The sequence below is a fragment of the Acartia tonsa genome, chromosome 12 (genome assembly GCF_053477335.1).
Source record: "Acartia tonsa isolate MP-2025a chromosome 12, ASM5347733v1, whole genome shotgun sequence".
Classification (NCBI taxonomy): Eukaryota; Metazoa; Arthropoda; class Copepoda; order Calanoida; family Acartiidae; genus Acartia; species Acartia tonsa.
The window spans coordinates 35,372,998-35,631,501 of NC_137271.1; the positions used below are offsets into that span (position 1 = coordinate 35,372,998).

At 32.1% G+C, this 258,504-nt stretch overlaps 8 protein-coding genes and 1 long non-coding RNA gene across 14 annotated transcripts; 5 read left to right on the forward strand and 4 right to left on the reverse strand.

Annotated features, from left to right (window-relative positions):
• Positions 1-16,694: 16,694 nt before the first annotated feature.
• Positions 16,695-21,543, forward strand: LOC145334503 (Wilms tumor protein 1-interacting protein-like). Its single transcript, XM_080179969.1, has 7 exons — positions 16,695-16,728; positions 17,032-17,092; positions 17,457-17,525; positions 17,933-18,003; positions 18,740-18,781; positions 19,084-19,162; positions 21,230-21,543. The coding sequence occupies exons 2-7, from the start codon at positions 17,033-17,035 to the stop codon at positions 21,287-21,289; spliced, it is 381 nt and encodes a 126-aa protein (XP_080036095.1). The 5' UTR covers positions 16,695-16,728; position 17,032; the 3' UTR covers positions 21,290-21,543.
• Positions 21,544-23,514: 1,971 nt separating this feature from the next.
• LOC145333323 (uncharacterized) lies at positions 23,515-62,294 on the forward strand. The gene is made up of 29 exons (XM_080178445.1): positions 23,515-23,591; positions 27,758-27,855; positions 28,233-28,324; positions 28,724-28,756; positions 29,351-29,431; positions 30,099-30,188; positions 30,831-30,929; positions 31,458-31,556; positions 32,206-32,313; positions 32,893-32,999; positions 42,138-42,179; positions 43,929-44,042; positions 44,379-44,466; positions 44,938-45,016; positions 45,706-45,765; positions 46,972-47,031; positions 50,285-50,349; positions 50,781-50,871; positions 51,168-51,216; positions 52,744-52,793; positions 53,247-53,289; positions 53,754-53,816; positions 54,080-54,133; positions 54,648-54,708; positions 55,238-55,291; positions 55,630-55,682; positions 57,398-57,457; positions 59,134-59,172; positions 62,194-62,294. Exons 1-29 carry the CDS (start codon positions 23,515-23,517, stop codon positions 62,252-62,254), a joined length of 2,070 nt encoding a protein of 689 aa, XP_080034571.1. The 3' UTR covers positions 62,255-62,294.
• Positions 62,295-63,252: 958 nt separating this feature from the next.
• On the forward strand, positions 63,253-67,655 carry LOC145333324 (uncharacterized). The gene is made up of 7 exons (XM_080178446.1): positions 63,253-63,336; positions 64,488-64,537; positions 64,955-64,989; positions 65,388-65,483; positions 66,093-66,449; positions 66,866-66,922; positions 67,597-67,655. Exons 5-7 carry the CDS (start codon positions 66,167-66,169, stop codon positions 67,653-67,655), a joined length of 399 nt encoding a protein of 132 aa, XP_080034572.1. The 5' UTR covers positions 63,253-63,336; positions 64,488-64,537; positions 64,955-64,989; positions 65,388-65,483; positions 66,093-66,166.
• Positions 67,656-76,446: 8,791 nt separating this feature from the next.
• LOC145334772 (uncharacterized) lies at positions 76,447-79,587 on the forward strand. Its single transcript, XM_080180372.1, has 6 exons — positions 76,447-76,530; positions 76,937-76,982; positions 77,336-77,459; positions 78,217-78,396; positions 78,776-78,859; positions 79,394-79,587. Exons 1-6 carry the CDS (start codon positions 76,504-76,506, stop codon positions 79,404-79,406), a joined length of 474 nt encoding a protein of 157 aa, XP_080036498.1. The 5' UTR covers positions 76,447-76,503; the 3' UTR covers positions 79,407-79,587.
• Positions 79,588-82,132: 2,545 nt separating this feature from the next.
• Positions 82,133-118,895, reverse strand: LOC145333325 (uncharacterized). The gene is made up of 31 exons (XM_080178447.1): positions 118,861-118,895; positions 117,643-117,711; positions 116,915-116,951; positions 116,156-116,246; positions 115,336-115,405; positions 114,378-114,411; positions 112,227-112,277; positions 110,673-110,737; positions 110,005-110,062; positions 108,624-108,705; positions 107,302-107,305; positions 104,402-104,450; positions 103,562-103,614; positions 102,130-102,231; positions 101,649-101,728; positions 101,048-101,118; positions 100,674-100,768; positions 100,077-100,188; positions 99,080-99,203; positions 98,661-98,759; positions 94,844-95,056; positions 94,270-94,379; positions 93,665-93,775; positions 92,338-92,715; positions 90,654-90,719; positions 86,635-86,777; positions 85,974-86,055; positions 84,847-84,903; positions 83,829-83,908; positions 83,540-83,612; positions 82,133-82,382 (listed from the first exon to the last, which is right to left on the reverse strand). Exons 3-31 carry the CDS (start codon positions 116,931-116,933, stop codon positions 82,330-82,332), a joined length of 2,625 nt encoding a protein of 874 aa, XP_080034573.1. The 5' UTR covers positions 116,934-116,951; positions 117,643-117,711; positions 118,861-118,895; the 3' UTR covers positions 82,133-82,329.
• Positions 118,896-119,393: 498 nt separating this feature from the next.
• LOC145333326 (uncharacterized) lies at positions 119,394-130,988 on the reverse strand. The gene is made up of 6 exons (XR_013884484.1): positions 130,947-130,988; positions 128,932-129,017; positions 126,874-126,921; positions 126,271-126,285; positions 125,824-125,879; positions 119,394-119,447 (listed from the first exon to the last, which is right to left on the reverse strand). It is a non-coding gene; the product is annotated as an uncharacterized LOC145333326 (long non-coding RNA).
• A 321-nt stretch (positions 130,989-131,309) lies between these two features.
• LOC145333881 (uncharacterized) lies at positions 131,310-134,447 on the reverse strand. The gene is made up of 3 exons (XM_080179139.1): positions 133,912-134,447; positions 133,050-133,153; positions 131,310-132,749 (listed from the first exon to the last, which is right to left on the reverse strand). Exons 1-3 carry the CDS (start codon positions 134,041-134,043, stop codon positions 131,636-131,638), a joined length of 1,350 nt encoding a protein of 449 aa, XP_080035265.1. The 5' UTR covers positions 134,044-134,447; the 3' UTR covers positions 131,310-131,635.
• A 23,497-nt stretch (positions 134,448-157,944) lies between these two features.
• Positions 157,945-208,893, forward strand: LOC145333075 (DNA-binding protein D-ETS-4-like). Of its 5 annotated transcripts, none has more exons than XM_080178224.1 (15): positions 157,945-158,178; positions 189,073-189,156; positions 192,008-192,137; positions 192,457-192,586; positions 194,125-194,324; positions 194,537-194,721; positions 195,566-195,655; positions 196,089-196,236; positions 197,061-197,147; positions 198,624-198,717; positions 199,631-199,697; positions 199,898-200,279; positions 203,645-203,724; positions 204,078-204,194; positions 205,003-208,893. In XM_080178224.1, exons 1-15 carry the CDS (start codon positions 158,143-158,145, stop codon positions 205,129-205,131), a joined length of 1,959 nt encoding a protein of 652 aa, XP_080034350.1. In that variant the 5' UTR covers positions 157,945-158,142; the 3' UTR covers positions 205,132-208,893. The 5 variants fall into 5 exon arrangements, with proteins under 5 accessions (XP_080034350.1, XP_080034348.1, XP_080034347.1 ...); XM_080178222.1 differs by lacking the exon at positions 157,945-158,178 and adding an exon at positions 167,203-167,446 and having other exon boundaries at positions 203,654-203,724; XM_080178221.1 differs by lacking the exon at positions 157,945-158,178 and adding an exon at positions 167,205-167,446.
• Positions 208,894-209,860: 967 nt separating this feature from the next.
• LOC145333062 (uncharacterized) lies at positions 209,861-242,735 on the reverse strand. 2 transcript variants are annotated; one of them, XM_080178209.1, is made up of 20 exons: positions 242,648-242,735; positions 240,608-240,655; positions 240,292-240,364; positions 231,420-231,933; positions 230,850-230,962; positions 230,587-230,627; positions 230,317-230,387; positions 229,653-229,776; positions 229,425-229,492; positions 228,745-228,839; positions 228,164-228,276; positions 220,938-220,989; positions 215,288-215,334; positions 215,061-215,088; positions 214,684-214,719; positions 213,088-213,181; positions 211,352-211,446; positions 210,805-210,902; positions 210,340-210,436; positions 209,861-210,002 (listed from the first exon to the last, which is right to left on the reverse strand). In XM_080178209.1, the coding sequence occupies exons 1-20, from the start codon at positions 242,725-242,727 to the stop codon at positions 209,967-209,969; spliced, it is 1,923 nt and encodes a 640-aa protein (XP_080034335.1). In that variant the 5' UTR covers positions 242,728-242,735; the 3' UTR covers positions 209,861-209,966. The 2 variants fall into 2 exon arrangements, with proteins under 2 accessions (XP_080034335.1, XP_080034334.1); XM_080178208.1 differs by having other exon boundaries at positions 231,414-231,933.
• Between the last annotated feature and the right edge of the window lie 15,769 nt (positions 242,736-258,504).

Here is a 258,504-nt window from a genome sequence, read left to right on the forward strand (position 1 = left end):
AAGCCCCCAAAGTTGCATGGTTGAAAGAATTTCTGACAAGAAAACTGAAGTATTTAAATACTCTTTCAATGAAATCAAGAGATTCAAACCGATTGACGAACATTTTGACACCCTCCCGGAGGAAATAAAGGGAATAATTACAAAGCCTTACGATAAACTCACGGACCAAGAGATAGCTACATTAGTTAAAAATGATACGCTTCCGCTCATAATTCTGGTTAACACAAAAGATCCGCAACCAGGAATACGCGCACACTCACCCTTAGAGACACGAAAACAAGCATCGCAAAATAAGAAACCATTAGACTCAGATTCGGACCTAGAAGACTCTAGCTCCGATGAAGACATGACATTGGATAGCGTATTTATTACTGGAGGACCACGCCTTAGGAATATAAATGATAGGAAAGTCAGATTTAGAAAAGGCACAAGTTCACAACCGTAACAATTATTTACTTTTCTGTTTACCCTGTAAACTTGTGAACAATATGATGATATGTTATTCTAATCTGATAACTAAGCTATCATAATTTATGCAAAAATTTTCCCACTCAAGGTTATATATCCAGTGGTGAAATTTACGTTTTCTCTCTCAAACCACTAAAGGGGGGAAACCATCCATATGCAATACATGTCGACAAGAAAGTCGATCCCTTCAAAACATTTATATATACAAAATATAAAAATTAATTGCATATGTATAAGTTTTGACTCTGTACATTCTAAACAAAACTGAGTCAAACGAAAAATACAAACTGTACAAATATACGTATGTTACTACGTAATCTGATATATACGAAAATGAGTTAAAACGCCTAGTATAAACTGTACAAACTGTATAAGCATAACAATGTTATTAGGCAACCTATATATATATACCTTGAATTATGATGAACTTGATTAGTTATTAAAGCTATAACCAATCTACATACAAAAAATATGTCAAAACTTTAATTATAGCTAGGAAACAGGAAACGCCCACTCAGAATTTTAGCAGTAGTGAACAATAATGATAACTTAAATTTTATCCTGAAATTGAGTCAGTTTACTATAACATATCCACAAGTGAGGAAATCACCCACCTTGTGAATTACCAACAGTTATCACAAACACGTAAGTTTTAGCAGAAAATCTTCTAAAGGCTACAGATAAACGTAATGCAAACTAGATTCGGAAAGCCTATGCCTAGATCGCAACGAATACTACACGAAACTTTTGCGAACCTAGTAGAATATTGTTACAACCTACTTACAATGATTAAAGAAATGTTAGCATTTAAAATTAGTTGTGGAATCAGCCAGCCCCGTCGTATTGTACGATATTTGCATTGCCGTCTGCTTAGGAATACTTATAGAGACGCATATAACCGCTTAGTCGTTCGATATAGACAACAGGAATATGGAAGCCGGCAGGCTATAACAGATGAATTACAGGCAGTAGTACGCCAAGTAGAAAATTTAAGAGACACAGTCTTTTTCATCTCTGGGCATTGCACACTCCCCAGTATTCAAGAAGAGTAAGATTAAAGTTAAACTGATTCCTATAATTTGATTTCTAACAAACACGGATAATGACTTACGGACACATCCTAACGATATAAAAGTTTTGCTAAATGGAAATATAAAATCTCTTGTACTTATATATATAGCATGGTAAGACACTCATATTTTTGTATGTACTCATAAAACTCTGTATAATTATTGTTAGACAAACAACCACTTATCTTAAAGATAGCACTAAAACGGTAAGAATAAATTGTATATATTCAAGCTAAAATACCAAAAGAATTTAGCAGGTAACATTGTTACTCATAAAACTTATCATAAAACAAGCGAGTTTACTTAAGTCTAAATGCTTCACAAAGGTAACAATTTAATTATGTATCATACTAAATTGATGTACGAATTGTAATACTTATAGAGTAGCTATGCAGACAGGAATTTTATATAACATATATTAAATCAGTGAATAACAATATGTATTTTGCTTAAAATTCTATTTTTTTTAACAAAACTAGATAATCTTTAGAAAGTATAAATTTTATCAAACATTTTTCTTTGAAAAACAAAATATAAATTTTTATTTAACAGTCTTTGGGAAAATATAACATAATGCAAATTTCTGACAGTTTTTAAATTTTTAGTTAATATAATTTTTTCATGATATATAGCTGTACACTGGCACATAAAACTTTGAGATCATTAAACGATACATAACCCTTAAAGCTAAAAGAATAAATAATTTGTGAAATAAGGCTGCAATTGAAATTATTATATACTATTGAGAAAAAGAAAATTAATACATTTATGGGAAAAGTAATTGAGATTGAATAAAGTTTTAAGTTTTATGGGAAAAGAAAATACAACCTTAAATTTCTCCTTACAAACTAAGAACATATATACATACAAAATATATTAGCATTGTGTAAATTATTAATTGATCTTGCAAAAGTAAATAAGTCAAAACGTCTAAAAGTCTTTACTATATATAGTGATCACTACAATACTGGACTAGTTATCTTAAATAAAATTTTGTAAATTTGTCACATATGTCTAAAAACGATCCTTGTCTTAATACTATGGGTCCAACGACCAAGCTAATCTGCCACTTCATGGCGTACGCTTAGGGAAGTTTGGAACCCGACGCCGAGGGACTCCCTCAGCGTCGGACCCCTCCTCCCTGCTGTTGTCCGAGGACAGCATAGCTGAGTCCACGCTAGCCAACTCCGATGCAGTCTCCGGAGGTAAGTCCGGAGTAGGAGTCTGCATCGTGAGGCGTAGCAACTCGTGGCCTGGTAAGCACGGGGAACTGTATCTCGTCGCTCATGGCATTGAATAGGGCAGGCGGAAGATCTTCTTCAAGGTCATCCACCAGGGGAACGGTGCTGTCCGCGTCGGTAACCTAAAACAAGGAAAGGGATGTTAATAGACAGAAGGTTTAAGAAATATTTATGAGAAATATAATAATGTTTATCCATTTAGATTGCTAGGTAATTTCGATGCCCTAAAGATTAATAAACCAATTATCCAAAATCTTAATAATAACCATTAAGAAGGGATAAAAACTCTAGCTGAAATAATTTATTGTCTATAAGCATAGCTAAACTCTCTAAAGACTCTACTTTAATTTAAGTAATTTTCGCAGATAATAAGAATAATATCAAAAAAGATTTATCAAACTTACTTCTGATAAATCAACCGCAGATTAAGAATCAATGATACTGATGCCGAATATCGAATCAAGCGACGAACTATCATTCTCCGATCTTGCAGCAGAACCCTCAGTACTCGGCGGGTTATATCTGTGCGGCCTCATCGTCGTATAGTGTGCTGCCTACGGTTGTAAATTCGTGGACTGAAATAAAATTAAGTTTTCTATTAGTATTACTCAAACATTATAAAAAGTTTAGAAACTAGTTGGAAAAGTGAATTCCTAAAACATTGTATAGCACGCCAAATGTTTAAGTAAGCACTCAACTACTTAGTGATAGAATTAAAATCTTAGGACTGTCCAAAATGCTTATATGGTCATATGTCTTAGGACAAATTTCTATCAATTGAAGGAACTAGTTACAGGAACCTTAGAAATATGTGAAAAATATAGGTACAGCCTCTTTCTGAAAATTAGTGTAGAAGGAATAGTATGCCTATACTTACATGGAGCGTCTCCGGCTGTTCGAAGATAAGGGGTCTAAAACCCTGGCGGCCTGGAGAGCTATCCATTCGTGCATGCAGATCACTACCGGATGGCCGAACCCGGATGGGCGTAAGTGCGCGCACGTTGAAATTGCCAATAGAAGTCCTCATCTCAGTCAGGGTGGGTGTAGTAACTATCGGCGCCTAAAAAGATAAGGAAAATAAGTTTTATGATAATTTCGGAAAACCCCAATGGGATATGTACGGCAAGAGCAAAACCTCTCAATCTCCTAGAAGGAAATAATGTTAATGAAACCCCACCAGTCACTTGGTGCTCAACTTGATTGCAGTGACCCGCGGATTTTCCTGGTAGCATTACTTAAGACAACCGGCGAGCGATATACATGGAAGAGCTGAAAGTCTAAGTTGAGGAAGTGAAAGATAGGACAGAATAACCTTGCACGAATATGATGCTTTAACTAGACAAACTGCATGGCCATAGAAGAAAAAAAAAAGTATTTACAAAAACAACAAAAAAAAAAGAAGATTACCTGTGTATACGAATCCAGAGGAATATCATCAGTATCAGAAGGCGTTGCCTCATATGCGCCAGAGTCCGTGGTATCACCTGTTGGAGACTCAACAACACCAGTCCGAGCCTTTGGATGGCGACAAGACAGAAGCTCAAACGTCCGGAGGCCAATCACCCGGATGCGACCGCAGATGTCACGAATCCAGCGAACCGGCGACCTGTCCGAAGACTCCTCAAGACGGCGTAAAGTTTCCAAGCCCACTGCACCAATGATAACAATCAAGACAGCACAGATAAACAGGCCTAAACCCAACAACATGTCGACAAAGCCGCTCATGTTCGTCGCGTCCAGACCCGTCCTCTGGTCTCTCCTCAATTCAGCAGACACAGAATCGCCCCCGACAACATTGTCCACAATTTCACCGAGGGGACTCCGCATCACTGAATCGAAGAGAGACAACAAGATCTGAATGATCCTACTCATCATCAACGAGAGATGCTCGTTGCCGAACATCTCCCCTTGATAATTTTCGGGTTCAGAATTATCATATGTACTGCCGTAATCATCACCACTGACGAGGCTTGGGACTTCGGACGCGTCACTGGCCACTGTCTCCGAGTCATCTGGGGAGGAATCGAGAAGCGACGAGTTGGCCAGAGTAGCGGCCGCTACTCTTAGCGACTCCTCGAACCTCTCCCTAATACTTAGGTGCGCATCCGAGGCCTCCGGAATATACATATTCGAGCACTGCAAATTTAAGACAATTGATTCTGAAAGGCAACACATAAAAATTAATTTAACGAAAGAGACTGTACACATAAAAGTTTTTTTTTATGATCTATCGTTTAAAAGTAACTATAGTTGAGCTACTTAAGCGTAATTTTTATGATCTATCGTTTAAAAGAAACTATGGTTGAGCTATTTAAGCGTAAATTTATGTCTTTTTAAATGAATTAAGGCAAATCACAGCCAAAAGTATACGGAACACACGACTATGTTCTTAACGTAAAATCAAAATAATTCTTTAAAAATTTAAGTAAATGTTTGACAATTTTGACTATAAAAAGAATGCTGCATTCAAAGTTAAAGGCGATAACAGTATAGATATATCTGTGTCAATATAAGTATATATTTATGACGGGTAAAGTTAACAATTTTGCAGACGGAAAACATAAACAAAAGAAATACGCTTATCTACCTGTTGACACAGATACGTCCTAGCAATACTGCAATTATTTTATGAATCAGAATTGTTGTAGATTGAAGATATGCACGCATTATTTTTTTTATTTATTTTTGATCAAGGTATAGAATTAAAAGCATTACCGAAGGAAATACGTTTCCCCTTGGATCTTTAAATATTAGACAACAAGAAAAATAATGAGTATATCTACAATCTATAACATAAAAACATTTATATAATACACGAATTACTAAATTTTATCACTTTTATACAAATTTTCTTTAAAATTATCGGTAAAAATTATACATTTGGACGTAAGCTCCGCACGCAAAGACTTTTGTTGTTAAAATGAGCGGAATTATTGGGCCGCCAGCTTTTTATAGCCTCGCTCAAACTTGGCTAAAGCTAGACTCCTACCATTTTGACCGCCCAAAACAAAAACAAAGGGTTAACAACTTATTGTTACGCAAATTTTAATTACGGACGCCGAACAATACATTTTATAGATTTTACGTCTAACAGTTATACCTAACAGCGATGTAAAGTAATATATTAGTTTCGAATTGATTAAAATTTTTATATATTAAAATTAAAATAAGATACAGCTACTACCAAAAATGGTATAGGCCATATACACATATACAAAACTATACGAACCAGGGTTACCAACTATTGTCGGTAAAGCCTTATATTTATACGTATATACGCATAATTTAACCAAAGTAATTGATACGATATGTAAATATTAATTGTACTTATTTTATATATGAAATGTTATTTAAATTCAGGGATACGGTCAGATTTAACAGAATCGATACAACTAATTAATCCATTATAGGCCTATCTGTAACAAAAGGAATCTCTAAGACACCCTAGGGATAAAATAATTAATAAAAGATTATTAAAGTTTCTTTTGTTTAGATTACAATAGCCAGGATACCCCAAGGAACCGGTTGGAGGGCGCATTAACTCTTTTTAGGATCTACCATGGACCAGCCTGGAGAGAACCTAGATGACAATGGAGTACTGGAACCATATCACCACCCTACCTTGGACGGATTGCAGTTGTGTACCTGTCAGCACCTTGAGATGACAGACGAGAACAACAACATTGTCACCACACCGGATCATGATGGCTTCTCAGAAAGCCTGTCCATCACAATTCGGAATTACCTGTTAAACACAGCCCTGAATACCAGAGCAGACAGTAGAGTAGAGACCGACAGTGATAGCAGTTCTACCAGCACTCTATCCCTCTCTGCCGATGACCTCACCCAGCTCTACTATGACCTGCAAAATCACACAATCACCTTGGACGAGAATGGCAACGAGGTAGCACAAGTGGATGCCCTTAGCTACACATCTACCTCCCCACCAACCTCAGTCTACCCTTCGAACGAGTTTACCTCAACCACCAGTTCATCATCAGAAGAAGCTGAACTGCCCACAACAACAGAATCAAAGACATTTATTGATGTGACCACGTTGGACAAAACAAGACCATTCAAAAAGCGAGTGCATTCTGAATGGGAAGTGTATCATCTTGTATACCCAACCATGAAAATACGCAAAGCCTATTTATTAGATGGAAAGCGTATTTAACTTAGTTCATTATATATATAACTTAGTTTATTATATATATGCCTATATGGGACTACTAAACTTTTTCTTTTTCTCTTTTTTCTTTTTTAACAACTTACCCCCACTGGAGATGCGATCCCCAATTTTCAAAATTCTTTGAACGTACGAATAAGACTTTTACAGAAATGCTTCGCATCTAGTCTATCTACCTATGTTTAATATAAAGTTTACACCATATAAGAGTAGAATCTAAATATTTGATTGACGTGCCCCTGCAATTATCAAGCACAATTCAGGCACGAGACACAATTACTTTAGCTAGGCCCAAGGCACCTTTTGTATACTTTTATGCATTTATAGGCCTATCCTTACCAATATAATACCATATATGGGTAATGCTAGCCTAATCGTGGTAAATTGTATGTGATTTATTAATGTTATATGCTTATTAAAACATTATGTTTATTCTTAAAGTAATCATGTAACCATTTAGTTCAAGTATGTATGCCTACAACCATAGTTTGATTTACGTCACAAGTTAACATACAGAAACTTAATTAAACAGACAAACACTTAGATCCTTATTATAAGTTGATGTTATAGCTTGCACTTCTTAAAATATCTCAGTTATTTATTGACTCTCTAACCATCAAGTTCTTCTGGCTTTAAAGGTAATGACTTAGTTGTTTGGCATGCATTGTAGTTTAAATTTAGGACCCTCAGTACTTAGCATGAATTGAGCTTAGGCCTTATGTTAGAATTCTAACACTTAGCACAATTCAATGCTTAGGACTTGGGGCACTTTTCTGTCCTACACTACTTATGATTATTATCACTTATCCTGTAAATATTTTCATACTTAACTTATTCACATGTAATGTAAATACACTTTATAAAACCATCTTCCTTCTTGAGTGCTTAATATACTTATATAATACCGATCGAATATCATAACCAACCATTTATTCTTAGTTTAAAGCAATACAATACCTTGCGTGGGTCTTTTGTTGAGCTACCACTAGCTCAACCAAATTCGTATTATACTTGTGGGAATAGAGGGATAAGCATTCTAAATTGACGAACCGACGATGAGAATGTCTATGTGTATTGCAATAAAAGTAGGATTTTTAGTAGTACTCATAGAAGAGCGATCTCAATACCATAATATTGGACAAGCGCCCCATTCGCACTACCATGGTTTGACCGTAAATATTAAACATTTGATCCGTATTTGAAGGGGGGAGGGGTGGATTATAAATGTCTGTTAATGGAACGTTCAATTAGATGCCAAAAGTGGGCGGAGAGTTTAAAGTTTAAAGATTTTGTCTATGATAAAAAAATGCGTTTTATGTTTCAGTAAACCTGTAAATAAGTTGAATAAAAATTGAAATGAAAATAAAATATGTTTGTTTATCATTTTAGACAGATAGGAATAGTATTTTTTTTTATAAAACAATATAAAAAGCCTTAAAAACTGACCGAAAAAATTATCATTCATGCTTTTTAGAATTGATCAACTCTAAAATGCGCCGTTGTTTTTAGAGTAATCAATAAACACCTTTTATAAAATTAATCCATATTTTTATAGAGAATAAGAATATATAATTATTTTTTTCATACTCCTACTGGTTGTTTCCCAAAACCGGAAAAAGCAGTTTTTTTTAAACGCCCTGTATATTGGAATGCTTAACCATTGCATCGTAAAAGTAAGTTTTGGGTTATGAATATATGTTCTGTGTCATTGTTTAATGTTCTTTTCATTTTAATTTCACCTAAAAATATTTGAAAACTAAGTTTTTGCCTTTCGGGTTATATACTTTTACGTTCTTTTTTTTTAAGGGACATGAAAATAGCCTTTAAAATGTTGTATACCCCGTACTAAGATATACAATTTCTGTAGTTTAATATTTTGTGTAAAAGTTTGTATAATCCAATCAAAATTTAACAAAAGTCCCTTAAGTTCTTAAGCCAATGAATAAGAGAACGTTTTATGAAAAGAAAATTTGGAATCAGTATAAAAGCTCAAGTTAAAAAAAAGAATTGATGTATTGCAATAGTTCTATCCCCAATTCCCTTGCATAATGTGTAGATCATATGGAGAATTTTTCCATATTATTCCTATTAAAACACCTATTCCTACTTAATAGGCAACCAGAGTCGTATTATCAAGCCTTAATAAATGTAGAATATGACAGGGGGAAAATTGTCGTCAATAAACCCTAGTTTATAGATTTATTATTACATGAATCTTACACCAGAATATGATGTACTCTAATTACTAATTACTAAACTAAAAGTACAAGTTGTGAAGAAATTGTTTGAAATTTTGAACGATTTTTAACACGGCCCTGATAAAACTAAAGTTCACAAAAATTCATTTTACATATGATGTTTCACTTCATAGTACAGTGGTTTTTTTTTATGAGAACTTTTTTGAAAGCAATTTTACCCCACTTATAGTTATCAGAATTTAATGATTAATGGCTTATTTTCTTCGTTTTTAAGGCAATTAATAGAACACCAAAAAAATATTTCAATTTTTATCTAAAAAGTACAGTAAAATTTAAAATTCAAAACTTAGGTGTCAACGTGTAAAAATGGTTTTAGCGCATTTTTCTAATGCTCAAATATTCAACCTTTTGCAAGAATGGCTGCTACACTTGAAAGTTGAAATATAGAGCTAAAAATGTATACAGATACTATTAGGGACATGTAATAGAACATGTCAAAGTTTGAAGGTCATATCTCAACCAGGGAGGGAGTACTGGCCCCCTAAAGTCGACTACAGAAAATCCAATTTTTTTTCTTGCAAAGGGTAGAAGATTTAGGCATAAGAAAAATGCGCTAAAACCATTTTTAGATGTTGACACCTAAGTTTTGAATTTTAGATTTTACTGTACTTTTTAGATAAAAACTGAAATATTTTTTTGGTCTTCGATTAATTGCCTTAAAAAACGAACAACACACTGTATATGTAACTTTTACATTAGCGACTCCGCCACTAGATTTTATACAAAGAAATTCAGAAATTTAGAAAATAATATCTTAAGGGAAAGACGGACGTACGGACGGACAGAAAGACGGGCGGACAGACGGAGGGACAGACAGACACCATTCTAACCAACAAAAAAAAACACAATCAAAATTCCAAAGTTTTTCCTTTACGAATAAGATATCGTGGTTATAAAACTGTGGGTGCCACTCTAATTTAAAGTTTAATGTGTCCTCCCGCTTTAACTATATCAATATGAAATCTAATTCAATGTTTTACTAATTATGCTTGAATGATAAAAAATTATCGTCCATTGTCCTATTGATGTATCCATAGCATATTCCCTACCTTTTCTTACCCCAATGGATTTATTATTACCTGGATCTTACACCATGTACTCTAATAAAGTAAAACTAATAGCTGGCTTAAATAACGATACCCAAGGACGTCCAAGGGGAGGGGGTAAAGTGGTGATTACACCCCCTAAAAATTTTTCCATATACCCCCCCCCATTTAAAATTATAATCCCTAACAAAAAATTTAGCGCGCTTTGCGCGCATTTTTAATACTAAATATTTCATAATTATACCCCTGCCAACAGATTTCAGGGGGGGTTATTCCCCCCCCCCCAAGCAAATTTTACCCCAGGGTAAAATTTTTTTTTATTTGGGGGGGGGGGGGGGGAATTTGCCCCCCCCAAAAAAACCAAATTACCCCCCCCCCCAAATAAAAAAGTTTGGACGCCCCTGACGATACCCCTCCCCCCCTCCAATCCCATTAAATCATCCTCTCCCCTCTTAACTGAAAGTACTGACCAATAAATGATGTCCATGTTATCAACCTAAATTGACGACAATATTTCCCCTGTCACAATATCCACGTATATTCTATATTCAATCTTACTACTAACCTTATGACCAAAAACTATGTACAATCAATTCCTCAAATTTATCAAATCTTTATCCCCATATCAACTTTAAACCCCCATAAATTTTTCTCTTCAAATGTTATTTAAATTATATTAAATAAAAAGTAGGTAGTCCTGCAGGTTAAAGCATCGCATGGTTAGAGCCCTCTAAAGGGGTTAGGAATATAGAAAAACCTGAACTTTGAACTAATATCATTTTTTATCATTTAACACCCAATGCTTTTTACTTGTTATTTTGTCTTTATGCAAATATGATAATAAGCGGAGGCGATTGCACACATATTTCTCCCAACTTATGACTAAAATCTTATTTTTTAATTTAAAGTCTTAAATAGTGTCTACAAATATTTTTGATTTTAAGTATACTTTGCAAAACCATTTTCAAAAATATTTTTTTAAATACTTCAACAAACGAATTTCTCGTCTGCTATTCACGATAGAGGGTTTGATATTTTTTTTATATGAACATTTTCCTTATAGATGTATAAATCCCCTTTTGCACGCTCTGATGAAAATTCTTGAGGTTAGTTCACAATCCATTTTTTTAATAAAATGATTTTTCCCTTAGAGTAGCAATGTGGGTTTATTGTAGCAAGTTTCATAAAACTCATTATCTTAAATGTTAAAATAAACTGCATACAATTGTTGAAAATATAAACATGTTTTTGCACTTATTTCTCTTAATAGGTTAGGTTAATATAATTTAGGCTAGTTATTAACTAGTAGTTAAGGTCGAGATGAGAACCATTTATGCAATATAATCCTAGATTGATTAATAGAAACTGCGCCTCTGGCATTTAAAGGCTCTGCAATAAAAGGGGGAGGAGGGGATCATTAAAATGGCATTGCACCATCAAAGAACCTATATATGATGGGAAATTGAACCCGCACTTATTTAGTTTTAAAAACAAAAAGTCAAAAATATTTTTTTGGAGGGGGGATTATTTTTTTCACGGGGCGATTTGTCTTGGTAGGGTGGTGGTATCCTCTTTAATATAGTTATAAACATTCCCAAGACCTACAATAATCTAAAATGTAAAGGCAAATTATGTTAGTTTAGCGGTACAGACAGTCATTCTGTTACTCTTATATAAGGATACTTCATAAAAAAGGACTAGTACTTTGCCTCAAGACTCTAAATGAAGGCGGAAAATGTCAGAAAAATCACTTGTTATACATCAATAAAATTATAATATTACCAGAAAAGTACAAGAAATTCGAACCATACAAAAAAAACCTTTCTACTTTATACAATATTATACATATGGTGCATTATTTGCCAAATGTACCACTTTTCTGCACTACCTCTCCGATTTTGTTAATACTCTATATTTTGGTCCGTTGGGTCATTCAAGGATGCTGGATGGCCAAAAAAAAGTTTCAGAGTCCCTGGATGTCTAGATATCTAGCTATCTATGAAGGTAGGTAACAAAAATGTAAAAAACACCCATTTTTTCACAATTTAAAAAATTAATTTTTTCATCAATCTTACATCCAATCTATACATTTTATACACTAAAATGATCGTTTATTCATTTAAAAAGCGCACATAATGCTATTTTGGCCAAAACTCTAATTTTACAGGGTGTCCAACAAAAAGTGTATTTTGGATATCTAGCGTAATACCCAAAATACCTGTCCGAAAAAAATCATTTTTTTTTGGCTTAAATCCTGTGTTTTATCTGTGTGCATATGTGGTATATAACGGTTTGGACCACCCGGGACTATAAGGTTGTCAAATTTCACTTTGGGACACCCTGTAAATGTGATTTTTGCGTCTGTAGAGCTAAAACTTGGTCCAAATTGGCTATTTTTTTCAAATTACCCTAATATGTGTCTTAGTATGTTTGGCCATAGTGTTTTCTGACCAGATCAATAATTTCATATTTTTTGGACACCCTGTATTTTCAAAAAAAGAGAAAAAAATTTTTTATTTTTTTAAAATTCTTTTTTCTATTTTTAAGTTACTTATAACTGTCATATAGATACAGATTTTGACTAATAACAATAATATTTGCATATTTTACAAATTTTTACACTTTTGGGACACCCTGTGCATGTTTTTGATAAATGATGGTTTTTGCCCATTTTTGGGGTGAAGGAGTCGTTTTAGGGCCATAGACTATTTCTTCATTTTTGTAGAACTTTTCAAGACACATCGTTTGTTATTCATGCAAAAACCGCAAAAACCGAACCGTTTTGCTGTTATTCAACGCCAAGGCGGAATTTTTTTACGTTTTTGCCGTTCCAGAGGTTGTAATGGGAATTTGTGGTAAGAAAACGTTGATTTATCAAGATCCCTTTTAATTACTTTTATTTAGGTAATTTAATTTACTAAATTTCATATTAAGTAAATTTTTTTGTGCAGCTAACCGTTTTTTGTCGAGATGGATTTCAATTGTTAAAACAAGAAAATTAAGTGAATATAACATAAATAATTGCTATAATATAAGTGATAAAAGAAACATAAATCATGTGCATTTGAAATTCCTTTTGACAAAAATTGTTTGGATATACAAAAAAATTTACTTCACATGAAATTTAGTAAATTAAAATGCCTAAATAAAAGTATTTAAAAGGGATCTTAATAAATCAACGTCTTCTTACCACAAATGCCCATTAGAACCTCTGGAACGGCAAAAACGTAAAAAAATTCCGCCTTGGCGTTGAATAACAGCAAAACGGTTCGGTTTTTGCGGTTTTTGCATGAATAACAAATGATGTGTCTTGAAAAGTTCTACAAAAATGAAGAAATAGTCTATGGCCCTAAAACGACTCCTTCACCCCAAAAATGGGCAAAAACCATCATTTATCAAAAACATGCACAGGGTGTCCCAAAAGTGTAAAAAATTGTAAAATAGGCAAATATTATTGTTATTAGTCAAAATCTGTATCTATATGACAGTTTTAAGTAACTTAAAAATAGAAAAAAAAATTTAAAAAAAATAAAAAAATTTTTTCTCTTTTTTTGAAAATACAGGGTGTCCAAAAAATATGAAATTATTGATCTGGTCAGAAAACACTATGGCCAAACATACTAAGACACATATTAGAGTAATTTGAAAAAAATAGCCAATTTGGACCAAGTTTTAGCTCTACAGACGCAAAAATCACATTTACAGGGTGTCCCAAAGTGAAATTTGACAACCTTATAGTCCCGGGTGGTCCAAACCGTTATATACCACATATGCACACAGATAAAATACAGGATTTAAGCCAAAAAAAATGATTTTTTTCGGACAGGTATTTTGGGTATTAAGCTAGATATCCAAAATACACTTTTTGTTGGACACCCTGTAAAATTAGAGTTTTGGCCAAAATAGCATTATGTGCGCTTTTTACATGAATAAACGATCATTTTGGTGTATAAAATGTATAGATTGGATGTAAGATTGATGAAAAAATTAATTTTTTAAATTGTGAAAAAATGGGTGTTTTTTACATTTTTGTTACCTACCTTCATAGATAGCTAGATATCTAGACATCCAGGAACTCTGAAACTTTTTTTTGGCCATCCAGCATCCTTGAATGACCCAACGGACCAAAATATAGAGTATTAACAAAATCGGAGAGGTAGTGCAGAAAAGTGGTACATTTGGCAAATAATGCACCATATATATTGCTATATTACAATAACCACTGAAATAACCCCACATTCTGCATAGCCATTAAGCTGGGATATATAGTGGGAGAGGGATAGGACAATGTCAATTAATCTACAACTTTTTTCCCCCTAAAATCTATCCCTTTTTACATTGGCAAAATATTTTTTGGGAAAGATTAATTTATCAGCTAATGTTCCATTCCTGTATCCGTGAAAGGTCCTACTGTATAACTATATAATACAGACCTTAGTGTGATTTCCATTCCGCCCATGTTTCCTTTATTATTTTACTAGCAGCTGCACCCCTAGAATCTAAGTGCTTTGTATGTAAGAAGAATAGCCTAAAACAATTCTAGGACTAATATGTAAAACTGAACTAGGCTAAAATCTTAGCAGAACCTAAAAATAGAGAATCCAATCGGTTCAGTAGTTATCGAAATTTTAAGCTACAGTAAAAAAACCTTATCTTTAATTTGCACTTTCCCAGGGAAGACGAGAACATTGGACTGTAAATAATTATGGTACCCATAGCTTAGTAATATAACATGCTCTCTTATTTGCTTGCTTAATTACTATTGATACTTCTTGATTTTTCAGTTCAAACTAGAATTATTCAAACATTTCAACCAATAATTATTTTCTACAAAAGCGGAAATTTTGTTTATTTATTGGGTATCAATTTATCTTCCCTATTGTCTTATCCCTTAAGATCCCTGAGCTGGATCTTTAAATCATTTCAATGGTGCGCTAAATCACCCCGCGCAGAATTTCAGCCAATCACAGCGGCGCATTGCGTAAAATGGGCCGCTGTGATTGGCTGAAATTCTGCGCGGGATGATTTAGTGCACCATTAAAATGATTTAAAGATCCAGCTCTGCATTTAATTTATTAAACACATCTTTTCCTACATATGTACTGATGTGTTCTTTTCTGCGAAAATGGCTAAAAGAAGTGATTATATGCGGAGGTGAAGGAACACCAAAGACGTATAGTCATCTTTCAACTCTAACCAGATTTAATTTAGTCTTTAGGGAGCTTACATTCTAGTAGGTCATAGTAGGGTTTTTCTACATGGAGGGAATCAGTGGCGTGCACAGGTTTTTCTTAGAGAGGGTTGGGAAGACTAACCAGATTTAATTTTGTCTTACATTCTAGTAGGTTATGTCAGGCTTTTAACTTGGCGGTAATCAGAGGAGTGCATAGGTGATTTTCAGAGGTATGAAAACTTGAAGATGAACCAGATTTAATTTAGTCTTTTGGGAGCTTACATTCTAGTTTTTTTTACACGACGTGCAAAGGGTTTTGCCAGGGGGGGACTTGACCCTCTAGGGGATAAATATAAAGGAAAACACAGATATCTCTTGATCTTAAATCCAAGGAGGTGTCGACACCCCATTTCAGCACGCCAATTTAGGAAACTAAACAAAACATCTAGATGGGAATAAATATATGAATGGAACTAGTGTTTTTTGGAAATGCTTAAACAAATAGGTGCTTCACACAAAGTAATTTTTATCTATGAATAACCGTTGCTGGGTATCTTAAGGTCAATCTTTTAGGGTCAATTGCTCAATATAACCTTACCTGACATAAAGTAATAACAAACAAACTAAAACTTCTAACCCTTAATTTCAATTGAGGGTATTAATGCTCAACAGGGTATTATGTGTTAAAACGCATTAGATAGATATTTATCCTGTTCCAATTTTTAAAAAAACCTCATAAAACAAACTGACATAGTTCCCCCTTTGATTTAAAACCTATGTTCCAGATAAAATGGCTCAGCAACAACATTTAGAAAATATTCCTGAGAGTCCAGACGAGGAATTTATCTATTTAGCATATTTTCTCATTTGTTATTTAAAATAGAAGTCAGAATTTTGGGTTGAGAATTTGCTAACCAAAGCGAATCTATATTATGGTCCGTCAATCTGTCTGAAGGACTAAACAATATGTATATCAAGTGTGTTTACTCAGCTGTTATCTCTGATATTTATTGTGCAAAGATAAATATAACCAATGACCATCTACTCTACATCACAATGTCCGTTTGTCTGTCTGTTATTCTGTGTTTTTTTATATAAATTATAAATTGAACAATGAGAATCTACTAACTTTTTCTTTTAACTACTTAGCTTTGCTTGTTATATTTATGAGTTTCGCTTCTTATGGATGTTGTCATCCTTGTTTTTAGACTAAAATCAACAAATTAAATCATATAGATAGATTTTTAGAGATGCGCAATTTGTCATATACATATTTTTACTGCAAGGTACGTTATAAAAAAAGAATTTATAGATACTAAATGTTTCTTTCACCTTTTTGACAAGGGGTAAGACAATAGACGATAAATTGATGCCTAATGTATGTTTACCCCCAATTATGCCAACAAAAAAACCTCTTCTGTAGGAGAAAATTATTGGTAAAAAGTTTGGACACTATAAAATTGTAGCAATCAATCAAGATTTAACAAATTCTTAAGCCAAAGATTGAGAGAACGTGTATATAAAACTTTGGGTACCATTCAACTGGCCCAATTTTTTAAAGATAAGGCTTACTAATCATTTTTGTTTAGAATGAAAAGCCAAGGGTTAATTTACCATCCTGAATGTTTTAAGTGTTTCATCTGCAAAGGGGTAATTTATTAAATTCAATTGTATGATTAATCTTCATTGAGTAATTCATTAATCAATAGTACCATGACACCAATAAAAAAGGTGGTTTTAATCCATTATTTTTTGTTTGAAATATTAATTTAAATTATAAAATTTAAGTACTTTTGACCTTATAAAGGCGTTTGATACTTCATTATTTGTTTGAACAGTTGAAGGAGACGTTTTAAGTTGTTAATATTATCATTTATTTTAATACTCGTGGAAAATTGTATGTAAGACGATGTTACATGATAAGAACCGACTCTAATTCAGAGGACATTAATCGGTTTCGAAGCCATACTGGAAAAAACTATATAATGATATGAAAATCTATGAGCTATTTTAGAATTTGGAAGGGTATGAGTATACTGTTGACGAAAATAAAAACCTTTACTGTATGCCTTGTTATTATAAGGTAAAATTCAAAATAACATTTTTAATAATAATTAGGTAATAATGTATTTGCTTGCATATTTAGTATTTACAAAATTTTTTTGCACACTTAAACTGTTTAAAAATTTATATTTTTGATAGTGCATCTATTTTACAAGTTTATTGATGTCTGTGAGTGTTAAGAATACAGTCCCTTGATGATAAACAAGACAACCCTTAATATTGTAATTATTAATTTAAAAATTTGGAAACTACTATTCTTCTAGTTTTTAACCAACAAATCACAATTTAATTGAAATTTTCAGCAGACTAATAAGACAACTTGGTTATAATAGTATTGTATCCAATGGCCATTCCCTCCTTGATATTACTCTTTGTTTTAATCTGATCATTTGTTATGGACAAAATTATTCTTATTAAAATTTCAAGGTGTTTTCCCCCCGCTGCACCAAATGTCACCATAGAATCTTACCAGTAGAAAATACTAATATTACAATCAGGTAACTTATAGTTTTTTTTAAAATAGTTGCTTTTACAATGGATGTAGAATATACGTGGATATTATGTCAATTATCACTAATTTAGCTTGTTAACATGGTAATCATTTATTGGTCAGTTCATTCATCAAGTAGATCAGGGGGGATGGATGGGGTAATGGTTGGAATCGTTATTTTAGCCCGCTTCATGTTTCACTTTATTAGAGAACAGGATAACCTAGTGTAAGATCCAAGAAATGCTTTCCAATGCTCTTACGCCCCCTTTTTTTTGTACATAAAGAATCTACTCTATAACTCTCATGGTCTGTTTGTCCTTCCGCCAATCCGTCCAGTAGACTTTATTTTTTTGGCTGCTTTTTGGATAGACAGCTAAAATTTTTAAAACTTCTCGTATAGACTGGGCTATTTAATTTAAGTATGTATGTGTTTATCAACTATTTAAGAAATTTGGTAGAGAAAACATTGATATATCTAACTATAAAAACAATCTAAAAAGGAGTATACATACACAGGGGCGTCCAAGCTTTTTTATTTGGGGGGGGGGGAAATTTTGAAAATAATAATTTTGGGGGGGGAGGGGTAATCTTTATTTCATAGAGGCATTTTTTTTATTTGGAGGGGGGGGGGTAAAAATTGAAAATCCAAAATATTGGGGGTGCCTAAATTCATTTGGGGGGGGGGTAATCACCCCATTACCCTCCCCCCCCATGGACGTCTATGTACATACACATCTTTTAAGGATTGAGGCTTCTGAAAAAGATTATCATATGAACTGCTTCAGGTAAAAATATTTTGGGGCTGTTTATTATGTTAGTCCCCAAAATTTTATAAAAACGTTCAACAACTTTGGGGACTTTAAAATGAATTTTATTGGTTGGTTCATTACTTTCAGTGTCCAAACGTTTCAACCACTTAAATCTACAAAAAGGGTAATTATTTGTATCATCAATTTGGATGTGCAGCAAGTTATAGGCCATTGTCTTATCACTTGAGATCCCTGACTTCGAGTACTGAAATAATCAATCTTTCTATTAAAAATATTATTAACCAATTGTTGCTGTGGTATTAAGTGTTCTTGTTAAGATGTGATGATTGTGGAACAATATTATCTGACCAGCAGGGGCAGGAGTGCTTTCCTATTGGTGGAAATCTATTATGCCAGGTAAAATAACACTTCTTACTGGTCAGAAAAACTAATAATGCTTTCCTATTGGTGGAAATATTTTATGTCAGGTGAAATAAGAATTCTTATTGGTCAGAAAGAATAATAATGCTTTCCTATTGGTGGAAATATTTTATGCCAGGTAAAATAACAATTCTTATTGGTCAGAAAGAATAATAATGCTTTCTATTGGTGAAAATCTTATATGTCAGGTGAAATAGCACTTTTTATTGGTCAGTAAGGACTAGAATGCTTCTTATTAGTGGAAATCTTTTATGGTCAATATGAACTAGACTGCTTCCCTATTGGTGGAAATCTTTTATGCCAGGTATAATAACACTTCTTATTGGTCAGTAAGATCTAAAGTGCTTCCCTATTGGTGGAAATCTTTTATGCCAGGTAAAATAACACTTCTTATTGGCCAGTAAGGACTAATAATGCTTTCCTATTGGTGGATATATTTCATGCCAGGTAAAATAACAATCCTTACTGGTCAGTATGAACTAGGGTGCTTCCCTATTGGTGGAAATCTTTTATGCAAGGTAGAATAACACTTCTTATTGGTCAGTAGGGACTAGAGTTTTTTCTTATTGATGGAAATCTTTTATGCCAGGTAGAATAATAATTCTTATTGGTCAGTAAGAACTACAGTGCTTCCCTATTGGTGGAAATCTTTTATGCAAGGTAGAATAACACTTCTTATTGGTCAGTAGGGACTAGAGTTTTTTCTTATTGATGGAAATCTTTTATGCCAGGTAGAATAACACTCCTTATTGGTCAGTTATTGACAAAAGTGCTTCCCTATTGGTGGAAATCAAGGTAGAATAACACTTCTTATTGGTCAGTAGGGACTAGAGTTTTTTCTTATTGATGGAAATCATTTATGCCAGGTAGAATAACACTCCTTATTGGTCAGTTATTGACAAAAGTTCTTTTCTATTGGTTGAAATCTTTTATGCCAAGTAAAAAAACACTCCTTATTGGACAGTAAGGAGTAAAGTGTTTCCCTAATGGTGGAAATCTTTTATGACTGGTAGAATAACACTTCTTATTGGTAATTGTATATTAGATTGCTTTCCTATTTTTGGAAATCCTTTATACAAGGTAGTATAATAGTCCTTATTGGTCAATATGAATTAGAGTTCTTTCATATTGGTGGAAATCTTTTATGCCAGGTATAATAACACTTCTTATTGGTCAGTAAGATCTAAAGTGCTTCCCTATTGGTGGAAATCTTTTATGCCAGGTAAAATAACACTTCTTATTGGTCAGTAAGGACTAATAATGCTCTCCTATTGGTGGATATATTTCATGCCAGGTAAAATAATAATCCTTACTGGTCAGTATGAACTAGGGTGCTTCCCTATTGGTGGAAATCTTTTATGCCAGGTAAAAAAAAATCCTTATTGATCAGTATTGACTAGAGTGCTTAATGCCAGGAAAATAACACTTTATATTGGTCATTAAATAAAAGATTGCTTTCTATTAGATACAATAACACTTCTTATTGGTCAGTATTGACTAAAGTGCTTTTCTATTGGTGGAAATCTTTTATGCAAGGTAGAATAACACTTCTTATTGGTCAGTAGGGACTAGAATTTTTTCTTATTGATGGAAATCTTTTATGCCAGGTAGAATAACACTCCTTATTGGTCAGTTATTGACAAAAGTGCTTTTCTATTGGTTGAAATCTTTTATGCCTGGTAGAATAACACTTCTTATTGGTCATTCAATACTAGATTGCTTTCCAATTGTTGGAAATCCTTTATACAAGGTAGTATAATAGTCCTTATTGGCCAGTAAGAATTAGATTCCTCTCCTATTGGTGGAAATCTTTATAGCCAGATATAATAACAAACCTTATTTGGTCAGACAGAATATTAATGCTTTCCTATAAGTAGAAATAGTTTACGCCAGGTTGAATAAAACTCCTTATTTACATTTCCTCTATACTAAACGGAGTGACTGATGGACAGAAAAAGTGAGCTAAAAAGCAACTATCTCTACAAAAAAGTATAATACAATTTCATAAATTAAAGATATAAGATTACTTGTTTATAATTTTAGGATTGTCATGTAAGACGTGTAACCAGAGACAAACATCAGCTCATCAGAATCATGAATTAAACAAGGACATCAATATCAATAGTTAGTTCAGTAATTGTTATAGACTTATATACTCTAATCCTTATATAAAAGTAACAGGATGTCTTGCTGTGTGTCTGCCTGTACCGAACTGATTCTTCTTTACAATGTAGCTTTTCATAGGTCCTAGGCAATTTTGTATTTGTTTACTTTACTTTTTAAATCTAAATTTGAATAAGAGGGGCCACCTTTCCTCTTTCCAACAAAAGTGCCCCTAGAGGCCTGTAAAGCGAAGTCGCTAGTCCTTAAATAAAATAACAGGATGCCTGTCTGTGATCTCGCTAACCACTGAACCGATTCTCCTTTACAGTGAAGCTTGTCTTATGTCTATGTAAAGTTTTTGAACTACTTTAAAGGATGAGAAATTGCCTCTAGAAAAATGTCCCCTTCATCCAATGTGTTTTAATCAACATTACGATTGAGGCGAAAAAAAACTTTCTCATGTTATTTAAGGAAGAATTGTTTGGGGGAAAAATTGTTTTTCCTTCAGGTGCTATATCCGCATCTATGGATTCTGTTTTTATGATCAGTTTCACCGTTCATAATGTTATTACTATTTTCAATTTCCTAAAGAAATCAATTTTTTTTCTCGTATTCATTCGAATCCGGTGGATAGGAACCGGTTCTCATCCATACGAAAAAACTATGTCTAGCATCGTAGTATATCCAGCTTTCTACGAATATAAAATCATAAGATTAAAACTAGTTTTTTAGCCAGTGACTTCGTCACCTCGTCGGGGCTAAAAAAACTAGTTTTAATCTCAAAATTGTACATTCTATATCCGCGGAAAGCCGTTTATAATACGATGCGAGAAATAACTATTCTCGTATTCATTCAAATCTGGTGGAGGGGGACCGGTTCTCATCCATACAAAAAAACTATGTCTAGCATCGTATTATAAACCGCTTTCTACAAATATAAAAATGTACAATAATAAGATTAAAACCAGTTTTTTAGCCCGTGCCTTCAGGTGCTATATCCGCATCTATGGATTTTGTTTTTATGATCAGTTTCACCGTTCATAATATTATTACTATTTTCAATTTCCTAAAGAAATTAATATTATTAATATTTTTTATCAGTTGCTCTTTAATTTTCTTTATTCTAAACCCAGGGATAGGGTGGGGGGGGGGGTCGAAACTCCAAATGATCATTATTTCGGTATGGGGTTAGAGGTGCTTCCCTTCTATATCTATAATATAGGCGAAATCAAGATACTTGTAAAAATAAAGTTCTTCTATATCAAAATTCAAGAAAATTATATTTAATAATAGATTTTTCAAGTATATTACTTTTTTTGTTTCAAAAGTTATTAACTTTCTAGCAAAAAATGTAATGTTGAGTAGATTTATACAATATCTGATAAACTAAATTTAATTTAGAAACAATTTCTTTGTTCTCAGTGCATTACAATCTACTGTTCTTTTTTTATATAAACTTGTTATTGTTGCTCCATTAGTTATGAACATAATCATAATTATTTATACATTTTAATTATGTATTTTAAGTACACATATTAACTTCAATTGAATAATATTGTAATTAGTTTTGATTTGAAATAATAATGTAATATCCGATATATTAATCATCAAATATTATTTTTCAGAAGGAAATGAAGTCTGCGAGAAATAATATTTTTATTGAATAGTAATTTTCTCTCTGAAAATAATATTCATGATGAAAATAAAGACTAAAATTTAGTGATTTTACAAATTAGAAATTGATCTTGGTTATTAGAATTTGTAGTAAACTTGAGAACGAAGGTTAGTATAACTTAAGAGTAGCTACGCTTCTAAAATTTATGCACATAATATACAAAATTATTGTCTTACTTTTTTTTACAAGTCAAAAGTAAAGGATCTTTCACTGTTGCCTTATTTTCTTAATTCATAGCAATTACAGTATGCTATTGCTTGTACAACAAGATGTGAAAACACTATATTTTGTTTAATTCATGATCATTTGAGTAGGAATAATTTGTGACAAAACAGTTTCTTATTTTCTTTTTTTTGTACTTTTTACAATACAAAAAGGCAGTTACTTTATAGATAGGACCTGTCACACTTTTTCTCTCTGTTGATCTCTTTTTATCATATAATTTTTAGGCTTCTCGTATCTGCCAAGCTCAAGAAATTTTTTATATCATATCTCATCAGAACATACAAATTTGCTTTTTATTTATTTTTAACATTGTTTTTTAATCAGGATGGGGTTGATAGACACAGTTCAAGCTATCATCACAAGAATTGTGTTTGGAGCACACGGAGCCTTGGCCGTTTACAGGTATAAATAGCTTCTGTACCAACGCCTCTTAAGGGACTTTTCGTCGTATTTTTACAGTAGATTTTCTAGTCCCTTCGGGGAGCTCTAACCCAGCGTTGCCAATTACCTGACACTGCGGGTCAATCACCTAACCTAACATAACCTAAAATAACCTATCAAAAGCTAGTGTCAAAATACGTCGAAACGCCCCATAAGAGGCGTTGTCACTAAAGGGACTATATCCCCAAGATTTTACAGGTATCTGGAAGCAATAAACAGGGACAAGATTTTAAATTTATGTAGCCCAGCTGTGATTAGTATTGTCTATATATAGTGAAGAGATTCAAGATACAATAACCTAATTCCGACACGTACGCTTCTCATATTCATATGAATCGGATTAATATCCGGTGGATTACAATCGGTTCTCATCCATACGAAAAAACTATGTCTAGTATCGTATTATATACAATTTTCTACGAATATAAAAATGTACATTCATAAGATTAAAACCAATTTTTTAGCCCGTGCCTTCGGCATCTCGGGGCTAAAAAACTGGTTTTAATCGTATAATCGCACATTTTATATCCGCGGAAAGCTGTTTATAATACGATGCGAGAAAAAACTATTCTTTTATTTCTAGGATTGTAACATTAAAAGATGATCAATATTACTGGTATTTGGCCATTTCAATTCTATTACTGGCATTTGAAGGAGTTTTTACACTTGCAATAAAGGTATTAAACTTATATATTAGCTAGTTGTTTGGGAGGCATGGGTTCAAGTCTCGCCAACGCCACATCAATAAAAAAATGGTTCCTAATGCTGCTATGCCATATTTATAGAAAAGGAAGTGTGTATATTGCCTTGACTAAGAAACAGACATAATTTATCATTATTAAATGGCTGGCTAATCAGCGATCTATAGGGATAAGAAAATGGTCGATAAACTGATGTACATCCCAAATGATGATAAATAAAATTACCCCTTCCATGGTTACAGTTAGTAGTTTAAACCTTGGAACACTAAACCTATTGAACCTACAAATCAAAACTCAATGTGTCCAAGTTTTTTTAGCCAACGAATAACAACGTTATTATAAAATGGGACTAGTGTAATAAACAGTCCAATGTCCCCTCCCTCCCTGTTGGTGCTTTTAATGAAAACAATTGTCTAGTTTTCTTATTTTCCATTTTTACTATATATAGTTTAAGTTTTATAGAACAATTCTATTTAATTCTTTTGCTTTCAATTTAGGAATCATCTGAATGGAAGTTCTTTTGTCCAAGTGTTTTTCTCTACCTTACAAGGTAAGAATTATATTCAGTTTGAATTTAATAAAGCATTTGATATTAAACAGTGAAAAAAAATCTTCCAATTTTTCAAAAAAAATCCACGGAAAACTAGATAATTATTTTGACGCCATACATTTCAAAATAAGTATCTGTTTACTTAAGGTAAAATATTAACCACAATTAAAAATTTAATCATATTCTAGAGTATAAAATATTTGGATCAAGTCAAGCTGAGTATGCCAATAGCCTGATTTGGCACATGCTACTTGACTTGGGGGAATATTGGTATACTCTACTTGACTAGGGGGAATATTGGCATATTCTACTTGACTTGGGGGAAAATTGGCACACGCTGCTTTACTTGGCGTAATATTGGCATACTCTGCTTTACTTGTCAAGATATGCTTTTTCTTAAATTTTGAAATAATTTATGTATATATACTAGAGACTTTACCCACGCCCCCCCCCCCCCTTGATGTCTGTAGGGGCATTTGAGGAAAGGAGAGAGCTGAAAAACTCCTTTACATTTAGGTTTTAAAAAGAAAAACTATTGTAACAAAATCATGGTATTTTAAAGGACCAATAAGAAGCTTCAGGGGCGTCCAAGCTTTTTTTTTTGGGGGGGGTAAAAAATTTTAGGGGGGGGGGGTAATTCGTGTTTGGGGGGGGTAAAATGGCGCGCGAAGCGCGCCGAAATTTTTTTTTACCCCCCCCAAAATTTTTACCCCGGGGGTAAAATTTGATTGGGGGGGGTAATTACCCCCCCTAAAGTCTGTTGGGGGGGGTAAATACTCCCCCCAAATCTGTTGGGGGGGGGGTAATTATCCCCCCCAAACTAATTTACCCCGGGGGTAAAATTTTTGGGGGGGGTAATTTAATTATGTAAAAAAAGCACCTACCTAATCTATTAAGTTAATAAGTACTATCCTATAACATAAAGTAGTAAGTAAGGTTTATTTGACTATAGCTTCAGATTTCATTACTTTTAATACTGAGTTCTCCTTTTTAGGAAAGCTTCACATAGATCCCATGATGGTTCCACACTATTATAGGTCAATCCTTTGAGTGGTTTTAGGCTATTTTTCTCCTCCCTTTTTACCCTTTAGAAAACACGAGTTCTTAGATGCTAAGGCGCCACTACTATTCAAATATATAGTAGTATCTCATTCTTTAGAACATAAAAATACAATAATTAACTCAATAACCAATGAACCAATATGATTATACTTTAAAGTGAAGCGTCTTATAGGTCCTGGTAAGTTTTATAACTAGTTTTGAGACACCCTGACATCCTCCCAAAAGAAATCGCCTATAGAAATTCTTTTTCATTATTTAATGAAATATTTAATTTAGTTAGGTATCTATTTTATGGAATCTTCAGTGCTTTACAATTACATCATAGATCCCCCCCCCAAAAAAAAATTTTCAGTAAATTTTTTTTTTAAGAACATTCAATTTGGGGGGGGGTAAATACCCCCCCCCCAAAAAAATTTGTTATAGAACATTTATTTTGGGGGGGGTAATTACCCCCCCCAAAATCGTTTGGGGGGGGTAAATACCCCCCCCCAAAATCGTTGGGGGTGCCTACGGCACCCCCAAGGTAGGGGTAATTTTTTTTTGGGGGGGGTATTGTTCAAAAAATTTTGGGGGTGCCTACGGCACCCCCAAAATCGTTTGGGGGTGCCAAATGGCCCATTACCCCCCCCCCTTGGACGCCTATGAGAAGCTTCATTAAAAGAAGAACCATATCAGTCCATCGATTAGTGAGATCTTTTATTTTGAAATTTTAATGGTAACTTTTCTACTACTTGGAATAAAGAGCTCCTAGATGCTAGGGACGCACTGCTAGTTTTACGTATATAAAGTAGTAAATTTGTAGGTTGAATTATTATAATATAAATCGGAAAATATGTTAAATTAATATTTTTTTATTTTTTTTGTCATGCTGCTTTGTTTGATAAACTATTGGCATACTATGCTTTACTTGATGAAATATTGGCATACTTTGTTTTACTTGGGCGAATATTGGCATACTCTACTTGACTAGGGGGAATATTGGCACGCTTGTTGCCATTGGCACACTCAGCTTGACTTGATCCAAATATTTTTATATTTGATTCATGATTTAAAATTGAATTTTATTTTACAATTTATGAAACAATTAAGACCAGACATTTTTTTCAGAAAATTTAAAATGAATTACATATAATTTGTAGCACAACTACTCTTTGACTCTTGTAAGTCAGTAAGCTCAAACCGTCTGAGCTATATTTCTCTTTAAATGCAGACATATACACATGCAAACGGGCTTTCAGGAGAAATGCCAAAAAAATTCAAATATAATATTTAAATTTACTTTACGTTTTTGTTCTTACATTTTATACGATTTGTTATGATACCACTGTAAAAAGTTTTCTGTTTATTTTTACTATAACATGTCAAATTATTATTGCTGCGCTTCTTAGGAACATTTATTGTCCTAGTTTCTAAATTGTAACTAATGACTCAAACTCAATTTTACTTAGAATCTGTCACAAACAATTTTATGTTCCCAAAGGATTTAAGAAAAATTATTAGAAAAAATGTTCGGAAAATACACAATTTTTCTTATTTCAAATGAAGCTCTTTAATAGTTATATATCGTATCGTATTATAGACAACTGGTTTTAATGTTATATTTTTTCATTTTAATATCTGTGGAAAATTGTCTGTTACTATCCATGATTCTTCAGTATGGCTGAGAACCAGCTAGGTTAAGTAAAGGTTTGAAAAGCATTTTAATAATATCCTCTATGAATAGGGTCTCGCATGATTGGAGTTTTGGGGGCTGGAAGCATCTTTTGACAATCAAAAGGATTAAGTAAAATCACCACAAAATTATTATTTTTTAGTGTTTGTCCAGCAATATGGTTGATAGAGCTGGATAAATTAAACACACGGCTTGAGCAAAAAGAACTTCGAGAAAGCCTTCTTAGTGGCAATATAACAGGTTATAATCATTTTTTCATCGAAGCAAAATTCTTTCATTCAATTTTGGACTGTTTATAACTCCTTCTCCAACGTTCTTATTATTAGCGAAGCTACTCTTTATATTGTCTGTCCTTCTGTAACATTATATGAGAAATGTGAGTATTTAACATATAATTTACTTTATCTTGCTGTTTGTTGTTCGAGCTTCAAATTGCATAAAAACAATTCCTCTTAAACTCAATTTGTTTGTCAACCAATGATTCTTTGTGCGTCAATACTTATGGATGTTATCATACTTGTTTTTTTTTATGTAATTTTCCTTAAACGTTTCTTTATATGGCATTTTTATTTTTTTGTACAATCATGATAAAATCATTTTAAAATTCTATGAATTAGATTTTGAAGAAGAAGTGGAGACAGTTTTACCAACAAACATAACTTTTAATCTTAATGCTTCAATTGATCTTGGAGTCTTAAAAGATGTTGGGGTAAGTATGTACTCATAATATATGGATAATTGATAGTTACGGCATATGTGCGCATTCCCCCATTTGGGTAAAAATTGACTAAATTAAGAAAAGTTGCGTCAGTGTTACCCATATAAGAGCCAAATGAAATTTAGATCCCTTATGTAATCATAAAATATAAATGATAGTTGATTGCGGCATTGGAACACATTCACCTAAAAGCTTAAAAATTGGCAGATATAAGAAAAAATTGCGTTAATGCTACCCCTATAAAAGCCTTATGCCATCATTTCAGACTTAATAAATCTAACAGTGCCTAGAGATGTTTATGTTAGTTTAAAGACATTAAACAATGGATGTTTTTGGTCTATTTTATTTCTTTAGTAAGCATCAAAGTTTAATCTTTTATTATCATTTTAGATTCCGGTTGATTTGGCAAATATTCCAATACAGGTAAAAAAAATTTATAAAATAAATGTGTTTTTTTTTATAAATTTATTTGTTATTGGTAACTGTTCCTTATGGTTTCTCTTATTATTGGGCAGACAGACAGATCAACATACATAAATAAGGTTGATGACAATGCAAATGTCCTTAATAGTAAACAATTTTCTATGATTATGACTGACAAACAGATAAACATGCAAAATTATAGAAGAACCAAGAGATGGACTGGACATACATTCTATTATTTGAAAACTTTTTACTATTTGATGATGATACAATGGTCCTTATCATTGAATAATTTTTTATAAAAAATGAAAGACAGATAAACATACAACAATACATATAGACGAACATACAGACGGACTTACATACTATTACTATAAAAAGACGGCTTAGCAGCCGTGCGTCAACAGCGACTGAGTGTCAAATTAAAACCTGTTTGAATGCTTTGAAAATTTTGTTGAAAAGAGGGATTGCCATAATTGGATTAGGTGTACACACTTCCAGCTGATTTTTAAAATTGTAGAGGGTTTATTTCCCTGAGGATTACAGGCGGCTGACGCGCGGCTGCCAAGACCCTGACAAAAATTTGTTTACTAGGTTGATGACGATACAATGGTTCTTATTATTGAACAATTCCTTATGCTCATACTTATAATTGGTAGATGGATGCTTCCAAAGGTAATTACACCCTCGTTATTACAAAAGATATAATTAATTAAGGTCTAATTTACAAAAGGTATAATATACAAAAGATCTAATCTACAAAAGGTCTAATTTACAAAAGATCTAATCTACAAAAGGTCTAATGCTAAAAAGGTCTAATTTAAAAAGAACCAATTTACAAAAGATCTAATTTACAAAAGGTCTAATGTTACAAAAACTATTCAATTATTCCATCAAATGATTACCTATCTATATCTTCTATCTATTATAATCATTATAAATTGTAAACTTAAAATAAAGTTTGTATACTGATTTGACAAACGTTTCATCTTTTCAAAGTATTTATTTTATTCTTTTGCCATTTTTGATTTTACAAGTGTAAAACATTCTTTTTTTATTAGCGAAGTTATTCTATAATTCGTAATTTTCGCCTGTCTGAAACATTTTGGGGGAATTTTGATTTTCTTGGCTCCTATAAAGGATAAACAGCGAACTTCTTGTCAAAACTTTCATCATTATGGAGCCTAATGAATTATGAAACATTTATGGCGGTCGGACTGCTTTTAAACAAATTTTTAAGCTTTTGAGTAATAGTATCAAAATTAAATTTCTTTATTTTTCTTTCATATCTTTCATAGTTTAATGCTTCGCTACTTATGAATGTTGTCGTCCTTGTTTCCAGGGGGAGATGACCCGAGACGAGTTGGCCCAGATGTTGCTCTGCTATATTGGCACTGCAGCTGATATCATTGAGTTCTTTGATTCTTTTAAGGTAAACCAGCGACTGCGCCTCTATTATCTTGGGGCTCTATAATCGCAGGGATATGGAAACTCTTTACAAATAGTCAATAAAATTAGAGTTTTTACCCATCGAAAAATAAATTTTGTGTTGTATTTTTGAGGGTATGGATAATAATTTAAAAGTTAAAAGAAAATAACCTATTACCTTTATGATTTATGAAAATATGTCAATTAATTTTTAAGATGCATTTAATATCAAAGAAAATATGCAATTTCAAAAATTTAATAACTTTTTCGCTGAATTAAGAACTCTTAAAAATAAAATATTTCTCTTTAATTCTAAAACTGATTTAAGTTAATTTCTTTCAATTAATTTATTTAATCAATTTTTCATTTAAATATGAATTACCAAATGAATAAGGATTAATACGGCATACAAACCTCCCTAAAACAATCTTTGTCAAACTCTTTGTTATATTAGTCTTCAATTCTATGAATTTTTCTAACATTAAAATTAAGGAAGTAGGGTTTTATTTTTTTCTAAGGAACCACGGCTTTTTAAAAAGTTATTTATTTTCAAAATATTATCACCACAACAGTTAATTTTTATGATTAACTTTTAAGGCTGCCCTTTTTTTAACAAAATGATCATTATTTAGTAACTGATGTTTAGGACGATAAGGTAAACACAAATAAAGTGCTGTGCATAGCTGTTCTATCAATATGGTCCTGGTCTCTGCTTCAGTTCACTTTTGTCATCACGTCTTCCAAGGTAACTTCGTCTCAATTTTATGCATCATGTTAAATAGTAAATAAAGAAGCATTTCTGTAAATAAATTTGTCTGTCTGTTTGCCAGTCCACCCTGGTTACTCCATAACGCCATAGAGGAAATGTTACTTCTCAGCTTCTATTCAAGATAGATGGCTGATTTTTGTGAATATTCTATATACATTATACAAATGATCATTTAGTAAGTATTTTTGCTGTCGTTTCGTGTTTATTTTCCAAAAAAATCTTGATTTATTCTTTCTTTCAATCCCATTGTATAAAAAGTAAAAATTGCAATTTAATCACTACATGATTAGGCAAATCAAGATTCCAACCTTTAGGAACCTAAATTATTCCAAACAAACTTTTGTACAGAAATGACAATAACGGTTGACAGCGAATAAATGTAGCTGTTCGAAATATATACTACTACGTACTTTGTACCTGTTTGTTTTGTGGATAGTCTCTTTTCAACACTATTTCCATTTAACATTTACTAACAAATAATTCTAAAATGATTAAACTGTACAGGACAAACCACTGCAGCAAGACCTATCTGCCTGTGAAAAAGCCAAACAAATTTGTTGTAATGTTGATGTTTGGAGTATTCTCATCAATATTATTTTACAAGTAAGTTAAACAGGTCATGTGAAGGAAACGAAGTTGTGGGTTTCGTCGTATTTTCACAATAGCTTAGGTTAGGTTAGGTGATTGATTGCCCTGCAGGGTTAGAGCCCCCCGCAGGTGCTAGAAATAGGAGAAAAGCTACTGTCAAAATATGACGTAACCCGCAACTTCATTTTCTTCAATGACCCAGTAATAGATATATTATCCAAGATAGTTAATCAGACACAATAATCCGTCCAACTTAAACAGAAGTTTATAGCAGACAAGATTTTAAAGAATACCTGTACTTTAGCACGATTAATGTAATTGAATTTTTCTGCACTGTGTTCCTATTAGTTCCATTAATGGATTAATCATCTATAATTTATATTCATAGTCATACCTTTTAAAAATTTTTGTTCAGATTATCCTCTGTCGAATTTCCTTATATAAATATTTCACAAAACAAGGGACAATTTATGACCTTTCATAGTTTTTTTGATTTAATATTTTAGTATGGATTTGAAATCGTTTAATACCAGTTTTGTTGATCCAGGCCTTCGACCGCTTAGTGTTAACAAAACTAGTTTTAATCTTATTATTTTTCATTTAGATATCCGATGATGGCTGTCTATAATACGATGTAATAAAAGATAATTCTGTAATTATTTAGGATGCCCCGTTCTTTGTGTTTCGTCTGTTGTTGATAACCTACTACAAGCTTATTTCCTACATGAATCTTTTCTTCACTTGTAAAAATACCTTGGTTATAACTCTACAGGTAAATTGTTTCGTTTTTGTTTGTTTTATCCAGAAAAATGTACAAGATATGGTTTTGGGGATTTCCTTCAAAGTGCCCCTCGAGACTGAACTTCCCCCTATTCTTAAAAATAAAAATAAAATAACAAAAGGGGAGGGGTTGTTGGCTTTTCTAACTCCTGCAGAGGGCCCTAACACATTAATCAAAATAACCTATCTAACGTCGTTAAAGCTGATAAACAAACAATAAACTATCTTCCTTATTTTTAATAATTGAAAAAAAGGTTTTGGGTTTCCATGCTCAAAATGACAATTTGAGGGGAAAGGTCGTAATTGGTGTAAAAAATAAATAGCGTCATTTTTAGAAAATAATCAGCAACCGTTTCCTAAGTTTTTCCCTTAATAGAAACTCTTTGATATATTGATCTCATAATATATAAAATATAGATTCAATAGCCTAAATCCATTTCGGGACCTATCTGTAACTTCTACAGGTTTCAGCATTTATCGAAATCTTAAGATACAGACAAAAACCCTTACTTTTCTTTATATAATAGGATAATTTCCTCTGTAAAACTTTATTCACTTGTATTTTTTTTAGTTTTATCGGCTGTTTGTTGTGCAGCTGGAAGCAGCTGAGACAGCCGCTAAAGAAGCAGCCCAGGCAGCCGCCAGGATGTCAAAGCGCAAACAGCAAGCGAGCAGAGGGTAATTGTTAGATTTATCCCAGCTTATACCAACAAGGAAATTTATTCGAAAAAAAGCACGAAACCTATACGTGTTTTTCAGCTTTCGTTGGGAGGCAAAACATAGGAAAATTGACCATCTGTCCCCTACCCCAAATATTATTTTAGATCTATTTCGCTAGTTGGTTATACCTCATTCCTGGATTTAACCTAAAATGTCCAGTATGATATCTAAAACTGCTAACTATTTGATTTAGGGTTTGCATGTTATTGGTAGTTGTGGTTAGGTTTTTGGCTATCTTTATTTAATAATAACCTTTTTTATTTTCCCTGCATATTAAATTCATCCATACATTTTAATGTTTTATAAACGAATTTAATTCTTCAGTAAATAAATAAAAATTTTCTATTACAAAAAGAAAATTTGGATGAATTAAAAGAAAATGTTTAGTAAATAAAATTTCTATTCAAATAGTTTCTGATAATAAACAAAACAATATTAAAAAATTACGTAGATTTATTTTGTGCATTATTAAAAATTATTTGTTAGACGTAAATTAATAAATTGAACACCATAATTTAAACCAGGGTTCGGAAGCCGCGCTATCAGCCGCGCGGCTGCGGCTGCGGCTGAATCCTAATTTGCGGCTGCGGCTGCGGCTGCGGCTGCTTAAAGTTATGGAAGTGGCTGAGGCTGAGAGTGGCTGAGGCTTAGTGCGGCTGAGAGTGGCTGCGGCTGAATGCGGCTGAGGCTTAATAAGAATTGGGGTGGCTGAGGCTTACAGTGGCTGAATTGGAATTTTGTGGCTGAGGCTTCGAGCGGCTGAGGCTTACAGTGGCTGAGGGTGGCTGAGGCTTACAGTGGCTGATGGATTTGTGGCTGAGGCTGCGGCTTACTGAAAGCCGCGCGGCTCATAGCGGCTGCGGCTTACAGTGGCTGATTAGAAAATTAAGCCGCGCGGCTGAGTGAGGCTGAGGCTGAGAGTGGCTGATAACATAATTAAGCCTCGCGGCTGATTATGAGGCTGTGGCTTACTGAAAGCCGTGCGGCTGAGGCTGTGGCTGAATTAAATTCAGCTGCGCAGCTGAATGCGGCTGCGGCTGAATACAATATTAAGCCTTGCGGCTGATCTTATGGCTGATTATAAAATAAGCTTTGCAGCTGAGGCTTCGGCTAAATTGGATTTTTTAAATGCATTCTAGGACATTTTTTGGAGAGTTGAGGGTGGTTAGGGGTTGTGAGAATAAGAGTGGAGGGAAGAGGGGGGAGGACAGCAGGATTTTTTCAAATGTTTGATTCAGAATTAGTACCCAAATTTTATACTGGTACCCAAAGTTTTATACTGGTACCCAAAGTTTATTCTGGTACCCAAAGTTTTATTCTAGTACCCAAAGTTTTATACTGGTACCCAAAATTATATACTAGTACTCAAATTTTATTCTGATACCCAAAGTTTTATTCTAGTACCCAAAGTTTTATACTGGTACTCAAAGTTTTATACTGGTACCCAAAGTTTTAGTCTGGTACTCAAAGTTTTATACTGGTACCCAAAGTTTTAGTCTGGTACCCAAAGTTTTATAATGGTACCCAAAGTTTTAGACTAGAATCCAAAGTTTTATACTGGTACCCAAATTTTACTGGTAACCAAAGTTTTATACTGGTACACAAAGTTTTATACTGGTACCCAAAGTTTTATACTGGTACCCAAAATTTTATACTGGTACCCAAAGTTTTATTCTGGTACCCAAAGTTTTATACTGGTACCCAAAGTTTTATACTGGTACCCAAAATTTTATACTGGTACCCAAAGTTTTATACTGGTACCCAAAGTTTTATACTAGCACCCAAAATTATATACTAGTACTCAAATTTTATTCTGGTATCCAAAGTTTTATTATAGTACCCAAAGTTTTATACTAGTACTCAAAGTTTTATACTGGTACCCAAAGTTTTTATACAGGTACCCAAAGTTTTAGACTAGTACTCAAATTTTATTCTGGTACCCAAAGTTTTATACTTGTACCAAAAGTTTTATACTAGAACCCAAAGTTTTATACTGGTACCCAAAGTTTTATACTTTTACCCAAAGTTTTAAACTGGTACCCAAAGTTTTATACTGGTACTAAAAATTTATACTGGTACCCAAAGTTTTTTACTGGTACCCAAAGTTTTATACTAGAACCCAAAGTTTTATACTGGTACCCAAAGTTTTATACTGGTACCCAAAGTTTTAAACTGGTACCAAAAGTTTTATACTGGTACTAAAAATTTATACTGGTACCCAAAGTTTTTTACTGGTACCCAAAGTTTTATACAGGTACCCAAATTTTATACTGGTACCCAAAGTTTTATACTGGTACCCAAAGTTTTATACAGTTACCCAAATTTTATACTGGTACCCAAATTTTATACTGGTACCCAAAGTTTTATACTGGTACCCAAAGTTTTATACTGGTACCCAAAGTTTTATACTGGTACCCAAAATTTTATACTAATATCTAAAATTTTGTTTTAATATTGGTACCCAAAGTTTTATACTGGTACCTTAAGTTTTATACGAGTACCCAAAGTTTTATACTGGTACCCAAATTTTATATTGGTACCCAAAGTTTTATACTGGTACCTAAAGTTTTATACTGGTACCCAAAGTTTTATACTGGTACCCAAAATTTTATACTAATAGCCAAAAATTTATTCTGGTACCCAAAGTTTTATACTGGTACCCAAAGTTTCATACTGGTACCCAAAGTTTTATACTAATAGACAAAAATTTATTCTGATACCCAAAATTTTATACTGGTACCCAAAGTTTTATACAAGTTTTTTAGCAGTAGGAATTTATTTCAACATCTTTAGTTATGATGCAGTACAAAGCCTATCAACTCCCAGACGACGAGCCGATGCGATACATGTTGAGCCACGGTCGAGGGTTTCTATGACATTAACTTAAGGTCCAACAACACTGGATAACTAAGGGGAATTATATCTTTCCTTTGCGCCTGTTCATGTTGCACACCTAGCACCTAGGAACCATTTAATGTCTTCAGTTATAACGCAGTGTCTGCGCGAGATTTGAACCTATTACATCCCTGATGACAAGCAGATGCGCTACTTGTTGAACCTTGGGGAACCAATTCTTTCCTTTTCTGTATTAGTTTAAGTGACATCTATCCAGCAACCAACTTTTTTTTATTGAACTACCTGCCTGAAAGTTTTATGGTAATGAGTTACGCCTGTTTATGAGCCAAGGAAATCCTCCTACTCCAACTTTACATGTTGCACACCTGCCATAGCAGCAGTAGGAACCATTTAATGTCTTCAGTTATAACGCAGTGTCTGGCCAAGATTCGAACCTATTACCTCCCTGATGACAAGCAGATGCGCTTCTTGTTGAACCTTGGATAATTAAGGGGAACCAATTCTTTCCAATTTAAGTGACATCTATCCAGCAACCAACTACCTGCCAGAAAGTCCTATGGTAATGAGTTACGCCTGTTTACGAGCCAAGGAAATCCTCATACTCTAACTTTACATGTTGCATACCTGGCATAGCTGCAGTAGGAACCATTTAACGTCTTCAGTTTTCACGCAGTGTCTGGCCAAGATTCGAACCTATTACCTCCATGATGACAAGCAGATGCGCTACATGTTGAGCCATGGTACGCAAGTTAAATTTGTCTTAAAAATAATCGTCTTTAAAATGCTTATCATATGTACACTTGCAATAATTGTATTTGTCATAAAAACTTACCTCTTATGAAAAATGTTTTTTTTACAAAAGTGCTTTTTATTACAATTATTCATGGGTATAATTTTTATGACTAACTTTTTATGTCACATAATCTTAATGACAATGTAATTATGAAGTTATTACAAAAAATACTAAACAATAGGTACTGGAAAAAGAAGAACTGAATTAAAATAATTTTTTGGGGGGTAGGGTGATTTTTATTGGGTGGGGAGGGCCGGGGCGAGTAAATCCCATTTTAATTTTGGGGTGATGTTTAATTTTTTTTCTAAGGCAATTTTTTTCTGGTAGTGTGATGGTACCCTCCCCCAAAATAGTTGTAAACCTTCCCAGTACCTATAAGAAACTACCCTGAATAGGAGCACCATATCGGTTTAGTAGTTAGTGAGATCCTGTAGTACAAACATATAGACAGACAAACAAACAGACATCATAATACTTAATGATCTAAAAATAAGACAAATTTTCATTTTGAAATATTGAAGCTCTGATAGCTTTTTGGTACGGTAACAGCTTTGAACCATCTATCATCCGGGTTCGAATCCCAGAAGAAAAAAAAATTTGGGGGGATGAAGGGTGACTTTTATTATTTTTTTATGGGAAAATAGGGGGGAGTTTGGTTGAGCACCCACCAGTTTTAATTTTAGTTTTTTAAAAAATTCAAAAACTTGGAAAAGGCAATTTAAAAAGTTTTCATTAGTTCAGTAGTTATCGAATTCTTAATCTACAGACAAAATAACTCCCTATACTTTATACAAGGTTTTAGAAACAATCATATGTAATTCTTGGTGGAATTGAACAGAAAACCTTTCTTACACATTATGGTGCACTAACCCTTAGAACATAGGTGTAAAGCAATTTTATATTAAAAGAAGGTGTATCAACTTTTTTTTTTATAGCTAGCCGGTTCTTTTAGTAAGTAGTAGATGTAAAATTTTTCATAGAATTCAGATATGCAATCGTTTTTTTTGTAGACCTCTTATTTTTTAAGTAATTTAAGTTTTTTAAAAAAATAATTAAGTCGGTTTTAAGGTACTAAAACGCAACAAAATAAAAGAAGAAAATGGCCAGTAAGAACAAAAATAGTAAGATCTTTAATTTGACACCTTACTTTTAAAATTCTGTTGAGTAATTATTGAAAAAATCTATTTTTTTAACCTCGGTTTAATAAAAACTTTAGACCTAAATATTTTCTCAGACATAAAACAGACATAAAAAACATGGGTTCATATATACCTTTAGAATCAGAAAAATATTACGAATCCATTGTAAGCAAAATTGAAAAAAAGTAAAAAAATTAAAAATTAAACAAATGGCCAATTGTATTTTTTGTTCAGGCAACACTATTGTCTTTCTTTTTTACCCCCTCTTTACCCCCTTTTTACCCCCTTCCCATTTTTATACTCAATTCAAGAATTAAGACGTTGCCTTTACAATATAATATGATATTTTCATATAATTCCTTTTATTGTAGTTTATATACTATATTGTAAACTTTTTTTTTCAATTTTGCTTACAATGAATTAGTAATATTTTTCTGATTCTAAAGGTATATATGAACCCATATTTTTTTACCTGTGAAATAATAAAATTAATGTCAAAGTTTTTATTCTCGTGTGTTTAAAAAAATCGATTTTTTCAATAATTACCTGACAGAATTGAAAAAGTAAGGTGTCAAATTAAAGATCTTACTATTTTTGTTCATAATGGCCATTTTCTTTCTTTTTTTTGTTGCATTTTAGTACCTTAAAATCGACTTAATTTTTTTTTTTAAAAACTTAAATTACTTAAAAAATAAGAGGTCTACAAAAAAACCGATTGCATATCTGAATTCTATGAAAAATTTTACATCTACTACTTACTAAAAGAACCGGCTAGCTATAAAAAAAAAGTTGATACACCTTCTTTAGTTAATAATATTACAAATAAAGTAAGTTTACCTAGAACAAATCTCCTCTAATCTTTTTTTACACATTATATCCACCCTCCTTTTAAAATTTTTTTTCAACTTGAGAGGAAAATAACTAAATATAAATGAGAGGAAACAAAAATTATTGTCCATTGTCCCAATGTCCATAGCAGAATAAAAACTTTAATCACATTCAATTCTTGGTGGAATTGAACCAAGAACCTTTCCAACACACGACTGCCACACTAACCCCTAGACCAAAGGTGACAGAAATTTTGAAGAAAAATTTAGGTCTAAATATCACAATTTAATAAATTATTGGGTGCTAAATTTCATAGGTATAACTCTTATGTACATACTTTTAAAACCTGTTTTAATATGTAATGAGTTAATGGTTAAAGGATACTAGTGGCTGCGCCCCTAAAACCTCTAGGAATACTTAAGGGAAGCAAAAATAATTTATTTTGAGGGTCATCTTTTTTTGGAAGGGAAAAGATACATTTCCCCCAAAATATTATAAACTTTACCTGGATCAATAAGAAGCTTCACATTACCACTTTATATAATAGAATATGTGGATATATTAAAAAAAAGAAAATTTGTTAATAAAATTATGGACCTCATTTATTAGCCAGTTCATTTATATATCCCATAAGAGGGGAGAGATGGATTAAAGGGGGTGTATGGGGGTTATTGTTATTTTAGCCAGCTGAGATTATTTCTTTATCAGAGTACATGAAAATATGGACAACATCAAAGTAATAATATATCGATTCATGTATTGCTTATAAATTCAGAAATTGTATAACATAATGATAAAGATAAAGAAACTTTTTTTTATAATAATTGCAGTTTCGAAAATAAAATCAATTTTAGTAAGCATCTTTGTAAAATAAACAAAATCGGATGATATATGATAATCATTTAACTATTTCAATCTATCGAGTACATAAAGATTATGTAGATTTTTTTGCATATTATACAGGACAATTTATTGCATTTTACAGACCTTTTTTTAACCAACTTTAAAAAGTAAAATACATCGCTGTTTAAATTTTTTTTGTTAGAAAACATATTAGGATAATTTGTGTTCAAAATAAACACACACACACACCCTCCCCCCTCCCCAAATCTTAATTTAATTATTTTCATTAATTTAAAAATACTATGAAAAATGAAATATGTATAAATCTTTTTTTTTGCATAACTTTTTCAGTGTCTCTCATCAACCACAAAGTATTAAATACATTTAAAATTGAAGAAATATCTAAGTAGGAGAAGCTTAATTATATAGAACAAGTATTGCGTACCTAAACGGAAAAATAATAGAGAAGCTACTATATAACTTGAGTATCACAAAAATTGATTGCCCCCTGTGAGGTTTGAACTCACGGTCCCTAGTTTACAAGACGAGTGCTCTAACATTGAGCTAAATAGGCCACTTGTACAAGAAAAAAAATTTAAGATAATACAAATTCATAGTGAATATTAAGTAAATTCTGAAAAATTTGTATCTTTTAAAAACAATAAAATTAGGCAAACGTCAGTTGGGCAGTTACCCTATAAATAGTATTCAATAATATTCATAAGTATCAACGTTCAAAAACGTATTGCTCCTGGTGAAATTCGAACTTATAACTCCGGCATAACAGTGTAGAAGAACCGTGCGCTAACTGATTGCGCTACTGGAGCTCTTACATTACAGGTTCAAACTTTTTGTAGTTGTTCGAGATGGTAGTTTCTATGTTGTAATTTTAAAAAAAACTTAAGATAAAATTTTTATAAAAGAATATAAAAAAATTTAAAAGTATAACATTTAAAAAAATTATTTTTGGGCGATGGAAATGTCTGACCCCCACCCCAAAATTAGCTCAAAACCATCCAATGTCAATATATATATAACTAGCGGATACGCCCCTAGAGGCCTCTAGGGGGCACTTGAGGAAGAGAGAGAGTCAAATTTAATAACCCAATTTCTTATTTTAAATTTTTAAAGAAAAGTAAAAAAAAATTTTTTTTTTTGGGGGGGGAATTTTTTTTTTTTAGGGGGGGGCCGGGGCCTCCCCCCTCATTTTTAATTTTAGTTTAAAAAATTTTAAAACAAATTTTCTTTTTTTGAGGGGGGGGGATTTTTAATTTTTTTTGGGGGGTTGGGGGTGTCCCACCCCCAAAAAAATAGTTATAAACCTTCCCAGGACCTATGAGAAGCTACCCTGTTAAGGAGAACCCGATCGGTTCAGCGGTTAGAGAGATCAATCGGTACAGACACACAGACATCCTGTTACTTAAGTAAAAGGATTCCTGAGAAGGACAACATTGTCAGTTCAGTGGTTGCTGAGATCTTAAGCTTCAGACAGACAAAATTAAATGAAAATTAAGCCCCGCGGCTGAATTGACGGCTGAGGCTTGTACTAATTTAGCACCTGCGGCTGCGGCTGGGGCTTACAATATCTCAGCCGCGCGGCTGTGTCAAAGCTGCGGCTGAATATAAAAAATTAAGCTGCGGCTGAGGCTGCGGCTTACAAATATCAAGCCGCGCGGCTGCGGCTGCGGCATAATCATAACTTTGCAGCTGCGGCTGAGGCTTTCTTGAAGCCGCGCGGCTGAGTGCGGCTGCGGCTTCAAATTATTAACAGCCGCGCGGCTGAGTGTGGCTGAGGCTTCCCCAACTATAAGCCGCGCGGCTGATTGCGGCTGAGGCTTAGAGGGGCGTTGGCTGAATGAGGCTTAGTGCGGCTGAGGCTTAATGTGGCTGAATTGGAGTTTTGTGGCTGAGGCTTACAGTGGCTGAGGCTTACAGTGGCTGAATGCGGCTGAGGCTTACAGTGGCTTATGTTTTCTTTAAGCCGCGCGGCTGCGACTAAGGCTGAGGCTTATTGGGTGGCTGAGGAAGCCGCGCGGTTGATTTTGAGGCTTCTCGTAAGCCGCGCGGCTGATGGTGGCTGAGGCTGAGGCTGCGGCTGCGGCTTCCGAACCCTGATTTAAACAGTGATTATTAAAAATCTAAAAGCGAAGTTCAAAAAATCAGAATATAATTCAGAAGCTCTTTATAGTACCTATAAAAAAGGGAATAAATTTAAGAACTTCTGACCGAAGTATCCTGAATGACGATATATAAGAATAGTCTATTATTTTAATATGACGTAATTCGGGATTTTTTTGGCCAAACTGTTAAATTTTATCCCCTTTTATTAATTGGGAAAAAAACATTTCATAAGAATGAAATACAATAATCCGCTTTTTGAGTAGTTAACTTATGTAATATCCAATAATCTAAATATGGAAGTACGTCCATCTCATAATTCTAGAGATGCTACGCTTATAATATCATATCATATTACAAAAATTAGTTCCTATGATTTCTAGATTTTTTTCATAAATCTTGATTCAAACACACCTAAATTGGTAATTAAATCTTTTCTTTTTGTCAGACAAACGGACATACTAATAAGATACACTTAATATAAAAAATCTTCGCTCTAAAATTGTTGTTTTATTTTAGGGGACAAAGAAATAAAGATAGTTGTAAATCCGTTATAGAAAGGTATTTTCTTTCATTCATTTAACGAGGATGACAATTTCCATAAGCAATTATTAGTAGCGAAGCTACTCTATAATTCACTTTGTCCGTCCGTCAGTCAGTCAGTCCGTAACGCTATGGGGGAAATGGGATTTACTCAGCTCCTATAAAAGATAGAATGCTGAAATTTTTTGACAACATTCCCATCATTAAGGAGCACAATTGACTATAAAACATCATTGGCGTTCGGACCGATTTTTAGCAGGTTTTAGGCTATTTTTATATTTTTCACATTTTTCTCCATATCTTCAGTGTTTATGGTCCGATTTTCAAAATTTTTTCAGTTACAGATATCAAAATTAAATTTCCCGTCGTTTAAAAGAACAACCATGAAGGCCAGACTGCCTTTTTAGCAGGTTTCAGGCTATTTTTATTTTTTTCACATTTTTCTCCATATCTTCAGTGTTTATGGTCTGATTTTCAAAAATTTTTCAGTTATAGATATAAAAATTAAATTTCCCGTCTTTTTAAGAAAACAATCATGACGGCCAGACTGCCTTTTTAGCAGGTTTTAGGCTGTTTTTTTTATATATTTAACATTTTTCTCTATATCTCCAGTGTTTATAGTCAGATTTTCAAAATTTTTAAGTTATAGATATCAAAATTAAATTTCCCGTCTTTTAAACAAAATAACCATGACGGCCAGACTGCCTTTTTGGCAGGTTTTAGGCTATTTTTATATATTTAACACTTTTTTCCATATCTTCAGTGTATATGGTCCGATTTTCCAAATTTTTAAGTTAAGGATTTAAAAATTAAATTTTTTGTCGTTTTAATAACACAACCATGACGGCCTGACTGCCTTTTATCAGGTTTTTGGCTGTTTTTATATGTTTTACATATTTCCCCATATCTTTGTTTATTTTGATGCAATTTTCAAACTTTTATGGGATATCAGTATCAAAATAATTTTTCCCATTGTTATGAGCATCTTTAATATAATTTACTTTGACCATCGTCATCATGCAAAATAAAACAAGGTTTCATGTCTATTTTATCCAATAAATCTATTCTTGATTTTAGTAAAAACCTTTTAAATCTACCTGTACGTATTCCCATCGACGATTTTTTGTGCTTCGTTACTTATGGATGTTGTCATCCTTGTAAAATTATAATTTGGAAAAACATAAAATTAGGACCTAAATTTATTTCTATTTCAGGCAACTAACCCCTTGATTGAAAGGCATTTTCTAAAAGCCATAACCATTATTACTCTACAATTTCGTCTTTCCGCCTGTCTATTGATCTGCAAGAAACTGTTAAAATAGATGTCTGTAATTCATTGAACATCAACTATATAATTTACTTGGTCCGTCGATCATGATACAAAATACCAATGTAGATATTTATACAGAAAGGTTTCGTGATTTTTTACTACTTAGTTATATGTTTGTTTTTTGCTCTATAACTTAGATCAATTGATCCATCCACAATCTTTTGTGCTTTGCTACATTTGGATATAGAAGATATTATGACAGGGAAAAATTGTCGTCAATTAAGGTTGCTAACATGGATATTGGTCAGTTCATTTATCTAGTTGGAGGGGAGGATATGGGTTAGTAGGGGTGGAGGGAGAGGGTTATTTTTTAGTTAGCTACAAGTTTCACTTTATTAGGGTACATGATTATTTGGTGTAGGATCAAAGTAATGCTAAATCTATTTTTGCTACTTTTGGATGTTGACATCAATGTTTCATGATTCAAACTTATCCAGATCAAGCCGTGGAAAGTCAGTGAGGTCGTCTGGAGAGAGAAACCTGGATGGAGCGCGCAGCTTAAGTAAATCCTCCAGAAATAAACGGGAAAGTAGCCGCGGTAGCAGACAAAGGTATAAGATAAAATAAATGTCAATCTATATTACAAAGTATAATGATGTAAGCCAGTCCATCCGTCCGATTTCGGTAACCTATTCAATTGAGCTCTACTATTCAGGGAAAATAGCTACAGGTCTTGCTGTGGTTTTAGGCTATTTTCTTGGAGGTAACCACCCCAACCCCACACACAAAAAAAATCACCACGCCCCCTAAACAAATTTGAAACCAAAACAAATATGGCTGATGGTAGAACCATCCCTACTCCACGAGTGAAGCCCCAATGAAAAATAATACATGAAATGATTGATTGGTTGATTTATTGAGACATAAAATTTTAAATAACTATCTAGATCGGAAAGCCGTTCTGACAGATATGAGAGTGCTAGTAGAAAATCAAGGGAAAATACTCGAAGAGAACAAAGTATACGGTCAAATCAGGTATTCTAATTCTAATTCGATGAAATACACCAAGTAGGCCAAGAATGTATCTATAAAGACAAGCTAACCAACGTACAAACCAAAAACTATTCACTTCCTTTTCTTATTTTCGATTTATCTTAAAATATGGGATATTGTATTTATACAAATCTATGATACAAAGTAGAATGAGGTCACTAGGTCCGGCCGTCTGTCCGTATGATTGAAGCTTAAGATCTCAGTAAGCACTGAACCGAACTCTTCAGGGAATATATCTACTGGTCCTGCGGTTGTTTGTACGGAAGTTTACACTTTCAATTTCATAGAAGCATTTATTCATGGTTTTATTTCTACAGAGAGTAACTTAAATAAGAGATTTTATTTTTAAAATATCTCTATAGCTTCATGAGTGATTCTGTATAGGAGGGAGACTTTCAAAGTGTGTTTCAAAGCTTTTCTACACTTTGACTTGACGTGCTTATTTTTTGTTAGAGAGGTTATGATGAAATGCGGGTAAGACCAAGATTAGACAGAAATGCTAGACAACTATCACACAGAGCTATTCAAACAGGTAGGAGTTTCACGAAGCCCAACCTGTCCTACTTTTGATTCCTGTGACGTCATAAAAATGAGGGAGATGAGAAGAGAAGTGAGAAAGAAAACCCCTAAAAAAGGGATGATAATCCTTCATTTTTATGACGTCACAGGAATCAAAAGTAGGACAGATTGGGCTTAGTTATGGGTTTTTACAGATATATGGTACCAAAAATATAATGTCTCCAGTTTTTCGATAGCCAATTTCTGCTTAAAAAACTTTAAAATTCTATGGCACTTGTATTAGATGCTGCGGTTCTAGCATCTAGAGTATGTGTATTCAAAAGGGCAGGAAGTGCGTAGCAAAGAGCCTAAAACCGTTCTAGGAGTTATGTTGATACTTTTAAACAGCCAACTTTAAGGAGTCATTTTAGGGTCTCTGAAAATCACATTCTTGGTATTAATGTATGAATTTATTAAGCCTATATTTTGGCGTTAAATTTATTTTAGAAATCAGAAAATAAAATAAATTTTCTGATGTTTATTTCGAGGCACTCCAGAGAAAATTAGGTAATAATAATAATTAGAAATTGTTGTCATAATAAACAGTATGCATGTGTTGTTAAAAAGAAATGTTTTCATCTGGGCTTAACCCTGTCTGAGCACCATTGTGGTACGTTTGAAAATGCTATTTAAAAATATATGTATTGTTTTTAATTTTTGTAGGAAGTGTGAGAGAGAAAAGAATGTCCAGTATTAGAAATCATGAAGCAATTGCAGAAAGAGGTATTTTTTTTTGTAGCACAGCTGCTGTATTATTAGAGTATGTCTGAGCGCCTGACCGTCACTGTGTCAGATAATATATCTAATATAACAGCTTTTCCCCTTTATGCCTCAAGAGGGAGGGAAGAGGGTGTAAGTTGACCCATCACTTTAAATTTTTATTTAAAATGGGAAATGAAGATTGGAGGCCAGCTATTTTTTCGTAGGAGCGATTTCTTTTGTAAGAATGGAGGTTATAAACTATACATTGCCCCATAATAATGGAAATATTGACAGGTCGTATTGGCTAACTGACAAAAAGACAAACTAAAATAGTATAGTAGCTGCGCTACTAAAATATTTTTTATTTAATTAGTACATCACAAAAAAATCCTCTATATTTATATATCTTAATTAACTCACTTTATCAATTAGTCGAGGAAAGAAAATAAAGGTTAATTAATGCTTCTTTGACTTTTTAATGGCATTTGATCCAATAAAATCTTTATATTTTTATATAAAATTATTAAGTATAATCCAGGTAAATCCTACATTCTACTTTGAATAATAACTGTTAACATTAATTTGTAAAAATAAGCTTTCTTTTTAGTTTTTCTTAAAAACAAGAAATGAAATGTCCATAAAGAAGTATATAAATAACAAGGACAATTATGTTTATATCAACAACAAATTACATATAAAAAGTTAAATTTAAAAAAAAAACGGTGAACTAATGGAACATAGTAATAAAGGTAAATTCTAAAAGACAAATAATCAAGTGAAAGCCTTAAGAACTTCCAATACAGATTCATTATGCTCATTTTTTTACGTCACTTTGATCATTTTTGTCACAATTTTAACACAATTTGGGCTTTGTCTCGCCTTATTTTAAAATAATTTGAAAATAATATGTGTATTTACTATAATGTTATTTGTTATCAAATACTAAGCTTAGTAAGGTTATATTGGGTATATGATACCCCCGTAAGGTTAGTGCATATATTAGTAAAAACTATTTTTTATAAGAATCTGCGCAAATAACAATCCTATGATGTAAAGCAGTAAGTTTTTTTTCTAAAGCTAAAAATCTCGGAAGATACTGGTTCGAATTGGATTTAATTTTCAGTGGTTTTAATACATGTCTTTGGATGGTTTTTGACTATTTTCCTAACTTCCAAAACCATCATCTCAGGGCTAGGGACGTAGCTGTAATATTTTTTTATATTTCAGGAAGCATGCGTCATCAGGGAACTTTATCTGGGAATAGTTTTAGCTTTGAAAATTCAAGTGGTAAGTAAAGTTAATTATATTTCCTCCTATAAAAGTAATAAGATATGTTTCTGTCTGTACCGAAGGATCGCACCATTATGTTAATCCTCTACAATGAACCTTCTCATAAGTCCCGGATCATAGGTGTACTGTATAACTATTTTAAGGGAGAGTACCAACATCCCTCTTAAAGAAAATCTACTTTAGAATAAAATAACATCCCACATTGTTTTGAACTTTAGAAAAAATCTAAAATTGAAAGTTGTGATGGGTGGGGGGGGGGGGGGGGTGGTTGTTGTAGGATCGACTACATAGAGGCCATGAGGTTTGTAATGCAATGGTGTAAAAGGGTGGGGGTAACATGGGGAGGTTTTGAGCTATTTTGCTCCAAGAAAAAGTCCCACGCCACATACAGTTTTATACTCAAAATTTTGATTTTATAAAAATAAAATCTCATCGTGGTGTACTAAATCTCACAAAAAAATATTTTAAAAACTCGTATGAAATTGAGCAACCAGAAAAAGTACATATCCTAAATTTAGTCATATTCAGTCCCATTAACAGAAAATGTGCAAAATTCCCACCTCTAGTACAATATACAGGGTCCCAATAGAAAGTTAAACATTGAAGTTAAAAAATCAATGTATAAGTAATAGTATAGATGTATAATATTCTAGACAACAATCTATTTTACTTCATTACATATATGAAATTTGATGATGAAACATGAAAATATAAAAATAATGTGGAGATTGTCTATTCATTCCTAAAACTAATTTTTAAATATAAAATCATAACATTTATAAAACCTTGGTATGTTAAAACATCTATTGTCTATTTCTAGTAATTGAAAACAAAATTTAATTGCTAGATTTTCAATATTGTAAATTTAAAGCATATTAAATACTTGACTCTTAATAAAAAACCTACGCAAGAATATCTTAAATAATAGGTTCAAATGTAAGCTAAGAACTGATTGATATCCACTGATGCTGTGAGAATTGTTGCAAAAAATATGACGTAACAAAAAAAATTAGCCAATGAGAGGCCGTTATTGACCAATGGCGGCAATGGTAGTGGCCGCCATTGGTCAATAACGGACTCTCATTGGCTAATTTTTTTTGTTACGTCATATTTTTTGCACCAATTCTCACAGCATCTATCCACTGGATGATAACCAGTTCTCAGTCATACTTAAAAATTATTTATAGCATTGTATTACAGACAATTTTTCCATGAATATTAAAATAAAATCATAAAATCAAAACTATTTTGTTTGCCCGGGACTTCGGCCTCTCAGGGCTGACAACTGACAACACTGGTTTAAATCTTATATTTTTCATTTTAATATCTACGAAAAGCTGTCTATAATACGATGCGATAAATGATTATTAAAAGCTTAAATCTTTTGTTGGCACCCTGTACACCACACACTAGTGCACACCCCCACATACTATAAGGTTTTATGAGATAATAAAAAGAAATCAAGTCGGACTCCAGGGTTAATATGTAGGCACTAGAAACTTTCCATATTAGAATATATTCTAATCTGGGACGGAGGGGACTTTGGACTAATATTATAATGGACGGTAACCAACGTTTTATGAACACAATCTCTCATTGGCTGACTTATAAATTGTGTGTTTATATATTCTAATATGTATGCTTTAGTGGCAAGACTGACATACCGATTGACCAAGAAAATTAGTAAAGGGAATAATCAACAAAAAGATTTAGCTTTTTATCTTGTACAATAGAAGAGAAAATTGCATTCCACCTATAGCATTACGGACTGACGGACTATATTATAAATTGTCTAACATTCATTATACAAATCTCAAAGCTTATTCGTAAAAAAAACCTTAGATAAAAAGCACATTTTCATCAAAAGTTTGGATCCAAAGTAAAATATTCACTCAACATTTGTAATAAAATGGGAAAGGGAAGATCATTAGCATTGGCGTAGTCAGAGAGCTCTAAGTGAAATCATAGTTTAATTTTGGGGCTGTACTGTTACATAACTATAAGTACTTATTACCCAAAAGTGAGAACTTTTGTCGTTTATTCGTGTTTTAAAATATCTAAATTGCTACTAACATTTTAGTTTTATCCAAGAAGCTTTGAAATGATCATGTGCATGTTTCAATATATTTTTTTGTAGAGGGGGGGGGGGGGGAGGAGAGGGAGTTTGTATTAAAACATACTAAGGTTTTTGGACATATTTTAGTCTGCAATTATTCTACAAAGATGAATATTAAGTACATATGACAGTTTCAGCTAGTTATTTTATTGTAATAATTTTGTATATAATTGATTCTTAATTAAAGCTGTTATGAAATTAATTTGTTAAAAGTACAAGATACACAAATAAAGCCTGATAATGAAGCGTAGTTTAAAGTGACGTGGATTAAATTTTCATAAAAATTTAAAACAAAAGGTTTTGTTAAAATATTACGTAGTGTCAAATTATAAGTCAATTATCTACTTTCCCTTAGTGGTTTAGCTTTAATAATCAACAATGTAAAAAATAACCAGAGGTGGATTCTTAAAAAATTTTTGCCCTACTAATCGCTTAGTGGGGCAAAATTGTTTTCGTGAAAAATCCTCCAAAATCACATAAAAAATCTACAAAAATTAAATAAAATCTTATTTTAATAACCCTTCTATGTTTTTGTTTAATTGTTGTAGATTTTTAATGTGATTTTGGTGGATTTTTCACGAAAACAATTTTGCCCCACTAAGCGATTAGTGGGGCAATTTTTTTTAAGAATCCACCTCAGGTTGCATACAGCTAAAACAAAAAAAAACACGATTGCAATTAAGTATAAATGACACAAGTGCAGATATAATACCTTTAAAAAAAAACCTAAATGCCACTGTGACTAAAATCTAATTATATAAAGAAGTAAGTTTATTGTCTGAAGTTTCAGAATTTAACAACTACTGAACTAATTTATGTTTAAATTAAAGCCTTGAGGTAGTTTTTGGCTATTTTCCTGCTCAGTTAATACCTCTTCAATTGCAATGTCCCTAGAACCAGAGCTGGATCTTTAAATCCTTTTAATGGTGCGCTAGATCGGGGTGCGTCAAATTTCAGCCAATCACAGCGCGGCATTCCATACAATGCTGTGCTCTCATTGGTGGAAAGTTGGATCGCCCCGATCTGGCGCACCATTAAAAGGATTTAAAGATTAAGCTCAGATCAATTTTTCACATACAGACAGTAAGAAGCTGCACTTTATGAAGTTTGGAAATTAATTAATTAAATTTTGAGGAAACTCTCCATTAGAAGTAGAAGACAAAACACATTCAAGAGACTCAAATTGGCGGTTCAAAAAGGTATTTTCCTTTTACACAACAAAAAGTTTATCTTTATAATAAAGTAACAGGATGTTTGTCTATTTGTTTGTATTAAAGGATCTTGCTAACTGATGAACCAGTATGGTTGTCCTATGTTCTCATAGGTACTTGGAAGGTTTTTAAACCATTTTGGGGAGGGTACCACCACCATCCCAAGAGAAATCGCCCCTAGAAAAAAAATAAACTCCCCCCCAAGCAATATCTAGGGGCACAACTTCTAAACCAGTGAATATTAATCCGTTTTTGTTGAAAATAATACTATATTTTTTATTATGGATGAGGTTCCATGAGATGTAATTTTATTTTTAATTATACTTTTTGAACACTGAGCACCTTAATTTTCAATCAAGACCATTATTTCCAAAAGTTCCCCCCTCCCCTAAAAACAAATATACATCTTTTAATTTTAGGGCCCTAACAGACTGTCCAAGGGTGTAGATGTTGACGAAATAGTAGTTGAACTAGAGGAATCAGGAGAGGAAGATCAAGATACTTTAAGAGGTTGTAAAATTTTAAAATATATTTTAATATATTTTATCATTTTAATTAATTGTTTTCTTCAATTAAAAAGTTCGTGCTTTCTTACAAGGTGCTTATCGAACACTGAAACCTTCCTTTATTTTTAAAATGAGGAGTTTGGTTTTCTTTTATTTCCATACGCCTAACCCCTGACAGAGGCCATAACCCAGATGGGCCTAGCATACACAGTATATAACCTAACCTTACTTGACCTAAAGTAATAAACCAAGAAGATAGCGTTAAGAAAATTGTAAAAAAGTAATATAATTTTTTTTAAGATTTCCGTGGCAATAGCTTTTCTCCAGATATGATTCCAGTTTTAGAAAGGTAAAATCTTAATGCTAGTAGGTACAACATTTAATCTTAGGTCTTTTAATGTTATGTTCATTATAAACTACCTTTTTTGTTGAAAACTAGACTCTACAGTTTCGACTCAGATTCATTTTTACAGTCTTTACAATCTGCGCAGTGTTTTCATTCCCTCTATCATAAGATTTCCCAGATTTTTACTGTAAAGCAGTTTAATGTTATTTTTAATTCAAAGTGTTATTGCTTCACTTATCATAAACATGATTTTCATTACTTCATATCATTTATATTTTTAATTATAAAATATTAAATGTTCTTAAAGTTTTCTTTGTGTGATAAATTTAGTAAGAAAATTTTAATTAATTTTCTTTTGAAAACATTACACATTGATGGTACCTTCCCAGTTTTGGAGTGAATTGAACCCCACGAATGCAAAATGAACCACTTAATCATCCAAAGGGGGGTCATTTATTTGCTAATTATTTGTACAGGGTGTTTTTTTTAATAGTACAAAAATGTTATGCATATCGTTAGACTCTTCATAAACTCTAGTTTTTTGGTGTTTAAGAAATATTCCTGTGCTACGTATAGTTTTGGAGCTACATGGTAAAATGTCCCAACTTACTCAAAACTTTTCAATCTTTCTCACATTTTCCAACGTAGCTTCTATACTACAAATTGCATGAATATGATACATATATTTCCAAAAACTAGAGTTTATGACAATTCTAACGCTATGCGTAACATTTTTCTACTATTAACACAAGCCGAGCAATTTGATTTTTAAAAATGCACGCATTTTTGCACACTCTTTGAATTGGCCATGAGCCAAAAATCTTCCAAAAATAGGTACTTTGAAAAAACCGGTTTTTAAGGCATTATTTGTTGAAAATCGCCAAGTATTTTTTTCTTACACAAAATGCCCCAACACAATGAAGAAATTAAGATATTGATTATTAATTTCTGTCAATGGCAAGTGGGCTATATTAAGCAATACTTTTAACCTATTAAAAAAAACACCCTGTAGTTACACTATTATTACGTTATCTCATTCGTTTGCTCAAAATTTTGGGCACTTATATTAAATTCTAAATGGTTAGTTTCAAACCTTTTCACCAATAATTTTAATCTACAGAATGGGTAATTTTGTTTATCATCAATGTTAATGTATATCAATGTAACATCTATTTTCTTATCACTGCAATCAGCTGGGAACAAAAATTTTATCTTTGATGTACATCCATAATGATGTTACACAAAATTACCTTATGTGTAGATCAAAGTTTGCACATTTTTAGTTTGGAATCTACCAACAAAATTCAATAAAAATGTCAAAAGTTTTTTAGCCATCGAATAAGATAAAGTGGTTATAAAACTTTGGGTATCAATGTAATTAACAGTCCAATGTATCCGCCCTCCCATCCATATGATTTCGAAAAAAATTGTTAACAAGTAGCCCCGCAGTTTAAAAAAATGTTTGGGAGGTGGCATTGATTGTTTTTTTTGTTGTTGCTGCAACTAGGAAACTACCATCTTTAATTTTAGAGAAATAGAAACTAGCTCCGAGAGAAGAAAAGAATTAAGAAGTCTGAAAGGTAGTTTCTATATCATTTTAAATTATCTAAAGCAAAGCAAATCTATAGTCAGGGCGGGTATGTCTCGAAATTATGGTTATAGATACAAAATTGGTTTGCTTTTTTCGATACTGAATAAACCATTTAAAAGCAGTGGAGTTACAGCGATTCACAAGGGAAACTATTTGGGTTGAAAAAAGGGAAAATGCAAATTATGATTTTAGAGGGATGTGGGTGTTTTGTTCACACCTGCCAACCACACGTATCTGTTTCAAACTTTAAACTTTTGTTAAATGATTTTTTTGGACATGAAATTGATCGTATTTCATAGAAACTTTTTTTTATTAATTTCATTAGTAAAAATGATTTTAAGTAGACTTTTGAAATTAATCATTAGATTAATTTTTGTTTTGACAAAATATTAAGATTTTCATTAATTTTTTTTCTTCTTTAAATTCAAAATATTTCACATAGATGGCGCCTCAGTAGAATCTCGTGGTTTAAAAAGACAGCAAAGGTAAAAAATACGTATTACAATTTAACAAGGATAATAAAAACATCATAAAGTTATGGAGAAGTTGCTAACTGACATTAGAGTCAGAATGACTTATCAAGTAATTTATAGAGAAGCTTTTTGTTTGTCTGCGTACTCATCACAAAAAGCTTCTATCTATGATAGCAGCCAAGAAAATTATATTTCTATGAAAAATTTTGGACATAACTGACAGACTGATGGACAAAGTAAGTTAAAGAGACGTTGCTGATTGGTCAGTGGAATCTAAAAAAGATATTTAAAAAATCATATTTACCATTTAGCACAGGCGAAAAAATTTAATTATATAGTTGCTTCCCTAGTAAAATTAATCTTATTAACTAAGTAAAATCTTCCATTATAGAACTTTCCTTTTCAGCGAAGATCTTCAGGCTCTAAGTCAGTGGTTTTGTACAAAATGTTTGCCTAATCACTGCATTTTTGATCAGGCTACAATGTGCAGATTCAAAAACAAGTGGCTCTGGATCTGGGTCCCAGGATACTCCATCCAGGTAAGTAATCCATCAGCCATCAATAATCGCTATGCCCAGGGATCTAAAGGGATAAGACAATGGTTGATAAATTTATATACAAGTATAATGATAATTCACAAAACTACCCCATCTGTAGATTAAAATTAGTGGTTAAAACATTTAACACAGAACTTAAATAAAAAACAATCAAAATAAAGCATTTTATAGTGATATCAAATAAATGCAGAAAAATATTAAGTAAGTGGCAGTAAAGATTGCTATTAATTTAATCATAATTTAAGGGGTACTGGAACGCAAATACTTTCCTCCTCTTTTTCAATCGAATCAGAATCCAGGTAAATCAAAAGAAAGGCTTCAAAAATCGATATAGGTTGGCAGGTCTATGTATTATGTAAGAATATACCAAAGTTTCTATATAGTCAGAAAGGAAGGGGACATTGGGCTGTTTATTATCTATATTTATTGCAAGTAGATAGATGGAATACTTATTTAGAACTGGTACCAAAATGTAAACACTTATTAACCAATTATTTACTCGGATTGTTCCTTTGCTCAGTTCTTAATGGTCCAATTAAGGCATAGATCATCTAGACTTTCTATATTTATCATGAGCAGATTAAAAATGCTAATCAATATAATATTATTATTTGGATATTTCACAAGAATTTCAAGTACTCTGATAAAGTGATGCTCGCAGCTTGCTAAAATAACGACTCTCCCTTAACTCCTCCAGCTCCCCTCCTACTGGATGAAATAAATGAGGTCCATTTTAGCAAGCTAAATTGACAAAAAAATTTCCTCTGTCAATATATCCAGGCATATCCTATATCCATTAAAAAACTGCTTTAGGCCTGGTCGCAGACAAGACACAGGATATTCTACAGAATCTTCAGATTCAAGGCTTCCTCAGGTTAGATACAAACATGGACAATAATGTCCATAAATCGTGCAGCATTGGAGCTTGATAACATAAAATAAAAAATAACATTAAAATATTATTTTTTTCTTCCCTTGGTTGATAAATTTTAGAACTAACAGGAAGGCCTCTAGGGTAGTTGATGTGAGGGATAGTGGGGTTTGATATCTCCTCAATTTTAGTTTAAAAAGAAAAAAATAGTACTTTTTTGGGTTGTCATTTTTCTAGGGGCGATTTCTATTGAGTTGAGGGTGAGGGGAGTGGGGTTGAATGGTTTTACCATGCCTAAAAATCACGAAACCATTTAAACTCTTGTATCTGTATGTTATTCTATTTAGATAGACGTGCGGACATAACCTTCCTAATTAACGGATAACTATTAACAATAATACGTTTTTTTCTAATTAAATGCTTATTTTACTCAAATCATTAAATATTTAGCATATAATCATCTGTTAGAATAAAACAAACAAGCTTTTTGATAAGTTTAAATTGACCGATTTTGAAATTATTTTTTATTTAGAATCAAATAATAGATGGAGCCAGCAGTGTTTATAGTGAGACTACAAATAGTGAGGTAATAAATAAAATCAACTTTATAATAAGTACACTTAACTTACCAGGATATCCAAGGTTTAATTACTAAAATACAGGGTGTTTTTTAATAGAACAAGATTATTGATTAATTATTTACTAATTACGTGTATTATTACTAAGCAGTAGTAAATTATGTACTTAAAACTTACAAAAGTGTGTAACTCTAAAAAAGGAGGAAAATTTTACTTTTAAACTAACTTTATCCGTTTGTATGTCAATCACGCATTGTATGTAATTTTATTGCAAGTTAATTAATATTAAAAAATTAAATGTGACATCCTATATGTTGAAAATAAAAATTGAATATAAAAATTGCAGTTTGTTGAGAGGAGAGATATGAGTGAGGACATGTCAGATTATACACAATTAAGGTACAACCAGGGATTTCAAGGGATAAGACTAGGGATGATAAATTGATGTACATCCCCAATGGTGGTCAACAAATTCTCCTGCTGTAGATTTAAATTGTTGGTGGAAAAGAGTAAACCAACAGAACTATAGTATAGACGTATATACACACAACTACCTCCCTTCTGTTTTCAAAGACCTCTTTCGTCTGCTCCTAAATTATTTTCTGCTACTTGGCTGTGTTAATATATGCGACACCATTGGTTGATTTTCAATGACCTAATAGAAAGGTTGCACAAGGCGGTTGCGATGGGGAGATACAGATTTTTAACCATTTCTTCCTCTAGTGTTTTACTCTAATTTTGAACCAACCCAAAAGGTCCCAAAGTTTTCATGGCAGTCAATAAATAGTGTGTTCGTAAAACTTTGGTTACCAGTATGATATTCATTCCAATGTCTCCTCCCTCTCTGGATATAGTATACATATTATTTCTAGGGAAGGAGATCACATTGGATTGTGAATTTTTGGTGATTTCTAATCTTTAATAGAACGGTCTTTCATTTGGTGGTTTTGGAACTTTTATTGGTGATTAGGTAATACAAACAAACGATGTCTCAGATTTTTTACCAATGATTTAAATTTACAGAAAGTTTATTTTTGTTTATCTTTGCTTAATTTGGGATGTTCATAAATCAGTTTATCGTCCATTGTCTTATCTCTTGAGATCCCTGAATATTTTTATTCTGAAGTAACACAGCCACTCTTTATCCAGGGTTTGGCAGTATGTCCGTTATTGTGGAGATGAAACATATCTGAGGTGGATTCTTAAAAAAAATTTGCCCCACTAATCGCTTAGTGGGGCAAAATTGTTTTCGTGAAAAATCCTCCAAAATCACATAAGAAATCTACAAAAATTATATAAAATAAAATTTTGCCCCACTAAGCGATTGGTGGGGCAAATTTTTTTAAAGAATCCACCTCTGTTCGTCAATTAATAAAGTGATAAATACAATTTCATAGAATCAGTGGCGTGCACAGGGTTTTGTCAGGGGGTGGAGGAGGGGTGTAAACCTTGAAGGGATAAAAACAGAGGAAGACAGGCCATATAAATATCAAAGCTGCACGCATATGCAAATAATATAGTATTTGTCTCTAGAATATTAAACGTACGCTTTTATGAATAAAATTGTTCTTATTTTATTTGAGCTCTTTATAAACCTTTTCAGTAAAAATTGCACTCACTCTATTTGTGAAAATTTGCAAAACTTGGTTCGGAAATATTAATGCAGAAAGGGGGGGGGGGATCGGTAAATATTATTAGATTAAAACATAAAAAATAGATATATTTATCATACTTAGTTAGACTTTAGATGGATTGTTAGGTTTATTTGGTACTGGGTAGTCCCGCAGGGTAAGTGCACCGCAGGTGTAGGACACGTAGGACTCCCGCAGGTTTAGGCATAGGAAAACCTCCCCATTATTTACAATTTTTATCAAGTGTCAATTATCTGTCGTTTACCAGGGATCTAAAGGGATAAGACAATAACCGATAAATTGATGTACATCCCCAATGATAATACTCAAAATTACACCTTCTTTAAATTAAAAATTTATTAAAAGTCGCCACAGTTGTTAAGCCATCGAATAAGAAAATATTATTATAAAACTTTGGAGACTAGTTTAATAAACAGATCAATGTCCCCTACCTCCCCACAATTAAGAGATTGATTTTGTTAGGGATGGGAGTGAGAGCGACTCTGAAACTGTTACATCCTCAAATGATAGAAGTACAATGAGGTAAGGAATAGTTACATATCGCATCGTATTTTAGACAGCTTTTCGCGGATTTTGAAATGAAACATTACTAAAGATTAAAACTAATTTAGTTCGTGATAAATTCACTGAGTGAAAAAGTCTTTGATACTTCCCAGCTATTTATTGAAATATATTTCGGTGGACATTGCACCCTCTTCAGTCTAAATGACATAAATCATATTAATTTAATTTACATATTAAAAGATAGGTAAAAATAAAGAAATTTGTAGAAATATAAAGGCAGAAAATGTTGCTAAAAAAAGAAGAAAATAATATGATCAACCTTGAGTTTAGTTGGATGTTAAAAGTAAACTGGAAGGGATTTTTTTAGCAGGAGAAAATAATCAGCCGGGGGGGTGGGGGTGTTTAAAAAATACATTAATATACATGAATTTTATTATTTAATATTTTTATATGAAAAAAACTCTTTTCTTTTTTATTAAATTATCATTCAAAATTAAAGTTTACTTTTATTGATAAAGTATTTAGAATTAGGTTATGCTGCATTAGTTCGCTTCGAGAGGCTGAAGGCCTGGGCTAATAAAACTGGTATTAAATTTATGATTTGTATTTGAATATTAGTGAAAAAATTGTCTGTAATACGATGCTATACATGATTTTTCAGTATGGCTGAGAACCAGTTCTAATCTATAGGATATTAATCGGTTTCAAAGCCATACTGGAAATAGTCAGGGAGTAAGGGAGGGGACATTGGGCAATTAATTCAATTTAAGAGTTTTTGAAGAAAGGCCATGAAAACCAGAATAATCCCGAAAATATGATTGAAATTGTAAAGTGATTGTTGATTAAATCTAGAAAACCATAAACTAAGAAAAAAGTTCCAAGAAAAAAAAGCAATCATTTGAAAATTAGATTACCAGTATTACAGACTGACATAACCATTCTGTAATTAATTACTAGAAATATCTCCCTGGAACTCTCCAAATGACAGGGAAAGAGAAAAGAGATTTGGGGGCAAGTGATGTGAACACGGAAAAAAGGGGCAGGCAGGCGTGTAGCTGGAGATGGGCAAGTATATGACCCGCACGCCTTCCTGCCCCTTTTTATCCTGTTTTTTATTTCCCCCACCTCACTTCTCCATTTCCCTTTCTCGTCTACTTTTAAAAAGGAGGTGGGGATGAAGGGAGTGAAATATAGTATGGGAGGGGGGCCGTGTATTTATATTTGAACTACTCTCTGTCTGCAAAACTATATATATTCAAAACTAACAAAACGAGTAACGGCATTTCTTGCGCAAGTCCCCAAACTCAGTCAGAAACTGCTAAATTCTTGCACAATCCCTTTAAGCCAGTCCCCAAAGTCTGAGACTCCTAAAGATTGAATATTCGATCCATTGTCCCCTCCCTTATTCCCTGGGAAATAGTATTTTATTTATATTTCGGCTAAGATAGAATATCATAATTATATCTCTACTATATATGTCTATTTAAACCTCTTTGGGTACTAGAAATCAATTTATTGAACAGGTAGATTTCAACAATATGTAATACAAACAGGTTTAGCCACCAAATTCAAATTTTTTTTAGCGATAAAACGTCGATCTTCGTGAGGCTTATAGTTGACTAACGTACGGCTGCCGATCCCCGATTAAAATATTTCTACTTTTAAATTCATTATAGCTATTTTTTTATTTTTAGAAGTTCTCGTTCATCAAGTGGAGTTCTTTATAGTGGAAGGTAAATATATTCTATTATTAATCATTTAGGATTATGACGATTACCCTCATAAGTCATTTAGTCTAGAAACATTTTTTTGCATTTAGTGGGTTATGTTAGATTTAGTAAAGGTTAGAAGCTCGCCGCAAGGATAGTACCCCGTCGGGGAAGTACCTGTGTATTAAAGTATTATAGCTTCCCGTAGGCGATAGAAATAAAATAGTGAGCGGTTCCTGGTGTTAAAAAATAATAGGTTTGCACAAGAATTTATTTTATAATCAAGATTTATAGAACACACGCGATTGTCACAAGGACGTCCAGGGAGGGGGGGGGGGGTTATTGCCGCATTAGAGGTAATACCCCTCGCCCCAAACTTTTGGAATATTATACATCAGCTTTTATCTCCCTCCCTCGAAAATCAATTTACCCCCTTTGATTTTACAAATAATGTCCATATCAAACATTAAAAAAAACATTTCCATTATATTTTATTTTATAAATATAATACATAAATAAATAGTGATTTGCATACATTTTTAAAAACATTTTATAATTGATTGATTCAGTTTTATCTATTTGCACAGCTTTAAAAAATCTTAATTCAAGGCAAAGCCTTCTGTTATCGCCGTTTGTTAGATTCTCGTCTCCAAGAAACGCCAATGACGTTTTTCACCGTTTTGCAAATCCATTATAAGTTCAATCATCAAACTGTCATCGCTCTTGGTATAGCTGAAATGAAGAAAGATTATTAATAGAAAATAAGATTATTAATATTAGTGATTACGAATCTAGAACCGTTTTAAAGAGGAGAGGTTAGTGAGCAGAAAATCTACTAAAACCATCCCATAACTATAAGCGATAAAATAACCTGATCCATCCCATAAGCAATGTACTGCTTTTCTAAAATTAATAACACAATCGATTATGTAGTTATAACGAGAGTAATGGAAAACTCAAAACCTTTTTCTGTATATACTGTAAAGAATATTTTGAGGTAATTATTAAAAAATCAATCAATACCAATCTTACTGTTATAAAACAGTTAAAACGGTTTATAAACAATAAAAAAAATATTATAAAGAAACAAAGAAAAAATTACCTTATCGAAGAATTGTTAATGTATGAATCACAACGAGAGTTTTCAATTTCTTCTTCTTGCCTCAACATTTTCTTCTTAAGATAATTTATCATTTTCTTTAAATTTATCTTCATGTTATTACTTATGTGTCTAATCTTAAATATGCACTGACGATTGTTTAAAGAGTTTGAAATATTGTTAAGTTGTTAAAATAGATATATTTATACTTGGATGTTGCACCATATTTTACTGTACTCTAATAGGTTAGAACTCACAGCTGGCTAAAATAACGATCTCCCATCCACCCCCTTTATCCCAATCCACTCTCATACTGATGAACGAACTGACCAATAAATTAGGTCCTTGTTAGCAACCTAAATTGACGAAACATTTTCCCCTGACAATCTATCCACGTATATTCTATATCCATTGTTTCGCGCGCCTTGCAAAGGCGGTCAAAATGGCTAATTAGATACAGACAAAAATGAAATTATTTAGGTTTTTAAAAGCGAAGCTTTTCTATAATGAGGGTCTGTCCGTCCGTCACAGTTAGCTCTTTTCGTTGATTTAAACAGGTTAGAATTGTCCTATAGATTCCAAACTTTGCATGACGATTCCTGTAGTAGTAAGGTACAATTTAGAAAGCGAAGCAACTCTATAATCGACACCAGAATGTCCGTATGTCCATTTTAAACATGTCGATTTTTAACTTTTTTGACAACAAATTTTTGTATGTTAAAATAATCCGATTCTTCTGATTTTTTAAAAACTGATTTCTATTACAACAAGGTACAATGTTATAAGCGAAGCATCTCTATAAACAAGTCCCAAAAATGTAAATATGTCCTTAAACAGTATCATCTATTTATGCAGTTTTGCAACACAATATTGTTTGTACTGATGCATTAATATTCTGCTAATTCAGTTCTGACAATCTACAAGTGTTAATGTTCGTTTGTTCTTCCATTTCAGAGCTTCGCTTTTATGGATGTTGTCATCCTTGTTGAAACCTTCCTTTAGATCATTTTGATAAATTACCTATTATGTTTATGTGTTACCTTTAGGTTAAGTTAAAATACAAGAAGTACAGGATATAAATATATTACAGCTTTTTGAGGTTAATGTAAATTATGTAAAACGACAAGTTTAGGTTTAACCACCTGGGTTTAACCTTTCTTTTAGATTAGGTCTGTTAACAACTTGACTGGTACCATAACCACAATATTTCAAGCTTTATTATTTTCTTGCTTTTAATCAGAGATGGGTTTTTGAAAGATGAATGCTGCTTTTTTAATTCGCGAAATTTAAACAGAGTATACAACTATTTATTTAATTATTTTGCTTTTGTTGGTATGGCCTTTGTAGAAGAAAAACAAATGATCTTCAATCATTTTTGCTGCATATTAATTATTGTATCTTTTTAGAGCTGTATTAGACATTTTACAATTGGCTAAAATAATAATTTTAAAATTTTAAATTCTTAAGTTTTATACTCTGTTGAAATTCCATCGTCTCCGTTTAATCAATCAATGTCTAAAAAATGTCGAAAAAACGCGGCATTCATCTTTCAAGAACCCATCTCTGGACTATACTCAGAGAGGGAAGAGATATTGAACTGTAAAATAAACATTGGCTTGAAAAAGTTGATCTTTTATTCAACTTTGATTCTACTTTATTTTATACTAGCGGCTACGCCCCTAGAATCCTCTAGGGGCACTGGTAGGAGGGGGAAAAGTCGACCTCATCCCATTTTAAATTTGAGTTTCAAAAGAGTTCTAAAAATATTTTTTTTTTTTTTTGGGGGGGGAGGGGGATGAACACACCCTCTCTAAAAATAGTTTAAAACCTTCCCAGGACCTATAAGAAGCTTCACTGTAAAGGAGAACAAAATCGGTTCAGCGGTTAGCGAGATCCTTCGGGACAGACAAAAAACGCTTACTACTTTATATAATAGGATTATTTAGAAAAAGAAGTGTAATATCTGGTACAGGCTACAGAGGGTACTCAGCTACAGATTTAAAGTAAGATTTTATAAAAATTAAATAAATAATATTTGATCTAAAAACTTTATTTTAGTAGCAAATTTTCTGTACAATAGTATGTAGAGTATTTCTGTATGTTCAAAAGTTTTAAAACAGTATCTACTCAGCCTACGGTCTATATGAATTAGATTCACGCAGTCCTCTTTCAAAATACATGAACATGGTGTTTTCAAAATTTTTACAAATATGTTTAAAAAACTAAATATTGCATATGAATATTTTTTGTGTTTTAATTCAAAATGTTGTGAGCTTATTTTTTAACGAATGAATAAATGGTAAGAATCGTTTAATGATTTGATTTTTAGGATATTCGCTGCCAAAACCGCTGCCATGCAGGAATTTAACAGATAAATCTTTTCAAACTATTTCGTCCAATATAAGTCTTAAATAAAATTGCTTAATTTTTACCAAAACTTAAAATTGAACAAAATTGCATAGAACCATCGAAAGATTTTTTTAAAAATATCCAAAATCTCGGCACCAATGTTTAGCTTTCCATGAATCAAAAAAACTGTTTATTTATATTTAGACTTCAATTATGAAACCTAAAAGGAGGGGACATAGGGCTGTTTATTACACTGGTCCCCAAAGTTTTGCGATAACGTTTTCTTATTTGTTAGCTCAACAACTCTAGGGCTTTGGTCTAATGAATTTTTAATAGTTGTTTCATTAAGTTGGGTGTCCACATGTTTCAACCTAAAATTGTAATCTATAGAATTGTTGATTTTGTGTATCATCATCGGGGATGTAAACAGTTCTATAGTATAGATATATACAGATAACAACCTGGCCCCCTATTTCAAGGACCTTTTTCGACTGCTATTAAATTGTTTTCTGCTACTTGGCTGTGTTAATATTCCTGACACTATTGGTTGATTTTCAAAGACCCAATTGAGAATCGGCATTAATCTATTACCCATAGAGTGTTTTTATCTGTTTAAAAATTGCCAGGCAGAGTTAGCAGAGCACACCTGACAAAGACATGCAGCCATTGCAGTCATATTCTTTCTTTTCATCATTATCACCGTTGTTGTTATTATCATCATTTATGGCGGCATTCAGCAGGTATTGTCTTTAAATTTAGATTTCCATAAGTAACATTTTTACAATCACTGGAAAGTTTAAGCGATCAATGAAGCGAAGGGAGTTTTCGCAATTAACATGAAGAATTTTCAGATTTTCAAAAGGATTTTTCAATGTTTTTTTTGTCTATGTCTTTACAATTATTTTAAAACATTCAAAGAAAAAATCTTTGAACTGAAAAACATTGAAAACAAATCCTCCAATAAAAATACTCAATAATATTAATCTTTTCATCATAAACACTATTATTGTTGTCATCATTATTTATAGTAGTATTCAGCAGATATTGTTATTTGATGTCTTTTTTAGACATAGGTTTTTTTCCTTAAAAGTGCCTATTGAGAAAAAATTCCTTGCCTTATCTTAAAAAGAAACGAAAAGAGGGGGCTGTTTTTTATATCTAGCCCCTGCGAGGCCTATACCTGCAGCACCCTAACCGTGCGGGGCTACCATCTACCCAATATAACATAACCTAACCTAAAGTAAAGCACTAACATAATAAAAATTCAAACAAATTGAAGGTGGAGGGGAAAGGGGGGATTGAATGCTCGAATAGGGACTTAGGGACCACCGAATAGTTATTATTTTATGCCTTTTATAAACGATTTTTTACACTTTAAATTTACCTAAATGTTATGATAATTGATACAAAATTTCTGATTAAGTTTTCTCCAAATTAAAGTGCAAGAGATTGTTTTTCGTTTTATTATTCATGTAATTATGATTCATTATGCGTTATACACCAAAAATGCGCAATTAATCTTACTTTTAATTATTTTGATAATCTGTAAAGGAATATCTATCACGTTTTAAGCAGGCAAAATATCTAAATTCGCTAGTAAACCGCTATTAACCGTCCACTTGTATTTTTAAAAAAAAACTTAGCGTTAGAAAGATATAACCCTGTGGGGCTAGGAACCTTATACAATTTACTCTATGATATTTCTTAAAATTACCTAACCTAACCATGAAACAAGCATATAAAAGAGGGCGTTAGGGGAGATTTAATTTAACTACTAAAATGAGGTAAAATGCGATCAAATCCTATTTTCTTTTCAAATCAAGTTTTTTCAAGATTAATTAATTTCTGTAGAAAAATTTAATATTTCCATAAAAATTAATTTTGTGTTTAGGACGGATTAGTTTTATCAGTTCATGAGATTATTGTAGATACTAGAAACAGGTGGATATTTGTACAAATAAATATAATGGATATATTATTACTTAGATCTTAAACCAGATTTCCATGTTCTCTGATAAAGTGAAACACGCAGCAGGCTAAAATTATGATTCCCCTCTTCAACCCACTTTACCCCATCCCCCTACCTACTACTGACTAATGAATTAGTTCCATGTTAGCAAGCTATATGGGTGACAATTTTTACTTGTCATAATATCTATGTATATTCTACATCCATTATATTTATATTTATTATTTGTAACAAAGCTACTCTGCAGGTTACTGTTGATAGTTAGTCTGTCTGTCTCACTCGAGTGATTTATAACTTTTACCTAATTCTCATAAAACCTTCTTTTTTCTTTACAGATAAAAATCTCTCTTGTATTTGACAAATTAAACAAAAGATTTATATTTTTTTAGCTCAAGATATAAACCATATGAGAAACAAAATAAAGGTAAAAATTTTAATTTTGTTCATCCAACATTCGAAACACAAACACTTTTTACCTCAAAGTAATTAGTCTAGCATAGAAACCCTTTAATCTTTAGTTAAATTGAAAAAAATGTGGGATGGTTAGTTATTGTTTTACAATAGAATATATTAGATTAGGTAATATTGGGTATAAAGCCCTGAAGCTAAAGTCTCTTCAGTAGTATTGCCAACTGTGGGGTTAAGCATTATGATAAAAAAACTGACCCCTTCTTATGTTAAATCCATTTCTCAAATAAAAAATGTCTGGGGTGTCTTCACTTATTAGTTCCTTGAGAAAAGGCACGAAAACAAAACTCATTAGTCATTGTCTGCAAATAGCTTGAAAATAATCCATATACTGTAACGTATTTACTTTTAAAGGTTCAACTAGAAAGAATCCTTCTATCTTTGTTGAGAGAGTGCCAGTTAAACCTGATATTATCAAGACATTTGAAAAAGTTTCAAATGATTTTATAGGTAATATTTATCAATGATATTTTGACATCAATCATTTTTGTATTGTAGTTCATTATTTTTTACATATTGATTCCTTGGACAATTTGGCTCAATTTGATACTTGAAGAAAGTTTAATATCAAGTCTAACACATTAGAACTTAAACTTTTTACTTAGATTTAATAATAATTTTCTGTTATTTTAATACTATTTTTTGTTTGTATGATCTTTTAATCCTTACTCTTACAGTTAGGGAGTTGAATCCATTTTTATAGAAGCAGAAATATAATCTATGATTATGGTTTGGACCCTCTAAAACTGTAATCTACCCTTCCACTTTCCCCTCTCTTGGTGAAGATATCTTCACCAAGAGAGGGGAAAGTGGAATCTTACATTTCAAAAATCGTATCGGCGTTGAAGATATCTTCACCAAGAGAAGGGAAAGTAGAATCTTACATTTCAAAAATCGTATCGGCGTTGAAGATATCTTCACCAAGAGAGGGGAAAGTGGAAAGGTAGATTACAGTTTTAGAAGGTCCAAACCATAATCATAGATTATATTTCTGCTTCTATAAAAATGGATTCAACTCCCTAACTGTCTTATGGATATCATCATATTTGTTTATTTTAGAAAGAACAATACCAATAAATGGGAAAGAAGTGCCAATCGTAGGAAAAATAGACAAAACACAGATTGAAGAAAACATGAGTTCTATAATAAACAAAATTACCATCAACTCTGAAACAGTAAGCAAGACAATTGATGATTTTAGAAACTTGAAAACAAATAAAAATCCTGTAATTAATGAAGATTTTCCCAAGAAACCTTTTAACAAAAATCATAAAGTTGAAATAGATACTGAAACTAATATTACTCAAGAAATAGTTACTCATTCTTCCAACATTAATGAAAGCAGCGAAAGCTCAATTCAAATTGTTACTGAGTTTGATGATAATGCTTTTGAAGATAAGCATAAGGATTTTAAAGGTAAACTAATTATGATAACTTTAAGTTAATGTTTTACATATTTTGTATCATTTTTATTTTTTAACTAGGGTATGAAAGTATTCTGTCTGTTCGTCAGGCCAAGAAATGTATAAGTATATAAAAAAATTTGACCATGCAAATACCACCTCCCAAATAGCCCAAATAGCAAGAACCCTTAAGATAGCAGACAAAATTGTATTGGTTAGTTTTTTCGCTGAAGTTTTAGTGGAGGCAAATTAAAAAATGTCCTATTGGGTTATTGTCATTTTTACTTTAAGTCTGTCCAAATAGTGAAACTTTCTTTCTTTCAGAAACCATATAGCATTTTTGATAATTTTGCAGAGTATCAATTTAATTTTCTCACTTTGATTGAATTGATATTACTGCGCAACTTAAAGACTTAATTATCTATTTAGGTGTATTTTCTTGGGAGGATGTTCCTACTTTTGCTCCCAAGATTGAATTTACTACAGGTATCTTAACATTTTGATCAATTAGAATTTTAGAGGTTTCATTGCTTTCACACAAAGTACCCTGTTGAGCACTTAAAACTCTCACCTTATTATTCTGAAATAGATTTTTATAAAGGGAGGAGGTTGTAGTTTTTCGCTACATTTTTTGTAGAACAGGTTAGGTTAGGCATAGAAGAAACTACCTATATTTTTTAATTTAACAAGAAAATATTTTCATGACGTTGTACCTGCCTATATTGGGAACTGTAGCTCTGCAGGGCTCCATAACTGTTAGACTACCTAATCTTAATTTTTGAAATCAACGTGCTTTTTTTTTTTGAAAATTTCGAACTAGAATTATCGCAACAAGTAGCCATATTGGCAGTATTATTCTTAAAAAAACTGTGTGTATCGAAGGATCTCTCTAATTGCTGAACCGATATGATTCTCTCATACTGTGTAGCTTCTTATAGGGCCAGGGAAGGTAGAAAGGGAACTTCTACCCTCAAAAGACAAATCGCCCATTGAAATAATTGACCCTCCCCTCACACAAAAATTCTCTAAATTTTTCTTTTGCAAACTAAGATTGAAAGTTGAGGGTTGAATCCACCCCAATCCAAACCTTTGTTTAAGTGCCCCTAGAAGCCTCAAACGGTTTAGTCTTTAATATTTTATAATTTAGTTTCTTGATTTAGAAAGTTTCACAGAATCTACCACTGAAACAACAACTTTAAGGAATAATTATCAAATTTAATAATTAGCTAGACTGCATATGGTTACAACATGCTAAGAAAAGATATCCAATTATATAAACTAATAAGCTTTTTTTGTCTGTAGCGAAGGATCTTGCTAACCACTGAAGCGTATGGATCTCCTTTACATTGATGAGTCCTGAGATGATTTAAGGCTATCTTATTTCTATAAATATGGGTATAGTTTTAGGCTATTTTTCTACCAATACAAATCATTTCGATAGAGCCCCTAGATGCTAGGGGCACAGCCGCTAGTAATCTAAAAAATACAAAATATATAAAAAGCTATTAATAATTATTTAATCTGAATTTAAAATTTGATAAAAATTCACAACATTAATCAGTTTGGAAGAAATGGAAAACCAACTTCTAGGTGAGAATTTTAAATCTAAAGAAATATTTTATCATATCTTTTATAATCTATTATATATTTTCAATTGATTTATTCAGATAACCTTTAAAAGTCTGCCTGTATGATTTGAAACGATTGACAATTCTAACATGCCTATGTTTCAAACTAAAGGATAAAGCTACATCAAAAATGTTTAGATTTTTTTATAATAGATTAAGTTAGTTATTTCTTAAGAGGTCCAAAGATATTTTCCCTTAAAGCTTTATTAAAGCACACCCACCCTCCTCCCACAACCTAATTCTTTTAAAAACATAGAAATAAGTTTATTATTTATTAAAACACAAGTAGGTTGTTTACCCTACGTAGATAAGATTAGATTAGGCTTTCCCCACTTGGCAAGGACTCCCCGCAAGGTCTGGGCCGAAAGAAAAACTGTGTCATGTATCAATTTAACCAAAATCATTAGTCGTTAACTTTCGGGCGAACTGTCCTTTGCTTTTTTTTGATGGTGCTATTGCTAAACCCCTTTCCCATCCCATACTTTCTATCCGCGACCCCCCCCCCTGTCAAAAAAAAGTTGATTGGGGGTTGTGTGGTCCATTGATGTTATGCAGGAATATCCCATTTTAAAAATTATGAAAAAGTCAGCATTATTATTTCAAAAAATTTTCCAATTTCAATTCTTTTAATTTTTTTAAAATTTTCAATAGGAGAACTAAAAAATGTTCTCTTTTGAAATACAACATAATAGGGTTTTAATGAAAAGAAATAATAAACAATAGCTTTGGAGGGTTATTATAATTAGAATATCGCAGGAACAAGGGATAGGACAAATGATGATAATTTAATCTTCTCCCTATAGGTTAAAAATATGTAATATTATTGCTTTATATAAGAACTAGCGGCTTCGTCCCTAGCCTCTAGGGGCTTTGCCCCAAGAGGTTTGATTAAACCAATTTTTCGTAATTTAGATTTTAAAAATTAATCTAAAAAAAATTTTCTCTTGGGGGGGGGGTAGTCGTCTCCACTATTTTAATTTTAGTTTTAAAAAGAATTTTTTTTGGGGGGGGTATTTTCAATTTTTTGGGGGGTTGGGGGTGTCCCACTCCCCAAGAAAAAAGTTATAAACCTTTCCGGGATCTATGAGAAGCTACCCTGTAAAGGAGAACCCAATTGGTACAAACAAACAAACAGACAGACATCGTTCTACTTTGTATTATAGATGAGTTGTTTAGATTAATTTACTTTTCGTTATCATCTCCTCCCTGAATAAAGAGAGCAAAAACTAAAAAACTAGTTTTAATAAGATTTCTTGATTTAGATTTTAAAAAATAATTCTAAGATAATTTAACACAATGTCAAACAAGGAATACAGTATGTAGACATTCAATAACATGTATTTTGCGTTGACATTATAACCGACACACTCATAATAAAAGGTAGTTAATATCAAGCCAAAGGTAGTAGATAAAACAAAAAAGATTCTTTTTTTTCAAAACTATCATTACAAAAAGATGTCTTACCCTAGATAAGAGTAGCTGCGCTACTTAGCATGTAGAACAATAATTGGTAATTTTCCCTAAAATGCATTGTCGAGCCAAGAAATACCTTTCTTAGTTTTAATTAAATTGAAAATAAGGGGAGGGGTAGTTTTTGTGTATTTTTTTGTATTTTAGGTTAGGTTAGTTTTTGTTAGGATGAGGGATCTCCGACAGGAATAGTGAAAAAACTAACAACCTACCCTTATTTTCAGCTAATTCAAAAAAAAGCAGGAAGGACAGTGCTCAATATTTTTTTTTGTGAGAAATTACCCATTATTCTATTATTTTAGATGCCTTGGAAAAGCTTGCTACCGAATACAAAAACTCTACTTTCTTACAAGAAGATTATTATACTGATATTTAACTTTTTAAAATCTATTTAAAACATAAAATATAGACCTAGTATTTGTATTTATATATACTATTTGCATGATGGTAAGTTTTGGATGCTGGCATCCTTGTTTAAGACTTTGAGTATTTTTAGACTAAATTATTGTAGTTACTTAGATGTTTTTAGAGTGATTTAGGTTTTCCAATTAAAAACAAAATGGTTTAATCCCGTAGAAGAGCAAGTTTGTGGATTATGTACAAAAATAAAGAAAAGGGGATAAATAGAAAAAGAACAAAATATATTGTAGAGTAGATTTTCGATTTCATTAACCATGAATATTTTGTACAATATTATTCTTTTTTTTGCGTTTTGTATGTGTAAAAAATCAATGAAAAAAATTGTGAAAAGCTTATTTTGCCATCAGACTAATCATAAAAATGTTTATCAAGAATGGTCTACTGGCGAAATTTTTTTCTTATAAGATTAATATATGTAAATTTTGTGCTTTCCCCCAGAGTGCCTTGCCACCACATAACCCTCCCCCCCCCCTCCCTTCTAAAATAAATTGAAAATAGTGAGGGGGGTGATTCTTTATGCCTAATTACTACATAGGCCATAACCCTACGGGGCATCCTAACCCTATACCCAATAAAACCTAACCTTATATAAAACACAAACACAAAAATATACCATCCATATTTAAAATTTGTTTCAAAATAAGGGGGTCTGAGGTTTCTTTGGTGACAGGCACTTTTGAGGGAAACTGCCATAAAATTAAATATGTATAATTGTATAAAGTGTCTTACCAGATTAAACGGCCAAGTTGATATCTAAATGCCTTATCAGATTTTTATTAATAGCGTAGCCAAGGATGTCCAAGCTTTATTTATTTTTTTGGTGGGGTAGGGGTGACATGAGTGGTTTCCTCTCCCCCCTGTTTGTAAGATTCCTGAACGTAGCTACTATATAAAGAGGTATTTTCTATATGTCTGTCTCTACCTTGTCAATTATGGGTGACTGGATATCATTATCATTATTCAATACATCTCCAATGCAATGGTAATAATCAAAATTCTGTAGATTAAGCTTATTAGTTGAAAAGTTTCTACACTAATACGTAGGAACCAACCAATCAAAATTTATTGGAAGTACCTAAAGTTTGGATCCAACAAATAATATAATGTGGTTATAAAACATTGTGTACCAGTGTAATTTTTATTAGAATGTCCTCTCAATCCATAAAATGATACCATTTTTAAAATAAGAATGTAATCTTGAATTACTGCGCTAATTGTGGAATAGTTATTTATCGCATAGTATTATAGACAGCTTTTTGCGGCAAGTAATTTTACAAATTATAGGATTTATTACATTTTTGTTGGCCCCAAGAGGCTGGTATTAATTTTATGATTTTCATCTTACTATTCCTGGAAAATTGTCTTTAATACGATGCTATACAAGTTTTTTTAGTATGGCTGAAAACTGGTTCCAATCCAGCGGATATTAATCGGTTTCGAAGCAATACTGGAAAATAGTTTATTTCCTATTAATTTTGAAAGAAAAATACATTAAACTTTCCATTATATCTATGAATTTATAAAAAAAAGAGGATAAAATATATTACTAATTTGAAAATCTTGAATTTTAAATAATTGCAATGATTATATAGTATTTTAATTTATATGTATTATTTAAATTTGTAAATTTAATTTATTTAAAACTATTCTAAATGAAAATAATTATTAGATTTCGTATATAGAAATATTGTTTTATTTGTAAATTATCATTAATTGTTTCACTTTATTAATTAGTTGATATTTGTAATTATATGGTAAAAGAAGTAATGATTTAAATAATTATGAGTTCAATTTAGGATACACAAAACGTCTGAAGCTTAAGATTTTAAAAAATTACTGAATTTTATTGATTTCTCCTTTTCAAATCGGTCCGGGAAGGTTTTAGACTTTTTTATATTTAGATTTAAGCCTTGGGATTGTTTTTGGCTATTTTTATGCCCTATTTCTTTTGAATACAAAGCCCCTAGATGATATGGGCGCACCCGCTAGTTATATTATTATAAATTTAAACAAAAGCTTTGCTTCTTTAAAAGCATTTTTTCAAAGCTTTTCTATATTTAATCTTGTATATATTGTTTCTAGAAAAGATTGTTTGTCAAATATTTGTATTTGCATAAAAGAACATTTATAATAAAATTTAAACATGTAATATACAATTGTTTAATTTAATCTACAAAATATTTTTGATATTTATGGGATATTGAAGTAAAATAATAGAGGATGCATGAGCTATATGTAACTTTGCCCGCGGGTTGAGGAATTTGTTCCGACTTTCAATTGGCTCTCTTAAAATCAGCCAATAGAGTCGGAAATATAAACACAGCCGGATCGCTACAAAAAAAGTAATTTGCTAGCAGACGAAAAATTATGTTTAATTAATAACACCTTGACTTTAAAGTAACAGTTAATATAAATAAACAGACGGTATATTCTTTTATGAAAATTTTCTTTAAAAGGAGCATCTAGTATATGATTTTCTTGGTCAGTCGGTCTGCTAAAAAATATAAATTTAAACGAATCTTGTTACTTGTAATCTATGGACCTTGTTATTCTTTTTTCAAAAAAGATTTAGTTCACGTATCAAATCTAATTGACTAGGACTCGACACTAGTAATTTAATTATTTTAGAAAAGACAAAATTCTTGCGACATTTAATAAAAACAACGATTACTACATCCATAAGTAGCGAAGCTCAAAAATTATGAATAGATATCATGTAAAATTACTATAAAGCAGTGTCATACAATAAACATTAATCTTGGTAAAATAGGGAAATCATCAAACCTTTAAAATCACGCAACCTTATAATCATGAAAACTTAAAAATGTAGGAATTGATCTAGCACCGCAATTAATAAACAAATCTTAATGAAACTTAATGAAAATATGTAGAACATGAGCATATTCAATCCCTGATAATTTCAGCCGTTAATCCTGAATAAGAACCGAGAAAATCACGAAAACTTGAAAATCTAGGAATCAATCTAGCATCCCAAATAACAGACAGATGGACAAAACAATGTATAGATGATTAGGTGGGCATATGTCATAAGCACATTTTCTAAAAACAAGGATGACAACATAAATACATTGTGTGCTCTTAAATAAAATACAATTTGTCTATCTCACATAAAAAATATTCTATTTTGAATTTCAAAAGTTATTAGAGCATTTCCAACAGACAAACATTTTTAGTATATTAGTGTTTAATGATGCGCATTAGTAAGAAAAATAGCATAAATATTAATCATCAAATGCACATTTCACATGGACTTACCGACTCACGAAAGGACACACAAGTAAGGTATAGAATAGCTTTGCGAGAAAAAGAATCACAAATATGATAGCAAAAAATCCATTAAAATCACTCTTAAAATTTCAATAAAACTAAATATTAAAAAAACACACAAACTAAGCTATCGAAAAGATATAGGGAATAAAAAACTATTAGTAGTGAAATTTTATAAAAAAAATAAGTTTAACAGAATTGAATAAATTTCCTTATTATGTCATTAATAAAAGGAAACATTGAGAAATAAATAAGCTGTAACATGTATACTAGGATATATAAGTTGGAAGGAATTTTAATGTTAGAGGGAGATTTGAAATCTGCATCAAATTTTAAGGATTTTTTTTTTATAAAATTCGTTTTTTGTATATTTCTTTATCTAAAAGCGGAATTACAATTTAAGTTCATAAATTTTGACCAATACGTTAGGTGGATTTGAAACTACCTGCGCTCTAATTGGTTGAATGATGTGCGACACTTAAGCTTCTCCAATCATAGCGCAGATAATTTTCAATCCACCAATCACAGATTTCAAAATTAATTAACTTAAATTGTATTTCCGCTTTTAGATAAAGAATTATACAAAAAACGAATTTTATAAAAAATCCTTAAAATTTGATGCAGATTTCAAAACTCCCTCTAACATTAAAATTCTTTCCAACTTATATATCTTAATGTATACCCAACATATAATTATACACTAATATGTTCTAATAGAGGTATAAAACACTTCTTAGGGAAGGAGTGAGTCAGTGAGGGAAGCGGATACTTTCAGAGATGCTATGTATCTAAAAATTAATAAAAAAGAACAATTCTAAGAACAATTCAAATAAAAGTGATTCATATTCTTGTCCACGTGCTTTTTAGGGAGGTGTCTTTACTTTCCGACAAGTTATTTAGTAGCAATGAGTAATATTAAGTTATATACAGGAATAGATTTATTACTTGGATCTTACACCAGATTATAATGTATTATAATAAAGTGAAACTCTTAGCTGGCTAAAAATAACCATACCCCCTATCGACCCCATTTACATCATCCCCCCTCCTAATAAATGAACGAGCTAAACAATAAATGCTGTTTATGTTCGCAACTCTGCGCTGTTTAGTGATATTTTATACATTACAGGAACATAAAATAAGCTTTATATGAGCACTTACAAAAGATTATAACTTTATTGAAGATACTTCTTAGAACTTTTACGTGGAACAAAATCATTTTAAGGTCAGAAAAATTTTACGTGCATTCAAAAAAGACCAAAAAAATGTTTAAGAATCAGGGAGGGAGGGGACAATAGACTGTAAATTACACTGATACTTAGAGATTCACAATTTCTAATTTGTTTTTGACTTAAAATCTTTTGTTACTCTTATAAAATATTGATTGAGTTGTACAAAAATTCAGGTTGCAAACTGTTCCAAGAATAATTCTAATTTACAGAAAGGCTAAATTGCTTATCGTTTCATCAATTTATTGTCCATTTGATTGTTCCTGAAGATTTAGGTCGACTTTTGACACAACGGAACTCCTGCTGAATAGCCAAAAACCTGCCCAATACCAATATTAGATCTTTTTTCTTTGAATTGAATAGCGTTCGTTTCTGAAGTAATCAAGATTTTTTTTTAACATGCAGACATACATATTATATACATACTTACAAAGAACCTACAATTCTAAAATATACGCCCTTAGAGTTTTCTTGGAACACTTGAGAAAAGACGAACCCCAATCTGTCCTACTTTGAGAAAGACGATTCCAGTGACGTCATATACGTTTAGGGGAGGAGGAAAGAAAATCTCTTCCCTTTTCTCCCATCTCTTTTGAAGATATTTTCTTCCCCCCATCCCTTTTTCTTTCCCGAAACGTATATGACGTCACTGGAATCGTCTTTCTTAAAGTAGGACAGATTGGGGTTGGGAGGGGGGGGGGGGGGTTGCATACTAGGAAGTTTAGGGTATCAACTTCAAAATTGAATATAAATCTCCCTTGGATCTATGAAAGGCATTACTTTAAAGGTGAACCATATCGGTTCCGTGGTTACGGAAATACTTCGGTTCACATACATACACACACTCAAACAGACATACAGAGAAATAAGAATGATGTTATAGATTAATTACTACCTTATATTATTAAGATTATTTATTGCTAATTTTTCGCTTTTTTGCACAAATAACATAATACAATTATTGCAGTTTTGATTGATTTCGGGGATTTTACGGGATTAAGCAATGGTAGATAAATTGATGTATACCCCACAATTATTATCAACAAAATATCCCTTCAGTGAATTCAGCTATTGTGAAAAGATTTTTAAAATAATGGATGAATAGATTTAAAATTAATAAGGAAAATCAATTCTTATAAAATATCCATAAACAAGAAATTTAAGTTTTTATTAGATGCCCTTTTAATGAGAACATGAATGTTTTACACAGTAATACTAATTTAACTTTAGAACATGTATCATCCATTGTCTTATCCATTTAACCCCGAAAATGAGTATTGTTCAAGTGTACCTAATCCCCATCAAAATCACCCCACAACTTTTTATTCAGCATTAATCCTATTTCATTCATTTGTTTCTTATTAAGGGACACTCATTGAATTTACATTTTTTACGCCGCATTATACTGAAGATGTTAAGAAATAAGAATGTTACCTTCTGATGCTAAGTCTGGCACGTGACTTATGAGTAGTATGGTAGTGGGAAGCCTTTGTCAAACAGGGGCAACATATTACTTTGTATACAAAGGACTACCTGACAAAGGTCGTGAAATCAAAAAGTTGTTTACAGGTTGTTGAACAGGCGAGACAATATCTATAGCCGCAATGAACATAAAAAATACGGATCGTAAAAAGAAAATTAAATTTTTCCGAAAATTATTTGTGTCGAGTTATTTGTAGATATGTCAAGACGCTTCTATAGACACCTTAACACCGATTCTAGCTAATAACTAGCCCATTGGAGGTTTAATCCAGGTATAGCCAACAGCAAAAAATCTAAAATAATATTTGGGTGTAAGATAAAAAGGTTGTCAATTCTAACAATTGTTGCCCCCCAAGGATAGCTTAAAATCAAAATTTTCGAATTAATTTTGTTTACATGTTCTAAAATTACAAATAAAAATCTTCGAGTATCCCATTAATCTTCTAATTATTAATCCATATAAATCTATCTATCTATAAAGTTTTGGTTAGTATATAAGTAGTGAGATAAGCCTACATCAAATCAGAAGCCACACAGAGCTCTCCAAGGAATGTTCTTCTGCGCTACTACTTTCATTGTAAGTCCTTGTTTTTACTGTATTACAAGTTATTATTGGCTACTCTGAATTTTTAAGTTTAAAACAATCTTCAATATAAATAGATGTATATAATGTAATTATTAACGTCATTCAGTATAAAAGCTTAATAGTCTGATATTATTGTCGACAATCTGGCCTTGATTAATAATCACTAATATAAAAACATCATGCTATTAAAATTAAGATATTTTTATGTAAATTGAAGTAGCAAAGCTAATCTATAATTTAATTTGCCTCATCGTTAACGTTTGCAGTGATTTTGGGGAAATATAACACTTTTTTTGGCTTCTATGTAAGATAGTTTGCTGATTTTAAAGAGCATTCAGTTTACTTACTTCGCTACATATAAATGTTGTCATCCTTGTTAATTTTATTTTTTACTTAGGTTCTCATTGCATCAGTACATTGCCATGTTGGCTCTGGATACTTAGGTAATTAAACACATTCTTTGTTCTTAATCATAAGCATAAATCCTAGAAAATATTGATGCTAACTTGATATAAGCAAAACATTTGTTTAATTAATTCACCAAAACAATCTCCAATTTACTGCCTAAATGATGCTTAATTATTCTACTTTTAAAACCTAACCTATAACTCACGTTAGTATTTTTTGTCTGAACATGAAGATCTTGGAAAATGCTGGTCTAAATTGGTTGTACTTTTCAGGAATGCTTTATAAATGTCTTAGGGTGGTATATGCTATTACCTGACCTATTTTAGAGGCTAATATTATTACAATTATTATTAATATAATTCTTTGATGCTAAATGTTTAATTGGCAGGCACTGGAATCAAGGTGGACATGGACCGGCCCAGCTACGGGGTGCAGGCCTCCCCGCCCGGAGTGGCTGGCCTACATGCCCGGGACAAGGCCACCTACAGACGTCTCTTGGGGGAGCTACTGAGGTACTTACCAGTTCGTATAGGCACGGCCCCACCACACATATTACACATTATATCACAAACACTTTAGGGGGATATAGGTTTTTGGTAGCAATAATTTCTAAGAAGGCATAGGAAAGGTATTATTGTAGCTGTGTTAAGTGCCCTAGGAAAATGGGAAGAGATGCAGTGGCGTGCGAAGCACTTTGTCTAGGGGGGGGGGGGCATTTTAAAGGTTTTGCAAATTTTTTTTGAGTATTTCTTGATTTTTGGAAACTGGGATAGTTTTGCTTTTTTGAGGGTAGGTGGCAAAAAGGGTCATTTTTGTTTACCAGGGGGGGGGGGGCAAAACGGGTCATTTTTCAACATTTAGGGGGGGGCAGGGGGGCAGTCGCTAGGGGAGGACAGGGGGGGGGGCGATTGCACCAAATGCCCCCTTCGGTTCGCACGACACTGAAGAGATATCACAGCTTTTAGCATAGCTATTCTATTGAAGTTAAAGTAAAGGGAAACAGAAAGGGAAGGGGGATAGAAACCCCTAGAAAGAGATTGGGTTTAGGATATTTCCTGACGTCAATAGAACAGGTAAGCCAATGGCATCTATCCCCATTTTGCTAGGGTACAATAGACAGCTACGGGATAATTAATTCTAGACAGGCCAAAAAATTGAAAATAAAACTTTTTTTATACGAATATATATGCATTAATGAACCTTACTTCAATAACCTTTTTACTAGCAGACCATAAATATTTTATTGTTGACTGTGCTGTGCTGTGTTAGGATGGTTGACCCAGAGATGGAACAGCAGGAAGAGGAAGCCCTTGCTGCTCTCCTCGACCAGCCCGCAGTCGCAGCCCTTAGGGAGTCACCCGATACCGCGGCAGCTGCCGATTCATACATCAATCAGATATTTCAAGAGGCCATTCCCTTCCAGGCTAGACCTGTTTATAGAGGGAAAAGGTAAAAAGTTTTTTTTTACAAATTTGAAAGTTATTACACAGTTTATTTGTTTTTTTTGTCATTACATCAATCGCACAATCAAAACATATTATTTTTCTCTAAATATTATAGTATTTGTAAAATGCTTTATAATTGCTCAAAGACACAATACCTAGAAAATAATAAAAGAGTTTTTTTATGGTGAGAGTAAATTTTACCCTGCCATCATATCCGCGTATTCAGCTATATACATTTTATTATTAAAGGGGAAAAATTGTCGTCAATTTAGCTTGCTGACATGTAACTTGTAAATTGGAGTTATTTTAGCCTGAAGTTTCACTTTATTAGAGAATATGAAAATCTGGAGTAAAAACCAAATAACAATATATCCATTATATAGAGAGGGAGAAGAGGAGCAGGATGGTAAGAAGGTTGGCAATGTCGTCTTACCTTGGGAGATGAAATACTTCAGCCCCATGCTCAGGTAAACTTACAGCCAATAACAAAATATTAATGTATAGGGATCACACTTCTAGCAAAAATGCGCGCGAAATCAACTTTATAAGGCACTTATATGCGCTACGTTCATCCTTGCTATTACATATTATTTGCAGACTTTTTGTTTTGTTGGGTCAATTAATGTGTTAAATGGTTAGCCCCGCAGGGTTATTGAACCTCATAAGTATGCTCCACAGAGTAAGGCTTAAAAAACTACCCCCCTTATTTTCAATTCAATTAAAAATAAGTACAGAGGTGGGGGGTAATTTATTACTCAATATGAACTTGTGGGAAAAGCACACACCTAGCATAATTCTAAAAATGGACGAAACCCAATCTGTCCTACTTTTGATTCCTGTTACGTCATAAAAATGAGGGAGATGAGAGGAGAAGTGGGAAAGAAAACCCATAACAAAGAGATAGATAATCCCTCATTTTTATGACGTCACGGGAATAAAAAATAGGACAGATTGGGCTTCGTCTAAAAATGGAGCTAATTTAAAATGTTAAAATTTTTCAGAGGCAAGAAGTAAGCTGATACAAAAAGGTTCTTCTACAATTCTATTATTTTCAAATAAAATTTATACTTTGTTTATAAGAGGCTCAGTTATTATGTTATTGATTGATTTATTTACCATATACTCTATGAAACTATGTATGCTATTTATTTAATATATATGCTTATCTATCCATAAAATAAATGATTAATCATAACCATTTCTTATTTTTTTAAATACAGATAACTACCCGCCCCCCTTTTCCAAGGACCTTTTTTGTCTGCTAGCAAATTGTTTTCTGCTAGTTGGATAAACCCCACTCCACAAAAAAAATCGGATTCTCCTCGCTGAACCATAAAGGTTATCCTTTTTCATTGTCCTGTTTTCATATAAATCTTATGATGGCTAAAAGGGCCAGAATCATTACAAGGCAGCCGCTGTCAGTTTGAAAACGGTGGCGGATCTTCACAAAATTATATCATGTAATAGGCAAAATTTAAAACTTAACTTTTAAACCAATAATGTGGTCAGAACGGACTTATATTGACCCTATTTAGAGATTGTTCATCTAGACTTCTTATATTTATTTAATCCAGCAATAAATCTATAGATTAGATGTATAACCAGACAACTACCTGGATTTTCTTCTTGTAAACCTTTTTCGTCTACTAGCAAATTGAAATCTGCACTTTTGTGGCGACTTGGCTGTGTTAATATTCATGACACTATTGGTTGAATTTTAAAGACCCAATTGAAAGTCAGGACCTTTACCTCTCTATTGTTTTCTCTTATAGCCCACCAACCATTATGACATGTGTAGAGTATCTATGAAACTAGAAATACAATTTTTGAAAACAATTTATTAATGAACAACATGTATAACAATAAATAGATTATACACATTTTAACTTCTATGTAAATTTTATATAAATATATTTATACATATAATTTTTATTTGAGAAAACGTAGCTACTCCTATTTCTTTAAAATGAGCATTGTGTAATGTTTTTTTTTTATATTTTGGTGATTTTTAATTTTAAGTCAGTATAATATAAATTTAATTATTAGTTTCAAAAAGGAAAAGTAAGAATTTTTTTTGGGATTGGTTAGAGCGGTTCTAGGAGCGACTTATCTAGGGGGGGGGGCGGGGGGGTGGGTGTGGAGTTTAAGATACACTAATTAGAATAATAAGAAACCTTTACAGGACCTATAGGAGGCTATAGGTTCAGTGGTTACTCTTGATAATGTCATACTTCTTTCTAATTAATAAAATAAAACTTTTGTATGTAGAAACATCAAATCACAAATTTTATCATATTCATAATACACTTAAAAGAGTTTTAATTTAGGAATTATTAATCATTCTTTTTTTTGACTTATATTTTTTATAACCTAACAAGGATGACAAACTTTAAAACAAGATTAAAAAATAAATTGTAATTATCTATTTGACTTAAAATTTTACCACCTATCTCAAAAGCAAGATATACATACACATAGGTTTTAAATGTCATCAAGTTAAAGTGAATTTTTCTGCCAAAAAAAAGAAGGCAAAAAGTATAGAACCACGGAAGGAAAACTCTTTTAACAAAAACATGATTTACACATCATACATTCATGGTACTGATACAGCCCGATACAAAACAAGGATGATAACAGACATAAAAGTGAAGCAAAACTAATTAGATGATCAGAAAAGCAAAAATTAACAAAGGCAGTGGCGTGCAGAGGGTTTTGACTCAGCACTCAGAAATATTGACACCCGCCAAAAAAACTAAATAGGGAATTACTGTCAGCAAGCGGGATGTAATTTTATAGTCTTTGGGGTGTGAGCTTTATGGTGTTTTGATATAAATTGCTGAAAAAAAACATTTTTTTGTCTGGGGAATATACACAAGATGTGTGATTTTTTAGGTGGTGCATCCTTTAGTCAGGGGAATGTGGGGGATGTATCCACCTCCCTTTATTTTAATACTAGCGGCTTTGCCCCTTGGCCTCTAGGGGTTTGCCCCAAGAGGTGATAAAAAAAAATTAAGGTGAAATTCGTAAAAGGACTAGAGAAATCTTTAGCAAAAAAAGGACTAAGGAAATCTTCAGCAAAAAAAAGACCAAGGAAATCTTCAGAAATCGTTTTTGGGGGGCTTGGGGTGTCCCACCCCCCAAGGAAATAGCCTAAACCCACCAGAGGACCAGTAGGTATAGGTATATACCCTGAAGAGTAGAATCCGATCGGTTCAGTGGTTACTGAGATCTTAAGCTTCAGACGGATGGACGGACGGACAGACATCAAGCTACTTTGTATTATGGATAAGGTTATAATAATCTCCCTACTCTTCTGCACGCCTCCGATTTAATGCTGCATGAACGTGTATATTATACCCAAAATTACCTACAGAAAGTCTAATATAGACCTACTTGCATTTAAAGACTTAATTAAAGAAATGTTTTGCTTGTAATATTATGTCTAAACGTCCCAGAAATCAATATTTGTCAAGCTTCGTTTTAAATGTGTGTTGTCATCTATGTATAATTTTACATAGATTTATTAATTTCTATAAATAGCATAGAATTAACAATATGGCTTTTGATAAATGTTAAATTAAAAATCTAATTTGGTAATATCATATCTGTTACAATAATAGTTATTTATCGAGTCGTAGTATAGAAAGCTAAATAAAAAATGTTAAGTTTAAAGCCAGTTTTTTTTAGCCCCGAGGAAAATTGGAAAATGTTAATCGGTTTCGAAGCCGCACTGGAAAATGTTTTTATTTCTTTCAAATAGATGGATATCTTTTTATTGCTGCGCTACTTTGGTAAATTTTGTGTGTTAATTTGATTTAAACATACATAAACAGAAATACTCTTCATTTGTTAGATGCGTAGCAACTCTATAATTGTCCACCTTTCTTTCACACTCTCTGCCTCACTCACTCTACAAGATTTCTTGTATTCATTTTATTTACACATCTGTTGATATACTTGATTGTCCCGACTGTGTATAGCTCTGTTCACCTAACACAGTAGAAGAATATTATTCAAGCTTCCTCAATTGAGAATTATCTTAACATAATTTCTCGTATTCATTCGAATCCGTTGGTTAGGAACCGGTTCTCATCAATACGAAAAAACTATGTCTAGCATCGTATTATATCTAGCTTTCTACGAATATAAAAATGTTCAATCATAAGATTAAAACCAGTTTTTTTAGCCCGTGCCTTCGGCACCTCGGGGCTAAAAATCTGGTTTTAATCTTATAATTGTACATTCTATATTCGCAGAAAGCGGTTTATAATACGATGAAAGAAATAACTATTCCAGTATAGCTTTCAAATTGATTAGAGTCCGCTGGATTAAAATCGGTCCTCAGCTATACTGAAAAATAATGTATAACATGTATTACAGACAATTTTTGATTAACATAAAAATAAAAATCACAAAACTGCATATAATCTTGTAATTGAGAATTATTATAACTTTTTTTCCAGTATTAATCTAATATTTTTCTTTTTTTAATATCCGCAGAAATCTGGGATCTTTAAATCATTTTAGTGGTGAGCCAGATCGGTGTGAGCCGAATTTTAGCCAATCACAGCGCGGCATTTCATAAAATGCTGTGCTTTCAATGGTGGAAAGTTGGCTCACCCCAATCTGGCTCACCATTAAACTGTATTAAAGATCCAGCTCTGCAAAAAAATATTAACTTTGTTTAAGTTTGGGTAAGTTGGGTTAGAATTTATTTAGATGTCGCCTCTCCTAACGGGATGGCCATAACATGTATGCTGTTATAAACCATGTGGAATGGATGAACAGCTGTAGTAAAAATGTCGTCTTATAATTAATATATTTTACCTGAAGACTCTGGACTGGTAACACCATGCGTACTAGATGAACAGCTGATGTACAAATGTCGTCTTTAAATTATGATATTTTACTTGAAGACTCTGGACTAGTAACATCATGTGGACTGGATAAACAGCTGTAGTACAAATATCATCTTATATTTATGATATTTTACCTGAAGACTCTGGACTAGTAACACCAAGAGGACTGGATAAACAGCTGAAGTACAAACATTGTCTTTAATTTATGATATTTTACCTGAAGACTCTTGACTAGTAAAACCATTACAGCTGATGCAAAAATGTCCTCTTTTATTTATGCTTTCTTACCTGAAGACTCTGGACTAGTAACATTATGCGGACTGGATGGACAACTGTAGTATGAACTTTGTGGAGATGGATACTAAAATAAAAAGAGTAAAAGGAATGAAATAGTCGATCACATGATCAGATAAATGATTTTTTAATTTGAATTAAGTTCACACATTAATGCTACCAGAACATCCAAACCCTTGCAGAGGGCCTATATCTTGCAGTTAGACTAAACTAATCTATCTTTAACAAGCCCAACTCAACCTAACCTAACACACTGGATGACTATTAATAAAAAATTTCTTACCATGCTATGAGAAGGAGTCAAGTAATTAGGCGTAGTTGGAAAGGAGGGAAGAGGTGTACAGAAAGCACTGTTAGGGGTTCCTAAATGTATGGTTTTTAAAAGCGAAGCTTTTCTATAATTAGGGTCGGTCCGTCCGTCCGTACGTCCGTCCGTCACGGAAAGCTTTTTTCGTTAATTTAGACATGTTAGAATTGTCCTATCAATTTCAAATTTTGCATGGTGGTTCCTTTAGTAGTTAGGTAAGATTTAGAAAGCGTAGCAACTCTATAATCATTACCAAAATGTCCATACGTCCATTTTAAACATGTTGATTTTTTTACTTTTTAAAATAGCTTTTTTCGTTAATTTAGGCATGTTAGATTTGTCCTATTGATTTCAAATTTTGCATGGTAATTCCTGTAATAGTTAGGTACGAGTTAGAAAGCGTAGCAACTCTATAATCATTACCAGAATGTCCGTACGTTCATTTTAAACATGTTGATTTTTTTACATTTTTAACAACAAATTTGTATGTGACCTAATTATCCGATTGGTCTGATTTTTGGTATACTGATTCCTGGGACAACAAAGTACAATATTATAAGCGAAGCAACTCTATAATCAAGTCATAAAAATGTAAGTATGTCCATAATCATTATCCTGTATCAAGCAGTTTTTCAACAACTTTACTTACAATTTTGCTTTGGCTCTTATACATTCGCATTCTGATTATTCAGTTCTGACATTATACAAGTGTTAATGTCCGTTTGTCCTACCATTTCAGAGCTTCGCTTTTATGGATGTTGTCATCCTTGTTAATACATCAAATTCATAGATAAGGTTCTTCATGGCTGTCTGTATATCTCTCTCCCTGTCTCTTTCTCTCTGCTCCTATCTTTCACAGCCTTAAGCTCTCTATTTCTTGCTTTACTTTTTAATTCTTCTAAATTTGATGTCTTTCTCTCTCCCTTAATCTATCTTTCTCTGTTCCAGTCTGTCCATCAATTAATCAATTTTGAAATCTGTCTAAAACTAATACCTGGCACACTTGAGTCCAGAAATGACTGGCTTCTGCTTGGAGTACCTATCGGGGTTCCTGGGATAAACAGATTCTTTACTCATAGTTTTAAAAGAAAATAGAGGTATGAAACATTTGATGAAAAAATAAATGTTATTACATATGGTTAGAGTAGAGAAAAGTTATTTCTCGCATCGTATTATAAACGGCTTACCGCGGATATAGAATGTACAATTATGAGATTAAAACTAGTTTTTTTTAGCCCCGAGGTGCCGAAGGCACCGGCTAAAAAAAACTGGTTTTAATCTTATGATTGTACATTTTTATATTCGTAGAAAGCTGGATATAATACGATGCTAGACATAGTTTTTTCGTATGGATGAGAACCGGTTCCTATCCACCGGATTCGAATGAATACGAGGAAAATTGTAATTGAATCTTTTTAGTGTTCTATTGATATTGATATATCTTAGTATTTTGGTATGATAAAATGCTTTGTTTTATTCAAAAAAAAGTCACGCAGTTTGGGCTCTTTATCTTTCACACATAGAAAATGAGATAGAATAAACCGGAGGGGGGAAGGGGGCGTTTAACGCCCCCCCCCCCCACACGACCGTTAAGGGTTAATGTACAATAATTAGCGAAACCTTTTGATAAAATTAAATATTTGGATCTACTGCAGTTCACGGTAAAATATTGCTGGTAACGAATATTGCCAAAAATCTATGAATTTTAAAGGCTGCTAGCTGTCAAACGGCTGAACGTACAGATCATACCCGCACACCATTTTAAGCGGTATAAGAAGGCCTACAAATAATCTGGAATAGCCAAGATCCAATTATGCACAGGGAAAGCTTCACTAAAGAAAAAACGCCTAAAATAGGCCTTTTTCGCGCATTTATCTGCACTGCGAGATAATTATGCATTATTGATTAATGGCTATTCCAGATTATTTGTAGGCCTTCTTATGCCACTTAAAACAGTGTGCGGGCATGATCTGTACGATAAGCCGTTTGGCAGCTAGCAGCCTTTAAAATTCATAGATTTTTGGCAATATTCGTTACCAGCAATATTTTACCATGAACTGCAGTAGATCCAAATATTTTTGTAAGATTTTTAATAAAAAAAGCCTCGGTAAAAATCTGTACCTAGAGTAAGAAGTCCCTCTCTCTGCATTGGTTTCCAAGCTGAGGTTCTGCTGTTTGGCCTCCAAACCCCTGTACTTGGATCCTAAATTATAATTTTTGCTGTAATATAACCACACTTTAATATTAATATGTTTGCTATGTTGTCACCACAACCCTGTACTTGGGTCCTAAATCATTATTTTTGCTGTAATATAACCATACTAATACTAATATGTTTTGTTATATTGTCTTCACACCACTGTACTTATTATATTTGTGCGTATTATTTTTGTTGTATTATAACCACACTTCAATAATAATACAAATATATTTTACTATATTCTTCCTTTGCGTGGATTCTAAATGTCATGTAGCCACATCAAAATTAGTACTATTATGTTTTTGCCTCTTCTTTTTAGATTTAAAATTATTTATACTCTAATGTAGTCTCCGTTGCATTCATCATCTGCAATTGGATCCTAATTGACCAACTACTTTATTTTACAGTATTGGATTTTTACAAGGAAGTACAATTATTTATATGTTTGGAGGTTTAACAAAGTGAACATCTATAGAAATTCAGCTTAATGATCAAACACTTTAGGTCATGTCAAATAATAATAAAATGTATCAATAGTTAACATGTTATTTAGTTTTATGTTCCTGTCAAATGTTACTTTACCTGAAACCATGTGTTAGCCGCCATATCAGGTCTCCAGGTGTTATCACTGCTGCTCTCGTCGCTGGTATGACCGCCAGCAGCTGCCGAGCCACCAGAGGACTCATCCACGTCTTGGTCCTGGTCCACTACAGAGAACGAGGCTTCTAGAAAATCAAGTAACGGCTGCATTGGGCCCACGCAGGGCTAAGACTACATGCCTTACTTAATTCTTATTAGTTTTCTACTATTTATATATTTCATAGCATATGTATTTCAAAATCCAGGTAAATCGATAAATAATTTACAGTTGCCTAAAAGATACTAAATCTGTATGCCATTTTTGCTCCAAACACAAAGTGACATTGGTAGATAACTAAAGTCTTTTTTGGCCTTAGAAGGATTGTTTACATTTATACCTGGCACCAGAAGAACCTGGTACCTGGGGCTTCCTTCTAACTTTAAATAAAATCCAATAGAGTATAAGGGAAAAGACAATGAACAATAAATTTATAACTCCAATGATGATTAACGGGATGGGAGACCAGTTACGTGCACGCCGTCCATCCTGCACCGTGCATCAATGATCCTAGGAGCTACACCAGAAGAGTCCTACTGTGCTGGAAAGGTCCTAGGGTAGATGCCAGACTGAATTCTGGTCACTTCCCCCAGTTCAGGGGGTTTGGGTGGGGCTAACAATCCTTCCCTAGAAAAAACCTGCTCACGTTCAATCTGCACAAAGTAAAGACCAATTTAACTTTGGGCTCGGGAACGAAGTAGAGGTTGGAAACAACAATATGATGTTTGGCTGGGAAACCGCTAAAGGACCAGTCAGGCGGGTGATTCTGAATTCCCGCAGACCAGCAAAAATTTGCACCTAGAATGTTCGGACAATGTTTCAGTCAGGCCAGACAGAAAACATTTGCCGAGAAATGCTTAAAGCCAAGGTTGATATCCTGGCTATCACCGAATCAAGGTGGACAAATAATGGAGAGTTTAAACATCATTCTGGCTTGAAAATACTTTACTCAGGCCATATGAATGAGGATCTAGGACATAACCAAGGGGTGGCTCTTATGCTGACCAAGCAAGCAGAGCAGGCCATGATCAGTTGGCAACCCCATGGTCCAAGAATCATGGAGGCTTACTTCAAATCCTCAGATAAAAACATCAATCTGAGAATAATAGTAGCATATGCTCCTACAGAACAAGCAGATACAGAGGTCAAAAACGAATTTTATGACCAGCTTGACTCTGTATTTAAGAATGGTCATAAAGAAAAGGACCTGACCATGCTCCTAGGTGATTTCAATGCTCAAGTGGGGAGTAATAATGAGAATTTAGAAGAAGTCATGGGCAGATATGGCCTAGGCTTAAGTAATGGCAAGGAAAATGACAATGGTGATAGACTTGTAAGTTTTTGTACTGAAAACAAACTTGTCATTGGTGGAACCATCTTTAAACACAAGAAGATTCATACTGCCACCTGGAGATCACCAGATCAAAGAACCTTTAATCAGATAGATCACATCTGTATATCTAGACGTTTTAAAGGTTCTCTCCTTGATGTCAGGGTTGAAAGAGGACCTGATGTTAATTCAGACCATTATCTTCTATCTTCTAAAGTTCGGCTTAGATTTAAAAAGCAGGACACAAAGCCTAACCCCAGGAAAAAGTATAATTTAACAACCCTTCAAAACTCTGAAAAGCTACAAGAGTTTAAGCTCACTCTAAAGAACAGATTTGAGTTGTTGACTCTTCAAGAGGATGATGGAGTTGAAGATATTTGGCAAGGTATCAAAAAAGTTTATAATGATACTAGCCAAGAAAAATTAGGTTTTAAAAAGGCTAACCAAAAGCCGTGGATCACTCAAAGATCCATTGATCTCATGGATCAAAGAAGAGAGGTAAGACAAAAGACACTCTCCAGAAACTCTCCAGAAGATAAAGACCTGTATAAAATGCTCAGCAGGGAAATCCAAAGAAGTGTCAGAATTGACAAAAAAGAACACTTGGAAAACCTTGCTATGCAAGCAGAAAATGCTTTTAATCAAAATAGAATGAAAGATGTCTATGAGATTACTAAGAGCATTGCAGGTAAAGTACACAAATCAGGATCACACATCAGGGACAAGGATGGTTCACTCCTTAAAACTGATGAAGATATTCTAAATAGATGGGCAGAGCACTTCACTGAACTGCTGAATCTTCCAGTTCCAGAGGAAGAAACTGAGATTCCACCCTCAGATGCACTTGACATTGACTGTCGAGCACCAAATCTATTGGAAATCAAGGAGGCCATTAAAAGTTTGAAAAATAACAAGGCCGCTGGACCTGATAACATCCCAGCTGAGGTCATAAAAGCAGACCTAGATACATCTGCTGAGGCATTCCTACCTCTGATCACAAAGATATGGAATGATGAGTTATGCCCAGAGGACTGGAAGAATGGACATATCTCAATACTAGCCAAAAAAGGAGACTTGACCCAATGTGGAAACTACAGAGGGATAATGCTCCTTTCAGTACCTGGCCGTATCCTTAGTAAGATTCTTCTTAATAGAATAAAGAAGAAGGTTAATGAAAAGCTAAGACCTAATAAGGCTGGATTTAGACCAAACCGTTCCACTATTGATCAGATAACCTCTCTAAGAATCATCATAGAGCAATCCAAGGAATGGAACTCTGAGCTTTTTGTAAACTTCATTGACTACAAAAAAGCATTTGATTCTTTAGACAGAAGATCTCTCTGGAAAATCTGTCAACACTATGGCATTCCAGAAAAGATAATCAATATCATTAAAGCTATCTATCATAAAGGAGGTGGAAATGTAATGTATAAAGGTAAACTATCAACCTTTTTTGAGATTGTTACAGGCGTCAGACAAGGATGCCTTCTTTCTCCCTTCCTTTTCCTCCTTGCCATTGACTGGATCATGAAGAACTGTGAAAGTAATGATGGCATTCGTTGGGAGCTATTTGGCAATCCCAAATATTTAGGAGATCTGGACTTTGCTGATGATATCGCTTTGTTAACAAGCAATAGAAGTCAAATGCAAAGAAGGACTAACAGGATAGCTGAAACTTCCAAGAAAGTTGGACTAGAAATAAATGTTCCTAAAACCAAAATACTCAGATTAAATGCAAATTCCCAAGAACCAATTACTATTGGAGACCAAATTCTTGAGGATGTAGATTGTTTTGAGTATCTTGGAAGTAAAATTGATGAAGCTGGAGGCACTTTAACAGATGTTAAAGCTAGAATTAACAAATCTAGGACAGCCTTTGCCAGCCTGAACAAAATTTGGAATTCCAACAACATCTCCATAAAGACCAAGTTAAGACTGTTCAAGTCAAATGTTCTCTCTGTTTTGCTGTATGGGGCTGAAACTTGGTTCCTAAACACAGCAGTGGTCTCCAAGCTACAGACATATGTCAATAAATGTCTAAGGAGAATCCACAAGATCTTTTGGCCAAATAAGATCACAAATGCTGAGCTTCTAGAGCGCAGTGATATGTCAGACATTAAACTGACAATAAAACAGAAAAAATGGAGATGGCTGGGGCACACTCTAAGGAAAGGGCATGATGATATAACCAATCAAGCCTTGACTTGGAACCCCCACGTAGGAAAGAGGAAACCAGGTAGACCAAAAACAACCTGGAGGAGGGAACTCTTAAGTGAACTGAAAGAAAAGAAAATTTCATCTTTCAGCAATGCCTCAAAACGTGCCCAAAAAAAGGAAGATTGGAGAACCATTGTGCATGGCCTACGTTCTGCCGAGAACTAAAAGGCAATGATGAATGATGATGAATGATGATTAACAAGGAACCTCTTCTGTAGATTAAAATTATTGGTTAAAAAGTTTGGACAAGCATAGTTTGTTATTACCCAATCAAATTAATAAAGTACCCAAAGTTTTTAAGATATCAAAAAAAATAACATGGTTTTAAAACTTTGGGTATCATTATAATTTAAAAAAAACAATGTCCCCTCACTCCGTCTTTATTTGACAATAGTTACCCCCTGATAAAAATTGTACCTTGAATATGAATATAATTTGGGGGTTGGCGGTGTAACTTCTCTTTTATATCTTCTTTAGGCTTATCTAAATAATGGATTTATTATGACTTGGATCTTACACCAGATTATCAGGTACTCTAATAAAATTAAACTCGTAACTGGCTAAAATAATGATCTCCCCCACCCACCACCTTTACCCCATCTACTCTTATCTTACTGGATGAACAAATATACCATTAAGTGATGTTCATGTTAGCAACATAAATTTACGACAATTTTTCCCTTATCATTATCTCCCCCAAACAGCAAGGACCCTTTGGCTAGCAGACGTGTTTGAATTTCATGATTTTAAGCTTTAGAGTGTCATTTTCATTATTTTGGTTTGTTTTTCACTGAATGGTTAAAGTGGCTTATGGGGTTATTGCCAGTTTCATAAGATTGATAGCTAGAATATTTTAAAATTATTAAAACTATGTAAACAAGAATTTAAGTGGGTTTTAACTTTTTAAGTAGATAGCATTATAGTTTACATACTTATACCTATAGATTTGTTTGCAATTTTGGTTTTATTCTGTCATACAATTGCCCCAATACAAGATAGGGGCAAATATTTGTTAAAAGTTATAAATGTTGCGTTACATAAAAGACAAAAGTTTTATAAACTATAATGTATCTATAAGTATATTCTCAATCAATAATTTAATATTTAACAGTAGCAATAATGCTGATTTTGCATTTTTTTTTATAGACAAAATTTAACATTTTATTATTTCAATTTTTGCTCAACTTTTTTTGTATATTTCTTTTTTTAATTAGTCTAGAGGACGTAAATTGTAAGGGGAATGGAAGAGCATAAAATAGCCTTAAACCATCCCATGACTTTAATCTACGGGACCTATGTGAAATCCTCAAAATTAGAACTCAATCGTATATTTATCGCAATCATAAGCTACAGGCAAATACCAGGGAGTAAGGGAGGTGACAATGGAACGAATATTCAATTTTTAGGAGTCTCAGACTTTGGGGACTGGCTTAAAGGGAATGTGCAAGAATTTAGCAGTTTCTGACTGAGTTTGGGGACTTGCGCATAGAATGCCGCTACTCGTTATGTATGTTTTGAATATTGCAGACAGGGAGAAGGGATAATGGAAGTGGGGGGAAGGGAAATAAACACTCGTTGTGTTAGTTTGGAATGTAGCAGACGGGGAGAAGGGAGAAGGGAGGTGGGGGCAAGGGGCAAGGAAAATAAACAGAATAAAAAGGGGCAGTCATATTCTTGCTACAGCTGGCCGGGTCCAATAATCTTTAAATATAAAAATCACACCAAAAAACCTCAATATATTTCATCAAAAACAAGTTGTGATTCCACTTTACATGACGCTATGGAAATCTATTATTCAATTAACAATCCCTTTATAATTTCCTACAAATTTATTGGATTAAACTGGATTTCATGCCCTTTCTTGGGGGGGAGGGGGGGAGAGGGGAAGGGAAGATTTTTTTTATGTGAGTTCCCCAGAGTTTAGAGTTACCCTCTTGCAAAGTATTTATAAACCTTCCATGGAGCTATGAGAAGCTTCACAGTAAATGAGAACCAAATCGGTCTAGCAGTTATCGAGATCCTTCAATACAAACACACAGATAAACATCTTGTCATATTTATATATGGAATTTCATAGAGCACTTAAACAAACTATACTTACCATTATCTAAAGCATTGCACTTAAAAGCAAATAATTCCTCAGACAAAGGTTTGATTCCCAGGTCTCTTGATTGTTTTCTGGAAGAAGGAATTATGTCTTGATTTGACCAATCTTTAGACTGTTTTCTTGAAGTAGGAATCAGTTCTTGATTTGACCAATCCTTTGATTGCTTTCTTGAAGTAGGAATCAATTCTTGATTTGACCAATCCTTTGATTGCTTTCTTGAAGTAGGAATCAATTCTTGATTTGACCAATCCTTTGATTGCTTTCTTGAAGGTGGAATCATTTCTTGATTTGACCAATCTTTAGACTGTTTTCTTGAAGGGGAAATCTTTTCTTGTTGAGACCAATCTTTTGATTGCTTTCTTGAAGTAGTACCTATGGAGTCGACACTTAAGTTGTCTAAATTTCAAAGTGCTTAAATTAAATGAGATAATTCTAATAATGAGAATTTTTTGATTATTCCCTCAAAGTGCCTTGTTGAGCATATAAATCTCTCTCTTTAAAAAAATTGAATACAAGAGGGGGTAGGGTTAAAGTTTTGTTTAGGTCAGGTTAGGTAAGGTTACTACCCTGGGTAAGACCGCAGGGTTGTTGCACTTTAGGTGTAGGCCTAGCATTCGAAAAAAATGAACATCATGTCAGAGACTTTTAGAATAAATTCAAAGAATCGGCTAAATAGAACCATTATCACCAAAATTTTCTTTGAAAAAATCTTCCAAAATTACCAAAAAAAATCTCCAAATTGGACAATATTTTCCGTTTATTCTATAATTTTAAATCCTTTTTAAAAGTAGTGTAAATTTAAAAATTTCTCAATATTATCAAATCTTAACATTTTCTAAGCACCTTTCACTATTCTGATCAACTAAAAACGTCCTAATAACAAAAATATCAAGGATTTATTCCTTGATTTTGCGGTATTTTGGGAGGAAAAACTGAAAAAACAGGAAAAATCTGAACGTTTTTATTTATTAAAATGTTTCTAGGGATATTTAACTTGTTATATACCTATAGTTTAAACAATTTACTTACTGTTAAGGATTTATTTTATGACATAAAATTGCCAATTCATGTTATATTGACGTAGTAATCAGGTAAAAAAGATTTATTTTTTATTTGTATTATTGATATAGTAAAAATCTGAGGAAAAATTCAGTTTTAAAGGAAACGAGAGCCAGTTTTGCCCTATCTTTGAGATTATATGAATGAGATGATGTTAAGGTTTGATAATCTAATGAGAATTTTTTTTGTATCCAATATTTAAGATATCAAATTTCAAAAAATATTAAATTTAAAAAAAAATGTAGACAATTTAATGACGCACCCTGTATTTCTTGATTGGACCAATCCTTGGATTGTTTTCTTGAAGAAGAAATTAGATCTTGATGGGTCCATACATAACCATGGTTGTCTCGAGCTTCTTCCATTATATCTTCTGTAAAAAATTATTGGTTGATAGCCGGGCTATTTGTCTAATGGGATAAGTACCCAAAATATTTAAGGCAAATAATGAGAGAACGTGTTATACAACTTTGGGTACTAATTCAATTTGCAAGTCTTGGAGCTCGTAACAGAAACTTTTGAACCAATAACTTTAATCCAAAGAAGGGGTTAATTTTGTGTATCGTCATAAAGATCAATTTATCGTCCATTGTTTTATCCTTTCATAGGTCGATTCTTAAAAAAAATATGTTCGCTGCTTCACCAAAATTGTTTTTGTAAAAAATCCTCCAAAATAGCATAAAAGATATACAAAATTAAATTAAATCATAGAAGGGTTATTAACATAAAGTTTTATCTAATTTTTGAGGATTTTTCACAAAAACAATTTTGTGAGGCAGCGATGCAGCGACCCTAAATTCACCTCAGATTCCTTATATATACAGAGACTACTCATAAAGTGTACACAAGAACATCTATATGCGTTACCTTTTTCAATATCATCTAGTTGAGTTGGGTTGAAATGTTTAGAGTGTTCGTGGACAGTTTTCAAATCTACTTGACCCGTGGACACCTCTCCATTCATTGACATAGCTCTCCTTAACAAAAAAATCAATTCAAAACCAAAGGCAAAATATATTACATGTAAGATAGGACTTTAAAAAGTAGGTATTAAAAAATAAATATCTATAGGTAATAAAAAAATGAATTTCTATTCTACGAAAATCAACTCACCGTAGATAATTTATTATAATAAAATAAAAAAAATATCTGTAATCTGTACACTTTATCACCAATTATACTGTCAGATTGTTCCTACGCCGTGTCTAATTCAGCGCTTAAGGATGTAGACCTTTATTAATTATGATTCATGAAAAAAATAGTGATTTGAAATAGAACATGAAAAAAGACTAATTTAATAATTTATTCTTTATGAAATTTATGAAATATTCTCTGGAGGTTGTAGAATTATGAGTCTTACGTTTTTGAGATTTTAAGGAACATTTTAAATAACATCCAACTTGTATAATATATGATCTTAGAAAAATCTTAGGAATCATACCTTTGTCCATTATTTGATTGGTAGGGATTAACTGGTTGTTGACAAATAATAAATCTAGAATCCACAGACATACTACCCCCACCCACAATACTATACCCAGCACCCACATTATTACACCCCGTGGTCACGCCCACATTGCTGCTACACCCACTCCCATTGTTGGCAGGTGCAAAGTTGCTGGGAAAGAAATAAACGGGAGCACTTGATTTATGCCTTCATAGAAAAATAAACAATATTATCTTTTTTATCTTAAAAGCAACAAATTAATTTGATTATTTTTTTAATAATTACTCACTCACTTTGTTTTGGATTTTATTCAACTTGTCTGTTTGGATTTGTATTGTAACTGGACAAAGTGTATAACAAATCAGCCATGTGACGTCATAAAAATGAGGGATTATAAAGGGGTTTTCTTTCCCACTTCTCCACTCATCTCCCTCATTTTTATGACGTCACATAACTGATTTTTGAGACACTCTGTCAAGTTACTTTGTGTTTATTATGTTTAGTAAAATTGTTTTGTTTTTTTGATTAATTTTTCAGGAGCATTTTGTGCGCTAATTCTGAAAGTCTATACAATTGGCAAAAATAAGTAAATTTGCAAAGGTTCTAGAACCAGAAGTCCAGAGTAGCATGAGGAATAAATTTAGATCCATTGTTCCATCCCAAAATTCCTGATTAACAAAAGATTAATCATAGTAGCGCAGCTTCTCTGTTATTAGCTTTAAATAATGATTGTTTATTCCTAGGGATATTATTAGGTATGGCAACATAAGTAACAGGTTGGCTGGGTAAACTTCTGCGCTCTTTCCTAAGGTTGCACATTTTTACATGTTGGTGTTGACTGAAAGTATCATAACATTTTTAGATTCAAGAAAACTTTTTTTTTGACATTTGGCAAAGCAAATAAATCGTGGACAAATGAATGAAGTGAGTTACAGAACAGATGTATAGTTGTCTTTAAAAAAGTAATAGAGAGAGTATATGGTAGACAAACATAAAAATTCTTAAACCCTTTATAAAAAATAAATATTTTTTTCTTTTTTAGTATAAATGACAGACTGACAGACCAAGATAATTGTATATTTAGTCAGAAAATAAGCAGTGTATCTCAAAAAGCAGCCGAGATAATAGATTTGCTTCGCTACTATAGAAAGTTTAAAAAATGAACAATAAAAGTTAACTTAAATGACTTTACAAAATGCTTTACTTTCTAAGTGGCTTATTTGATAAATGATTATGATCTTAAAATGTTTCCTGATGTTTGAATAGCCAGACTCGCTAATATCTGAACCTAAGGGCAAAGAACATAAACATAATTATAAAATATAAAAAAAAACCTTGAAAGCATTATTTTTTTTCTTTGTAAAAAGTTTATTTAGCCCTTAGTAGACATTCAAAGTTTGATCTTTCATTATAATTTTTCCCCAATAGGATTAATATATTAAAAGTTATTGGTTAAAAAGTTTGGACACTGCTAGTTAGTACTACCCAGTCAAAACTTAATATATGTACCAAACGTTTTTAATCCAACAAATGTGATAACTTGTTTATAAAACTTTAATAACCAGTAAAAACTGACAGTCCATTGGCTCTCCCTCCATGTTAATTATTCCTCTCCTACTTTGATTTAAGGTGGGAGGGACGCAAAAACAGCCTAAAACCATCCCAAGACTTAAATTTTGAACTCAAAATAGTCTAAGACCATCCCAAAACTTAATTTTAATCTTAGAATAGCCTTAAACTATCCACGAACCTATGTAAAGCTTCCTTAAGCTAAGAACTCAATCGGTTAGCAAAATCTTACCGGACAAACAAACAAAAACTAACTCCTCTATGTATATGATTGAATAAAAATTAATGAATTTATATTCTTTGCCTGGAGGGCTGAATGGTCCATTGATAGCCTGGTTTTGAAAGCTAATGTAGGTACTGGAAGTTGAATCTTGGCTTCTTGTAAACTCATAATCGGGGTAGAATGCCTTGACAGGAAGAAAATTTTCAGTTTTTTATTAGCGAAGCTTCTTCATAAGTTATTGTAAATTTCTGTTTGTCTGTTAGGTTTCTCTTTATTTTGTTCCCACTCATGTGTATATTCTGAGTAATCTTCTATCATTTTATTACTAAAAATTTATTTCTTCTTTTCTCTCTTACTTTCTTTCTTTCTTTTCTTCTAAATCAACAGTCCTAGAAGTTCCTTGAAATGCAATAATATAACGCCCCTAACAACTTATAGATTTATAGATTAGCTTTTCTACTAAAAATTTTGGTGAGTCCTGCCTTGAAAAGACGTTCCGTACAAATCATCTTGGGACTGGGTTCTGCTTCTAACATCAATACTTTTATTATCAATTTGCAGCGGAGCTACCTCATAACTAGAGTTTTCTGTACGTCTTTTCGTCCATCCGTATGTCCGTCCCTCCTGTTAATAGGTAAAACCATAAAAAAAATTCCTAGGTTAGCTTTGGAGTTAGCTTGGGTTTAAAGGCATATGCAGGATTTTAAGGAGAATGACAATTGACAAAAAAAAACCCGATGCACCTCCCCGATGATGATAAACAGAGTTATCCCTTGTACATATCATCTCCCTCCCTGAAAATAAGTAAGAGTAAGACTAAAATAACCCTAACTCTTAGGATAGCCTAAAATTTTATGGATTTTGCCTAATAAATGCTCGACCTGTAAAGCTGAATTATTTTTTTTAAATGTTTTGAAAAAATAAGGTCTAAGTATGTTTTTCAATTATATCTTATCGTTTAAACTCATAATATTTTTGAACTATTTAACTTCATTTTGGTTTTAATTTTATTTTCAAAACAACTGTTATAACTGTTATATAAAATTAATAACAGCGAAGCTACTATGTATTGTAAGTGTCTGTCTGTCTGTACGAAACAAAGTAGCAAAATTTCAGTAAATTTTTCAGAGTTGCTATTCAAATATCATAAGGGCAAAACATTTTGCATGACAATATACTATCCTATGATATAAAGTAGTAAGGTTTTTTTTGTCTGTAGATTAAGATAACGTTAATTGATGATCAGATTGGGTTCTTATTTTTAGTGTAGCTTTACATAGTTCTTGGGATGGTTTTAGGCTATTTTTTGTTTCATCCCTTCCCCTTCAAATACGAAGCCCATGGATGCTAGGGCCGTAGCCGCGAGTTTTAAAATAAAAAGTATTAATTTCCTGAGCTAAAACTGGTTCTACTATTATAAACAGGATTGTCTGAGTGTAGTAGGCTTGTCTGACTGAGGCTGTGACTGAGAACACAAAAAATATGCATATCTATTGCATGAGTTTTATACCGCAGAAAAATGATGTCAAAATAACTGCTGTCGGTATAACTTGCAAGTAATTGAAATTGAAAGGGCGAGGAGCCTAACCCTAGGCCTACAGGGGGCATATTTGCCTTGCTTTAACCTGACCTAGAGTAAAAAATCAAACCCACGTAAAACTACCCTTGCATTTATTTACAATGTAGTTCAAAATAAGGAGGGGGGATTCTGTGCTCGACTAGTAACTTTGAGGGAAACTGTCAATTTTTTGTATATCACAAGGGTGCGAAAAATATGTCCTGCTACGTCCTTTTTCCAAATTTTATCAAAATAAAATCAATACAGGCCCTAGGCATCTTTCAGTCCTTAGATACTTGAAATATATTAATTGTGTTAACCTATTGTATTCGTTGTTTACTAAAAAAAGTAATAATTTTTTACTTTCTTAAAGCAATAAAATTATCATTTATAAATATCGATATTCAATGTATATGTTGTTTTGTCTAAATAGATATTTGAATTTGAATATTATTTTGTGCCTGGTATGAACAGTATTTCCCGAGCCAACACTTGACTGGCTATTATGACGGGTGTGTGACACGGCACTACCAGAATTCGCACTGGATTGGCTACTATTCCTGGCAGAGTTGCAAATATTCTTACACACAAGATAATTAGAGTATAAGATATAAATATTTTTTTCTTTACCTTTTTAAATAACTTGGCTATCTGATTTTATCAGAACAAAAAAGAGCTATACATTTAATGGTCATTTGAAATGCTAGCAAACATTTACAATCATTCAAAAATAGGTATTCTATAATTTTATACAATCCCCTCCCCCTAAAACAAAAACAAAACTTGAATTTATCAATCTTTTTATTCTGCATTTGCTATCCACGGTAAACTGTCCATAATAATATACGATGAACAACTATTCTATTGTAAGAAAATTTGCCTAGTTTTTGAGTTATTAACCGAATTAACACTGGTATGACTGCTATGTAGAGAGGTGTTACCAGATCTCCGATATTTCTTTCCTCTTTTCTGCTGTGGATACGAATTTACTGGAGTAGAGCTTCCTAAAAATTTTGGAGTTTCATTAGAATTATTGATTATATCTTGGGAGAATAGTTTACCCTCCTTATAATAGTTATAAACCTTCCCAGGACCTATGAGAAGCTACCCTGTAAACGAGACCCACATAGTTTCAGTGGTTAGCGAAATCCTTTGGTACACACAGACTTCCTGAGATCCTTTTACTTTATTTAGGATTAGTGGAGGTTTGAACTAAACAAAACATTTGATATTGAACTTGTATTTTCTATTATAGAAAAAAACATCCCTATAAGTAAATCTCAATAATAAAGACAAAGGGACAAATAATCAGATTATGATTGCAGAGTTTATAGGCTTTAAAAAATGTACCCCATTGTTATAGGAATCATCATGATAATAGAGTTGGTATGATTTCAAAACTGTACCTTGTTGTTCTAGGAATCATTCAATTTAGAAATTAAGCTTGTATAATGCCCGAAGTAACATTTCAGAGGTATAGAATAAGTCCGAAATTTTTAATTAAAAAAAGAAATATTAAATACTAGCGGCTACGCCCCTAGAGGCCTTTAGTGGCATTTTAATGTTTTTGTTTTATTTTAAATTTCTAATTTAAGAAATAATTTGTCTATGTTATCAGCTGTTAAATTCATGTCTCTTCTCAGCGCGACTATGCGGCAGAAATATTACAATTTTTTTCGATTTTATTGTGATTTCTCTTGGGAGGGTGGTGGTTCTCTCCCCAAAAATAGCTGTAAATCTTTCCGGGACCTATGCGAAGCTACCCTGTTAAGGAGAACCCGATCGGTTCAGCGGTTAGCGAGATCCTTCGGTACAAACACACAGACACACAAACACACAGACATCCTGTTACTTTAGTATAAGGATGATTACTGTACCTGAACCAAAAAAGTATTGTTTGCTCTGAACAGGAGTAGAATCTGCAGAACCCAAACTGTTGAATCTCTGGAAGCCTACGGGGGAACATTCGCCTGACCCAGCAGACCCAGCCTGAAATAAAAACGAATTTGACAAACAACATTAGAAAAATTAAGAAATCTTCTTAGTTTTAACAAGACTATAAATGTCATTATAAAAACGTATCACTCCATCAAAACAGCAAAAAATTTTTTGCAAGTTTGCAAAAAGTCATGATAATGAAATGTTACACATTATAAAATTTTCTATCTGTTGTATGAAAACTTTTTCTGTCTTTGTCTGTTTTGCTGTACAAATCCTCCTACTTTAAGATGTGTAGGTCTGTTAACAGGTGATGAGTCACCCGACCCCAAGTGACCCCCTCCTACCTTAAGATGTGTAGGTCTGTTTACAGGTGATGATTCACCCGACACCACGTGACCCCCTCCTACCTTAAGATGTGTAGGTCTGTTAACAGGTGATGTGTCACCCGAAACCATGTGACCCCCTCCTACCTTAAGATGTGTAGGTCTGTTGACAGGTGATGAGTCACCCGACGCCTTGTGACCCCCTCCTACCTTAAGATGTGTAGGTCTGTTAACAGGTGATGAGTCACCCGACGCCACGTGACCCCCGGATCTCTTCTGGCTAGATCTCACTTGGAACGAATCAACTAATTTTCATTAAATTATCTATCATCAATATATAAATGCAATGGATCTTGATGACCACTTAACAGATATGGTTCTCCTTTAAAGTTAAATTTAAAAAAAAATTCTAACAGTTTAAGTGGTGGGTCGAATTCCTTTTTCACCCCCTATCCCTTTTCTTGAAGTGACCCTGAATTAAAAGATATAATAATAAATGTACAGTAAATGTATAAATCGCTTTAATTTCTTAACATACAAACATAATACATATTACTTTACTTATTATAGATAATTTCCTGAACTATGATGTGGATGTCTGACCAGCAGGACTGGTGTTGTATCCCCTGAACTTCCTACCTGGCGGTAGGGTGACCTTGGTCCATAGGGTATATTGATTACAATTTTTAGTAAAATTGAAAAATTTATAATAAAGAATGCTATAGAGAGTCAGGCATTCTATTATATAAAGAAGTAAGCTTTTTGTCTGTAGCAAAGGATCTCGCTAACCACTGAACCCTTATGGTTCTCCTTTACAGTAAAGCTTCTTAAAAGTTTTTAACTATTTTCAAGGGAGGGTATTCCCACCTTCCAATAAAAAATACCCCCCCCCCCCATTATTTTTTCTTTTTAAAACTTAAATCAAATGGGGAGCGGGTCGATTTCCCCCTTCTACCCTAAGTGCCACTAGAGCCATCTAGGGGGCGAAGCCGCTAGTATTATCACAAAGCAAAGCTTTTAGGTAAGCAGACAAAAATGAATAGTTTATCTTTTCCACCAATAATTGTAATTTAATAACAGTAATTTTTTTTTATAAAACATGGAATAATTCCTTCATAAAGATCTTAGTTTGTGTATGATTAAACTTGCTAAATAAAAGTAACTAAATTTATAATTTACCCTAACCTAACTGGTGTAGTATCTCCAGAGCTACCCACTTGGCGGTATGGGGATCTGACCGGCGTCGTATCCCCTGAACTACCGACCTACGGAAAGAATTAATTGTACATTTTCTTTTAACAAGTAAAATTTGAAGTATAGGGCGGATTCTTATTCCCCCTAGAGGCCTCTAGTTGGGGCGAAGCAGATAGTATCACAAATTTTTTATGATAAAGTAAAAAATGTTTGTCTGTACAGAAGGATCTAGCTAACCGCTGAACCGATATGGTTCTCTTTTACAGTGTAGCTTCTCATGGGTCCTTGAAAGGTATAGAGCTATTTGGGGAGAGGGTACCACCATCCTCCCAAGAGAAATCGCAAAAAAACGCCGCCCAGCGGTTATTTTTGCTTAAACAGTTGATCTTAACATATATATATTGAAAAGAAAACATTTTACGTGTCCCTAGAGGCCTCTAGGAGAATAGAGTTCTGTTTTTTTTCTATTTACCTGGCGGTAATTTGACCTTACAGGCGTGGAATCACCAGAACCGCCTCCAGCCTGTTGATACGGAGACCGTACTGGCGAAGAATCTACAGAACTTTGGGCGCTCTGAAATATTTCATGTCTTTTAAAACAAAAATAATACAATTCTAGCGAAGCATAAAAAATATGAACAAAATAGTCATAGATTTTAAGAAAACTTAAAGATTAATCTTAGTAAATGTGCCCAAAGCTTAAACCATCGAATTAGAGAGTGTTATTATTAAACTTTGGTTTCCATACTAATTTACAGTCCAATTTCACCTCCCTCCCTGAGACAGACATAGCAAGTTACAGAATAGCCTGGGCCAAAATAAAAGTTTTAGAAGCTTATCTCATAAAGCATCTGAGAAATATTTTGGACATAGTTCATAGCTTAGCTAAATATCTTTTGAAAATCAGTAATCTAGCTTTAATAGCAGCCTAAAAAATGAACTTGAAAGTTAATATAAAAAGAGAGGATGTTTTCAAGTTTTAACAAAAAAATATTAAGTTTGAATACTTATTCAAATCATATAAAATATGTCTCTATGAAAACTAGATAGAAATGAATTTAAAGAAAATATTTGTTTAAATATTACAAATATTTTTGAAATACAGTTGAATATTACTGTATTCATGAAAAGATTTAAACGTAATTTAATTTAGATTTTATTTGCACAAAATCTGTTTTTATATTAGTAGAATTTTTCAATATTAAATTTATTTTAAGCATATTATTGTAGTTTGAACATTTATATCCATAAGTACCGAAGGTTTACTAATGTATGATTCTACACATTTTGAAGATTTTTGATACAAAATTAGAAGATTTTTTTGCCAAAAATTGCAATTAAACATAGTCAAGTGATAAAACATATTTTTAGTATAAGTAAGCAATTCAAAAACATAAACTGAAGAGGGAGAGCTGGGATATCCCCCCCCTCCAGTACTAGTATCGAAGCTACTCAATAATTTATGTCCGTCCATTGTTCAGTCAGTCTTCCTAACCGCTTGGTGGTAACACTATGAAGGAAATGTGATTTTCTCAGTTGTTATTTAAGATAGTTTTATTTTGAGGATTTCCAATACCATTCAATACAATTGTGTAATTTACTGGTCCGAAGGTTTATCAGTCATGCTGCCAAATAAAAATATAGAAAATATAAAAATAAAATAGAAATCTTTTGTATTTTTTTAGAAAAGAATTTATTTGTTCTTCGCTAATAATGGATGTTGTCATTCTTGTGAGACAGCGTAAAATGACCAATAAGAGGCCAGTATAAATTTTACCATTGGTCAATTACAATGTATACTGGCCTATCATTGGTAATTTTATTGTATGGCGTCATTTTAGGAGGCACTTTACGCTGTCTCCATTCTTGGTTTTGAAAAGGAATCTATTATTGAAATTATTTACCTGGCTGTAATCTTTTCTTTTAAAGAACACGTTAGTGGTTGCAGTTTCGGCTTCTAAAAATTTAATAATATTTAAAAGACAAAACAATTAAATGAGAATTTTTTAATTTTAGTCAAATCCTATAAATTTTGTAGGTTAGCCTAGGATTTAGGATTTCTTTTATCCTAACATTAGATATAGGTAACATTTAAGATTTAAGAAATAACATTCCTAGGTTAGCCTAATACATTGTATTGGATTTGGCCTGCTATCAGTTATAACTAATAAAAAATTCCCTATATTATAGATACAAGTTAACCATCAAAATAGTATGCACAATACTCCCAAGTTCAACTGATATTAACTTTACTCCAAATAAAGACCAAATAAAAACTAGTAGGAAATATAATTTCATTTAAATTTTTTGGTGAGTTGTCAAACACAAAATGCATGTCTTCTAGCGGAAATGAAATTGCAACGGGAAAATTATGGTGAATTCACACACACCTATAATGAGACAACGAACACCCCCCTCCTTCCCTTCATTTTAAGGGCTACTATCCCAAAAGGGCTTCTATGACCCTAACTTAACTTTAACTGATGACTTAACCAAAAATAATCGCAGAAAAAGAATGATGTGAAATAAAGGAAACCACCGATTTTTTCTTTTTTCCCATTCCTGGACTTAAAAAGACTTACTGTAAAGGAGAACCATATCGGTTCAGCGGTTAGCAAGATCATTCGCAAGATGTATTACACAGACAGTCAGACATTTTGTTACTTTTATATATAGATTTTAAAAATATAATTTTCTGACTGAAGAAAAAGTTAAGGGGGCAAAATAGTTTTTGTAGCACCAACCTGAATCTGGTTGAAAAGCGCCATTGTGGTGATGTAAATTGTCTTGGATCTAAAAATAGAATAATTTTATATCAATAATACAATTAGTATACAAATAACATACATTGTTAAATATTGGTTTGTAAAAAGTATGCAAAAAAACTATATGACGCAAATGTGTTATACATGTAAAAATGACAATTATTTCCATAAGTAGACCAGAAATACCAAACTTAAAATTACAAAAAAAAGAATATGTAAAATAAAATTTCTAAATGAAAAGATTGTTTTCCATTTTATGGAAGCTTTACGTACATTTCGGGAAGGTTTTAGGCCATTGAATTATTAGATTTAAGTCTTTGGAGTAGTTTAGGTTATCTTATGCTTTCCTTGCACTTCCTAATAAAAAAAGCTCCTAGTTGCTAGCGACGCAGCCGCTAGTTAAATATAGAACTAAAATGACATTAAATAAAAATGAAAATTTGAAAGCATGGGAAAAAAGTAAAAGGGAAGAAACATAGTAAAGGAAAAACTAGTTTAACAGACAGATAGAAGGGAGGACTGACAAGCCTTTGGACGGACAGACACATAAACTTATAGAGAAGCTTCGCTTATAAAAATATTTACCTGGCTACTTTCAAGTGATGAATAATCTACACAATCATACAAAAAATATTATTTCACATCAATAGAACAATATTTATATATTCGAATGCAGATGCTTTACTAAAATCATATAAATTTGAAGAAATTTTTCCTGAATCGGGGATTGATAACTCGTGTTTAGCTGACTTTTTAGTCTCTAACCTTTATATTAAAACTAAATCAGCTTTTTTTTGTAATATATGAGTAATAGAGTAGAGCTAGGCAAGTAAAACAAATCTTCATTGGGTTGGGACATTTAAAGATGCCTTAAACTTTAAAAAAATGTAATAATACGTGATTTTATAAAGAAAATCTGAACATGTTTTGTTTACAAAGAAATGTTTTTATTTGCTAAGACTGGTGTAAATTTGTCTTATTTAACTATTACTAGCAGAGAGAAAAGGATAATTAAATAAATCCACAAACAATATATGGATACATTTTAATAATTTATACCTCACATATATCACTTTTGGTAAACCATTCTACACAGTGATTTTCAATTACTATTTTATCGGAAGTAGTGAATCTATTCTACATAGAATTCAAAATGACCATCCGTCTGTCTGTCCATCCGACCATTCGTCTGTAAGAAACATAATATGAGGTAAACGTTAATAACTCAACTGATTTTCAAAAGGCACCGCTGAAATTATTGATGAAGATTTTCTGTAATATGAACATTGTCCAACCAGAATATAATTTACTTGGTCCGTCTTTCTGTTCGTCATGGTTTAAAAGATTTATGTGTAATTGTAATCACATATAGAAGTATCGTGTTATTCTATATATTTAATCTTTCTTTTAAAATGTTCTCCCTTTCCTTCTAAGATCACTAAACATCTGCTCTATATATCACTTTCCATTTGTAAATCCATCATTTTTTTATGCTTGGCTACTTTAGTTACTATTTTTCATAAATTAAATACAGTTATAGCTACTCTGAAAGTTTTTTTCTTTTTCTTTTTATTCATCGCAAAGAGTATTATTAAAAGGTTGAAATAAATAACCTATGCAGCTATATCTTTTTCCTTGAATATCTACATAGAATGTATTACAACCCGGTCTTGGTTAGTTAATTATCTTGAAACTAATACCACACATAGATTTACAAAGAAGTTAAATTCCAGGGAAGGTGGAAGAACATACATACACATTTTGTTTTTCCAAGGTTTTATAGGGGATCAAGACACACACACACATCTAGTGGCCAAACTAGGTAGAAGCACTTAAGTTCCAAGAACCTATGATAAGCTACATTGTAAAGAAGAACCCTATCGGTTTATCGGTAAGTGAGCCTCTTCATTACAAACAGAGAGACATCCTGACACTTTAATATAGGGATGTATTGAGACTTAAGACAGCAAAAACGGTTCTAAACAAGGATGACCAAATATAGTGCAGGATACTCAATGCCTAACCAAATGCCTACTGTGCTACAAGTAACCTTAAAAAATTACATCAATTTTGAAAAAGGGGGTTTAATTACAAAGGAAAGGTATTAAATCATACCAATATGTAAATTGTGGTTGTTCCAATCATTTTTCTCCAATATAGAAAGCTAAAAAGAAGTTTGTTTGGTAATCCTATGACGCAATATATACAATATTATAGTTATTCTTTAACAAGGAAAATTATGTCCATAAGTGACACAGAAATATAAAAATTTTAACATTTTAACAAATTCATCTTTGAAATATTTATTAGCATTAAATAATTGGTAGCTATTAATTATAACATCCATGTAATCTAAACTACATTTAGACAACCCATGTTTTATATTTTTAAATCCGTCATTAGAAAAAGCCATAATTGATGGACATATATACAAGCCCTTGTTTTAGAGTAGCTGCACTCCAAAAAAGAAGAGGATCAAAATAAGATGCTTAAAATGACAAGAGAAATTCCAAATTTTCTTATAGTTAAAACCATGTTTCGGAAGCCGCATATCAACCTTTAACAAATTTTCAAATCAGCTGGAAGTCTAAACCTGACCAAATTATGGTCATCCCTCATTTTAAAAAAATCAAATCACACAGACGGGTTCAAAATTGAGATTTAGTCGCAGCTGACACCTGGCTGCCGAGCCTTAGATAAAACTTATTTACTCAAAACAAGAATAATCTCCTCCAAAATGGCTGCTAAAGCTAAGTGTGTGTTCAATATAATCTCGTCATCTTGTTTTTTATTGGTAAAATATATTTTTGGTACGCCCAAACCCCCCTATACAATTTTTTTAAAGAAAACTTTAAATTTAGGGTATTTTTGTTTTATACCCTCCTGTACATAAAAAACATTATTTTAATAAGTAGTTTTTTCAATAGTTATAAATATTTTACCTATACTTTACATATCCCTTTATCTTTTACAGAAGGTAAAATATAAAATTTCGTGTGAATATATAACATGTATTTATTTTGTCAATATTGCTTATAAAGGTTAAATATTTTACTTTTTTTAGTTTTATATATTTTTATGCTGTCTAATTATGATAGGAAACTAAAAATATTACATAAGATTTTAACATTAACTGATAGGAAAATGGACAATAAATTGATTTGTAGCTCCAATGATGATAATCCTTTCTGTAGATTAATAGTATAGATTGAAATTTTTGGCATTACTAGTTTGGAACAAACCAATTTTAATTGAACAATAGTGCCATGAGTTTTTGATCCAACCAATAAGATAACGTAGTTATAAAACTTTGATACCAGTATAGTTTACACACCAATGTCTCCTTTGTAAAACTGTAAACATGAAGTGTGTCTGTCTATCTTTGTATTAGTATCAAAAGATTTTCAACAACCAGGACAAATTATCTTAGAAACGAAGTAAGTGTATAAACCAAATATTACAGTTTGTTGCTCTTTTTCCGAAGAAAAATATTGTTATTGCTGCGCTAATTAAGAACATATCATCCTTGTTTTCACAACTATTTCGCATAAATGAATGATAATAATGGATACAAAATATACGTGGATATTATGACAAGGAAAAAATGGTCGTCATTTAGCTGTTGCTAACATAGACATTGGTCAGTTCGTTCATTCAGTTGGAGGGGAGGGGATGTAGTAAAGGGAATAGGTGGGATGATATTTATTTTAGGAAGCTTCAAGTTTCACTATATTGGAGTACTAGCGGCTTCGCCCCTAGCCTCTAGGGGCTTTGCCCCAAGAGATGACAACAACAAAAAATTCAAAAAAAAAAAATAAGAAGAATTAAAGAAATCTTCTACAAAAGAAATTTTCTACAAAAGAAATCTTCTACAAAAGAATTCTTCTACAAAAGAATATTTCTACAAAAGAATTCTTCTACAAAAAAAAAAAAAAAAAAAAAAAAAAAAATGGGGGGATTTTTTTTTGTTTTTGGGGGGGTTGGGGGTGTCCCATCCCCCAAGAAAATAGCTTAAAACCACCACAGGACCAATAGGTATATACCCTGAAGAGTAGAATCCAATCGGTTCAGCGGTTACCGAGATCTTAAGGGACAGACAGACAGACAGACGGACAGACGGACAGACATCAAGCTACTTTGTATTATAGATATGATAATTTGGTGTAAGATCCAAGTATTAATATATCCATTATGATAATACTTTGTGTATAATATTTTTCCTGGATTTGAAGTGACATGAAGAGGTCTATTCTTAGATCCTTGAAGCCGGGCTGTTAAAGTTCCTGAAAAAGATAATGATTCGGAAATGGTCCAATATTTTGTACTTTTTGTACTTAGAAAGTTGATCACTTCAACATTGAATATTGAAGTAAAAGAAATGATGGGACATGAGTTATATGTTACTCTGTCCACAGGACGGGATATACATATGTTCCGATTTTATATTTGGTCTTTTAAATCAGCCAATAGCGTCGTAAATATAAACACAGCCGAGTTCCTACAAATGAACAGAAAGCAATTTGCTAGTAGACGAAAAGGGTCTCCACCACTTGGACCAGTTAGTTGTCTGGAGTATACTTCTATGCTTATATATTTATTCATTGAACGTTCTTAAAGCAGACTTTAAAGTTATTGAAAATAGCTTCCTTTTTTTTCTTATTTTTTTTTCTCGCAGCTACAAGAGCCTGAGCCGGTAACAACACATTCTAAGAATTGATGATATTTTTTTCGTACACTCTTTCTTTTAAAGGTTTTGATAAGCGAGAGTAAAAAATACATAATTTGACATTTTTCACATACAACCTTAAAATTAATGGATATAGAATACACGTGGATATTATGACAGGGGAAAAATTTTAGTCAATTTATGTTGCAAACATTGAACTCATTTATTGGCCAGTTCGTTAATCTTAGGGATGGGGTAAAGGGGGTAGATAAGGAGATATCTTTATTTAAGCCCAATGAGAGTTTCACTTTATCAGAATACATAAAAATCTGGTGTAACATCCAAGCAATAATATATCCATTCGACAGTTAACTTATCTAAGTATATATAATTATATTATAACTCATAATTGATTACATTTTTTACCAATTATACATTTATATAATAATAACCTTTTATGTTTTATTTAAATTTTCATAAAAACATCATTTACAAATAATGTTTTTCGTAAATTTATTGTATGTTTTTAACAACGAAGGACGCAATTTTATAAGATTTTTTTCATTGATATAGATTTTATAAGATTCTTTGTTATTTGAATAAATTATTCAATCCCCTATTTAACAACTTTAGGATTACAATATCCATAGAAGTTAATTAATTCAGTGGCGTGCGGTAGAGGGGAGCAAATACCTTTCTTTTGACACACCTATTTCAATTAAAAATTTGGAAGGTTACCATCCACTTTTTTTTCCACCCCCAAATGATTTCAATATCCTTTAGTGAATCGCTGTGTACGCCACTGAATTAATAATATTAAGTTGTTATATAAAGGGAAAAAACTAAATACATGCCCCCATCCACAAACAAGCGTATTTTGAATAGCGCAGCTACTCTATAACTATTCATATTTTACCTTCAGAACATTTGGAAGATCTAGGTTGTGATGAACTATCTTTAGACATACTCTCCCCCTAAATATCAGAGTTTTTATTATCCGTGTGAAATTCTCCCTTTGTTAGCTTTCAATTATTTTGGGTAACAAATTAAGATAAACAAAATTACCCCCTGTAAATTAAAATCATTAGTGGAAAAGTTCGGACACTGCTGGTTTGTGCAACACAATGAATATTTTTAAAAAGTCCCCAAAGTTTTTTTAGCAAACAAATCAGAGAGCGTGTATGTAAAATTTTGGGAAAAAATATGACGTACAGCACTGTTTTAAATTGTTGCAAGTTTATTGATTATTGCATAGGGAAAAAACAATCGCATTATTCGTGATTTGTGGATGGCTATATTCTGTAAATTGTTTTAATCGGAAAGGGAGGGAACATTGAACTGTTAATTGTGCTAATACCCGAAGCTTATAAGCATGATCTCACATTCGTTGTCTTATAAACTTTGAGAACTTTTATCAAATCTTGATTGGGCATTAAAAATGTATAATACCCTTACATTTCGATCATTAACTTTAATATACAGGAGGTGTAATTTGTTTATAGTAATTTGAGGTTTATATTAATTAATTTTCGATTATCTTAACCCTTAAGAACCCTGGTTTTAACTCTGCTAAAAAAGTGTTACCTGAATTAAACAGCTAGTTGAACCATCTAAACCATCTTGGCGGATTAATTTGGAATTTCTTCGACCTAAAATAATTATATTAAGAACAAATTCTTATTATTAAGTTTAATTTGATTATTTTTAATAAAAAATCTGTAAACAATAAACAAATCAATAGTTGAAAAACAATAAAAATATAAGAGTATTTTTTGGCATGCTAAACTTGTAGTCGGCAGCCGCATATTTCAATAAACTGATATATTAGGTCTAATATTGGTTCTCAGGACTAACAAAACTGGTTTTAATCTGATAATTTTTTATTTTAATATCCACATAAAGCTGTCTATAATACAATGCGATAATTGACATTAGAATCATAAATCTTTATAACTTTTTTAAAAACAATTATCTTACATAATATAATTATCCTATCCAATTGAATTGAATTATATTAAACTTATTAAGTATCATTTTGTACAAAAAAAGTAGAACATTAAAACGCTGTATGATAAACTAAAATATTCCCTAGTAGACATTTTTATTTAAGGCTAGATTTGAAAACGGTTAATAAGCCTTCATGCAAATATTAGCGGCTGCCGATCCATTTATCATAAATTTTATTGAATAAGAATTAAAAATTGTACTGACAATAGATTTTACAATTTTATAGATGAATCAAATTTTATTGAAAATTTGGTAGAATTCCTTTAAATCGACTAGTTGGTAATGATTATACCCTCCCCCCCCCCCCCCCTTAAAAAATTTCTGAAAAGCCCTTTCCCTGCGGGGCACCCTAACCCTACCTAAAGAACAGTATAAAAATTGGAAGCATTTTATTAACAAAAGGCAAGAAAGTGGCCATAACTGACATAATATCGACGTTTTTCTGTAATAATATTACTAATGTGTACCTAATAATGTTTGATTTAAGGAGGGTGGGGAGGTGTGCATTAGCCCAACTTACAAATAGATATACTATACCAAAAATTTATCTTTTTGGTTCATATTTTAAATGAATTCATTGGATAATATTAAATTCAAAATTGGATAAAAGTTTTAAAATGCATGATTTGTATTAATATCTTAATGAAATTTCAGGATGCAAATAAAATAAAGGAAGTTTGGAACTATTCATCATAGGGAAATAAGGGATGGGTTAAAGGTCGAAAAATCAATGTACCCAAATAATTATAAAAAAATAAAAATAGGAATAGTTTTTTCTCTTATTCATTCGAATCCGGTGGATAGGAACCGGTTCTCATTCATACGAAAAAACTATGTCTAGCATCGTATTATATCCAGCTTTCTACGAATATAAAAATGTACAATCATAAGATTAAAACCAGTTTTTTTAGACCCGAGGTGCCGAAAGCACGAGCTAAAAAGTAAAATAAAAAGATTAAACCAGTTTTGTTAGCCCCGTTGGTGTTAATTTATTTCAATTTTAATGGAAAATTGTCTGTAATAGGATTCTATACATGGTTTTTCAGCATGAATGAGGACCGGTTCTACTTCAGCGGATTAAAATCTGTTTTGCAGGGATATTGGAAAATATTTTCCTTTTCTAATGATTACCTGAATTGTTTAGTAGATATTGTTTCAATCTCTGCTCCTCACTTTCATCATCTGAGAAAAATATGTTACAAGATTGGTACCCAAAGTTTTGTGTTCTTCATTGGTTGTCCAAAAACTTTGAGTACTTTGATCACATGTTGATTAATTTGTAAATCGCTTCAGAGTCGAAATTTTTCATAAAATAATTTAAATCTTAACAAGAAGTTATTTGGTTAATCATAATTGGGGATGTATTTCAATTTATCGTCCTAATTGGACGAAGCCCAATCTGTCCCACATTTGAGCAAGACGATTCCTATATGACGTCATATTATGGAAAAAGAAAAAGGGAAGGGGGGGGGGGAAGAAAATCTCTTCAAAAGAGATGGGAGAAAAGGGAATCGTCTTGCTCAAAAGTTGGACAGATTGGGCTTCGTCCCTCATTGTCTTATCCTTTAAGATTCCTGACTCAAAACTTCTTTTGGATAAAAAACCTATATGTGTGTGATTCGTATTCTATAGTATACAGGATTAGATAAGCATTGTAGAGCAATGGAATCAACAAATTTCCAGCATGGCTTCGACACCGATTAATATCCGCTGGATTAGAACCGGTTCCAAGCCATACTGAAAGATTCATGTGCAGCATCCTATTACAGACAATTTTACGAATATTAAAATAAAAATCATAGATTAACAATCAGTTTTGTTAGCCAATGGTTTTGATATCTGCGGAAAGCTGTCTATAATACGATGCGATCAATGACTATTTCTATATTGAAACTGAGGGGAGGGGTGTGGATTGTTCAACAGACCATAGTACACACCAATTCAATCAATCCCACACATTTTACATATTTAATTTGTTGCTTTACAAGTTATGTACAAAATTGTTCTTGTTTTTTTGTTCCCGTTTTCCATTCTGTAGGACAATAATGTTTTAATAACAAAAGAGCAAAAGAAAGAAAAAACGTCAATAGACTTATTATTCCAAAATTGATTACTAAAATTTCAATAAAAAAACGTCATTTATTATTTAGACCAGTTTTTATCGTCAGCAAAAAAAGAGTTCGATGTGGTTTAGTTCACGGTATAAAAATACTAAATATTCAAGTCTGCTAGCGGCCAAACGTCTGAACTTATCTATAATACAAAGTAGAATGATGTCCGTCCGTCCGTCCGTCCGTCCGTCTGCCTGTCCGTCTGTCCCTTAAGATCTTGGTAACCACTGAACCGATCAGATTTTACTCTTCAGAGAATATACATACTGGTCCTGTGTTGTTTTAGGCTATTTTCTTGGGGTTGGGATAACCCCAAAAACAAAAAATCCCCCCCCCCATTTTTTTCACGAATTTTGCGAATTTAATCGCGAAAACTTGCGATTCATTCGCATTTTTTTCTGCTGGGTAGATAATAGAAGATGTAATTATACATCTTGGGGCAAAGCCCGTATAAGCTAGGGGCGAATCCACTAGTATATTATATTTCAGGGATCTAAAGAGATAAGACAATGGCTGATAATTGTATATACATCCCTAATAATGATACACAAAATTATCCCTTCTGTAGATTACAATTAGTGGTTTAAACAATTGGACACTCAACTTAATGAACCAATCAATAAAAATTCAAGTTCCAAAAATAGTTAAAAAGGATTTTTTTACATGCTATAAAATCAGAAGAAGAACGAATAATATTCAACTCTCGTATAATGTCAGAACTTTAATTTGTAAGTCTGAACAAAATTGTATATAAATTTATTACAAAATTACGTAAATACAGGATGCAGTAAAAGGACATTATTAGGACTTGATTATAAAGATGCCTAGCTAATAATATTGTACCTTGTTGTCCTAGGAATCATCATTTCAAAATCAGATAAATAGGATTATCTAATCATACAAAAAGTTAAAATCTGCATGTTTAAGATGGACGTACGGACTTTATGGTAACGATCATAATAGTGCTACACTTTCTAAATCCTACCTAGCCAGTAAAAGAATCATTGTGTAAACAAAGTTTGAAATCGATTTAAAGGAATCGTTATGTAAACAAAGTTTGAAATCGATAGGATATTTCTAACTTGTCTAGATTAACGACGAGAGCTATCCGTTACGGACAAACGGACCATCCCTAACTATAGAAAAGCTTCGCTTTTAAAAATGTTCTTACCTCTATCATAATCTGAACAGTGCATGACATTTTCCTGAACATTACAAATATCAAAATTTTATTTTGTCAAAAACATTTGACCTTAATTAGTTTATTACACATGTATTTAAAGCAGCAAACGTCCGTCAGAATCAATTTGAAGGAAACATGATTTTCTTTACTTTTATTTAAGATAAAAGGCTGAATTTTCTTGTGAATTTTTTCTAGGTTCTAGGTAAATTATTTAATTAAACGGTTAAATTTTTTTGGCAATAATTCTACTGACCATCGAGTATTAAAAGCGAAGCTTTTCTATAATTAGAGTCTGTCCGTCCGTACGTCCGTCCGTCCGTAACGGATAGCTTTTTTCGCTAATTTTAGGCATGTTAGAATTGTCCTATTGATTTCAAACTTTGCATGGTGATTCCTGTAGTAGTAAGGTACGATTTAGTAGGCGTAGCAACTCTATAATCATTACCACAATGTCCGTACGTCCATTTTAAACATGTTGATTTTTTACTTTTTTAACAACAAATCTTTATGTGATCTAATAATCCGATTGATCTGATTTTTGGTATACTGATTCCTGGGACAACAAAGTACAATATTATAAGCGAAGCAACTCTATAATCAAGTCCCAAAAATGTAAATATGTCCATAAACATTTTTATGTATTAAGCAGTTTTTCAACAATTTTACTTACAATTTTGCTTCGACATTTATACATTTATATTCTGATTATTCAGTTCTGACACTATACAGGTGTTAGTGTCCGTTTGTCCTACCGTTTCAGTGCTTCGCTTTTATGGATGTTGTCATCCTTGTTTACTCTACAACTCACTCGGGACCTCAGTCTGTCTGAAATCAATTTTACATAGCAAAATATGTTTAATCATTCCTTATTCAAGATTGTTTCGCCGTTGACGAGATCTACAAACACATATCTGCATTATGAGAATTTACAGCATATAGTCCTTACCTGATCAATAGTTTGTAAAGGGGTTTCCACCTCTAGAACTTCTTGAACTGCAGATAAGCGTCGCATTGCTCTAAAAATATTTATTTTTTTCGTATTTGACTTTTGTGAAGCATTTTATAAGAAAAACAAAAATCTCAAATCTAAACTAGTTTTAATTTAGAAAAGTTTGATTATGTATTTGTCTTTGAGTATCACTAGCTGTATGTTTGTCTGTATATGGTTTTTAGTTGCTACTCTATAATCTACTTTATCTGTCCGTCAGACAGTTATTAACGCTATGGGGAAAATATGATTTTCTCGACTGCTATGTAAGTTAAACTGCGATTTTTTTTTGGAGATATCCTATACCAATGAGCAACCAGTATTTATTTTACATCAATAATGCTACAAAATTATGAAGTTAAAAGTTAAATCATACATAATAAATGTTTCGTCATTTTTAAATATATAAACTCATTCCTGTTTGATGACCACTAAACATCTGAGGTGGATTCTTAAAAAAAGTTTACCCCACTAATCGCTTAGTGGGGCAAAATTGTTTTTGTGATAAATCCACCCAAATCACATTAAAAATCTACAAAAAATAAACATAAATCATAGAAGGGTCATGAACATAAGATTTTAATTGATTTTTGTAGATTTTTTTTGTGATTTTGGTGGATTTATCACAAAAACAATTTTGCCTCACTAAGCGATTAGTGGGGCAAACTTTTTTAAAGAATCTACCTCTGTTCTTTATTTCACTTCGTCCGTCCGCCAATGTTTTTTTAGGGTCTTCGCTACTTATGGATGTTGTCATCCTTGTTAAACTATAACCCACCTGTAAGTATCTAAATCTAAAGAATCACAAACTGCAGAGCCGGAAGGTTTATCAATTTTTTCCAGGTCTAGCAAAGAATCTCTCTCCTCATCTACAAAGTAAATATAGAAGCTGCGCTGGATTTTTAATTTTTTTACTTGTTTCTTGTTAGAAAATTGAGATTATCCAGAGACATACTCTATAAATCAGCCAATAGGATAATAGTTAAGGAACTACCCGGACATTTATTGGTTGAAATTGTGTACATTGGTAGGAAAGGTTATATTTTTTTCATTTTTTACACAAAATGAGTCAGCTATTAATAGTCGCATTTCTTAATAAATAAAAATAAATTTTAAGGAGTTTGACGATTGTTTTGGTCAGATGGTCCATACAGATATATTATGTCTATTGTACAAAACTACATTAACTGACAAACATCTCTAATTGACTTAATTGATAAAGTAAAAAATAAACAGACCATTAAGAATTATCTTTTGGCAGAAAAAAATTAGGTTTAGCCATATATTTAAATGTAAAAAATATATGTATCTATAAGATATTTTTTGTATGAAACTAACAATCTCGGAAATGGCTGGTCCAGATGAGTTTTTAGGGAAGCTTTATATAGGTCCCATTATAGTTTTATGAAGTATTTTCTTCAAATACAAAGGCTCTTGTAGCTATTTAGGTAATAAAAGCAAACTATATCTATAATAAAAATTCTTAAATTTATTATTTGTATAAACTGGTAGAAAATTAAACTTTGTTCGTATTCACCCTGTATTTCTTCATCCATTATCTCGTCTAGGTCAGCCTTAACATAACAAAAACAATTAGGTTTATACTTCAGGGACTTAAGGGATAAGATAATGGAAATGCTTTTATCTACATTCCCAATAATTTTGTATCCCTTCTGCATAGATCACATTTATTGATCGAAAAGTTTTTACAATGCTTGTTTGAAACCAACAATAAGTACCAACAGTTTTTTAGCCAACTAATAAGCGAGCAGAGGTGGATTCTTTAAAAAAAATTTCCCCACTAATCGCTTAGTGGGGCAAAATTGTTTTCGTGAAAAATCCTCCAAAATCACATAAAAAATCTACAAGAATTAAATAAAATCGTATGTTCATAACTCTTCTATGATTTTGTTTAATTTTTGTAGATTTTTAATGTGATTTTGGTGAATTTTTTACGAAAACAATTTTGCCCATCTAAGCGATTAGTGGGGAAATTTTTTTTAAAGAATCCACTTCAGGTTATTTTAAACTTTGGGAAATAATACAATTTGCAGTTTTATATCCGCTACCTTCAAGGATAAGGACCAATTAGATTATATATTAGATGCTAATTGGTACAGGAAATCGACATTTCAGCCTTCAATCTTGAATAGAAGAATCAAATAGTAGCTTGATACTAATAAAGCAAAGAGAAGAAAAGCAATTTTTCAAGTCTTTTATCCAAAAGAGGGAAGCTTCTCTATGAATGAGAATAAACTAACTTACTTGAGATTGTGTGTCAGAATCTTTTATTTCTTCTGGTGGACTTTTAGGACTGAGAAACAAGGTGGACTCCTAAATATTTTTAAGCATATTAAATTAATTTTTTTTAAGTGCTCGGCAGCCGCAGCCAGAGGTAATTTTGCAAAGTGTCTTTGCAGCCATGTGACGTCATAAAAATGAGAGGAGAAGTTGGAAAGAGAACCCTTAAAAACGAGATGGATAATCACCCATTTTATGACTTCACATGGCTGATTTTTCAGACACTTTGTAAAGTAACCAGCCAAAGTCAAAATTGCAAAATTTTTTTAAATTCGTCTTTTGCAGATCATCATAATAGCAACCAAATTAATAAATAATTCATAGATAAAGCTGCTTTTCGGCCGTAAAAAAATGCAGTCTAAGCTCCTAACTAACCATTATATCCAGCTTTTACCAATAACGAAATTAATTCGTGAAAAAATCACGAAACCTATACGTGTTTTTCAGCTGTCGTTGGGGGGCAACACATCGTAAAATTGACGACCTCTCCATTTGCCCCCCAAATATTATTTTTAATTTATTTCACTTGTTGGTTATACATTATACCTGCATTATATCGTAATCGTAACCAGTTTGCTTTGTCCAAATTAATGAATGTTTTTCTTATTTAAATAATATAAAATTTATGTTATCTCAATCTGTTTATGAAATATTATGAATAGAAATAATATTTACGACAAATACTATTTCTCTATTCTGAATCAGGGATATTAAGGGATAAGATGATAGTTTGAAAAATTAATGTTCATTTTAGCAAAATTACTTTAAAAAGTTTGAAAGGTTTGGACACTTTTATAAAACAACATTTAAGATTTAATAAGAGTACCCAATTTTTTTGATGCCGCCAAATGAAAGAACAAATTTATAAAACTTTGGGTACAGGTATAATTTTCAGTAAAATGTCTCCTCCCTCCTTGATTATAAGCACGCATAATTGTAAAAATCATGTGTAACAACTCACTTATTGCATGAAGAAGGGCTTACCAGTAAAAGTTTTCAAAATAAAATTGTAAATAATTCACCATTCACGACACTTACGCTAGAAATTTTTCAGGTTTTTTTTGTTTCATTAAAATGTAGATACAATTATGATAGTTGTAGTTAAAGTTCAGACTTGTCCAGGGACGTCCAGACTTATCCAAATGATAGAGTAGCTACGCTACTACAAAAGTAAATACTGACCTCATCACTTTTTGCCTCTTTGTGAAAGCTCTCTGCAATTTATAATCAATAATACAAATTTGTTGTATGATTAAAATTGAAGCATTGCAAAGCCATGTGACGTCGTAAAAGTAAGGGGTTATCTATATTTTTTTAGGGGTTTTATCTCCCACTTCTCCTCTCATCCCTCATTTTTATGACGTCACATGGCTAATTTTTTGAGACACTTAGTAAAGCTTCTTAAAATTCTCCCATCCCTCGAAAAAAGAATATTGGGTCTCGGCGAGAAAAAAAAAGAGTCGAACTTTAAATGCAATAATAAGGGTTTTCACCCTTCCCCCACTCTATGAAAAAAATGTTAAAAATTTTAAACTTGTCTTTGGTTCTAATTTATTTAATTCATGTTTACGTTTTTGACCCAACGAATAAAATAACATGAATATATTTAAAACTTTGGGAACCAGTGTAATTTACGTTCCAATGTCGGTGTCCTCTCCTTCCCTGATAAATGACACACAATGAAACGGATTTGACTAAAATTTACGTCTTGTTAATTAATTGTTATTGATTATATTTCCTGTATTTTTTCTAACAATTTCTTCATAATCCTGAAAATAAATATAATTATTATTGACGTTTTTTAACAAGGAGAATTGTGTCCATTCGTAGCGCAACAATAATTTTGTGTTATATATATATTATCCCTGTCAATCTGGTTTTTGGGGTTTTTGTAGTTTTGGTGGGATTAAGTTAGTATGTTGTTAGTCAGTTTGGATTTATTTTAGCTAGGTATCCCTCCCTCCCTCCCTGGTTTATTTAAATAAATAAGGAGCTAGTCCAGTAGGCCATTAGCTGATCATATGATTTAATGTGTTATCTATTGATTTTTAATTTTATTGTATTTTAGTTGTATGAATAAAAATGTGTTTTATGTTCACCTAGACTAAATATATGGATTATCTATCAGATTATCTATCTAATTTTGTGTTTGTTTTGAAAGCGTAGCTTCTCTATAATTGGTTTGTCAGGGAGAATTAAGTATAACATTAGTTATTTATTCGTAGGATAAATAATAAGCAATTATTAAAAATAAAACTATAGAAAAGAATGGTTTAGTAATGGTAATCATAGTCAATATTTCATAAAATATAATGATATTATTAGATAGCAATTTAAAGCCAATAATTTTTCATTTTAAAAATCATCAATAAACAGAAAATTTACATTCATTTATGGAAAACAGACTATCAGACAAACTAGAGCTATGTAGAAGCTGCGCTAACAAAAAGTTAGATAATAATTTTCAGTGGCGTGCGAACCGAAGGGGGCATTTGGGGCAATCGCCCCCCCCCCCCCCCTAGCGACCAAAACGCCCCCCTCTGCCCCCCCCTAGCGACCGCCCCCCCTGCCCCCCCCCTAAATGTTAAAAAATGTCCCATTTTGCCCCCCCCTGGTCAACAAAAATGCCCCTTTTTGCCCCCTACCCTACAAAAAGCAAAACTATCCCAGTTTCAAAAAAAAAGATCAAGAAATACTCCAAAAAAATTTTTTGGCGCTTCGCGCCAACCAGACAGTTAGGTTATAACCTTTTTTCACTGAACATAACAAACCAGGTTATAGGAAGTATTTTATTTTGTATAATATAAACTATAAGAAATTTTTATATAAAATATTGGGGACAAGTGTAATAAATAGCCCAAAAACCCCTCCCTCCCTGCATATTTGAAGAAAAAAAATTGCGCTTCGCGCCCTTCCAAATGGTTTCTGCTATGAAATATTGGGGACTAGTGTAATAAATAGCCCAAAAACCCCTCCCTCCCTGCATATTTGAAGAAAAAAATTTGCGCTTCGCGCCCTTCCAAATGGTTTCTGCTATGAAGTATTGGGGACTAGTGTAATAAATAGCCCAAAAACCCCTCCCTCCTTGCATATTTGAAGAAAAAAATTTGCGCTTCGCGCCCTTCCAAATGGTTTCTGCTATGAAATATTGGGGACTAGTGTAATAAATAGCCATAAAACCCCTCCCTGCATATTTAAAGAAAAATATTTGCGCTTCGCGCCTTTCCAAATGGTTTCTGCTATGAAATATTGGGGACTAGTGTAATAAATAGCCCAAAAACCCCTCCCTCCCTGCATATTTGAAGAAAAAAATTTGCGCTTCACGCCCTTCCAAATGATTTCTGCTATGAAATATTGGGGACTAGTGTATTAAATAGCCCAAAAACCCCTCCCTCCCTGCATATTTGAAGAAAAAATTTGCGCTTCGCGCCCTTCTAAATGGTTTCTGCTTTTTATCACAATGAAAGGACAAGTAATTTTTTTTATTTTTACATAGTTCATTATATCTTTGGTTTTTATGGTACGATAAATTTTTTTGTGGATTATTTTGTTTCGAGCATCCAGTATGTAATTTACTTTGACTGTCATCACACAACATACAGGAAAAAGGATTTGTGACTTTTTCTACCTAAAATATATATTTATTTCAAGAGATGCTCTTTAAATCTACTTGTCTGTATTCTTATTAATGATTTTTGTGCTTTGCTACTTAAAGATGTTGTCATCCTTGTTGTCATACAATAAAGAAATATTTAAAATCATTTTTTCATAGGTATTAGGTTAATTTTTGGTAAATTATTTCCAAAATGAGTGTTTTTATCCCCCCCCCCCCAATTTTTTTTAATGGGGTTATTCATCCTTCCTGCTGAGATTTTATAACATCCCCTTCCACCCATTAAAAATGTTTTGTGGTGGAGGGGGGGGGGGAAGGTTAATTTATCTTCTGTACTATTTTTTTGAAGATGCTTTCTAGCTCCCTTCCCTTCGGTCATTGCAGGGTGGTGAGAAGGGATGGGGGGGGGGGGGAAGATGGGGGGGGGGAAGAGGTGGGGGATATAAATGGGAAATAGGGATGGGGGAAGGGATGGGGAAGAAGGGATAAGGACTAGGAGGCCCATAATCAAGTAATCCCACCCCTTAAAACGCCCTTAATTAAAATTAGTATATATAATCAAAATGCCCCCCCCTAAAGCAAAGTGCCCCCCCGGGGCACTTTAATTTGGGGGGGGGGGGCAAAATTTTACAAAATCTTCAAAATGCCCCCCCCTAGACAAAGTGCTTCGCACGCCACTGATAATTTTATACGTAAGCTAGTTTAATTGGGTGAACTGTTAATACTACATATATGTTTGCTCTAAGAAAATTTATTTGTACTTAATTAGGATTATTGAGTTTTAATTCTTGACGCATTTATTTTGTATTTACTGTCAACGAAAATTAGAACAAAGCGCGTTTGAAAAACAAATGTTTGCTTTCTCTCAATGTACTTATCAAGCAATGACACCCTCCCACCTTTTTTTTATTCCGATCCCTTGCGGGGCTACTATTACTAAATATAACCTAACCTAACAAGACCAAAAAGAATGGATAAACAAACTAAACTCCGACCTCTTATTTTAATTTTAATTTAGAAAAGCGGGCACGGGGTTAATTTTCTTCTAGGTCATTTGAGGGAATACGCCAACAAGTGATAATAAAAATTCCTTGTGTTGCGCCTCTATCTGGGCCAATACATTCTTCTAATTTTGCAGTTTACAGTAAATAGCCTAACAAAACATTAGTATGTATTTCCAACTTGTCTAAAAGGAAGCTTAACTCGAACTTGATACCAGTGTGACTAATTATTAATGATCTTTGGTTTTAACATGGATATCAAGGAATAATAATATGGAAGATAAATTGACGAAATTGTAGGTAAAATTGTTGAATAAAACTTTGGACACTACTTGTTAAGGACTAACCAATCAAAATTCAATAAAAGTACTTTTTAAAATTTTTAAAAATTATTATTTTAAATAGTTTGGTTTAGCGTCAAATACTTTGTTAAAGTCAAACTAACAGAAATATAGATATTCGTAACACTAATTTAAAGTATTTGATCGAGTGTATGAAACACAATAGATGTCTAGACGGATTTGTGAACGGCCACTGCTTGTAATTTTCAGGTAAGCTTTGTCTTTTTAGTAAACTTTTTTTAGCCTATTTGAATATGATCCCAAAAAAATATTTTTACATCCCACAGTTATATAAAAGTCAAACTAGCAATAGAGTTTAAAAGATTACAAAATCTTCCTTATAACGTAAATTCTAATGAATGAAAAAATGTTCGGATCTACTGCAGTTCACGGTAAAATATTGCTGGTAACGAATATGGCTAAAAATCTATGAATTTTAAAGGCTGCTAGCTGCCAAACGGCTGAACGTACAGATCCTACCCGCACACCATTTTAAGCGGTATAAAAAGGTCTACAAATAATCTGGAATAGCCAAGATCCAATGTTGCACAGGGAAAGCTTCACTGAAGAAAAAACGCGTAAAATAGGCCTTTTTCGCGCATTTCTCTGCACTGCGAGATAATTATGCATTATTGATTTATGGCTATTTCAGATTATTTGTAGGCCTTATTGTGCCGCTTAAAACAGTGTGCGGGTATGAACTGGACGTTCAGCCGTTTGGCAGTTAGCAGCCTTTAAAATTCAAAGATTTTTTAGCAATATTCGTTACCAGCAATGTTTTACCGTGAACTGCAGTAGATCCAAATGTTCTAGACACGACATAAATATGCAAAACTTTACGGAACAAGGATGACAACATTAATAAAAACGAAACTTTGAAATCAAACGGTAGAAAAAAACCCGAATATGAATACTTGTACACTTACAGTGTCAAACCTTAATAAGCAGAAAATCAATTTAAAGGAAAAAACAAAATTGTTACATACTATTTGCAAAACTGCATCAATACATGTTTCTGTTAAAGGACATACTTGCAATTATAAAGATGCTTCGCTTAAAATATTATACTTGTTAGTCATATGGTTGTCAAAAAAGTTAAAATCAGGATGATGAACGTACGGACTTTCTGGAAACTACAGAGTTGCTACGCTGTCTAAATCGTATCTAACTAATACAGAAATCAGTTGAAAATTTACATGCCTCATTGCCTAGATTAACGAAGAGAGCAAACGATGTGTACGTACGGACGTACTAACACACCCTATTTATCGGAAAGCTTTGCTCATATAAATACTACTGCGTTTATTTGCTTCTGTGGAAGTTTGTAAGTCCTTGTGAAGGTAAGCTGTCAAATAACCGAGAATATATTTCCCAGGAATAAAGAAACATCAACTTAAATACTTAATTTTCCCCATTAACAATGGACTAAGCTAATTGTATCCAATTTTAGAGAGATAGGAGACAATGGGCTGTTTATTACACTAGTCCAAAAAGTTTTATAACCTTATCTTATTCATTGGCTTAACAACTTTTGCGACTTTTAATGAATTTTGATTAGTTGGTTTATTATGTTTAATTTCCAAACGTTTCAATCCCAAATGGTAATCTAAAGAAGGGGTAATTTTGTGTATCATCATTCAAATTATCAAGCATTCTCTTATCCCTTTAGATCACAGCCCCTGTAAAGATTAACTTTAGTAAAAATAGTATCCCATAGTACTTATCCTATTATTGCTAGGTCGATTTATGCAAACATCCCACAGACAACCAACCCTTCGATTGAATATCATTTCCTAGAGGTACTATCTTAGAAAGATATTATGTTGCGCCTGTTTACAAGTCAATTCATTACCCTTAATTAATTGTTAAGTTTCTGATGCCTTTACTTAAAACGCAGGGGTAGTTTTAATCACAATCAATTCTACCAAAAATCACGAAACCGAAAGTATGTGGGGTATATTTTTTTTATGTAACTGAAGAGGGGTGGGAGAGAAGGTGGGGAAAAGGGGAAAGGGGTTGTTGGGAAATTTTCCTTTATAATTGTTCGTCAGAATACCATTCCCTTTTCCCTGCTCTAACGCTGTGAAAGCCTTAAACCAATCACCTTTTAGACATTGGGTGAACTTATTTACACTTTAAGAAACAGTCTACGCTTTTTTAATGTCAGTTACTCATCATTTATCCCTGATAGAGTAGGAAAAATCCATTTGTAAAATTGGCCGCAACTTTTTTTTTTACAAAGTTTCTTCGTGTGCTAATATCAAAGGTTAAGTGGATACACACACACACACACACACACACACACACACACACACACACACACACACACACACACATATATATACACATACACATACACAAAATACATGTACAACTTTTTAATTCTTTCTTGTAAATGGACACACGGGTATGTATATTGGAAATACTTATTTTATTATTATTTTTACTAGCGGCTACACCAATAAAAGTCTCTAGGGGCACTTCATGAAATGGAAAAATTTAAAGGGGTTTAAACGTACATCCACAATTTTACTCTTGGAAAGAAAAAGGTAAATCAATTGTTTGGGGTGGGAGTATTATTCCAGAGGCGATTCTCCTGGGAGGGTGGGGTGGGGGTACTCTCCCCCCCAAAAGTTAAAAACCTATCTTGAACCTAGAAGATATCTTAAGCTAAGACATACACACAAACAAACATCTTGTTACTTTTTTATAAAGTTTTTTTTGTTCCTTTTCAAACAATCATTTGGCTACACTTTAGCTGGCAAGATATATTATAGATTTGAATTTTCATGAGGTTTGCTTTTATGTTTGTTGTTTTCTTGAAATTTTAACTTTTTTCAAACTTCTTAAAATTCATGGCTTCATGCGAAAAAAACTTTGTTTTGTTTTTTATTCCAAAAATGTTGAAAAGTAGTTCTTCAAAAACAGACACTTTTGCTCAATAAGTTAGGTTCTTGCCACTTCTTTATATCTATGTTTATTTCTTTATGTTACTTGTGGAATACCCCTAGCATCTAGGGAAGAGAGGACAGGACAGTAAAATAGCCTAATATAATACCAAGAAATAAATATTGAAATAAAAAAGTTTTACAACTTAATATTATTGCTGCGCTACCTTTGGATATAATTTTCATCGTTTCCACTTTGTATTCTATGTTTGTTAACTGTATCTAAAATGATGAAAACATACCTCAAAATAAATTCTTGGAATTTTGTGACGGAATGATCCTCTGAAGCCAGGTGGACCTGATGGATGGGGTTGCCAAAGTTCAAAAATATTTTCCACAATATTTATTAACTGTTTCAGTTTACACTGGTTTCTACTTAACTAGAAGGAAGGGATAGCACCCCATAATTAATATTTGTTGGTAAAAAAAACTTTTTAAAGACGGCATCATTTCATTGTTAGAGTGGGTATTTTTCTGTTTTGAGAAAAAAATGAGTTAAAATATTACCTAGAAATACTAAACAAATCGTTAAAGACGTTAGTGAGATCTTAAGGAACGAAAGAACGGAAGGACTGACGGACCAAAAGACATAGTTTTACTTTAATTATACAATTAAAATAAATGTGATTCTAAGATTTATAGAGCAGCTATGTTTTCCAAATATTAAGAATTTGGCAACCGTATGAAACCTGGGCCTTCAACATCTAAAAAAAACAATCATTCAATTAACAATTACACCAATTTTATATAGATTAAAAAAAAAACTGTCTGAATAAAGTATTTAAGTAGCACAACAATAACAATGGGCTCTTTAATTCATCAATTAAAAGCACATAAAGTCAATAAAAGGCAAATGTAGTCAATAATCATGAAAAAGCCACATTTCATCTAATTCTAGATAATTTATATTTTATTCATATTCATCTGTCATTGAATAATTTAGCTTCAGGATTTTTTGGAAGTACGGACACACTTTTGTTATTATGAAGCTACGCTATTCAAATTTTGATAAAATACATTAAACCTATAGACGATTGCACCAACAGACCAGCTATTGCAGACAATCAACCCTCTAATTACACGACCTTTGTCAGGAAGTCCTAATTACGCATTGTAATGAGTTTTTGATTAGAGCATTAATTTTAATGTTGCACAACTAACATAGTAGCAGTAGTAAGTAACAACTTATAACGTCTTTATCTATGACCTGGATTTAGGCCGAGATTCGAGCCCATTGCTTCCAAATGACGAGAGGATGCGCTACAGTCGTCGCGGGTAAAATAATAGAATACCTAAGCTTCTAGAAAAAGAGGCACCGCGCATTAAATTTACATCCACACCTAAAACAAAAACAAGGATGACAACATTTATGAGTAAAGAAGCAGATAAATGTAAAGGGGTTTATCAAATGAATGATAGCAGATGGACATTAGTCGAGGCAAATCCCTTAAGTCGACATCCATTATTAGGGATATCTAACAATTTATTGTATATTGTCTTAATTTTTAATTATTTAATTATATGTGTAAAAGAATGAACACCATCCTTTTAATGTCAGTTGCAGTATACTTCCCTCCAAGACAAATAACATACAGGGATCGATAAAGGCATCTACATATTTTTGGGGGAGAACACAAGAATTTGCCTGATATTTACGCCGGAAAAAAGTTCACCATTAAACTGTACTAAATCTACTCATGGATCTTTAGGGATGATGGACGGTAAATTGTTGTGCAAACCCAATTTTTATCAACTAAATTACCCCTAACTTTGATCAAAATAAATTATTGCTAGAAAGGTTTAGACAATGCCAGAATTCATCAACCACTGAATATCTAATTAAAGTTCCCTAAGTTTTAAGCCAATTAATAAGAGAACATGATAATAAGATTTGACTTTATTATTTCATGCTATTAATTTTGTGTTATTTTTAATGAAATTGATATGAATATTCTAATTAGGATACCTAATACTCCTGTAACATTTTAAATCTTTGGAAATATTTTTATTATTTTCTATGAAAGAGTTCTACAACAAATAAACAAGCTAGATCCTTTCAACTAATGCATTTGATAATAATAGGAGAATAAAGCAAGGACAATAATGTTCAAATGCAGCATTAATTTATATATTATCTAAGTACTCTAGAATTCAACTATTAACAAGTACGATTTAATATGAATTTTGAAAAGCAAGGACTGTCTTTTTTTTATGTTTCTATAATTCTTTTCAGGGCTCGGCAGCAGCGTGTCAGCCACCTGTAAGCTTCAGGGAATTAACTTTTTACAATTTTAAACAGCTGAAAGTCTAAACCTGACCCAAATATGACAATACCTTTTTAAAAGCGAAGCTTTTCTATAATTAGGGTCGGTCCGTCCGTCCGTACGTCCGTCCGTCCGAGATAGATAGCTTTTATTCGTTAATTTAGGCATGTCTGAATTGTCCTATCGATTTCAAACTTTGCATGATGATTCCTGTAGTAGTTGGGTACGATTTAGAAAGCGTAGCAACTCTATAATCATTACCAGAATGTCCGTACGTCCATTTTAAACATGTTGATTTTTCTACTTTTTTAACAACAAATTTTTATGTGATCTAGTTATCCGTTTGATCTGATTTTTTGTATATTGATTCCTAGGACAACAAAGAACAATATTATAAGCGAAGCAACTCTATAATCAAGTCCCAAAAATGTAAGTATGTCCAGAAACATTATCCTGTTTTTAAGCAGTTTTTCAACAAATTTTGATTCGACATTTATACATTTATCATGTTCCGATTTTTCAGTTCAGATACTATACAAGTGTTAATGTCCGTTTGTCCTACCGTTTCAGTGCTTCGCTTTTATGGATGTTGTCATCCTTGTTTTAAGTATACAAACGGGTTTGAATTAGAGGCTTCGGCGCGGCTGCTATGCAGAGATTCTTTTTGAGTGGACTATGAAAGGTAAAACAGTGATTCTTTTATTTATTGTTACTTTTCATCTGATTGGTTTATTTATAAATGAGAATAAAATTAGCAAGAGATAGATAGATAGATAGAAAGAAAGAAAGAGAGAGGGAGAGAGAGAGAGAGAGAGAGATAGAGAGAGAGAGAGAAAATAAAGAAAAGAGAGAGAGAGATAGAAATAAAGACATAGCAAATATTGGAGTAAAACTGTATATCCCCATCCCAAGGACCTTTTGCCGACTCTCAAATGAGTCTTTAAAACTTAACCAAGAGTGTCGATGATTTTAACACAGCAAAAAAACAATTTGCTAGCAGACGAAAAAGAACAAATAATTGAGAAGAAAAAATGTAGGCGAGTGATTTTTTAATGCAGATAAAATTGAAATCCTATTGATACATACCCACATCCTCAGGCAGCCTGTTCACTAGCTTGTTTCTGGCAACAGGACTTTCAGGTAAAAATTCACAGTGAAGGCAGTCAAAACGCCTGAAAAAGAAATGATGAATAGACTTTTAATATACTTATGGGATAAGACAATGGACGATAACTTGACGTACATCCTTGATTATGAAAAGCAAAATTAGGATCTCAAGGGAGGGAAAGTACATTACACTGGTACATAAAGTTTTATAGCCCTAGCTATTTTATTAGTTGGCTGAAAAACTTGGGTAATTCTATGGAAGTTCGATTAGTTGGCAGTGTCAAAAAAAATTCATCATTGTTAAAAGTAAAATAAAATAAAGATATTAAACTAAATATTTTTAAGCGGATAATCTTTTTTCTTTCTACAAAACTAGATACAGAAAAAAGATTTAAGTCTAGAAAAAAACTATTTTAATGAAATGTGTTTTTATATTAAATTAAATTTCAAATAACTATATTCATATTGTGTACATAATGTACGTGTTATTGTAAATGAAAAACTGGTTATAATCTTATAATTTTTCATTTTAATATCAGCAGAAAGCTTTTTTAATACAATATGATAAAAAATTATATTCAAATAACAATTATAAAATCAGCATACATACGAACATACATTATTGTAGAGTAACTGGGATACTATAAATCCTGAATCAAGAGTATAAATTCAGCAGACATACATACATACATACATTATTATTATAGAGTAGCTGTGATACTATATATAAATCCTGAATCAACTGTATAAAATCAGCAGACATACATACATACATTATTATTATAGAGTAGCTGTGATACTATATATAAATCCTGAATCAAGAGTATAAATTTAGCAGACATACATACATACATACATTATTATTATAGAGTAGCTGTGATACTATAAATCCTGAATCAAGAGTATAAATTTAGCAGACATACATACTTACATACATTATTATTATAGAGTAGCTGTGATACTATATATAAATCCTGAATCAAGAGTATAAATTCAGCAGACATACATACATACATACATTATCATTATAGAGTAGCTGTGATACTATATATAAATCCTGAATCAAGAGTATAAATTCAGCAGACATACATACATACATACATTATTATTATTATAGAGTAGCTGTGATACTATATATAAATCCTGAATCAAGAGTATAAATTCAGCAGACATACATACATACATACATTATTATTATAGAGTAGCTGTGATACTATATATAAATCCTGAATCAAGAGTATAAATTCAGCAGACATACATACATACATACATTATTATTATAGAGTAGCTGTGATACTATATATAAATCCTGAATCAACTGTATAAAATCAGCAGACATACATACATACATACATTATTATTATAGAGTAGCTGTGATACTATATATAAATCCTGAATCAACTGTATAAAATCAGCATACTGGGAACAAAAGAAATTTGATTAAGAATTACTAAGAAAATGAAAAAGAAACCTCTGTGTACATAAAAAAGATAAAATGTTTTTTATATGTATTTATAGTCTGTATTTAATAATAATATTAATAAGTACAACAATATGATCTTCTAAAAACAGCTCTATTTTAACGTGTACTTATTTGAACGTTTGGTTTAAAGCCATTTTTCTCTTGGGAGGGTGGTTTTACCATCCCTAAAAATAGTTATAAACCTTCCCGGGACCTATACTAAGCTACCCTGTTAAGGTGAACCCGATTGGTTCAGCGGTTACCAATATCCTTCTGTACAAACAAACAAACAAACAAACATCCTGTTACTTTATTATAAGGATTTTGATAGCAAAACTACTCTAAATATAATTCACTTCGTTTATCCGTCCACCCGTAAAGCTAGGTATGAAGTAAATGTGCTTTTCTTGGCTATTTAAGATAGATTGCTGTTTTTGTGTGAAGATCCGAGGCCAGATAGCAAATCATTTATGTTCATCCATCTGCCTGTTGATAAAGGCTATAAAATATATATGTAAAAAATACAACTTACCCTTTTGCTTTTATTAATTTGGACCAACATGATCCCATTTCAAAATCTGAAAATAATTTAAAATTGTATTAAGAGACATTAATGTTTTTTTTATAATGGTTGCCATCTCATTTATCAATAGACATCAAATTATTTTTCTGATTTTCAGTTTGAGAACAAGTATTATTAAACTGAGGCAAAATATTTTCTTTTACATTTTTGTTAGAAAACATTAAAAGTACACTCATTATTTTTAAAAATTTGTTAAAAATATGAGCATGTAAAAATTTCTTATCTGATTATCAATCTTTAACAATTTAAAAGCACCTTTGGCTATACAGATCAACTATATTTTAAGATTTATTTCGAGAAAGACTAAACTACATAACTTTTGTGTCACTTTTGAGAAAGACTATTCCATATGACGTAATATGACGGAAAAGAAAAAGAATAGGGGGGAAGAAAATCGAAAAAGAGATGGGAGAAAAGGAAATCGTCTTCCTCAAAAGTGACACAAAAGTAGTTTAGTCTTTCTCTTTATTTAATTTGTTCACTATACCGTATTCCTAATATAGCTTGCCTAAAAGGGAAAGGAAAAACAAAAAGGATGGAACTAACCGTTTTATATGAATATAAATTGTAGTTATTAAAATCAATAAAGAATTATTAGATATTACAAATTAGTAAATGTAAAATTTACACTGTTTAAACTATTGTAAAGCAATAGCTTTTTTCTTCAGATTGTTTAACTTCTTTGTAGATTTTCTTACACAAGTATTTTTTCTTTTATCAAACATCCATAGTTCTGTAATATTTCTACCAAAAGCTTTGATCACCTTCAGTTCAGATGTTTTATCTTTATAATACCTCAAATAAAGACACTTTAGTCTTGACATATCAACAATTGGTAGGGAAGCATTTCTAAAGTCAGTCCCTCCTAATAATAGTTTAGTAATTGTATCCTTGTTACTGATTATAAAGGATAGAGCAACATTCTCTTTGTAGTCACCTAGTAATTCTAGATGATGTAGATTTGGTATAATTACATCTCCAACATCAAAATGTCTAAATACTTCACGATGAACATAATGAGCTGGTTCATGCTCAAATTTGATTAACTCTAATATTAATGTATTAATGGTATTCTTGTTACACTTGATCAATGCTAAAGCAAATTCACCAGACATACAGCGTAATTTAAGATATTGTAGCTTTGGAAATGTGAGATTATCTAAATTTCCCATATCACGTATAAAACAAAAACGTATTGACAAATGAGTAATGCTTCCATTGTCAACTGCATCTATAAAGGAGTGCACAATGTTTATGTCAACATAATCAAGTGATAGAGATTTCAATTCAGATAGAGGAGTCAATTGAAGGACAGTATTGTTGGGTAATTTTAGATCCTTTATGCCAAGATGTTCCAGCTTGTCACCATACCTGGCCAATATTGCCTCAATGATATTTCTATTTATACTCTTATCAACGCTACGGAAAGAAATGGCTAGCCTTTGAATCTTAGTAAGTTCCAGATCAGGCTCCAACAATATTTCTGAATAGTTATTTCTATTACTCAGTGGGATACCCAATGAGATTATATTCTCCTTATATCGGTTTAACATTTCTTTCATTTTTATACAAGAAATTTCATAAGTAAATAACTGTAGGTTCAACTTAACTTCAAGTCCATTTGATCTATTCATGGTCTCTGTAAGAACTTCCAATATTTCATAATAATTATTGTCATTAATATCCTTGATTGTATAGGTTCCAAACAAAGATTTCAGTTCCTTGGATGCAGTGGTAACCACATTGAAACACCTAGAAAAAAATATGGATGAATTCTTTTAACAAAAAAAAGTTTTATTTCTGCTTTCATTTTTTAAAGTAAACATAGCTTCTTCTTATTTTATGTTATATTAGATTTAATCTTCTTTACCTTCTACCTTGTAACTTGAAAATATATAATAGGTTCTAATATATTTTAATTTAAAGTATTTAAGAAAGAGATTTCAACCTTTAGAATTTCTTTATTATTTATAATTTAATTTCAATTGGTAAAGCTTTAAAGGGAAGCTTGACAAACTTAATTTATTCAACAATATCTTGATAGGAACTTACCATTTAGAAACACACCTCATAGACTTCTTATCCTTAGTGTCACAATAACTCAAAATTTTCCAAATTATCTCTGGAGGAAATACAATCAAATTTCCAGCACCAGCCTAGAAAAATAAATAAATGAATAAAAAACAGAAATATCAATCATTTTTACGCATCTATATTTAAATAAAAAAGGTATCAAAGAAAAATATTTAACATTAGGTTACCCAGGTTTATAATGCTATAAATGGTCGTAATTGATTAAAAAAGATATGACTTGGACTTGGCAATATCATTAAAAAAAAGAAAAAAGTATATAAGTTTTATTAGATATAGAACAGGGGGTTGATCAGAATGGTTAATTACATGAGTATCATAGTAGAGTTTCTGTTTAATCCTAACCAAACTAAGAAGAAAAGGTTTTCTTCAACAAACCAAAATAAACTTTTTATGAATTTTGTTAATTTTTAACTTTATTGTCTGCTAGTATTTGTGTTACTTATAAATATGCATAGTAAGATTTGTCTGCTATGATAATAACTTTTTAATATATCTTGTAATAGACAAACAAACAAAATGAGCAAATGTTTAGTTGTCATAACAAAGAAAAGAAAGAGAGAGAATATGAAGAAAACTCAATGAAAACCATAAAACCTTTAAAATAAGGAATATTTCTTTTAGAAATTGACTGACAGCTAGATGGACAAAATTGTGTGTAGACTAGGTATATATATATTATAAGAACCTTCACTGAAAACTTCAGTTATTTATTTTAAATAGAGCCAAGAATATCTTATTTTCCCTTAAGCATTAAAGCAGTACAAACAATGGAAATAGTTCACTCCAGCTCAAAGTGAAAATATTATTATGATATTAATACCTTGTCTGCTGGTTTAGGTGTAATAGTTTTTGGATTTAAACATCCATCTCCTTCCTTGAAGGATATTTCTCTTTTTTGGAGGGTCTTGTCCCTCTTATTCTTTCTGTTTATGATTTTTTTCCATAACCACATCTTCTATCTTCTTGATTTTTCTTTCTTTTATTTCTGAGCACAGTTTAATTCAAATTATGTTCAATTAAGAAAATTAAAAATTACGAAAAGTAAAGATTGCAAATAATTTAAAAAAAAGTAAAATGACAGTTCTAAACCTATTGAGAAAAAAAAACACAAATTGTGCAGATCAACTATCTTAGATTTTTAAGAAGAGTTATATGTTTTTATAAAATATAAATCGAAGCAGTAAATTTATTTTAGCCAAAATAGTTAACTCTCTTAACATGAATTGAATAGTCTCCTTTCCTTTTCAGTATTCTTTCATTTAAAAAAACTGTGTCTATTGATGAGATTCTGGACATATTCTGAAACTCCCTGCAGTTCACTCTGGATTTCAGGTACATCAGACATATTATGTAACTGAAATAATAAATATTTGGCTTTGCAACAAAAAAAATAATTATATCATATAGATGGATTAAACTGTTAATTACTTCAATTTATTAGACAATTCTTTATGCAATATTATCCTTATACTAAAGTAACAGGATGTTTGTCTGTGTGTGTATCTGTGTGTCTGTGTGTCTGTACCGAAGGATCTCGCTAACCACTGAACCGATTGGGTTCTCCTTAACAGGGTAGATTGTCATATGTCCCAGGAAGGTTTTTAACTATTTTGGGGGAGGGTACCACCACCCTCCCAAGAGAAATCACAATAAAATCGAAAAATATTGAAATATTTCTGCCGCATAGTGTCGCTAGCGTAGTCTCGCTAGCTTAGTCGCGCTGCGTAGACTCATGAATTTAACAATTGATAACATAGACAAGTCATTTCTCAAATTAGATATTTAAAATAAAATAAAAAAAACATTTTAAGGCCACTAGAGGCCTATAGGGGCGTAGCCGCTAGTAATTTATAATTCAATTGGTGGCCAAGGTAATTTTTGAATTGATTTCACATTCCTTACATAGCAGTTGAAACCATTGTAACCTTGTTGTTAAAGTGTCAAGACTAAAGCAAAAATCCTCTTGACCACTAGATGATAAATTTAAATTTTTATCCAATGTTACTGGTTTCCTAACCATTCAATATGTTAACTATGGTTCTCTAGATTTGGTATCTAATGTGAAACAAACAAGACTATTGATTTTAAAACAGGATTTTGGCTAATATTTTACCAGTAAAATCTAAGGGCTCTACTGCAAGTAAACATTGTTGTTATGGCATTATAAATGACTCGTAAAAAAGGCAATATGCAAAGCTACTAGTTTACTAATACACTTTATTAAATATGAAATTTTAGTAACCGAAAAGTTTAAAACGACCAGTTTCCTTTTTAAGAGGATTTCCATGTATATAATTCTTCAAAAGTTAGAAATATGTATATCATATAACTGCAGCAGAGATATTACTTTCAACAAGGATGGCAACATACATAATTGTAAACCTACACAAATTAAATAATAAGGGGAAAAACATTATGGTGTAACAAAGCATTAATAGCATTATGTTTAATCGTCCTAGGAATCAATATTTTAAAAATATGTAAATACGATTTTATATCAAATGTATAGGAAATGTGTCAAACCTCCTAATGTGACATATCTTATGTAAAACCTTCTAAAAGTTTTAATTTTTAAATCTTCCAAAATTAAACAAAAAATCTTCCAAACATTAGGACGTTTGTCGGTGTACCAACTTATAATCAAAACATAATTATGCTTAAAATGGTCATACTATCTTTCTGGTAATGATTCAAAGATGCTTTGCTTACTAAATTAAACATAACAGTTTTGGGAATCACCATACCAACTTTGCAATCGATAGAACAATTTAAACATTTTTAGATTAATTTAAAAAGGACAGATAGACTGGCCATAAATTTAGAGAGCTTTGCTTTGAATTAAAGACCGATGAAGGAAAACGGTACTTACTTTTCCATGTCATAATAAATTAAATTGTCTTTGCTTTTATCTGTTTGAATTTGAGTAAGTTTGACTTCATCAAGGTATTTGATGTTAACAAAAAAAATGTTTGACCTAACCAACCTAAACCAATCAGTGCATGCCAATTGCTGTAAAAAAATCCTTCTGATTCGGCCTTGTTTTTATGAGTGTTTTGATCCTTGTTGAAAGCAAGGCTTTTCTATAATTATGGTTGGTCTGTCCGTGCGTAACGGATAGCACTTTTATTGAATTTGGGCATGTTAAAATTGTCCCATTGATTATTGATTTCTTAGAAACTCTACAATAACTTTACCGGAAAGTCCGTACGTCCATTTGATAAATCCTGTTTCTTTTAACTTTTGATAACTATTTTTTTTTTGATAATTATCCTATTATCCTATTTTGTAATACTGTTTCTTAAAACAAAGCAATTTATTTTGAGCGCAGAATCTCTATAATCAAGTCCTAAAAATGAAAGTATGTCCTTTTAATATATAATATATTTGCGCAATTTTGCAACAAATTTATTACAATTTGGTTTAGATTTAATTGTTCTGCTTATTAAGTACTGACACTCTACAAGAGTTGTTGTTCGTTTGTCCTTCCTTCTAATTTTGGAGCTTCGCCTTTATGAATGTTGTCATCCTTGTTAATTAAGGATTTACTGTACATTGTACATATATAATAGACTTGATAGGTAATCTCTATTGAAATCCGATAATCTGGATCGTGTATGTAATACAACTGTTTTTCATTTTTAGACTTTGTCTGTCCGTCAGTCAGTCTGTAATGGAACGTGGTAAATTTGTCTAAGCTGCTATTTTAAATATTTAGATAGCTGAAATTTGTGTTTAAAGACTCTTTATGCTACAATAGACATATATACTTATGTCTTCAAAAAGGTCTCGGGATATTCTATGGTTTATCGCATTTGTTTGTTTGACCATCCGTGACTTTTTTGCGCTTCTTCAACGTTAAAAAAATTCTAATATGGCGCGAATTTTCAATTAATGCACTTTCTTTGCAATATACCTGACCTTTTGTATAATCTCTAAACAGTATAGTGGTCTAATAGTTCCTGTGCTAATAATGGTATTGATCATAGGCATTAGTTGGTTTTAACACCCCCCTAAAAATTGAAGTTAGGAAGGCTTTACATAAAATTCTGACATGAATCTTAAATTGCAGTTGAGTAAAAAAGCGATAAAAAGAATTCCAAACTGACGGACCCTATTACCTAAGTAATCATATTGTAGCTACTTATTATAAAATCGTCCTCTAAATGTAATGTTATGATAATGGATTGATTAATTTGGTTGACAGATAAACATGGTTTTACACTAAATATAATGTATGTAAAATACCCCGTCCCGTTTTAGACCAATTTTGTTAAAATTTTTGCCCTCAGCTATACTATGGTTGATTTATGCAAAATATGACCCATGCAAAATATTTTTTCTGTAATGCAAAAATTGCGATGTTACAAGCCCTGCAAAGTTTTTAAATTTTTGCATTGCAGAAAAACTATTTTGCATGGGTCATTTTTTTTTTTGCAAAAATCAACCATATTATGGCTGGGAGCCAAAATTTTAACAAATTTTTTCTTAAACGGGACGGGGTAATGTACAATATACGTGGATATAATCACAGGGGTAAAATTGTTTTAAATTTGGAGTTGCTACAAAAAACCATCTCTACAAAAGACCAACACCTACAAAAGACCAACGTCTACAAAAGACCAACGTCTACAAAAGACCAAAGTCTAAAAAAAAGTCTTTTGTAGAGTTGGTCTTTTGTAGCAACGCCTAGTTGGTCTTTTGTAGGTGTTGGTCATTTGTAGAGTTCGTCTTTTGTAGCAACACCTTAAATTTAGGTTGCTAACATTGAACTTATTTATTGATCCGTTGGCCAATCTAGTAGAAAGGGAGGGGATAAAGAAAGGGGTTGGATGGTTACTATCGCTATTTTGATTGATTGCTTAAAACTAGCAGTATTTAATCTGTTTTAATCGATAATATTATTCCACAGAATAGGTAAATTTTTCTATTATAATTGGGGGTGTATTTCAATTCATCGTCTATTGTCTTATTTCCTAAGAGCCCTGAATAATGTGCCACTGATAATATTCTCTTTTTATTTTACATACATATTGAATTTCCTTATCTCTAGCTATACTATACATTACTGAATGAATGAATAATAATGTAACAACAAGGATGACAACATCCATAAGTAGCGAAGCACAAAAATCGTGGATGGAAATGCGTAAAAGTAGATTTAAAGTGTATTTATCCCAAAAAAGTTTGAAAATTGGACCAAAAAACCAAATATATGGGGAAATATGTAAAACATATAAAAATAGCCAAAAACCTGATAAAAGGCAGTCTGACCGCCATGGTTGTTTTCTTTAAACGACGGGAAATTTAATTTTGATATCTATAACTGAAAAAATTTTGAAAATCGGACCATAAACACTGAAGATATAGAGAATGATGTGATAAATACAAAAATAGCCTAAAACCTGCAAAAAGGCAGTCTGGCCGTCATGGATGTTTTCTTTAAACGACGGGAAATTTAATTTTGATATCTATAACTGAAAAAATTTTGAAAATCGGACCATAAACACTGAAGATATGGAGAACGATGTGATAAATACAAAAATAGCCTAAAACCTGCTAAAAAGGGGTCCGACCGCCCTTGATGTTTTATAGTTAATTGTGCTCCTTAATAATGGGAATGTTGTCAAAAAATTTCAGCTGTCTATCTTTTATAGGAGCCGAGAAAATCACGTTTCCCCTATTCTGTCTTACACGGACGGACGGACAGACGGACGGACGGACGGACGGACGGACATTTCGAATTATAGAGTAGCTTCGCTACTATTAATAAGAACAAATGTATTCTTAAGTAGCAAAGCAATGACACCAGAATAAAAAAAATATAAATGATTTAAAGTGTATTATACTGGTGAAAAAATTAAAGAATCTGTATATTTTAGGTTTATGCAAGGGGGAAGGGAGCTCGATGCGAACACGAAATTTTTTACATCAATCTGAATCGATTGGGGGTAGCTTTAGGGGGATTTTAAAAAAATAATGTAAAGACAGTAAAGGGGTAGGGAAGAGGAGTTACAACATATTTAAAAAGCCAAACAGGCTTACTGACACATGAAATATGTACTTAAATTCAGCAGTTGCGTGCACAGGGATTCACAGGTGGAGGTGTTTACAAATTATGGGATTAAAGAACCGGGAGAAGGACAATTTCATTTTAAAGTTTTAAGGGGGGGGGGGGTTGTTGTCCCCCCTCTCCCCATCGCACTCTACTACTTATTTAAGTTAAGAATTCATTCTGTCAGTCATAAAGAAAAATATTGGAAAAGCTGCCCTACTGAAAAAAATCTATTTAACAAACCAAGCTCTATGCTTTGCTGAAAGTCAAAGAGTGACTGTCTATCTATCCGTCTGAATAGAGCAAAAGATCTTGCCAACCGCAGGACCGATATGGTTCTTACTAAGAGTGAAGCTTCTTATTGGTCCAGAGATGGTTTATAACTATTTTTTGGGGAGTTTAACACACCCTCCAAAAAGATATCACTCCTAAAAAAATACCCTTCTCTCAATTTTATATTTTTTTTTTAACTTTAATTTACTGTAGAGTTCTCTATCACCTAGAGTGCTCTAAGAAGCCTCTAGGGGTGTAGCCACTATTTAGTAATATACTAATTTTAGTTCATAAATTAAAACATTTAATGGAAATTTTATTTTTTGTTGTAAAACATGATAATTAAATATTTATGAAGGAAAATACAATTTTTACAAAAAGGATTTTTTTCTCACAAAAACTTGACATTTTCTTTTACAATATATTGATTTTATTAAGCTTATAAACATATGATTTCTATAATAACAAGACTTCATGGTCTAAGCATGCAAAGATGCAAAATCCTATTGATATAAATTATCCATCTGATAAAGTAACAGGATGTCTGTCTGTTTTTCTGTGTGTTTTGTGTTTGTATGTTTGTTCCGAAGGATCACGCTTACGGCTGAACCGATTAGGTTCTCCTTAACAGGGTAGCTTCTCATTGGTCCCGGGAAGGTTTAAAATTATTTTGTTGGAGATTACCACCACCCTGCCAAGAGAAATCGCCCCTAGAAAAAAAATTACCCTCCCCCTTTTAATTTTTTTTTCAAATCTAGAATAAAAAATGAGTTTTCTTATTTCCCTCCTCCTCAAGTACTCCTTGATGCCTCTAGGGGCGTAGCCGCTAGTATTCTATTGAAGTAGTAAAGAAATTTTTATCCGTTAATTGCTTACTAATAAAAAAATCGATTGAGAGTTATCCCATGAGTTTAGGCAAGATTCATGTATGGAGCTGGATAGTTTTAGGCTAGTTATAGTTATTTCAAAATTTAAGTACTGGAATGTTTTAAGGCTATTTTTCTGTCCCCTGTTACCAACTTCTAATGCAGATTTTTTTTGGAATATTAGCGTCAGTGCCTCTAGCTACTTTGGACTGTTTTTGAAAGAGGAGGGGTGGGGTAGAATTAGCATAAATCCATCTTTAGTCTTAATCTTAAAATAAAGAAAAACTTTAAATAATGGAATCTAGAGGGTTTGTCCCTTGCCTCGGGGGTCTTCAGGGATAATACAATAAACGATAAATTGGTGTAACTTCAACAAAAAATCAGTAATATCTCTTAAATAGCAGCTTAGAAAAGCATCTTTCCCCCCATAGCGTTAGGGACTGACAAACAAAGTTAATTATAAAGTAGTTTTATACTAAAAATCAAGCTGCACAGTATTCCTTTAATTAGAACTTTTTTTCCAAATAAAAAAAAATAGCTAGAACCAAATCAAGAGAAAAAATAAAAAAGGAAATTAATAAAAAGAGGTTACTAGAATTAAGAAACAGAGAAACTTACAAGAATCAAGGATAGGTCATTGGATGATAAGATAAAATTTTCGAAAAAAAATGGGATAGCAATGTATGTACTAGTTGTATATTTTTGGAAAAATTTAGATTTTAACATATCCGTTAAATCTTTTAAACCGATTGAGTTCTTCCTTAGGAAAAGCTTCACAAAAGGATAGATTTAGAGTATTTCATTCTTAACTTTTTTTATTTTGATTGTTTTAAGCTATTTTTGGAACCCCTTTCCCCCTTTGAACACAGGGCCCTAGATTCTTGGGGCTCAGCCAGTAGGAATAACATATTTAAGGTTTCTATTGTATAGCTAAAATAATAGTTTCGAAAAATTTAAAATCAAAATACCAATCTGTAATGCCAAGAAAACACTCTTGTTACGCTAACCTTTTTTTTGCTTCGTGAAACCTTATATTTTTTGCTAAAAATTTAATCAAGGTTTTTTTAATCATATTTATATTTCTACTTTGAAGGTATAAACGTTTATAGCTCATTATATTACAAATTATTTAAGCTTAATACCCTTTTTTAAAAAAGTACATTTATAGTTTTTTTTTACAATATTAACTATTTATTTCACAAATGTTTAGAATTAACTTGTCAATATTAAAATGTCTTACGTACTGAAACTTTGGTTTGTCGGCCCCTATCACTCCTCTATATTTCTCTTTCTCTCTCCCTCATTACAAACTATTAAAAACCAACGGATATTTGTTCTATTAAACAGCAAATTCTCATTAAATATATACAAAAACTTATTACAAGGCTTTAAATGAATACATTATAATATGATTTTCAGCTGTCGTTGGGGGGTCAACACTTGGTAGAATTTACGACCTTTTCATATGATATGACCCCCCAAATATTATCTTAGATTTATTATGCTTGTGGTCTATACCTTATTTCTGATTTAATCATACTTTCAGCTACTTTGAAAGAAAATAAAAAAAAACATATTTATACAGGGAAATTAATATTGTCTTTTTAAAATCTGTTTTATGTTTGTTAATTTTACTGGTTTGTTAGTACATATATTTCTCTTCATTTATCTATCTATCTATAATTCTAATATACTCTCTTAGTAATATCCTCTATATGCCTTTAGCCCCCCCCCCCCATTCTTATTTTGAAAATCGTGAACAAGTCCATTTAACGTAGCGAATAGCTAGTTAATTTAGATATGTTAGAATTTAACGTTACAAATAGTTCATATCGTTAATTTTATGTTAGGTTTGTCCTACCTATTCCAAACTTTGCATAATGATTTCTGTAACAGGTATGATTTAGAAAGCATAGCAACTCTATGATTAATAAGTAAGTCCGTCTGTATTTTTATGGAAAAAAATAGAGGATTTGAGTGGGTGTTTTATGGTTCAGTATTCGACAGAGGGATCCTTCTACTCTCTTATTTCTCTTTCTCTCAGAGTTTAATTTGTCACTACCGGCTTTTTCACCTTTCTAACCTTCTCTCTCTCTCTCTCTCTCTCTCTCTCTCTCTCACTCACTCACTCACCTTCTCTCTCTCTCTCTCTCTCTAATGAGAGAGAGAAACCTCTGTGAGTGTATAACCAACCACCTGTTGTTATTACTTTTAAAAGCGGAGTTTTTCCATATTTTCGGTACGTCAGTCTGTCCGTAACGAATCGCTCTGTTCATAGATTTCTGCAATTGTTCTTCTAAAATCGTAGAATTTTGTGACATTCTAGAATATTTTTTAAAGTTTGCAATCTTTTATTAGCGAGGCTACTTTAAAACTCAAAATTTAAGTCCTTTCGTCCGTCAGTCTACAAAAAATATCTCGGCTGCTGTTCGGTATAAACAGCTGATTTTTTTTGTGTAGAACCCCTCCAATAAGCATCAAGAATATAATTGACTTGTTTAAATGATGATTTCTTGGCGATAGTAAATAAACTATCCTACTTATTATGACCTAGACAAGTAGAATGTATTCTTATAATCTTGCATAACCAGCAATTTTAAAATGAATAATATAAATATAGAATTGTTGAGTATCGTTTTCATGGCTGATGTCATCCTTGTTGAAACAAAATTTTCTCTCTCTCTGCTCATGGCAGCCATTTTGGTTCCAAGATAATAATATAATGAAAATATTTTTCTTTTGATTATAGATAGATGGATATTTATGTCAATAAGTAGGGCAACAATAATGAGCTAAACTTCTTGAAGGGCAGAATTCTGTTTAAGGACATACTGACATTTTTAATACTTGATCATGGAGATGTAATCTTGTACCTTTGTAATAGGAATCAGTACTCCAAAAATCAGATCAATCGGATGATTATATTAAAAAAAAAAATTGTTGTTAAAAAGTTAAAAATCAACATGTTAAAACAAACGTACAGACATTCTAAATCGTACCTAACTGATGCAGGAATAATCATGCAAAGTTTGAAATCGATAGGACAATTATAACTTGCCTAAATTAACGAAAAAAGCTATCCGTTACGTACGGACGGACGGACATACGGACCGACCCTAATTATAGAAAAGCTACGCTTTTAAAAATATTTATACTACTTTACGTTAATATCAAAGTAATCACAAAAATGCATGACAAATTGAGATACTCTATATTTAAAGACTGCATTTTCAGTCGAAATTTGTCAAATTATGATCACGGAACCTTCCCTGAGAAGCTCTTGGGTTGTAAGGAGGGAGACAGGGGCGAAGCGCGATTCCCCCTCCCAAAAAAGTTTTATCCCGGGGGTAAACTTTGATTGGGGGGGGGGGGGTAATTACCCCCCTGAAATCTGTTGGCAGGGGTAAATTTGTAAGTAAATTTGTTGAAAAATTGCTTGATGCAGGATAATGTATAAGGACATACTTACATTTTAAGGACTTGATAATAGAGTTGCTTCGCTTATAATATTGTACTTTGTTGTCCTAGGAATCAATATATCAAAAATCAGATCAATCGGATAATTCGATCATATAAAAATTTATTGTTAAAAAGTAAAAAATCAACATGTTTAAAACTGACGTACGGATATTTTGGTAATGATTATACAGTTGCTACGCTTTCTAAATTGTACCTAGTTACTACAGGAATCACCATGCAAAATTTGAAATCTATAGGACAATTCTAACGTGCCTAAATTAACGAAAAAAGCTATCCGTCACGGACAGACCGACCCTAAAAAATAGGTTCCATTAGTTCCATAGTGAAATACTAGAAATAGTAAATTATTTAAATCACTTCATCTTGATTTGACAAATTTTTATATATTGTAACAAAAAATACTTCAAAACTATGCTTTTAGTTTTAACTCAGTTTTTGGTTTGGGATTGTTGCAAACTGCTGAAAATAGTTTGTTGTAGGCTAAATAATTACTACATCTTTAGCAAATTTCCTATGATGAGCTTTGCTTTAGTGCACATCATAAAAAAACACAGACTTGAAAGTTTGAAATTATATTTAATTAAGTTAGGGGCTCTATAATTTCTATTATTATTGTTATAATGATCCAGAAAATAATTCCAAAATATTTTAAAGAAATTCTTTGTATATGACGACATTTGAAATAAAGTTTTCAAAATTATCATTACAATTTTTTTCATATCAAAATTAGAACAGCAATAACAAATAAATCAGTTAGCTAGTAAGCTCATAAAAGTTCCAAAAACCTATCTCGTTCCCAGGCAGTGCCGTGTTAAGTTTTTTTTTTCCATGGGGGTGCGCGAAGTGCACCCGAAAATATTGACACCCCCTGAAACCAAAATTAGGGGGGTTGTAATGAATATAAGATAAACGTCAAAGCTTTCTGAATGAGTAAATACTTGGTGTTGCTTTAGGTGTTGTATCAGGGAGGGGGGGGGGGGGGGTGGTGGGGTGTAGACAATTTATAACGGGGGTGAAGTGGGGTTAGAGGATTATCTACACCTCATTCTACGTGACTCTGTTCTTTTCATATATCTTAAAAGTTTAAAGAGGCAATTTTAGATTTCTAGATTTAAAAAAAAAGTTTTCATTATCTCTTTAGAAGGGTAAAAACATTCCCCCCCCCCCCCCCACTCTTTTGGACGTTCTTGCTTTAGAGGTTATGGGGCGAAGTTGATCTGTTTTCTATCTTAATGAGGGTGACAACATCCATAAAAGCGAAGCTCTGAAACGGTAGGACAAACGGACACTAACACTTGTATAGTGTCAGAACTAAATAATCAGAATATAAATGAATTAGCGACAATACAGAGTAATGTTTATGGACATACTTACATTTTTAGGACTTGATTATAGAGTTGCTTCGATTATAATATTGTACTTTTGTTTCGGAACGCTATCCTAGCCGTTCTCGAAATCTTAATCTCAAGCCCTCCGAATGACCAATATGTGAAGTTTACAAATGTGTATTTATTACCATGAAAACAGTGAATCTAAAACAAAAATATAAAAATTAATTACATAATATTAATGGTTTATTATTTTTGTAGATCGAGGTTGCGTGATTTCAATTTAATTAAAAATATAAAATTTCTAAAAAACTTTAAATTGGCACGAAACATATTAAATAGCATCAGAAATTAATAATTTTAGATTCAAATGATCAATAAAATTAAGGAAAATATTCGTATGTCAAAAGTTAGCAGTTAAATGGTCTATTTGTTGAAAAATTAATGTTTTAACTTTCTTCGTAAAAATATACCATACTACACTTATTATTAAGAATTGAAAATAAATTCTTACCACATTATGATGTCAAACTAAGCAGAAGGCTTATTTGAGATATTCCACACATCAGAGCGCATGTATATTCAAGCAATACATTATTTTCAATCACGTAGCTCTTCACGTGGGACTAATCAAATGAAAAGTGCGCGTTTCTTTTGTCTGTTTACAAGCCACGCGCCGCGCGGAGATAGTTAGGAATGCCGCGTAACACACTCATTCTCTAGGAAATTTGGTGTAAGGAAACAGGGATTAATGGGTTCGAACTTGCCAGGGAATACAAGAAAAACATACCGAAACACACCCGTCTATTCACTGGGAATCGAACACAATACCTCATCTTTGCAATATGCGTGCAGACAGTGTCCACGAAATCACAATCTCACAACACATAAACCACAAGAGTTTAAAATGTTATGGCCATAAGGCCTAAAATTAATTATGGTAACTCGCGAATACCACAATAACTCAAACCGAGTCCACTACCACATAAGGATAGGAATAAGGAATGGGAAAAGCATTCAACATTCATGAATTGCACATTTACCACTCACACATCTCATTATATCATGGCCTCATAATCTCAATAAAATTAGAATTACAGACCATGTAATTGCGAATACATGAATTAATAATCAATAGTACCTAAACTTCAATTAGGCACCTACATAATAAAATAGGTAAATGATTTTTATACTAAAAATCGCATCGATAATTAAATAATCAACTCAAACTTTTTTCATCAAAAGAAAGAAAGATTAAATAATGACATTTTTTCTACTAAATCTTTTTGCTAGAAAAGAAAAGTAGAATTTCATAAAAAACTTCTCAATAATTAGCATTGTTTCCAGCGGAAAAATACTCGGGCTTACATCTAAACATTTTTAAGATAAGATAGGTAAGATCCTTAAATCTAACATGTTTTAATAAAATAGATACTTAAATCTAAATAAATATGACCATAAAAATCATCAAACATCGGAAAATAAAAATTTCATAATTTTAAATCTTCGTGAATCAAAATTGCGTAAAATAAAATTGCAATTGAAATATGCAAATTAAATTACCAAAATAAAACAAAAGCTCAATATAAGAAAAGAACTTTAAAATGCTGAATCTGCAATTTTTCTTTAGGTACATCAGTTCAAAGGTAAATAGTAATAATTTTAACATGCATGTTATATTAAATTATTTATGTGATTATAATAAATCGTAGAGAAATATTTAAATGATGTAAAACTCTCATTTTGTTAATTTCTTATCATATCAAATTTCAATCCAACAAGGATAAAAATGTTTATATCTGTGCAGGTACCTAGGAAATTTTCCGCGAAAAAAATCCCTGGTCCCGAAAAGACTTAAATCATTGAAAAAACTTGCGTAAACGTATAAAAAACTTAAGTTTGCATTTCAAATGAAAAAATCTTGCATCGATCTGAAAGTTTAAACGAAATTGTATCACAATTTGCGTTACTTATAAATCTTAAGAAATGGTTAATTTCTTTTTACAAAAATAAATACATTGAAGCAGTATTTTAATATATACGATAAAAATGAAGGTAGAGTTAATTTAAAATATGCATAGTTTATCTTAAATTAATTCTGTGGCATTCAGATAAAATAATAATCAATATTTTAATAATACCATACATCGCGTTCGTTATTATAAATGCTTAAACATGAAGGAAAAATATATGTACCTAGGAAAATAATTGCTAAAAGTATTTTCTCAAGGTTTAAAATTGTCCGAAATCGCTAGGTACGTATATTGCTATGAATCTCTGCTCTCGGAATGAAGAAAAAAATCTTAACGCGTGGATTAATAGGAATCCCAGCTCCCGGAGTGAACAAAAAAAAAAACTTTTGTACATGAATTGTTAAGAATCTCTGCCTCCGGAATGAAAGAAAATCTTTGATTTGCTTACAAATTTAAACAAATATCTTGATTTTTTGCGATAATCTTTTAAAATAATAATGAGGAATATCTTAAACATTATCATAATAATATTACATATTGTTCTTTACTTTAATGCATTATTTCATATGAGAATCTGAGAAATAACATTTTTTAAGTAAACGTGAATCATAAAAAAAACTAGAAAAATAATTTGTAAAAAAAATCTATTTTTCTCAATTTAAAATCTGCAAAATCATTTGGTATTTAATATACACGAACTTTTGCTTTTCAAAATCATACTTAAAGAAACAAAATCTTTTTAAAATCTGCTTTAAAAGTCTAAACAGTTTTGTAGAATTTTTGTGCTTAGGTATGAACAATAAAATTAGTTGAATAATGAATACTTATTCTTTACAGAACCCATTTTGGTTCCCTTCACAAGCCTAATATATAACTTGTAATTTTTTCTTTAAAATCATTTTCACATAATAGTTTATGTCGTAGATTAGATATGTGTGGTTTGAAAAATTTCAATGACTTTCTGGCGGCAACACCCGCCATATTTCCACCCGCCATTGGCAGGCCTCTTACCCTGCGTCGGGCGGCCAGCTTGGCAGCAACCAAGTCGATTCTTGATTCATAACACCACCAGGGCACGTAATAAAAGTGTGGCTGTCATAAAACTTAGAATCATCTACTGGCTTTTGTCCGGCCGGAACCGAAACTCCCGTCGGCTCTTGTCCGGCCGAGACCGAATTTCTTATCGGCTCTTGCCCAGCTGGAACCGAAACTCCCGTCGGCTCTTGTCCAGCTGGAACCAAAACTCTGATCGGCTCTTGTCCAGCCGGAACCGAAACTCCCGTCGGCTCTTGTCCGGCTGGAACCGAATCATTCAGCGGCTCAACACCCGCCGTAACAAAGTTATCAACGACTACAGTATCGTTACTAATATCATCAGGAATAACTGCAGCACAACTAACATCATTATCAATGTTAGCCACGGCAACACCCGCCGTAGCCATGTTGTCAACGGCTGCGGCACTAGCAGAACCAAAAGGTTCATCAGCCGCGTTACAAGCAGAACCAACAGGTTCAATAATAGCATCACAAGCAGCACCAACAGTCGGCTGCGGCTGAACATCTGAGCAGACAACATACCTACTCTTTGCTAAACCATTAGCACTAATAGCAAAATATCCAGATCCAAACAGGCTGGAGTAAAGCATGGTTTCTCCTACTGAACGTTCAGAGTAGGGAAACATCGATGGGTGCAGGTGCCCTACTAGCAAATCAACCTGCCCATCAACCAAAGTAAAATCTTCAGGTTTCATATCAAACAAAACAGCTGCCTCCACAGGATTTATGGAGCAGATCGCCTCTCTTGGACCAATGAGAGGCACTACCACAGGTTCTAATATGTGATAATTCTTGTGTCGATCAATTAAACATAGCTTGACCGTCGGGAGACGTTTAACTTCACCGTCAGCTAGAGAAATTCTTGCTGAACGTCCAGTAAAAGGTAACTGAAGTTTATTAACAAGTGACTGGGTTACCATTGTGGTAGTTAAACCAGTGTCCCACATAGCGTTCACTGGGACCTTCTGGCAATTAATGTCAACGACGTCTAATTGTTGTAACATTAACATTAGGTTCGCCTCAGGGGAAGTATGTACTTCATAGACGGCGGCAGCCATATCAACACTCTCATGCAAAAGGTTGTTATGGGCCTGACCACAATTGTCCACTTTGCAGCCGCCTATTACATCTGCCTTCGGGCAATCCACAGATTTATGCCCTTTTTGCAAACAAATCCAACAGCATCCAGCACTCTCCACAATACTCTTCCTGTCTGACACTGACAGGTCATGAAATTTTGGGCACTTGTAAAGTAAGTGCATGTCATCACAGCCATTAACAAAACATGACTGCTTCATCTTAGATTTACCAGGTTTGCCTACGGCGGTAGCGGCTGTCGCAGGGTTACCTTTCTTCTTAGAGGGGGTGTCCATATCAGTCGAACACCTCATTAAAATGGCGCCACGCTGTTCTTCAATAATCTTTAACAGCTTTGGGACGTTTGGGACATCCATCGAGCCCAATGATAAATTGAGCTTATCTTGAAAATCACGTGGCAACTTCTTGGATAACATCTCAAGAAGTATCACGGTCAACCACTGGCTGGTGGTGACCTCATCATCTTCATCATCTTTAGTCAGCTGCTCCAGCTGGCTAACTGCTCCGCCAAACTCTGCTAACACAGTCACAATCTGGTTGGAGTCCGACGGTTTAGACTTCTTCTCCCATTGGTTGAAAAGGCAGAGCATCTGACGTGTTTTGGACTTAAAACGTGCGTCAAGGTAGGCCCACTGAGATTCATGCGATTGAATCTGAATTAACTGGAGTCTCAGCTCTTTATTTTTACAGACCTTTTCACTGCTTAACAATAACTGTAAATACGACGGGTCTTGTCCTACAGTAAGCTTTTTAAAAGTGTCTTTAAAACTTACATAGGAAGCTTCCAGGCCGTCGAAAGATGGAAGAAGACGTTCGTCGACACGATTCATATATCCTGGCGTGAACATAGAACCGGCGACGAACTGTGGTGTGCCAAACGGTGACACAAATGGCGATGCTGTCGAGGCACCCGCCGTCGTCGTGGGTGGCTTCACAGGTTCAAGCTTAACCTCAGCCAGACGTTTCATCAAAGCAGACAAAGTGTTTATAATTGCATCAGGCAAGGGAAAGTATGGCCCTTTAATAACTTTCACAATCTTCAAACATCGATCATAAAGTTCAGCCTGATGGTTAGGCAAATTATCACCAACAACATCAACAACACTTTGAATGTCACTAAGCTCTTCTATAGCATCAAGAGCATCTTTCAAAGAACTATAGTCTTTTTGTACAGTAACTATATCAGAATAAATGTCACTAAACTCATCAAGCTCTTGGATTCTCAAACCAAGCTTGCTAAAACCGACCATGATGCTGTCAAATGTCTCGAACTTGTCATGGACAAGGATTGATTCCTTAGTGAGATGTCTAACATTAAGTTCTGAAGTATCACTGACCAACTTCATCACTCTATTTAGCTCACTGGTTAGGGCATCAACGGCTGGACGCAGCCGCTTACTCAATTGTTCACCTTTATTCTTTTTAGGACCCATAATTGTCACTAAAGTTAACTGTACTGATTATGACTATAATAATAATGTGTGGTAAGGTATCACAACCAACACATTCACAAAACTTCACAGAATGTTCTTAGCTGCATCTGTTCTGTCTTGTTTTCATTGTTTCGGAACGCTATCCTAGCCGTTCTCGAAATCTTAATCTCAAGCCCTCCGAATGACCAATATGTGAAGTTTACAAATGTGTATTTATTACCATGAAAACAGTGAATCTAAAACAAAAATATAAAAATTAATTACATAATATTAATGGTTTATTATTTTTGTAGATCGAGGTTGCGTGATTTCAATTTAATTAAAAATATAAAATTTCTAAAAAACTTTAAATTGGCACGAAACATATTAAATAGCATCAGAAATTAATAATTTTAGATTCAAATGATCAATAAAATTAAGGAAAATATTCGTATGTCAAAAGTTAGCAGTTAAATGGTCTATTTGTTGAAAAATTAATGTTTTAACTTTCTTCGTAAAAATATACCATACTACACTTATTATTAAGAATTGAAAATAAATTCTTACCACATTATGATGTCAAACTAAGCAGAAGGCTTATTTGAGATATTCCACACATCAGAGCGCATGTATATTCAAGCAATACATTATTTTCAATCACGTAGCTCTTCACGTGGGACTAATCAAATGAAAAGTGCGCGTTTCTTTTGTCTGTTTACAAGCCACGCGCCGCGCGGAGATAGTTAGGAATGCCGCGTAACACACTCATTCTCTAGGAAATTTGGTGTAAGGAAACAGGGATTAATGGGTTCGAACTTGCCAGGGAATACAAGAAAAACATACCGAAACAACTTTGTTGTCCCAGGAATCAGTATACAAACAAGGATGAAAACATCCATAAAAGCGAAGCACTGAAACAGTAGGACAAACGGACATTAACACTATTAGAACTGAATAACCAGAATATAAATGTATAAGAGTCGAAGCGAAGTTGTAAGTAAATTTGTTGAAAAACTGCTTTATACAGGATTATGTTTATGGACATACTTAATTTTTAGGACTTGATTATAGAGGTGCTTCGCTAATTACATTATACTTTGTTGTCCCAGGAATCAATTTACCAAAAATCAGATCAATCGGATGATTTTATCACATACAAATTTGTTGTTAAAAAAGTAAGAAAATCAACATGTTTAAAATGGACGTACGGACATTATGGTAATGATTATAGAGTTGCTACGCTTTCTTAATCGTACCTAATTACTAAAGGAATCACCATGCAAAATTTGAAATCGATAGGACAATTCTAACATGCCTAAATTAAAGAAAAAAACTATCCGTTACAGACGTACGGACGGACGGACCGACCCTAATTATAGAAAAAAGCTTTGCTTTTAAAAATCAGATCAATCGGATTATTAGATCACATAAAAATTTGTTGTTCAAAAAGTAAAAAAATCAACATGTTTAAAATGGACGTACGGGCATTCTGGTAATGATTATAGAGTTGCTACGCTTTCTAAATCGTACCTAACTACTACAGGAATCACCATGCAAAATTTGAAATCAATAAGACAATTCTAACATGCCTAAATTAGCGAAAAAAACTATCCGTTTCGGACGGACGTACGGATGGAACAACCCTAATTATAGAAAAGCTTCGCTTTTAAAAATAATAATTTCAGAGCAGCTTTAATACAAAATAAATATTATATTTTTGTTAAAAAGATAAATTGGTTAATAATAATATTAAAGGGAGTGTGAACGTAAAAATTTCTCATCTGATTATCAAATCTTAACATTTTCTAAGCACATTTCACTACACTTATCAACCAAAAACATCCTATTAACAAAAATATCCAAGAATAATGCCTTGATTTTATGGTATTTTGGGAGGGAAAAAGGAAAAAACAGGGAAAATCTGAACGTTTTTGTTTCTTATAATGTTTGTAGGGATATTTAACTTGTCATATATATTTGTAACAATTTACTTACTGTTAAGGATTTATTTTATGATATAAAATTGCCAATTAGTTTTTTTATAACGTAGTAATTAGGTAATAAAGACCTATTTTAAATTTGCATTATTGACAAAAAAATACCTCGCTGTCTACAAAGGGTTGAATCTCATAGGTTATTTAAAATAATAATATCCTTTTTTATTGTGTTGGACAATAAATAACCCACTTTGGAGAATTAGCTTACACTTTTATCAGACTGTTAATAAAGAAATATTGCGTCTTTATTATTTACAAATTTGTAATTAAAGGTGGGCGAGAGATGGGCCATCTAAAGTTAATTGGATACTAATACAAAAACCTGTTTCTAGTTTTGTTATTGTATTTGGTTTTCAATAAAAAATATTACTTATTTTATCAATTTCTAAGTAACTATACATTGGTTTAAAGCAAGGATTATGTTAAAAGTCAGCTTAACCGTTAGGAAAAATCAACAACTATGTGAAAAAGTTTAATTTTAGCTATAATGGGAGAAAAAAGCAATTTAATGCACATTTTATATAATACGGAAAATTTCTTCCTTTCCCTATACCTTATAAAAATCGTCGGAAAAAGCCGTTTTTTAAGTAAACAAAAGCGCGTTTTGCTCTATCTGTGAGATATTATGAATGAGATAATGTTAAGATTTGATATTAAGATGAGAAAAATTTACGTTCACAGTCCCTTTAACTTAATAAGATCCGGTAGGAAGGAAATGAAATGATCCAATTAAGCATGAATATAATATTTATCAATTAGTCTAAATTATTAATATAATTTACACCATTTGACGTTAATTTGTCTGTACTAGTAATTTGTCTGTACTAGTAGTCCGGATGCGTGTATGGGTGTAGACACCCCCTGGCAATATTAAGGGTTGTGGATACACCAACGTATAGGTGCTGCACAACAGATCTATAGTATAGATCTATAATCTATATACAAACAACAACCTCCCTTAATTTTTCAAAGACCTCTTCGGCTGCTTCTAAATTATTTTCTGCTACTTGGCTTTGTAATATAAGCAATACCATTGGTTGATTTTCAATGACCCAATAGAAAGGTTGCACAAGACGGTTGCGATAGGGAGATACAGTTATTTAACCCTTTCTCCCTCTAGTGTTTTACTCTAATTGCTGCACCATCATAACCTCTCTATACCCCCCTAAAAAATATCTACACCACCCAAGTTTGTTTTAGACGAGGAGTTTGTCAAGTAAACAAAGTCCAACTCCTTAAAGTTTGAAAAAATTTGCGCATTTCACTCGTCAATTCACCATTAAGAGGCCGCTTGTTCTACTTTTGAGTATGTTGATTATGTAAGGGAGTGGAGACATAGGAGGGTGAATCCTTACTGCTGACTATAAAATAACACTCCTCTTGATATGTGTAATGTGTATTACACCCTCCTAAAGCTCAATCTCACCTACACCATCTTCATTTTGGTTTAAGGGAGGTGTAAATATTTTCGGATTCTTTTCGCGCATTGCAGCAGTAAAAACTAAATAGTACTAAAAATTTATAACAAAAATCGTAAAAAAATATAAACTGTAAATAAGAATAATTAATAAAATCACGGACCTTTGTAAACTCAATTAATTTCAAGTTGTAAGGACGGACGAACTGACATACCCTAGTTATAGAATAGCTCCGCTAATAGGATCCAGAAAAAAATAACATTTAAATAAAAATTTCAATAACTTGGCTTGACGTAGATAAGCAAGGTAAAACATGAACATATATTTTTAAAAGTGTCAGGTTTCAAACAAAGCATACAACTTCAATTATTTTTAAACGTCACTGTTTTCAATACTTTATGTGTGCTTATTACAGTAAAAATAAATTTTGTAAAACAAAATCCGCAGATTCATAAAAACAAAATCTTTTTAAAAAATCTGTTGTTAGTTTTAATGTTTTATTCACCAAACCTTCTTAAACAATTGACATTTGTATTTCTAACGTCCAAATTACTATATATAATACAAAGTAGAACGATGTATGTTTGTTTGTTTGTCTGTTTGTTTGTCTGTCTGTCTGTTTGTTTGTAACGAAGGATCTCGCTAACGGCTGAACCGATCGAAATCTCCTTAACAGGGTAACTTCTCATAGGTCCCCGGAAGGTTTGTAACTATTTTCTTGGGGGTTGGAATACCTCTAACCCCCCAAAAAGTGAAAAATACACCCCCAAAGAATGAAAAATACACCCCCCAATTTTTTTTTTATTTTCTTTAAAATCTAAAACACATAAAATTAGTTTGATAAAACCTCTTGGGGCAAAGCCCCTAGAGGCTAGGGGCGAAACCGCTAGTTATAATATATAAAGTAGTAAGGTTTTTTGTTTTTCTGTTAAGGTCTGACTAACCATTGAACTAATTTAGGGAAGCTTCATTAAGGTCCTGGAATATATTTAGGCTATCTTTAATTGAATATTGTGATGGTTTTTAGCTATTTCTTATGATGTCCCCTAACTCCCCTAGATGACATGGATACATTTTATGGTGAAGCTATTATGATAATAGTCCTTTGTTAATTTATTAATAGCACCAAAATTTAACAGGGAATGGTCTGGATTTAGATATTTAGCAGACGCGTTCCACTTTACGCCACTTGTGTAGTGTATCTAATTAATTATACATGATTCTATTTATGCATGGTAATGTTTCAAATTTCTCATGAAAGTGGACAATAGAAAAGGAATTTTTTCTTATTCCAATTTCTCCTTGGAGAAAGGGATTTGTAAGTTAGGGTTTTTAAATGTTTTTTCAGGTCCTTATAGTTTTTATTGTAGCTTTATCCACAACGTAAAGCTTACCTAACAAACTTAGCCATTTTAACCTAACTTTACTTATATTGATTGATTGATTGATATATCATTACTTGGATATTGCACCAGATTTTCATGTACTCTGATAAAGTGATGCTCAGAGCTGGATAAAAACGATTCCCTCAATTTACCTGCTTCACCCAATCCCCTCACTTCCAAGTTCCTACTGATGAAAAATTGACGACAAAATTTTCCCTGTCATGATATCTATGTATTGTATATAATATACGTATAACAAGGATGACAACATCCATAAAAGCGAAGCTCTGAAACAATAAGACAAAAGGACATTAACACTTGTATAGTGTCAGAACTGAATAATCAGAATATAAATGAATTAGAGACAAAGCAAAATTGTGAATAATTTTGTTGAAAACTTCTTGATACAGGATAATGTTTATGGACATATTTACATTTTCGGACTTGATAATAGAGTTGCTTTGCTTATAATATTGTACTTTGTTGTCCCAGGAATCATATACCAAAAATCAGAACAATCGGATAATTAGATCACATAAAAATTTGTTGTTAAAAAAGTAAAAAATCAACATATTTAAAAACGGACATTATGGTAAAGATTTTAGAATTGCTACCGTTGCTTCTAAATCGTACCATACTACTACTGGAATCACCATGCAAAGTTTGAAATCAATAGGACAATTCTAACATGCCTAAATTAATAAAAAAGCTATCTGTCTCGGGCGGACGGGCGAACCGCCCATAATTATAGAAAGCTTTAAAACTAAGGACTTTGGATGTTTTGATGTTTTGATGACATGCTATGTGTTACACATTTTCTTAGATTAGGCTTTTTCAACTATTATAAGCTTTTCATGGAAGCTTTAAAGTTGAAATAGTTTCCAAATAGACATTTTGTCAACCCCACAAAAAGATTTCCTTTACATTATTTCATCAAAACAGATATCTTTTAAATAAACTTTTTCCTTTACCCCTGCATTGCTTGGTTTTTGTTATGGTCTTACTTTTTTCAGCTGTTTACACAGATTTTTTCTTGTATATATAACACTAAACAGTTACTTTTTAGTTTAGACTGTAAAGTCACTGTGAAATGCGGGAAAATGTTTATGGAAAACCACTTTTTACTCTTGCATAGGTAGGAATTCAAGGTAGTACAAATTTTAAGTGCAGGAATTTTTTTAAGGATTTATTGAGAAAATTTTTGATATGTTTTTATCTTATTGTATACAGTACTAAAGATTTTTAGTCTAAAGCTTAAGATTTCAATAACTACTAAACTGGTTGAGTTCTCCTCAAGGGAGGCTTCACATAGGTCAAGCGATTGTTTTAGGCTATTTATAGTTTATATTTAATCTTTGGAATGGTTTTAGTCCATCTAGTTATTAACTTCCCCCTACCTTTTCATGCTTCTAAAGACAGAATTGTACACAATAATTTAACTATACTCAATTCTAGCCAGTTTAAATCAAAACATTGTTATATACATCTAACATTTGAAAGTTCTTCCTAAAATTTATATAACTGACGAGAATAACGAATATAGATTGTTCTTGTGGAAATTAATAGTTTACTAGAGCTGAGCTGGATCTTTAAATCATTTTAATGGTGATTTAGATCGGGGTTCGCCGAATTTCAGCCAATCACAGCGCGACATTTTTAAAATGCCGCGCTGTGATTGGCTGAAATTTGGCGCACCCCGATCTGGTTCACCACTAAAATGATTTAAAGATCCAGCTCTGATGTTAGTTTATCTCTTTTAAGTTTTTAATCTATCTACCAATAAAATCAAATAAATAGCTATTTCTGGCCATAATTGATATATTATTACTTGGAAGTTGCGCTAGATATATATGTGTGCTCTGATAAAGTGATGTTAGCAGTTGGCTAAAACAACAATACCCCCCCCCCCAACCCCCATTACCCCATCCCCTCCCTTCCCACTGGATTAACAAACTGACCAATAAGTGACGTCCATATCAGCAAGCTATATTGACAACAAATTTCCCCCATGTCAAAATATCCACGTTTATCATTCATCCATTCGTGCTATACATGCATCAGCTTTTGTTTTAATAATCAATAAATCCGCTAAAAATTTTCAAAATGGTAAGATGCCGAAAAAAGATTTGGTTTTCATCAACATAAAACCATTAAAAATATTTATTATATACTTATATTTCTATTATGTGCTTTTAGTATCAAAAGTTAAAATTTAAACTTTTTGTTTATACATTTAATAAATTATAAGTTTTTTTTTTGGCTAAAACCAATTTACTGTAATAATCCAGAGCTTCGTAAGAGCGCAGGCGAAGTCAAACACACACACACACACACACACGCATAAGCCTTCCTACGTCGTTCGTAAGTCTTTAGAAGAAAAATCAAGTTTCACAAGTGAGCCCACCTCCCCTTGATACACCCCCCTCCCCATCATCATCCCAACCTTTGTTATGACCAATTTCTCCTCCCCCCCCCCCCCTCCTTCCTTCCTGCTGTAAAGTTGTTAGTTAAAGAATTTTGTTTGGCCTACTCAAGCAGCCCTCCACAACAATCATATATAAAGCCTTTTGTACACTTTTTCTTAAATGTTACACTTACACAATAAAAGGCGTTGAAAGTGAACTATTGGTGATTTGAACGCTAGTGAAGCTAAAAATAGTGTTTTTTTTTAATAGATAAAAGTGATTTATTTTAAGCTGCTAAATGCTTGATAATGATGTTAACTCAAGATCGAATGTTGAGTGAAACGGTGAGTTTTTTTTCACTCTTCCTCCCCCAGCCCCAATGATATTTAACTTACCCCCACCCCCCTTTATCTTAATCGTAGGCCTACTTAAAATATTATTACGTGTGTGGGAAAGAAATTTTTTCATTGAAATCCAGTTTTAAAGAAAGTTCTTTTAGGCCTTTTTTAGCATATATAAATGAACTAATCTAATCTTTTAGAATACTGGGTTTTAATAAGGTTTTGATTTTATATGTATAAAAAATGTAAGTCAAAAAATAAATAATCAAGGCCGAATGGAATAAATGTGTCATGGAGTTTTATTATTCACTTGAACTCTGTATATAAAGTCACAAGGGCAGATTTAGTTTATAATTAGCGCAACAATAACAAGTTTTTTCTACGAATAAAAAGAACAGTAAAATGTAGTACAATAAAAATATGTTTTATATTTATTTAAATAGAAGAAAAGTGTAGTCACTAAATCAATAAAAATAATATTTCATTCAATATAATTTTACTTGAATCTTACACCAGATTTTCATGTTCTCTAAGAAAGTAAAACACGCAGTGGGCTAATGTAACGATCCAATGTTAGAAACCTATAAATTGACGATAATTTTTCCCTTGTCATAATACCCACGAATAGATGTGTTTCTAATGAAACTGATGTGTTTAGATAAAATGAAGTTTACATACCTAACCTTTTTTTTAAAGTAAGCTGAAAATCTGTAAAAACAAGGATGACAACATCCATAAAAGCAAAGCACTGAAACGGTAGGACAAACGGACACTAACACTTGTATAGTGTCAGAACTGAATAATCAGAATATAATGTATAAATGTCGAAGCAAAATTGTAAGTAAAATTGTTGAAAAACTGCTTGATACAGAATAATGTTCATGGACATACTTACATTTTTAGGACTTGATTATAGAGTTGCTTCGCTTATAATATTGTACTTTGTTGTCCCAGGAATCAGTATACCAAAAATCAGATCAATCGGATAATTAGATCACATAAAAATTTGTTGTTCAAAAAGTAAAAAAATTAACATGTTTAAAATGGACGTACGGACATTCTGGTAATGATTATAGAGTTGCTACTCTTTCTAAATCGTACCTAACTACTACAGGAATCACCATGCAAAGTTTGAAATAAATAGAACAATTCTAACATGCCTAAAATAGCGAAAAAAGCTATCCGTTACGGACGGACAGACGGACCTACCCTAATTATAGAAAAGCTTCGCTTAAAAAAAATACAAATATCAGGGAAAGGAAGTAAAAGACTAGTGGCGTAGCCCCTAGAACATGAAAAAAACACAATGCTATAAAAAAGTTGAATTAAGTACCATTCTGTAACAAGTAACTTAGGTAGGGAGGGGACAATGCCGGTTAAATTAATCTACAGCCATAAAATGTTACTATTTAACAAAGGAAGTATTTTATAAGTATACTTTTAATGTGAGGTTTATTTATCATCCATAAACCTATCCCTGAATTCATACAAGTAAGTACATTCATGAATTATGTATGTGTATGTGTGTGTTAGTGTGTCATACCAAAAGCCTTGAAACATATTTCACCTTTTTTTATATTCAACTAATTAAAGTAAAATTATATTATTACCATGGATCTAAAGGGATAAGACAATGGCCGATATATTGGTTTATATCCCTAAATTAACCCTTCCACCTATTGATTACAATTACTTGTTGATACGTTTGGACACTCAACTGAATAAACCATCCAATCAAAAACTAATAAAAGTCCCCAAAGTTTTTTAGACAATGAATAAGAAAACTCTGTCATAAAACTTTGGGGACTAGTGTAATAAACAGCCCATTATCACCTACCACCCTGATTGTTACCTACCACTTTGTTACAGATATTTTGGAAAATTAAACGCTTTATAGAAGTACTAGCGGCTTCGCCCCTAGCCTCTAGGGGCTTTGCCCCAAGAGGTTTGATCAAACCAATTTTTCGTATTTTAAATTTAAAATAAAAAATAAAACAAAAATTTTTTTGGGGGGGGGGATTTTTTTTTTTGGGGGGGGGGTCGACCCCACTATTTTAATTTTAGTATAAAATTTTTTATTTTTTTTTTTTTTGGGGGGGGGGGTATTTTTCATTTTTGGGGGGGTTAGGGGTGTCCCACCCCCCAAGAAAATAGTTAAAAACCTTTCCGGGAACTATGAGAAGCTACCCTGTAAAGGAGAACCCGATCGGTTCAGCGGTTAGCGAGATCCTTCGCTACAAACAAACAGACAAACACACAAATACACAAACACACAAACAGACAGACATCGTTCTACTTTGTATTATAGATTATTATAGGGTAGGTTTCATTATATTTTGAGTAGGAAAACACTCCCATTTGATAAATATAAAGGATTCTATATAAAAGTAACATGATGTTTGTATGTCTTTGTTTTTTAAACGAAGTGGCTTGCTAACCGCTGGACCGATACGGTTCTCCTTTAAATGATAGCTTCTTATAGGCTCAGGTCCCAAATAAATTTTTACTTTTTCTTTTTAAATCTAAAATCTAAACCTCATGTGCACCTAAAAGTGTCTGGGGTCGTAGCTGCTAGTAAATACTTAAATGATCAATTTAACACTAAATTATCCTGTGCAATTTGGTCCAAAGTACGGATTTCAAATTTTGTAAAGTTTTTTTTCTCCTGTCAAACCAAAAGATAACAGATCTAAGAAACTTTGATAATTTTTCTCAACATCAGTTTTTATCAGGGATCTTTAGGGATAAGACAAAGAACGATAAATTGATGTATGCCCTTAATGATGATCAGCACAAATTTTTATAGATTTAAATCATTGGTTGAAAATTTTGGACAATATTAAAGGGACTGTGAACGTAAATTTTTCTCATCCTAATATCAAATCTTAACATTATCTCATTCATAATATCTCACAGATAGAGCAAAACGCGCTTTTGTTTGCTTAAAAAACGGCTTTTTCCGACGATTTTTATAAGGTACAGGGAAAGGAAAGAATTTTCCGTATTATATAAAATGTGCGTTAAATTGCTTTTTTCTCCCATTATAGCTAAAATTAAACTTTTTCACATAGTTCATGATTTTTCCTAACGGTTAAGCTGACTTTTAACATAATCCTTGCATTAAACCAATGTATAGTTACTTAGAAATTGATAAAATAAGCAATATTTTTTATTGAAAACCAAATACAATAACAAACCTAGAAACAGGTTTTTTTATTAGTATCCCATTAACTTTAGATGGCCCATCTCTCGCCCACCTTTAATTACAAATTTGTAAATAATAAAGACGCAATATTTCTTTATAAACAGTCTGATAAAAGTGTAAATTAATTCTCCAAAGTGGGTTATTTATTGTCCAACACAATAAAAAAGGATATTATTATTTTAAATAACCTATGAGATTCAACCCTTTGTAGACAGTGAGGTATTTTTTTGTGAATAATACGAATTTAAAATAGGTCTTTATTACCTAATTACTATGTTATAAAAAAACTAATTGGCAATTTTATATCATAAAATAAATCCTTAACAGTAAGTAAATTGTTTCAACTATATATGACAAGTTAAATATCCCTACAAACATTATAAGAAACAAAAACGTTCAGATTTTCCCTGTTTTTTCCTTTTTCCCTCCCAAAATACCATAAAATCAAGGCATTATTCCTGGATATTTTTGTTAATAGGACGTTTTTGGTTGATCAGTGTAGTGAAATGTGCTTAGAAAATGTTAAGATTTGATGATCAGATGAGAAATTTTTACGTTCACACTCCCTTTAAATTAGAATCAAACCATTAAAGGGGTAGTTTCACGAAATGCATTTGAACTTAATTTAGTGAACCGCATATTTTGTCCTGGTTAATTGGTTAAACTGCATTTTAATGGCATATAATTGAAAGAATTTCAATTTTCTACCACGTAGTTTTTAAAATATCAAGACTTGAAAATCGTCTTTTTAAATTGCATATATCATAAAAAGACGATTTTCAAGTCTTGATATTTTTAAAACTTCGTGGTAGAAAATTTAAATTCTTTCAAATGTATGCTATATAAATATAGTTTAACCCATTAACTAGCAAAAAATATGCGGTTCACTTAATTAAGTTCAAATGCATTTCGTGAAACTAACCCTTTAATACAAGTAACCCAAGTTTTAGAGTACCTATACAACTTACTTGGTCCGTCAGTCTGTCGGATATGCTACAAAAGTAATTTCTATTAATATGTACAGGTTTTATGCTTTTCTTATATTTATCCTATCATTATCTTTTTTCTGTCTCTCTCCGTTCTCCGTTTATGACATCTGAAAATCTGGTCCGTTTGTATATCTATGTTTTTTTTGTGCTTCACTACGAGTACGTATGGATGTTGTTATCCTTGGTTTTAATTTACTTTTTTCTCTTTCATAAAATTACTAAACTGCTTTGTTCTAAAGACAAGAAAGAAATAAAGATAGAAAAAAAACATTTCTGTAACTTTCATTTTTTCCTTTCAATTTTGCATAAATAATTTTTTGGTTGCTGAAATAAATACAAGAATGACTACATCCATGGATAATAAGTAATGTTTGTTAATTTAAGTGATATTCATATTGGTGAAATTAACCATTAATGATCGGGTTGAAGGGGGGGGGGGGGGGGTTCGGGCGTTGAACCACCTCTTATTTTCTGTGTGCGAAAGATAGTGGGCTATAACTAAGTGATTTTTTTTAATATGGGTATGAAATTTGAATTTTTGAATATCTCCATCCTGAAGGGCACGCACAGGATTCCAGCAAACCTGGCAGAGTCATCCAGGTAAAGAGCAAGAATATTTTTTTACTTAAACAAAGCATTTTTCCTAGCAAAACATTAAAATATCCTATTATAGTACATCCTATGAAATTTCCGGTTCCAGGTATGATCCTGCAGGTCCTAGACGTTACTTTAGCCGGCCAAAAGTTTCACTATAGTTTAGCCAGAGTAGATGGTAATTTGGTGTTAGATCCAAGTAATAATAATTGCATTGAAATAATAGGGTAGATTCGCTACGAAAAAGTAGGGTATTAGCTGTAAAGAGAAGTGGTGAAGAGGTGATCGCCTATAATATAATACAATATAATGTCATGGCCTATTAAGCCTTCCTTTTTTCAGAAGGGGGGGAAAAAGGACAGGGGTAGAATGGTTTCAAGTTTTACTGAAATTCAGCAGTATATTTCTACACTCTAAATATCTCTTAGTTATGAATAGTTGAATTTCTTAGGATAAAGTTAGCTTTCTAAAAACTATATATAGTCAAAAAATATTCATCGAGCTATGTCTTGAATATATCTCGTTTATAACAAAACGAAAATAATGGTTTTTGTCTGCTAAATATCCCTTTTTTAAGTTTGACGAAAAGTGGAATCAGAAGAAATATCTAGATATATTAAATCTATTCTGCTAGAGAACTTTCACCGCATATTTCGCCACCATAGTCATAGCGAGTGTTCCTACAATGTCATTAAAAACCAAATTTTTATTCTCTTTTGGATGTAAATAAATATTGTCTGGTTGATTTCAAAAGTTTCAGATAATTAATGTAATGCTATCAGATATAAGACTAGCAGCTACGGCTCTATAGGCGTCTAGGTGCACTTGTGGAGAGGGGAACTGAATTAGATAACCAATTTTAGATTTTCAAAGAATGGGGTGGGGGAAGGTCCTTTGGTACAAAAAGATAGACAGACATCCTGTTACTTTATTATAAGGATAATTTAAATTACACATCATTTTGAATTATTACAAAATATATAGATATGCCCATTTGTTAATTGCAGTGGCGTTCACAGCAATTCACCAGGGGGATGAGAAACGTTTAGGGTTTGTAGGGAATTGAAGGCAGGTCTTCGGAATTTCATACATTAGGGTGATGTTGAAACCCCCAAACACTCTCTTACCGCACACCACTGAAATAAGTGTACTTTTCTTCAAATGCATTAAACCTAGTAAATAAAAAGGTACTCTATTCTGCATGTTTAGTAAAGTTTTAGTTTTTCTTTCTGTTCGTAGTTTAAACATTATCGTATGAACATCTCACTGTTGGTCTAAGTAAGTAGATCGTACCACCAACCTAGATTTTAGAAGCGAAGTTACTACATAAATAACGATGTCCGTACGTCCATACACAATTTCATATTGGGATGGTAAAGGCATGTTCTATGCTATTTTAAAGTGTAGATTAATTCTAAGAAAATCAAAGCTAAAAAGTTTGTACTGTTTTAGAGATCTTTATTCATATAAAAAGTCAAACGTTTTTCCATTTCCTTTATAAACTAACAAATCATCAAATCACTTAAATTCAGCCTTTCAGGAAAGCTCTTTATAATCTCATCATTGCTGCGTTATTATTAATTTTGAATGGAATTTAATTTCTCAACCTTGATGCGGTGAATCCTTTTTCTTTATGAAGTGAATAAAAAGAAAGAGATTTAGAGTCATGTCTTTTACAATGGACAAAAATGCCAATGTTTACTTTTTCGTAGCGTAGCTACTGTATAATTAGGTAAGTCCTGACGTCTGTCTGATTATCCGTGTCCAAACGTTGTGTGTGCTGATCCTGAATATCCAGGGATCTAAAGGGATAAGACAATTGAAATAATACATACTCCACACTCCCCCATTATGATAAACAAATAAAATTAATCTAGATGGAAATGTTTCGACACTTCTAGTTTATAAAACTCAACTAGCGGCTTCGCCCCTAGCCTTTAGGGGCTTTGCCCCAAGAGGTTTTATCAAACTAAATTTTCGTGCTTTAGATTAAAAAAAAAAAATTGGGGGGGGGGGGGGTATTTTTCATATTTTTGGGGGGGTTAGGGGTGTCCCACCCCCCAAGAAAATAGTTATAAACCTTCCTGGGACCTATGAGAAGCTACCCTGTAAAGGAGAATCCGATCGGTTTAGCGGTTAGCGAGATCCTTTGCTACAAACAAACAGACAGACAAACAAACAGACAGACAGACAAACAAACATCGTTCTACTTTGTATTATGATAAATATTCAAAAAAGTCTTTAAAGCTTTTTAAGCCAAAAAAAAGGGAGAGAATGTGGTCTTAGAACTCTTATACCATTGTAATTTGCAAATTTATGTCCACACTTTCCATATGAATAAAACATACTTATATATTAACTATAGATCTGTTATTCTTATTTTGTTTAAAATACTTTTATAACTTCTACTCGACTCATGTTTTAAATTATCCTTGTTTTTTTAACTTTGTTTTTTTTTGCTTAGCCATTTTTTCTTAAGTTAGTGTTTTCCAGTATGGCTTCAAACAAATTAATATCCGCTGGATTAAAAACGATTCTCCGCCATTCTGAAAAATTATGTATAGCATCGTATTACAGACAATTTTCTATCTATAATACAAAGTAGAACGATGTCTGTCTGTTTATTTGTAGCGAAGGATCTCGCTAACCGCTGAACCGATCGGGTTCTCCTTTACAGGGTAGCTTCTCATAGGTCCCGGGAAGGTTTATAACTATTTTCTTGGGGGGTGAGACACTCCAACCACCCCCCAAAAAAATGAAAAATACCCCCCAAAATTTTTTTTTACAAATTTTTCTTTAAAATCTAAAATACGAAAAATTGGTTTGATTAAACCTCTTGGGGAAAAAGCCCCTAAAGGCTAGGGCGAAGCCGCTAGTAAATTTAAAATTATATAATAGAAAATAATACAACTAGTACCTGTTTTGTTTTACCAAGATTCGGCACCTCTGTTCTAACAAAACTGGTTTTAAATCTTCATTTTTCATTTTACTAGCCGCGAAAAGCTGTCTATAATAAGATACGACAAATAACTATTCTTCTATACTATTGTCCTATGCATAAAGTTGTACGGTTTTGTCTGTCCGTTAATATCTCGCTAAATGCTATATATATATTGATTTCTCCATTTCAGGGTAGATATAAATAATAGGATCTGGGCAGATTTTCGGCTATTTTTTTCTTTAAATTGTGAAAGTCCCTACTCCTACCTAGACGATAGAGGCGCTCTCAGAAGATTAAAACAAGAACAATTATATTAAGAAGTGTCACAGCGAAAACATTTTTTATGAAAGAAAATCATACACTCAATATTTGGATGATATGAAAGATTTTTTCTGTCTGTTGCTTAAAATTTCGATAACTACTGAACCGATTGAGGTCTCCATTTTATGGAAGCTTCTTATAGTTCTCTGGAAGGTTTTAGGCTATTTTATTTTTATATCTAAGGTTTAGGCTTTTTTCATACTTTCCTTTACTCCTTCGAATACAGATCTTAGGAGCGAAGCAACTAGTTATTAATAAGTAAACTAATATCGTCAAATTCATTAAAATATAAATTTTGTTTTTGTAAAAAAAGAGATGTATAGTATGTATGTATAAATTGATTCTTAATATAGAGTATTTAAGCTTTAAAAAAAGAAGAAAGTTTTGGTATAATTTATATGTACTGTTTTGGTACAAGTAAAATTCACGGCTTGGCAACTATGTCTCAAACTTCTAAAGTACCTGTCTCTCTAAAAGTCAGGTTTCCAAGGTCATATTACGAACCAACAACACGCACCGACAGACAGACCAACACACAACCATTACACACACGCGCGCGCCACATATACTTGCCCTTATAACAAGTTTATTATCGTCATCATTATATTGGGTGTCAAACTAAGGGTCAATGGTCGAAATCAACTTTTTTTTTGCTTTTACAAATGTTAATTAAGCAATGAAATGAAATAAAATGAAATTTGGAAAAGCAAAAAATCTGGATGAGATGCTAAAAAAGGTTTTCTGAATAATTTTGCACCATTTCCGTGTTTTGAGATATAGACAAAATATCCTTGCCTTTGTGCGCGTGTGAGGGGGGTGGGGGAAACGTAATACCGTTGTTCGGGGTCTTACAGGCATATATACACACACACACACACATACACACACACACACATATAATTATCACTTAACGTTGTTGAACTCCTAAGACTTAGTTCTGGTTTTGTATTAGTGGCATTAAGATGCGTCAATATTAAAACGTTGGTTTAATACATGTGCAATAAAAATATGTGTTAAAAAGTGCTATTTTCTGAAGAATAAAAGTTAATAAAATCAGCGGTTTAGTGAATAAATCAAAAAATGGAAATAAAATCCGCCAATTTAGAGTGTAGTAATATGTTAAGACAGAATATACAGAATGATGAAATAGATGCAAATTGTATACCTGTTACCGTGCTAGAGCTATCACCCCCGAGAAGCATTAGATATAAACCCAAAAAGGTTCGAATATTTTTTATCACATAAGGAATGATCGAAAGATATAAATAAATCGCTAAGAATGATATTCTTTTGGATAGGTTATTGGAAGTATTTTAGTGTGTTTTTTTTAAATCAAAAACAAAATAGCCTAAAACCATCTCAGGTCTTATAGGAAGCTTCCCTTGAAAGGAAAACTCAATCAGTTCAGAAGTTATTGAAATCATAAGCTTTAAACAAGAAAACCTTACTACTTTATATGATAGTGTATCTGTATATCATATAAGCATAATCGTGTGTAATGGGGAATCTACCACCCCATTAAACCTCTAAAACCAGTGCACGCCATTGTCTGTAAATTTACAAAAAAAGTTACAACCATTTTAACCTTATATTTTTTATTTACTTTGACTTACCCTAATGAATAAGTTGCTAACATGAAACTCATTTATTGGTCAGTTCGTTCATCGATCGAGTAGGAGGGGAGGGGATGGGTGTATCGTTATTTTTGTTATTAAATAACATGTTATCTGGTGTAACATCCAAGTAATTATATATCCCTTTTAAGTTGCTATTCAATGTCTATTTTGTTTTTAAAAGCGAAGCTTTTCTAAATATAATTAGGGTCGGTCCGTCCGTACGTCCGTCCGTCCGTCCGTAACGGATTACTTTTTTCGTTAATTAAGGCATGTTAGAATTGTCCTATCGATTTCAAACTTTGCATGGTAATTCCTGCAGTAGTTAGGTACGATTAGAAAGCGTAGCAACTCTATAATCATTACCAAAATGTCCGTACGTTCATTTTAAACATGCTGATTTTTACTTTTTTAACAACAAATTTTATATGGTCTAATTATTCGATTGATCTGATTTTTTGTATACTGATTCTTGGGACAACAAAGTACAATATTATAAGCGAATCAACTCTATATTTAAGTCCTAAAAATGTAAGTATGTTCATAAACATTATTCTGTATCAAGCAGTTTTCAACAAATTTACTTACAATTTTGCATCGACTTTTATACATTTATATTCTGATTATTCAGTTCTGACACTATACAAGTGTTAATGTCCGTTTGTCCTACCGTTTCAGTGCTTCGCTTTTATGGATGTTGTCATCCTTGTTACTTCAAATATTTGCACATGCAGATAAAAATCTTCTAACTTAAAAAGATGTAGATCTCAACTGAGTAACATAGTAACTAAAAACTAAACCGGAAAAGTTGTTTTTGTAATTACCCTCATAAATATACCTATTCACTAGCGGCTACGCCCCTAGAAGCCTCTAGTGGCACTTGAAATGTTTGGTTTTTTGTTGCGTTCAAGTTTCTACGATATGTTGCGTAAATAAATATACTTAAATAAAAATTTCGATTTATTATTATTTCTCTTGGGAGGGTGGTGGTACCCTACCCCAAAATAGTTATAAACCTTCCCGGGACCTCTGATAAGCTACCCTGTTAAGGAGAACCCGATCGGTTCAGCGGTTAGCGAGATCCTTCGGTACAAACAAACACATAGACATCCTGTTACTTTAGTATAAGGCTAAGGCTTTCTAAAAAAAATATATGGTTTTTGAGTTATATTTTTTTGTATTTTTATTATTGTCCTAGCAAGAAAATGTGATATATGAATTATTTAGCGACAGTTTTTCCTTAAAGCTTGATATGGCAGCTGCCAATCCCTTGGTGAGCTGAAAGCTGTTTACAATACCACGCGAGAAATAACTATTACAATATTCATATTTTAAAGTAGAAAAAAAGTCTGCATTTATTCATAACTTTTCTCCCACTTATTTTTATTTTGTTGTACTTTTGAATTTGAAAAAAATACATAATTGTGTTTACTAAAATTAAAATGGTTTAATTTAATTTCTTTTTCGTGGTTAGTTGTTTGTAATTGATTTTTTTGTAGTTGAAAAAATTGTTGCGTTTTTTGAGGGTTAAATGACTAAATACTGCGTTACGCTTTTTAATTAAAATTAATTGGCTTTGCAGCCGTTTATCTTCGGTCGTTTGGCTGCGACAATTGTTATCAGTTGCGGCTCAATAAATCTGCTGTTACCGTAACCTAATAAGTATATTAACAGTACCTTTTTTCTTTAGAAGATTTAAAAAAAACTTTTTCAAAAAATTATTTTCAATTTTTTCCATGGAAGGATTATTAAAAACACTTTTTATGTTGTACAAGAAAAATAAAATACCTCATCGTATTATAGACAGCTTTCTACGAATAGTAACACAAAAAAAATAATTATTTTTGTTGGACACGAGGGGTTGAAGGCCCGGGACATCAAAACTGGTTTAAATTTTATGATTTTTATTCTATTATTCGAGGGAAATTGCGTCAAACATAAAATTTATATGAAAAAATCACATGAATATGATTTTTTCAAATTACTATGATTATTATGCGATGATAACAAAATAAAGCAAAGCAAAATATAACATAATTTAATTCTATGACACTATGATGTATGATATAAATATTTCTTAAATGATATAAGAATTAATTTAAGAGTAGCTCCTCTCTCTAGAAACTCTAAAACAATAGAACATTTTAAATAACCACAAAAGAGGATCTTTCTTTCAATGAAAATTTAAATATTGATTAAAATTTTTTTAAAGTGTAGCTACTCATATAATAATCAAAGATATGAAGGGATAAGACAATGGAAGAAAAATTGGTATCTATCAGGGCTCAGCAGCCGCGCGTCAGCTGTATGTAAGCCTCAGGGAAATCAATCTTTTACAAATTTAAAACTCAGCTGCTAGTATAAACCTTACTCAAATATGGCAAGTCCTCTTTTTAAAGCATCCAACGAGATTTATGGATAAAAATGTAAAAAATACAAAAATAGCCTAATACCTGCTTAAAGGCAGTCTGACCGTCATAGTTGTTTTCTTGAAATGACAGAAAATTTTATTTTGATATCTAAAACTTAAAAAGAGAAAAATGTGAAAAATACAAAATAGCCTAAAACCTGCTAAAAAGCGGTCCGACCGCCATTGATGTTTTATAGCTAATTGGGCTCCTTTATAATGGGAATGTTGTCAAAAAAATTCAGCCTTTTATCTTTTATAGGAGAAAATCACGTTTCCCCCAAACTAAGACAGACGGACATACGGACAGACGGACATTTCAAATTATAGAGTAGCTTCGCTACTAATAACTAATCAATATTTAAGAAAAGTAGCAAAAGTTATTGAGTCAATGAATGAGGAAACACATTTCGTAATATTATTATTTAGGTACAATTTTAATTTACAGTCCAATTTCCCCAACCTCTTTGGATTTTTTGGATGTTGTCATTCTTGTTTTCTTAAAATTATTTTTTAAAATCTTAGTATTTAAAATTTAAAGACATTATGGCTTTAAATGTCCTAATCTAAGTCATCCCGTTAGGTATAATCAGAAATTGACAACATGATTATCATGAATAATAATTTAGCATAATTTCTCAGTCTGTCTGGCCATCCTATCATTTCTTATTACGTTGCCAGTGTATCATCACTACCCCATAATATCATATCCGCATTGGGTTTTATAGTTGGAAAATGGGCAATCCTAGAGGCATATAGGGGCGTAGACGCTAGTAGGAAGTAATAAGTCTAATGGTAAGAAAGAAGAAATAAAAGGAAAGGGGAATTCTGAGCTGTTGTAATAATATGCTGTTCTGATGCTTTAATACTGTATTATTCTCTAGCGGCTTCGCCCCTAGCCTCTAGGGGCTTTGCCCCAAGAGGTGATACATTTTTTTTGTCGAAATCTGTAAAAGGAGCAAGGAAATCTTCTACAAAAAAAAGGGGGGGGATTTTTTCTTTTTTTTGGGGGGGGATGGGGGTGTCCCACCCCCCAAGAAAATAGCCTAAAACAACCACAGGGCCAGTAGGTATATTCCATGAAGAGTAGAATCCGATCGGTTCAGTGGTTACCGAGATCTTAAGGGACGGACGGACGGACAGACAGACAGACTTCGTTCTACTTTGTATTTTAGATTGTGGGGAAGTTAATGAACACCTATAATAATACCCTTTGATTTATTATGATAATATCATTTTTACCCGGATTTACTTTCATAGAAAGCTTGTCTATCTGTTCTAAAATCAGAAGTTGATGGATAGGAAACTTGACTGGAGAAAATCGCCCAGGAATCTTAAGGGATAAGACATAGGACGACAAATTGATAAACATTCCCAATAATGGTAAATCAAATTACTCTTTCTTTAGAATAAAATTAGTTTTTAAAATGTTTGAACGCTACTAGGTATTGAGAAGAAAATTACATAAGAGTACCCAAAGTTTTTGAGTTTCAAAACTTTTGGCACCAGTGTAATTCAAAGTCAATTGCCCCAATTTAAAATACTGTAAATCTATAAACTGAACTATTTAGACAACCAATCCTTTGATGATATAATTGTTGTCTGGAAGTCTTAACTGTTTCTGAAACTGTATGGCAGCTGTTAATTGGCCAAGGAATTCCATTCTTAAACTATAATGTGATGCTTCTGACACATTTGAAGTGGTGTCTTTAGTTTGTTGCGGTTTTAGCCTATTTCTCGATCCTTTCCCCCTGAAAAAGAACTGATTATGTAAAACTGTTAAGTTGCTTGGGGAGGAAATACCATCATCCAGGGCTAACACCAAGTGTGCATTCAATGCCGCTATTGTTTCATTTTAAAAGTAAAACGGTTTTTGGCTGAAGCGTAAGATCTCAATAACTACTGAAATGAGTTCTCTATTTTTGTTTAGCTTCACATAGGTCCCGTGATGGTTTTAGGCTGTTCAATTTTCAGATTTTAGTCTTAGAATGGTTTTAAGTAATTTTTCTAGCACCTTTTAATACAACGCCCCTAGATGCTACGGGCGCAGTTACTAATATTAAACAAAAGAAAACATCATTAAAATGGCATATGATAACTACTGCATAAATTCTCATTACTATTTTCTTTACTGTGATTTTAATACTCCTCATAACTTATTTTGGGGCCATGTGAAGGAAACAAAGTTGCGGGTTTCGTCGTTTTTTTCACAGTAGCGTTTGTGAGGTCATTTTAGGTTAGGTGATTGCCCCGCAGGGGCTAGAAAAGGAGAAAAAGCTACTGTGAAAATATGACGAAATTGTTTGTTATTGTGTTTTTTATCGAATATGAAACATCATGCGGATATGAAATCACACCAGGCTAACACTTATATTATAGCTATCAGACCAATTATTTATTGAGCTAGTTGTTGCTGCATTATTCCTGTTTACTGCTAAAGGTTTTGAGAAAATAACCTAACTTCAGAAATAGCCTAAAACATTTCTTAATTGAACCATTTAAAGCTTTCTAGAGTTTCTTACGATTGCAGGGTCTTGTTGATGCAAATCATAACAAAATTTTATGGAAGGGAAGGGGACATTGGACTGTAAATTACACTGGTACCCAAAGTTTTATATCACCTTTTTTTTCGTTGGCACAAAACTTTCATTACTTTTATAAAATTTTTATCGATTGGGTCCAAACTACGTGAGTAAATTAAGTTCATAGAAGTTAATAGAATGAAATACGGAACATTTTGGAGATATACAGAGACAGACAAATAGACAGACATTGTGAGGGATCTTAAGCTTTATAGAAAACGCTTTGTGCCTTAAAAAACGATTTTATTAATATCTGATAAAACTCTAATCGGAAGCTAATAATTACTCTGTAATAAAATCTAGTATTTTGTCATACTACAATGAACACAGAAATATGAGTGACGTCATTTTATATACGATTATTAATTATCAGTAGCGCAGCTTCTCTATAATTTTGGTATGGCATTACTTTTACCTCTAGATTATGCCAGTTTATCTTACAGTAAATTTAATATTTATAAAAATCCTATTGTTAGAATATTGTCATATCTTTGTAGTAATTTGTTATTATTTTTTTTATCAAAACTCTTATCATTTTGTAATCTTGCTTCGCTACTTTTATGTCTGTTTTTTCATACGCAAAAAAGATGCAACTTGTTTTACATTCTTTTTATGAAATCATCAAATGAAAAAAAATCTAGGATAAAAAGGAAAAAATCCACGGAATTTAATAAAATACATCAAACCAATAATAACATTAAAAACGATAATAATAAAGTAACTTAAAAAGTCTTCAATTTCATGAATTAAAAAACATGTTATACAATGTATGTCTAGTAAAATCTTGTAAACAGCTGTACCCACTACCCCACTATTTTTGGGAACTTTAAAGTTTATTATTGTATTACTGAACCTAGAAAGGTCTTTTGCAGGTAGGGGGGTGGGTCTATTTTAGCCACCCAACACCTAGAGGCTAAAGCGAAGCCAATTCAAAATATTTCAAAAAATAATGCACAATTTTCAGGTTTAATATCTCTGTAATTTTGCACTTTAAATTTGCATGTATAAATAGTATTACATTAATCTAAACATATTATAAAGTCACGAAACTACCATTAAACAAGGATGACAAAAACCATAAAAATCAGACAAATATATGAAAAAATATGTAGTTTCAAAAATTACTTAATTACAGGATGTTCAATATTGACAAACTTACATTTTAAGAATTAATTACAGATATATCTCGCTTAAAACATTATGCCTATAATCGTCCTAAGAGATTGAAAAGAATGTATATCAGTAAGTAATTTTGAAGAACAAAATATATGTTTAAAATGGCTATATGGACTTTCTGGTAATGATCATAAAGTTGTTACACTTGCTAAACTGTCACAGGATTCATTGTTCCAAGTTTGCGATAATTAGGACAATTCTAACATGCTAAAATTAACAATAAGAGTTATATTCACAGATACATCACTAATTAATATTTTTTAGTTTCTGAATTTTTTAAAAATCTATAAAATAATTAACAAAAGGTTCATACCTACATATTAATTATATAGTAGCCACATAACAAAAAAGCACACACAAACATTTGAAAATGCGCACACAAGCACGTTTAATTGCTTGCGCGCTAAAGATGATTTTCTGCACCATATTTTCTTGCAGTGTGTGTTCACTTCCACATTGTTTCATATTCGCAAAAGGCACATTAGCAATGAATAAGAGGGGATTTTCAGAGAGAGGGAGTGGTCAATGGGCTGTTTTATTACACAAGTCCCCAAAGTTTTATAATATCGTTAACTTAACAACATTTGGGACTTTTATTACATTTCGTTTGGTTGGTTTATTAAGTTGAGTTTACAAACATTTCAACCACTAATTGTAATCTACAAAAGGGGATGTTCATCAAATCATCAGCCATTGTCATCCTTTTTTATCCCTGGGTGATCTTTATTGTCTAATGGAGATTGATTAGTTTAAGCTGTTCAAATAATATGAAGCTATTATGATTTAATAACATAAACATGTGCGGAAGGGAAGGCACAACATTTTCTGCAATAAACTTGCTAGCATAATGTTTATACATAACAGTAACTTTACACAGTTATGTATATTTTTCACATGATTTGTTGCTTAGGATCCAGGGAGGGAGGTGACTAGTCCCCAAAATTTTATAATAATATTGTTATTCGTTGGCGCAACAACTTTAGGAAATTTTGATTGGTTGGTTCATTAAATACAGAAGGGTTTACTTTGTGTATCGTCATTAGGAATATACATTATACATCTATTTAAAAAAAGAAGAATCAATTATATTTTGCTTTAAAGGAACACTGTTTGGAAAAATGGGCGTGGTGGATGGGTGCCTGGCCCATTATAGTGCTATGGCCCTAAAATAACTGGTTGCTGGAGCTATATTACAAACTTTTAGCTCTATGAATATAATAATCAATATATTACAGTAGATTATATGCTTCAATTAGCATTATTCAATGCTGTAACACCAATTTTTAATCTTCTTCGGGATTCTATTGAAGATAAAAGGGCAAATTCAATCTTTTAATGTTTGTTTCTATGGATTTTTATAGCTAAAGTCGTGTTAGGAAAAGTTAATTAAAAAAACATAATATTAAAAAAAATATAAGATTTAGTTTTTAAAAGAAGATAATAGAATATTAATTGCATTTTTTAATTTAGCACTAATACTTCATTTTAATCCAAATTGATAGAAAAATACAAGCCAACTCCCTTCCTACTCATACTACTTAAATTTGATATCAGAGTTTATTTAGAATGTCTAATTCCCGTTTTTTCATTAGGAAATGGATATGAAAATATTTCTTATCGAGTTAGAAGTATGATCATTATTAGGACAAAATGTTTTGAATATCATACTAATTACAGAGATATGACAATGGACAAATAACCAACTTCTCCTAAATTCTCATATATACTAATTTTCTTTTTGTGCCAAAAAAGATAAAATAAGGGTGTAGGTTTTCTTTTTCGCCCTATAATTATTTAAAATATGTTAACTCATGTAGTTATAAGATTCTAGCTATTGTCACCAGGGACGTTCATGCTTTTATTTTTGAGTGGTGTAAAATTAGAGGTTGTAAAGGTTTGAGGGAGGTAATCGTATATATTTTATAAAAATATTTAGGAGAATTAAATGAGGGATTTCAAAGTTTAGGGTGGTAAACACCCCTTACCCCCCCCCCCCCCCCCTTGGACGTCTGAGATTGTCATCTTCTATGTTTTTTTTTATTTAAAAATTATAAATAAGTGAATTTTATTCCAAATTCTAGATTTTTTTTTCTGATGTATTTTTATCAAAACCTGTATTACTATTCAATATAAATTCAAATAGTCAATCTTAAAAATGCTTTTAAATATCTTGATACACTTTAGTAGCGCAGCTACTCTATAAACTGTTGTATATTCTTAAGTTTATTTATACTGATGTCCATGCGCGGAAGAATCATAGAAATACTATAATTGAACACAGTAATAGTGTCTGACTGATTATGACGTAACAAAAAAAATTAGGCAATGAGAGGCCACTATAAATTTTACCATTGGTCAATAACGGCCTCTCATTGGCTAATTTTTTTTGTTACGTCATAATCAGTCAGACACTATTATTGTGTTCCTATAATTTTATTATAACAAAAGTGCTATATAACGTTAAGTGCTTGAGAATAATTGATTTCAAATTTTGTTTTAAGCTTGTTATAGCTTCGTTACTTATGGATATATTGTTCCTTTTTTTATCTATTATGCAACTAGTATTAAAAGTACTATTTATTTAAAATTCTACCTATCCAGTTTATACTTTTATCTATTATCATATTTTTGTATTCTTTAGTTATGTATCTAAAAATAAATTATATAATTGGTAGACTGGTAATTTAGAGAAAAAGTATTGATTAAAGTAAATTATGAAAAGATGAGCGTTCCCTTTATTAATATCCATGAAATTGCGGGGAAAATGTATAAATTCTCGCATGATAAAGGAAACTTTAAAATATTTTTTAGTCTCTCTTTAACTCTCTAGCTGAGTGTTCATTAAATTCTGCATATGTACCTTATCAGAATCGCATATTATTAAAACAGCACACACTTTGCTCTATCTTTAAAAGCATTCCCCCTATTACAATGTTAACATATTTATTTAGAACAAATTTGCGCGCGGCTGTGATAATATGCGGAGGAGAATGAACACCTTCACTGTATAGTGTATATAACCTCTGAGAGAAATTCAGAGCCTCTCTTTGGGCTCTGGGAGCATTTTTACTTACACAGTGTGGTAATGGATATGTCAATAAATAAAACATAAAAAATAGGTTATTACAGAAATAGAAAATACAGTAAACTAAGTATTGGTACCCAAAGTTTTATTGAAACGTTACCTCCATTTGTTGATCATTGTCTTATCCATGAAGATCCCCGATTAAAAAAAAACAGTTTTTTTATAACTCAGATATATATATGTACGGTTGAACGGAATAAGATATATGTCACATTTGTTTATAAATGGTATGATTTAAAAAAAAACTATTGCTTAAAATCTAAAATGATATGATAGTAGCTGCCAAAACGGTATTTTTAAATGCTTTTTAATTCATTAATGTTATTTTTTTTAAAATCCGTTTTCATTGAAACTCTAAATAAAGAGAGGTATAGAGAAAAATTGAGAGAAGATATAAATCAGAAAGAGTTTTGTCTTTAAACACAAACATTTAAATAAATATTGAATTTGGTTTAGGTATTATTTTAAGTGATTTAAACAACAACAAAAATACTTATTATGTAATAATTTATCTAAGAAGTTGAAGATAGATGCCTTTTAAAATGTTTTAATAATTTATACAAAATTTCTAATTTTTCTCGAATGAATACATGCCATACTTTGTGATTTAGCTGTAATACCTGCCAAAACATCATTTCTACCTGTATTTTACCTTACTGTTTCATTTTCATCTAAAATATTTTAATAGCTGTGCCTCTTATGGACATAATTGTCCAAGTTTTTAAGCTTTTGAACGCCAAAATCTTAATATAACTTCTTTAGTATATACATAGTATTGTTTGTTTTTTATTTGTGTATTTCCTGTTATAGGTAAGTGTTCATACCAAAAAGCTTTTCATTTTGGTAAATTTTTAGACATGAGTGAGAAGAAAATAAGAATTTAATTGTGTGAAAGTAGACGAAAGGTTTATCATTACTAAGAATTACATTTATTTACAGATTTAGCATTGAAATAAACTCATATTAGATGGAATCTCCCAAAAAGCCAACTTTTTGTTGTTGTAAAGACATTAAGTTTGTGGTAGGCCCTTTACTTCCATATATGTATCACCTTTTCAACTCATCAGTGCCTCATATTACAAAAGCAAAAACTTTTGCTTAACCAAGGAAGAAAGAATGGGCTGTTTATTACACTAGTCCCCAAACTTTTATAGTGTTCTTATTCGTTGGTCTTTTATTGAAATTTAGTTGGTTGGTTCATTAAGTTGAGTGTCCAAGCGTTTCAACCACTAATTGTAATCTACAGAAGAGATAATTTTGTGAGTCAACATCGGAGATACACATCAATTTATTGGTCTTTGTCTAATCCTTTTAGATCCCTACACTAAACCCCTCTCTAATTGGCTTATCAACTTTTATTGAATTTTGATTGGTTGGTTCATTAAGTTGAGTTTCCAAGTGTTTTATCCACTTATTATAATCTACAGAATGGGTAATTTTGTGTATCAACATTGGAGATACACATCAATTTTTTGGTCATTGTCTTTTCCTTTTAGATCCCTATATTTTACCCCCCAATAATTCGTAGGCTACTGTGTGTTTTTACAATACTGTGAAACGCTATGCTGGTGTGCAAATTTGCGGTAATGAATGCGCTCTTTGTAATCGCCCTCCCACAGAAAATTCTCGTGAATATCAGGTTTGACTTTAACGCGCTTGTCATTCCAAATTTATTTTGCAGATTCTAAAAGTTTTTCATCATTTTTTTAGTTTTTTTGGAAGCTTCTTTGTGACTTGGACATTTGGACAATTGGGGGTTTCTCTCCAGGTGCTTAGTCGAGCACAGAAAATGGGAAAGGGTTTTTCGTGAGTTCATGTTTTACTTTAGATTATGCTAAGTTAAAATGGGCACAGGGAGTTCATGTGCTTGCTAGCAAGTTTTAAGAAAAGCACTTTTTTATTTGGATTAAAATACCCACAGTTAACCGCAACCAATAAAGTTGCGAAATAACTAATGACACTTTTTTAAACTTGTATTTTTTTTATATTTTGTTATTGTAAACTAACTAATAGAAAAAATTATGTTAGTAGCTGAAAAAAATTGCATGATTTCTCGAACCACAGAATTGAACCCCGACAACCCTACCCCCCCTTCCCCCCCACTCCGATCTGCTGTTATTGTTGTTTACAAGTTTCCTTTTCTAGCCACTGCGGGGAGCCCCAACCCTGCGGAGCTCCTTTGATTAACCCAACCTTACCTAAATTAAGCAGTAATATATTATTTTGGTTATGGTCTATTTCCAGTTAAGTTAAAATATTTTTAAAGAAGGTGTATCAACTTTTGTTTTTATGGCTAGCCGGTTCTTTTAGTAAGTAGTAGATGTAAAATTTTTCATAGAATTCAGATATGCAATCGGTTTTTTTGTAGACCTCTTATTTTTTAAGTAATTTAAGTTTTTAAAAAAAATAATTAAGTCGGTTTTAAGGTACTAAAACGCAACAAAATAAAAGAAGAAAATGGCCAGTAAGAACAAAAATAGTAAGATCTTTAATTTGACACCTTACTTTTAAAATTCTGTTGAGTAATTATTGAAAAAATCTATTTTTTTAACCTCGGTTTAATAAAAACTTTAGACCTAAATATTTTCTCAAACAGACATAAAAAACATGGGTTCATATATACCTTTAGAATCAGAAAAATATTACGAATCCATTGTAAGCAAAATTGAAAAAAAGTAAAAAAATTAAAAAATATAAAAATGGCCAATTGTATTTTTTGTTCTGGCAACACTATCGGCTTCCCTTTTTTACCCCCTCTTTACCCCCTCTATACCCCCTTCCCATTTTTATACCCAATTCAAAAGTTAAGACGTTGCCTGTACAATATAATATGATATTTTCATATAATTCCTTTTATTGTAGTTTATATACTATACTGTAAACTTTTTTTTTCAATTTTGCTTACAATGGATTCGTAATATTTTTCTGATTCTAAAGGTATATATGAACCCATATTTTTTTACTTGTGAAATGATAAAATTGAGTTCAAAGTTTTTATTCTTGTGGGTTTAAAAAAATCGATTTTTTCCATAATTACCTGACAGAATTGAAAAAGTAAGGTGTCAAATTAAAGATCTTACTATTTTTGTTCATAATGGCCATTTTCTTTCTTTTTTTTGTTGCATTTTAGTACCTTAAAATCGACTTAATTTTTTTTTTTTTAAACTTAAATTACTGAAAAAATAAGAGGTCTACAAAAAAACCGATTGCATATCTGAATTCTTTGAAAAATTTTACATCTACTACTTACTAAAAGGACCGGCTAGCTATAAAAAAAAAGTTGATACAACTTCTTTTCAAGAGTTAAGCCCCTAGAAATCACTACTTCTTTAGATTATAAATATATTCATAAGTATTTTATATATAGGTAGTAAAATTACACCTTTATACTTAAAAGTTAGAAATATGGATGACAAAGAATTGTTAATTTTTTCAAACTATAATTTTTTTCTAACAATGCTATAATTTTAAAATTAGCATTTAACTTTTTTTTGGCAGGTAATATCATATAATCTGTCTGTTTTCAAAACTTTTTAAAAACCTTCTTAAAAGCTCCATTCAGTAATTCTGGTCCGGGAAATCCAAAGTTTGTCGTAAAACCGCGCTAACCACGTACTTTCAAAACAGCTAAAAAGAATATTTTTAATAAGCATAATTATGTACATAAGTTGTGTATATAGCACTAAATAAATAACAATATTTTTGATAAGAAAAAAAGAAGAATATAAAATAATGAATTATATTTTTATTTTATTTTGATGTATTAAATTTTGAAGGATGATTTGAATATGAAAACTTTACAAAAAAATATAATTTCGTACAGACAGACAGACAGACATAGCCTAGTTACATAGTATTTTAAATTAGTTTGAAAAAGTTTAATTACTTTTATTTCCATTTGCTGTTTTTAAAACCACAATCAAATGAGAGAGAAAAATAAAGTTGGGAGAAAAAGAGAAGAAAAGAAAGCAGAGGGGGAAAGTAGCTGAAGCAGTTGTGTTTCACCCAAAGAGAACTGACTCAGTTCTAAAACAACAACATCACGGAAAGACGTGAAAATTCTTGCTATAGTTCAAAAAGTGTTTACTCTTTAGCAGTGAAAAAGTGGGGGATGGAGAATTCCCCCCCCCCCCCTCCTCCTCTCTTCTCTCCTTTTGTGCCTAAATCACGCCGCTGGTGCAAGTTTACTTTATTGACGTCATAATTGAGTAAGCTGAACGCGCGGAATTAACAAACGCGCTTCTTATACTTGCTTCTGTGCTTAAGTTACCCACTCGTAGATTTTTTGTTTTTACAAAAATTAATTTCGGATTATTGTCAAATTAAAAAAGATATTTTATATCAGTTAAGCTAATAAGAAGTTAAAAAGTTATTGAAACTACCTTATTTAATGAATTCTTGATAAAAATTTACAAGATCTTAAATAACAAAAACAACCTTCCAATTTATTTAGTAAAGTTTACTCAGAAGTCCAACGGCTTTTATTTAGGAATTTCCTTTTTATGAACATGTTTTCGTTTAAACCAAAAAAAATAACTTAAAATTGCTTAAAATCTTACATAGTCTGATAAATATATCTTTTTAAACCTAGTAAAAAGTGAAAATACTTGTTGTTTTAAAAAAGTTTTTAAAAACTTTTTTTGCTCTCCAACTAAAGGTAGATAGTGTTATTAGAATAGTGTTATATTCTATTTTGGTTTCAATTTTATGCTTAATGTTATTGTTGGTTAAAATGTCGACGAAAAAATCTTAAAATTAGATCAAATAACAGTTAAGGTAAATGTTTAGTAATTAACAAAGTTAAATAAACTAATTTTATTTTTTATATTTTAACTAGTTGCTTCACCCCAAGTCTCTATGGGAGGACGTGGAGGTTAGAAAAATAGTCTAAAAAGCTTTTTTAAAATGTACTACCAATTCTGACCTGCAAATTCCGAGACCTTTAGCTTCAGACAAAACAAAACCTTATTACTTTATATTATAGGATAAATCTGAAATATTGACGAAAATTCAATTATTTTATTACCATTATGGCAAAAACATCCCTTTAAGTATTATGGCATAATAGAAACGACCAAGAAGCCACCACTCTGAAATGATCTAACAATATTTTTTCGAAGATTTTTAAAAATTCAATGCCCGTCCGTGGATTTTTTTCTGTCGTTAAAATTGTTTTCACGGATTTTTGGATAAGTATTGGCGTTGTTTATTATGCTGTAAAAAATGTTAATAAGAAAATCAGAAAATTCCTAAAATTAACTCTTGGTAATTGTAAGAAAAGTTAGAGGCAATTTTTTTCTTTTCTTTTTGTTCCATATCCCTTACATTGTTAAAATGCAATTTTACTTTTAATAAAAAATACTTGGGGGAGTAAAGGGGTGGGTGGAGATTAAAAGTGTTCGTTCAATCAAGTTAATATTTTATTTCCTAGTTACTTAGTGATGTAGATTAAATGTTTATTTTACTGAAGAAAATATGCTGTTTCTCATGAAAAGTTGGCTTTTAAAGCAATAATTGAACCTACACATTAAATAACTAATCTTTTACTTTAAAGCAATATCTTTTAACATTACATTTTTAATCTTTAAGTACGTTTTTTATATAGATTTGCATTTAATTTTCATACTATCTTTCGTTTTAAGTTTATTGATTTACTTTTTTTTTTGAAAGGTTCTTTTTTTATAAATGCATTAAAAGACTAATTGTCATGTTACTTGTTTTATTGTATTCCGGACATTAGAAATGTATTATTGTGTTGATATAATTACAGCACAAAAATGTCTGCTTTTAGGGAGGGAGGGGACATTTTTCTGTTAATTAGACCCCAAAGTTTTGTAATAATATTTTCTTATTCGTAAAGACAACTTTAGGGACCTTTAGTGTTCCATCATTTCAACATTTTAATTGTAATCTACTGATGGGATAATATTAATTAATTTTGTGTATCATAAATGGGGATGTACATTAATTTATAGGCCATTATCTTATCCCTTTAATCCCTGGTCTGTTCTGGATATTTTTTATTCTTGCTTTATTTAAGCTGTTTTTTTATTAATACATTTACATAAGATTATTATTACTCATTATGTGATTTAATCGGTCCTTTTCTATTATGTTAGGATATACTTTGTAAGATTGACTTCTGAAATACCACGTGAAGAATCTTTTTAACTATATAGTTTAAGTTAATTTTTCCATCTTTCTAGATTTACTCTCATGCTATATGATTTAAATTTCCTACTTTAATGTGCAGATTTAGTTTAAAGCATTAGGTCTGTCTGTATATATTATTCAATTTTGTACATGCTACTTATGAATGTTGTCATCCTTGTTAATATGTTATCTTTATAGTTTTCATTAATGCAGAAGAGGATTAACTTTATTGACAAAATAATGCTCTTTTTTCTATAGGCTTAATAAATACACAAGAAAAAATGTTTTTTTTATGCATTAAATAATAACTCGGATCAATGAAACAAATTAACTTTCATCTAAGTTTGATTTTAATGTCATAAAAATGACAATATTAAGAAATAGTTATTAATAAATTAATTAATGATTGGGACAAATAATTTCCCATTTCTTTATTCAAGACAGACAAAATAAGTTGTAGAATATATTCATTGGTCGGGAGATCTGAGGTGGATTCGTAAAAAAAATTACCCCACTAATTGCTTAGTGGGGCAAAATTGTTTTCGTGAAAAATCCTCCAAAATCACATAAAAAATCTACAAAAATTAAATAAAATCTTATTTCCATAACCCTTCTATGATTCTGTTTATTTTTTGTTGATTTTTAATGTGATTTTGGCGGATTTATCAAGAAAACAAATTTGCCTTACTAAGCGATTAGTGGGGCAAACTTTTTCTAAGAATCCACCTCTGGACTTGAAGTTTTAGAAGCTTATCTCCCTCTTCCCACGAATCATTGTAGACGGACATATCAGCGGACATCGGACAAAATCGAATTATAGATTAACTTCGAATTCTTAAAAAAGTAAAATCTCGTAAAAATTATAATAGAAAACCAACATCCTGTTAAAATATGGATGCTCTCCCCCAAAAGTTTATTTTAAGTACTGACCCCCCTATACCTTATTTTGAAATAAATTTAATTTAAGGGGGATGATATGATATGATATATATAATAACTGTATTAACGATAGTAAAAATTTTGAAATACATACATATGCCTAACCCATACGGGGAGCCCTAACCCTGCTTGGCTATCAAGTAATCAATGTAACCAAACCGTACATAAAATAAAAAGACAACGAAAAAAATTTCAACCTCTAATTGTAATCTACAGAAGGTGTAATATTGTTTATCGTCATTGGGGATGTACATCAATTTATCGGACATTGTCTTTTACTTTAAGATCCTGCGCATATAGAGGGAAACCACCAAAATACGTCCTAAAAGTTGAGTTACTACTACTAAACCAATATTTGTTCTTCAAACTTTTATTATTATATAATTTTTATGACTTTCTGAAACAGCTAGATACATGGATGGTTTACTGTGTTTTAGGGGGAATTCTTTATTTAAACACTTATAACATAAATATAAATGGTATATCGTTTACATCTCAGCAATATTTTTTCTCCCAAAAATATGTTAATAAAATCATGTTTTCTATCTAATCTTTTAACAAGTTACATATTTACAAAATTTGCTCTCAATACACAGGCATCAATTTATGTAACTAACTATGATAGCCACCCTAAAGTACAAATTAATATAGGGTTGCTTTCTTTAAGACAAACAAACGTAGTTTTTATAAAACAAACATACGTTTTGTATCCGTTAGAAATTCGGCGTTAAAATTGTTTTTTTCTTTATATAAGGCATCTTTATTTTTAGTTGCTAAACTTTTGTTAAGAAATAAGGAGCTAAGGGAATAGCTTATACATATTAAAAATAGTTACCTTTTTACTTGTAAAACTATTTAAATTGATAGACTAAACTAACCATTTTATTATATCGAATTTGCATCCGGTTTTTTATTTAATTTTAATAGCTAAAAACCTGTCCAGGACCTAAATAAAGCTTTAAATTACTTACATATAAGAAGCAAACATTATAATGCTCAAAGACGTCCAAGAGTTTGGGCGACGGGGTATTTATCCCCTTAAACCTTTAAAACCCTTCATTTTACCCCTCCCCAGTCAAAATAAAAAGCTTGGACGTCGCTGATACTACTTTAATGGAAGGATTTTTAATAATTAAAAGTCAGACATCATTAGTATTTACATTTACAAATGAAACAATATTTTAATTGTTGACATTTACAAATAAAAAATAAGTATGATTTATTTTGATTTAATTGAAGTACTTCAAATTTTGAAAAGGTTTAAAATATCCACTTGACCCTTTTAATGCTTATTAAAACATACTTTTAGATAATAAAGTATTGATATATATTATACAATACAAAGTACAGATGTTTAATTTTTGTAGATTTTCAATGTGAATTTGGTGGATTTTTCACGAAAACAATTTTGCCCCACTAAGCGATTAGTGGGGCAATTTTTTAAAAAGAATCCACCTATGTTCTCTCAATCGTTGACCACTAATTGTAATCTACAAAAGGGATAATTTTGCGTATTATCATGGGGATGTAAATCAATTTATCGACCATTGTCTCATTTCATAAGATATTTGAACGTTAAGCATTTACATTAGTCAAATACTTTTTAAAAGTCAAACCATATGAAATTAAAGCATAAATATTGCAGATGTGAATGTTTAACAACTAAACGTAAAAACGTGCATCATTTCAAATTAAAATCTGATGTACATATTATAATGGAATATGACAGACTTGCAAGATACACACCACAGGGCCACAATTACATGCAGGTAGGGTATATTGTAGAGATGCTTCGCTCATAAAAACATATTTTACATTTAAGAAAGGATGTAGAATATACGTGGATATTATGACAGGGGGAAAATTGTGTTATAGTTAGGTTGCTATTTCTCCTGTCAATTGTTGGTCAGCCCGTTTATCCAGTAAGAGGAGAGGGGGTTGTGAAAAGGGGGGATGGGATCGTTATTTTAGCCCGCTATAGGTATAACTTTATTAGATAACATGATAATCTAGTGTAAGATCCATGTGATAAGTTTATTCATTTAAGGAGTATTTAAATCGATAACTGTGCCGTTTTCATGCAGCTACCTTCTAGCGGCAGCTGGATTTCTATAGACAAAAAACTGCTGCACTAGGCAGCTAATTCTGCAACAACAAAAAAATGCAATGTAAATATAAATGAAAGGTCATACGAACTTCAAAATAAATTAAAACTAGTTGCTTATTTTAAACGTATTGACTTTGGACTTTTGAAAAAAACCATCATTTATGACGTCTATGTATTGTATGTTGATATGTTTTTATCTTTTTTTCCAATGATTCCATAATGATTTAAATCCGGGTAACAACTTTACTGTTTGGATGAGTAGCATTTCTATATGTAAGTTCTTCTTATATTTAAATCTGACTTTTAGAGCACAACAAATTTCCACCTTTATTTGAAATGATTTGAAGGATAGTTTTTCATTTACTTCTTTGGGTCAGGTTTGGTTAGGTTGTTTTGGGGGCTGAGTGGCCCCGTAGGATTAAAACAATGTAGGTATAGACCCAGCATGGTTAGTGCTTCCCGCAAGGGTAAAGCAAAAAAAACCTCCCCCCTTATTTTTAAATCAGGGTAGGAATTCAGTGCTCGATAGGCACTTTAAGGGAAAGAACCTACATGTTTAAAACAGATGTGATAATCAGCACATAAAAAAATATTTGCCAAAAATCCACTTAGTGATTTTCTCTATAAAACTTTTTTCGCTCGTTATCGCCTCGAAATTTGGAAATTCAATTGTTCTTTTTTTATAGTTTTCAAAAGTAAATAAAAGGGTAGTTTACTTATTCATTTAATTTGACATTTTGTTATTCTTTTTAGTTAATTACAATTAAGTAAATGAAAAGGATATTAATTACTTAAAAATAATTTTGAACATAACATACGCTTTGTTAAAAATTTTACATGAAATAAAAATTTAATTTCTTTTAATGCAATTTTGATATTATACAAATTGCAAAATGTCTATTGCATAAAAAAAATAATCATAATATTTTAAAGTCAGTTGAGACCATAGCTTCCAGGGGCTCTTTTTTTACAAGGGGCAAGGATGGGGACCAAGACTTATATTTGATAATGAAATAGCCTAAAACCATTCTGATACCCATCTGATCCTTCCCTATAATGAAGTTCTCAAAAGGCTCAATAGTTAGCGAGATCTCAACGGACACACAAAAGAACATTACTACTTTATAATACACTCGGATTGGAAATGATAGAACCTTATATCTCAAAATAAGTTCCACAAGATTTGTCAAATACGCAATTTATCAATCATAAAGTTTTAAAAAGGTCAAATAATCAATATTGACGCAAATAGACTAACGTATAGAACCCATTTATAGAAAAGCCTTAGCTTTAAAAAAGGTGTTAAATGTTGCATTTTATCCAAATTTCTAAGATTAGGTCATTTCTAAAAATATTCAAGTTTTCATTATTATACAACAAAAATAGAATTTTTTTATATAGCTCTCTTAATTACTTACTAGTAAAGGTACAAAGTGAATGACCACTGACATTGATAAACATTCTATAAAGTTTTAAGTAGTACACATTTTTTGTCTGAATCTTAAGATTTTAATAAATACTTAACCGATTGACTTCTACTTTTGAGGGAAGCTTCACACAGCTCTCGGGATGGTTTTATGCATAATTTATTTTATTAAAGTCTTGGTAAGGTTTTAGGCTATGTTACAGTCCCAGAAACTACTTACTCGTATAAAGAGCACCTAGATGCTAGGGGCGTAGCCGCTAGTATATGTAACAAAAAAGATTTTTTTTACTTCGCGCAATTTTCCGAGTTATGTACTTTTGTACAGACAGTCATCATATATTATTTATATAAGAATGAAGATAAAAACACATTTAACATTAAACTTTTCCGCCAGTAAATTTTTTGAGATTTTATAATGTAAGGCACCATAAACATATTACCTTAATATGTAAAAATAAACAGTATATATTTTTTGAAAATGGAGACAAAATGAGTTTCTTAATGTTTATATCTATCCACGTGAATGATAAAATTTAGTATAACGTCATACTAAACATTGTTATCAGTGTCAGCAGCACTCAATATACTTATATACGCAAAGTGATAATAATGCTGCCAGTAGTTACTTAATTATTCTTATACATAAAGTTATCCTACATTTATATTCTTCAAATTTGGTTTAAATTGATGTTAAATTCTAATTGTTACAGATGAAAGGTAAGTTGGAAGGGTTTTAGAATGTATATTTTTCTCAATAGAATGCTTTAATTGTTATCAATAAAAAAATTGTAAACTTTTTTTACTTGCAAATGATTCCTGCAATAAAATTAACTAACTTGATTAAGGCTATGTCAAGTAGTAAAATATCTATTTTTCAAAGAGGAAAGGGACATTGGACTGTTAATACTTTGGTTTTCAAAGTTTTGTAACACTATCGTTATTCGTTGGCTCAAATCATACTGTACGTTTACTGAATTTTGTTTGATTCGTTACAAACAAGTAATGTCCAAACATTTTCAACTAATAATATTTTTTCCAGAATGAGCAAATTTGTTTCATCATCATTCGGGATGTAAATAAATTTATCCATCAATCTGAGAAAAGTTTATGAAAAATAAATTAAAAGTAAACAAAATAGAGCGGGCAGGGTTAAATCACTGCATGTCCACGTAGTGGAGACCCTGTGTCCACTTTTAATTGGAATTTTGAATACCAGCAAATAAAATCGAAAATATTGACACAGCCAAGTCGTTACAAAAGAGTTGGAAACAATTTGCTAGCTGACGAATAAGGTCCTAACCAAAGGACCCAGGTAGTTGTTTGGGTTATACATCTATTCTTATACATTTATTGTTTTAGATGATGCATCTGGTGCCTGCACACAAACAAAGAGTTGAATTCAACAATACACAACATTTGGATCTTCACATTCTTGATTGTCGGGTAAGTACGTCTGTCTCCTTTTTTTGTACAGTAGCGACGCTCCTTCATATGTGTAAATCATGAGTTAGTTGGTATTTTCAATTTTTATTGAAAGTTAGTAGATTAAACCAGGGATTTAAAGGGATAAGACAATGGCCGATAGACTGATATAAGACACAAAATTACCCCTTCTGTGGATTAAAAATAGTGGACACTCAACCATTCAAAATTCAGTAAAGTCCCCAAAGTTAAAAGCCAATGCATTGGAAAGCGTTATTATAAAACTTTAGGGACTATAGTGAAATAAACAATCCATTGTCCCATCTTTCTTTGAGATTGAACCCCTTTAGGGTGTTTAGGGTAAGAGGGGTACATCGCTCAAAAACGGTCCAAATAAACGTTGAGTAGATTATTTTTATAAATTCATGTTTAATCTTGAAATGCAAGTATTAACATTTAATGTGATGTCACCTTTTGTTAGCGCAGCTACTCTACAACTAGGGTGTGTCTGTATGTCCGCGACAATGCAAAGAAACGAAATATACTTTGTACATTTATTATTAATTGACTATGTTACATTTAGATATAACATTTAAGCACTATAACTGTATTATAATTTACTTTTCAATTTAAAGTCTGAAAAATTCAATTTTCTGAACTGCGCTATTTATGGGCATTATTGATCTTGTATTTATTACAAAGATAACATTTTTCATATCTTTTTATCTTTATCTTTCAGAATTTCTATTTATGATTTGCAAAAAAGAGATTTTTCCAGGGTCAATAATAATTTATCTTGGATCAAGTCAGAATTGTGAAGTAAGGTCTTTTTCAATTATTATAAACGGCCAAACGTCGATTCAGATTATTGGATGAAAAGTTTGGACAGTGCTGGTTTAAATTCAACCAATCAAGATTTTATAAAAGCACTCAATGTTTGTCAACCAACGTTGTTATAAAACATTGGGTACTTATGTTCCTAAACCAGACTTGATCCATGTTTTCTTATCAGTAAACAAATAAAAAATTATTTTTATGATTTCTTGAATTCATAATTTCTTAAATAATAAAATTATTTTAACAAAAAATAAAAGTTTATAAAGTATGTTTTAAACCATCTTAATTTATTTGGATTATTTATAAGGGGGTTTAATTGTTGTTTATTATTAATTAGTTTTATATAAAAAATTTAATTTAAATCTAAATATAAAGGTTCATTATACAGAGATTACATGTTTATTTTTAGTTTAATACGTCTAAGATAAACATAATGACAACAAGGTAACCGGACAAAGTGTCTCAAAAATCAGCCATGTGACGTCAAAAAAAATGAGGGAGATGAGAGGAGAAGTAGGAATGAAAACCCATAAAATACCTCATTTTTATGACGTCACATGGGTGATTTTTGAGACACTTTGTACAGTTACACAACAAGGACAATTTTTGGTGCTTTTCCTGAAAAAAATATGCGAGCACAAAACCCTTTTTCCACCTTATTTTTAAAATAAATTGAAAACACCTTCTCTGTATACAACATAGCATAACATAACCTAAAGTAAAACAAACATAATGTTTTTATTTGAACAGACATAGTCCATAAATTATTAAAAATTTAAATTCGTCATCAAAGAAGAAATTACCAAAATTATTTTGTTTTCTTTTTAAGCAAAAAGAAAGCATTTTTAAAAAGCAAAGTTTTTTTTCAGTTGCATTTAATTTGAGCAAATGATTGTTTTTTTAGGATGATGAAAAAAAACAAGGCTCTCGAATTAAGTGTCCTTTCATCTACGCAAAAAAGTCATACTAGCGGATAAAAGAATGTGGAAGCATGAAAAAAGCTAAACCATAACTTCGTGCCTAAAGGGAATTAGCCTATTATCTATAAACTTCTCATGAATTTTTGATGGTTTTGCAATATATTCAGTTTTTTGCGAATAAAGTCGTATTGTGAAGTCGTATAAACACCGCTGAATTTGACCTTTGCCATTTCGGTTAAACAAAGAATGGTTGTTGTTCGGTGGGGGGGGGGGGGGGGGGGGGGATGGAAGCAGGGAAACAAAAGAGAATGAGGGGCAAATGCATTGGCATCTTTTTTTTAAGTAGTGAAGCTACTTTATAATTTACTTTGTCTGTCCTTCCTTCCGTAAATTCTTAATGGTATTGGGCAAATGTGATTTTCTCGGCTGCTATTTAACATAGACAGCTTAAATTTTTATTGATCATTCTCTGTACCAATGAGCAGTCAGTATATAATTTACTTGGTCTGTCAGTTATGCTTCAAAGACTTAATATTTTTTTTTATAAAGATTTCGTGATTTTCTTTAAATCAACGTATTTTCCTCTTTCATTTCTTTTTATGACAACTGAGCATCTGATCTGTAACTCACTTTGTCCGTTTGTCCAACCACAATTTTTTGTGCATTACTTCTTATGGATGTTGTCATGCTTGTTTTAAGATGAGAAACAATTTTAAAATAGTTTGCTTTCTTTAGGCTTTTTTTTTTACATTGTTAGGATATTTTCTAAGGCTATTATCATAGTTCACCCGTTTATATAGCGAAAACAATATTAATTATCAGTTTAAAATTTTTTTAGTTTTTACTTACAACTTTTATTTGCTGAACTAAGTAAGAATGATTTATTTTATTATCGATAAAGTTGAAAAATTATTTAAAACGCACATAAATATTATTAAACTTAATTAAACAAAGTTTAAGTTGAGTTGTGCCGAATTTCGAGTGGGTCTTTGAATATTAGCCGATAGCGCCGGAAATATTACCTAGCAGACGAAATAGGTCCATAACACTGCATCCAGGTAGTTAACTGGATTATACAATATCTGTACTCGATAAATTTATTTTTTCTCTTGCAGGTACCCAGCCCGTGTCCCTCCCCCGAGTACCTGAGCTCTGGTGCGACCATGTTCAGTCCTGGCAGCTCTGCAGCTGCCCCTGGCGGTCAGACAGCCCCTGCCGACCTGTCACACAACTCTTCTCTTTCAAAGGAATGTTCCGTCATTTTTATTATTTAATAAACTACAGGAGAAATTATTAACATCTACATGCGGCGAAGCATATTTGATTTGTTCATCTTGAAAATACACTTTAGTCAGAAACTTTCAAGGAAAAGACAATGGACAATGAATTGAAAAACTTAATTCTTCTGTAGATTAAATTATTGGTTAGAAAGTTTGGACACCTTTAGTTTTGCAAATCAATTTTAGGTCAATTAATTATAGTGTAGTTTTGGGTACTAGTTTGATTTTCAGTCCAATTTCCGTTCCCCAATTAGTACTGTAAGATTGAAAATGACCGAATTATTAGGAGGTATGCGGGAACGGGCACACAAGCCTGAAGGAGAGCCTGGCCCACCATCCCAGCCACGCCAGCCTCCTACATCACAGACAGATCTCACCAGCTTCTCCCCTGTCATGCTATTCCCCCACACCCAGGTATGATTATTTGTTGTAAGCTAAAGTTGAAGTTCATTCGCTCAGGTTTTATAATCATGAAAATTTTGTTTTTAATTCCAAGATTATAACTAATAGGAATGGGTGGCTTTGTGCTGTTGTTATAAATGCGATTCTACAGATTAAATATTGCCAATCTTAAAGTGAATGCAAATTTCTCAAGTCATAAATTGAGTAAAAACCTTTCCCTTACATTATTAAAGCAAACTATTAGAGACAGTTTTTGGTCATTGATCTATAATAGGAGGATATCTTTGAAAAAGTAATTTTAAGACAGACTAATTAGAGTGCTCAATGTAATGATAAAAGGATGAAAAATATTGTTCTTGTTAAAGAAGCTACTCTATAACTCAGAATATATACTAGATAAGTTACTTTATGTTGAATTAGCTTCTGATATTTTATATGAAGATTCCTATGAACAACTGTCATCTAATATTTATAAGTATAACTGTCAGTCTTTGACCTCACAGGAGAAGAAGGATTTTAGTTTCTATGCTTCGCAACTGTTAAATGTGTCGTCACATTCTTGTTATATTTCTATTTTATACAATATTATCATTTTTATAATTTATGGATGGTTTTGAATTTTCCATTATATTACATATTGAGAAATATATTCATATTTTAACCCATAGAAAATATTTCTTAATATTAGTTTTGTGTTATTCCACAAATAAACTTTCCATAGTTTATTTTCTTTTTAACAATTCGTACTTTAATAAACTTTTATTTTCTTCGATCATTTTATCATTGAGATTGTATGACCAAAATAGGCTAAAACCACAAAAAGACCTAAAATAAGCAACTATGAAAAAGTATCTAACTGTTTAAAACCTTTAAAGATCTTAAATTACAAACAGACAACCAAGACTTTGATCTTTGAATATGATAATACTAGAGTTGGCTCGATATAATTATTTCCCTATTGGCTAGTTTTCTTTATGCATATCTATTTCTCAATAAATCTATTTTCCTCACCCGGCATTACTATCTAAAAGAAAGTAAATATTTAATAATCTAAATGATTTTAAAAAGATTTTTTAACTTATATTTTTTTCTTTACAATACCATCACCAAAGGGTTAATGATGATGATTACAATTTTAGTTTAATATTTGAACACACAAAGTGTCGCCACAATCGAATTCTTTTAAAATAGAGTTTTCTTAGATTTATTATATTATAAATCTAAATTTTCTTTTTTTATGATTAGAAATTAAATACATTGATATAAGGTAAATAGCAACATGAAATTAAAAAAAGGAATTTATTTTTAATAAAGTAAAATAATGGGTCTTATCGTTCTGGGCAATGAGAGTTTATTATGGATTATTGGAGCACTATGAGTTTTAAACAAATATTCCTTGGAAAACTTGAGCTCGTTTATAGACATTTATTTCCTATATAGATCTGACATGGATCTTGAAGCAATTAAACAGGCCGTTTTGTACATGGAAGATTTCATTAAATAAAAGTTATCGCAAATATACTTAGTAAATGATCTAACTTTAATTTCAGAGAGCGCAGTCTTTCTTCAAACCTGGTCGAACCGTTGGACCTGGGTGACATGAGTTTGCACCATCACTCTCCCGCGCACGCGCACCAACACTCGCAGTCGCGTAGCCACAGCACCATAAAGAGGGAGGAGTCAACTGACGGGATGGATATGGATTTGTCCACCCCCACCAACTTTCCAACACGTAATCCTTTTTCTACAGGTAGAATTTTTCGGTAGTTTTCCTAGATTTTCTGACAAATTATTCTTGCTCTTTGATATATTTTTCATCACAACTACCCTAACTTAATCTTTTTATGTCAATTATATTTTTGCTTATTAGCTATTCTAATTAAAAGAAAATTAACAACTTGTAACTGCATTAGGTTTAAATTCAACTTTATTAACAAAACCGTAATTTTTTTCTTATTTTAGACATGCTAGACGCACAAATAAGCAGCATAAAGCTAGAGCCCATGGATCAGGATGGAGGGGGGTCAATGCTCGCCCCGCGCACCGACATGCCCCACCCCGGGGGGAGGTCCCTATTCTCCCACTATGATTATGATAGTGCAGTGCTTATCAAACAAGAGAATACCATACTTAAACAACAGTTGCAGGTGCGTAAAGTTCTGGAAGAATCCCAATTGACTAGGATAGATTATTATACCAATACAGTAAAACAATAGAGGTGGACCATGGATTTTAAATTGGGTCTTTGAGCATCGTAAATATTAATACAGCCAAGTTGCATCAAAAGAGCAATATGGAATTTGCTAGCTCTCGAAAAAGGTCCCCAAGACCGGGGCCGGGTAGTTGTCTGGGTTATACATCTATACTTATTACATTGGTTATTTAATCCTTAATTTTCATGTAGTTTGGACACTTTACATAGATAAATGAAAATTTATTCTCACCCCAATTTTTCCAAGCCATACGAGTTTAAAACTTATAATTATCAGTCCATTTTTCCCTCCCTCCTTGCTTATTAATCAAAATTGAATTTGAAGTCATATGTTTTTTATTTGTTAAATTTTCCGCTATTTTTTATTTGTTTAGTTTGTTTTGATGCCATTAACTTTTTCTTAGAATTTATTAATTTACCCTACAAAAAAGTTACTTCTTAAAACTTAGCGGGTTTTAATTGAATCTGTACATTTAATCAAGAATTTGTTTAATAAAGAAAAAAAATGTGTATAATTAACATTAAGAAAAGAATAAAAAAGGAGTGTAAAAAGAGTAAGAGAAATGAAGATTTTGAGTAGCTCTTTTTAGATAGAAATTTGGTGAATTGGAGGGGGGGGGGGGGGTTGACAACAAAAGTATGAATAGCAAATGGCCCGTTACATACAAAAAGAATGGTCGACAGATATATTTGACATCTATAGAATATTTGCCAATAAAAAAGTGCATGTCTTGAAATAACAAAACACTTTTTATAATTTCTAAATGTTAATTTTATAGGACACTTCATTTCAATCAAAATACAATCTGAAGCCATTCACAATTGGTGAGATGCATGGTTTTGTTGTACATGATCATCATATTGACCAGGTATGCCAGGTTTTAACGCTATTCTCATAATTTGGTTATGTATGACAGGGAAGTTAGTTCTTTTTCGTTTTTCTGTTGTTTTTATTGTCATGTATTACTTTTTTTCTCTTAGTTGTATTGTAAAGTTTATTGTTCTAGTTTTAAATGAAAAATTATTAACATTTTTCAGAAGTTGCATAACCGGTCCTTATTGTCAAACTGCAGTAAATATAGTAATTTTCCCAATAAAAAATTTTTATTATTAGATGTAAATTCTAAAATATAGGAGGAATACGTTTAGAAAAATATTGCAAAAACTTTAATAATGTTTATGCTTCTCATGGAAAGGCTCAAAACTTTCTGATTATCAACACATATCTTAAATTATAAAATTTAATGATGTGTGTTTTTACTTCAAATCACCACTAAAACCAAAATTTCTAATTATTTTCAGTCCAAGAAGAGCCTAAGTTCTGGCGGTCAGCAGGCAGCCAGTATGCAGTTGGAGGACCTCCATCCCAAGCTTGGAGCCAGGAGGTCAGCCGTGGAGGTAGCCAGACAACTAGCTAAAGAAGGGCTTCTCAGACTGGATGAAGACCTCAAGGAATTTTTTTCATCTTTTAACTCGAACGTTTATAAGATTTAATTATTGCTAAAGACATTTATCGGGTATAGTCCTTTCCACGACATCCCTCCATAAGGAGCGATTCTTCGTATTTTTCACAGTAGCTTTTCTCCTATTTCTAGCCCCTGCGGGGGGCTCTAACCCTGCGGGGCCAATTACCTAACCCTGTGGGGCAATCATCTAACACAATATAACCTAACCTAACCTAAAATAACCTATAAAAAGCCATTTTAAAAATACGAAGAATCGCTCCTTATGGAGGGATGTCGTGGAAAGGACTATACCCCATTTATCAATTTGAAAAATTGCTAATTTACAGCAATAATCCGTTTCTTATTTTTATACCTGCTGAAATTCATTAGCTAGAAATACATTAAAATAAGTGCTTTGACTTTAACAAAGCTTGCGACAAAAAAAACAAAAAAATAATTACCAATCTAATTAATTTTTCATCTAAAAATAATCTTTTACTAACAAAGAAAGTTTTTTGGTATTATTAAATGTAACTGTTATTTTTAGCACTAGCACTTGAGCCCCTAGCATCTCAGGGCTATGAACTCAAATGAGTAATAGCCTAAAACGTTGCCAAGGCTTAAATCATCTAGAGATAAAATAATATATAACCATGCCATGACCTATATAAAGCGTCGCTTAAGTGAACTCAATCAGTTCAGTAGTTGTAAAATCTTAAGCTTCAGATAATTGAAAAACCTTACTACTTTATTTAATTGGATAAACAAGATAAATGTTGGTAATAAAATTTTGAAATAAGTGTTTAAAAGATGAATTAATGAAATTATTAGGATGTGAAGCCAGTTCTTGATCAGATGCAACTACACATCAAAAAATATATTGAGAAGACTTGTGCCATTCTTAACATATCAAAAGGTTTGTCTTAATCATTTTTGATGGAAGCCTGCAAAGAATACACTACTTTAACTGATGAAAGACTGCCACAAGTAGACCCAATACAAAAGAATGGAAGCCTCAATAACATCATTTTTACACACAAGTATTAGGAATACACTTGTGGCAGTCTTTTAGTAGTTAGAGCGGTGTTTTCTTTGCAGGCTTCCTTTAACATATGAAAAGGTTTGCCATAACTATTATAAAACATATCATTTCCAATATCACTTTAGAGGTAAATTCACAGTTTGCTCAAGTTTCACACTCCCCTGGCATTCATAATTTATCTCATAACATATTAATATAAAGATGTATATATCAACATTCTATACCTTAAGCCTATTTCAAATATATCCAAAAATAGGATGAATAAGAAACCAAAAAATAGTTGTTTTTAATCTCTAGGCTTTTCAAACATAGATAAACATATACGTCAATCAAAAAATTATCAATATAAATCGATATATTATTACTTGGATACTGCACCAGATTTTCATGTATTCTGATAAAATGGTGCTTGCCTCCAGCTAAAATAACAAATCACCAAATCCTGACCAATAAATGAGGTCCATATTAGCAAGCTAATTTAAGGAAAAATTTTCCCCTGTCATGGTATCCACGTATATCCTATATCCATTATCCAAAAATTATCAATTAAACATAAATTTAAACACACACACATGCACGCATACAGACATACACACATAAGTGATCGAGCCGGATTTAAGGTTTTAAATGCCGGATGTATTTTCTCTTATCTATTTATTTTTTTATTCAAAATGACTTTTAGTTCATCTTTAACTCTTGAAGCCTCTAGGTAAAGAACTGAGGATATATTTTCAAAAACTTATTTCATATGCACTATAGTAAATGAATTTATTATTACCTGGATTACCATGTATTTAAGTAAAGTGAAACTTGTAGCTGGCTAAAATAACTACCCTCCCCATCCACCCCTTTTTCTCCTTTCTACTGGTTAAAAGAACTAACCACTAAATGATGTTATCCTCAATGTTATCAACCTAAATTGACGACATTTTTTACCCTGTCATAATATCCATGTATATTCTTCATCCACTCTAAAGAAATAGTTGTTTTGCATGTCTGATAAGATCTCGTAAACGACTGCACAGGTTGCGATATGATTTTCAGGGAAGCTTTATATTAAAATTAATCATGTGCTTAGGAGGGAGGAGGGGTTATGTAAACGCATCATTAAGATTGTACCAATAGAAATTTTAGACAAAGCTCAAATTGTGTCAAAATTCATCCATGTGACGTCATAAAAATGAGGGATTATCCACCTCCTTTGTAGTTATTTTTCTTTCCCACTTCTCCTCTCATCTCCCTCATTTATGACGTCACGTGGATCATTTTTAACACAATTTGGGCTTTGTCGAAATTTTATTTTAAAAATAACATAGCAATTTGAGATATTAATTATTTTTATTGTTATAGATCCTCGTAACTGGAGCACACCGAATGTGAAGTCCTGGCTGTTCTGGACAATACAGAAAGTTCCAAACCCACAGACTTCCATCAATATGGACAGGTGAAAAGATTTAACAGGTTTTAGGCTATTTTTATGTGATGGAGGGGGGGGGGGGATGATAACCCTCCATAATAAAGTCTAAAGAATTACTTATATTAAAGTAGCTGGAATAATCTATTTGTACATGTGAGGGGTAGGTTTTCTTTTCTTTTCTTGTAGGAGGGGGGAGAATGCTAGCAAAGACTTTTATTTATTTAACATATATAGTATTAGGTTCATGAAATGAATATTTACATATAAAACTATGTTAATAATGAACTTACTGCAAGTTCATTATTTAAAACTTTTATGTCTCGTATTATTTCATTAAAATTTAAATATTTCATAATGTTTCAAATATGTTGTATTAAAACTAAAATTTAATTTTAAACAAATTGAGAAATAATTTATTATTAGATGTTTTTGGCTAATTAAAAATATATTTATTTTTTATTATTATCGTTTACACAATAAGTTTAACAATAAACTAAATAAATAGCTAGAAAAATTCCAAATTATTTTAATTGTTAGTAAGATGATAATGTGTCTAAAACCGAAAGTTTTCGTTTAATCATTGTTTTGAACTGTTAGGTAAAGACATGGAAGGAAGGTTATATTGGACTGTTTAAGATACTAGTCCCCAAAGTTTTCTTATTCATGGGCTTAATAACTTTGGCGGCCTTTATTGAAAACAACAAAAAAGCCAAATTCTTTAAATTTCCTAGACTATTGGTGAGGTTTCATTAACCAATCAAGATATAGAGAAAAATTTAGAATATGAAAACCTTATCTTCTAAAGCTATCCTATGAAATTATAGTAGTTTGCCAAATGTACGTTTTCAGAACCCCATCTCCTAGTATAGCCTAGGAAATTCCATATGATTTTAATATTCAATTAACCCAATCTAACCTAACCTAACCTTTTTATTTTCAGCTGGAATATTGATGGAGAACAAATGTGGTCCTTCACCGAGGAACATTTCTTGTCAAGACTACCACAGGTTAGTTGCTACGCGTGTGGTAACATGACATAAAAATTGCGCGAAATGGCATCTTTATCGAATGCTAAATACATTCACTTTAGTTAGGAACCGGATTAGATTCTGGATCACTTACTAAACCGGATCATATCTAGAGATTTTATTGATTTATTTTCTTTTGTTATAAATTTTACCGTTCAAATCATTATATGTTTTTTTAGTCTGGGTCAGCTGTGTACGCACACTTCAACCTGTGGCGGTCAACCTGCGACGATGACTACATGCCTCCATCCGGCGGCCATCTTGTCAACCAGATGCTCCAATTCAGCGGTCAAATGATGATGGTTAAACCCGACCTGGACCTCTCCCCACCTCCCGCCCAACTGTCTGACCATCCCCACATGCCACCCACCTCCTCCTCGCTTCCCCCGCCGCCCTACTCCTTTTCACCCGTGTCAGCCGCCAACAATCCGCCCTCGCCGTATGGCGCCGCGGTAGCCGCCCAATCTGGCGGGACTTTTTCGCCTGACTCGGCGTATTGTTCGCCGCCGTCGTATCTGGAGCAGAGCAGACCGACAGACACAAGTATGGAGGATGAGGAAGGTAAGCATCGAGCACGCCAGGGATTTAAAGGGATAAGGGTGTCCCACAGTGTAGTGCTTAGCGTACTTTGCTATGGTTGGGAAAACCGAGTTCAAGTACCCCCCATAGAATTTGCACTTGGTTGACAAATGATGTTGCAATTTGTCAGATTATAATAACGTTACCTTCCCTGAAATTTGGAGATTTGTAGGAAGTTAGGATTCTACCAATCAAGCAGCTTTGACCATTCTTTCCCTCGCCCATGCTCCCTTTACTGCCTCTAAATTCCGTGCAAGCAAAAAAATAAACTGCTATAAATGTTACCAATTCAGAAAACCTAAAAAAATATATAAGAAGTATTTTTAAAAGATAGAAAAACACATTAACCTAAATAAATCTAAATTTACTAAAACTAAAATATATAAAGAGACTGGATAGAAATAATACATTTTTTCTTGAAAGGGAAGCCATTTAAAAGATTTTTGAATTTTTATTTTTACTGTGCTATTATTAATTATAAGATATAGATTATACAAGTACGACTATAAGTTTATAAAACTAGATTTAGTAAAGTTTATAAACTACTCAATAATGAGGTTAAGTTATTCTGTCTTGCGTATAAAATATTTTTAACAGAATATCAGTCTATTCTTTGTTTTGTCTGTCTGTCTTTCGGGAGTTTTAAATTCCATGGAGAATTTTTTTAAAATTAATTAGCATCTAATATATATCTCTTACTTTGTTTACCGTTTATCCTATTAAATAAAGTAGTAAGCTTTTTTTGTCTGTTGCCAAGGATCTCGCTAACCACTGAACCGAAATTGTTCTCCTTTACATTGAAAGTCCAGGGAAGGTTTTTAACTTTTTTTTTATAAATGGTTTTCCTTTACATTGAAGGTCCAGGGAAGGTTTTTAACTATTTTGGGGAGGGTACCTCTGACATTTATTGCCCCTAGAGGCCTCTAGGGGCGCGCCGCTAGTATTCAATACTAGAGTTGGCTCGATATAATTATCTCCCTATTGGCTAGTTTTCTATATGCATATCTATTTCTCAATAAATCTATTTTCCTCACCCGGCATTACTATCTAAAAGAAAGTAAATATTTAATAATCTAAATGATTTTAAAAAGATTTTTTAAATTATTTTTTTTTCTTTACATTACCATCACCAAAGGGTTAATGATGATGATTACAATTTTAGTTTAATATTTGAACACACAAAGTGTCGCCACAATCGAATTCTTATAAAACAGAGTTTTCTTAAATTTATTATATTATAAATTTAAATTTTCTTTTTTATGATTAGAAATTAAATACATTGATATAAGGTAAATAGCAACATGAAATTAAAAAAAGGAATTTATTTTTATTAAAGTAAAATAATGGGTCTTATCGTTCTGGGCAGTGAGAGTTTATTATGGATTATTGGAGCACTATGAGTTTAAAACAAATATTCCTTGGAAAACTTGAGCTCGTTTATAGACATTTATTTCCTATATAGATCTGACATGGATCTTGAAGCAATTAAGCAGGCCGTTTTGTACATGTTAAAAATTGGAAGATTTCATTAAATAAAAGTTATCGCAAATATACTTAGTAAATAATAGCTTCGGTATTAATGGATGTTGTCATCCTTGTATATTTGAAGAATAAATTTTTAATTTACTATTTGATTTTTTATATCAAATTAAAATATGAAACGCTTATACAAGTCAGATAATTGATTGGATAAAAAAATTATTCTATTATAAAACTAGATTTCTCTCTCAAAATAAGTAATAATATTTGTGATAACAATAGCGTATCTACTCTACTCTTTCTGTCTGTCTGTACTATGAATGAGTATAGGATATACGTGGATATATTAGCAAAGGAAAATTTATCGTCAGTTTAGCTTGCTAATGTGGACCTCATTCATTGGTCATATAGGTCATCCAGTAGGAGAGGAAGGGGTAATGGGGTGGATTTAGTGTATCGTATTTTAGCCAGCTGCGAGCATCACTTTATCAGAATACATAAAAATATGGTGCAACATCCAAGTAATAATATACAGGGAGTAAGGGAGGGGACAATATTCGAATATTTAATTTTTAGGAGTCTCAGACTTTGGGTACTGGCTTAAAAGGAATGTGCAAGAATTTAGCAGTTTCTGACTGACTTTGGGTACTAGCGCACAAAATGCCGCTAACTCGTTTGTTAGTTTTAAATATTGCAGACACATATCAATAAACTTAATCTGTTATGATGTGGCTGGTTTTAAAAATTTTTTTCTCTCCAGAAAATATCATTTTATAGATAAAAACTTTATTGTGATATTTGTTTAATAAGCAATAAGAATCCAATTAAATTTTGGGTTATGGGGCTATGGGTTGAATAGGTTCCAGGGAGATTTTTTTTAGTTATTAATTACAGAATGGTTACGTCATTTTGATGTGCTGGTAATATAATTTTCAAATAAATGCTTTTTTCTTGGAACTTTCCTCTTATTTTATAGTTGTCTGTATTGTATTAACTCTCCCTTTACAATTTCCTCCATATTTTCTGGATTAATCTGGAATTTAAGGTCTTTCAGCAAATACTCTTAAATTTAATTAATTGCCCATTGTCCCCTCCCTTACTCCCTGAATAATATATCGATTGTACTATTCCTCTATAGGCAACTTTAGAATAAAAAATTTAATTGAATTTAATTTTTATTCTTAGCTGCTTATAAGTGCTTTTTTTATTTTATTCATGGTATTATTTAGAATCTAAAAAGCGCTGTTAATAGTCGCTATAATATTAAAATGACATGTTTTTTACTGGACAAAACAATAAAATTCTTACCCTTTTTTCGTTTTGATTTTATTGTTGAATATTTGTTATGGAAATGATTGCACTTGGTTTTTATGTTGTTATATCGATATAAGAATACTAGTCATGAAAACTTTGGATGCCTACTTTTTTACCAGTTTATTATATTATCATTTTTTTAGAAGTAATTAAATTGGAAAGACACGATATTTACTTTTTGCCACTTTATATATTGACTATTTTCTCAAAAATAGTCATGGTTAGCTTCTTATGCACAAAATGTCCTTGTTTTTTTTAGATTTTCAGTATCTCCGCTATTTTGTAACAATAGATCTATTATTACTTGGATGTTGCACTAGATTTATATGTACCCTAAAAAAGTGATGCTCGCAGCTGGATAGAATAAAGAGACCCCAATCCACCCCTTTTCCTCATACCCTCCCCTCCCTGTATGAACGAACTAACCAACCAATAAATAATAAATTGACTACAAATTTTCCCCTGTTAATATATCCAAGTATATTCTATATCCATTTTTGTATGAGTTTTGCTATGAATATAAGTTTTTAAAATTGATGATATTAACTTTACAGATTCTGAAGAAGAAACTGATGCCAAGTGTTCTCCCTCTGGTAGATCTACTACCAACATTCACCTCTGGCAGTTTGTTAAGGTAACACCCGTTACTACTTTAGACAACTATTCTTACTATAATATATTGTCCGAGGGAATAAATGAAGGATATTTATTCTATTTTATCAATAAAAATAGATCTTTAAATTTTAAAATATTTTGAAAGAATATTTGCTCATTAATGAAAAATTAAAATTATTTAAATTTCTACTCTGTACTTTAATTCTATTTATAAAATTAATGAATAAGAAATTTTACAATTTAATTATACAAAAGATAAGGAGTTTTTTATTTTTATTTTTTATTTCATCTGTAAAAATGAATATCATATTTTTCAAATAATTTAATTCTTTATGAATATAATTATTTGATAATATTAATTAATGATTTTAGGAATTATTATTGCAACCTGACCAGTATGGTAACTATATCCAGTGGGTTGACCGGAACCAGGGCGTTTTCAAGATTGTTGACAGTGTCAAAGTTGCCACTCTTTGGGGGAAAAGAAAGGTAATAGTTTTTCTTTATCGCAGTGTATTATAGACAGCTTTCCGCGATAAAGTAAATTGTAAAAATTATAATTCTAGTTTACCTGGCCCCGATGGTCTGCAGTTATAGTTTGCAAGTTTGAACTTTTAAGGGGAAAAAAATCCCTTTACACCCCCAATCTGCACTCATACGAATGAATAAAAGGAAGTTAGATTTTATTGTGCATTGTTCTATCCCCGTATTCCTGAATCAAATGCCACCAAGAGGATAAATTTCCAAATACAGTTTTCAAAACAGGGACGTAGGGATAGTACAATGAACGTTAAATTAAACTTCCACCGAAATAATTTGCTTCAAAATCCCTGTAATATAGCTGGCTTTTGAAAGAGAAAAAAGGGTTCAGATTAATGTAAAAATAATATTGTCATTTTCCTCCCTGATTTAAGCTAAAGTCATGCATATACAAATCTGCCAATTCATGGAAAAGAGATTAATTGTGCAAAATGTACAAACATTTTTAAATGGCCACATTTAAAGAAAATAATACAAGGAACGGATTATTGAGCTTAGTAGGAAATACTTCGAGAATTTTTTGAGAAAAAAACACCCAACACTGTTATCTTAATTTCAATACTTTAAAATCATTAACAGTTGAACGCTTATTTGAGTGTCCAAACGTTTTCTCCACTAATTGAAGTCTACTAAAGGGTAATTTTGTGAATCAATATTGGGGATGTACACCAATTCATCGGACATTGTCTTTTCCCTTTAGATCTTCATGAAAATACATTTATAACAAACTTACCTAACCAGTAAACTTTTATTTCAGAACCGTCCTGCTATGAATTATGACAAGCTATCCCGGTCTCTCAGACAATATTACAAGAAGGGTATCATGAAAAAGACTGAAAGGTCACAGAGACTGGTCTATCAGTTCTGCCATCCATACCACCTTTAAACAGTTTAGTCTATTAGTACGCTGTTTTATTGCCATTACATAACTTCTAAAGACACTGATTTATAAAAAATATTAGTGTGAATTTTTAAAAAGTGTAAAAAAACTTGAAAATATAAGACACTTGTGAAAAAAGGTGCAGAAATATTAGAACATCTTTTATGTTTCTTTTTGCTTTGCTCATGTAAATCTGTTATTTTTTGGAGTGCCAATATACAGTATTTTGAATATACATCACAAAAAAGTGCTAAAAATGTTATTGAAAAATTGGTGTATTTTGGGGGTTAAGTGAAGAAACATTTCATTGAAATTTAAACGTGAAGAATAAATGAATTATTAGTTATATCGGGATGGTGATTAACTTTTTATGAAAAAAGATTTTATCATGCTTTACTCAATATAAAAAGTTGAGTTTTGACTTTGATTGAAAACATTGCATTATTACATATTTTTTGTTGTAAATAATTTATATTTACATATTTACTAATATGTATTGTATTTTTTGCTTAAAAGGTTTAGGGCAAAAATTATAAATACCTAAAAACATATATAAAAGAAGCTAGATGTATAACTCTTAAATGTAAATTTGTAAATACTAAAACTATATACTTTCAGAATATAACAAAATTATAATACATACTTTATTGACTGATTTTGAAATATTAAAGCTTTGCTCGACATAATATATTTATCTTGAGCCTTTGATGTTTCAAATATTTTCTATGTAAACACATATTCTTATTATTTGTTGTCATTAACATATTGTAGAAAATCCTTAGAAGATCGACAGATTTTTTAAAAAATCTTTTGAACTCAGGATTTTGTGTTTTATATCTTTTTTATGTCGTGCTAAATGATCTGTTTTGTCAATGTAAAATTATATATCCTAAATATTTAAATATCCTTTGAAGATCGACAAATATTTTATTTCTTGAACTTGGGATATTTGAAATTTATTCAGTCCTTCTTATGAGAATAATGTTATTGTTATGTCTAAAAACCGCAGTGTCACAATAATTTTTTAAGGAGTATTATGACCAAACTACTTAAAAAAACAACTAACCTTCATACAGCATTAAAACTAGAAGCTCTTAGGTCTATTAGTTTTTTTTTATATGTAAGATCCTATATTTGGTCATAACCATGTTAAAAATGCTTACAAAACAGACCTTTTTCAACCTAAGATGCTGAAACAGTTTCTTCACAAGTCTAAGTAAGCTGTTATAAAAAATCTTTCTATTTCATCAAAAATTAATGAAAATACTAAAAAATATGAAAATTTGGGTGTCAGTTTTTTATATGTTAGGAGATATGGCCAAATACATGATCGAACATATAAAAAACTACGGACTTATTTACTTTTTTTTTGAAAGATTTTGTTGAGTTGTACAAATAAGCCGGCTTGGCAAATTTGGACGGAAATTAATGAAAATATATTAGGAAACTTCAGATTTAAGATACCCTCTAAATAATGTGTAATTATACAATACTGTTTAAATGTATTACATATATGCTAAAATTTAAACAAAATTTTTAAATTTTATTTCAAAGAACATTGACCTTTTAATATAAAAGTTTCATCCACAAAGTTTTGTTTTAGAGCAAATATCTTTATCCTGTTCAGATTTCCCATTAAAACATAAGTATATTGTCATAGTGTCCTTAGAATATCGCCATTTCGATAATATGTCAGCTATGACATCTTTTATCCAATGCCATATATTCGACAAAAGATAGTTTGACAGACGTAATTTACCCTTTTTTATTCGTTTTATATATCGCATATTGATAAAAAAATTACAATTTATTAATTCCACTTGTAGACAGTAAATTGTTCTTGGATCTTACTGTTGTCGGATGTCTCTTGCTGTAAAGCAACAATCAATTTAGCGGATGTTAAAACTTGCAATCTTTAATTCTTACTAGTTTTTAGCCAAGTCATTCTTTTTTTCAATTTGAATATGCTGTTTTTTAAAGGAGCCGTTTGTGGATATTTTGTTTACAAATTTCAAAAAAAATATTACCTTATATTTTTTGCAAATATGTACATTTTTAAGTCAGTTCTAGTTTTATATGATTCTGAAATTACAATCTTAAAATGGCACTTTTAAAAAATAATACTTTCCGTGCGAACTAAAAAGCATTAAGGGGTTCCGTCTTTACCATGAACTCGCCTTTATGTTTTTAGGGGGAATAATTAAATCATTCTTCTTTGTAAGGTCTTACATATTAGATGATTATTTTGAAATTTTATACACATCCTATTACTTTGCAATGCATATACTAAGATAGTACATAAAGCATAAATTGTATGCCAATTAAAATAAGAATGATTTAGCTACACTGACTAAGCTTGATTCAAATCAATGGTTTATGGTAAAATCATTTAAATAGATCAGCCGACCACCCAAAACTTTTAACCCCCACATGTTTTCCCCCCTTCTAGGTTCCTTAACCTTACTTAACCTAGCCTAAAAACAAGAAGTATTATGATAAGTCTTTAAAAAAAAGGGTAGATACTTAACGTCCTCTAAAAATTAAAAGGAATTTGTCCAACGGACTTAAATATTTAAGTATAGACAACTTGAAAGACAAGAATTAATTGTTTATTGCATTTTTAAACTTCTGCTAAACTAAATAGGATTTATTTAATCATTTGGTGAGGCTCTTCAGTAGGTTATTGTTTACTTGAGTGGACATTATAAATTTAATTTAAGAAATAATTTTTTTTAAAGATAATTCAATAAAAATGGTTTCTATTAAAGAATGGCGATTAAAAATTGAAGTTATTCTTATTTTGAATTGGTATTAAAAACAATTTGAAAGTAAGAAAGAAAAGTAGATTAAATAAACAGTACTTCAATCATTTTCCCAACTGTCATAGTAAAACAAATTAGAAGATTTTTTTATGACTCTTAATAGTATGTATATATTATGTTGTTAAATGCATTATAATCTATGTAAAATAAAATTTTATTAGAAAGATTTAAGTAAAACATAAATAAAAAAATTCATGCGTTAAAAGAAATCATTAATTGATTAAAAACTATGAATATTCCTTAGGGGCATTTTAATAGTCGAGCAAAAATGCTCTCTGTATTTTTTTGTTAAATGTTGTTGTATTATAAAATTGTTAATTGTTAAACTATCAAATCAAATACTTTTGCTTGAGCTCTGTTTTCAAAACAAAATTGCTTTCTCTATAAAATCTCTATCCTTTTGTTTTTCTTTCTTTTTTCAAACCACCGATAAATTTATAGTTTTGTTTATTGTTATGATAGTTGTAAAATGAAATAATTTAATATTTTGAGAATTATTCAAAGGGAATGGGTCACAAAAAATTGATTAAATTATACTTATAACAATAACACTTGTTTGTTAAAATTTTAAAGCTATATTTTTTTCTATTATGTTGTCATATTCTTTTTAAATTCTAGCTAGAATGTAAATCTGATTGAAATATAGCTAGATTTTCTTATTTTTATATAATTTTTTAGTGCACCTTCCCTTTAAAAACAAACAGTAACTAATTTTGCCTTTCAAACCAGTGACTTTTAAAATTTACAGCAAATTTTTTTTTCAAATTAGAAAATTTCTCTTATCTTCCATTAATTTGGTAAATATTGCTTGGTGATGGATGTAACATGATGTTGTACCTCGGGTTATATAAAATTTCTGTAAACTAAATGTTATTGAAATCATGCTGTTTGTCATATTACATGTTTGCAATAACTATACTTATTAAATAAACACAAATTTTAATTACATGTCATCTTTTTTTTTTATTCTGTTAGAAGGTTAGAGGGTAGAATCAGAAAAGAAGTATAGTAAACAAGTAAAATGAACGGAAAATTAAACTTGAGGGGTTCCTAAAAAGTTCGTCATATACTCTTCCATATTCGCGAAATACTTTTTTTCCTCCATTTAAATCAGTTGTTCGTTACTGCTAGGTAGAAAAAGTACATTAAATTCTATTTTATAAAATAGTAAGGCTATTTGTTTATCCTCCAAGATCTCACCATCAATGAACCAATTGAATTCTTCATTTTACGGAAGCTTTGTATTGGTTATCAATAGTCCTGCCTAATTCCATATTCATTTAGGGCTTGGTATGGTTTAAGGCTATTTTTGTGGCGCTTTCATTATTTTCGCTTACAAAGCCACTATATGCAACCCATAAAACAATGCTTCTTTACATTTTTTTTAGTAAACCTTTAACGTCAATGTTAAACCTTTTTCTAATACGACGTAAATAGGCAAATAAATATTATCATTTTAATGACAGATACTCATTAAAACACAGTGATAAAGACACATACATGTAAAAATTGAGAATGAAAGACGATTGTTTGGATTTAATTGTTTAGTAACCTCGCTTCATATTTTTGTTAAAATTTTGATTTTTCAAAGGCATTTGACAGTGAACTTTTATAAGACGACATTCGTAGAGAGAAATTGTGAATTTTACATAAATTGATTCAGAGACAATTTAGGGATCTCATTGGATAAGAGAATGAAAATAATAAATATAAATATCCAATGATAATCATCAAAATAACCCTTTGTGGATGAACATTGTTGGTTAAAAAGTTTAAACAGTAAACATACCTAGTTTGAAGTATTTCAAGATTTCAAATAAAGATTTCAAAAAGTACCCAAAAGGTTTAAAGCAAACGAATTTGAGAATTTGTTGAAACAATTAACTTTGGGTTTTCTAGATAAAAAATATTAATTGTTTTCTAAATTTATTAATGATAAATAAACTAATTAAATATTTTTAGCTATATCACAGCATACAAAAAACAAAATTAAGGTTATATCGGATTCCATTTTGGTTATTAATAATACTTTAGCTTGCTAGGATCAAGTGTTCCCTGAAAAATACGGAAAATCAAATTAATATATCAAGAAAGAATATTTGGTTAACAGTTGGAAAGCAACTAGCATGTTTAAGGATGATTGAGAAATACTAATAAAATAAAGAAGAAATCTTAATAAACAGTAAATGTAATGAAAGAAAACTATGTAGAATAGGTTTTATCCTTACACAAAAGTATCAGGTTGTACATTTATATATGTGTCTATCTGTCTGTAGCGAAGAGCTAACCGCTGTACCTAAATGGTTCTTCTTTTAATAAAGCCAAGGGAAGATCTTAAACTTATTTAAGAAGGTGAACTAAAAAAAAATTTTGGAAGAAGAAAAAAACTTACTCCTCTAATGATTGAAATTTGTTGAAGAATATTTCTAACTCTTTCTTCTGCCTCTCGTAACTCAACTATCAACCGAGTCTTTCCAAGAATAAATTCCCTAAAAAATAAAATCATAAGTTATACAAAAGCAATTTATGTTCTTTCATATCAGTAAAAAACAAGGATGACAACATAAGTAGCAAAGCACAAAAAATCATGGATGGACACACATAGAAAGTAAGTTAAAAAGTAGATGTTTAGTTGTCATAAAAAAAGAAGACAGACTATGCGATAAATCATTTAAAAAATCACAAAATCTTTTAAAAGATAATATATTTATTGTAACATCGAATTTCACTGAAATATCTGTAATATATCCTTAAAAGCAGCTAAGAAAATAGCGTATTGACTTACCGTCGGACTCAAAAACAGACATACAGACAGTATAAACTATAGAGTAGCTTCGCCACTAAAAAAATTACTGACCTGTAACTATTCTTCTCTTTTGGTTCCAAATGTTTATCAACAATCTTCCAAACATCCAGTGACCTCTTCTGAACACCTTCAGACAAATATCGAGCTTCCTAGATTTTAACAAGAATTATAATAAACAAAAGTAGTGTAGCAAAGAAATCAAAATTTATCCTTTTAAATAATAGTTTTTCTCTTTTAAAAACATAATAATTTCCATCAAATGCCATGGAGAACATGAACTAAATTACACTGTTTCCCAACGTTGTTTGGGTACTTTTCTTGAATTTTAATTCGATGTTTCTAAAAGGGAAGTGTTCAAACTTGACAATCAAAAATTTATATTAATTATTAAGTTTTTTTCGTCTGTAGCCTAAGATTTCGATAAACACTGAACCGATTGATTTGTCCATTGAGCTTCACATAGGTTTTATGGCTATTTGATTGCTTAGATTTAAGTATCGGAAAGGTTTGAGGCTATTTGTCAGCTTTTCCTAATCCTCTGACTACAGAGCTCCTAGCTGCTAGATCTACAACCCTAATATAAAATATATATTTGAACCTGTAATTGCTTCATTAATTTTTCTTTTTTGTATAAACTCTGATTTTGAGTGATTTCTGCCATTGATACACAGTTTTCTAACTGCAGCAGGCCACCTGAAAAAATGTAGTGTAAGAATTGGAATAACGCAAAAATTAGGCGTTTTTTTGCAGCTTTTATTATCAGATGTGGTTGAGGGGTTCATAATAATACCGAAGAATCTCTGTAACCGCTGAACCTATATGGTTCTCCTTTATGTTGTAGCTTCTAATAGGTTCTGGGAAGGTTAATAGCTGTTTTAAGAGAGGGTATTCGCCTTTAGAAAACAATTACCCATCCCACCCCCCATTTTTTAACTCTTTAGGGGGTCGACTCCCCCTCCCACTAGGGCTCCTAGAGCCCTCTATGGCCACAGCTAAAAGTTTAATTATTAAAGCTTCGCATTAGTGTGTTGTTGTCTGTCTCTGGTTTATTTTAAGATTATTAGGTACAATATGACTTTTAGTGGGATATAAAAGAGATGTGATAATATAGAGGAATATTTTTTTTTTAAATACGGTTATTTATTAACAGAGTTCAAGGGGATGGGGGGTTAAAGGGGCGTTTACCCTCTTAATTTTAATTGGAAAAAATCAGATTTAACTTCCCCCAGTCCCCCCAACTTGGTAGTGTTACAGGCACCAACAAAAGTTTTGAAACCCCCCCAAATTTTTTTTCGGAGCTTCGCAGTTAATTCAGTTAATTTATTTGGTATTTAACTTTTTCAAGATAGAGGAAATGGAGAAAAAGGCTTCTCATTCAATTGTGCTTTACAAGGAAGATTTTTCTTTTTGTACTTACATGTATCCACCTCCCATACATAACTCCCCCCCCCAAACCCAAAATATGTAAATCTATTTTTATTATCTCTTTTATAATATAAACTAGAGATTGAGAGTGGTAAATGACATGGCCAAAGTTTTTACCACCTTATTACAAGATATACACTGCTATGTGTGTTATGGTATCTTTGGATTGAGCCATGTTGAAAACCAGAAACTGGACCAAAACAAAAGGTTTTTTTAGTACTTATCCAAAATGGTGAAACATAGTTGTATTTTGTCAAAATTGGCGTTTTGATTCTTTGTTTATCAAAACCAAAACCTAAATTAAAATGTATCATATTGTCACGTTACTGTATCTCAACGTGGATAAACCGGTGGATACCCTACTATGAATACAACATTAAATGCCATATCTAACAGAGAATTTTTCTTTTATCTAAGTCTGTCTGTTACAATTTTACAAAAATCTATAATAACAAGGCTAACTTTATTTTTTACTCTATGTTTGAAAATAATTATCAAAACTTTTTGACAAAGTTTGTCAACAAACAAAGTGCAGAGCGTGTTATTTTAATTTTGGGTACCATTGTAAATGAGAATCTATTGTCCTCTCCCTCCCTAGAAATATTGTAAGTCCTTCAGGATATTAAAAAGATCATGGGACAACAATTATTTATTGGAATATTTATAATACAAAGTAGCTTGATGTGTGTCCGTCCGTCCGTCCGTTTGAAGCTTAAGATCTCGGTAACCACTGAACCGATCGGATTATACTCTTCAAGGATTATACCTACTGCTCCTGTGGTGTTTTTAGGCTATTTATGGGCAAAGCTGCTAGTATATTTATATAACAGCAACAGGATGTGTGTCATTACTGGGGGGATCTAGCTAACCACTGAACCGAATTATAAAGAAAGTAGTGGTTTTACTTACTTGAAAGAATAAGAAAAAGCCTTGTAATTCTTTCTATATCATCGCAAAGTCCAGTATATTTTCTAAATTCTGTAGTATCACAACTTTTTTCTATCTAGAATAATATACATTTTTTAAATTTTGAAAATATTTTTATCAGAGCAGATATTCAGTGGTCATAAAAAGAGGGAAGGAAAATGAGATAAAAATAGATAATTACGAAACCTTTATAAATTAATAAATGATAAATGTCTTTCGTCGTAGAATAACGGAAAGAATAGCGTAAGTTGTATACTGGATGCTTTTTGGCTACGAGTATCTTAACAAAAAAAATCAGCATGCTGTGTTTAGTGCCCTAGTAAAATTGGGGATAGATGACACAGCTTTTGACCTACCTGTTCTATTTACGTCATAGTAGATGGAAAGAGAAAGGGAAGGATGAAAGGAATCCTCTAGAAAAGAGATGGGATATAGGGTATTTCATAATGTCAATATAATAGGTAGGCCAAAAGTAGTAACATCAATCCCCATTTTACTAGGGCACTATAGACAGCTACGAATTGTAGAGTAGCTTTACTATTAAAAATATAATAGTGAGAGTTAAAGAGGACACTTTGGGTGGAGCATACTATGTATTATAATTGAGGAAGATTAATTTGACGTCTATTGTCCTATCCCTAATAAATATATTTTTTTTCTGAAAAAAAACTAGTGTCAGATATCAGGCATCTAAAGGGATAAGACAATTGTTGATGAATTGATGTAAATCCACAATGATCATATACAAAATTATCCATCTGTAGATTAAAATTAGTAATTGAAACGTTTGGACACTGAACCAAGTCTAATAAACAGCCCAATGTCCTCTCCCTCCCTGGTCAGATATACTAGTATCAACTTTAATTGACAGGGTTTACTGACAACCACCAACTTCTTTACAATAACTTTTCAGAGATGTTTTCTTTTTCTTATTGTCATACTAGAGAAGTAAAGTGAGGGAGTTCCAAACAAAATTTATAGGTTTTATTCTAAACTATTGGGGTTGGCAATCTGTCCTCTTCTCCCTAAAAATAGACTGAAACCTGACTAAGAAAATAAACACATTTTCTGAAAATTTTAAGTTAATAAAATTACTGAACCTACAAATTTTCCAAACTTCGATAAATTTAACATATGATAACAATAATTTGATTTTCAAATATAACTGACTTTTATCAAAGTATACTGAACAAGTAAGATATGTCCAAAAGTAGAATAGAAATATTAACCTTACAAGAAGCAAAATAGGATCATAGAAAGAAAACAAAGTCATTCTTAGAATTTGTCAGACAAAGGACATTAGCCACCTCCCTTAAGTTAGATTTTGCTAGATGAAGGACATAAACAGCCTTAATTAGACCAATTTCCAGTGACTTCTGTTCTAATTAGGAATAACTTTGTTTTCTTTCCATGATCCGCAAAATATATTATTTTTTTCAATTGTAAATATTAAATTTTAACCATAGATAATTACAGATAATTGGGACCTATTTAGTATTTAATAAACTCTAAAAAAACATAATAAAACAAGGATGTTAATTTTAGTTATAGAGTATCTGCTCTTATAACGATATTTACCTTTCCCTCTAATTCTCTTCCAAGTAACTCATTGGCCTAAAATAAAAAGATTAAATCATAAACGTGTAGAAGAAGTTGTCAATTTCCCACTCTTGAATTGAATTGAAATTTGGTACGCCTGCATTCCCCTTTTTAACACCCAAGAAATACAGACCTACGGACACCACTGGATGAAATCATATAATTTTTTTGCAAAGCTTGCCTTTTTTTGCAACTATTGATCACTTAAACACATTACAGGTATGACAACATTTGGAAGTATTTGTAAAAATATAATATTTTATTTAGTTATATTTTAAGATTAATAACGTTACAGACAATCACATGATTAAGTGAGGAAAACAAGTATTTTAAATTTGTAATTTAGATGGCTCCACCTGAATTTCTCTTTCAATCTCCAGTTTTCTGTTTAAAAAATTATTTTAATTACAAAAAAAAGTATTTATTTTCCCTTTATTCAAAGCTGGCTTAAATAACAATATCTCCCATCCATTCCCTTACCCCATCCTGTACCCTCCTACTGGATAAATTCACTGACCAATAAATGAGGTCTATATTAGCTAGTTATCTATTATGATACAACGTTGAAAGAAATAATTTTTTCCTTGCTCTCCAAAAGTCAATTCTTTTCCATAAACATTCTGTTAATTCCTGAAATACGTATATTTATTTCTCATTGAGGTTATTATTTAATACTTATATTTGCGGGATGTTTTATATAATAAAATCTTCCAATTTTTAACTTATACAAAACGGCCTGCTTTATTGCATCAAGATCCATGACAGATCTATATAGGAAATAAATGTCTATAAATGAGCTCAAGTTTTCCAAATGTTAGGTGTTTAAAACTCATAGTTCTCCAATAATCCATAATAAACTCTTATTGACCAGAACAATAACTAAACATTTTAACCCTTTCAGGACGATAATTTGAAATAAAAAAAATATTAGGATCCTGAAATATTTTAAAGAAAGAGAGGCAAAATTATAAATACGGTTTTAAACAAAAATAATGAAATTTTAAAAAAGAGTGGGGGTTCGTCATCTTGGCTATATAGGAAACTAAAAGAGAAGGTCAAATATTATCTACGTAATAATATCCGGGTATTATGAAATAAAATACAATTTGAGATAAGATTTTAAAGTAATATAGATCGTATTTTATATCGTAAAACTAAAAGAAAGTAAATAAAACATTGCATAAACCTAGCCAATAGCGAGATAATTATATCGAGCTAACTCTAGTGATAAATATGGTAGAATTAGATTTTTAGAAATAATATCACAATAAAGGAACAATCCGAATGTATTATTGGTCAGAACGTGTACACTCTTTGGTACGAAAGGCTATTTACTTTTTTCATTCATATAATAAGTGTATTTGGTAGAAATCCCTTTATTGTTGGACGTATTATTGTGTCATAGAGCCCATCTAGGGAAATATATCTATTAATTTTATTCTAACTGTTCTAAAGTGAAGATGTTTTACATGTAGAGCATGCTTTCACGTCCTACTGAGACAAAAAAGACAAGGGTATGTTTTTTACTTTTCTTTGCCATATTACAAAATGCATGCTTCCCTTTTTATGTATATAATTGTCTACGTTTTTAAATGGCAACTCTTTTGGAAAAGCCATGTTGAAGAAATAACGCAGTGTGTAACATCCAGGAAGGGAGGGTATATTAGGCTATTTTTTTTGCACTGGTCCCCAAAGTTTTATTATAAAGGCTTCTTATTCTTTGGCTTATCAACTTTATTAAATTTTGATTTGTTGGTTTATTAAGTTGAGTGTCGAAACCTTTTAACTACAAATTTTATGTTACAGATTGGGGGATTTTGTACATCATCGTTTGGGATGTACATCAATTTTTCTACAATAGTCTTATCCCTTTAGATCCCTGAGTAACAATCAGAAAGATTTCAACAAAGACTAATATTTAACTAAGGTAATCTGGTAATAGGGTTGACTTTCAAAAGTAAACATACTCACACTCAAAATAGATATCTAACTGAGTTTGGGCCTTAAATATCATAATGTTAACAATCAAACTGTGGGATTGATACTTAAATTTTGAATTAATGTTCAATAATTTTTTAAAGAATTATTGCAACACAGTTTTCAGAAAAGTTATGGAATGACTCTACTGAATGAAAGCTGGATCTTTAAATTGTTTTGTGGTGCGCTGAATCGGGGCGATCCTGTTCGGCGCACCTATATATTATTATATTTCAATCTTTAAATCAAAATGGAATGGGCGAATCAGCGCTCCCAGTGGCGAAACCGGGTTGAACTGGATCGCCCCGATTCAGCGGACCACTAAACGATTTAAAGATCCAGCTCAGTATGACAAAAATGTCTTCAAAATGATTGAAAATTTTTAGCAAATGTTTGATGAAATCTTTAGTATTGGCCTCAACAACGATTCTAGAATAAACTTAAGGATCGACTTGACTGCAACGAGAGTAAAATGAATTTATCATGGCAGAAATGTTTTCAAAATGATTGAATATTTTAAGCAAAATTATTGAAAATTATAAGGCTAAATCTAATGTTTTTTTTAGTATTGGCCTCAACAACGATTCCAGAATAAATTTAAGGATCGACTTGACTGCAACGAGAGTAAAATGAATTTATCTTGACAGAAATGTCCTCTTTTCTGCAAATATACACGGTAAAACTAAATATGTATAATATATATGTGTGTCAGAGAGTATATACCAATTGGTTTAAAAGTACATTTCATAGTTTTTTAATTTAGTTACACAAATTTTTATGGCTTCTAAAATTCAATTTAACTTCTTTATCTATTGATGGGTTTTAAATTTCAAACAAACAAATTAACTAATTAAACTGCATTTACCAGCTAAACAAGGATGACAACATCCATAAGTAGCGAAGCTCAAAAATTATGAATGGATATCGGAAAAAAAATTACTAAAAAGCAGTTTCATACAATAAACATTAATTTTTAAAAAATAGGGAAATAAGGAAACCTTAAAAATCACGCAACCTTAAAAATCACGAAAATCTAGGAATCGATCTAGCATCGCAATTTATCGACAAATCTTAATGAAACATGATAAAAATATGTAGAATATGAGCATATTCAATTCCTGATAATTTCAGCCGCAAATCATGAAAAGGAATCGAGAAAACCATAGAAAACCTAAAAACCTAGGAATCGATCTAGCACCCCAACTAATAGAGAAACCGTAATAAAACTTAAGGAAAATATGTAGAATGTATTTTTAGGCAATTCCTGAAAATTTCAGCCCATTATCTTAAAAAGGAGTTGAGAAAATTACGAAAACATGAAAATCTAGGAATCGATCTAGCACCCCAAACAACAGACAGATGGACAAAATAATGTATAGATTATATGGGCATATGTTATAAGAATCTTCACTAAAAATTTCAGCTGTCTATCTTTTCTAGGAGCCGAGAAAATCACGTTTCCCCCTATTTGTCTCAGACGGACAGACGGTCAGACGGACGGACATTTCGAATTATAGAGTAGCTTCGCTACTAAAAAAGAATCAAATTTTCAATAAAAGTATTGTTAGATTGATATTTATGAGCAGGGAGAAAGGAGGAAGGGGAGATTGGGCTATTTTTTACCACTAGTCCCCAAGATTTTATAATGTTTTCTTATTCGTTGGTTAGCTAACTTTGAAGAATTTCATTGAATTTTGATTGTCCGACTCATTTAGTTGATCGTACAAACGTTTCAATCGCTAACTTTATCTACATAACGGGTAATTTTGTGTATCATCATGGGGATGTACATCACATATAAGCCATTGTCTTATCCCTTTAGATCCCTGATTTATGCGTCTCTTATAGACATAACTGTCCATTATTTATTCACCTTAAAGTACCAAATCTTTGAATATATTTATTCTGTTGTGTAGTGTAGTATAAAGCTTTACTTGATTAAGCTAAACTAACATTTTCTTAGTTTTCTCATTTGTCTCAGAATAGTTATTTCTCGCATCGTATTATAAACGGCTTTCCGCAGATATAGAAAGTACAATTATGAGATTAAAACTAGTTTTTTAGCCTCGAGGTGCCGAAGGCACCGGCTAAAAAAACTGGTTTTAATCTTATGATAGTACATTTATAATTATATTCGTAGAATACTGAATATAATACGATGCTAGACTTAGTTTTTTTCGTATGGATGAGAACCGGTTCCTATCCACCGGATTCGAATGAATACGAGAAAAAGTATAAAGTAATCAAATTTAACGAATATCTTGATTTTATTTGCATTGAAGAAGGAATTGATATACTATTACTTGGATGATGCACCATATTTTCATGTACTCTAATAAAGTGATGCTCGCAGCTGGCTAAAATAATGATACCTCCCATCCACCCACTTATGCCGTCCCCCTCCCGCCTACTGGACGAACGAACTAACCAATAAATGAACAATTAACACGACAAATTTCTTACTGTTGGCATATCCACATGTTCTATTTATATCCATTGAAGAACAACGATTATATCTGTCCATCAATCCGTCCGTCTGTTTGTAAGTCGGTCTAATAGAAGTTATAGGGCTCATTAAATAGGCGGATCGATTGATTTCTGAATTTCACAGGACCCGAAAACCTTTCCTGGGAAATTGCAAGTATTTATACAGTAAACCTTTAGACTATAAACTTTAATTTTACAAAAAAAAGTAAGGAAATTTTTTTTTGAATTTTTCCCGTACTTTTTGTAGCAAAGCTTTTCTACAAATAATCTCTTTTATATGGATGTTCTTAAATTTCAATTTAAACACCTTTTTTAGTAGCTGCTATATTAATAAGTCTGTCTTTAAACATTTACATCTCTATTAGTTACTTAAAACCTCCTTATTTATTGATAAGCTTAGCAAAACATTTATAGATTTTCTGAATTTTTTAAAATTAGTATTACTATGAAAATTAAATTTGCTGATACTTATGTATATAGAATGTAAACTGCTAAATTGTATTTTCAAAATCAATAAAAAATAAGATATTTTCCAAATATGGCTTCGTAACCGACATAGAATAAGGAGGAATAGAAATGAAAACCCTAAATATTTCTGGGAAATTTGAAGGAATCTTTGACTTGCGCAGTAAAGACAATAATGATAAAGTACAAATCACAATGACTAGTTGGACAAAACTAGAAAAGTTTAATTTGTATCAACATCTAATATAAGAAACATAAGAGCGCAACCTAGTTTTATGATATAAATACTGAGACCAATTTTTTTTGTAAATTTTCTTACATAATTATTTTTTTAAGGCTTAATATGCACATTAAATTTATTTTTAATCCATTGTGAATAGGGAAGAGGAAGCTGGATTCTTGGCTACATGGCTTTTAGTAAATCATTGGAAAAGAAATTTATTTTGAATATTTTTTCTGAATAATTACTGAAATCATGTTATTTACTAACAGCCTTGTAGCCGTTTTGGTCTTTCAAAAGTTCCAATTTTACTTCAGGCTAGCCAGGCAGAATCTTCTACCTGGATTCTATTCTATACTTTATCTTCTTTGGTAACCGATCAATATTTGAAGTGGTTGTGAGTCATACTAAAAAAATACTACAATTTTCCATGAATGATAAAATAAAAATTGGGGTCAATTTAATCTATTTTACATTTCCCACCCATGGAAAGTTGTCTATAATACGATGAGATAAATACATATATTAATGAATAATTGTTGAAGAATGATTACAATACGACGAAAAAAAAACTTAGTAAGCAATATTATTGTATTAAAGATTATGGTAAGAATTATATATCAGCTTATTTTTATCTTAAAGGTCAAGATAATAGAACAAGAATAATTTTACATCCGAAGAAAAAAAGGGACTGAAAAATTACAATGGCACTCAAAGTTTTATATAAGAATCTTTCATTTGTTGGCTTAAATCTTTGGGCACTTTTATTATTTTCTGATTTAATTCTTAGTGTCTAAACCTTTTAATAAAAAAAATGTATCTACAGAAGTGGTATTTCTTATCATTATTTGGGATGTCCATCAATTATCGTCTATTGTCTTATCTCTTAAGATACCTGATTACATCTACAAGTATAAATATGTAGCAATAATTATAATATAAAAAAATTAGTTAGGTAAAAAGGGCAAAGAGTGTCTAGAAAAATAGCTTAAATCCATAGAAAACCCAATCGGTTCAGTTGTTATTCAAATCATAAGCTTCAGCCAAAAAACCTTACTACTTTATAAATAGGATATTAACTGACCTTGTACTGATACTTTACAGGACAGTCATGATCTTGAGTAGAGTGCCCAAACCTATAATGAAATCTAAGCTTTCATACAAAGTACCACGTTGAGCACTGATAAAACCTCCCTAATTTTAAAAATAAATTGAAATAAGGGAGGGGGGGGGGGTAGAGGAACCTAGTAATAGTGTCTAACTTTTTATCTTTGTGACCACACTTATTGGATTTAACCAACCAAAGAATTTTTTATCCAATCTTAACCAGACAAATGCCATCTAGCTAAAAAAGATGCGTAGATTTCATTTCTGGCAACCAGAAAATCCGCAGAAATCGAATTAACGAGATCCAAAAAAGTTTCATTAAAAAAAACCTTACACCAAAAAGAACAAACAATAAATATAACGACGACTTAGTTTCTTTTTCCTGTTTAATACGAATTTTTTTAATTAATTTTTAGACATGCATGTATTTTATAATATTCTTTTCTGAGAAACATAAAAAGGACATGAACAAAAAGCTACTTTTAGTTCTAATGAAAGATACTCTTTTTTTCTTGTAATAAAATTACTTTTGTACATTAAAAAAACCCGCATTGTCTCTATTTTATATTTAAACATGCATGTCGTAATGATTAAAAAATCCAGCCATTTGATATACCAAGAAAGAAAAAAAAGAATATTTTCTCCCTGTGGGCAAAAGAAATTTTTAATTGTAAGGGTGAAAAAATGGTTTTTGAAAAATATAGTGAATTATTAAAAAGTGAGGTGACATAGTAATATAAAAATAATCGGGTGTAGTCCTTTTTGTAACATCGCACTTTATGGGGCGATTCTTTGTATTTAAAACAGTAGCTTATCCCCTATTTCTAGCCCTTGCGGGGGGGGGCTCTAACCCTGCGGAGCCAATTACCTAACCCTGTGGGGAAATCACCTAACCAAATATAACCTAACCTAACCTAAAATAACCTATAAAAAGCCATTTTAAAAATACGACGAATCACCCCTTATGGGGCCATGTTACGAAAGGGACGATTCCCAAATAATTAAATATGTTTTTTTTGTGGGACAGTCATTCATTTAGTAGCGAAGCATTGTTATGAAAATTAAATGCTATTAATTTTTTCAGCAGCTTATTTGTAATGGCTCCAATACTGTATACTAAGTCTGTATGTTTATTAGCTCTCTCCATTTCTTCTTTTTGGTATTAAATCTTGTTAGATAAACTTTTTTTCTGTACTGAGAATTTTTAATTTTTGATTACTTTGTTTCCAAGTGACATAAAACTAATTACTGATTAAAACTGTGTCTTATTTATGCATAATTTTTTTCACTTTGGGACACCCTAAACAGGTTAAAAATGAAAATACTTTGTTTTGTCAGGTATGTCCAAGGGTGTGTTTATTGTTTACCCCCCTCCCCACATACACACACCCAAAACGCATTTGGGGATGTCATAGGCACCATGTATATTTAAGAAGAAAAAAATGTTATTTTACTCATCCCCCCCCCCCAACCAAAAAATTTACCAACAACCATTTTGGTGGAAGTATTTACCCTCCCTTCCCCAAATAAAATAGGATTTTAAAGAATTTCGTCTTTTTATCTCCCCCACCCAAATAAAAAAGCTTTGATGTCCATGATCATGGCTCTAAATACAATATAGTTCACCTGATAAAAACAATGTAATAGTTTGTTGGATCATATGGCCTTTAAAGTAAACAATGCATTGGGTTTGTCCAAACAATGTCTGTATCAAGACATTAATAATATTTTTAGGTGTTTCTAAACAAATTATATTCTAAGACAAAAAGAAGTAGGATTGTCTAAATTATTTTTAAAAAACGAAAAACAGTTAGCTTGCACCATAAAAATATCTGTTTTGATAAATAATCTTATCTTATATCATACAGGGTGTTTTTTTTTAATAGGACAAAAGTATTGCTTAACCCATTTGTGCCGAGCGCCACTTTTATGGGCTGATCGAGCTAAAAATCTCAGGCAAGCTTTATAATGGTAAAAAACATATTTTTTTTTGTTTTGCTCTAGTGGCGTGCACAGGAAAGTTGCAAAAAAAAACCGGCAAAAAAATGAAAAATGTAATTTTTGAACGCCCAAAGTGAGATGAACACTTTTTAGAACTTTGATACGATCCGTAATTGAAAACTACACAACCTCATGTAATCTATAGAGCTAAAAGTAATATACGAAGCGATTTATATCCAATTTAGTGTTTCGGCTATAGGTGCTGCCGTTTTCGGTTTAAAAAACCCGTTTCTTGAAGTTTTAAAACACACACACTACAAAAAAAGAACATATAAAAATTGGGTAATACATATCAGAAAACGAGCATAAAAATATTGGAGATCACATATAGAGATTACTAGGGTATACTGAATAGGGTGGCTCAAGAATAATAAATCATAAAAAAATATTTAATGGTTGAAAAGTTAAAACCGGGTAATAAAACCAAAACCGAGCAGGGTTTTAAAACTGTCAGGCATTTATAACCATGCCGAACCGGGTCATAATAGGGCGTAAAAAAACAATAAAAAAATCATATAAAAAATAATAATTTGAATAAAACGAATTCACAAATAGATGTAATTGTCAATAAACATTAGATTTCACGAAAAAAATCAGCAACTTTACTATAAAAACAAAAAAGTTAGAAAGGGTATTTTGAATTCACCAAAATTTTTGTGGTTTTCAAATTTTGTTGAGCTATACCGGCAAACGGAAGTAAGCAAAACTGCCTGCTCCAGGGGGAAATGAAAACCAGGGTAGTAGAGGGGGGATTCATACTGAGAATGATGCAATTTGAAGACTGGAAACCATTTTTTTTTAACATTTTCTTGAACCGGGTGGAACCGGGTTTTAATACCCGGTTCGTCACTAATGGTTTAATATAAACCACTTGCCATTGACAGAAAATAATAATCTATATCTTAATTTCTTTATTGGGTTGGGGCAATTTGTATAACAAAATAATACTTGGCGATTTTCAACAAATTATGTCATAAAAACCAATTTTTCCAAAGTACCTATTTTTGGAAGATTTTTGAATCATGACCAATTTAAAGAGTGTGCAAAAATGCACATATTTTTAAAATTCAAATTGCGCGGCTTGTGTTAATAGCAGAAAAATGTTATGCATATCGTTAGAATCATCATAAACTCTACAGATTGACCATCAAAAAAGCATTTCTTTTACATATAAAAAACTACTTTTCAAATTTTACTGAATGCATTTTCTTATAATCAATTTCCCTCCCCAATTGTTAAATGTTTAATAAAAGTTTTTTAGCTGTAACTTTTTTATTTTTTAACCTATTTTAAAAAAATAAAAAGTGTTTGATTTCTGTTTATGTAAACTTTTGATCTACTACTATGTTTTATATGATTTCTTTGTGTAAGGGTGTTTTTGCATTATACACTATTCTAAAAATGCCTTTTAGAACAAGTGAAAAAAGTGCTTTCAGCATGAAGAAAATTTCTTGGAAACATCTTTATATAAGTTTTATAAAAAGTATTGAAATTAAAAAGAAAACACACAATTTTATTTTAAAAAAGCATTTTTCTTTAAAATTACTTTTTCCTCAGCCACTTTTTCAAATATTTCTCAGATTTTCAAACGTAGCTTCTATACTACAAATAGCATGAATATGATACATATATTTCCAAAAACTAGAGTTTATGACAATTCAAATGGTATGCATAACATTTTTTACTATTAGCACACGCCATGCAATTTGATTTTTAAAAATGCATGCATTTTTGCCCACACTTTAAATTGGTCATGATCAAAAAATCTTCCAAAAATAGCTACTTTGAAAAACCGGTTTTTAAAGCATAATTTGTTGAAAATCATTAAATATTTTTTTCTCATACAAACTGCCCCAACCCAATAAAGAAATTAAGATATAGATTATTATTTTCTGTCAATGGCAAGTGGGTTATAGTAAGCAATACTTTTGTCCTATTAAAAAAAACACCCTGTATTTGTATATATGATAAAAAAAATGGTATTGCATAATACATTTATTTTTACATTTTACATATTTTTCCCTCTGCAGCCGAATTTTATGTGTTTAAATTGGTAATAGCTATTCAACATATTTATGTTAATTCATTGATATATTGTAAAGAATTAATTTCAAGTGCCAGTGCACAGCAAAAGTTATCAGCAAAAACTATTATCAGCTGTTGCAAGCTACTCATCCTTTCACATATAAAAGGAATATTCTTAGGAAAATTGATTACTTTAATTATTTAAAGTTTTATTTATAACCAAAAGTCTGTCTCTTCTTTTCATACATATATAAAAATATCTGTATCTTTATTAACATATCTATGTTTCCATGTAATAATGTATGTATGTATTTAACCATTTATATCCTATTATATAAAGTAGTAAGTTTTTTGTAGTAAACCTTCATATATGCCCTGAAATAGTTTTAGGCTATTTCAGTTTTATAAATAAGTCTGGGTATTGTTTTTTCTGCACTTTCATATTCCTTCGATTATAGAGCCCCTAGATGCAAGAGGTGCAACCTCTAGTAGGTTTTATAATGTTATTTTCATTATCAAGCAGAGGGCATGCACAAAAATTTATGGCCTTTTAGCTCTAATAGGAAGTGAGATAATAGGGGGGGGGGGCATTGAACGCCCCCCCCCCCTCCCCCTGGCCGATAAAGGTGCGGCAAGAGGCCCAACTGTTAAGGGTTAAGCTTTGGAAGGGGTCCGACTGTTTAGGTTAAAATAATTTCAATTTATTTATCTCTAGGGGCTCTGTTTTCTGAAGGGTTAAGAAGGGAACGTAAAATAGCTTAAAGCCATACCGGGACCAATGTAAAGTTTCCCTAAAATGGAGAACTCAATCAGTTTAGCAGTATCAAACCTTAAGATACTGACAAAATATCTTACTAAGTTTATATAATAGGATAGGCCCAACAAGTGTTATTTATAATTTTAAATTCTATCAGTCTAATGATAAAAGCGGAAAGAGTTTATAAAGACGACACAAAAACATTTATAAAAATTACTTATTTTTTTCTTTTTTTAGATTCTTTAATGATTTTAACGTTTTTATTATGTAAATGAATAAAGTTTTATTCAAACTTAAAGGATTTAATCTTTTTCTTTGAAATTTATATGTCTAAACAGTAAAAATATGAAGTTCTTTATTACGAAATCTCAAATCATTAGATTTTAATTAAGTTTATTTATAAAAATAAAGGATAAATTTGGCAAAAAACATAGCTACAACAAGGATGACAACATCCATAAAAGCGAAGCACTGAAACGGGAGGACAAACGGACATTAACACTTGTATAGTGTTAGAACTTAATTATCATAATATAAATTTATAAGAGTCAAAGCAAAATTGTAAGTAAATTTGTTGTAAAACTGCTTGATACAGGATAATTTTTATGGACATACTTACATTTTTAGGGCTTGGTTATAGAGTTGCTTCGCTTATTACATTATACTTTGTTGTCCCAGGAATCAATATACCAAAAATCAGATCAATCCGATGATTTGATCACATAAAAATTTGTTGTTAAAAAAGTAAAAAAATCAACATGTTTAAAATGAACGTACGGACATTTTGGTAATGATTATAGAGTTGCTACGCTTTCTAAATCGTACCTAACTACTACAGGAATCACCATGCAAAATTTGAAATCGATAGGACAATTCTAACATGCCTAAATTAACGGAAAAAGCTATCCGTTACGGACGTACGGACGGACGGACGGACGTACGGACGTACGGACGTACGGACGGACCGACCCTAATTATAGAAAAGCTTCGCTTTTAAAAAGGATTACTGCTTTATAAAACTACCTTGATTGTAGAATTGCATTGATTTTGTTTAATAACTGTAAAAAATGAGTTTTTATGTGATGCGTTGCTTATAATCAAACCTAAAAGTGCATTTTATTCAATGATAGAGTGAAAAAAACATATACCTTGTTTTATAGTTTTTTTTCTCTCTCTTTTTATTCATTTATATAATATGTATATAAAAAATAAAAAGTATTTATTTCTTTAAATATTCATACTTTGCTAAAATGCCCTGGTTACTTTTTGCAATATATTCGCTCTAAAAAGGATTCATTATCTGACTTTTGCATTTAAAATGATAGATTTTATACCAATTATTATGTTTACTGCAGAAAAAAAATATTTTTGTGTTTATATGCAATTTTCTATAATAAAATGTGAGAAATGCCTTTTTTCACACGTAGGGCGAAAAAACTAACACTGAAAATAAAATGTATGTCTTGAACATGTCCTAAACTCATAGATAAAAACTTTCATAAGAACATTTATTTCAAAATATGTCATTTAAGGCATGAAATTAATTTTGCAAATTAACATTGCAAATGTTTGCAAATAACTTTTGAAAATGATTTCTGCGGATTTTCTAATTTACATAGGTGTTTTCTGCACATTTTCCCCTTTCCAAAAATACCTTCCTCGTTAAGATTGGCTTCAAGAAAGTATTTACTTTCCACAAATGATATGTGTGACGTAACAAAAATCCATCTCTTTTTAAGGGGTTTCCTTTCCCACCTCCCCTCTCATCCTTTTTGTTACGTCACAAAGATAAAAAGTTAGACACTATTACTAGGTTCGAGTAGAGGAAAGTTTTTCGTTTGTTTGTTTATTACTTTAGGTCAGGTTAGGTTAGGTTATATTAGGTACTGGGTCGCCACACTAAGTTCGAGCATCGAAGGTAAAGTCCTTCTAGGGGTTAGCATATAGAAAAATTCCCACACCCCCCTTATCTTAAATATATTTCAAAAAAAAGAGAGGGGTAGGATTCTTAGTTCTCAACATGCCCTTTGTGTTAAAGCACCTTGAAATCAATTTATATGATTCATCTACTTTTAGGTACATTTAGGTAGAATTTTTAAAGATGGACGGTTTGTTTATTGCCTTTGAGAAAAGAAAGGTTTGATGTATAAATATTACTAAAGTGAAAATTATTATCCTGTCAAAAAGTAAGATGATTTGAAATTTTTTTAAAAATTAGTCCAAATAGTTTGATCTTGTTGTTAAGTATACAGTCACTATCAAATCTGTATGGTGTTCTTTTATTCGCAAAAACACACTTAAGCAAATGAATTATAGTATGTATTCAATGATGGGTATTAATGACTTTGTGCTGTTGTCATAATAAGTTATTCTGATAATTTGAAGCATATGCGGGAGTGAAGGCACATCTGTAAGTTTACCTGTCATTTGCACACGGATGTGAGGTGTAATCATCAAAAGAATGGGACTTCTGGACAAATGGTTTTCCCTTCTTGCTGGGTTTCAAAGTTTCTGTGGTTGTTGGTAGCATATCCTAGTATATAAGGAGATAATTATTAGTCCTCGCATTTAGACGATTTTTTAAAAATAACGTTTTTTAAGCTTATTGTAGTTGGTTTCAGTTAAGATTTGAAAAACTTCTATGGCTATAACATACTGGGAAATAGTGTTTGAGTCCCCTACTAGGGCTAAAATTATGTCATTAATTTTTCCTGAATTCTATTCTTCTTTAAAGTAACAGACTGTCTGCCTGTCAAAGGATATTGCCATCCGCTAGACTAACATGGCACTCTTTTACGATGAAACATCTTATAGGTCTAGGGAAGGTTTATAAACTACATTAAGGGAGGGTAAATCTATTCGGGAAAAAAACCTCCCTTAATTTTTTTTTTTTTCAAACTAAAATATAAAGTTAAGGGTCGGCTCTTCCTTTCAGAGTCACTAAAGGCGTATTAACTAGTAAAGAAGTAAAATAATTATTATGATGTTTCAGAGTAATCACCTGAATATTATTACTCTCTAGCACAGTAGTAAGATAATTATTATGATACAGGGTATCAGAGGAATCACATAGCGTAGATGAACTTGTATCTGAACCTGAATATGTATAAAATATTTTCTCGTAGTCATTCGAATCCGGTGGATAGGAACCGGTTCTCATCCATACGAAAAAACTATGTCTAGCACCGTATTATATCCACCTTTCTACGAATATAAAAATGTACAATCATAAGATTAAAACCAGTTTTTTAGCTGGTGCCTTCGGCACCTCGGGGCTAAAAAAGCTAGTTTTAATCTCATAATTGTACATTCTATATCCGCGGAAAGCCGTTTATAATACGATGCGAGAAATAACTATTACATCATTATTCAAAAGTTTGATACAGTCCATATGTATGCATGTCAACTAAAATCACGTAAACGGCTGCTAGGCCGAGCGTTTTAAGTTTTACATTATTCTAGGGAAGGTTTTTAAAGTATATTAGGCATGGGGTTGCAACACCATATCCCCTAGAAAAATAACCAACCTTACCATAAAAATCGTAATTTGTCTCTAAACAAAAAGGAATGTTTGAGTGGGGGGGGGGGGCGGGGTCTCCTTATAGTCTTAGAGACAGACGGATAAAGTGAGTTATATAAAATTAAATTAATACTAAAAAACAATTTAACAAATTGAATAACCTGAAATATCTCTAATAATTAGTTTTGAATTAGTTGACAGATTTACTGAATACTCAGGTAATTTACCCCTAAAAAGAAAGATTTTTTTTCAATTAATGGGGATATTTTTACTTGGATCTTACATCCGATTATCATGTACTCTAATAAAGTAAAACTTGTAGCTGTCTAAAATAATAATCTCCCCCATCTTCACAAAAAATGAGAATATACTTCTAAGTATTTGATTACCTGCCATTTTTGCTAAAAGTCCGATCAAGACTGCACGCCTTTCTACTCTTAAAATCTTTCCTCTTAGTTGAATTATCGTCTAATTTTGGTAATGGTACTATTGTTGCATAGTCTAGAGTATCTTCTGAAATTAAAAAATAAGAATTATATATCCATAATGGCTTTGAATCCGATTAATATCCTCTGGATTAGAACCAGTTCTCAGGCATACTAAAATCTTAAAATAATATCAAAATAAAATCATAGAATAAATACAAGTTTATTCAATTTATAAAACCTGGTTTTAATCTTAAAATTTTTTAATTTAACATCAGAAGAAAGCTGTCTATAATACGACGCGACGAATAACTACTATAAGCATTAAATGCATTAGAAAATAATCCTCCACTTTCATTTTAGTTTTTAAAAGGAAAAAACTATTCTTTGGGTAGGGTATTTTTTCTAGCGCGAATGAGAATTCCTCACTAAAAATAGTTATACAAGTTTTTGAACCCATAAAAATCTTCATTGTAAAGGAGAACTGTATCGGTTTAGTAGTGTTAGCGAGATTCTTTGATAAAGAAAGATATATTTATCAAATATGTTCAATAATATTAACTGGGTAATTGTTTATCATTCTTCAAATTTATGTTAAAAAATTATATTTTATTAAATATATCTATACCTGTTTTTAAAAAGAAACTTTTTGTGGTTGGTGATTTTCTTAACAATCGCTTATGTGGAGTTGTTGAGAGTCTAAGGTAATTTGTAAAAATAAATCAATGAAATTATATAGCACAAGTATTAACTTTACTACTTTAGATCTGGTAGGTTATTTTGACTACTGGGTAGCCCACCTGGGTTATGGACCCACAGGGTTGGGGCCCATCGCATGGTTTATGAAAAATAGCCCGTACTTATTTTTAAAAAATGTAATATGTTTAGAAATAGTTACCTTGTTGAAGTATTTATCTTGCACTTTGAATAAACTGGCAGCTAAAAGAAATAAATAATTTATCTTTTTTGTTTTTTCTAAACAAAATTTCTTATTATATCAATTACTTATTCTCTTTAATACTCCTGCTTCCCTCTTACAGTCAAGACAGAATATAGCCGACCGATGTAGGAAAAGACTTATATAGTTACCTCGCTTTTAATTTCCTTTAGAGGTATTCATTCATGTCCCATTATCCCATACCTGTATCCCCAACGAATTACCTCAGTAATTTCTTGTTGACTTGTAATTGCGGATTTTTTAACTTGATGCTCGGCTGACTTTGGGCGGTCAGTTTCACCAAGATCAGCTGTTGCTGTTTTATTGCTCTCTGATACTTCAAATAAAAACAATATAAATTAGAAACTTAATACGTAATAATCGCAATAGTAAATAGATAAGGAATGAATTCACTACAATAGCGGATACGCCTTTAGAGGCATATGGGGGCATTTGAGGTAAGGGTAAGTGAAGTAGGCAGTTGTAGATCATTCCTTAACATTTTTTTTAAAAATTGGGGTTACATTCCCCATAAACATACCTGGACCTACAAGAAGCTACATAATAAATAAAGTAATAAACAAGAAAAAACTTATTTTTTAACAATCAGAAAATCTTTTAAAATTAAATTTAAAGATTAAAACAAGTTTTGTTTAGGCCCGAGGGCCGAAGGCTCGATTTAACAAAAACTGGTATTAATTTTATGATTTTTCATTTTAATATTCGTAAAAAACTGTCTGTAATACGATGTTATAAATGATTTTTCAGTATGGATGAGAACTGGTTACCTGTACCTTGATTTGTCAATGCCTTTGATTTGATTTTAGTTGAATCTTTGCTCTTTCTAACAGCTCCATTTGTAAATTTGTCATCACTATCATCATCATTTATTACAGGTTTAAGCCTTTCTTCTAGATTTTTGAATGATTCACTATTTTCTGTATAACTTTTGGAGGATTTTATTTTACTAATTTTAGGCCCAAAATCTGACTCTTTACTTTTTAAGTCTAAGTCTGAAGTAATGGTACAATGTTTCGGAAATAAAATAGTTTTAACATCATCAAAATTTTTGTTACTTTGTAAATCTAATGAATTTGATTTCGCCAAATGTTTTCCATTAACTTTATTTTTTATCGGTTCACCATTAAATTTAGCAAATGCTTCTTTTAAAGCTTTGCTGTTGTCAGTAGAAATATTTCTTGATAAACTTTTGTCCTGTCGACTTTTTCTGTTTAATGAGTTTGTATAATTTCGACATTCTTTTGAGTGAATTGTTGATGGTAGCCCATTCAAATACTGTGAATTCACCTTAATAAATAAAATGCATTAAATAAGAATTTTATTAAAGAAAAAGTTGAATTTTTATAGACCTAGGATTGGATCTTATTCTTTCTTGGTGCTTTCCCCTTAAAGTTATTATCGAGTACTGACCCCCCCCCCCTCCCCCTGATATAACACTAAGCTACGGTCCCTAAACTAGCAGGCTACTTAGTACTTGATATAACCTAACCTAACCTGACCTAAAGTAATAAACAAACAAACTACCCCCTTCCCCTAGATTTTGATTTTTTTCAAAAAATAAGGGGGGAGGGTTATATGCTCGACTAGCCACTTGAGGGAAAGCGCCACTTTCATTTTTTACCTAAAATCTAAAATATTTGAGTTTATAGTTTTGTTGGGCAATGATTACGTTTTTAATGAGTTTTGCAAAAATAGTAAGATAAGAATAGTTGGGAATTTACTGGAATTATGTGTACTTGATATCTTAATATCGTAAAGGATAATATCAGATAGCCCCAAAATTGAAATATTGTAAAAGATAGAAAATTATAAGTAAAAGACTTTATTACTTTATAATCATACACATATACACATATAGGACATGACTTTTTAGAATAGTGCTACCTTTACGGCCACAGGATGCCAGAAAACCTAACAAAGCTTTTTTTTTGTGGAAAAATCTCAACCAATAAAGTATAGTAATAAAGGGCTTGAGCTATATGTAACTCTGCCCACAGGTCGGAGACCCTGTCTTTGAAATCAGCTAATAATGGGAGAAATATAAACACAGCCCAGTCCCTGCAACAACACGAAGAAGTTTGCTAGCAGACAAAAAGGGTCCTTTCAACTTTGGCCAGGATGTTGTCTGGATTATACATTTATTGCTCGCACCTTGCTTTTAATTAAGCTTGCGAAATTTTAGCAAGTTAGATACCAAAATACAACTCCCCTCCTCACATTAAAAGAACAAAATTTTGATGTCACGGGAGCCACCCTTCCTCCCTTCCAAGAGGCTTCAAGGATTAAATATGCTCTATCCTTGCTTAATCCATTCAAATGCTTAATTGTTCAAATCCATGAAATAAAGTTAAAAGGTTTTTACTTGTCCGTTAAGATCTCACTAATTACATAAACAATTGAATATGAAAGTTAAAATTCTTAAATTTTAAATGCCTCTTAATGCTAGAGACACAGCCACGTACTAGTAAAACAAAAATGAATAAATATCATAGTATGAAAGCTGCTTAATTAAACTATAATCCACTCATAACACAGTAAGTTATGCGAAAAGAATGTAGTAAAAAATTCACAAAAATAATTTGTAATCTTAGAATTTAAATTCTGATGTCACAGATTGTAAAAGAAAATCTACATTTTTATTCTGCAAAAATTAACAAATTAAGCTGTCCATTTGTTCAAGAACAATTTTGGCCATGAACTTATTTGTCTTATTTTTGTGTCCCATATCTAAATGTTATACATAGTATATTTTTTTTCGTCAAGATTTGTACCAGTCTCCATTTTAAGTTTCACATATGTCCGAGATTGCATCCGGCTAATTTATTTTATAATCTATGACTTTTTCCTCCCCGTTAAAAATATGCAAGCGATTATAAATATAAAAAGGATAAATTATTTGATATTTTGAAACAAAACGTAATTAAATCCAGCCATATTTTATCAACTCTAACTTAACCTAGCCTAAAATAAAAGAAACAAACACTTTAAAAGCTGGGGAGGGGGAGGTTATGTTCTTCAAGCCAGTATTTTTAAAAGAATTCATTTTAATTCTTTTGAAATACTTATATGTAACTATACCTGAAACTAAAAGCCCATAAATGATTTGTAATGTTTACCTATAAACACATACAGGGTACGCACTCTAAATCGGAACTCGACTAATAACTTTTTAAAGTTTATAAAATAAGTATTCCTTTTTAGTATGGCCACGAAAACTGATTAACATCTGCTGGATTAGAACCAGCCATACTAAAAATTATGTTTCACATCTTATTACAGACAATTTTCCACGATTATTATAATGAAAAAGCTTATGTTTTTTAGACCTAAGGGACCAAAGGTCCCCCAAGGCTAACAAAACTGGTTTTAACTTTTAAATTTTTCATTTTAATATCCGCGGAAACCTAAAACGATTTTACCCAAATTTATTCTATAGTTTGCTGGAAAACTTATACAGACCAAGAAGATTAGGCATCTCTATCCTGATTTCTATATTTCTGGTGTTTAAAAAGACTGTGACAATACAAAAATGTTAAACTTTAAATAAAGTATAATTTAGTGCAACACTTACAAGAATGACAACATCCATAAGTAGCGAAGCTCAAAAATGATGAAGGGATTTTAAGAAAAAAATGTAATTTAGAGCAGTGTCATACAATAAACATTAAACTTGATAGAATAGGAAAATCTCTAAAAAATCTAGGCATCCATCTCGCATCGCAATTAATAGAAAATTGGTAATGAAACACGATGAAATTTTTTTGAATATTAGCATATTGAATCCCTGATAATTTCAGCCATCAAACCTTAATAGGAATAGAGAAAATCAAGAAAACCTAAAAATCTAGGAATTAATTTGGGAAAAACTATGTATCGGGCCCTGTAGCTGCCTGAACAAATCTAGGTTTTATCAATATCCGTTCAGACAAAAATATATTTTTGCAAAGCCATCAGCACAACACAATTGTTTATTTGTTTTCTAAATGTACACACTACTGTATTACATGTCTTTTTATGCTACTACAAGCAAAGCTGCTCTAAAACTAAACATCCTTATTTAAATGTAACAGGATGCCTCTTGTGTGTGTGTATTTGTCTGTATTGAAGAATTTCACTGACCGACAGACCGATATGGTTTACCTTTACAGATATGCTTTTCATTGGCCCTGTTAAGTTTTTTTTAACTGTTTTTGGGTAGGGAAAGGATACACATTTTTTACCTTTTTTGTACAAATCTAAAATCAAAGTGGGGTTGGCCAACCCCCTTCCTCAAAATAACCATTTAAATATACACTACAAGGCTGAGCTCTTCAGTATTTTTCCTAAACATTACTTCTTTTTTGCACTTTGTATGGTGATTCCTCTATTAAATATAACTGTTAGTTAAAATTCTGCTCTTCCAATTAAAACTTAATAAATTGTATGGTTTTATAACATTCAATTGTTAATTTGTCGTCTGATTTAGAGCTTTTATGAATGTTATCATTCTTGTTATTTTACCACTAAATTTAAATCTGTTTTTGTTTATTTTTTGTCTAATGTTTCTACAATTGAAATATAGCCAAATAAATAAGTAATAACATGTCCATATGGAGTGGAGCTCTAATCTTTATCAAATAGATAAATAACCTAAAACCATTTTAAGGGCTACCCAAAAGTTGAGAACTTAATCAATTCAGTGGTTAATGAGATCTTAAAGGACAGACCAAAAAACCTAAATACTTTATATACCAGGTTGGTATGATTTAATTCAAAACTGGTTTCAAGTCAGTAGTGAGGTTTTTTTCTAAAGCTTAAGATATCAATAACTATTAAAATGAATGAGTTTTCCTTTTAAGGGAAGCTCAATATAGTTTTTGTTGTTAGATTTATTTCAGCCTTGGAAAGGTTTTTGCTTTTTTTCTGCACTCCTCTGACCCCTTTGAATACAGAGATTCTAGGAGCTATGGGCAGAGCCGCAAGTTTTTCCTAAAAGTACAATATTGAAGCATCTATTTTCCATTATGAAAATAGTTAACTAGAAAAGGATAATTATACTGCAGTTTCGCTACATCTCTCTGTATGTCTCCACTCAATTTGTATTTCATACAACAACAAATTCCCCTCACAATTTGCATTACAAATCAGGCAGGGAGGGGACAATAGTGAATGTATTAATATACAACCCAATGTTCCCCTTCAAGATTTATAAACAAAGGCATACTAGAATGCATATAATTTTGGGGGAATGAATTTATCTTTCAATGTCATATCCCTGTATCCCCGAGCAAAAGACATATAGATATTGTAGGTAAAAAGTCGGGTAGTTGAACTTTTAGCAAAGATTTGAAAAAATAAACATTTCTTTTTATTCATTTCAAGTCGTTTTTTTCTGAAATAAAAGTTTCTTTTAAAAGAAATTATTAGTTTATTAATTAAGAGTAAGACAACAATCAAAACTGAAAAAAGATTTTCTTCAAAGCTATATATTCTTAAATAACAAAAATTTATTTTCTTTAAAAACAAGAAATTTGAAAAGAGAACTCTGAATTATTTGTGAAACATTATTGCCTCATATTACCTAATCGGTTTCAGCTTTCAGTTATGTATTTTTTTCAGCAAATTCGCTCTTTAGTCATTTTATATGTATACAGGAACGATTGCGTACAACAATAGCAAGGCTTTGCGAAGCAATAATTAAATGCACAATAAGTGAATGTAATTGTATAAACTTTAAACTTATAAATGCTTAACATAAAAATAATTGTAATGTTGTAAAAGTGGATACATTATTAACTGGATCTTACACCAGATTTTCATGCTCTTTAATAAAGTTAAACTTGCAGCGTGCTAGAATAATGATTCCCCCCTTCCAAACCCTTTACCTCATTCCCTCCTGCTGGATGAACAGACTGCCCAATAAACGATATCTATATCAGCAACTAAATTGACGCAAATTTTTTGCCTGTTATAATATCCACGTTTAATCTGCATAATTGTAAAAAAAGGAACATTAAAATCATCTTTTTATGCAAGTCAATTATGTGAATGATTAATCAGAGATTAAAATAAATAAAATTTAAGCAAATAGGAGAAGGGCACCTAAGCCTTTAATCAGAAATCAAGGTGAAAATCTAATCCCATAAGAAGAGTAAATCATCTTACGTCTGGGTCAATTTCAATAAAGATTTTAGCCTCATATTTTAAAAAAATTTTGCTATTTCTGTTTACAAAGTTTTAGATATTAATTTGTATTAAATCTGACTTTCCTATAATTTGCAAGGGCTTGCAAATATCAGATTTAGATTTGTAATTGTTTATTTCAGTTTACCCTTGACCTTAACTTGACTTTCATTTTCCAAACAAGGTAATTGTATAAAAACATCCATAAAAAGCAAAGCTCAGTAATATATAAGTACTAGAGTTGGGCTCGTTATACTTATCTCGCTATTGGCTAGGTTTATTCAATGTTTTATTTACTTTCTTTTGGTTATCTGAATTCTGAATATTAACCCTATTCTTCCATTATCTTCTCCCTGATGATTTCTTCCTTTAAACTATTTTAGGATCTTAATATTTTTTATTTCAAATTATCGTCCTGAAAGGGTTAAAATGTTTGGTAAACTGTTCAATTTTAGTTCAATATCTGACCACATTACTCACGTATCGCTAGTATCAAATTATTTTAAAACTAAGTTTTCTTTCATTTACTATATTATAAATTTAGATTTTCGATTTTATGGATAGAAATTTAATACTTCAATATAATTCAAATAGCAACTTGAAATAAAAGAAATAAATTTATTCTTCATACAGTAAAATAATGGGTCTTATCGTTCTGGTCAATGAGAGTTTATTACGGATTATTGGAGCACTAACATTTTAAACATTTATCGCTTGGAAAACTTGAGCTCATATATAGACATTTATTTTTTATATAGATCTGTCATGGATCTTAATGCAATAAAGCAGGCTGTTTTGTAAATGTTAAAAATTGGAAGATTTCATGAAACAAAAGTTCCCGTAAATATAAGTATTAAATAAAAAGAAAGGGTAAGTTGGCGAGAGGAAAATATGAGCTTAACAGAGAGTCCATGTGTACCAAAAGATCTAGCAAACTGGTGAACCGATATGGTTCTCCTTGACAGTTTATCTTAGCTTCCTATAGGTCCTGGGAAGGTTTAGCAGTATTTTTAGTGGGGGTACCTCTTAAGAGAAATAAGCCAAAGAAAGAAAAAGAGAAAAATTGACAAAAATCTGAGGACGAAAATAATAACAATAAAGATTCTAGTTCCTCGATATATTTTGTGCTAGGTCTAATGACTTTAAGGAATTTCTACTTAATTTGCTAATTCAAAAATTCATTATTCACCAAAATTGCGTATTACGTCGAGACTAATGAGTTTCTAAATATTAATTTTCAATTTTTAAACTTTAAAATAGTTATTCTTATACGAAGGAAGGGGATTGTTGGTCAAGGACGTCCATGCTTTTTTTAGGTGGGTACAAAATCTCGATAGAGTAGGTAATTCTTATATGAGGGCGTGAAATATTTTTAGTAGGGTATAATACTTATATAAAAGTAAGAGGATGTCTGTCTGTGCATAAGAATCTTGCTTACCCCTCCACTAATAAGATTCTCCTTTTCAGTGTAGCTTCTCATAAGGCCTGGGGGAGATTAACACCACCTTGGCACCCTCCTAAGAGAAATCACCCACATACAAATTTTGCCTACCCTGCAGTTTAATATATTTTATAAGTTTATCTAAAATTATATTATCAAATGAGTGTAAAATATGCCACCTTTATAAATGGCCACTATGTCAGAGACGTTACACTATCCTTTAAAATTGTATTTTTTGTATTGTTTGTTACAAGAATATAAACTTGTATTACCAGGAACAAAAATGAAATGCATATTTTTGTTCATTTCGTTGATGTAGGCATAATGACATATAACTTCATTAGTTTTTGTTAAAAAAAAATAAATAGATGCAAACATTTCAGGGATTTAGGTATAGGTCATGCTCAAGCTGACAGAACCGCCATTTTTCGTAATTCAAATATAACTCAAAATTCATGGTAGTTTGCTACTTGCCTATGAAACAGATTGTCAATTTAAAATTTTCGAAATTTTCATTTGTGGGAAATATTTCGTGGATGTAGATAATTTATATTATCATTTTTCAAACCTACTTAGGTGGATTATTTCAATCTTTTTCGGAACCACTGGTTCGGCAGTTCCAAATCTAAAAATTGAAAACTCAAATAATTAAGATAGACTTTTATGCTTAAATTGGCTTAAAAAGTGGTTTATACAAATTAAACAGAAGCGACAAATACAAAACACAGATTAATTTGAAATTTTTAAAATAAATTTAGATGTGCCTTCCTTCTTGGAAACTACAACATTCAAACAAACCTACAGACACACTTATTCGCATGTAAAAGAGAAAAAAAATACTAGAAATTGTTGTTCAACATGATTTTAGTAAAATACAAAATTAAACATAAGATAAAAAAGATGATTTTTACTTTTCTTAAAGTCTTTATTATTTCTATACTATTGTTATATTCTGTATTCCTGTCTATTCGGTACAGACACACAGATACACAGACAAACAGATACACAGACACACAGACAAACAAACATCCTGTTACTTTAGCATAAGGATTCATGTCTATGCATAGTATCTTGTAAACGGGAACATTTCTAGTATTGCAGTTGTTCTAAAACTATAGAATCCAGTAAGTTTGTCTTAACTTTTACTTTTTTATGTTTTTTCTCTCTAGAAATTACAGATTCAATTTATAGATGATTTTTGATAAAAATTTATAAGCTCACAGTTGGAAATAATGTGATATTCAATAATTTATTAACACTTCATGCCTAAGAAAGTAAAGTATAGTTTTCAAAAAATATATCGTTGCGCTACTAATAAACGTAATCATCCTTGTTTTCAAGATTTTCTTTGACAAATTTACACTAAATATTTAAAATTTTAGGAATAGCTGAATTGTAAATTCTGATAGATGTAAGACAAATTTTAACTGACTGGGAATTTTTTCACAGGCTAGATTGAAGCACTAATCTTAGGTGGCGCAGCTACACTATAATCAAGGTATGTCCAAGCGAAGAAAAGGTTAAAAATATAAAGATAGCTGTCAGTGTAAATCTTGCAGTCTGTTTGTACCGAATGATCGCGCTAACTCCTGAATCGATATGATTATACTTTACAGTGTAGCTTCTTACAAATTCTGGGAAGGTCTATTAACACATGTTTTTGTTTTTTTTTTTGGGGGGGGGGGGGGTGGAGAGTACCTACTCTTTCCCACAACCTAGAGGTCTCTAGGGCATAGCCGCTAGTATATACTAAAATACAAAATCTTTTTAAAATCAAATAAACCGTCCAACAATCATATAAGTTTTATGAACATGTTCTCTCTTTAGTTGGATAAAAAACTTTAAGTCTTTTATTTATTTTGATTGGTTGGTACAAACCTTCAGTGTTCAAACTGTTGCACTTTTCTCCAGAAGGTGTGATAGTTGAGTGGCATACGACTTTATTAGTATACCAGACACCACAATTATACCTTGCTTTTAAATCTAGATCCAAGTAGCAATATTTATCGTAATATAAAAGCGTAGCAACTATACAAATTTACCTGAGATGTAGTCTGGTGGTGTTTCAGTGGTTTAGGCGGCCGTTGGGGCGGAGTGGGACTTCGGCTTAAACCCCTTAATTAATATCATCAATGTATTATAGAAAATATGTACAAATTTGAGAAAAATTAAAATTTTGGTTTGTTTAACAATACTAATTATTTATCGCATCGTATCATAAACAGCTTTCCGCGGATATTATAATGTAAAACTATATTTTTACAACCAGTTTTGTTAGCCCCTAGCATTCGAAGCGGATATTAATTGGTTTCAAAGCCATACTGGAAAGTACTATACTAAATAACAACAAAAATGTACCTCAAACGATTTCTTTCTTCTAGTTGAGTTAGAGTCCATTTCTGAAATCTTAAATTAAATTGAATGAATAGTTTTAAAAAAGGACAACATATGATAGAAAAATAACTTTTCTGTATATCAAAACTATTGGTTGATAACACTTCCACTTTTGAGCTAACTAATAAAATTCAATAAGACCATCCAAAATTTTTTGCCAAAAAACAAGATAATGTTTTTACTAAAATCAAGAATAGATTTATTGGATAAAATAAATATGAAACCTTGTTTTATTTTGTATGATGACGATAGTCAAAGTAAATTATATTAAAGATGCTCATAACAATGGGAAAAATTATTTTGATACTGATATCCCATTAAAGTTTGAAAATTGGATCAAAATAAACAAAGATCTTGGGAAATATGAAAAACATATAAAAATAGCCCAAAACCTGATAAAAGGCAGTCTGGCCGCCATGGTTGTTTTCTTAAAACGACAAAAAATTTAATTTTTAAATCCTTAAAAACTTTAAAAATTTGGAAAATCGGACCATATACACTGAAGATATGGAAAAAAGTGTTGAATATATTTATAAATAGCCTAAACCTGCCAAAAAGGCAGTCTGGCCGTCATGGTTATTTCCTTTAAAGACGGGAAATTTAATTTTGATATCTACAACTGAAAAAATTTTTAAAATCGGACTATAAACACTGAAGATATGGAGAAAAATGTTAAAAATATAAAAAAACAGCCTAAAACCTGCTGAAAAGGCAGTCTGGCCGTCAAGGTTGTCTTCTTTAAAAGACGGGAAATTTAATTTTGATATCTATAACTGAAAAAATTTTGAAAATCAGACCATACACTAAAGATATGGAAAAAAATGTGAAAAATATAAAAATAGCCTAAAACCTGCTAAAAAGGCAGTCTGGCCTTCATGATTGTTTCTTTAAACGACAGAAAATTTAATTTTGATATCTGTAACTGAAAAAATTTTGAAAATCGGACCATAAATACTGAAGATATTGAGAAAAATGTGAAAAACATAAAAACCTGCTAAAATCGGTCCGACCACAAATGATGTTTTATAGTCAATTGTGCTCCTTAATAATGGAAATGTTGTCAAAAAATTTCAGCATTCTATCTTTTATAGGAGCTGAGTAAATCCCATTTCCCCCATAGCGTTACGGACTGACGGACTGACTGACGGACGGACAAAGTGAATTATAAAGTAGCTTCGCTACTAAAAATTGTGATTAAGAAAAGTTAAAGATGAGGGGGGATAATGAATAGTTCAGCCTTTCAATGTATAAAATTTCGTTCTAACACTTGTTGGCTTAAAAACTATTGGATTAAGGTTTTATAGTGATTGTACAAAGCAAAAGTATCCAAACATCTACACAAATCATTTAATCTACATTAATTCATAGTCCATTGTCCTATATCTTTTTCCCTGCGTAAAAGCCAACTGTTCATTTTTTTGCAACTCTGAAACATTTTTCATTTATTTGTCAACTTATCTTTGCAGTTTGACATTTATGATGTAATTTAGAATTTCGATTAGTAACTTTTATGCTTATTGTATGCAAGTCGATTTATTATTACTTGGATGCTACTCCATATTTTGATGTACTTTTTATAATTGATGCTCGCAGCTGGCTAAAATAACGATATCCCCCATTCACTCCATACTCTCCCCATCTACTAAATGAATAAACTGACCAATATATTAGGTCCATATTAGTAAACTAAATTACATGAACGTGTATCCTAGATCCATTAAAATGTACAATTTTTGTTGTTGGTTTGTTAATATTAATTCTAAACTATAACTCAGTTTTCTGTCCGTCCTCCCGTCAATCTGGCTTAAGGGGGGTATTTGGTGTATTGTTATCAAGGTAAACGATTGTCTGTTTTTTTAATATGTCATAAATTAACTTGTACCTGTAATTGTCTAAGTCAAAGATATGAGAACTATCTGGTGGTTTTGTTGGTAAAGGTGAAACGGACGGATGGACTTACGGACAACAACTTACTATAGAATAGTTGCGCTACTAAAATTGTACCTGTAATTATCTAAATCAAAGATATGAGAAATATCTGGTGGTTTTGGCGGTAAGGGTGGCGGCGGTCCGGGGGATACCATTTTTAATCTAAACCCAAATTGATTAATTTTAATGATTTAAACAATGGGACTCGATATATACATTTTCTGCAGAGTTAATGTAGGTAACCTTAAATTGACCCTTTTTTGCAAGAAGTGAGGGATTACCCTTAGTTGGCTTTACCCTAGCCTCCCCATTTGATTTTCAGAGGGCGCTATTTTACCCAATCCACCCTTTTGAGATTAAATAATACTCCCCCCCACATAAAAAAATTAAAGCTTGTACGTCCTTGCTTCAATAATATAACTCTTAAATAAAGCTAGCGTTTTATTTTTAATTAAATATTTTAAAGGAATGAAGTTTTTAAAAATGAGTTGTATCAAAATAAAACTTCTCAAATTAATCCATACTTCAAGGCTATGAGAAAATCAACCGTATACACATGCGTTTTTAATTGATTGAAATGTTTTGAAATGTAGAATTAATTCATTCACGTCATACACATCAGCAAATCAACAACATAAATGAGGAAGCTGGTAATTTCCCGCAATTTTGACAGTGGATCAGTCATACAACCCTACCATCCTAGTAGTTGTAGTTACTTTAACGTACACTACTCGTGCTTGCGATATCCCATTTTATAAAGTAGTTAAATTTTGGTCTGAAGATTAAAATCTTAAAAACTACTGAGCCTTTTGAGTTTTCTATTTTAGGTAAGTGTCAAAAAGGTCGTTTTATGCTATTTTATTTTCAGATTTTTGTCTTTAGAGGGGTTTAAGCTATTTAACCCCTCTCTAACCATTAAAATACAGAGTCTCTAGATGCTAAGAAAGTTATTTAAATAAATGAGAGTTTTTGTTATTAAACAGTCTAAAAAGTATTACTGTTAGCTTCATATTTAGAAATATGTAGAGGAAAATGGAAAATCGCTTTCATATTGCCCTTAAATGAATTTCAAATTAAGCACAGTTACTTTAAAAGTAGTGATTATCATAGTCGGTACCTCTGACTGTCCGCTATCTTAATCGCTTGTAACTTCTCTTTAGACAGCTTACAATATCTTCGCAGTTTCTCAGTATGTTTTTATTCTGAATTTAGCATTTAGTTAACTTGTTCTCTTTACAAAAAGACCAACCCCTAAGTACGTCTATTACATTGAATTAGGCCTATTAAAACTAGGCACAACAAAAACTTGAGGTTAAAAATTGAAAATCTTGTAACAGCTGTAAGTTATTAACCTTTACAGAATAAAGTAAACAAGATTTTATAGATAAAATTTTTAAAATGAAATGTTAAACAAAATATCATGTTTAACCTTTAATTAAACATTTTTATGAATATATTATATATTAAATAAAACAAGGATAACAATTTATATGTGATAATATTACTTTCTCGTATTCATTCGAATCAGGTGGATAGGAACCGGTTCTTATCCATACGAAAAAAACTATGTCTAGCATTGTATTATATCCAGCTTTCTACGAATATAAAAATGTACAATCATAAGATTAAAACCAGAGCTGGATCTTTAAATCATTTTAGTGGTGAGCCAGATCGGGGTGCGCCGAATTTCAGCAAATCACAGCGCGGCTTTTTATAAAATCCTGTGCTCTCATTGGTGGAAAGTTGGCTTACCCCGATCTGGATTACCACTAAAATGATTTAAAGATCCAGCTCAGTTTTTTTAGCCCCGAGGTGCCGAAAAAACTGGTTTTAATCTTATAATTGTATATTCTATATCTGCGGAAAGCTGTTTATAATACGATGCGAGAAACAACTATTAAAGCTATGGACTAATCAAACTATAAATCGCTACCTAAATATCCTATGATAAATAAATAGTAATTTCATAATAAGATTTTATATCATGTAGATTTTATTCCATATTTTTGTGGTAATGGCTTAGGATTACATTGTTACTGATAAGTTATGCCTTAACTTTACGAGTATTTATAAGTAAAGCTTCTCAAGAGAATAATTCTAATATGCCCAAATATATTCTAATGACGTACAGACGAACACTCCTTAAATCTAGAATAGCTTTGTTTTTATATTAATGTCCTCTTCAACTAGCTTATTGTTTTTTTGATGTTTTAAATTTCAAATAAACAAAAAGTTATAGCATATTGTAACAACAAACGTACATATCTTATTTGTAGGGAAGCTTTGCGTTGCTGAAAATATACCAAAAAAGGTTTCTATTTCCAGTAAATAAAAACCTTTGTTTAATGGACTGAAAAATATGCAATGAAAAGAAAATAGATTTATCATTCGGGATTCAATAAAAATTGAAAAATTGGATTTCATTTTCTCAAGTTAAAATTTAAAAGTAAAGAAAATTGTCTAGGTTTTAATGCATGAATGAAGGTATAGGATAATAGACAATAATAAGTATTTTGTTATCTGAAACTTTAAAGGGAAATAAGAACCACATTTTAAATTTTTTACTGTAACTTTTACTAGCCTTTTTTTTCAATTGGGATGGTTTGTTTGTCTGTTTATTTCTTTAGATCAGTTAGGTTATATTAGTTAAGAGGAAGGGGGTTTTGTGCTCGAAAAGCACTTCGAGCTAAAACACGAAATTACTAATTTTATCTACAATTCAAAGAAACTTTCAAATCTTGATTGATTCCATTTTTTAAAATTTATGTTTGACTTGCATTATAACCTAGCTAGAAATATATCTATAGGAAATTAATAAATGTTTTTCTCAATAATATTTCAATAATAAAAACTGTATACATAAATATAAAAAAAATCATTACAATGAATTAAACATTTACCAAAAATATTAAAAATTTTAATTTGTTAATACACAAATTGAAAATTCAAAAATGTACTTTCTAATTTTTCACAGAAATTAACAAATACACAAATACAAAATACACACATATAGAGTAAACACTGAGATCATATTAGCTTGAGTGACCGCTCGTTCTGCTTGTTTACAAGCAACTGAAGCTTCGTGTTATGTAGGCAGGAGCGATTTTTAATTTTCTACGTCAAATGCTCTTTCAAAGTCAAGCTGCTATAAAATTGAGTTAAAACAAAAGTAATTTGTGAATAAGTTAAGAAACTTCTTAACCCGAATGTGTACGTACGTCACAAAAATATCGTTAGGTTCTCGTTTATTGGCCGATTTCAAATGTTTAGAGATTAGATAAAAGGCATGAATATAATTAGCTTTGTATGGAAAGTTTCATATTTGATATTTTACTTAATAATATCGACATTTATTGATAAAAAAATAATCTAGGAAATATAATAGACATATTTATACATTTTGGATCTACTTACAATGAGAAATAACTATTTTTAAGAGAGAACAATTAAAATCAATAAAACAATTTTAATAATTATCATCCTAATTTTTCATGTTTTTGTTCTACTTTTAACCATTCATATTTATAAAAAAGATAGTATATCGTGTTGTCCTATTCAGTTGAAACCCGCCTAATCTCGTCTTATCTCCATCCTTTCCCTCACAAAAATTTTCAAGCAATTCTTATGAATGCGAGATTGCAAGAAAAAAACTTGCTAATGTTCATTCATTTTTGCCACTTTTTAAAGGGAAATTCCGTTTTTTTCTAGAATTTTAGCTTCTATAATTTATCTAAAGTTGTCCGTTGTCCTCATATGCGAATGTTAACTAACACTTTTTGAATCTATTCATGAAATCAAGAAATTTTATAAAACGCTTAAAATGTGCGGCGATTTGTAAAAATTATAATTTTGATGCATATAATCGGTTAGGATTTATTAAGTAAATGTTTTAATAGGTCGCAGAGTTAGAATACATATATTTTATCCAAAAAAATTTACAAGGGGGGTTGATGGGTGCCCAACTAATGAATTTGAGTGAAAGTTTTGTTTATTAAGAAAAAATAATAAGTTTCAAACAGTTTGAATTTTTTTCATTCAAAATGTATCTCATTAGAGTATTTCCTTTTGATGAGTGCAAGTAAAAAATTAATAAAACTTAGTTTTACTTAAAGATTAAAATTAGAATATAATGTATAATGTATATGCATCAAAAAAATTTTTATAAAATAATATTTACAATTAACGCAGGAAGAAAAGAGTTATAAATATCTGAAGGAACTTTATTTTTTTTTCTTAATCGAATCAACTTTTTAGCAATTTAGATAGTTTACTTTTTTTAGGCAACTTATTTTATTTGTAATATCTAAATTCCATCAATAAATTTAAGTCTACAATATTCAGAGTAAAGTACTTTGTGGAGTTTTGGAAATACAAACATACCAACATACCTTAATTAAAGAGAAGCTTTGCTTACTTAAAAGATTTATTTACAAGCAGTGTTAGTTCAAATTTATAGCACTGCACTACAAATACAAATATAATACAAAAATATTGGATATTGCAATATTATCTGCAGGTTTAATTTTTATAGAAAAAATAATAATGTGAAGGGGCGATGGAGTGGCATGTAGGGACCATCAATGGGCTATGTTATATAAAGCTAAGAAGGGCCATCATGGGGCTATAGCATAGCCTCTTATCATAAGATGCGATATGAACGCCTCTTTAAAGGAGCTATTAAGAGGCCATGAAGGAGCTATAGCATAGCCTCTTACCTTTTAAGGGGCGTTCATATCGCCCCTTATGATAAGAGGCTATAGAAAATCATCGCCCCATATAAAGCGATGTCACGAAAGGGACTATACCCATAATGGGGGTTTACTTATGTTTAATCCATCCTGAAAAAAAGGTCTGTCTGTATGCACTAAGAGATATCGGTAACGTTTATCCTTTAAGAGGTTTGTCCCATTAGTTTTTCTGTGTATCGATAGGGCTCTCCTTTAAAAGAGCTTTGTTGATCCTAGGTTTTTTTTATCTCTATCATATAAAGAGAAAAAAAATATATTTTTTTCCTTTTCCTTTTAAAACTAATATTTAAGGTGATGCATCTAACATCCCTCTGAGTATAAGTATGATAAAACGACTATTGAGTTAAATAGAAAGAAGAAAGTATAAATTAAAATTATGTTTTCATATGAAATTAATGAAAACATTCTAAAGAAAGAAATGTTAAAATTTTCCTTATTATTTTTACTCAGACTGAAGTATCCGTACTTTCTCATATAATGTACAGTAAACTTAACCAGGGAGGGTGGGGACATTGAGCTGTTTATTGCATTAGTTCCCAAAGTTTTATATTAACGTTTTCTTATTTGTTGGCTTAACAACTTTGGGAACTTTTATTGTATTTATTGGTTGTTTCATTCAATTGAGTGTCTACACGTTTTAGCCACTAAATGTTATCTAAAGAAGTTTTTTTGTAACATAATTAAGGATATAATAAATCAATTTATCGGCCACTGTATAATCCCCTTAGATCCCAGATACTTAACACTTACAGCTTGTTTTATAATGCGTCGTTTCCCTGAGGGACTATGGAACTATTGCATTAAGTATCAAATAATAAAGTTTTTCACTAAACGTGTCTCTCGAGCATTGAATTCCTCTTATTTTTAAATAATAGAAAACGAAGTAATTAGGCTTTCTAATAATTCCTAACTCTCCGAGGCTAACAAGAACCCAATATTATATAACCTAAACTACCCTTCCTCCTTTATATCAATTTATAAAATGGCAAATTGACAAGGGGCGAAGCCTTTATAACATAAAACAGTACATATAAAAAGATAAAAATGTTTTGTGCTATTCTCTCTATTCAAAGGTCATTCTTCAAAGTGATGACTTCCATTAAGAGTGCTTTTGTATCAGGGCATTATCTAGAGATCCATACCATTAGTGTTCATTCTATTCCACATATTTACATCCACAAAATTTTAATCAAAAAGAAAAATAGTAAATTATTAGTTATAAGAGATTCAAGTAATTGAATAGATAAGGCAAGAGCTATATGTTACTTTACCTAGATAAGACAAAAAACCTGTCCCGAATTTTTTTTTGCAATTCGGCTGATACTTAAAGTTTCTGGAATCATAGCAATATAAGGTCCATACAAGCAAACAATAAGCAAAATGTGAACAAAAATGTTTTAAAATTTATTTATTAATGTTATAAAACAGTAACCAAATAGGACATCATTTACCGTCACTTTAAACCTTAAAGGGAGTGTGAACGTAAAAATTTCTCATCTGATTATCAAATCTTAACATTTTCTAAGCACATTTCACTACACTGATCAACCAAAAACGTCCTATTAACAAAAATATCCAGGAATAATGCCTTGATTTTATGGTATTTTGGGAGGGAAAAAGGAAAAAACAGGGAAAATCTGAACATTTTTATTTCTTATAATGTTTGTAGGGATATTTAACGTGTCATATATAGTTGAAACAATTTACTTACTGTTAAGGATTTATTTTATGCTATAAAATTGCCAATTAGTTTTTTTATAACGTAGTAATTAGGTAATAAAGACCTATTTTAAATTCGTATTATTGACAAAAAAATACCTCACTGTCTACAAAGGGTTGAATCTCATAGGTTATTTACTAAGTATATTTGCGATAACTTTTATTTAATGAAATCTTCCAATTTTTAACATGTACAAAACGGCCTGCTTAATTGCTTCAAGATCCATGTCAGATCTATATAGGAAATAAATGTCTATAAACGAGCTCAAGTTTTCCAAGGAATATTTGTTTAAAACTCATAGTGCTCCAATAATCCATAATAAACTCTCATTGCCCAGAACGATAAGACCCATTATTTTACTTTATTAAAAAAAAATTCCTTTTTTTAATTTCATGTTGCTATTTACCTTATATCAATGTATTTAATTTCTAATCATAAAAAAGAAAATTTAAATTTATAAAATAATAAATGTAAGAAAACTCTGTTTTAAAAGAATTCGATTGTGGCGACACTTTGTGTGTTCAAATATTAAACTAAAATTGTAATCATCATCATTAAACTGTTTTTAACCTATTTTTGAATGGGGGGTCAAAAATATACTAGGACACCTATAGAATCAGACTGCAGAGCCCAAATTTGAATTAAGTCCCCAATAAACTTTTTTGGGGGGATTTAAAAATTAATTTTTAGTGTTGCTGTAATCATATTGACCGGAGCAAAAGCTCTTTTTTTACTTCGGGTAATATTGTGGCTTACAGAACATTTTTATATAATTCATTTTATATTGATACAATAAAAAAAACATTACTCTGTTCATTGGAATTAATTTTTTTTTCCAAAACAATTAATTTCATTGAAAAATCTAACATCTACAATAAAACAAATAATTCTGAAATCTAACCAATAAGAAGACTTGTTTTATTTCAATTCCTAACAATTCAAAAAAAGAGTGTTTTCACAAAGTGACTTATTTCCAATGTAGTTAAATAATTTTTATTTAATTAAAATGAAAAGAATGAAAACCATACACATAAAAGATACATTCTTTTTAAAATTATTTTAAAAAATAAGTTTGAATAATCTTATTTTATAACGCATTTGTATATTTGACAAAAATAAATTTGTTGTATTGCATAAACATTTGTTGTCATTTAACCCTTTACAGCCATTTTTTATGTTTTTAAAATAAGTGAGAGAACACAAACATGTTAATGTTAATTCGTTGATATATTATAAAGAATTAACTTTTTAGTGAATTTTTATAGTAAAATCATAAGGCCTAATTTTACTCTATACCAGAATACAATATTTATGAAGCAAAACACTCTAAAAGCTACGAATTTTACCTAAATAAAAAAAAACCTTTTGCTTCGGACAAAATGATCACGGCAACAGTAAAAATTAATATTTAAATCCCCCCAAAAAAGTTTATTGGGGATTTTATTCAAATTTAGGCTCTGCAGTCTGATTCTACTGGTGTCATAGTATATTTTTTATATACGTTTTAAAAATAGGTTAAAAACAGTTTAACCCTTTGGTGATGGTAATGTAAAGAAAAAATATAATTTAAAAAATCTTTTTAAAATCATTTAGATTATTAAATATTTACTTCTTTTAGATAGTAATGCCGGGTGAGGAAAATAGATTTATTGAGAAATAGATATACATATAGAAAACTAGCCAATAGGGAGATAATTATATCGAGCCAACTCTAGTTTAAAATAATAATATCCTTTTTTATTGTGTTGGAAAATAAATAACCCACTTTGGAGAATTAGTTTACACTTTTATCAGACTGTTCATAAAGAAATATTGCGTCTTTATTTTTTACAAATTTGTAATTAAAGGTGGGCGAGAGATGGGCCATCTAAAGTTAATTGGATAATAATAAAAAACCTGTTTCTGGCTTTGTTATTGTATTTGGTTTTCAATAAAAAATATTGCTTATTTTATCAATTTCTAAGTAACTATACATTGTTTTAAAGCAAGGATTATGTTAAAAGTCAGCTTAACCGTTAGGAAAAATCTAGAACTATGTGAAAAATTTTAATTTTAGCTATAATGGGAGAAAAAAGCAATTTAATGCACATTTTATACAATACGGAAAATTTCTTCCTTTCCCTGTACCTTATAAAAATCGTCGGAAAAAGCCGTTTTTTAAGCAAACAAAAGCGCGTTTTGCTCAATCTGTGAGATATTATGAATGAGATGATGTTAAGATTTGATATTAAGATGAGAAAAATTTACGTTCACAGTCCCTTTAAGTAAAAAACTAACCAAAAAAAAAAGAAAATTATGTGGTATCCGCCTAGGTTAAATGGCAGACACCAGAGTTCAAATGACTACGGCAGTGCGAACAGACGTGGACACCTATACTATAGAGAAGCTACGCTTCTCTAGCAATCACTAAATAATAAACAGAGTCTATTCAGTTGTTCCTTTATTCAGGGTCTAAGGTTTACTAAAGTTATATACAACAAACAATAAATACACAGATAGGAATAAGTAATCATAAACAGAATCAATATAATACATATACAATAGTCAGTTTGGGCAATAATGATCCCCCATCCCTGGAAAGGGTGGGGGGAATTAACAATACAGCTTAACCATAATAAGGCTGTCAGAATCTATCATTAATTTTAGGTATAGGGAGGGGGTCGGCAGACCCCTTCCCCAGGACTCGGGGGAGGGCCCTCGGCCCTTCCCCGAACCCAGGTCAGGGTTGCCATAGGCATGGCTCACGGTTGCCGAATACCACAACTCTCCCCTCGGAAGGCTGGGAGGGGGTTTCCCTGCCCGACTTCCGACAGTGGTTGAGGCCTTCGGCCCGCTCCTTAGGGCTAATTTATATACAAGCGATAATGATTCAATGGAATCCTAGTGGTGATTTTCAGGGCTGATGGGCCCCCAACGTGGGATAGAAGGTAGAGGCTGGCTTTTGTTGGACACGTAGCTCGGCGCCAGCAGGTGTCAGGTTGGCGTGGGGCACAGCCGCTGCGGGGCCGGTCAGTAACGGGGCATTCTGGTTGTTGTTGGCAGCGGCTGGGGCACTGGCTACCAGGTTGCCGTCTGGGCGACAGCCTGGCCTCCCGAGGGGCCGCGGGGCTTTCCAGAGTGTGGCCCAGGCCTGCCTGGGCGGTCATTCCCACTCTCGGCTGATTGCATGGATACCATTTCCTCGGCTGCTTCCCGGCCGATAGGAATGGCATCCCAGTCTACTGAAAAGTCCCGGGACTTGGCATGGGTGAGCCTGGCTCTGGCCAAGGCCTTGCGATACAAGGTTGGGTGGTACAGGAATACCTGTGACATCGCGTTCATGGCGGCCCGTACACCTCCTTGTGCGGCTGCCAGGGAAATGATGGTTAAGTCTCCCAGCAGCTTGAGGATCAACAACAGCAGACACAGTATGGCTGCGCCATCTCCCCACTCGTGAATAGCCTGTCTGAACCCAGCCCAGACATCCAGGGTTGCTTCTCCTTCCTCCGCCAGTCGGTCAATATCGTAGGACACGATCCCATGGTCTCCGGTGGCTGAACAGCTACCTTGCTGGACGCATGAGCCATACGACAGGCCGGTCAGCATGGCGGCCTTATACGCTGGGAACGCTAGCAGCTGCTGCCAGTCGTTCAGCTCAGCCTGCGAATACAAGCCTCCCGAACTGAAGTCATCCAAGGGCTCTGTCGGCAGCTGCTTGGGTGTATCCAGCGGGGGCGGCCTCTTCTTAGGTGCGGGGGTTAGCTCTATCCATCCTTCCTCAGCGTGTACAGTTAGGGGGTAGGTGGAGGAGCAGGGAATTTTGGTGGCGTGGCCGCTATACACCTTTGTCACGGCATCTACAAATCCTGTGGGCTCCACCGGCACCTTGTCCCAACATTCATTGCTCTCATATTTATTGCGTTGGCAGGTAAGCTGGAGCAATACATCTCCCCTCAACACAGAGAACGTGCTCCCCTGGACACGCACCGGATGGGCCGGGTCTAGCTGCTGGAGCTTCCAGCAATTGGCCGCTACTTCTTCTGCTGCGGTGCTTCTCATTCGAGTTTCCAGGGTAAATCCGATGTAACCTGCATGTATCTGGGCCTGCAGGGGGACATCCACGTCCCTGGCCGATACTCTGGGCAGCGCTGCCGCGGCCGGGTCGGCTGCCACGAACAATGCTGGGTGGTTGGTGGCATGGGCCTCAAAGTCGCAGTTCACTATTGAGGTGGGGGTAGTCATGTTGATGAAGAATTGGGCTTGATGGTCAACCAGAAACGCATCCATCACCAGGCTAGGCTGGAGGCTGCGGATCAGCCTCAAGGGGCAATCTCTCCCCAGGTGGTCCCACACGTAGGTGGCCTCTCCAGTGATGCAGGACAGCTCGGAATGGGGACACTCTAGGGTCAGGTGGTCAGACTGGGACTCCACCCATCCATTCTCGACTACATAGGTCTCTTCCTTGACCAGCAGCCGTCGCTCCTGGAGCACTAATTCATTGCGGTACAGCTGGCCCTCGAAATGGACGTCCTCCCCTTCACAACCCACCCCCTCGGGGCTGTTGACCAATGCGCCCACCATATCGAGGGTGAAGAACAGGGGATGGTTCAGCTGAAACGTCAATGGCTGGGTCTTGCCTGGCAGAGTGTAGACTCGGTTCCTGGCCAGGTCTCGGCACGTTTCTGGATCAATCTTGGTTGGCCGCATGAGGGTGGGGACCGAGGTCACCTTGAGGTGGCCCCATACTCCACACCTAAATGTCCACTGGGACACTGTGAGTTGACAGCTATATCCCATTGTTTCCCTAATCTTGACTTGCTGCAGGACATGTATCTCATGGCCCAAGGGCACCTCCTGGTGTAGCGGCTCCTTGCTACACATCTGCTCCTTGTTGTAGGCGGTGACATGGGTGGGGTTGGCACAGTCCCACCCTACCAGGACATAGCTAGTTGTAGGCCACACAGCTGCGAGCAGTAGGCCCCACAGGACCATCCACCAGTGTGAGAATCTACCAGACAGCCATCAACCTCGCGCACGCATCTGGGGATCCTCGGCTCGGGCCACGGCTGCTTCTTGGGGCTGGACACTGCTAGGCTGCTCCTGGCTAGATATAAATTTCCATTGAGCGTTATCTTTGGGTGCCCGGGGCATCCCGATACCCTCCCCAATGACAGACTGACAGGCGACTGGCGCCTGCCTGGGTGTCGGCTCCCCTAGCCCAAAGGGGTCCCTTCCCTTGTCCATGGCATGCCCAGTAGCATGGGGCTGGAGTGCGTGTGGCACAGGCTCGCCCTGTATTACATCCCTCCCCTGCCCTAGGAACTCAGGTGCATGTGGCACAGGCAAGTCCCTATAATCCCAAATTTCAATCTCCCCAGCCTCTGGTGCGGGAGGCACAGGCAAGGCTGGAGGGTTACAATACTTTGGATACAATACATTTGTCAAATTTAACTTATCCTGGCTCAGTTGGGAATGGTGGGCAGCTGGGTTCCCTCTGCTGGCAGGGGGCGCTGGATGGTGTATGGCTGGGCTCTCCCTGCTGGCTGGTGGCGCTGGCTGATGGATAGCTGGCTGATGGATAGCTGGACCCTCCCTGCTGGCTGGTGGCGCTGGCTGACTGGGGGTGACGGATGTCACCCCTCCCTCTGGGGCTGCTGGCTCGTTCCAGGATCCAGGTATCTCGGTGGCGGCGACGGTTGTCGCCCCAGGCACCAGGGTGGGGGCGCTGGATAGCACCCCCCAGTCATCACAGGTGGCGGCGGCGGTTGCCGCCCCAGACATCAGCTTGGGGGTGCGGGGGCGCACCTCTCGTCCTTCCCAGGTGGCGGCGCCGGATGGCGCCCCATACATCGACTCCGATGCGCTGGCTAGCGCCTCTTGCCTCTCTCGCTCACCGGCCGCCAGGGCCTCCCCGTACACTGTCTCAGTGGCGCTGGGTAGCGCCCCTCCACTCTTGCTGGGTAGACTCGGTCTCCATTGGCTCCGACTCATCATATTGGGGCAACTGGACGCTGGCCAATCCTGTGAGCCCATCGGTGGCGTCCACTAGGCACACACCCTCCTTCAGCTGCTTGGTGATCATGGTCACGGTAAACATGGCTCGCCTCGTGTACTCAGGTACCGAGGCGATCTCATGACCCATCATTTCACGTTTCACATTAGCGTTACGAATGCCACGATTTAATTCGTCTATCAATAACTCAAGGTCCTCGTGGCTATAGGCCTCCCTATACAATGCACACTTTGTGGATATGTATGCTTGTATAGGTTCTGTCGAGTGCTGCCTATAATCTCTGAAGGCTTGCTTCAGGGTCTGAGATTCATAGGCTGGACGAAATAACATTTCACACTCGGCCTTGACTTGTTCGTATGTCAAGGCTTGGCCTGCCTCGCCAAACAGATGAGAGGCCATCTCCGCCGCTTGCCCCGCCAGGGATAGTAAAAGGGCGTTGCGGCGATTTAGTGTGTCATGGGGGGGCACACGGTAAGCCGCCCATGACATTTCTAATCTCCGGATGTGGGAATTCCAGGATTGCTCGTAGGTGTAGATAGTTGTTGAGGGTCTGAACTGCTGTCAGGAACTGATTTGGTTTTCCTTATCACACTATAGATAGGAGGGAGGAGCTTGCAAGTCTTTTTTTCTAAAAATATCTCTGTTGGATGCTATGGAGTAGCTCCGCTCCTGTGTGTGTGTGTGTGCGTGAAATCTCCTTTCCTTGCAACGCGCCTACGCGCCGTCAGATTTGCGCACACAGGTAAAACGCGCACCTATCCCTCAATCTGCTCTCTCATTGGTCCGCTTTGTCTTATTCGTCCGTTGAATTTTTTTGTGCGTCCCAAGCTCTGCTGCACGACCCGTAAATGGCACTCTGTTCTCCCGGTCGCTATCTCCACACCGTGGGCGGACTTATTCAAGTGTGGGTAGGAGGGGGAGCGCGTGAGGGGACGGGGTAAAACCGTCCGTTCCCCCCTATGGGGAGGGGGGTGCTGTAGGTTTGAAGTAACTGGGTGGTGAGGTAATTGTGCCTTTTCCTTAATCCTGAGCTTATTGTTATGTCACCTCAATTGTATTTGCTTCAATTTATGGTGGGCCCCTCCCCTTCTGTTGGGATAATGGGTGTATTTGTTGTGCTGAAGGCTTGGGGGGTTAGATTGTTTATCAATGCATTGTTATATTACATCTAGGTTCTATTTTTGGCTTTATCACAATACACAACAAATTTGCTTACCAAGCCTGTTCTATTTTTGGCTTTATCACAATACACAACAAATTTGTTTACCAAGCCTTGCTCATAAATCTATTGTTCAGCTTTCACACTAGGGTGGTAATCCCTAAAATGTGATATAATATCTGTTTTCTAGATGGGTGGCTGCGCTGTAGCCTCTCAGGATACTTGGAGTTAACGTAGTTTTCTTCTGCTTGGTACACTACACTCGTATTTTCGCTCGCAGCTCGCAGCTATTTGGCTTGTTTCAGCCTGTCGGCGGCAGGGAATGTCCCGTCCTGCAGCGCCGTGTATCCGAATCCGGCTGGTGGCGGCAGGGAATGTCCCTTCCTGCAGCGCCGCTGGTTCGGATCCTGCTATCTCTTGCAGTAAATGTTGGCCTATTTTCAGCCGTTTGCACTTATTTGGCCTGTTTCAGCCCGTCCGACGGCCTGTTTCAGCCCTTGAGCACTCAATCCTCCGTTAGATGTCGGCGCTTCTCGCGGTTCTCCGTCAAGTTTCGCTGCTCTCCGCAGTCTCTCGTCCGATTTCGCTACTCTCTGCAGCTCGGGTTCCGCCACACTTAGTGGTCTTTCGCTAGGTTTTGCTTCCACAACTGCCGGATACAGAGTTAGACCTTGCTATCCAGGGTGGGTAATTCAGGTTGCTTGTGTCAGTTTTGCCAGTTTCACTGCTGGGAGTACCTTAGCCTCAGCTGCGCGTCTGCTCTACACTTGTGGTTTGCCGTAATCTCACACAGCTGTCACCAAAAGTTGTGGTATCCGCCTAGGTTAAATGGCAGACACCAGAGTTCAAATGACTACGGCAGTGCGAACAGACGTGGACACCTATACTATAGAGAAGCTACGCTTCTCTAGCAATCACTAAATAATAAACAGAGTCTATTCAGTTGTTCCTTTATTCAGGGTCTAAGGTTTACTAAAGTTATATACAACAAACAATAAATACACAGATAGGAATAAGTAATCATAAACAGAATCAATATAATACATATACAACAGTCAGTTTGGGCAATAATGATCCCCCATCCCTGGAAAGGGTGGGGGGAATTAACAATACAGCTTAACCATAATAAGGCTGTCAGAATCTATCATTATTTTAGGTATAGGGAGGGGGTCGGCAGACCCCTTCCCCAGGACTCGGGGGAGGGCCCTCGGCCCTTCCCCGAACCCAGGTCAGGGTTGCCATAGGCATGGCTCACGGTTGCCGAATACCACAATTACACACAAAAGCTTCTAACATATTAATTGCACTTTTGAAATTCATTTCTTCTGCTAGTTTGTAAAATTCGCCAAAGTACCCAAATCTTTTCATTCAATTAATATAAAAAAATACTAATTAAACATTGGGTACCAGTGTAATCTACAATTTAATGTCTTCTCCTTCTGTGATGGTTTGATAATTTTCAACATGTGTGGAATATATTGCACACCCATGTAACATTATGCAGGAAAAGATAAGTATTCTAAGAAAGCGTTTATGATCAAATGTAGATGTTCCTCCGTATGTCTGTTCATCTGTCATTTCGTCTCTCTGTCTGGCAAGTTTGTCTGTAAGTTCGTCGGCTAGTGCCTCTGTCTATCAGACTGGCTGTCTTGCAGTTCGTCTATCAGCCGATCTGTATTTCCATCTGTTTGTATGATAATGTATCTGTCTACATATAAGTTAGTGTATAATTTTTTCATGTACATCTGTTTTTCTGTCTGTTCATCTATATGTCCGGCTGTGGGTTGATCTTCGTCGGTTTTTCTGTACATCTGAACTTCAATTTTACTTCATTTGTCCATGCATATGTTTGTCCGTCTGTAAGAAAGTTCAATTGAGATTTCAACAACAAAGGGTCAACATTATTTTTTGGGGCCTTTTTTCTATCAGAATGAGACTACCACTTTTCTAAAATAGCTTTTTGATTAAGCTTAAGATTTCAATAACATCTGACCTGATTGAGTTCTTTATTTTAGGAAAGTTTTACATGGGTCCCAGGAAGGTTTTAGGCTATACTTTTTTTAGTTGTAATTCTTAGGATTTTTCTTTATGAGATGCTAGGTGCGAAACTACTGGTAAAAATATAAGAAACAGAAAATTTTGACAATTCTGCCGAGCCCTATTTACCGAGCCCTAGCTGCCGAGCCCTGGTGTATAGATCCTTGGTAAATGCATTTGTGATATTGTGTGGTGATTTCTTGTTTATGTTGCACTGAGCAGCTAGCGTCACAACTTTATTTACAAAAGATAACCAAACAATAGGCTTAGGACAGA

Coding starts and splice junctions, on each gene's coding strand:
- LOC145334503 (XM_080179969.1), top strand. CDS start 17,033: ATGAAAAGCCAAGGGTTAATTTACCATCCTGAATGTTTTAAGTGTTTC. Junction 17,526..17,932: donor GTATGCCTTGTTATTATAAG/GTAAAATTCAAA, acceptor TAAAATTTCAAG/GTGTTTTCCCCCCGCTGCAC. Junction 18,782..19,083: donor TATCATATGAACTGCTTCAG/GTAAAAATATTT, acceptor GTTCTTGTTAAG/ATGTGATGATTGTGGAACAA.
- LOC145333323 (XM_080178445.1), top strand. CDS start 23,515: ATGGGGTTGATAGACACAGTTCAAGCTATCATCACAAGAATTGTGTTT. Junction 33,000..42,137: donor AAACAGCAAGCGAGCAGAGG/GTAATTGTTAGA, acceptor GTTTTATTTTAG/GGGACAAAGAAATAAAGATA. Junction 54,134..54,647: donor TCAATCGAATCAGAATCCAG/GTAAATCAAAAG, acceptor AAACTGCTTTAG/GCCTGGTCGCAGACAAGACA.
- LOC145333324 (XM_080178446.1), top strand. CDS start 66,167: ATGAGTTCTATAATAAACAAAATTACCATCAACTCTGAAACAGTAAGC. Junction 66,450..66,865: donor TAAGCATAAGGATTTTAAAG/GTAAACTAATTA, acceptor TTATCTATTTAG/GTGTATTTTCTTGGGAGGAT. Junction 66,923..67,596: donor CAAGATTGAATTTACTACAG/GTATCTTAACAT, acceptor TTCTTGATTTAG/AAAGTTTCACAGAATCTACC.
- LOC145334772 (XM_080180372.1), top strand. CDS start 76,504: ATGTTCTTCTGCGCTACTACTTTCATT. Junction 76,983..77,335: donor TGTTGGCTCTGGATACTTAG/GTAATTAAACAC, acceptor TTTAATTGGCAG/GCACTGGAATCAAGGTGGAC. Junction 77,460..78,216: donor CTCTTGGGGGAGCTACTGAG/GTACTTACCAGT, acceptor GTGCTGTGTTAG/GATGGTTGACCCAGAGATGG.
- LOC145333325 (XM_080178447.1), bottom strand. Junction 112,278..114,377: donor CTGTTCAGATTATGATAGAG/GTAAGAACATTT, acceptor TATTTTTCTCAG/ATGATGAAAGTGAGGAGCAG. Junction 90,720..92,337: donor GTGCAATGCTTTAGATAATG/GTAAGTATAGTT, acceptor TCCATTATTTAG/ATAAGCCTAAAGAAGATATA.
- LOC145333881 (XM_080179139.1), bottom strand. CDS start 134,043: ATGTGGTTATGGAAAAAAATCATAAACAGAAAGAATAAGAGGGACAAG. Junction 133,154..133,911: donor CACCTAAACCAGCAGACAAG/GTATTAATATCA, acceptor TTATTTTTCTAG/GCTGGTGCTGGAAATTTGAT. Junction 132,750..133,049: donor ATGAGGTGTGTTTCTAAATG/GTAAGTTCCTAT, acceptor ATTTTTTTCTAG/GTGTTTCAATGTGGTTACCA.
- LOC145333075 (XM_080178221.1), top strand. CDS start 167,306: ATGGAAATAAAATCCGCCAATTTAGAGTGTAGTAATATGTTAAGACAG. Junction 199,698..199,897: donor TCTTGTCAAGACTACCACAG/GTTAGTTGCTAC, acceptor ATGTTTTTTTAG/TCTGGGTCAGCTGTGTACGC. Junction 203,725..204,077: donor ACCTCTGGCAGTTTGTTAAG/GTAACACCCGTT, acceptor TAATGATTTTAG/GAATTATTATTGCAACCTGA.
- LOC145333062 (XM_080178208.1), bottom strand. CDS start 242,727: ATGGTATCCCCCGGACCGCCGCCACCCTTACCGCCAAAACCACCAGAT. Junction 214,720..215,060: donor AGATTGAAAGAGAAATTCAG/GTGGAGCCATCT, acceptor TTTTTATTTTAG/GCCAATGAGTTACTTGGAAG. Junction 213,182..214,683: donor GAAGAGAATTAGAGGGAAAG/GTAAATATCGTT, acceptor ATATTATTCTAG/ATAGAAAAAAGTTGTGATAC.